General features: G+C 42.7%; 4 protein-coding genes across 6 annotated transcripts in view; all 4 read left to right on the forward strand.

Annotated features, from left to right (window-relative positions):
- LOC129831608 (uncharacterized) overlaps positions 1 to 917 on the forward strand; it is a 2,122-nt gene extending 1,205 nt beyond the window's left edge. Inside the window, exons 9-10 of the mRNA XM_055894951.1 lie at positions 143 to 208; positions 401 to 917. Of these exons, the coding sequence (XP_055750926.1) occupies positions 143 to 166 (24 nt within the window). The 3' untranslated portion in view covers positions 167 to 208; positions 401 to 917. The remainder of the gene's footprint in view (positions 1 to 142; positions 209 to 400) is intronic.
- A 10,472-nt stretch (positions 918 to 11,389) lies between these two features.
- On the forward strand, positions 11,390 to 13,535 carry LOC129831552 (putative uncharacterized protein DDB_G0292636). 2 transcript variants are annotated; one of them, XM_055894915.1, is made up of 4 exons: positions 11,390 to 11,636; positions 12,104 to 12,204; positions 12,368 to 12,577; positions 13,334 to 13,535. In XM_055894915.1, exons 1-4 carry the CDS (start codon positions 11,615 to 11,617, stop codon positions 13,358 to 13,360), a joined length of 360 nt encoding a protein of 119 aa, XP_055750890.1. In that variant the 5' UTR covers positions 11,390 to 11,614; the 3' UTR covers positions 13,361 to 13,535. The 2 variants fall into 2 exon arrangements, with proteins under 2 accessions (XP_055750890.1, XP_055750889.1); XM_055894914.1 differs by having other exon boundaries at positions 11,406 to 11,636; positions 12,356 to 12,577.
- A 3,509-nt stretch (positions 13,536 to 17,044) lies between these two features.
- Positions 17,045 to 139,030, forward strand: LOC129832310 (immunoglobulin superfamily member 11-like). Of its 2 annotated transcripts, XM_055896278.1 has the most exons (8): positions 17,045 to 17,682; positions 49,558 to 49,587; positions 117,684 to 117,847; positions 125,116 to 125,323; positions 125,750 to 125,905; positions 127,048 to 127,170; positions 131,192 to 131,339; positions 133,948 to 139,030. In XM_055896278.1, the coding sequence occupies exons 1-8, from the start codon at positions 17,622 to 17,624 to the stop codon at positions 134,471 to 134,473; spliced, it is 1,416 nt and encodes a 471-aa protein (XP_055752253.1). In that variant the 5' UTR covers positions 17,045 to 17,621; the 3' UTR covers positions 134,474 to 139,030. The 2 variants fall into 2 exon arrangements, with proteins under 2 accessions (XP_055752253.1, XP_055752254.1); XM_055896279.1 differs by lacking the exon at positions 49,558 to 49,587.
- A 66,443-nt stretch (positions 139,031 to 205,473) lies between these two features.
- The window catches only part of lsamp (limbic system associated membrane protein), a 1,012,539-nt gene continuing 929,654 nt past the window's right edge, over positions 205,474 to 288,358 (forward strand). Inside the window, exon 1 of the mRNA XM_055896282.1 lies at positions 205,474 to 205,720. Coding sequence (XP_055752257.1) covers positions 205,657 to 205,720 — 64 coding nt within the window. The 5' untranslated portion in view covers positions 205,474 to 205,656. The remainder of the gene's footprint in view (positions 205,721 to 288,358) is intronic.

The following is a 288,358-nucleotide window of genomic DNA, read 5'->3' on the forward strand; positions in this document are numbered from 1 at the left end:
TGAGAAGGACATGAAGACGATTAAAAAAAGTTAGGGAAATTCCTGGTAGACTTTTGTTGTGTATACAAACAAACATGTGACACAAAAATAGCTTAGAAACTCATTCTCCTTAAATGTACATTGGTCATTTTTGTTGTTGTAGGACTCCTGTTCCGATGTTGAGTGAGAATCTAAGAAAAAACAGAAGAAAGATGACAACAAGAAAGACGTAGGTACCAGGTAGTGAATATTGGAATTCTATGCAAAGAGAAAGCCAAACCCTCAAGGTTTTCCCTGGTGTAGTCCAATCATCTCCTCAATGTCTCAGCTCTAAAGCAGGTATTTAGGACAGCTTTGAAGTAAAAGCCACTCATAGGTGCGAGTCTGCCATTCTAATAACATCCCCTTTATTCCATTTTAGGATGGACCTGAGAATGAAAAGTGTGGAGAGCTGATAAAGGAGGGGAAACGTGCAGGTGGCTTGGTGATGGGAGGAGGGTGCATGGATACAAAACCATCTGACGAGGGATCAGCTGTTCCTCCAATACCCACCCTGAAGATGGAATCCTGGGGGCTGTTGGCGGACGCCAGACCCAACACTCGCCATGTGTTCCTTTATAGCTCCTCATCCTCTCTCAGTCCCAGGGATATCAGCCCCTCCCGCCTGCCACTCAGTCCCATGGAGGCCCTAATGGGGAACCCAGCCAAGACCAGTGATCGTGACCCACTGACCGGGAGAGGACCAGCCAGCAGCAGAACCACACTGCTCAAATCCATTGATCTGTTCAGGGCCCTAAGCCTTATCAGCCTTAATTAACATGTAGATTGGAAAATAGGTCAAGATGATTCATGCTCATTACAATCAGGTGTACAGGCTGAAAAGTGATCAAATGTAGAACGTTCTGTCAGAAATAAAGAAATCATGTCAATAGGTACAATTTTGTGAATCTCTTTTCCAACTGAAGCTGGTCAACTTTTGCAATTAATAATCTTTTGGCTCTTTGGAAACCTCACAAGTGTCAGAAGGTGGGTGTAGCTGGTGCATGAAGTCAGGCGCAGGAGAGCAGAATGAGTGAGCAACGTACTTTACTCAACATAAAGGCACAAGGTAACAATACACTTGACCAACAATAAACGGTAATCAATTACGCAGGGGTGAAAACAGCACCCTCGAAATACCAGCCATAACGTACCGAATGAACATAGAAACAATCACGCACAAAAACATGGGGAAAACAGAGAGTTAAATACATGAACATGTAATTGGGGAATGAAACCAGGTGTGTAGAAAACAAAGACAAAACAAATGGAAAATGAAAGGTCGATCGGCGATGGCTAGAAGACCGGTGACGTCGACTGCCGAACGCCGCCCGAACAAGGAGATGGACCGACTTCGGCGGAAGTCGTGACAACACGTGAGTGACATGCAATTTGTTTATCTAAAGAAAAGTGAGAAGATTGAAGATAATTGTGTGTGTACACATGCAGGAATTTCCAGCAGTGTTCATGCAGGCTAGCTGGTCAGACTGCACACCAGAGCCCGATACTATGAATGTAGTTTAAGGAGATATCGAGGTAACTTTGGGACAACCCGTACCATGAAAGTGATTCACCTTTAAGCCAGGTAAATTTGGTAAATCTGCTCCGGGGCAGGCTAACCCAGGGCTAACTACATTTATCCTGAATGAAGTGTCTGAGCTGTGAGTTGAGGACCAATTAAATCAGATTCTCTCCCTCTCGCAAAGATTACTTTATCATCCACTTCATTTGAGGAAGAAAACTGTCTCAAATAACTAATCTATGTAAAAAAAAACAATATTAAAACTGCATGCATGATCAGAAGGATAGTTAAATATTTACCAGGAAAGATTCTTAAGCAAATAACCCAAGCATTAATTGGGAGTCAGGTGAACTACTGTCCTGTGGTCAAACAACCCAAGCATTAATTGAGAGTCAGGTGAACTACTGTCCTGTGGTCTGGGGAAATGCATCAGCAAGTGAAATTAGGAGGCTGCAGATTGCTCAGAACAAAGCAGCAAGGCTTGATTTAAGGTGGAGATCTGGTTATTCTGTTGTAGTCATCCGCAATGCTCTTGGTTGGTCATAAATCAACAAGATAATTGAAAAAAACATGCTTATTTTATTTCATAATATACACCATTTAAAACGGCCAAACTCTATTCACAATAGTATTCAGTTGGTAAGAGACAGCCATTCAGTAAATACTAGGTTGTCCACCATCTAAACTCAACAAAAAAAGAAACGTCCTCTCACTGTCGACTGCGTTTATTTTCAGCGAACTTAACATGTGTAAATATTTGTATGAACATAACAAGATTCAACAACTGAGACATAAACTGAACAAGTTCCACAGAAATTGAATAATGTGTCCCTGAACAAAGGTGGGTCAAAATCAAAAGTAACAGTCAGTATCTGGTGTGGCCACCAGCTGCATTAAGTACTGCAGGGCATCTCCTCCTCATGGACTGCACCAGATTTGCCCGTTCTTGCTGTGAGATGTTACCCCACTCTTCCATCAAGGCATTTGCAAGTTCCCAGACATTTCTGGGGGGAATGGACCTAGCCCTCACCCTCTGATCCAACAGGTCCCAGACGTGCTCAATGGATTGAGATCCGGGCTCTTCGCTAGCCATGGCAGAACACTGACATTCCTGTCTTGCAGGAAATCCCGCACAGAATGAGCAGTATGGCTGGTGGCATTGTCATTCTCGAGGGCCATGTCAGGATGAGCCTGCAGGAAGGGTACCACATGAGGGAGGAGGATGTCTTCCCTGTAACGCACAGCGTTGAGATTTCCTGCAATGACAACAAGCTCAGTCCGATGATGCTGTGACACACCGCCCCAGACGATGACGGACCTTCCACCCCCAAATCAATCCCGCTCCAGAGTACAGGCCTCGGTGTAACGCTCATTCCTTTGACGATAAACGCGAATCCGACCATTACCCCTGTTGAGACAAAACCGTGACTCGTCAGTGAAGAGCACTTTTTACCAGTCCTGTCCGGTCCAGCAACGGTGGGTTTGTGCCAATAGGCGATATTGTTGCCAGTGATGTCTGGTGAGGACCTGTCTTGCAACAGGCCTACAAGCCCTCAGTCCAGCCTCTCTCAGCCTATTGCGGACAGTCTGAGCACTGATGGAAGGATTGTGCGTTACTGGTGTAACTCAGGCAGTTGTTGTTGCCATCCTGTACCTGTCCCGCAGGTGTGATGTTCGGATGTACCGATCCTGTGTAGGTGTTGTTTCACGTGATCTGCCACTGCAAGGACGATCAGCTGTCCGTCCTGTCTCCCTGCAGCGCTGTCTTAGGCGTCTCACAGTCCGGACATTGCAATTTATTGCCCTGGCCACATCTGCAGTCCTCGTGCCTCCTTGTAGCATGCCTAAGGTACATTCACGCAGATGAGCAGGGACCCTGGGCATCTTTCTTTTGATGTTTTTCAGAGTCAGTAGAAAGGCCTCTTTAGTGTCCTAAGTCTTCATAACTGTGACTTTAATTTTCTACCGTCTGTAAGCTGTTAGTGTCTTGACGACCGTTCCACAGGTGCATGTTCATTAATTGTGTATGGTTCATTGAACAGGCATGGGACACTGTTTAAACCTTTTACAATAAAATAAAACTGCAAGGTGACTGGGTATATGGCCGAATACAAACAGTGTAGTCATTCCCTCCGCAAGGCAATCAAACAGGCAAAATGTCAGTATAGAGCCAAAGTGGAGTCACAATTCAACAGCTCAGACACTAGACATATGTGGCAGGGTCTACAGACAATCACGGACTACAAAGGGAAAACCAGCCGCGTTGCGAACATCAACGTCTTGCTTCCGGACAAGCTAAACCCCTTATTCACCCGCTTTGAGGATAACACAGTGTCACCGATGCGGCCTGCTACCAAAGACTGTGGGCTCTCCTTCTCCGTGGCTGACATGAGTAAGACATTTAAGCCCGTTAACCCTCGCAAGGTGCTGCCAGCCCAGACGGCATCCCTAGCCGCGTCCTCAGAGCATGCGCAGACCAGCTGGCTGGAGTGTTTACGGGACATATTCAATCTCTCCCTATCCCAGTCTGCTGTCCCCACTTGCTTCAAGATGTCCACCATTGTTCCTGTACCCAAGAAAGCAAAGATAACTGAACTAAATTACTATTGCCGCGTAGCACTCACTTCTGTCATCATGAAGTGCTTTGAGAGGCTAGTTAAGGATCATATCACCTCTACCTTACCTGACACCCTAGACCCACTTAAATTTTCTTATCGCCCCAATAGATCCACAGACGATGTAATCGCCATCGCACTGCACACTGCCCTATCCCATCTGGACAAGAGGAATACCGATACAAGAATCCTATTCATTGACTATAGCTAAGCATTCAACACCATAGTACTGTAACGGTCGTCATAGTCGTTCTCCTCCTCAGACTCAGACCAACACGCAGAGTGGGTAGTGCTCATGATAATTTATTAACTCGAAACTGAACACTAACATGAAACCAAAATAACAAAAATGAATACAACTGACAACAGTCCCGTGTGGCACGAATACAAACACGGAAACAAACACCCACAAAACACACGTGAAACCCAGGCTGCCTAAGTATGATTCTCAATCAGGGACAACGATTGACAGCTGCCTCTGATTGAGAATCATACCCGGCCGAACACAAACATCCAAAACATAGAAAATCACACATAGACAAACCCACCCAACTCACGCCCTGACCAACTAAATAAATACAAGACAAAAGAAAACAGGTCAGGAACGTGACAAGTACCCTCCAAGCTCATCATTAAGCTCGGGGCCCTGGGTCTGAACCCCGCCCTGTGCATCTGGGTCCTGGACTTCCTGACGGGCCGCACCCAGGTGGTGAAGGTAGGAAACAACACCTCCACTTTGCTGATCCTCAACACAGGGTGCCCCCACCTGTACTCACTGTTCACTCATGACTGCGTGGCCATGCACGCTTCCAACTCAATCATCAAGTTTACAGACGACAACAGTACTAGGCCTGATTACCAACAATGACGAGACAGCCTACAGAGAGGAGGTGAGGGCCCTGGGAGTATGGTGCCAGGAAAATAAGCTCTCACTCAATGTCTACAAAACGAAGGAGCTGATCGTGGACTTCAGGAAACAGCACAAGAAGCACACCCCTATCAACATCGACGGGACAGCAGTGGAGCAGGTGGAAAGCTTCAAGTTCCTCAGTGTACACATCACTGATGATCTGTAATGGTCCACCCACACAGACAGTGTGGTAAAGAAGGTGCAACAGCGTCTCTTCAACCTCAGGAGGCTGAAGAAATTTATCTTGGCACCTAAAAACCCCTTTTATAGATATACAATTGAGAGCATCCTGTAGGGCTTTTTCACCACCTGTTATGGCAACTGCACCGCCCGCAGCCTCAGGGCTCTCCAGAGGGTGGTGCGGTCTACCCAACGCATCACCTGGGGCAAACTACCTGCCCTCCAGGACACCTACAGCGCCTGATGTCACAGGAAGGCCAAAAAGATCATCAAGGACAACAACCACCCGAGCCACTGCGTGTTCACACCGCTACCATCCAGAAGGCAAGGTCAGCACAGGTGCATCAAAGCTGCGACCGAGAGACTGAAAAACAGCTTCTCAAGGCCATCAGACTGTTAAATAGCCATCACTAGGCGGCCTTCACTCAGTTACGTAACCCTGCTCCTTAGAGGCTGCTGCCTCATATACATAGACTTGAAATCACTGGACACTTAATAAGTGGAAACCTTTAATATTGTTTACATATTTTTGCTTTACTCGTCTCATGTGTACACTACCGTTCAAAAGTTTGGGGTCACTTAGAAATGTCCTTGTTTTTGAAAGAAAAGCACATTTTTTGTCCATTAAAATGTTGTAAATGACTATTGTAGCTGGAAACGGCTGATTTTTAATAGAATATCTACATAGGCGTACAGAGGCCCATTATCAGCAACCATCACTCCTGTGTTCCAATTGCACGTTGTGTTAGCTAATCCAGGTTTATAATTTTAAAAGGCTAATTGTTCATTAGAAAATCCTTTTGCAATTATGTTAGCACAGCTGAAAACTGTTGTCCTGATTAAAGAAGCAATAAAATTGGCCTTCTTTAGACTAGTTGAGTGTCTGGAGCATCAGCATTTGTAGGTTCGATTACAGGCTCAAAATGGCCAGAAATAAATACCTTTCTTCTGAAACTCGTCAGTCTATTCTTGTTCTGAGAAATGATGGCAATTCCATGCGAGAAATTGCCAAGAAACTGAAGATCTCGTACAACGCTGTTTACAGCTTCACAGAACAGCGCAAACTGTCTCTAACCAAATCAAATCAAATGTATTTATTTAGCCCCTCTTACATCAGCTGATATCTCAAAGTGCTGAACAGAAACCCAGCCTAAAACCCCAAACAGCAAGCAATGCAGGTGTAGAAGCACGGTGGCTAGGAAAAACTCCTTAGAAAGGCCAAAACCTAGAGAGGAACCAGGGGTTAGAAAGAGGAGTGGGGGGCCCCAGTGCACAACTGAGCAAGAGTACAAGTGCATTAGAGTGTCTAGTTTGAGAAACAGACACCTCACAAGTGCTCAACTTGCAGCTTCATTAAATAGTACCCGCAAAATACCAGTCTCAACGTCAACAGTGAAGAGGCAACTCTGGAATGCTGGCCTCCTAGGCAGAGTTGCAAAGAAAAAGACAAATCTCAGACTGGTCAATAAAAAGAAAAGAGTAAGATGGGCAAAAGAACACAGACACTGGACAGAGGAAGATTGGAAAAAAGTGTTATGGACAGACTAATCTAAGTTTGAGGTATTCGGATCACAAAGAAGAACATTCGTGAGACGCAGAAACATTTTTACGATGCTGGAAGAGTGCTTGACGCCATCTGTCAAGCATGGTGGAGGCAATGTGATGATCTGGGGATGCTTTGGTGGTGGTAAAGTGGTAGATTTGTACAGGGTAAAAGGGATCTTGAAGAAGGAAGGCTTTCACTCCATTTTGCAACGCCATGCCATACCCTGTGGACGGCGCTTAATTGGAGCTAATTTCCTCCCACAACAGGACAATGAACCAAAGAAACGCTCTAAACTATTTCCAAACTATTGCAAGAACTATTTAGGGAAGAAGCAGTCAGCTGGTATTCTGTCTATAATGGAGTGGCCAGCACAGTCACCGGATCTCAACCTTTTTCAGCTGTTGTGGAAGCAGCTTTACCGTATGGTACGTAAGAAGTGCTTTAGGAAGCATGGGGTGAAATCTCTTCAGATTACCTCAACAAATTGACAACTAGAATGCCAAAGGTCTGCAAGGCCATAATTGCTGCAAATGGAGGATTCTTTAACGAAAGCAAAGTTTGAAGGACACAATTATCATTTGAATTAAAAATCATTATTTATAACCTTTGACTATATTTCCTATTAATTTTGCAAATCATTTCATGTATGTTTTCATGGAAAACAAGGACATTTTTAAGTGACCCCAAACCTTTGAACGGTAGTGTATATACCCTATTCCATTCTTCTGTATTTTAGTTTATGCCACGCCAACACTGCTCATCCTAATATTTATATATTCCTTAATTACGTTTTACTTTTAGGTTGTGTGTATTGTGTGTGTTGTTGTGAATTGTTAGATAATACTGCACTGTTGGAGCTAGAAACACAAGCATTTCGCTACACCTGCAATAACATCTGCTAAACGTTTATGTGACAAATAAAATGTGATTTAATTTCATTGAAATATTAATCAAATGTGTTTTGTGTGTTAAGAATTGTCATGTTAAAATACCTTACACATTTAGTAATGACAAATTAATTTGATACTTCACACAGTGAAACTTTTATCGATAAGAGTGGGAAAAAGGTGCTGTGCATTGATAAGCACACCAAAGGCGGCATTAACGATAAGTAGTCAAATAAAGACGACACTTCTAAAAGCCTATTTCACACCCTAACCTGCTGAATTTGAAAGATACATTTTCTTTCATTTTGATTTCGGCACAAATGAAAATGTGGCACATGGATTGATGTTTCAGTGTTGTCTCAATGAAGAGTTTGGCGTTCGACTAGCCACATGCGACATGCACGTGCAGTTACAAGCCTGCTAGAGTTAGCGGCAGGCAGAGGAGCAATATCCACCATCGTACTATGGATAAACTCTGAACTGGAATGGGAAACTAACTGAAGCTGGCTAGCTTTAGAAAACCCTGAGTAGATCTAGCTTGCTTCGTAGTATACCCCTTCGGTCAAATAGTTTCTTAACCAACCCAGCTCCTTTTTAACAATGAAGTACCTTACTGTGATTGTTTTCAAACAGAATGGTCAAAAATAAACAAAAATAGCTTCTTAGCAAAGAGCAATTTCTCAAGCAAGAATTTTGCTACGACTGTCTGGGAGTGGTCTGAGTGGGGAGGGGAAAACTGAACATTAGCTGTTATTGGCAAAAAGGTTTGGAACTCCCTTTCTTATTGGTCTATTAACCCCCAGGTTTGTTAAACATACTTCCATGGTTGGTTTCATTGATTTTTCCCTTTAACTGCCCCTAATTGACCCATTTTTAGCTACAACTTCCATTTATGTTGGAGAGGATCAGCTTGAGCAAAGTGAAGTGTAGAATCACTGATCTACAAATAGTATTCCCTGCCAAATAATAGGCTTTGTGCAATTAAGATTCCTAGAGGTACGCCTCCCCTAGCTTAGGCAATCCCCCCACCGATTGTCACGGCTGGGGGCCCTCAGATCCTCAAAAAGTTTTACAGCTGCACCATTGAGAGCATCTTGACTGGCTGCATCCCTGCTTGTTATGGCAACCGCTTGGCATCTGACAGTAAGTCTCTACAGAGTGTAGAGTGTATGGCCCAGTACATCACTGGGGCCGAGCTCCCTGTCATCCAGGACCTCTAGATCTTTGTTGGCTATACTCGGCCTTGTCTCAGGGTAGTAAGTTGGTGGTTTGAAGATATCCTTCTAGTGGTGTGGGGGCTGTGCTTTGGCAAAGTGGGTGGGGTTATATCCTGCCTGGTTGGCCCTGTCCACAGTGCCACAGTGCCACAGTGTCTCACGACCCCTCCTGTCTCAGCCTCCAGTAATTATGCTGCAATAGTTTGTGTCGGGGGGCTAGGGTCAGTCTGTTATATCTGGAGTATTTCTCCTGTCTTATCCGGTGTCCTGTGTGAATTTAAGTATGCTCCCTCTAATTCTCTCTCTCTCTTTCTCTCTTCTCTCGGAGAACCTGAGCCCCTAGGACCATGCCTCAGGACTACCTGGCCTGATGACTCCTTGCTGTCCCCAGTCCACCTGGTCGTGCTACTACTCCAGTTTCAACTGTTCTGCCTGCGGCTATGGAATCCTGACCTGATCACCGGACGTGCTACCTTGTCCCGGACCTGCTGTTTTTGACTCTCTCTCTCTACCGCACCTGCTGTCTCTAACTCTGAATGATCGGCTATGAAAAGCCAACTGACATTTACTCCTGAGGTGCTGACCTGTTGCACCCTCTACAACCACTGTGATTATTATTAGTTGACCCTACTGGTCATCTATGAACATTTGAACATCTTGGCCATGTGTAACAGTATAACTTTAAACCGTCCCCTCGCCCCGACACGGGCGCGAATCAGGGACCTTCTGCACACATCAACAACGGTCGCCCACGAAGCATCGTTACCCATCGCTCCACAAAAGCCGCGGCCCTTGCAGAGCAAGGGGCAAAACTACTTCTAGGTTTCAGAGCAAGTGACGTAACTGATTGAAACGCTATTAGCGCGTACCCGCTAACTAGCTAGCCATTTCACATCCGTTACACATGTTCTGTTATAATCTCCACCCGGCACAGCCAGAAGAGGACTGGCCACCCCTAATAGCCTGGTTCCTCTCTAGGTTTCTTCCTAGGTTCCTGCCTTTCTAGGGAGTTTTTCCTAGCCACTGTGCTTCTACATCTGCATTGCTTGTTGTTTGGGGTTTTAGGCTGGGTTTCTGTATTCAGTTTGTGACATCGGCTGATGTAAAAAGGGCTTTATAAATACATTTGATTGACTGAAATTTGATTGATATACCAGGCGGTGTCAGAGGAAGGCCCTCAAATTGATAAAGACTTTAGCCACCCAGTCATAGACTGTTCTCTCTGCTACCGCACAGCAAGCGGTACCAGAGAGCCAAGTCTGGCTCCTGAACATCTTCTACCCCCAAGCCATAAGACTATTGAACAGCTAATCAAATGGCTACCCAGACTATTTACATTGACCCCCTTTTTTTGCACTGGCTCTATGCACACTCACTAGATTCTACCCACACATTCACACATACTACGCTGACACTCCCAACACACACATACACACACTACAAACGCTCACACACACAAAACACACACACACGTGCATATTGATGCAACACTCACACATAGACACACGTGCTGCTGCTACTGTGTTTATTTTCTATCCTGATTGTCTAGACACTTAACCCTACCTGTACACATTGCCTAAATTACCTCAACTACCTGTACCCCTGCACATTGACTCAGTACTGTTACTCTTTGTAAATAGCATCGTTATTGTTATTTTACTGTGTTCCTATTTTCCTTTTTTTATTTAGCAAATATTTAAAACAATTCTCACTTTAACTCTGTATTGTTGGCATAGGGGTCATAAGTAAGCATCTCACGGTAAAGTCTACACCAATTGTATTCGGTGCATGTGACAAATAAAATGTGATTTGATTGGAGACTGCATCCCAGCCGGCCAGATGGCTTTCTCCCATCGCACTCCAGTGACTCCTTGTGGCAGGCGGGCGCATACAAGCTGGGTTGTACATGTTTACTGGTCCTGTTTTAACAGACCAATATAGACATCTTCAGGGTTGGCATTTTTTTTATTTCTGCATGCTCTGGCCGAACGCTACCCTATGTAGGCCCACGGACGTCACATCATTGGGCTCAAATCATGCGGTCAATAAGGCAGCATGGTCCATCATCCAGAAGAAAATATATATTTATATATTTTCGAAATAAATGTTTGAATTTACAAAACTAGTTTTCATTGGGAAGGCAGATAATGCATTGTTATAAAAGGCAATTACCTTTGCATGTAAAAAGACATAATCCTACTCATTACTACACGTGCGTGACTACGTCACGTTTGTTTTGGCCAGTGTTCGCGGTCGGCCAGAGCTGGGCACTGGCTCACGCCCCGGAGGAAGCCCCGTTCTAAAGCAATCACGTTTCACCCGGTTCAAACTCTTCGGGACAGATAAACGAACCCCCTTCGTGATTGCAGTCTCAGACTAATTTGCCTATGTAGCGGACGACACATTAGCCGAATAATTTAGTTTTAATCGTCATGCTACCGGACTAAGACTCCACCAGGTAAATTCCACAATCAGGGGCTCTTTCAAAACCGTTAAAAAACATTAACATTATCATTGTTACTGGACAAAATCAGATAGTCCCTCCATTTAAAACTCCTTATGCCGTGTTGTGCCTTCTGACCAACACGAACGTGTTTTGGTCACGTGGTTGCGGGGTGGGGTCAACAGGTAGGTAGGTGCGTTGCATGTGTTTTTCCGTTTATAAGGTGCAACATTGCTATTGCTGGTTGTCTTTACTGCCGTGTGCTCTCAAGACAAAATGGATTTCGATTTGGCTTCAGGTAAATCTTCATTTCTTGAATCATAATTCCATTCAACTTTAAAATATTGTCTGAATACAGAAACGACATTGTATGCATTTCTCAATTGATTTTGTGGTTATTAGTCTGAGATGCGAGCCTAAAATGTTCCTATTATTTGAGCTGATTGAATGAACTTCACACCTATTATGCATTTAACTTTTACTCCAAAGACTGCCTTAATTGAGGCAATATGTTTACATTATTAATGGAAGAAGGCAAATGTGCCTCTGAAAGACTTATATAAATGACATGATTAGCAATTGAACATGGACAGGTGTAGGCCTTATGTCCTTTCAGTTGAAGAACGTATAGTGCCACTGTCTATTTATTGCTATTGAGGATGGTAACCTATAATTTTAATGAAAATGTTCTGGTTAGTTTATTAGGCTGTGATTGTTCATGTAAAGATAACTAAGCCTACATTGCCTGTCTCTTATTTTCCACAGCTGTGGGTAAAGATGATCAGGTGAAAAAGGATGATGCCTCTGGACAGGAACAGAATGCCCTATTTGGATGGGGGAAGAAGAAGGACAAAGATGGGGATAAGGTAAGAAACATACTGTTACCATTACCTAAACCAGTTGCTTGATGAGTGTGTCAATTGTATTTCAGCCATGAATGGCAATTTGTGTGCAATTAATGCTGACAATCATACACACACTGCATACAAATTATTCTGACTGTATACCAACTTTCAGTGTGTGTCCAAGGACAAATCAAAGGACCATGACAAATCGAAGGACCGTAAGGACCATGACAAATCGAAGGACCGTAAGGAGGACAAAGACAAGTCTAAGGAACATAAAGACAAGAAACATGGTGACAAGAAGGACAAAGGTCATAAGAAGAAAGACAAGAAGCCCAAGGAGCATAAGGACAAAGATGATGGGTCATCATCTTCCTCGTCCAGCAGCGATGAGGTAGTGCACATTAGCCTTGATTTGTTATTTTTGTTGTGATTATTGTTCCAAAGAATGTTAATATATGACTGCTATAGAATGGGGTCCAAAAAGTCGTGTTGACAACCACTCCTTTAGTTCAAGGGTTCCTTACTATCAAGATGGGTAAGTCAATAGAGGTTGTGCAGGTCATACCAGTTGTGGCAGTTTTATCAGGTTAAACGCCCTAGTTAAGTAGGTGTGGTTGTGGCAGTTTTATCAGGTTAAACGCCCTAGTTATGTGGTTGTGGCAGTTTTATCAGGTTAAACGCCCTAGTTATGTAGGTGTGGTTGTTGCCATTTACAACACTTGAGACTTAGAACGTCTACTATCACATGTTGTTCCAAACACTATCAGCTAGTATAACATCATTTTAGAAACCAATATCTTCTTTAGCAGTCTATTCATGCTACCTCTTACTGTAATGGTTATCTGTTGTCGCTAGGTATATTGGCAAGACAGTAAGACTTGTACCCTTGGTCGTGCCTTACTTGAATGTAAAAGAGGAAATGGACAAGAATGCTCGGAGTTACTAGGTGTGTCTGTGAAAACAGATCAGATAGGAAAGCAATAAAAAGGTGTTGCCTGCCCTACAGTCACATCAGGGCCTGACTGCATATTTCACCCAAGACAAGTGTTTATTATTAGTACATGTAATGGTTCATACTGGCACTTTAATGTGGTACATAATCACTAGGATTGTCTTTTATTAAATGTATGTCTTTTGTCATTTTTAGGATGAAGGCAAGAAGAAGCATCACTGATTCTGGTGCTATGAGGAAGTGCTACTGCCAGTGAACTCTTACAATGTTTTGTACTGCAATGTTGCCTGCATGATATTTACTGTGTACTGTTTCCTTGTTCCTGATCCTGTGTTGATGTGCCAGACTGTAAAGTAGTGGTTTTACAACAGAACATTAAATAACACAACAACCAGAATGTATGGTGATTGTCAGCCTTTTTTCACTTCTTTCCTCCCTAGTAAAAAGTCTAATGTCCACCAGAAGGGGGAGGTGTTCTTCATTCAATGTTTATTTAATAGATTGAATTCAATTGCTTTGTTGAAGTTGTTTGATAAATTGTCCAGTTCAGAAGATTGAATTGCATTCACTTTTGTTTATTTTAGCACAAGTTATGGGAAACCTCAATGTTCTTAGTTTGGAATGAAAAGCATAAGGGTGCATATACCTAAAGGTTTTCTCAACAGGGGATAGGAGTGGGACATGGGTACTGTGCATGTTACTTCAGTACATATGTATTGTACTCCAACTATGCAGAGTTAAGAGGGCAGTCCATTCCTTGTCTAACCTGAATGGACTTAGTGAGCAGGTGCACTGGCCTTGAGTAAGTTTTTATAGAATTAATTAACTAGGAAAAGCAGAGCTGCATAAGACTGGGGTACACAAAATGCATGACATAGCAACGCCAGGTAGTGTTTCCGTAACACTGGCATCAATATTGAAGTGGACCTGAACTCTAACATGGGTTGTCGGGAAAGAGGAATTAAAACATTTAACATACGGAATTTGTTCACATGCTTAATCTTTTATACTGGGCGGAAAAAGAAAATGCAAAATTGCAAAATATATCAATAAATAAATAGTGTGTGGATGCTGCTATTGCTGTATGGTAACTCCTCTCACACTAGGCTGTATTCCTGTTGGGATGCATGGGAGGGGAAATTAACAGATCTACAGCCTGTCTTTCTAGTGAACTTGTCAGCAGAACTAGATGGTCACTTCATTTATGCTTTCATGGTTTATGAAATGAAAAACAAATGGTATGCTCATATGGTGTATTGGCTACTAAACTCAGCAAAAAAAGAAACGTCCTCACTGTCAACTGCGTTTATTTTCAGCAAACTTAACATGTAAATATTTGAATGAACATAAGATTCAACAACAGACATAAACTGAACAAGTTTCACACATGTGACTAACAGAAATGGAATGTGTCCCTGAACAAAGGGGGGGTCAAAATCAACAGTCAGTATCTGGTGTGGCCACCAGCTGCATTAAGTAATGCTGTGTATCTCATGGACTGCACCAGATTTGCCCGTTCTTGCTGTGAGATGTTACCCCACTCTTCCACCAAGGCACCTGCAAATTCCCGGACATTTCTGGGGGGAATGGACCTTGCCCTCACCCTCCGATCCAACAGGTCCCGGACGTGTTCAATGGGATTGAGATCCGGCTCTTCGTTGGCCATGGCAGAACACTGACATTCCTGCCTTGCAAGAAATCACGCACAGAACAATCAGTATGGCTGGTGGCATTGTCATGCTGGAGGGTCATGTCAGGATGAGCCTGCAGGAAGGGTACCACATGAGGAGGATGTCTTCCCTGTAACGCACAGCGTTGAGATTGCCTGCAATGACAACAAGCTCAGTCCGATGATGCTGTGACACACCGCCTCAGACCATGACGGACCCTCCACCTCCAAATCGATCCCACTCCAGAGTACAGGCCTCGGTGTAATGCTCATTCCTTCAACTATAAACGCGAATCCGACCATCACCCCTAGTGAGACAAAACCGTGACTTGTCAGTGAAGAGCACTTTTTGCCAGTCCTGTCTGGTCCAGCGACGGTGGGTTTGTGCCCATAGGCGACGTTGTTGCTGGTGATGTCTGGTGAGTACCTGCCTTACAACAGGCCTACAAGCCCCCAGTCCAGCCTCTCTCAGCCTATTGCGGACAGTCTGAGCACTGATGGAGGTATTGTGCGTTCCTGGTGTAACTCGGGCAGTTGTTGTTGCCATCCTGTACCTGTCCCGCAGATGTGATGTTCGGATGTACTCATCCTGTGCAGGTGTTGTTACACGTGGTCTGCCACTGCGAGGATGATCAGCTGTCCGTCCTGTCTCCCTGCAGCGCTGTCTTAGGCGTCTCACAGTCCGGACATTGCAATTTATTGCCCTGGCCACATCTGCAGTCCTCGTGCCTCGTTGCAGTATGCCTAATGCATGCTCACGCAGATGGGCAAGGACCCTGGGGACCTTTCTTTTGATGTTTTTCAGAGTCAGTAGAAAGGCCTTTTTAGTGTCCTAAGTTTTCATAACTGTGACCTTAATTGCCTATCGTCTGTAAGCTGTTAGTGTCTTAATGACTGTTCCACAGGTGCATGTTCATTAATTGTTTATGGTTCATTGAACAAGCATGGGAAACAGTGTTTAAACCCTTTACAACGAAGATCTGTGAAGTTATTGGATTTTTACAAATTATCTTTGAAAGACAGGGTCCTGAAAAAGGGACGTTTTTTTTTTGCTGAGTTTATATTTTATTTATTTTATAATTTTTTTTATTTCACCTTTATATAACCAGGTAGGCTAGTTGAGAACAAGTTCTCATTAACAACTGCGACATGGTCAAGATAATGCAAAGCAGTGCGACACAAACAACAACACAGAGTTACACATGGAATAAACAAACATGCAGTCAATAATACAATAGAAAAAGTCTATATACAGTGTGTGCAAATGAGGTAGGATAAGGGAGGTAAGGCAATAAATAGGCCATAGTGGTGAAATAATTACAATATTAATACTTTCTCAAATCATAAGGCAGTTACTAGAGGTGCTTTTAAGATACAGTAATCATATCTGATAACATATGCCAGGGTTCTATGAAACGGTAACAGTATATCAGAAATCAAACAACCTAAGGAGTAGATATTGTACCTGAAGTCAGGAGTGACAGGCATTCTTTGGAAACGCTACCAACAACCCCAGGCAGTACGGAAGAGGTGGTTGAAGCACTGGCCCTTGTCACGCCTTCTCCTCTTCTCTCATACATTTTTAATTAGTCAAGTCTAAAAAGTTGAATAAGATAAAAAGTTTTCATCAAATGTTTGTCTACAAAGCCTTGACAGATTAAAAAAATATCATAATAATATAAGTCTATATTTGGACCAGAAGTGCTCAGGCTCTATGTATGCATGCAGTGTTTAGTGAGACACAGGAAGTATTTTGGTTGAGCTGTGGTGAGATCACATTTTTGTTCAAGAGAAGACATTGACAGTACAGAGCCCTTTGAGAGCTGTTGTTCTGTGTTTGCTGGCTCTCTAATATGGGCGGCGGTGACAAAGACAACTGTGTTGGGCTTGAAAAATAACTACCAAAAGTGTTGGTTTGCTGTTACATGCATGCAGAAAACAACTTTTTGAAATTGAATTAGGCTTAAACTTTCTGGAAAGCTTGTCACTTCTGCAGAATTAAGATGTGCATGAAAGCTGGAGCAATCAATCAAACAAAACTTTCAATAAACCAGATAAATGGTATCCTGGCAAGTACATAGACTTTATTTACTTGATATTAGCTTTTATTCAGCACGTGCATTGCATTGTATGCATAATGTATTACATCCGTACACATTGGAGCAGGCTTGGAGCTGGCAGCGGTACAGTTGCTTTTTTTTTACACCAGAGGGGGGCATTACTACCTCTTGTCTAGACCGGCGTCACTGGTCTCCTGGCAACAGCCCGGGCGAGTTCTCGATCAAGGTTCCAAATAGAATGCTGTACAGAAAAGGAGTGCATGTTTCCCGTTGATAAACATGGGCCAGCCTTGTACAAGAAGAAACAACTACCCTCCAAGAAAGTGTACTGTTTCATGTCTTCTGTGAATGTGTATCTACAACAACAAGACTGCCGGCAATTTTCAAAACGTGCGTAAATTAATTAAAGGTAAAATACCAAGTGCTGTCAGCAGAAAAAATAGTGCGAGAGTGTGCGACCAACAACAAACAAATAACAGTGAACAACGAAAAGATAGGACGACTAAGAAGAACCAAAGGTTTGGGGTGGTGGTAGGGTATGAGGAGATGCAACATTTTGTTACTCTTTCGACTTTTAGAAAATTAAACATTTTGTTTTGCGACATTAAACGCATCTGATTATTGCGTAAACCATTGGGACTGTATTCATGTATGCTGTTTCGAGAGACCGTTACTTTCCATCAAATAAACTGTGAAATAACGATTTATTTAATCAAGAAGGCACACAAAACGACTTGCCAAGTAGTTACGAACCATGATGAAATTCCATAATTCGGACCTATGGATTGCTTGGCTGGTTTTATTTTGCATGGAAGGTAAGACATTTATTTATTACTTGAAAAAGTTTTTAGGCCTAGCTACTTGAGTGACATTAAACTGTCCCTGCCAGTCTAACACAACGACAAAATGTGATGGAAAAAATAATTTACTATTGACATTCATTTGAACAAATTTGACATGAGATGTTGTATTATATCAATGTGATCATAAGTAAGTGATTGGGATACAATATTGCATTTATGTAATCTATGATTGCAATATAGGCGATTTTGGAATTACAATTGTGCCATGGAAGCAACCTCGCCAAGAGCGCATGCCATGCTTACGTTTGATCCTTCCCTTAATATATTTGAATCTCTCTGTAAATCCCAAATCCATTTCAGCACAATCTAAAGCAATGATTTAGAATTACTTTGCTTAAATAGGTTTTCCCATATCGCATGAAAATCACTTTTGATTGCTTTCATATGCACACGATGTGCGTTTTTTTGGAACATCGGACAGGGAGCCCAAATCTTTATTCTCTGTTATTGCCAATGCCATGGATACGGAGTGAAACATGTAGTGGAACATTCAGTGTTTGTCTGAGATAGAAACGAAGATCCGTCCAGACGACAAAGGGTTGCATCCGATAATCCGCGCGATTAAGAAGAGCACTCGATTCCCTGTGACGACGCCCCCTGGCCGCCTTGTCGTTGTAGTTGTACAACCTCATAAGAAGTTTTCAGAATATATAGATGGGAACTAGGTGGGGGGTAGACGACAATAATATTCAAAGTAATCTTTATATTACAACAAAGTATGTGCAGAACAAGTTGAAATGGCCAATGCGTGTGTAATATATTCCCAACATGAACCCGCACCCTCTGAATTCTCCCTCACATGGTTATGTATCACAGAGAAGTGTCACTTTGAATTCTGGTTTGATCCAATTGAGTGCTAGTTATTTAACAAAACACTATACTTTGCTATATGTTGTGTGTGATGTCTGATGTCATCCTTATTCAATAGTGGACAGAGACAGAGCATCCTTCTCCCCATCCTGTCCAAGTCTACTCCTGCAATCAGGGTCTCACTTTATCTGCTCTGTACTTAAAGTGATCCAGTGGAAAAGTGGAAAATGCAAGAGTTCAAAGGGTGAGGTGCAGCAGTTCTCGCTTGTACTCCAAAGAGATGACCGTGAGTGGTTCATACTGTGCAATGTATCCAAAGAAGACACATAACTAAACACAAGTTGTTGATTTACTTTTAAAATATGTCCTCTTTCTATCTAGGCGTTTGTCTATAAATACAGTGAACTGGCAATAGATTTCTTCTTGTTTCTGCTGTAAATTGATATTGACCTCCCTTGGGTGCAATGTGCATCTCAGGCATCATCACTCAGTTAAATGAATTGATCTGATCAACTCCAGGGGCGAAAATCTGAGATCAACCTTGGAGGGGACAATTACATTAAATTTTCTCAAGAGCAATTCCTGAGGGGGACACCAAAAGTAGTGCTGTAACACATAGCATACGTTGTTAAATGTATATTGAGGAACCATAATTCCTACAACTGGATAATTGATAGGTACAGTAGTTAACTGAAGGGTTTTCCCAACTTGTTCAAATGTTTAAATCATTATAATTCTACTACTAATAATAGTTATAGCAGTGCTCCTTACCAGTCCAGTATGTATGCAGGTATTCGTACTTACAACCAGCAATATCAAGAAAGGTCAGTAGGTGACAATGGTACTGTACACTGTATGGGTGTAGTTTTCATAAATACAATGAACATGGTGTGATCACATCTAAAAGAATCTCCATTGAGAACCATCACAAAGTTGGTCTCCGTATTGAATTGACCTTTTAATTTGACTTTTTCTGATACATTTATATAGTCCCCGTGGGGCCCCGTGGGGCCCCGTGTAGCTCAGTTGGTAGAGCATGGCGCTTGCAACGCCAGGGTTGTGGGTTCATTTCCCACGGGGGGCCAGTACAAAAAAAAGTATGAATGTATGTACTTGTAAGTCGCTCTGGATAAGAGCGTCTGCTAAATGACTTAAATGTAATGTAAATGTAGTCATTAAATATGTGCACCTGGCCTGAGTCTACTATATCTTTGCAAGAACAAAAAGCTTAAAATAAGTACAGTTCTAAAAGCAAGATAACTACTTCAATGAAAAACCCAAATAAATCAAACAAAATATCCTTCAGTGTCTCAACTCAGCCAGTGTCTCAACTCAGCCAGTGTCTCAACTCAGCCAGTGTCTCAACTCAGCCAGTGTCTCAACTCAGCCAGTGTCTCAACTCAGCCAGTGTCTCAACTCAGTCAGTGTCTCAACTCAGTCAGTGTCTCAACTCAGTCAGTGTCTCAACTCAGTCAGTGTCTCAACTCAGTCAGTGTCTCAACTCTTCAAACAGCAGCTATGGACAAGTATGTCGCACAAAGTATGCCATTTTAAATAAAATAACATGAAATAAATCATTTGTAAGTGTACTGAAAACTACTAAACAAAAGAACAACTATCAATTACACCATGGGTTCTCAAACAGGGGTCCATGGACTAATTGCAAGGGGTCTGTGAAATAAAAAAGTGTAATGAATGTAGTCAGTACCACAAGGTTTCCAGTAAGTTTTAATATAATATAGAGGGGGTGGAGGTCCCTGAGGACCGCTCAAAACCTTGCCTGCCTTGCCTCAAAATATGCAGGGGTTCCAGTACCCCAAAAAGGTTGAGAACCACTGCTATACACACTACTGAACAAAAGAACCGAGCATATGTATGCGGGTTTCCTCAACAACACATCAGTTGGCACTTTCGCAATGCCCTCGCCTGTTGTCTCCGACACCCTGTATAGCCCAATAAACTCCTTGTGAGGGACATGGTCATGGTCAACATAACGCAGACAGACATTCTCCTGTTCAGCACCAGAGACATCTTGAGTACCATCAACAATTAATGAAAATTGTACAATCGGAAGAGACCTAATCTCAGCTGCAATGCCTCGAATGACTATTGGCCATGATGTTCAGAATTTCATTCTGTGCTTTTGGGCCTGTGTACATTGTGGTACGCTCTGTTAACCACTTCAGTAAAATGGGATCATCCTCTTCTGCCCTAAGTTTCAAAATCTGGTATAAATTCCCACTGTCATCCGTGTGGCCTCTAAAGGCTTGTCCCTGTCTTACTATATGCCGCACCGAACTAACAATTTTCATCAAGCAATGCCTTGCGTCATCCTGCTGTTTACCCCACGCGCTGGACATAACTGGACACTGATTGGATTTAGCTGGTGTGCTGTTACAATTACAAAGTGGCGGTGGGTTTGGCAATTTTGATGTGCTGTGAATTTTTCAATGCCTTTTCTCCAGTTCCTAAATCCTGCACTTATGAAGGCAGCATCAGCTCTTTGGCCAAAAGATGGCTGGCTTGAAAACCCTTGGCTACAGTGAAAACACAACACTCCTTTTATTGATGGATTATAATGTAGCCAGGGGAAATCGCGAAACCATCTCTCTTGAAACGTCAACACTCTGTTGGCAAGAGTTTGCGGTTCTATAAATTGTGGGTGTGGCTGATATGGTTTTGTGCCATCACTGTGGTAACTGGACAATGCTGTGCCACTGTCCCCTATACTGGTGCTGCTGGCAACAAGGGTGACACTTGGTCCTGCCGTGGCTGTGACACTGTCCTCTGAAGTCTCTCTCCCTGGCTCTTTCCCTTTCACCACCCTAACTGACTCAGTCTGTCTCCTAGAAAATAAATAAGGTGTTTGCCGTACTCCTAACTACCAGTACCCAAATCTACACAATTAATCACAACAGCAATACCATTGCCGTAAACAAATCTTAGTTTAGTCACCAGTTTAAGTTGAGAGTGGGGGTATCCATGGCATTTTCCAATTATGTCCCTATTTTACAAGTCAAAAAAATTGAGAACCTTTCATAATGTTGCCAAACAAAGACTCAACAAACTTACCTGAGACTCCCTGTCTGCCAATCTGTCCCTGCATATCTGTCCCCAACTCTGCTGTCTGTGTGCCATCTGTTGCCTGCTCTGCCTAATGACATCATTGTGAAACATTTCCATTAGCATTTCACTTCTTTCTTATGAACATTTTATCAACTAGTCTTTGAGATATTAGGATACTAGAGTTCTTACTATGCGTTTTGGTGTACTGACAAATACTCTGATGTCCGTCTTCTTACTTTTTTTCTGCCATTTTTCTACCTGGCTGGCTGGCTGGCCTAGCTGCACACACACACATTTACACAACACATGCTGCAACCTTTTGTAATTTAAATAGTTTGTTTCATATTGGCTGGCTTCCAACAATAGCTGAATTTGTAAAGCTAGCGAGCACCAATTCCGTTTCTGTGTGTTTGCTATAATCTTTGCTACCTGGTTAAATAAAGGTGAAATAAAATAAAATAAAAAAAGTTCACTAGCGACAATTTATCTTTTGCAACGAGACCATTATATATATTTAAGACAATGGTAGAAGAGAGTGTAGTTCTGTTCTGTTCAGTTTGGACTTCAGTTTATTGCTAACCTTATCACAGGGACGTCGAAGCACTACAGCTGCATGCTGATCTTGGAATAAACTGACGATAGCAAAGATTCCATCTTTGACGACGCCACATAAATGGAATAGGTACTAGCTAGCTTGATAGTTAATGTTTGCTTTAGTTTGCGCGCTAGCTCTGCAAATTCCCCTAGTGTGTGAACCCTGCCAACATAAAAATAAATAAATAACATTGCTATGGACCTGCTATGGATTGACTGGATTAACCTCGCGTCAGTTACGTACATGTCCCTTTCGGACAGTAGATACGAACTCTCTATTACCTTGCCAGCTAAAGAACTGGCAGTGGATCAAACCATTGTGAGGCAAAGGGCTGGGGGGGTCGCAATCTTTTGAAATTTAAATGCGCTATTAAGTGTCTATAATCAGCACAAGTGCTTTCATTGCGTATTATTAATATTATTGAAATTACATAGTTATGTTTACAGTGATATATTGGGGGGGGACAAATCATATTCTTCCCAAGATGGGGGGGTCGTGTCCCCCCCGTCCCCCCTGGGATTTCCGCTTATGCAACTCATTATCAACTCCCAGAGTTACGTCTCTAGTGTGGTGAAGCTAGGTCTGTTGATATGGTACTACTGCTTTGTTGGAGTAAAGTGTTGGGGTGAAGAGGAGAGATACAGTGCACTCTATTGGCCCGTGTTACTTAAGCGTCAATTCCCACTGGGCACAAACTGGTTGCATCAACGTTGTTTCCATGTCATTTCAATGAAATTATGTTTAACCAATGTGGAATAGACATTGAATTGATGTCTGTGCCCTGTGGGTTGTCTCCCCGTGCTGTGCTGCGGTCTCTCTTTAGCTGAATGTGGCCGTTACTTTCCGCTAGAACTCCCCTGTGTCTGGGAGAAACCGTGTCACAAGGGAACTCTCTCCACACAAGTGACGCCGGACATAGTCCCCTTCAAACTGTCAGCCTTAGTTGGAGATGTAGCCTGTCCTCAAGCCTTCCAACATAAATGTTGCATTCCTGTCAATTAGCTAAGGCCAGGCAGACAGAGTACGGACATTCAGATACATGCAGAGCACAAAGTGATGCAGAAAAAGTTTTATGTTAAAACATTTTTTTCCAGAGCTGGTTCAAGGGACTTTTAAAAGAACAGAATAAATGGCGGATTGGTTCTGCTTGTGAAATGATGCCCAGGGCCATACCCAGAGTGTGTCTCTCCGTGGCCGGCTCTAAAGATTTCACTAGATAGCTGGAGGGCTGGAGAACCAATCCGAAATGCTGATCAATTCTGCAAATTAAATTCATCTGAAGTGGTGTCCCTGAACTTTTCAACTAGTTGTTGTTGAATATAATGCATTTTAAATTGCCTGGTTCCACCAGTGCCCCGATGTAGTGGCATCTCGTTTGAAGTTCTCCGCACCCCATGAGTTAAATGCTGTGTTGGGAAGATGAAGGGTCGGCCTAGGCGAAACATAAAAAATAAAAAAGCAGCAATGAAAAAACACATAATAGCAGTAAGGTACTTTATCTGCATCAATTTAACACCGATTTCTTGGCAATAAGAGTTTCTATGCAGGGACTGTAAGCTATAACCCTCCAGACATCAACAGGCTTTCTGAAATACCATAACCCGGGCAAAAAGTAGGGGTGTTAACCGGGTGTCTTGGCTGAATTTCCTATCCTGGCCCCTCATAATGCCATGGCTAGTTTCCGCTACACTGGTAATTTAGAATAAGTTCAATCAATTTGCCTGCCAAAATCAAGGTAAACGAATAGAACGGAATTGAACAGATAAATACGATTGACACGGCAGAGGAATCTCTGAAAAGAGAAGCACTCGGGTGAGAGAGCTGGGAAAGTAGTGCTCAATACAAAACACACGGTCTCTGTGATCATCTGTGGTCCTTCATGATGAGTCTCCCTTCTAAATGATATTCAATATATGATTTCAATAATCAATTATTCTTTAAAAACACATTCGAGTACGATTTATACATTAAATACGTGCTCAAATCATTTGTGTTCGTTTTCTCTGGAAAATGTATGTCAAAATAAAAATGTTCACCACTAAAAAGGAGCAGCTGGAATGTGAGTAGGACAGATGGAAGTTTCCACCTCGATTATTTTAAAGCTAAAAATATCTTCTCAAAAATTAAAAGACCTTTGGGACTACTTGCAAAGTGCATGAGCGACAGAGACGAGCTAGGAGGACAAGCCTTCAAAAGACGACTGTGATAGCTGGTTCTGGGGAAATGTATAAATTAATGATGGAGATATTTGAGAGAGAGAGAGAGATACCACTGGCAGTTGCCTGCTCAGGACACACTAACAGTACCCAAAAGAGAAGCTTGAGGCGATTGAACCGAGGTCATGCCAAAACACCTCAGTGCAATGTTTGGTTATGGCTATTTGGATTCAGCGGTTTGGTAGCCTAGCTTTTAAGGGCGTCGGGCCACCAACCGAAAGATCGCTGATTCGAATCCCCAAGCTGACAATTTGAAAAATCTGTCAATGTGGCCTTGAGCAAGGAACTTAACCGTAATTGCTCCTGTAAGTCGCTCTGGATAAGAGTGTCTGCTAAATGACTAAAATGTCAATCTCATTAGTGTCATCAAACTGAGCTGTGAGAATACACACATTTTAATTGAATAGAGATAGGAGAGAGTTTGTGTCAGAAGGGCAGTGGATTCGAACCCCTGCTGAGACGGTATATGTGTTCTGAAGGTTGTGGCTCTAACCACTAGACTGCACCCATACGGTATGAGCAGGGTTGGGGAGTAACGTAATCCGTAACATGTAAGGGATTACAAAAAAAAGTACCTGTAAACCGTTACCAGCAAAAATATTGTAATCAGATTATAGATACTTTTGAAAAACAAGATGATTACTTCAAGGATTACTTTTAAATTCAGTAAGGAATTTTGCTAAAAAAATCTTTGCCATTTCTCTGTTTTCTCAATGATATTCAAATCAGCATTGAAAAAAGGCGCACGTTTAAGTTTGTTCCACCTGAGCGAGTCTGACCACAAGTCAGAGACCACTATGATGACACACCAAATGTGATTGATGGATTGCGGGAAAAGAGCAGGAATAGGTTTAGGCTACAATCCAAGCTGTGTCTTCCAATGGTGCGACTGGTGTCGGCATCCAAAGATTATCCAATTTGAATAAACGCTTGGAGGTAAGGATGACAGCAGTGATGTAGTCTACAGCGATATGGATATCACTCATTATTGATATCTACATAGCGCATTGATGTAAATCACACTGCTGCTCTCTCATTTAGCTATTTGCGCCTCATGGATTGTGGTTGTTGTGGATGGCTGTTCACAAGTCTAAATGTGTATCTGAACCCAATAATGGTTGAATTCAAGGAGTTTAAGCTGCCTATCAATCACTGTTTTTGAAACCAGTGGACAGACAATGAAAAATGCGCTCTTGCAACAGCTGCATAGCGTGGATTCCAGCCTATGGAAAAAAAGTTTATTTTTTTATTGCTCAATCTAATTCATGGTGATAGACTTAAAGGGGCAATCTGTAGTTGCTACATCCATTTTTGGATTTATAAATTATATATATATATATATACACACACACAGTTGAAGTCAGAAGTTTACATAGACTTTAGCCAAATACATTTAATCTCAGTTTTTCACAATTCCTGACATTTAATCCTAGTAAAAATTCCCTGTTTTAGGTCAGTTAGGATCACCACTTTACTTTAATAATGTGAAATGTCAGAATAATAGTAGAGAGAATTATTTATTTCAGCGTTTATTTATTTCATCACATTCCCAGTGGGTCAGAAGTTTACATACACTCAATTAGTATTTGGTAGCATTGCCTTTAAATTGTTTAACTTGGGTCAAACGTGTTGATGTCAAATGATGTCAAGCAAAGAAGCACTGAGTTTGAAGGTAGGCCTTGAAATACATCCACAGGTACACCTCCAATTGACTCAAATGATGTCAATTAGCCTATCAGAAGCGTCTAAAGCCATGACATCATTTTCTGGAATTTTCCAAGCTGTTTAAAGGCACAGTCAACTTAGTGTATGAAAAGTTTTGACCCACTGGAATTGTGATACAGTGAATTATAAGTGAAATAAAATAAAAAATGCTTGTGTCATGCACAAAGTAGATGTCCTAACCGACTTGCCAAAACTATAGTTTGTTAACAAGAAATTTGTGGAGTGGTTGAAAAACAAGTTTTAATGACTCCAAACTAAGTGTATGTAAACTTCCGACTTCAACTGTATATATTGATTCTTGAAGAATGTAACTTATAAATGCCTAATGAGCTTAGTTCAACTGTCACACTCCATGAGAACCCAAAATATTAGTTTGTTTTTCTCCTATGTTTGTAAACATTGTAAATGTAAACAAACACTGTATAGCCTCATAACATGGTTCAAACAATACTTTTGATATCATGGATGGTCAGTCCTTGCATCCATAGCTCTGTCTATTAATCTGAGAGTGGTTACATTTCACCAGGCCCATCCCTCAGCTTTTTACCAAAACAGAGGCGGGGCAACCGTTTTGTTATTGTTTCATCTGTGGAATAGCCCTTTAAACAGCCTCATATTACCAAGATAAGAAAGTGTCGCCAACAAAAAGGTAAACAATAGGCCTATAGCAAATGCAGCATATGGCATTCATTTTTCACATGTAAATGGCACTTTTCAGTAGTGCTTAAAGCATGCTATTCCATGAGCGCCGCATTTATTTTTCAACTCGAATCAATGAGCCCAACAACAGAGTAGGGCTTGCTAATAAGTCCTTAGTTTTGGGGTTATGCTCAGGTAAAACAATTTGGCTAATCAATACTTCCATGTTTCCTATTCTTGATGATCAAGGGGTATAACATTTATTGGAATGGCTGGAATTCTGATAGACTGGGTTTTAATGTAAAGATTTGATTTTGTATTATTAATCGTATTATTATATTTAGTAGAACGCGATGGGTTAGAAGATGCCTACATAACAAACCCATAAAGTAAAATGTAACATATGGCCAGCTATGTAAACTTTAATATTGATTTATCCTGCAATAGATGTCGTTCAATTGGTAAAATACATTTTTGTCTTCTTCTAATGCCTCTTAAGGGAAAAGTAATCTAAAAGTAACTTAATGTAATCAGATTAAGTTACTGAGTTTTGGTAATTCAAAAGTTACATTACTAATTACAATTTTGGACATGCAACTTGTAACTGTAACGGATTACATTTAGAAAGTAACCTACCCAACCCTGGGTATGATCGTACGGCCACAACTTCCTGTTGTGAAACTGTTGGGAGTAACTTTCTGTTGTGACACTGTTGTGAGTGAGGAGAGGGACACATCTGTGGTTCACACACTAACCTGTCTTTAATTTGGATTTCCTGTCCCTGTGCGTTGCTCCCAGGGCTTATACATCTTTTAGGCGGATGTTGTCCTGCTGTAGTAGCATCCTGAGAATGGCCTCAACTTGCAGTTTTGATTTTCAGCTTCAGTGGCTTGAAATTTGATGGCATTGCAGGGGAGGGTTTAGAAATGTTCCTTGTCTATCTATTTGTAATACAGAAACAGTCTTGTATCGTGCTTTATGAAGATGGCTAATTTAGTGCTGTACCTTGGTTCTCCATTTTAACACCAACATAAAATGTAAAGCTTGCATGGCAAGCATTTTAAAGCTATCATTAAACTTCCCAGGTGCAGTTATTATTCGTAAGCCACATTCTATATCATTTAAACCTACAACACCCATAAGACACCTTGCCTCCTTGTGCGTTAGCCTATCATAATCCTCCAACAGTGTCTGATAGAGGATTATTATGTATCAGGGCATTAGCAAGGATTGTTTGTTTATAAACCGAGGGGTCAGGGGAATCAATGGGTCAGAAGGTAGAGTAGTGTGCTCTAATTCCCTTGGCATGGCAGTAAGTGAGCATCCCAGAGGTTTAATGCTCTCCTGCCCTGGTATGATCACATAGCTGCTGTAATCCACCTCACACACTGGCCACCAATCAGCATCACTTTATGTTTGTATAGTGTATGCATGGGAGCTTTTTCTCAGGTACAAGGATTTATTCAAACTCAGCTTTTGTTGTATAGTGACATATAAGTAATATATCACCATTGTGCCAAAAAAGTAATATGTCACCTCAAGTGACATGTAATTAATATGTCAGCATAAGTGACATACAGGTAACTGCCAAAATAATAGTAACACTTGAATAAATGAGGCATGCAATGTATATTGAAAGCAGGCGCTTTCACACAGGTGTGCTTCCTGAGTTAGGTAATTAACATCCCATCATGCTTAGTGTAACAGCATAACTTTAAACCGTCCCCTCGCCCCGACACAGGCGCGAACCAGGGACCCTCTGCACACATCAACAACGGTCGCCCACGAAGCATCGTTACCCATCGCTCCACAAAGGCCACGGCCCTTGCAGAGCAAGGGGCAACCCTACTTAATGTCTCAGAGCAAGTGACGTAACTGATTGAAATGCTACTAGCGCGTACCCGCTAACTAGCTAGCCATTTCACATCCGTTACACTCACCCCCCTTTCAACCTCCTCCTTTTCCGCAGCAACCAGTGATCCGGGTCAACAGCATCAATGTAACAGTATAACTTTAGTACGTCCCCTCGCCCCGACACGGGCGCGAACCAGGGACCCTCTGCACACATCAACAACAGTCACCCACGAAGCGTCGTTACCCATCGCTCCACAAAAGCCGCGGCCCTTGCAGAGCAAGGGGCAACTCTACTTAATGTCTCAGAGCAAGTGACGTAACTGATTGAAATGCTACTAGCGCGCACCCGCTAACTAGCTAGCCATTTCACATCCGTTACACTCACCCCCCTTTCAACCTCCTCCTTTTCCGCAGCAACCAGTAATCCGGGTCAACAGCATCAATGCTAACAGTATAACTTTACGTCGTCCCCTCGCCCCGACACGGGCGCGAATATGCTGGACAGGCCATTATTTTGGCTACCATGGCTATGATCCCATAGCATGACAATGCCCCCATCCACAGGGCACGAGTGGTAACTGAAGGGTTTGATGAGCATGAAAACGATGTAAACCATATGCCACGGCCATCTGTCACGAGATCTCAACCAAATTGAACACTTATGGGAGATTCTGGAGCGGCGCATGAGACAGTGTTTTCCACCACCATCCACAAAACAAAAACTGATGGAATTTCTTGTGGAAGAATGGTGTTGAATCCCTCCAACAGAGTTCCAGACTCCGAGCATGCGTGACCAACTGGCAAGTGTCTTCACTGACATTTTCAACCTGTCCCTGACTGAGTCTGTAATACCAACTTGTTTCAAGCAGACCACCGTAGCCCCTGTGCCTAAGAACACTAAGGTAACCTGCCTAAATGACTACCGACCCGTAGCACTCACGTCTGTAGCCATGAAGTCCTTTGAAAGGCTGGTCATGGTTCACATCAAAACCATTTCCCCAGAAACCCTAGACCCACTCCAATTTGCATTCCGCCCCAACAGATCCACAGATGATGCAATCTCTATTGCACTCCACACTACCCTTTCCCACCTGGACAAAAGGAACACCTACGTGAGAATGCTATTCATTGACTACAGCTCAGCGTTCATCACCATAGTACCCACAAAGCTAATCACTTAGCTAAGGACCCTGGGACTAAACACCTCCCTCTGCAACTGGATCCTGAACTTCCTGACGGGCCACCCCCAGGTGGTAAGGGTAAGCAACAACACATCTGCCATGCTGATCCTCAAACCTGGGGCCCCTCAGGGGTGTGTACTTAGTCCCCTCCTGTACTTCCTGTTCACCCACAACACCCTCATTAAGTTTGCTGACGACGCAACAGTGGTAGGCCTTATCACCGACAATGATGAGACTACAGTATAGGAAGGAGGTCTGTGTGGTGCCAGGATAACAACCTCTCCCTCAACGTGATCAAGACAAAGGAGATGATTGTGGACTACAGGAAAAGCAGGACCGAGAACGCCCTCATTCGCATCGAAGGGGGTTTTATGCAGCAGGTTGAGAGCTTCAAGTTCCTTGGTGTCCACATCACCAACAAACTATCATGGTCCAAACACACTAAGACATTCGTGAAGAGGGCACGACAAAGCCTATCCCCCCTCAGAAGATTGAAAAGATTTGGCATGGTATGGCAATTGCTCGGCCTCTGACCGCAAGGCACTACAGAGTGCGTGTGGCCCAGTACATCACTGGGGCCAAGCTTCCTGCCATCCAGGACCTCTATACCAGGCAGTGTCAGAGTAAGGCTCTAAAAACCCTAGTCAGACTGTTCTCTCTGCTACTGCACAGCAAGCGGTACCAGAGAGCCAAGTCTAGGCCCAAAAGGCTTCTTAACAGCTTCTACCCCTAAGCCATAAGACTCCTGAACAGCTAATCAAATGGCTACTTGGAATATTTACATTGTCCCACCCCCACCCCCTCTTTTAGGCTGCTGCTACTCTCTGTTTATTATCTATGCATAGTCACTTTACCTCTACCTACATGTACATATTACCTCAATTACCTCAACTAACCTGTGCCCCCGCACATTGACTTTGTACCGGTACCCCCTATATATAGCCTCGCTACTGTTATTTTACTGCTGCTCTATAATTATTAGTAAAAAAAAATTTTTTTTTTTTTTACTTATCTATTTTTTTTTACTTAACACTTATTTTTCTGAAAACTGCATTGTTGGTTAAGGGCTTGTAAGTAAGCATTTCACTGTTGTATTTGGTGCATGTGACAAATACAATTTGATTTGATTCGACACTTGTAGAATCCATGCCAAGGTGCATCGTGGTGGCCCAAAGCCCTATTAAAACACTATGTTGGTGTTTCCTTTGTTTTGACAGTTGCCTGTACTTTGGTTAAATGTCACTATTTTGACATTTTCAAATGGGACCATGTTGCTTTTGTATACTGTAGGCAGAGGAAATTCCAACATAAGCACTGTGAGTCTGTTCTTGTTACCATAAATTCCCCTATAGACTAGAAGGAATAGAGACATAACCTCTTGAACCTGGTAGAGCTGACGATTGGAGGTTATGCCCCTGGCCATAGTAATGGCTTCCAATTCGGAGAGGGATCTTATGTGGTTGAAGACGAGTATGTCTGATGTTTGTGATAAAATCACTGAATATTACACTGCTCTAGTGAAAACGGGTAGACCAGGAAAGTGTCTTGACCAGATAATTACCATTCTCTAAATATACATGGAGGATATTCTTCTCTATGGATTTTAGAAAAATGGCACATAGTTGCACCCAGCGTGTCGTCTGGCGCTCTGTGACGGTGACTTCCACGTTTCATCCGTCGAGGTACGGTTACTGACCTCCGTCGATAGCTTTCATGTGCCTGGGAATACTTTCACTTTGATATATTTAGTGTGCCAGCGTGAGGTGTGCAAAATTTAAATGCTTTGAAAAGGTTTTTCTGTTTATTGGCATTTCAATGTTAGAAGCTTTTAAATGTTAAGGGAGGTGGTGTGCTCTCACTCATGGCTGTTTGGCTGTATGTGACGCAGCCAGTGGTTAGTGTGTTTTCTTTTTAACCCAGAAAACCCAACTCAGGGGACACTGTAGTACAACCTCAATCAAGCGCCACTGTACTACTAAATGCCTTGTTTGTCTAGATTCTTTTCCTCTGGAACCGGTCGTTCTATTGCAATTTCATGCTGTTCCTCTGACATTAAGCACAATTAATAGATATTTAAACCACCATTCAAGAGTTTGGGGTCACTTAGAAATGTTCTTGTTTTTGAAAGAAAAGCATTTTCTGCCCATTAAAATAACATCAAATTGATCTGAAATACAGTGTAGACATTGTTAATGTTGTTAATGACTATTGTAGCTGGAAACTGACAATTTTTTATAGAATATCTACATAGGCGTACAGAGGTCCATTATCAGCAACTATCACTCCTGTGTTCCATTGGCACGTTGTGTTTGCTAATCCAAGTTTATAATTTTAAAAGGTAAATTGATCATTAGAAAACCCTTTTGTAATTATGTTAGCACAGCTGAAAACTGTTGTCCTGATTTAAAGAAGAAATAAAACGGGCCTTCTTTAGACTAGTTGAGTATCTGGAGCATCAGCATTTGTAGGTTTGATTAAGGCTCAAAATGGCCAGAAACAAATAACTTTCTTCTGAAATTCGTCAGTCTAATCTTGTTCTGAGAGATGAAGGCTGTTCCATGCCAGAAATTGCCAAGAAACTGAAGATCTCGTACAACGCTGTGTACTGCTCCCTTCACAGAACAGCGCAAACTGGCTCTAACCAGAATAGAAAGAGGAGTGGGAGGCCGCGGTGCGCAACTGAGCAAGAGGACAAGTACATTAGAGTGTCTAGTTTGAGAAACAGAAGCCTCACAAGTCCTCAGCTGGCAGCTTCATTAAATAGTACCCGCAAAACACCAGTCTCAACGTCAACAGTGAAGAGGTGACACGGGGATGCTGGCCTTGAGTTGATACTGGTGTTTTTTTTTTTTTTTGCTGTGATTTTCTGATGCTTAGTTTGAATGAAATCTGTAAAGGAATCATCCAGAGAGATCTTCAGAGAAGCAGCGGAATATAGAGACACTACTGCATTAAACATGCCACAAGTTTTTTTACAGCCATAGGTAATTCATAACCTGACAGGGTGCTCTCTCACTCTCACTCACTCTTACTCACAAACACACACACAAATGATGTATCTTTTGATGACGTGCTTCATAAAGCCATCGATTCGCTTCCACCTAAGATGTATGTTTCTAAACAGAACTGATGAATATACTGTACATCATCAAAAAATCTCAGAATATGTATGCAGCACAGGTTCAGTCTGGCAAAAATGTGTTTAAACTAAACATGAATAAGGTTGTAGCTAAGTGATGGACAGCGACTAGCAACGGTATATTTAACACACTGTAGAAGTTTACTACATGATATTTTCCTTCTCCACCAGAGGACATCCAGGTTAATGTGTGCTGAGTGTCTGAATTGATCCTTAATGGTGTGTTGTCTACACAAAGTTTTCACCAGTTCCCTTTCGTCACCAACTTAAACAAGAGCCAAATGGCTTTCCAAGGCCGTGCAACATTACTTGAGTATGAACGAGCACGTCAGGTCTGATGTGTGTAAGAACTGCAGAGTGATGCTTGTAAGCATGAACTGTGAGCATGCAGGAGATCCCATCTGTACATGGTTACAGCAGATTTCACTGGCCTCAGAGCCGGGGCCCCTGTCATAGAAGGGAGAAGGGCCACTGCAATGTGCGTATTATGGAGGGGGGGTATTGCCTACTAGATTTAATTGGTCATACGTCCCCATAATCCACTAAACTGTCCTCATTCACTGACCACACTTCGAAACCACACTCTCAGAGAAAAATGTGATAACCTCTACCTTCACGTCACTGTTTTACGACATCATGATCACATCTTTGCAAATGATGCGCAAACATTCCAATCACAAGACACAAGCTTCGTTTGGTCTCAGCACAGTTTTCCCTCTCTGTTCCAATGCAGACATGGTCATGCAGCACCAACCAACAGCAGAATTAATATGATGCACATAATAAACAATGCTACAATGTACAGACTTACACTATATATACAAAAGTACACGTGTATAAAATCGGGCACATAGCAATGCAATCACCACAGACAAACATGGGCAGTAGAATGGCCCGTACTGAAGAGCTCAGTGACCTTCAAAGTGGCACCGTCATAGGATGCCACCTTTGCAAAAAGTCAGTTTGTCAAATTTCTGCCCTGCTAGAGCTGCCCCGGTCAACTGTAAGTGCTGTTATTGTGAAGTGGAAACGTCTAGGAGCAACAACGGCTCGGCCGCAAGTCACAGAACCGGACCGGCGAGTGCTGAATTGCGCAAACATTGTCTGTCCTCTGTTGCAACACTCACTACTGAGTTCCAAACTGCCTCTGGAAGCTACGTCAGCACAAGAACTGTTCGTTGGGAGCTTCATGAAATGGGTTTCCATGGCAGAGCAGCCACACACAAACCTAAGATGCAATGCCAAGAGTCGGCTGGAGTGGTGTAAAGCTCTCCACCATTGGACTCTGGAGCAGTGGAAACACGTTCTCTGGAGTGATGAGTCACACTTCCTCATCTGGCAGTCTGACCGACAAATCTGGGTTTGGCAGATGTCAGGAGAACGCTACTTGCCCCAATGCATAGTGCCAACTGTACAGAGCCCTGACCTCAAAACCATCGAACACCTTTGGGATGAATTGGAATGCCGACTGTGAGCCAGGCCTAATCGCCCAACATCAGTGCCCTACCTCACTAATGCTCTTGTGGCTGAATGTAAGTGGGTCCCCGCAGCAATGTTCCAACGTCTAGTGGAAAGCCTTCCCAGAAGAGTGGAGGCTGTTATAGCGGCAAAGGGGGGACCAACTCCATATAAACGCCCATGATTTTGGAATGAGATATTCAACAAGCAGGTGTCCACATACTTTTGTCCATGTAGTGTATCTATCAGCCCTGATATTAGTTGTGTCCCAGATCCCTGGTCCAGCGGTGTGTTACCTATTAGTGTGTGTTATCCCACAGCAGAAAGGATTTTAAGTAGATTCAGGCTATTGAGGGGCTTTAAGCTAGCGTGGGGCGTAATTTAACAGCCGCGCTTCGCAAGTACCACATGGACGCGAGACAATGTGTAAAATATTAAAGTGCTCCTCTGTTTATTTGCCCCAAATCGTTCGCTAAGACAGGCTTTTCGGCAGATTACACCCCTCAGGTCCCTATGCAGTGATTTATAGATTATAGATAGCTTTGGGTTTATGTATTCACGAGACTCAGTGGACAGCAAGCCTCTTTGGCCCTACCTCACATGAACAAATTCTCTCCTCCGTCTACTTCCCTACTTGTTCTCCTCTTTCCCTCCATCTCTCTTCTTTTATCTCCAGCCTCTCATCATCCCTCGGTCTGCTCTGCCCTCATCCCGCCACAATCATTTCTCTTTTTCCTCCCTGTATGGCCACACTTCCTGCTCCTCTTCTCTCTCCTCCCTCTGAGCCATACTTCACTCTTCTTCTGTGGATCCTGAGTAAAAATACAGCACAGTGTTATGGCCATGGGAATGAGTTAATGACTAGAGCTGAAAAGGTATTTGGTTTGAAGCCCTGGTCCTGCGTGCCGTCTGTTTAGGTCCCCTGTGGTTGTTTTTCAGTTGTCCAATATGCAATTAACATCAATCTAGTCAATATGGGTAATTAGCCATGCACAATTAATTATTAATTAATTAATCCCTGCATGTTATCACAGCTGTAATTAGCCCAAACCAACAATAACCATGCAATTGCCATGTTGTCTCCTCTCTCAATGCCAACACAAAGAGGAATTCCTGTGTTGATAGATACTGGAGGGAGTGTATGTATCCCATCATGCATAACAACTGAGATGTCCCCTCCCCTTTTTAAAAGAGAAAAGGGATGTCCCAATAATCTCTCCTTCCTAAGGTGTGCACTACAGGAGGTTGGTGGCACGTTAATTGGGGAGAACGGGCTCATGGTAATGACTGGAGCGAAATTAGTGGAATACAAATACATCAAACACATGGTTTCCAGGTGTTTAATGCCATTCCATTTTGTCTGTTCCGGCAATTATTATGAGCTGTCCTCCGCTCTGCAGCCTCCTGTGGTGTGCACTCATTCACATCTTCACACAAAATTAAAAGCATCGGGTTGGTGTTGGAATGGGCTACTTAGAGTACCTCATGATAAACTGTAGACCACACTGTCTACCAAGAGAGTTTTCATCTATATTTTTCGTAGCCTTCTAATTACCACCACAAACCGATGCTGGCACGAAGACTGCACTCAAAGAGCTGTATAAGGCCATAAGTAAACAAGAAAATGCGTCATCCAGAAGCGGCGCTCCTAGTGTCCGGGGACTTTAATGCAGGAAAACTTTTACCTCATTTCTACCAGAATGTCACATGTGCAACCAGAGGGGAAAAAAACTATAGACCACTCAAAAGCAGTCACTCAAAAGCAGTCACTCAAAAGCAGGAAGGTGGAGGAAACGAGTCAGGAGTAGGTTTTCTTGATTGAACATATTGATTGAGTTCTATATTGAGGGCATTTGGTCAACACAAACACTCCAACGTAATCAACGAAAATCTCCCAAAGGAAAAAGAAAACATATCTTCTTCTCCAGATCAAAACAGAAACACAATATGATTGTCTTTAAACTACAACAAAAAGTCACGGCATTGTCACCGTCTTAATGGTTCTTCATAGATAGCTCCTCTGTCTCGGTGGCCATCTTCCAGAGATAGTCCCCCTCTCTGCTGGTTCCATACTCTCTCTTATAGGGGAAGGAGAATATCTCATTAGTAGTGTCAGCTGTGCTTAATTGCCTCTGGTTACCTTGTCTCCCATGCCTTGTTGGGCTACCACCCGTGAGCCCAGCCTGCCCTCTGGTGGTCCTTCCACACAACACTGAAGCATGCATGAGAGCACTAGCTGTTCCGGACGACTGTGTGATCACGCTCTCCGTAGCCGATGTGAGCAAGACCTTTAAACAGGTCAACATTCACAAAGCCACTGGGCCAGATGGAATACCAGGATGTGTACTCAGAGCATGCGTGGAACAACTGGCAAGTGTCTTCACTGACATTTTCAAACCTCCCCCTGACCGAGTCTGTAATACCTACATGTTTCAAGCAGACCACCATAGTCCCTGTGCCCAAGAAAGCGAAGGTAACCTGCCTAAATGACTACCGCCCCGTAGCACCCACGTCGGTAGCCATGAAGTGCTTTGGAAGGCTGGTCATGGCTCACATCAGCACCATCATCTCGGAAACCCTAGACCCACTCCAATTCGCATACCGCCCCAACAGATCCACAGATGATACAATCTCAATCACACTCCACACTGCCCTTTCCCACCTGGACAAAAGGAACACCTACTATGTGAGAATGCTGTTCATTGACTACAGCTCAGTGTTCAACACTATAGTGTCCACTAAGATAATCACTAAGCTAAGGACCCCGGGACTGAACACCTCCCTCTGCAACTGGATCCTGGACTTCCTGACGGGCCACCCCAAGTGGTAAGGGTAGACAACCACACATCTGCTACGCTGATCCTCAAAACGGGGGCCCCTCAGGGGTGCGGGCATGGTCCCCTCCTGTATTCCCTGTTCACCCACGAATGCGTGGCCAAGCACGACTCCAACACCATCATTACGTTTGCTGACGACAACAGTGGTAGGCCTGATCACCGACAACGATGAGACAGCCTATAGGGAGGAGGTCAGAGACCTGGCAGTGTGGTGCCAGGACAACAACCTCTCCCTCAACATGAGCAAGACAAATGAGATGATCGTGGACTACAGGAAAAGGCGGGCTGAACACGCTCCCATTCACATTGACAGGATGTAGCGGAGCGGGTCGAGAGTTTTAAGTTCCTTGGTGTCCACATCACCAACAAACTATCATGGTCCAAACACACCAAGACAGTCGCGAACAGTGGTGGAAAAAGTACCCATCGTCATACTTGAGTAAAAGTAAAAATACCTTAATAGAAAATGACTCAAGTAAAAGTTGAAAGTCACCCAGTAAAATTCTAGTTGAGTAAAAGTTTAAAAGTATTTGATTTTAAATATACTTAAGTATCAAAAGTGACAAGTCATTTAAAAGTCCTATTAAGCAAACCAGACAGCACCATTTTCTTGTTTTTTTAAATGTATGGGAGGCCAGGGGCACACTCCAACACTCAGACATAATTAACATGTGTGCTATGAGTCCGTTAAGTCAGAGGCAGTAGGGATGACCAGGGATGATCTCTTGATAAGTGCGTGAATTGGACCATTTTCCTTCCCTGCTAAGCATGCAAAATGTAAAAAGTGCTTTTGGGTGACAGCGAAAATGTATGGAGTAAAAAGTACATTATTTTCTTTGGGAATGTAGTGAAGTAAAAGTAAAAATTTTCATGATTATCAATTGTGAAGTACATATACCCCAAAAAACAACTTAAGAAGTACTTTAAATGTTTTTTTTTACTTAAGTACTTTACACCACTGGTCGTGAAGAGGGCACGACAACACCTTTTCTCCCCCAGGAGACTGATTTGGCATGGGTCCCCAGATCCTCAAAAAGTTCTACACTACAGAATGCTATGGTAGCCATGTTGGTTAAGTGTGCCTTGAATTCTAAATAAATCACTGACAGTGTCACCAGCAAAGCACCACCACACCATCACACCTCCTCCTCCATGCTTCACGGTGGGAACAACACATGCGAAGATCATCTGTTCACCTACTCTGCGTCTCACATTCTCACATCACTATTTTTAGCCCATTTACTCCCAAATTTCATGGTATCCAATTGGTAGTTAGAGTCTTGTCTCATCGCTCCAACTCTCGTACAGACTCGGGAGAGGCAAAGGTGCCTCCTCCGAAACACAACCCAACCAAGACGCACTGCTTTTTGACGAAATTCCCACTTAACCCGGAAGCCAGCCACACCAATGTGTTTGAGGAAACACTGTACAGCTGGTGACCGTGTCAGTGTGCACTGTTCCCAGCCCGCCACAGGAGTTGCTAGTGCGCGATGGGACAAGGACATCCCTGCCGGCCAAACCCTCCCCTAACCTGGACAACGCCGAGTCAATTGTGCACCGCCCCATGGGTCTCCTGGTCGCGGCCAGCTGCGACAGAGCCTGGACTCGAACCTAGAATCTCTAGTGGCACAGCTAGCACTGCGATGCAGTGCCTTAGACCACTGCGCCACTCGGGAGGCCAGTAAATATTTTCTTAACTCTATTTCTTGAACTGCATTGTTGGTTAAGGGCTCGTATGTAAGCATTTCACACTAAGGTCTACACCTGTTGTATTCGGCGCATGTGACAAATAGTGGCCTACCACTTTGAGTCTGAGCCGTTGTTGCTCTTAGAGGTTTCCACTTCACAATAACAGCACTAACAGTTGCCCAGGGCAGCTTTAGCAGGGCAGACATTTGACAAACTGATTTGACAAAGATGGCATCCTATGACTGCCACGTTGAAAGTCACTGAGCTCTTCAGTACAGGCCATTCTACTGCCAATGTTTGTCTATAGAGATTGCATGGCTGTGTGCTCGATTTTATACACTTGTCAGCAACGAGTGTGGCTGAAATTGCCATATCCACTAACTTGAAGGGGTGTCCAAATACTTTTGTATATATAGTGTACCTGTCATTTCCTTTCAAATCTACAAAGGGAATAAAAAAACAATCCATTTCATACTCATCATCTCCAGCACCACCCCAACATTAACATATGTGAAAAAGTTTATGTTTTGTAGTAAAAAAAGATAGAGGAAGATAAGTGTTTCCAATGACATCATCGGTGTGCATCGTGTGATTTTAACCAATTATGAGCAGGCATTGCCTAGCAATTGGTTGAGGATGTCATTGGAAACACTTATCTTCTTTACTACAAAACATAGAAACACACCATTTTCATATATGTTGGATGTTGGGGTGGTGTAGATGACGAATATGAAGCTAAACATTTTTGAAATTTCCCTTTAAGTGTACAAGAAAGGAGAGATTATTGAAACGCAGCCAACATCCTCATTTAGGACCTAGAGAGGAAGGCCTGTTCATATTCATGGATCATAATCAGTGAGTGAATAACAAGGGATCAGCCAACCTCCCATGTGTGGACAAGGCTGACATTTTCACTTTGAAATTAGCACAGGTATTTCATGACACTCTCCAGAAAGAAAGAAAGAAACAGAAGTGAGTGGCATTGTTGGGTCTGAGGTTGTTTTGAACAGGGGTTTCAATACATTGGAGGTATGCTTCAGCTGTCTTATTGAAATTGCCGATTGACTTTTAGCTGTGACTAAAGCTTTAGGAGAGTGTAAGAGGGACTGTAATATGGTGGTGGGTGCAGAAAGCGATGGCTTCGCTATTAGAGGGAACACAATAGAAAATTGAGGGCGGTTGAAAATGACAGAGAGCCCCATTGAGCCAACCATCCTTTTGCTCACACAGCCACAAGAGATGCTATTTTCAATTGTTAAAAATGGTGTCTAGATAAAGGGGTGAACCCCTGCTCGACCCAGCTATAACTGATTATATGGCTATGCATGGCAAAATGAGCGCAGTTTTAATTCATCCTTGTTTAACAGTAGGATGAAAAATTCATTGCACATTGGTATGCAGATGAGCCTGTGTGAGACTGTGTTGTAGTCATAGTTAATAAACCGTTAAAGGGAGTTGGTTTTAGCTGTGCCGTTAAAGTGTGAGCTCAGGAATAAACGGCATACTTCCCTTTAGATATGTGACAGACACCTCAGGAGAGACCAGTTGACTGTAGATGGAGAGGTCAACGTGAATCTTTTAGAAATGCATACATGGTTGAGAGAGTCAGCCACCGAGGCACATTTCACACACGACTGCACAGCATGGTAAGGGCTGTACTGCCTCTATCTTGAGGAGAGTCAGTCAGTCAGTGTACTGGCACAGTGCAGCAGGATTACAAAGGAAAGAACTACAACACTTTGCTTGAGCTTCCTCTACCCACTCTACTTTCCTCCTTTGTGGTAAAAGACCCGGGTTCAAATACTATCGGAAATCATTTAAAATACTTTAGCTTGGCGTCATTGAGCTTGCCTGTTGCAAAGGAACCGATAGAATAGCTTTGAAACAGCAAACCCTAAACATTTGGCACTCCAGGCAGACTGAAGCAAATTTTTTCAAATAGTATTTGAACCCAGATCTGCCATGGTATCTGAAAAACAATTCTAAGTTAACATCTGGAGCATACCACCATGTCTTACATCCCTGATCTACCACCATTACCACTTGTTTGCATGCTGTCAGCTGTAATTTTGGGCAGAGGGTTCGAATCCAAAGGCTTGTAAGGTTCTGTATTTATTTTCTTAGTCAACCTTGTGTTGTGTATCTTTGTGTTCTTGAACGTAGCCCCGTCTTTCATTTGTGTTCATTGATTTCACCTGTTAGTTACTCACCTGGTCTCATCAGCTCCTTATTTAGTTCAGTTCCTTCTGTTTGTGCCTTTCTGAGGTATTGTTCGTTTTGACTCTACTAAGCCTTTTCCTAGCTCGTTTGTGAGAACCAGTTATAGCCTTCAGTCCTAGTTTTGATTCACCTGTCTGTTTGCCTACCTGTGTGTGACCATTGCCTGCCTGTGACCACGATTCCTGCCTTCTGCAAAGGCGAATTTAACACCTGCCGTGCTCTGCGTGTGAATTTACACCTTTTTCTCCCTGAGTATTCATTACAGTTGCCTGGGGAGCAGTAAAATACTTTATTTTACATTTTATTTGGTTGTCTTACATCCTGCCTACAGTACCGAGGACTCAGGTGGACTGTGTGTATAAAATAGAAACTAACAGTGATGACGTGTTTTGGAGAAAATCACACATGCCACAGATGATTTTCAAAACAGCATTCCAATACAGCCTTTTACAGTAGAAAATATACCAAGGGTAACTGTGTGTTTTTCTTTGCTGAAAGACAGTCCTCTGGAAAGCCTCAGTTTGTTCAGAGCTTTGTGGAATCCTTAATGCCCTCACTGTCCCTAGGCACTGTCAGGGTGCCGTTTCCAACTGGTTTCCTTGGCGATGGGTCTTTGAGAGAGGGCTAGCTGGTGCCAGGACACTGGGGGTTTTGATTGTCCTGCTGCATGGCTCATTATCATCGGAATACATCATGTTTCCTGCCACCATGTCACGGGAACAAGAGGCCCCCTGTTCCACTGGCCAGAGCCTGGGTGAAGCCTGGGCCCAGTGTGGTTGGTTGGGTGGTTTCTTGACTTTTCACTGGCACTTCTTACCAGACGTTTGTGAGCTGCTGCTGCATCACATCTCCTCCATATTCCGACCTGTAGATCTGGGGCACAATATTAAAGGGATAGTTTGCTGTTTTGAAGATTGAGCTTTTTCGACTTTCCTAAAGTGAACTATCCATTTAACCTGGCTCGGTGGTGTTTCTCTGCCAAAGTGATGGTGTAAGTGCTAAAACACTTCACAACCTTAACTTAAGCCTTATTAACTGATCGTGCCCAGGGCCGGCTCCAGGACTAAGAGCCCTCGGCCCAAAGCGAACACTGTCTTTTTTTAAGGAACTCAGTCGGGGTTTCAACTTACTGTTGAGAGTTAGAATAGTAGAATACAGAGAATGTAAGTTAGAAATGTGGTTGTGCATCAGCAGTTTTTCTCTTGTGTCAGTCACTGACAGTCACTCAATCAGTCATGTCAGCTAACAATTTTTAGGTTGTTAAGTTAGTCTAGCCGGTTATCTAAACTTGTAGTAATCATGGCCAAATACCAACCTCCAGGGCCCCCATTGATTTTGTTAGTCACTCTCAGTCAGATATCATTAACATGGCATAAGTCATGTTATATATATATATAAAAAAAACGTTATTTACATAAATATTCAGACCCTTTGCTATCAGATTCGAAATTAGCGACATCCTGTTTCCATTGATCATCCTTGAGATGTTTCTACATCTTGATTAGAGTCCACCTGTGGTAAATTCAATTGATTGGACATGATTTGGAAGGACACACACTTGTCTATATAAGGTCCCACAGTTGACCGTGCATGTCAGAGCAAAAACCAAGCCATGAGGTCGAAGGAATTGTCCGTAGATCTGGGGAAGGGTAGTGAACAATTTCTGCAGCATTGAAGGTTCCCAAGAACACAGTGGCCTCCATCATTCTTAAATGGAAGAAGTTTGGAACCACCAAGACTCTTCCTAGACCTGGCTGCCCCGGGCCAAACTGAGCAATCGGGGGAGAAGGGCCTTGGTCAGGGAGGTGACCAAGATACCAATGGTCACTCTGACAGAGCTCCAGAGTTCCTCTGTGGAGATGGGAGAACCTTCCAGAAGGACAACCATCTCTGCAGCACTCCACCAATCAGGCCTTTCTGGTAGAGTACCAGACGGAAGCCACTCCTCAGTAAAAGGCACATGACAGCCCGCTTGGAGTTTGCCAAAAGTTACCTAAAAGACTCTCAGACCATGAGAAACAAGATTCTCTGGTCTGATGAAACCAACAATGAACTCTTTGGCCTGAATGACAATTGTCACGTGTGGAGGACACCTGGCACCATTCCTACGGTGAAGCATGGTGGTGGCAGCATCATGCTGTGGGGATGTTTTTCAACGGCAGGAACTGGGAGACTAGTCAGGATCGAGGGAAAGATGAATGGACCAAAGTACAGAGAGATCCTGGATGAAAACCTGCTTCAGAGCACTCAGGACCTTATACTGGGGCGAAGCTTCACGTTCCGACAGGACAACGACCTGAAGCACTCAGCCAAGACAATGCAGGAGTGGCTTCAGGACAAGTCTCTGAATTTCATTGAGTGGCCCAGCCAGAGCCCGGATTTGAACCCGATCGAACATCTCTGGAGAGACCTGAAAATCCCCATCCAACATGACAGAGCTTGAGAGGATCTGCAGAGAAAAATGGGAGAAACTCCCCAATACAGGTGTGCCAAGCTTGTAGCGTCCTACCCAAGAAGACTCAAGGCTGTAAACGCTGCCAAAGGTGCTTCAACAAAGTACTGAGTAAAGGATCTGAATACTTATGTAAATGTGATATTTCAGTTTATTTATTTTTTGTTGCCAAAATGTATAAAAAACAGTTTTTGCTTTGTTATTGTGGGATATTGTGAGTAATTGATGAGGGGGGAAAAACGATTTAATCCATTTTAGAATAAGGCTGTACCATAACAAAATGTTGAAAAAGTCAAGGGGTCTGAATACTTTCCTAATGCACTGTAATGTGTAGAACTGTAGAAAACTTGCTTTAAAACTGCAACATTTTCTCTAAGCTCCTTGGCAAAATGTGTAGAATTGCAGGGAATTAACTTTAAAACTAAAATGTTTCTCTCCACCGTCAAGGCGGCCGCTACATTTTTAGTTGCTTGGTGAGGGGGGCCCCAACCAAACCAAAGTTCTCCTGTACATAAGACACCAGCAAAGGTCATGCCTCAGCCACGGCGGAGTGATTTCACTGGGACCAATTTAAAAGTGTAATAGGTGGATGGTGTCATGCCCAGGGCCTAAGGGGCCCCTGTGTACTGTGTGCATTCCCATACTCCATAACACTGTTCTATACATGAGGCTATGGATGTGTAGCAGATTGAAATGTTACATATGCCGGTCTACCATGGTAGATAGTGGTGAAGACCGTATATCTTGCATGCAAGGCATACAGAGGAGGCCTAAGTATTTCTTCTGGTTATGTTTGCATAATACAAATTGACAACCATGACACCTGTGGGGGGGCTTCATGTATAATTGAAAATGGTGTAGATGGTCGTTTTATAATAACTGCAGATCTAGCACCCTAGAGATAGAGGGTGGAGATGGTGCTGAAACCCAGAGACCTAGGAGAGCCAATAGGCACTGTGCATAAGCATGTATCATACACCACCCTGTAGGTTTCCTCTGTAAGCTTCATCTCCTGTGTGTGTGTGTGTGTGTGTGTGTGTGTGTGTGTGTGTGTGTGTGTGTGTGTGTGTGTGTGTGTGTGTGTGTGTGTGTGTGTGTGCGTGCGTGCGTGCGTGCGTGCGTGCGTGCGTGCGTGTGTGTACAGCCAAAGGATTTAAAGCCCAAGGCTCCCTCATCTCATCCTGTAATTAATGTTAACCTCTGATTAAGACAAATGTAATCAGTCAATCTGACTGTTATTGTAGGCTTTTGGAACCAGGCTCCTCATCACCAGTCTTGGCAGATGACTTGGATCCCGTCTTCTCAATATTTTCCTGGCTGTGTCCAAGTGGGGGTCTCACTTTGTGGGGGACTCCTCATTGACCTTTTGACATCCTTTTCCTTTTAGAATCCCTGTTGCTGATATCTTTTGATATTGGCCAACGATATATGGGTATTTAATTGCAGTGATAAGGGGTTACGCATACTGTACAGTGATTGGTTTGTCGATTGTTCAGAGTAAGCAGAGTAAGCAGTGACAGTAGTTAATTAATACTGTTATCTTATTTTGCTATTTATGATGCTTTTTATATACTGAAACATTGGCATTATGATTTTGCAGGGAATACTAGTCTGAGTGAAAGTACATTTGCGGTGTGTTTTGGATTCAATTATTGGTGGTGCTGCCGGTCCACACAAAAATAAAGGAAATATTGCGCAGTATGTCATTTAGGTGCAAATGTATTATATTTGAGCAATATTAAAAGGTCTGATCATCAATGATTAATAGTCATTGTGTTGTAATCTAGGTTAGGGTCCAAGAAGGAGTGGGGAGGCAAAATAAAACAAACAAATCATTCTGTATAAAGAAAACCACATATTTTACTATCTGGCCCAGATCCTGTTAATTATACAATATAAATGTACATTTGAATGACAAAATTATCAGTAACACGTTTACTGAGGGTTTCTGCATCAGACTGTCATTATTATTGTAAGACATGCTTGCTCACGTGCACACACACACACACGCACAATTAAACAAACAAGTGAATACTTACTCCTGAAATAAACAGCTTACATTTTGACTCCTGAAAGAAAACCAGGTGCAAACACCTTGAGTCATGAATTCATGTGTGAAACTACAATCAAGTTGTGCTAATCTTCAAACGCTGTTTTTTTTCTCATATCTCCTAAGACTACAGGGAAGCTTAACACACAGGACTGTGTTTTACAGGATCCGGGTGCTTAGTCTGAGCAGAACTTGAAAAGAACTGGATGAATCAAATGGCAGAATCCCACACAGTAACAAGCGGACCATGACCCAATAGTGAGAAGATAGCTTTTTAAACCAAACCAATGGGACTTGGACACGTGCTGAACCTAAAGACTCATTGTGGCACCATATGGGATGTGCTTGCAGATGAGGGATGTGTGATCATATCGGTCTCATTCATTGCACCCAGTTATGAGGAGGTCAGTCTGAATGCTGAGAGTATTGACAATAGGGGAGAGAGGATATAGGCTCTTGGAAGCATGAGAATGGTCTGTTTTTAGAAATGAAGGCTGCATGGACGGAGGGCATCAGGACAGGGCTACCAATTCTGTGTTTGTGACCTGCTTTAAGCTTGCAGGTCACTATACTATCTGGTCTTGAGAAGACTAAGGAACTGACCCGATAATATCTTACTGAATCTATTTATATTAACTGTACTACCACACTCCGCTGAATCCTGTCACTGCAGTTGTAACATGTTTAAGTCCACTGCCAAGCTAAGATTTAACATGGTTTACCTGGCGATTCGACCAACAAATACCAGTAACATTTATACCAACTACCAAAGTACACTAAAGCCTCTACCTCTCAAATTATCTTTTTCTGTGCTGCATATGTTTTAATCTCCTTTTAAAACTTTACTTTGAGTACCTCTGTGAACCAAAAAATCAGCATGGGGAATATTAGCAAAGGGATACTTGTGCTACTTCTGTTGTTAAATATGAAGACAGATTCTCAAAATGAAAACAAACGATGATATCATCAGTTTTGACACTTGTTAATTCATCTCAGTGCTTCGTACATGTAGTGTGGCGAGGAGGTTAGAGCCAGGGTTCTACAGTAGCAGACGTCTCCGTGGTAACTGACATTCTCTTTAAGGTGCTTGGCTGTTAGCGGACAGTTGTTTGCCTGGGTAATGGCTTGGAATTCTCACCAACGTGCTTCAAAGGTCGGAATTAAATTCAAAGGGGAACTTCAATGAAAATTGCCTTTTTCGGTTGGTATTTCTATCTAGAAAGGCTTCTGTTGCAGCCTGTGATTGTCAACTGTTTTCAAATATTCATGTTTTCAACCGTGTTTGGGTTTAACCCTGTTAAAAAGCACTTTTGTACATTCACATTAGGCATAAGACTGACACACCTGAAATAGAACAGGTCTAATGATGTGTATGCTGGAGTGAGATTTACACAAAAATTATTATTGAGCATGAAATCAGAATTTGTGGTCTAATTCTGTCAGTCATACGATCACTGTTCTAAATATCCAAACAACAGGGATTTCTTATGTTTCCTGGCAGTTATCATTTATGGTAGAGGACAGCCTAGCTACTGTATATGCCTGATTTGCACCCGGTAATCTACCGAGATTCCCTCTTTCCCCCAGCAGCCAATGCTCTTGAAGATAGCCTATTTCAGTCAGAGCACTCTGGCCCAGCTTGACAGCTGATGAAATGATTGCCCCTTCGTCTCTGAAATGAGAGCACTTTAGCAATACAGCAGGTACTATTAAAATCAACGGTGATCGCCTGTGAACGTTCTCAGTATAGGAGCAGTGAGGCAAAACGTCAGCTTCACGTCTCGTTGCCAGTTCATGCAGAAAATATAGAAGATTATTAAAGGAGTCCGCCGTGCTTTGGGTGCATGTTCCTCTCCTGAAGCCATGGGGGTTTCAAAAAGCTCATTTACATCAACTGGGGAATTTCTGACAGGCATCAATTGAACATTTGAAGATGCCAATGTCCAGAATATCAAACTCCAACCTTTCTCCAATGGTAGACTATATTGCATTTCACATTGGGTGTGTAATGGAATTTAAAGTGAGCGGGGTGCGTACTGCACATTTGAGAACAATAACATTATCTGAAATGCAGTGTATTGTTTACATTGACAACGATTTCTTTGGCTGTCGACGTGGAAAAGGGGGATGGGGAAGTTGTTTGTATGATGCTCCCTCCCTTACACGGTACAGTAACAGAGAGTGGAACATTTCCCGTAAAAAAACAGCAACTCAAGTATGACACCCACAATGGTCCTCTCACCCCATGCAGTGTTTTGATGGCATGCCTAATTAGCTCTAGTGCTGTTATTGGTATGCTGCTGCTCACTCCAGTTTCTAAGGATTCTACTCTAGGACTGTACGTTTCGGCTCGGCAGAGAATCAAAGGTTCTGTATACTGTCCCCCAGAGCAGGGTTCATGAAAGCCAGTTTTTCACATGATTCTCTTCAGTTTATCCAGGCTGCCTGGGTTAGAGCCAGCCACGGAGACACTGTGGGTTCTTCTGGGCCGTTGGATCTATGGGAGGGCACTGAGAGAGGTCCATTTAACACCAGTGGAGAGAGCAGTGAAGACGTCACCATATTGCAGTCTCTAGTTAGAAACATTCTAGTGTATCAGAGGAGAAGAGCCTGTTATTGGCCAGATGTATCAAGCAGCATGCAAAGCTTGAAGAGCTTTATCACAGAAGAGCTTCATCTCTCTCTTCAGCAGTTACTGTAACTACAAGTAACATGCTGTTTGTTATTATGTATCTGTAGATTAGGGAAATGTTAATTCCAGGAAAATAGGATAAAGGGGAATGAGAACAATGGGATTTATGGAAAGATCCTCCTTTGGCAACATAGGTGATATTGCTTGAGCTTGAATTCCTCGGCGATGCATATTCAATTGATTGCTTAAATGCAGAATACAGTGTATGTAATACATATTTGTTATCATGCACTTTGCATGCACAAGCTATGGGGTAGATAGACCCCCACACATTGACTCGGTACCGGTACACCCTGTACATAGCATCGTTATTGTTATATTTCTGTTACTTTACATTTTTTCACTTTAGTTTGTTTAGTAAATATTTTCTTGACTCTTATTGTTCTTAAAACTGCATTGTTGGTTAAGGACTTGTAAGTAAGCATTTCACGGTAAGGTCTACCTACACCTGTTGTATTCGGGGCATGTGACAAATACAATTTGATTTGATGTCAATACAGATTATTATGATTATGAAAGCCCTCCAGGATTTATATAAACTAGACTTAATATCCCTGTATCATGACGCCTGATTTATGCCTGTAAGGTTAACTCACAATGTGGTCAATTATAGCCAATCTTAATGGCGACAACGCTGCTGATTGTATTGGCACATTGTGGAAAACCAGTCAGCGGTGCCATCGAGTCACTTGATCTGTTTGGCATACGATTCACTCAGTGGGGCGATGATGCAACGCTTGTTCCCCGTTTGCAATGTGAGCTCTAGGGGATAATGGAGGTGATGGGGGCAGATCTATGAACTGTAATTACATTACCTACTGTACCGGGGGACCTTTTTAATTAAGTGTCCCATGTCAAACAGTATATGGAAAATAAATCGATGTATTCTGACACGCTGCAACAAATAGAGCAGGGTGCATTGAGTTTGCCATCAATTAGTGTTTTCTTTCTTTTTCCAGGCATGTAAAATCACACCCCCTTGACTGCATGAGCTCTATAGAACAATTACACTTGACAAGGTGCCCTACCAGGAATTCACTGTAGACGGGGGTGGATTACCTTTTGAAAACCAACAGCTGTTCATGTTCTTGAAATGCATATTTGCATGACTTTATCTTTACTATGTATAGGCCTAAGCTCTTTTACATGCATGCAAGCTTTTCGCTTCAATACTTAGCATTGTTTTCTTGTTCTCTTTTCTCAGGTTCAAGATTTGATCTGCACACAGGAACAGGTACCTTTTTTTGATGATTCAAGAAATAAATACAATGATGATGGTTGATTGTGCAGAATCCATCCTCTAAGAGTAGGGTGTAGTGGTGGAGATGCATTGAAATGCCAAGATGAGAACGCCGCTCGGCTGTTCAGGTGTGACACTAGTAGTGTCAATGGCACTATTTGAATTAAACCCTTTTTTAGGAATGGTAACTCATTCATTTGATTAGAAATTAGTCACATTCTTCCCCTATGTACTGTTAAAGCACTGCACTTAATATAGTCAGGTCCATAATTATTGGCACATGATTAGGATGAAGGAAAAATACTGTATAAATAAATAATAGAAATACTGAGCTATATTGTATGCTACATTTTTGGGGGAAATTATATTTTATACAAGAAGCAAAAAAAATCTGGTCCTGGGGCCCTTGTTAAGGTAAACGGCATCACAAACTTTACCTAGTACTAGCACATTTTACCCAAAAACCTGACACTTGGCCATAAGTGGATCTCTTTCAACAAGAAAGTGTATATTGGTTAATTGACCACAAAAGCTCCCTGTGAGGAGTCAAAGGAAATCAAAGATCTGGAAAGATTCTTTATGGAGGAATGGTCTAAGATCACTCCCAACATGTTCTCCAATCTCATATATACAGTACCAGTCAAAGGTTTGGACACACCTACTCATTCAAGGGTTTTTCCCCTTTGCCTTCATGCCAGCTTTGCACACTCTTGGCATTCTCCCAACCAGCTTCACCTGGAATGCTTTTCCAACAGTCTTGAAGGCGTTCCTACATATGCTGAGCACTTGTTGGTTGCTTTTCCTTCACGCTGCGGTCCAACTTATCCCAGACCATCTCAATTGGGTTGAGGTCGGATGATTGTGGAGGCCAGGTCATCTGATGCAGCACTCCATCACTCTCCTTCTTGGTCAAATATTCCTTACACAGCTTGGAGGTTTGTTGGGTCATTGTCCTGTTAAAAAACAAATGATAGCCCCATTAAGTTCAAACCAGATGGGATGGCGTATCACTGCAGAGTGCTGTGGTAGACATGCTGGTTAAGTGTACCTTCAATTCCAAATAAATCACTGACAGTGTCACCAGCAAAGCACCATCACACCTCCTCCTCCATGCTTCACGGTGGGAACCACACATGCAGAGATCATCTGTTCACCTACTCTGCGTCTCACAAAGACATGGCGGTTGGAACCAAAAATCTAAAATTCGGACTCATCAGACCAAAGGACAGATTTCCACTGGCCTAATGTCCATTGCTCGTATTTCTTGGCCCAAGCAAGTCTCTTCTTATTGGTGTCCTTTAATAGTGGTTTCTTTGCAGCAATTCGACCATGAAGGTCTGATTCACACCGTCTCCTCTGAACAGTTGATGTTGAGATGTGCAATTTTTATAGAATTTTTATTTAACTACGAAAGTCAGTTAAGAACAAATTCTTATTTTCAATGACGGCCTACACCGGCCAAATCCGGACGACGCTGGGCCAATTGTGCGCCGCCCTATGGGACTCCCAATCACAGCCTGGATTCAAACCAGGGTGTCTGTAGTGCCGTCTCAAGCACTGAGATGCAGTACCTTAGACCACTGCGCCACTCGAAAGCAACTCGAATGAACTTATCCTGTGCAGCAGAGGTAACTCTGGGTCTTCCTTTCCTGTGGCGGTCCTCATGAGAGCCAGTTTTTGCGACTGCACTTGAAGATACATTCAAGTTCTTGAAATTTTCCAGATTGACTGACCTTCACGTCTTAAAGTAGTGATGGACTGTCGTTGCTCTTTGCTTTTTTGAGCTGTTCTTGCCATAATATGGACTTGGTCTTTTACCACATAGGGCTATCTTCTGTATACCACCCTTACCTTGTCACAACACAACTGATTCGCTCAAACACATTAAGAAGGAAAGAAATTCCACAAACTTTTAACAAGGCACACCTGTTAATTGAAATGCATTCCAGGTGACTACTTCATGAAGCTGGTTGAGAGAATGCCAAGAGTGTGCAAAGCTGTCATCAAGGCAAAGGGTGGCTACTTTGAAGAATCTCAAATATAACATAGTTTGATTTGTTTAACACTTGTTTGGTTATTACATGATTCCATATGTGTTATTTCATAGTTTAGATGTCTTCACCATTATTATACAATGTAGAAAATAGTAAAATGAAGAAAAACCCTTGAATGAGTAGGTGTGTCCAAACTTTTGACTGGCATGCTTTTAATTAAAGGCTCATTGTCATTATCCTCGCAAGGGGAGGATGCTAAACTATTGAAAACGAGGGTGCCAATAATTTTGACCTATCTTTTTTTAGATTTGTTTTTATTACTTGTTAAACAAAATCTCTTTCTCTGAGCAATAGTTTTATTATGAAATAATATAATTTCCCCTTTTTTTTTGCATTCAATTTAGCTCAATATTTGTATTATTTATTTTATAATGTATTTTTTGCTCATATTTATCAAGGGTGCCAATAATAAAGGACCTTGCTGTAGATATTCAGTGTGCAAACAGCCATAATCAGTTTAATCACATTGACTACATAGTGTTTACCATGGTGACGTTGGCTTTAGCATAGAGCTGGTCCTAATCACGGGACAGTCCTAATGACACTGTTTGGAATTCCCTTCCCCTCTCGGCTCTTTAGTTTACCTGGGATCGAAATGTTATTCCCATATTATTACTTATAGTATTTATTGTTGTAATGAGTCAGCACGGACGGTGTGAAGCAAAAAAAAACAACAACAGGGATATCTATAGACGCAGAGGCATGCTAGTCGATTGAACGGTTCGTCCTGCCTTTATGGGTATTTCTAGCAGATGGAGTCTTGTTGCGATTTATGTCTCAGGCCTCCCTCAGTGGATCGCAGAGTATTTTAGTCCCGAATAATCCCCACCATCTGCTGTCTCCTGTACCTCTCTCTCTCTCTCTCTCTCTCTCTCTCTCTCTCTCTCTCTCTCTCTCTCTCTCTCTCTCTCTCTCTCTCTCTCTCTCTCTCTCTCTCTCTCTCTCTCTCTCTCTCTCTCTCTCTCTCTCTCTCTCTCTCTCTCTCTCTCTCTCTCTCTCTCTCTCTCTCTCTCTCTCTCTCTCTCTCTCTCTCTCTCTCTCTCTCTCTCTGCCTCTCTGCCTCTCTCTCTCTGCCTGCCTCTCTCTCTCTGCCTCTCTCTCTCTCTCTCTCTCTCTCTCTCTCTCTCGGCCTCTCCCGGCCTCTCTCGGCCTCTCTCTCTCTCGGCCTCTCTCTCTCTCGGCCTCTCTCTCGGCCTCTCTCTCGGCTTCTCTCTCTCTCGGCTTCTCTCTCTCGGCCTCTCTCTCTCGGCCTCTCTCTCTATCCATCCATTCATGACTATTGCAGATCCAGTCTGGCAAATGTAATCTGGACTCTGGTCAGGGTAGTGTTTCCTCCTGCCAACCCTATAGGCCCCTTACTGTTGGCTATTGACCAGTAGCATATTCATGTGCCTGGTGCTTAAGCCGAACTAATGTCTGATGTCTGTTACTGTTTTATCCAGTAGCTAGATTTGAATTTAATGTTTGCTTAGTAAGCGTTATATTTGCTACACTATCAAGTAAACATTGTTATGGTTGTCAATGAGGAACAAAACTGTCAGCCATATGACCTTATGTGTACTGCTGCAGTGCGGTTTGTATATAAACATTCTCGGCTCAAAATATCAAGAGTCTGTACCAAATGCCAGACAGCACTCTAGCATCATAAACAATGGCTGACCATGCACAGGATTTAGTGATTTCAAACAACCAGGCATCCAGGCCTACCGTATACACACTATACCTGACATGTTTGTCCGCCATGTTCATGTTCTATGGATTACTAATGGTTATGAATGGATTATGGAGGAACGATAAAAAATAAACTAGTGGTGACTAGTGGGGGCATGTGAGTATTTGATAAAGACATCTATACCTCAACAGAGATAGACATCTCATCATCAGACACGGCTCTGCTAATGATAGATAGACACCCTCTGAGTGGATAGGATTCACATTTTCCACCCACACCTATTATCCATTACCAGGACACAGTCTCTCTGCTCCGTTTCACATTGGCTTTTCTCCGGATAATTTGTTTTTTCCTGAAACGATATGATAAGCCAGAGAACGTCAAAGAAAAACATTAGGGCCTATAAGCTTTTGTAGTGCGGTGTGGATTGTGGATTCCAACTGCCTACAGTAGCTAGCTATCCAGTGAACCCATTGCAGTTTAACAAAGGCCAGTATCCAAATGATGTAATTCCGCTTGCCATACAGCAACTTCGAGTTAATTATCCTTACAGGGATTTGAATGTTGGATTATTGTAATAGTCATTAATCTATTGGTTATTGAAAAATACGCTCCTTATTGAATGCTGAAAGGCACTTTTGGGTAATCAGCTTTCAGCTTGGATATGTAATAGTTTGGAGATTCCTAGTACACAGAAACCACTAAATCTTTATTAGAACTCAATTCAACCACATTTCATTGTGCTAATCTGCTGGAACAATGGGCACTGCTGCCAAAGTGAAGCAGTGTTGCGATAATGAGGTGATGAATCCTCTATTCACAACATTGAAGTCAGAGGTGTCAGACAGCCGCTCCACTTAACACATTGTCTGTCTGAGATTGAAATACATCTGCAATAAATTGCAAATGCTCTCTGTTATACAGTTTGTATAAGCACATAAGCACATTGGTAGAGAACAAGGGAAAGCTTCGCACAACAGGATTTGATGGAAATTATACAACGGGTGGGTTTAATCCTGAGTGCTGATTGGTTAAAACCGCTTTCCAGCCGGTGTCTATTACACAACTTACCACCGGCTAAATCTATGATGTCAAAATGCTTATTAACTCTGTTCCATCTGACTGCGCAATCCACTGTCTCATCAGCCCAGCCAGGCAATTTATAAACTTGATCTCCACTATAAAAAGCATCTAGACATTATCTCACATTTCTTTTACACTAACATGTAGCTTTCAACAGGGGAGATTTCTATAAACCTTGCTGTCTGTCTCTCTGACATTTGCAACATTGTTTCAATATTCAAATTCGATCTACAGCTGTCCAGTAGTTAATGAATGTGTTGGGACGAGACAGACAGGCAGGCAAGCAGCGTTTCTCAGCCAGTCATCTGGCATCATTTTTATGGATGTATACAAAGAAATGTCAATTGAAAACGAAATGAAGTGCAGCTAGTTTGCAGTCTTTCCAGATTCAGTTTGAAGTGATTGTGTTAGCTGTGTTGTTCAATGCCAGGCGAAATCGCGCCTCATTAGCTCATTGTTATGGTTGTATCCAAATAAATGTCACTAGAAAACAGCTTAAACTAATGGAAATGCCGCTACTTTTCTGTAATTCTAGCTGCACTTTTTGACGTGACTGTAAGTTAGCCGTAGTTGACTAGCTAGCAAGCAAGGGATAAGAACGTTGTCAGCCAGTATTGCAATAGAACATTTGGAAAGAACGACTGGGTCCATAGATACAGAACAAAAAGACTGAACGACTGGGTCGCGTCTCTAGCAACTTGACTTCGTCACGGGCCTAACATACCTTAAGGGAACTCTGAGACGGGAGCCGTATGGTTAGTGAAGAAAGTCCCATTGCAAATGTACGGTCCCTTACCTGACGTCTTATTGCGTCGCAGAAAATCGCGGACGGCGTCGGGCCGTGGGCGGCGGAGAGCTCTTTCAGGAAGTCACTCAAAAAAACGTTTCGGAATTTCGGTTTCCGTTTTATAAAAATGACAAATTTTTGACTTTTTTCTGCATTCTCGAAAATTCCCACAAGAGGGAAAATAAATCATATTGCAGGCGCACGAGCACTAGGCAAACGAGCGCGGCCTTTTCTCCTAAACTGAAAATATTTCGAAGACGAAACTCGGCGAGCGTAGGTTTGGAGTAATGGGCAGTTGGCCCCGAACAAGATGGCGTCGAGACCTCGGCGCTTTTTGAGTTATGGCTATTTTTCTGAGATTAAAGGGTTAAAACGCAAGTGGGGTGCTAATTTGACCGCTTCATGTCAAAGTACATAAGCATACGGTGTCAGGAAAAAAAGAACCAGCCATTTATCTATTGTAATTTAAGAGAAATCGTACATTGACCGTTTGGTGATGTTCACAAAGAGGATTTTTTTTTTCAAAAAAATCACAGATCCAGTTGCACTGTGTTCAGACGTACATTTTTAAAGTGGGTCTCGAAGCTCTGCGAGAATCCTGTGATTTTATATGATTTTATGAAATAACACACACTCCTTTAACCCTCTTTAAATAAGTCCGCTCTTAACATAAGGACTTAAAACTCAATATTATATAAGAGCCTACCCCAAGGAGGGTATGTGTTCACGTTCAGCTTCCTATGTCAACTGGAAGTACCTTAAATGGTGCCATAGGGTCAGGTTTGAAGGGTAATAAAGGTCAGATCTTTTCAAAACTTCACTTGTGTGATTAGACAACCCTCATGAACTGTAATCAGTCATTTTTCCAAACAGATGTCAAAGAAAAGCTCTCTCACTCAAAAACACACACACAAAAAGGAAGGATGGAGTGAAAAAGTACGGTGCTTAAAGACACACAAAGCCCAAAATGGCATGACTATTATCTCTAGGCCGTGCCGAGTTCAACGAGATGCCCCGCTTGACCGTAGCTCGCTCGGTCTGAGCGCAGCGACCGTTACAAGAGAACGGACACGAATGACCTTTTGACCTCAATGTCAATTTCATTTGCTTTTGGGACACAGAGAGAGAACCGTTAAGGCTAGAAACACAATTTCACCTCAGGAGTGTTCTTAAGGTCCTCCCGATCTGTGCAAGCCTAACCCTGACCTTGTGGCATTAACCCTTCACAGTTAAAAGAAGGTGTTTACATCAATGAAATGTCTCCCCATTGGAATACATTGACTGCACCTCTAAATTCAACCTAAAGCCTATGTGGGTTATGATTGTCTTATGGACCTGTCTTTGATGTCAGTCCATCAGGCCACCATGAGGTCTACCTGTGTCGATTCTAAGCTTCCTGGAGCAACCGGAAGTGGTTAAATCACCCTAAAAGTGTTTGCCATACCCAACATGCAGTATGAGAGAAATAGTGCATTCAACCCTATGTAAATCAGTCAATTTTTAACATACAGACTTAAAACTCAGGATTCTGTAACAACATACTCCAGTGATGATATGTGGGTTTTTTCAGCTTCCTGTGCCAACCGGAAGTGCCATAATTGGTGTCAAATGGGCTGTTTCAAAGGGTTAAAAATGTCAAATCTTTCCAAAACTTCATATATGTGAATAGACAACCTTCCTGAACTGTAAATCAGTCATTCATCCCATCAGATCTCAAAAAAAAAAAAATTCACACCCACACAGAAATGATGGAGGGACACTCTGAGGGGCTAAGAGGCAGACAGTGCCTGCAGTAGTTACTTTTGTTCCAACTTTTAAAGAACCGTCAGACCTAGAGTTCTAAAAATTTACAAACCTGTTCTAGACCTCAGGTCGATTGTGCACAGTGAATTATATGACTCTAGAAGGTTCTCGGATCGATAAAAAGCCTCGTGTATTTGCCATGTTTTCAATTCATTTGACCTCAACGAAACGGACGACCTTTAGAAAAGTCCCAGAGTCTCAAGACTAGGTGCGTTGAAACCGGCTCGGCCCATAGAGACAGACCCCAACGAGCCTGTTTGATTGCTCATTCAAGGACCCCGTAGCAAGGCAATGAAAACAGTGGATTTTCAGCACCAATTAGCGTTTTGCTCGGACACCGAATGACCTATCGAGCCGAAACTTGGGATTCGAGGTCGCCTCACATAGGGCTAAACATAATGTGAACATTGGACCCGCAGCTAGAACATAACTATGTATTATTTGTTTTATTATGGTTTAAAGAGAAAGCGCTGTGAATTTTGGGCCTGCTCTGAAATATGTTATAGTTGGCATCGAAAGGAGTTGGAAAAAGTGAGTTTGGAGTCAGATGGTATCAGTTTGGTGTCTGAAAATATCTATTTGACTGATGGACACTGACTTGCTCGTTGACTTTTGTACAATTGCAATATGTTTCAACGGGGAGGTACCATGAGGAAAAAGCGACATGATGAAATTTCACAAAACGAGCGATGGAGAGGAACCACTATCACTGCCCGGCCATCCTGAGGTCATCAGAACGTTGACTTTTGCATTTCTAAAGTATTTAAGAGAATGCACGTTACATTTGCAATATGATGTGATGTTTTTCATATTGCAAATGCCTGTTACATTTGCAATATGATGTGATGTTGAATCATATTGCAAATGTAACGTGCATTCTTTAAATACCTTGGACATACAAAAGTCAACGTCCTGATGACCTCAGGATGGCCGGGCAGTGACAGTGGTTCCTCTCCATCGCTCGTTAGGTGAAATTTCATCATGTCGATTTTGGTGATGGTACCCCCGCGTTGAAACATATTGAAATTGTACAAAAGTCGCCTAGCAAGTCAACTAGCATGTCGTTGTCATCCCATAGCAACACATTGACTGCACCTCTAAATTCAACCTGAAGCCTAAATGGGTTATGAATGTCTTATGAACCTGTCTTTGATGTCAGTCCATCAGGCCACTATGAGGTCTACCTGTGTTGATTCTAAGCTTCCTGGAGCAACCGGAAGTGGTTAAATCAGCCTAAAAGATATCCTGATATACATGACTTGCAATTTTGAAAAATCACTGCATTCAACCCTATGTAGATCAGTCAATTCTTAACGTATAGACTTAAAACTCAGGATTCTTTAACAGCATACCCCAGTCAAGATATGTGTTTAACTATAGCTTCCTGTGCCAACCGGAAGTGCCTTAAAATGGAGTCATGGTTCTGTTTCGAAGGGTTAAAAAGGTCAGAACTTTTCAAAACTTCAATTGTGTGATTAGACAACCCACATGAACTGTAAATCAGTAATTTCTCTAAGCAGATGTCAAAGGAAAGCTCTCTCACACACAAAAACACACACAAAGCAGTGATGGAGTGAAAAAGTACGGTGCTTAACGACACACAAAGCCTGCAATGGCATTACTATTATCTCCAGGCCGTGCCGAGTTCAACGAGACGCCCCGCTTGACCGTAGCTCGCTCGGTCTGAGCGCAGCGACCGTTACAAGAGAACGGACACAAATGACCTTTTGACCTTAATGTCAATTTCATTTGCTTTTGGGACACAGAGAGAGAACCGTTAAGGTTAGAAGCACAATTTCACCTCAGGAACAATCCTAAGGTCCTCCCGATCTGTGCAAGCCTAACCTTGACCTTGTGGCATTAACCCTTCACAGTTAAAAGAAGGTGTTTACATGAAATAGTTTACAATGAAATGTCTCCCCATTGGAATACATTGACTGCACCTCTAAATTCAACCTAAAGCCTATGTGGGTTATGATTGTCTTATGAACCTGTCTTTGATGTCAGTCCATCAGACCACCATGAGGTCTACCTGTGTCGATTCTAAGCTTCCTGGAGCAACCGGAAGTGGTTAAAACACCCTAAAAGTGTTTGCAATAGCCAACCTGCAGTTTGAGAGAAATAGTGCATTCAGCCCTATGTAAATCAGTCAAATTTTAACATATAGACTTAAAATTCAGGATTCTCAAACAGCATACTCCAGTGAGTATATGTGTTTATTTTCAACTTCCTGTGCCAACCGGAAGTGCCATAATTGGTGTCAAATGGGCTGTTTTGAAGGGTTAAAAAGGTCAAATCTTTCCAAAACTTCATATATGTGAATAGACAACCCTCCTGAACTGTAAATCAGTCATTCATCCCATCAGATTTAAAAAAAAAAAAAAATACAAAATCAACAGAAATGATGGAGGGACACACTGAGGGGCTAAGAGGCAGACAGTGCATGTAGTAGTTACTTTTGTTTGAACTTTTAAAGAACCGTCAGACCTAGAGTTCTGAAAATTTACAAACCTGTTCTAGACCTCAGGTCGATTGTGCACGGTGATTTATGTGGCTCTAGAAGGTTCTCGGACCGATAAACAGCCTCGTGTATTTGCCATGTTTTCAATTCATTTCAGCTCAACGAAATGGACGACATTTAGAAAAGTCCCAGAGTCTCAAGACTAGGTGCATTGAAACCGGCTCGGCCCATAGATACAAACTCCAACGAGCCTGTTTGATTGCTCATTCAAGGACCCCGTAGCAAGGCAATGAAAACAGTGGATTTTCAGCACCAATTAGGGTTTTGCTCGGGCACCGAATGAACTATCGAGCCGAAACTTGGGATTCGAGGTCGCCTCACATAGGGCTAAACATAATGTGAAAATTGGACCCGCAGCTAGAACATAACTACGTATTATTTGGTTTATTATGGTTTAAATGGAAGGCGCTGTGAATTTTGGGCCTGCTCTGAAATATGTTATAGTTGGCTTCTAAAGGAGTTGGAAAAAGTGAGTTTGGTGTCAGATGGTATCAGTTTGGTGTCTGAAAATATCCAATTGACTGATGGACACCGACTTGCTAGTTGACTTTTGTACAATTGCAATATGTTTCAACGCGGGGGTACCATCAGCAAAATCGACATGATGAAATTTTCACGCAACGAGCGATGGAGAGGAACCACTAACACTGGCCGGCCATCCTGAGGTCATCAGGATGTTCAATTTTGTATTTCTAAAGTATTTAAAGAATGCGCGTTACATTTGCAATATGAATCAACACATCATATTGCAAATGTAACAGTGTGTGTTATGTTTGCAATATGATTCAACACATCATATTGCAAATGTAACACACTGTTATGTTTGCAATATGATTCAATACATCATATTGCAAATATAACACTGTGTTATGTTTGCAATATGATGTGATGTTTTTCACTGTTGAATCATATGCAAATGTAACGTGCATTCTTTAAATAAACCCTATGTGGGTTATGAATGTCTTATGAACCTGTCTTCAATGTCAATCCATCAAGCCACTATGAGGTCTACCTGTGTTGATTCTAAGCTTCCTGTGCCAACCGGAAGTGCCTTAAAATGGGGTCACAGGTGCTGTTTCAAAGGCTTAAAAAAGTCAGATCTTTCCAAAACTTTAAGTGTGTGATTAGGCAACCTTCATGAACTGTAAATCAGTCATTTCTCTAAACAGATGTCAAAGAAAAGCTCACACACACACAGCAAGGATATGGTGCTTAAAGACACACAGAGCCTTAAATGCTTTTAGGGGGCATCCAGACTTCCATACCCGCTCTGGGAGCACTATTTACGGGCAAAAATCAATGTGTGCTGGCCTGAGTGATTTATGGAGGTTTTCAAAAAAAGTCAGAAAATATTCTGTTTTTTCTTCTGGAACTTTTGTTTTGTTTTTTCTTCTCGTGTCAATGGGGGTCCGGCCTGAGTGATTTAAGGAGGTTTCCAAAAAAAGTCAAAAAATATTCTGTTTCATTTTTTGGGTTACCAGGTGCCATGGTTGAAATTGCTTTTAGGGGACATCCAGAATTCCATACCCGCTCTGGGAGCACTATTTACGGGCAAAAATCAATGTGTGCTGGCCTGAGTGATTTATGGAGGTTTTCAAAAAAAGTCAGAAAATATTCTATGTTTTTTCTTCTGGAAATTTTTGTTTTGTTTTTTCTTCTCGTGTCAATGGGGGTCCGGCCTGAGTGATTTAAGGAGGTTTCCAAAAAAAGTCAAAAAATATTCTGTTTCATTTTTTGGGTTACCAGGTGCCATGGTTGAAATTGCTTTTAGGGGGCATCCAGAATTCCATACCCGCTCTGGGAGCACTATTTACGGGCAAAAATCAATGTGTGCTGGCCTGAGTGATTTATGGAGGTTTTCAAAAAAAGTCAGAAAATATTCTATGTTTTTTCTTCTGGAAATTTTTGTTTTGTTTTTTCTTCTCGTGTCAATGGGGGTCCGGCCTGAGTGATTTAAGGAGGTTTCCAAAAAAAGTCAAAAAATATTCTGTTTCATTTTTTAGGTTACCAGGTGCCATGGTTGAAATTGCTTTTAGGGGGCATCCAGAATTCCATACCCGCTCTGGGAGCACTATTTACGGGCAAAAATCAATGTGTGCTGGCCTGAGTGATTTATGGAGGTTTTCAAAAAAAGTCAGAAAATATTCTATGTTTTTTCTTCTGGAAATTTTTGTTTAGTTTTTTCTTCTCGTGTCAATGGGGGTCCGGCCTGAGTGATTTAAGGAGGTTTCCAAAAAAAGTCAAAAAATATTCTGTTTCATTTTTTGGGTTACCAGGTGCCATGGTTGAAATTGCTTTTAGGGGGCATCCAGAATTCCATACCCGCTCTGGGAGCACTATTTACGGGCAAAAATCAATGGGTGCTGGCCTGAGTGATTTATGGAGGTTTTCAAAAAAAGTCAGAAAATATTCTATGTTTTTTCTTCTGGAATTTTTTTTTTTTTTTTTTCTTCTCGAGTCAATGGGGGTCCGGCCTGAGTGATTTAAGGAGGTTTCCAAAAAAAGTCAAAAAATATTCTATGTTTCATGTTTTGGGTACCAGGTGTCATTTTTCAAAACCGTTTTAAATGCTTCATTTTGGCCTTTTAAAAACAAAATGTTATTTTTGACTATGAAATCCAAAAAAGCACTTTTTTAAAGGGTTTGATAAGTTTTTTCTAATTTATTCACATTTTTGACTTTTGACTTTTGACTTCCTATGAAATCATATTCCAAATGCACAAAACATATTCCTTATGTTCAAATAAACATTTACAAAAAAATTATGATAATAAAATGTGACTAATGTATTTTCATACAGTTCTTATACGTGTGTAATTGACCTAAAAATCTAAAGAATTTCGAAAAACGGTCCAGAAAGCACTTTTTTAAAGGGGGTGATACGTTTTTTCCAAATTTTTGACATTTTTGACTTTTGACTTTTGACTTCCTATGAAATCATATTCCAAATGCACAAACCATATTGCTTAAGTTCAAATAAACATTTACAAAAAATTATGATAATAAAATGTGACTAATGTATTTTCATACAGTTCTTACACATGTGTAATTGCCATAAAACTCGAAAGAATTTCGAAAAACGGTCCAGAAAGCACTTTTTTAAAGGGGGTGATACGTTTTTTCCAAATTTTTGACATTTTTGACTTTTGACTTTTGACTTCCTATGAAATCACATTCCAAATGTACAAAACATATACCTTAAGTTCAAAAAAAAAAATCTAAAAAAATTATGTTAATAAAATTTGACAAAAGTATTTTCATATAGTTCTTACACATGTGTAATTGACAAAAAACTCGAAAGAATTTCAAAAAACGGTCCAGAAAGCACTTTTTTAAGGGGGTGATAAGTTTTTGCCAAAACTTTCAAAATCTCAAAATTTGACTCTTGGGTTTTGACTTGCGTTACATAAAGCCTATGAAAAATTTAGATGGGACACAATCGCCCACTATAGGAATTTTGGAGTGTTACACAGCTCATTTGCAGCATGGCATTTGCCATCAGCTTTGGATGAAAGCGGGCCAGAACTAGTGTACTTGTCCATCGTGTATATGCTGCGCTCGGTGCCAATAACTTGCCATGTTATTTTGTACAATTGGGGGGGGACTTCCCTTACAACACCCGTGCCAATATATCCTCCAAACACCGGTTTCTTGGGCATTATCACTTAAATAAATGGTAGAAATCAGATCCTTCAGTTTTCAGAGGAAGTGGGTGATGAGTTCTTAGTTCAATTCATTCCTTGGTAGCTACAAGCCCCATACTATATCTAAATTCCTTAGCACACCATAGGTTTGTGGAACAGTGTAAAGTATTTGCTGCCATCTCCATATGAGTCATTGGTAGTCTAGCAGACTGTTAGCAGAGGTGCTACTTGGCCGTGTCTCATACCACTCATTCCTCGCAACTCCTACCCATATCTGTTAGAGTCCAGCCTCTGGAGAGAAGAAATGTAGAGCAAGACCGCATGACCCAACACACAACACAGAAGACTTGGACTCCTGGGAGACACTAAAGAAAACGAACATACCACTCAACCAACCCAGCGCCAGATCCTACTGGAAGAGGTTACATACTGTAGAGAACAAGGCCTACATAGACAACAATACAATTAACAGTTTCCTTTTCGATTACTGCTAGTCAGGGTTGGATAGGTTACTTTCTAAATGTAATCCGTTACATTTACTAGTTACCTGTCCAAAATTGTAATCAGTAACGTAACTTTTGGATTACACAAACTCAGTAGCGTAATCTGATTACATTCAGTTACTTTTAGATTACTTTCCCCTTAAGAGGTGTTAGAAGAAGATACAAATGTGTGTTACCAATTGAACGACATCTATTGCAGGATAAATAAATGTTAAAGTTTACATAGCTGGCCATACATGGATGTTAAATTTTACTTTATGGGTTGGTTGTTGGCATTTTCTAACCCATCGCTTTCTACTACTTATAATAATACGATTAAAATATATCTTTACATTAATATATATAATTTATAAGTCCAAAAATGGATGTAGCAACTACAGATTGCCCCTTGAAGTCTATCAAAAGTGTTTGAGCGTGTGGCCATTAGGCCTATGGATGTATTTCTTTTATCAGCATGAATTATATTGAGCAATAAAAGCCCTACTTTTATTCGATAGGCTGGGATCCGCACTATGCAGCTGTTGCAAGAGCACATTTTTCACTGGCTGGCCACTGGTTTCAAAAACAATGATTGATAGGCAGCTTAAACTTCCTGAATTCAACAATTATTTGGTTCAAATATACATTTAGATTTGTGAACAGCCCTCCACAACAGCCACAATCCGTAAAGCACAAATAGCTAAATGAGAGAGCGGCAGTGTGATTCACATCAATGCGCTATGTAGACATCAATAATAAGTGAGATCCGCATTGCTGTAGACTACATCACTGCTGTCATCCTTACCGCCAAGCGTTTATTCAAGTTGAATAATCTTTGGATGCCGACTGCAGTCGCACCATTGAAAGACATGGCTTGGACTGTAGCCTACAAAAGCCTATTCCTGCTCTTTTCCCGCATCCATCAAACCCATTTGGTGTGTCATCGTAGTGGTCTCTGACTTATGGTCACACTCCCTCAGGTGGAACAGACTTAAATTTGTGCCTTTTTTCAATGCTGATTTTAATGTCATTGAGAAAACAGAGAAGTGTTGAAGATGTTTTTCGCAAACATCCTTTCTGAATTTGAAAGTAATCCTCGAAGTAATCGTCTAGTTTTTCAAAAATATCTGTAATCCGATTACAATATTTTTGTTCGTAACGTAACGGATTACAGTTACCGTTTTTTAAATCATCCCTTACATGTAACGGATGACATGTAATCCGTTACTCCGCAACCCTGCTGCTAGTGGATACAAAGATCAAATGCAAAGATCTGGATACAAAGGACAGAGAGAAAATTGATCCAGGATGTATAGTGTGTGTGAAAAGGAATCACTATGGTGCTGGTTCTCCCGGATCAATCGGTTGGATGTACACTCATAGATCTCTGTTAGATCTCATAGATCTCTGTTCACTTGAGTATATGTCTACAGTGCATACTTTTACATTTGCTTCATTTAGCAGACACTCTTATTTAGAGTGACTTACAATCAATGCGTTCAACTAAAGTAGGTGAAAACAACCACATATGACAATATGTGATTTGCATACCACTTACAATTCACATATTGAAGTTGTCTGGTAGCATTATCCCATGAAACCAAAAATGGGCAGTGCTAGCTAGCCATAGACCCTCTGGGCAGTGCTAATTAGCGCAGGCAGATGCCAACGATGGCAGAGAAGAACAAAAGAATGTCCTGATTCTCATTCTTCATAACACCTACGTGTGTGTTCCCACCCGGTTCAAATCCAAAGATCCGGGCCCCACTCATTAATTAGTCACAATTGGGGTGATATTTTTGCCATAGGCAACACATCATGTGCACTGTTGGAAATACACATCTGTCTTCCGATGAGTAGACGAGCAGTAGCTTCTTAATCCACCCTTGTATTTGTTTTTTAGAAAAACAGATAGCAAGTTGGCCTATGTTTGTGCTTTTAGATTATATATTATGTACACTATATATACGCAAAAGTATGTGGACAGCCCTTCAAATGAGTGGATTTGGCTATTTCAACCCACAACCATTGACGAAAGCTGTATAAAATCGAGCGCACAGCCATGCAACTTCCATAGACAGTAGAATGGCCTTGTCATAGAATGCCACATTTCCAACAAGTCTGTTCATCACATTTCTGCCCTGCTAGAGCTGCCCTGGTCAACTGTAAGTGCAGTTATTGTGAAGTGGAAACATCTTGGAGCATCAACGGCTCAACCGCAAAGTGGTAGGCCACACAAGCTCACAGAAGTGCTGTGCCGAGTGCTGATGCGCGTAGCACGTTTAAATCATCTGTGCTCGGTTGCAACACTCACTACTGACTTCCAAACTGCCTCTGGAAGCAACATCAGCACAAGAAAAAACAGCAGCCACACACAAGCCTAAGATCACCATGCGCAAAGCCAGCGTCGGCTGGAGTCATGTGAAGCTCGCCACTGTTGGACTCTGGAGCAGTGGAAATGTTTTCTCTTGAGTGATGACTCACGCTTCACCATCTGACAGTCCGACGGACGAATCTGGGTTTGGCAGATGCCAAGAGAATGCTACCTGCTTAAATGCATAGTGCCAACTGTAAGGTTTGGTGGAGGAGGAATAATGGTCTGGGGCTGTTTTTCATGATTCGGGCTAGGCCCCTTAGTTCCAGTGAAGGGAATCTTAATGCTACAGCATACAATGACATTCTACACAATTCTGTGCTTCCAACTTTGTGGCAACAGTTTGGGTAAGGCCCTTTCCTGTTTCAGCAGGACAATGCCCCTGATCACAAAGCGATCTGTGGCTGAATGGAAGCAAATCCCAGCAGCAATGTTCCAACATCTAGTGGAAAGCCTTCCCAGAAGAGTGGAGGCTGTTATAGCAGCAAAGGGGGGACCAACTCCATATTAATGCCCATGACTTTGGAATTAGATTTTTGGCGAGCAGGTGTGCACATAATTTTGGTCATAATTTTGGTCATTATCAAATGATGACATAATGATGACATTATCAAAGACCCGGAGATGGGGTTGTGCATGGCGTTCACTGGGGTGAAGGTGTACAGCTAACCATCCGGCTTGCCCTCTGCCCTTCCCGCCCTGACCCCCTTTACCCCTCACCCATCCTTCCCTTCTCCCCGTGGGCCCCACCTGCTGCTGGTGCTGGCGGTGAGGTATCCCTCACAGCCAGGGCTCAGAGACGATTAGCGTCGCGCTAAGGGACAGCTAATTTAGAGCCTGCCGCGTCAGAGTAATAGGATCTGTAAACAAACTGCCTCCACACGTCCCTTGCCGGCACCATTTAACTGAAGCACCTCCTCCCTCCTAGGGGAGGGAGAGGAGAGGAGAGGGAGGAGGGGGGTCTCTGGAGGCATCTCTCCTCCAGTGCCTCTGTGGAGAGGCCTGGTAATGATGTGTTGCAGATCACAGCTCCTTTAGCTAGTTCCCACGCGACTCTTCTCCCTCAGGAGGTTGAAAAAGTTTGGCATGGGCCCTCCAAACCTCAAAAAGTTCTACAGCTGCACCGTTGAAAGCATCTTGACTGGCTGCATCCCTGCTTGGTATGGCAACAGCACCGCCCTCGATCGCATGGCACTTCAGAGGGTGGTGCTGACAGCCCAGTACATCACTGGGGCCGAGCTTCTATACCAGGACTTCTATATATCAGGTGGTGTGAAAGGCCCAGAAAATCGTTCAAGACTCCAGCCTCTATGCTTCCGCACGGCAAGCGGTACCGATGCAAGTCTGACACCAACAGGTTCCTGATCATCTTCTATCCCCAAGCCATAAACCTTCTAAATAGCTAACAAAATGGCTACATGAACTATCTGAGTTGACCCTTGTATTTTTTTTTTTTTGCACTTTCTCTATGTACACTATATGGACTATATACGCTCACGCACACTGACACCCCAACACACATAACATGCACACACATTTATACTGACTATATACACACACACACACACACACACACACACACACACACACACACACACACACACACACACACACACACACACACACACACACACACACACACACACACACACACACACACACACACACACACACACACACACACACACACCCTTACATACGATCTTCATCTGCTGCTTTTCTGTTTATCATATATCCTGATGCCTAGTCACCATCCCCTATACATATCTACCTCTATCACTCCAGTACATTGTAAATATTGTATTGTTGGATTTTGCTCTTGCAAGAAAGGCATTTCACTGTACCTTGAAACCTTGGTCATACCGTTGTAGACCCTTCTGGAATCAGAGAGCAGCTAGTGGTAAGATAATAGCTGTGTTCTGTTGCTGGGCAGGCGGCTTAGTCCCTGGTCCTTGATATCAATGTGTTGGGGATGGATATGAATCATAGGCCACTTTACGGAGAGATCTCTGTCAGATCTCTGTCAGATCTCTGTCAGATCAAGTACAGGTGAATGGGGTTGTGTTAAACCCTGAGCCATTAAGTAAATCATGTTCTTAGCAATATTCTGTTTAAAACGAGACTATCCTCCTGTGGAATATAAATTGTACAGAGATTTGTTTTATGGATTCGTTTGGATTAGGGTTGAATATTTTACAAATGAGAATCTGCTAAATTGTAATTATTCGATTTATTGCCTACCTCATGCCTTTTGCACACATTGTATATAGATTCTCTTTTTTCTACCATGTTATTGACTTGTTTATTGTTTACTCCATGTGTAACTCTGTGTTGTTGTCTGTTCACACTGCTATGCTTTATCTTGGCCAAGTCGCAGTTGCAAATGAGAACTTGTTCTCAACTAGCCTACCTGGTTAAATAAAGGTGAAATAAAAAAATTAAATAAAAAAAGGTCAGGAAGACTCACTCAGCTTGGATCCGAGTCAGCGAACTCACTAAATGTGCTTAGACAGACACACAGACATTTTTGCACTCCAATGCATTCCTACAAATCTTTCATAAATCATATAATTCCAATTGTTTACACTCTTCCTACATAAATGACCACGCCCCATAAGAAACACTGTTGTGCTACAGCTTAGGTAAAACAAACAGAGTGGTGGTGGTTGTGGTATTGCCCGTTAAGTGCCTTGCTGTAATTTCAGAAACCCAGCCAGTAGCATAAATCCACCATGTGCTTTAAGCCTAGAGTCTTCATGATCTGTCTTATCTTATCTGGGAGGGAATAGGTGATGTCAGGCAACACATTGATATACTAAGTAATTAGGAAGCAATTTGTTTTGGGGATGATTTGGACCACGCCATGCCATAGTGGAATTTATGAATAATGCATGTCCTCTGCTGCACAGGAGGAGAAAAGCAATAAACATTTGTGTCATCTGTTATTCTTGATGGGAAATTAAAGAATATTCCCTTTGAAGCACAGACCCATGGATCATGTTTTCCAGTTATTGTTTTTGATAACAGCTAAACATTTGCATGCTTTAATATCTGCTCAAGGCAGGGATTGCATACGTCAAAGTCGCTGTATAGCGAGATAGCAATATTCTGTTTAAAACGAGACTATCCTCCTGTGGAATATAAATTGTACAGAGATTTGTTTTATGGATTCGTTTGGATTAGGGTTGAATATTTTCCCGGTATTTTACAAATGTTCCATCCTGAGAATAAATCACTTTTCTCCCAAGTAACCTGGTGTTTCCCGCCGGAAGTGTATTTCAAACGCATTATAAAGCATATAAATAGGCCTATGTCTATGGTAGATTTGATTAGAGCTTTGATAGACAATTCAAGCCTGATGCTACCTAAGCTTGATGGGCCATACATTAAAGACATTTAATGAGGCCAAGCCCAAAAAAGCCCAAATGATTGTGCCGTTATCCAATACATACAGTACCAGTCCAAAGTTTGGACACACCTACTCATTCAAGGGTTTTTCTTTATTTTTACTATTTTCTACATTGTAGAATAGTAGTGAAGACATCAAAACTATGAAATAACACATATGGAATCATGTAACCAAAAAAGTGTTAAACAAATCATATTATATTTTATATCTGAGATTCTTCAAAGTAGCTACCCTTTGTCTTGATGACAGCTTTGCACACTCTTGGCATTCTCTCAACCAGCTTCATGAAGTAGTCACCTGGAATGCATTTAAATTAAAAGGTGTGCCTTGTTAAAAGATCATTTGTGGAATTTATTTCCTTCTTAATGCGTTTGAGCCAATCAGTTGTGTTGTGACAAGGTAGGGGTGGTATACAGAAGATAGCCCTATGTGGTAAAAGACCAAGTCAATATTATGGCAAGAACAGCTCAAATACGCAAAGAGAAACAACAGTCCATCATTACTTTAAGACATGAAGGTCAGTCAACTTTGAAAGTTTCTTCAAGTGCAGTCATAAAAATCATCAAGCAATATGATGAAACTATCTCTCATTAGGATCGCCACAGGAAAATAATACCCAGAGTTACCTCTGCTGCAGAGGATAAGTTCATTAGAGGTACCAGCTTCAGAAAATGCAGCCCAAATAAATGCTTCACAGAGTTCAAGTAACAGACACATTTCAACATCAACTGTTCAGAGGAGACTGCGTGAATCAGGTCTTCATGGTCAAATTGTTGCAAAGAAACTACTACTAAAGGACACCAATAAGAACAAGAGACTTGCTTGGGCCAAGAAACATGAGCAATGGACATTAGACTGGTGGAAATCTGTCCTTTGGTCTGATGGGTTCCTGCTTTGCTGGTGACACTCTCAGTGATTTATTTAGAATTCAAGGCACACTTAACCAGCATGGCTACCACAGCATTCTGCAGCGATACACCATATCATTTGGTTTGCATTTAGTGGGACCATCATTTGTTTTTTAACAGGACAATGACCCAACACACCTCCTGGCTGTGTAAGGACTATTTGACCAAGAAGGACTTTTTTGGTTACTACATGATTCCATATGTGTTATTTCGTAGTTGTAATGTCTTCACTATTATTCTACAATGTAGAAAATAGTAGAAATAGAGAAAAACCCTGAGTAGGTGTGTGTACAAACTTTTGATTGGCACTGTATATATGATACAGGCTACTGCACAACAGAAAACAGAAAACCCCATAGATTTAGCTAGCTATATGCACTCTTGAGTAAAGAAATGAAACTAGCTCCAGTAGGCTAATCTTTTTGAGTGTGAACTGTATTACTGTATTGTATGGACTGGAATTACGCACATCGTTCAAATCATGATGAAGCAGGAAGGGAACATGTGATTCTGGTGCAGCACATGCAGCCTACAAAGTTACAAGTATAGGCTATCGAAATTGATTTAAAACATCAAATAAAATAGGGCCTATTTGTATAACTCGTAGGCTGATGCATTTATACCTTTCATAATATTTCCCCTAATTATTAGCCCACCTTCTTTCTCCTCTTTATTGTACCTTCATTCCTTCTGCGCTTTCAACAGTTAAATGAAATACGTTTTGTTGTCCTTATCTTCATCATTCTAATGACATCCTTGAATAATATAGGACTAGAATTAGATGCAGAAGGCTTTCACTTCTCTTCACGAAGATTGAATGGTTAGGGGTCTGATTAAATAACTGCTATAGCCTACCGCTGTAGCGGGTTGGCTCTTCTTTCAAACTACCTGTGAGTTCTATAGGCTGTTGTATTTAACATTCAGCAAACAAGAGAGTGTGTCCCTCTTTGAATAGTCTATTGGTAATAGAAAAAAAACATTTTTTTTTATGTCCAGCAAGCTACAGTATGCTAGTTTATATTTTCCTGCATGGGGGACTCCCAAGAGCTAAGGAGCGTTTTTTAAGGAGAGAGGCCAGCCGAGCACAGTTGGGTGCGTATTGCGCACGAGACAGAGGCTATAAATTATAATCTTCTTATGCATAACTAGTCAAATAACATTAATTAGCTAAATATAAGGCTAATACTGCATTGGATTTATTACATGAAAGAGGTAGGCTAAGACATCTATATATAGGGCTATATATCAATCTAGAATAGGATGATCTATTTTGGATGCAATTTGAATGGAGTTGATGGAGAGAGAGAGAATGCGAGAGAGTGCAGTGATAGACTGTTTTAAAACTCGGCAGCTGCAATTTAAAGATCGTCATCTTTTCAATATAAGGTGACCTCGAAAGCCAGATGGAGATGGGTAATTTAGATGTGCATGGTCTATATATTACTGTAGCTGTACTGATGTTTGTCTGAGGAAGAAGGAGTAGACCAAAGCGCAGCGTGGTACGTGTTCATGATGTTTAATATAACCTTAACACTGAAACAAAAAACAAAAATGGAACAAAACTCAACAGTTCTGTCAGGTATTCACACAAAACAGAAAACAACTACCCACAAAACCAACATGGAAAATGGCAACCTAAATAGGCTCCCCAATCAGAGACAACGAGAAACAGCTGTCTCTGATTGGGAACCAATTCAGGCCACCATTAACCTACAATCCCCTAGACCGTACCAAATCCCCATAGATAGACAAAACCCCTAGACAAGACAAAAACCCCTAGACAAATCCAAAAACAAAACAAACCACCCTTTTCACACCCTGACCTAACCAAAAAATAAAGAAAATAAATATAACTAAAGTCAGGGCGTGACAGTAGCATAGACTATGCTGCAGCAAATGCAGTCCTACCTGCCCCAAGAAAAAAAGTTACCATGATGAGATGATAAGTTTACATGCATTGTGAAATGCGCTCCATATTGAGATGGGCTGTCTGTCCCCCACCCTGAGTGTTGATGATTAATCGTGGAGAGGCTGTAGAGAAGCCAGATTTAGACATTGCATATCATGTAACAGTTCAATTTCACGCCATCATATAAATAACTTATTGTAATTTACTGGTTTCTCGTAGTTATTGATCACGGGAAAAGAGAGTGGTTTTGGCGGTAAATCTCGGTAACCGAGTTCATTCAACTTTAGTTTGGATGTCACGATATGTGAAGTCTCGGTTTGGAAGTTCTCATTACTCAGCATGGTAGTTAATGTTACATACAAACTGTTTTATTTAGTCCCCATGCATTATTCAATAATTATTTCTACAGTTGTGGCCAAAAGTTTTGAGAATGACACAAATATAAATTTTCACAAAGTCTGCTGCCTCAGTTTGTATGATGGCAATTTGCATTTACTCCAGAATGTTATGAACAATGATCAGATGAATTGCAATTAATTGCAAAGTCCCTCTGCCATGCAAATGAACTGAGTCCCCCAAAAAACATTTTCACTGCATTTCAGCCCTGCCACAAAAGGACCAGCTGACATCATGTCAGTGATTCTCTCGTTAACACAGGTGTGAGTGTTGACGAGGACAAGGCTGGAGATCACTCTGTCATGCTGATTGAGTTCGAATAACAGACTGGAAGCTTCAAAAGGAGGGTGGTGCTTGGAATCATAGTTCTTCCTCTGTCAACCATGGTTACCTGCAAGGAAACACGTGGTGTCATCATTGCTTTGCACAAAAAGGGCTTCACAGGCAAGGATATTGCCGCCAGTAAGATTGCACCTAAATCAACCATTTATCGGATCATCAAGAACTTCAAGGAGAGCGGTTCAATTGTTGTGAAGAAGGCTTCAGGGCGCCCAAGAAAGTCCAGCAAGTGCCAGGACCTTCTCCTAAAGTTGATTCAGCTGTGGGATCGGGGCACCACCAGTACAGAGCTTGCTCAGGGATGGCAGCAGGCAGGTGTGAGGGCATCTGCACGCACAGTGAGGCGAAGACTTTTGGAGGATGGCCTGGTGTCAAGAAGGGCAGCAAAGAAGCCACTTCTCTCCAGGAAAAACATCAGGGACAGACTAATATTCTGCAAAAGGTACAGGGATCAGACTGCTGAGGACTGGGGTAAAGTCATTTTCTCTGATGAATCCCCTTTCTGATTGTTTGGGGAATCCGGGAAAAAGCTTGTCCGGAGAAGACAAGGTGAGCGCTACCATCAGTCCTGTGTCATGCCAACAGTAAAGCATCCTGAGACCATTCATGTGTGGGGTTGCTTCTCAGGCAAGGGAGTGGGCTCACTCACAATTTTGCCTAAGAACACACCCATGAATAAAGAATGGTACCAACACATCCTCCGAGAGCAACTTCTCCCAACCATCCAGGAACAGTTTGGTGACGAACAATGCCTTTTCCAGCATGATGGAGCACCTTGCCATAAGGCAAAAGTGATAAGTAAGTGGCTCGAGGAACAAAACATCGATATTTTGGGTCCATGGCCAGGAAAATCCCCAGACCTTAATCCCATTGAGAACTTGTGGTCAATCCTCAAGAGTCGGGTGGACAAACAAAACCACACACATTCTGACAAACTCCAAGCATTGATTATGCAAGAATGGGCTGCCATCAGTCAGGATGTGGCCCAGAAGTTAATTGACAGCATGCCAGGGCGGATTGCAGAGGTCTTGAAAAAGAAGGGTCAACACTGCAAATATTGACTCTTTGCATCAACTTCATGTAATTAGTAACATCTGACAAAAATATCTAAAGACACTGAAGCAGCAAACTTTGTGGAAATTAATATTTGTGTCATTCTCAATACTTTTGGCCATGACTGTAGATGGAGACTGCTACCATCTATGAATGTTTGAGAAATGATAATGATCATTCTCCTCTATGTATTAGCCATGTGCATTTAGGTTTAAACATGTCCAGTAATCTCACATGGAATGTATCAAGAGAGATGGTGTGATTCAGTCGCTTAAGTATAGATGGCTGATTTGGCTCCTTTGGACTTTTCTGTTCCGGCCAGGCCTGAGCGGTGCTGTGGTGTCCCCAGCCTCTCTCTGTCACTCTTCACTCCCAAGTGTATGTGTATGTGAACAATATGCATGCACTCTCTATTTATCTCTCCCCATCTCTCTCCCCATCTCTCTCTCTCTCTCTCTCTCTCTCTCTCTCTCTCTCTCTCTCTATTAATTTATATTTTCTTCATACCCTCTTACTCTCCTTTCTGCCTTAACCATATTGAAACAATCTATCTCTGTCTCTCTGTCATATTTCTCTTATTCTGTCTCTCACTCTCTTTTTCATCTCTCCACTTTCGCCTCTCATCTCTCAATCCCCTCTTTCACTCCTTCCCTCTCTCCCTCCATGTTTCTCTATCTCTTTGATCCCTCTCTCCACATTTCATTTCACAGTGAGACCTCATGCACCAATGAGATCTTGTCGAAGGGCTGGTTTCTAGTTGTCGAGTAAGTAAGATTTAGCATAGGAAGTCTTGATTCATGCATTTGCGGTGTAGCGTGCATAATGGAGCAACTTAGTTTGCCAAACTCACGTTTATTGTGATACAAAAAACTGCTGAAGGATGTATCTTAATTTTATTGAGTATGTTGAATTCCGTTTGCCTCCTGATCAAGCAAACACACCTCTTATCATCAATTCCTTAACACCTTCAGACACTGAACTGGTTCGATCTTCAGATGCAGTCTCTCCTCTTTATCAAACCCTCCTGCCTCTCTCCTCTCATCTGTCTGATCCTCCCATTATCAAGTTCCTCGTTCGTCACACACTGAAAACAGAAATATGACAGATTACCTGCTATTTTTAGGGAGTCTCATACAGTGCATCATGCCATGCATCTCTCTGTGCCCCGAGCCACTGTACACGCTTTATGTTTGGGATGCAATCTCAGTTAAACCCAAATGCAAAACCCAGAATCTTTCTGCCTTTGCAGGAATGCAAGATGTCTTAATAGAGAAATACAGACGATAAGAGATTCATACCATGTTTCTCAGAATGACACCCTTTATAGAAGTCCATGGAGAATAAGAGCACCTCCTCTCAGCTTCCCACTGCACTGAGGCTAGGAAACACTGTCACCACTGATAAATCCACGATAATCGAGAATTTCAATAAACATTTCTCTACGGCTGGCCACGCTTTCCACCTGGTTACCCCAACCCCGGCCAACAGCTTTGCACCCCCCGCAGCAACTGGCCCAAGCCCCTCCTGCCTCTCCTTCACCCAAATACAGGCAGCTGATGTCCTGAAAGAGCTGCAGAATCTGGATCCCAACAAATGAGCTGGGCTAGACAATCTGGACCCTCTCTTCCTAAAATTATTAGCCGTAATTGTCGCAACCCATATTACTAGTCTGTTCAACCTCTCTTTCGTATCGTCTGAGATTCCTAAAGATTGGAAAGCGGCCGCGGTCATCCCCCTCTTCAAAGGGGGAGACACTCTAGACCAAACTGTTACAGACCTATATCCATCCAGCCCTGCCTTTCTAAAGTCTTTGAAAGCCAAGTGAACAAACAGATCACCGACCATCTTGAATCCCACCATACCTTCTCCGCTATGCAATCCGGTTTCGGAGCTGGTCATGGGTGCACCTCAGCCACGCTCAAGGTCCTAAACGATATCATAACTACCATCAATTAAAAAAAGTACTGTGCAGCCGTCTTCATTGACCTGGTCAAAGCCTTCGACTGTCAATCACCGTATTCTTATCGGCAGACTCAACAGCCTTGGTTTCTCTAATGACTGCCTCGCCTGGTTCACTAACTACTTCTCAGATAGAGTTCAGTGTGTTAAATCGGAGGGCCTGTTGTCCGGACCTCTGGCAGTCTCTATGGGGGTGCCACAGAGTTCAATTCTTGGGCCGACTCTTTTCTCAAAATATATATCAATGATGTCGCTCTTGCTGCGGGTGATTCTTTGATCCACCTCTAAGCAGACGACACCATTCTGTATACATCTGGCCCTTCTTTGGACACTGTGTTAACAAACCTCCAAGCGAGCTTCAATGCCATACAACACTCCTTCCGTGGCCTCCAACTGCACTTAAACACTAGTAAAACTAAATGCATGCTCTTCAACCGATCGCTGCCCGCACCCGCCCGCCCGCCCGCCTAGCATCACTACTCTGGACGGTTCTGACTTAGAATATGTGGACAACTATAAATACCTAGGTGTCTGGCTAGACTGTAAACTCTCCTTTCAGACTCATATTCAGCATCTCCAATCCAAAATTACATCTAGAATCGGCTTCCTATTTCGCAACAAAGCATCATTCACTCATGCTGCCAAATATACCCTCGTAAAACTGACTATCCTGCCGATCCTTGACTTCGGCGATGTCATTTACAAAATAGCCTCCAACACTCTACTCAGCAAATTGGACGCAGTCTATCACAGTTTCATCCGTTTTGTCACCAAAGCCCCATATACCACGCACCACTGTGCGTGGTATATGGGGTAGGCAATCATTTTGTCCCGAACGGCCACATTGGGATTTCAAAATTCAGCGGGCCACACAGATTATTTTCTGTATCGAATGTAACATGATGAAGTGGGCCATACAACGAGCTTCAAAAAAATGCAAGTAAAACTAAGTGCATGCTCTTCAACCGATTATTGCCCGCGCCTTCCCGCCCGACTAGCATCACTATTCTGGATGGTTCTGACATAGAATATGTTGACAACTACAAATACTAAGGTGTCTGGTTAGACTGTAAATTCTACTTCCAGACTCACATTAAGCATCTCCAATCCAAAACTAGGCAAAATAGCTTAAAAATATTTCCCCCCCCCACCAGAAGAGGAGGGATCTTTTCTGTCAAAAACGTCCTCTATTTAAACTATCAAAAAATGAGGAACATATGTTGGTAATAAATAAATAAATAAAAAAGCTTAACAAATGTAAAATGGGCCATTATGGCCTCATAAACTACTTAAATCTCCAAAGACATTGGAGTGACACAACTGCATACATCATCACATCTGTTTTTTCCTCTTTAGAGGAGAGGACAGAGCTTTTAGGAAATGATCTGTCCTGATACATTTGTGTACGTGCAGGCCATTTGGCAGAGAGCGCACTGCACAGCTTTTTCTGAATACGGATTATTACTTTACATTACAGATGGTTTTACTGTAATGTCTGTTGTTTTACAGTCTCCTGTGTCTGTCCCCTATGGTCAGTCAATATTAAGACCGTGAAGAGCATCTGAGCATACAGATGTAGGATCTTAATTTGTTCACCCTGTTGCAGGAGAACTTCCCTACAGTACAGGACAGCGTGAAACTTGTAGTGTATTTAAGGTTTAAAAAGGCTTCTGAAGTTTGTAATTTCCCATTTGAAACTTGACTTGATTTTCCCTTACGAAAAATGAATGATCCCATTCAAAAATATTGAAATGTCCATGAATTATAATCCACATTTCCTGTTGCTGCAGGAATATTTTCCCACTGTAGCAAACTGACTCAAATGTAAATCTTACATGTGTACTCATATTGCACTCTCTATTTACTTGTTAATGGTGAGGCAGCCTGTGATATTTTCTATCCTTCTTTCTATTCAGCCCATATTTAGAAAATTGGGATGGTTGGAATTTCAGAGGAGTTATTCCCCCATATGACTCAGAGAAAGTATCACTCTGCACATCATCTATATGTATTCTAATCCTCAAAGGAGTGTGTTAGAGGCAGAGGCCAGACTGAAATGGAGAACCTCCCCTAGGAGGTAATTGATGTTATCGCATACATTTACATCAAACCAAGATAAGGTACTGTACGCTACCCCTCTCTTGGAATCCTAGAGATTAATACAATTTCTACATTTGAAATTAGATTTTCTTTCTTTGCCAGAAGCAGGGTTTCTTTTTTTCGACAGGCTTTTGTTAGAGTGCAAGAATATGTGAGGGGCCAAGAGACAAATTGAAGGCATAAAACTATTCCTTTTCATGCAACACAAGAAAGGGAGCTCTGTTAGCCCTTGACATTCCACTTAATTTGATTCATTATGGGATGCTGCACATGCACAGTAGTTCTAGCTGAATACAGGCAACGTCTACTTATAGAATAAGGTTCCTCAGTTCTCCATATAGGCTAGTGGTCAACAGAGAGATAGTCAGCTGGGGATCCATATACCAAATAACAGCATAGCATATTTCAGTAAATCTGTTCACTGTAGTAGTCATTTTCTATCCGAGGGTAGAATCAGGGTGATGGATATTACTGGTGGTACAGTACATTGGCACCAACCACCGTCTATTTGTCTGCTTGGTGTCTCATGACTCATGAACGCACTCGTTTGCATGCGGAGGCTGCCAAACAGTGTCAGTTCATTTACCAGTGAGCTAAACAGAGAGAACCCCCTCACGGAAAATGAAAGATCTTAGGGAGGTCCATGCAGTATGATATGAAATTGGATTGAGTGGGATTGAACATTTTATGTGAATATTCGCTCCCCTGACTTTGATGACCAGACAATCCATGAAATGTACCTGTATAAATGTCCTTTATGTCAGTTGGAAGGAAGAGCCAGAAAGCAGACTGTCTTTAGGCTTCATATTGGTCAGCAGTGTCAATGGAATCAATGTACAGGCTATTCTCTGTCACTGACCAGACAATGACAACAAACCTGTAGTGGACAATGAAGAATACAGCTTTTCAGCAGCCAGTCCATTTTTCACTGTAATATCAAACGACTTCCTGTCACTGGCATCCCAAAGAGTTAGTGATGGAGAGTTTGCTATTGTTCTCCATGACAACCCACAAATCCATTTAATACCCAAACAGAGATAATCGGAAATAGGACTTTATTAATGTGACTCGGTCTACCCTGAACCTTGTTTTTCCCCCCATTTTGTATGTTGAATGTAATAACAAGCCTAGTTTCTCTCTGTGTAAAACATACCTTATCCGATCTTACCCAGAATGCTGATGGTCCACCGTATTTCTGTACTGTAGTACTCTATTTAAATACTATACAGTATCACTACTGCTGCTGCTCTCCACCATCACCACTTTCAAGTCATTTGATTTCTACCACCTCCTCGGGTGTGCCATAAATCACCCTATACAATAAATCATCCTATACCATAGGCCACCGAGGCACACATATCCACCTGGCACAAACCCAGCAACACTGTCAGCACACCACAGCACTGGAGGTAGGAAGATCATTACCCGTAGAGGAGTGTAGAACCTCTTCCCAACCCGTCTCAGTGGGTGGGTTGTCTTTCAAAGAAACTCGATTCACATGTGAACATTAGAGAGATAGAGACATGGAGTTGACTTTATTAAATACCAGTGGGATCTATCTACCTTTAGGAAAATGACTTGTTTTGAATTGCAGGCTTCCTATGGGCATTAAGGGCACTGGTGCACAATAGAAGCCCGTTGTCGTGTGTTAATCAACTCTGATCCGATGACTCCTTGTAGATCTTGTGATTCTCACATCATTTAACCAGTGTGAGCTACTGAACCATACAGTGTATGGCCTGTGAAGCAGGACTGTCTTTGCTGTTTAGTTCGTGTCTAACACCCATGTACACCAGTCAGTCTCGGTTCCACGCATTTAATCCCTGTGACTTGAGAAATATGCTAGTTTTAACTTGTTATTTTTACTATTGACAAGTGAATATTAGGTCAGTATTTTAATGTAAATGAACAGCCTACTGTACAACTTGCATCACATTCACAACATAATCATATCACTCTTTTGACTGTATTTTGATCTTGTGAGCTCTTGCATCCTTTACACAATCCAATGCAGGGTTCTACAACTGGTGGCCCACAGTTGATTTAATTTTTATTTGTTGGGGACATAACAAGACTTAAAACATCAGCAAATCAGTGATTTTAATTTTGGAAATCTGCGCCAAAGTATTCCCTCGCATAATAGAGAGATATATGTGATTGTATACAAATGTAAGCAAGGTTTGAAATGGTTGTTTTAGTCAAATGTTATCTGTTTGGGATTCTTGCAGTCTACAAATTATTACAAAAATATAAATATAACATGAAATCATTTCACCGATTTTATTGAGTTACAGTTCATATAGAAAATCAGTCAATTGAAATAAATTCATTAGGCCCAAATCTATGGATTTCACATGACTGGGCAGGGGCGCAGCCATGGGTGGGCCTGGGAGGCTATCGGCCCACCCACTTGGGAACCAGGCCCACCCACTGGGGAGCCAGGCCCAGCCAATCAGAATGAGTTGTTCCCCACAAAAGGGCTTTATTACAGACAAATACTCCTCAGTTTCATCAGCTGTCCGGATGGCTGGTCTCAGACAGGTAAAGAAGCCGGATGTGGAGGTCCTGGGCTGGCGGGGTAACACGTGGTGTGCAGTTGTGAGACCGGTTGGACGTACTGCCAAATTCTCTAAAATGACGTTGGAGGCGGCTTATGGTAGAGAAATTTACATTCTTTGGCAACAGTTCTGGTGAACATTACTGCAGTCAGCATGCCAATTACACATGTTCTCAAAACTTGAGACATCTGTGGAATTGTGTTTTGTGTCAGAACTACACAATTTAGAATGGCCTTTTATTGTCCCCAGCGCAAGGTGCACCTGTGTAATGATCATGCTGTTGAATTAGCTTTTTGATATGCCACACCTGTCAGGTAGATGGATTATCTTAACAAAGGGGAAATACTCACTAACAGGAATTTAAAGAAATTTGTGCACAACATTTGATAGAAATACACTTTTTGTGCACATGGAATATTTCTGGAATGTTTTATTGCAGCTCATGAAACATGGGACCAACACTTTACATGTTGTGTTAATATTATTTTCTAAAAAGTGTCTCTCCCTCTATTCACCTTCACTCAATCTTTATCTGTGCATAGTGTGTATCTCACACAAAGTGTATATCAGAGTGAAACAATGGGAGCACAGAAACCAGCTTTCACAGTGCTACATTCAACACCTTGAAGTGTAATGAACTCAGCCCAGTAAAGGAGGGAAGGTTATGAGAATAGCTCAGCAGTAGGTAGCTATGCAATCACCACCACCTCCACAGAGGGTATTACAGTACCATTTTCACACTACTGAGCCAAACGGAGCTGAGCCAAGCCAAGCTGTACTAGGATGGTCTGGTTGCGCATCCAACATAGTTGCTGAAGAGGGCATAAAGAAAAGAAAATATCTGAGCCAGCACAGTACAGTTCGGGTCAGCCCTATAGTGGGAATCAAACACAGGATGTTAAAAATAAACTGCAGACTATTCTCTGTAGTTGAGGGTTGAGGGTCAGGTGGGGACTCCAGCTGGTTCTCCAGTTCTCGATGAAAGGCATCGTAGATGACAGGATATGCACAGCTGATTAAGCCTCCAAGTTTTTTCTGTTGGTGTCAGCTTGACATCAGCTCACGCATGGCTTCCTCTCAACAAGTACACCCCCCCCCCTCCGAACTGAAACACAGCACAAAGAGCAAAGCAAGTTCTTAAAACCATTCCTCCGTGTAGCTCTACCTGTTTTTTTTATCTTGTGTTTTTTTATTTGTTATACAGTACCAGTCAAAAGTTTGGACACACCTACTGATTCCAGGGTTTGTCTTTATATTTACTATTTTCTACATTGTAGAATAATAGTGAAGACATCAAAACTATGAAATAACACATATGGAATCATGTAATAACCAAAAAAGTGTTAAACAAATTCTTTAAAGAATTCTTTAAAGTAGTCAACCTTTGCCTTGATGACAGCTTTGTACACTCTTGGCATTCTCTCAACCAGCTTCATGAGGTAGTCACCTGGAATGCATTTCAATTAACAGGTGTGCCTTGTTAAAAGTTAATTTGTGGAATTTCTTTCCTTAATGCGTTTGAGCCATTTCAGTTATGTTGTGACAAGGAAGGGGTGGTATACAGAAGATAGCACTATTTGGTCAAATACGAAGTCCATATTATGGCAAGAACAGCTCAAATAAGCAAAGAGAAATGACAGTCCATCATTACTTTAAGACATGAAGGTCAGTCAAAATGGAAAATTTCAAGTACTTTGAAAGTTTATTCAAGTGCAGTCACATAAAACATCAAGCGCTATGATGAAAGTGACTCTCATGAGGACCGTCACAGGAAAGGAAGACCCAGAGTTACCTCTGCTGCAGAGGATAAGTTCATTAGAGTTAACTCCACCTCAGATTGCAGTCTAAATAAATGCTTCATAGAGTTCAAGTAACAGACACATTTCAACATCAACTGTTCAGAGGAGACTGCGTGAATCAGGCCTTGATGGTCGAATTGCTGCAAAGAAACCACTACTAAAGGACACCAATAAGAAAAAGAGACTTGCTTGGTCCAAGAAACACGAACAATGGACATTAAACCGGTGGAAATCTGTCCATTGGTCTGATGATTCCAAATTTGAGATTTTTGGTTTCAACCGCCATGTCTTTGTGAGACGCGGAGTATTTGAATTAATGATCTCTGCATGTGTGGTTCCCACCGTGAAGCATGGAAGAGGAGGTGTGGGGGTCATTTAGAATTCAAGGCACACTTAACCAGCATGTCTACCACAGCATTCTGCAGCGATACGCCATCCCATCTGGTTTGCACTTAGTGGGACTATGAATTGTTTTTCAACATGACAATGGCCCAAAAAACACCTCCAGGCTGTGTAAGGGCTATTTGACCAAGAAGGAGAGTGATGTAGTGCTGCATCAGATGACCTTGCCTCCACAATCATCTGACTTCAACCCAATTGAGATGGTCTGGGATGAGTTGGACCGCAGAGTGAAGGAGACGCAGCCAACAAGTGCTCAGCATATGTGGGAACTCCTTCAAGACTGTTGGAAAATCATTTCTCATGATGCTGGTTGAGAGAATGCCAAGAGTGTGCAAAGCTGTCATCAAGGCAAAGGGTGGCTACTTTGAAGAATCTCAAATATGTTTTGATTTGTTTAACACTTTTTTTGGTTACTACATGATTCCATATGTGTTATTTCATAGTTTATGTCTTCACTATTATTCTACAAATGTAGAAAATAGTAGAAATAATGAAAAAATGATTAGATGTGTTAAAACTTTTGACTGGTACTGTATATGTCTTGTTTATGTCAGCCCTTGTCATACATGTCTGTGCTTGCTCAAGGCTTTTATTTAGTGGGCTATGGAATGGAGTGATGCCCAGCTCTGTCAGGGTGTATTGGGTAATGCGCACACACACACACACACACACACACACACACACACACACACACACACACACACACACACACACACACACACACACACACACACACACACACACACACACACACACACACACACACACACACACACACACACACACACACACACACAGAGTCGTCTTTCTTGCTGTAGTCATTTCTTCTGCATGGCTTGAAGTGCTTCTAGCTTGCTCGATGGAGACATGTCGTTTTACAAAATCATTCTACGTACAATAACCCTGTATACTCAACCTCTCCTTCAAGTGAGACAGACTCTAACCCAATCCCATACAGAACTCTAAATAGATCTGAACAAAGCAATTCTCTCTCTGGTTGTCTGCAGTGAGTCTGTTCTCTTCATTCCACTTTTGAAGTACTACTTTTGTGTATACATTTGATCAGAATTCTAAATGTAAAAATAGAAAATGAAAATATAAAAATAGCTACTAGCTAGAGACGCATGGACACACACTCTCTCTCACGCACACACACACACTCACGCACACACACACGGACACACACACACACACACACACACACACACACACACACACACACACACACACACACACACACACACACACACACACACACACACACACACACACACACACACACACACACACACACGCATGGACACACACTCTCTCTCACGCACACACACACACACACACACACTCACGCACACACACACGCACACACTCACGCACACACACACACACACACACACACACACACACACACACACACACACACACACACACACACACACACACACACACACACACACACACACACACACACACACACACACACACACACACACACACACACACACACCTTGAATGACTGTTCTCACCAATTACATCCTTGCTCGTTGCCTTGCTGTGGTGTGCCAGACAAATATCATTGAGAATTTCACACCTAAGCATTTCATTACTTCTGCTCGACAAGTGGTTCTGTTTATAGCCTTATCCCCACGTGATCACACATGTATAGCCTAGTTGACAATATTTCAAAGCAGTTTGGTCCTGCCAAGTTATTAACCAAGGCAGAATTGTACATATTTTGCCTGATAGCGCACAATAATAAAGTGCCCAGAATTGGATATGTAAGATTGAAAATGAACTCATATTTCCTAGACATATTCATCTGGGCTATTTAATACACACGGGACAAATTAAAAGTTTGCACTGAAGCTGCAAGTTGTCTTCACTTCATACTTAGTTTTTTCTCAGGCAGATGCTAGACTCTATATACAGACTGTTTCTCATCATACCTCAGATGCTAGACTCTATTTGCAGGCTGTTTCTCATCATACCTCAGATGCTAGACTCTATTTGCAGGCTGTTTCTCATCAATCTTCAAACTGGGGATGTCAGTGAATTCTGTATGTGGCACGTGGAGCTCCAAACTACACTGAGGCTCCAAACTACACTGTGGAGCTCCAAACTACACTGTGGAGCTCCAAACTACACCGTGGAGCTCCAAACTACACCGTGGAGCTCCAAACTACACTGTGGAGCTCCAAACTACACTGTGGAGCTCCAAACTACACTGGAGCTCCAAACTACACTGTGGAGCTCCAAACTACACTGTGGAGCTCCAAACTACACCGTGGAGCTCCAAACTACACTGTGGAGCTCCAAACTACACCGTGGAGCTCCAAACTACACTGGAGCTCCAAACTACACCGTGGAGCTCCAAACTACACTGGAGCTCCAAACTACACCGTGGAGCTCCAAACTACACCGTGGAGCTCCAAACTACACTGTGGAGCTCCAAACTACACTGTGGAGCTCCAAACTACACTGTGGAGCTCCAAACTACACTGGAGCTCCAAACTACACTGTGGAGCTCCAAACTACACCGCGGAGCTCCAAACTACACCGTGGAGCTCCAAACTACACTGGAGCTCCAAACTACACTGTGGAGCTCCAAACTACACCGTGGAGCTACAAACTACACTGTGGAGCTCCAAACTACACCGTGGAGCTCCAAACTACACCGTGGAGCTCCAAACTACACCGTGGAGCTCCAAACTACACAGTGGAGCTCCAAACTACACCGTGGAGCTCCAAACTACACTGTGGAGCTCCAAACTACACCGCGGAGCTCCAAACTACACCGTGGAGCTCCAAACTACACTGGAGCTCCAAACTACACTGTGGAGCTCCAAACTACACCGTGGAGCTACAAACTACACTGTGGAGCTCCAAACTACACCGTGGAGCTCCAAACTACACCGTGGAGCTCCAAACTACACTGTGGAGCTCCAAACTACACCGTGGAGCTCCAAACTACACCGTGGAGCTCCAAACTACACTGGAGCTCCAAACTACACCGTGGAGCTCCAAACTACACTGTGGAGCTCCAAACTACACTGTGGAGCTCCAAACTACACCGTGGAGCTCCAAACTACATTTCTGCACACAGAGGATAGTCTAAAACCACTAATTTGTGCCGATGTGGCCCTACAGCTACGAGACTAGTGTGTACGGTATTGTAGAGTACATCAAAAGTACAACTGAATCTTTCTCATGAAAAGCCTTTGTGGCTGTGTATAGCTCTGCCAAAGATGTCCGGGGAGGGGAGTGGAACAAATATTAATTAATTGTCAAGTGTTCCATTCCAACTTTGGAATGCACTTCAAAGACTAGGGCTCATGTGTTAAACAATTAGTGCCTAAAGTGAAATAGGTTGAGAGAGCACACACTTGAGGATGACTGCTGCGCTTGTCGGGGAAAGGCAGAACACACGCGGCTGTTGTTGTTATTGTTGATGGAAAAGCCTTCAGGAGGCATGAATGTTCTCGCTACATGGATCATTTAACGCCACTGAAGCGGGAGCGACTTAAAGCACTTATATTGACTTATTGGTTAACCAAATATGCATGTGGGTAATAGAATGTTTTATACGGAAGGATTTGTTTTAGAGCTTACTGTTTTACATAGTTTTGTAGTGGAATTTGAAAAGGCGGTCAAAGTTGAGAAAAGTTTGCATACTGGTGTAACAGCTGCCCTATGCTATTTGACAAAGGACAACATTTCATACAGCACTAACCCAAATATACAAAATATTTAAAAGGTCAAAACATTTAGGATACGAATGCATGTGATGATTTACATTGATTCCCGAGAATGTAGTTGGGGAGAAATGATCTACTGCACTGGACAGAGAGAACGACTTAGCTATAGCCTCTTTTTCAGCAAGACCCAGGTCCATCTTTCTGACAGTCAAGAGGTTTCTCCAACTTCCCCACCAATAGCCTACTGTTTCTGCTTCGTGTTTCCCTGCCTGTATCTCTGACCCAGCTGTCCCATGTCCCTGGCCTCTCTCTCTGACTGTGGCTCACAGTGGCTCTGTGTTACCATCACACCTGGGTTCAAATATCATTTGAAATCATTTCAAATAGTATATCTGTGCTTGTTTGAGCATGCCTGAGGCAATGACACCAATAGAAAAGTCTCAAAAATGCAAACCCCGCCCACATTGCATTCCAGGCAGGGTTAAGCAAATGCTCAAAGCATTTGAAAGATTTGGAATAGTACCCAACCCAGGTGTTGTTACCATAGCACCCTTTTCGCTGGGCATTGGTGTACATCTATTCCAGGGATCTGAAGAAAAAGGTCAGCCACGTAATCTACAGTCTGGGCAACCAACGTGGGTCACATAATTGGTCACATGATCCCTCCTCGGTCTACTCCCCGTCCAGTGGTGCCAGCTGTCGCTTTAGTGTGAGATAGAAACAGGCCAAAACCGAAAATCTCTCTTCCGCTCTCTCTAAATCCTCAGCGCACACTCTTCTTCATAACTCACTCTCACTTCTCTCCCTCTTTCTTTCTGTCTCTGTATAGACTCTCCACTCTGGTCTCAATCTCCTCTTACCCATGCCTGACAGACCCTCTCTAGACTCACTGGCTTCTCAGATGATTCTTGGTCCTCTCCCTTCTGCTCAATGCAAACTCTTTCCCTGAAACCTAATCACAGCAGAGAATGATAACTACTCAAGGGCTGGAGGGACTATTGCGAAACATTCCAACATGGTTTATTTTCAAATATATTACTCTGTTCAACACACTCCAATCAAGTAAGAACCTTAAATAACAGGTTTTAACTGCATATGTTTCTAACAGTTTAATATTTAAGCCATAAATATATATTTTGACCTTTATGTGGTTTGTAGAGCTGGCAGATAAGCTCCAACTGATCTAGCCTTCAGGAAATTACCAAATATATCTCACTCCATTCGTAATGGACATTCCAGGAAAGGTATCAGTATGTGGTTTTAGATAGCCATTTGATTTAGTCCACATTTGTCAAACTCTACAGGTTTTCGCTCCTCCCTTGTACTTGATTGATGATTTAAGGTCACTAATTAGTAACAAACTCCTCTCACCTGGTTGTCTAGGACTTAACTGAAAGTTTAAAAAAAACTAAAACAAGCAGACACTAGGCCCTCCATGGAATGAGTTTGACATCCCTGATTTAGTCCAACAACAACTATTCCAAAACAACTGGAACTGAGGATCATGAAGCATGTTGATCCATTCTATTTCTACACATTCTATTTCTATTAAAACAAATCTATACATTCTACTTCTACACATTCTATGCTGGTGACTAGGGTTGTACATTTTGGGGAATATTCAGAGGTGGAAACTTTCCGTGGGAAATAACGGGAATATAGGGGAATTAACGGGAATATATGGGTATTAACGGAAATATATGCAAATTAATATTAATTCCGTTTAAATGTAGATGTTTTTGCATTGGATATATTTACCATATCATATGGAGACAGAAACATAAACCTTTTATCTTATCATAGGTAGACATAATTGCAAATTATTAATCCTTCCAATAGAAATAAAAAAAACTATTTAGTTACGAATTGAACTTGAATTAAATGAGTTGACTCTTCACATGGGATGATTTCACTGAACAACAAAAGAAAGGGAATATTGAATGATCCCCATTGATCCATCGCATCTCCCCAAAACATTTTCAACATACATCTGTAAAATGATAGTCTAGAAACTAAAGCTTTGGTTGTCTTCCTCTCAGGCTTCCTTGTCTTCTCCCTGGACCTCCTCAATATCCACCTCTTGAACATCAGACTCTGAGGCCTCATCGTCACTATCACTTTCCAACCTTGTTGAGGATGGCTCGTTGTAAGGCTCAAAAAGCCTCAAATTTACACTTGTATTGGTCAGCCTGTTGCGTGCTTTGGTGTGTGTGTTCCCAAACAAGGACCAGCTGCGCTCTGAGGCGGCTGATGTTGGTGGGATTTGGAGGCAACAGGGGAAAGAGCCTCAGATACACAAAGTCCCTTCCACCAGGTGGCTGATGAGATATGTTGGCACGACTGCAATATTGCATCTCCATCCCAAAGCCCTTGCTTGGAAGTGTACTTTGCCAGACTGCCAAGAACCTTGCCCTTATCCAGGCCAAGGTAACACCATAGGCCTTGTTGATCTCTGCACCAGACAGGATGCTCTTGCCAGCATATTTGGGGTTCAACATGTACGCTGCGGCGTGTATGGGCTTCAGGCAGAAGTCTTCATGCTTTTTGATGTATTGCAGAACTGCAGTTTCCTCTGCTTGGAGCAACAGTGAAGTGGGCAGGGCAGTACAGATGTCTTGGAGAGACTCCTTCCCCTCCAGGAGACTGTCAAATATGATGATGACACCACCCCAACGGGTGTGGCTGGGCAGCTTCAACGTGGTGCTCTGTAGATTGCTGCTATAACTTGATGGCCCTTCACATAACTAACCATTTCCTTGCCTCTCTTGCAGAGTGTATCCATTGTTTTCAGTGCAACGATGTCCTTGAGGAGCAGATTCAATGCATGAGCAGCACAGCCAATGGGTGTGATGTGAGGTTAGGAGTCCTCCACTTTAGACCAAGCAGCCTTCATTCTCGCAGCATTGTCTGTCACCAGTGCAAATACCTTCTCTGGTCCAAGGTCATTGATGACTGCATTCAGCTCATCTGCAATGTAGAGACCAGTGTGTCTGTTGTCCCTTGTGTCTGTGCTCTTGTAGAATACTGGTTGAGGGGTGGAGATGATGTAGTTAATTATTCCTTGCCCACGAACATTCGACCACCCATCAGAGGTGATTGCAAAACAGCCTGCATCCTCTATGATTTGCTTGACCTTCATTTGAACTCTGTTGAACTCTGCATCCAGCAAATTAGTAGACAAAGCATGTCTGGTTGGAGGGGTGTATGCTGGGGGAAGAACATTCAGAAATCTCTTCCAATACACATTGCCTGTGAGCAGAGGTGAACCAGTTGCATACACAGCTCGAGCAAGACATTCATCAGCATTTCTCTGACTACGTTCCACCATTGAGTCAAAAAAACTTGATTCCAGGAAGACCATGAGCTGTTGCTGTCGATAGAGGTGTCTGATTCATCCTTTTAACCTTGAATAGAAATTTGCCGGAAAGTTTCCGACCCTTTGCAACACTACTGGTGACCTCTCGATTGCCCTGTGGTACACACGCTTGTCTTTTGGAATGCACAGAGTAGCACTAACAACAATAAGCTTCATATAACAGACAGGGTATCAACTGGTTTGATGCCGGTATACACTGCAAAAACAGCACACAGTGTAATGGAGAAAGCCAGTATGGTCCTGTGCATGGATTTTCTTCCCGGCAAGCTAAGTTACCGTACCTAGCATTGCCTTTCAACTGTAATTCACAGTAAGCTTCACAAGATAACAGAGAATGGAGAAAGATGATCAAACACATCTCATGTCAACTAGATACTAGCCCAAAAAGAGATCAGATATATTTGGATTTTAACTATGCCCTCTCTACTTGTCTGTGGAGTTTCACCATGCATTTTTTAGCAAATGAAGTAGCATTCTATCATTGATCATCTCCTTATTTTTTTTGAGACACCTTAAGACACCAACAGCTGTGGCATTTGAAAGATTGTGTAAACAGTTATTTACAGCAAAGGCAACCAGGAATGCAGGGATCAGACTTTGAAGGCCCAGCCAAACCACTGGGGTAGGACCAATGACTCCCCAGCCCGGCCTGTTATGTGAAGCCAGGGAAGATAGAGTTTCCCATGTCGCTGAGTGAGGTGGTTATTCCAAGGATACGGTTTAATCTTTGCGATGTTCAAATACCAAGGCTGTGACTGTCTCAAGAAGTGAGTTCTAATTCGGAGCCCCTTCTCAGATAGTGTCACATGCTGGTGGATGTGCGTCTCTTTCCCGGGACTTGCATTTTATGAGAGCCAGTCCGAGTGGGGGAATTGAGAGCGTCAATCATAGAGTGTCAAGGTGCTCTTGGTCGGTAAATATTGAAACTTAAAGCCCCGTCTTTGTCAATTACTGCATATTTGCCTTGATAATTCCTTCTTGTACTGGATAGGAGACGTTTGACATGATCCATCCTGTTGATTGATCATTATGACAAAGCTGTGAGAATTGTTTTCTTGGGTTGATCCTCTCTTTAGGTCTTAGAACTGTGGTGCATATGATACCATTTGCAAGCGATCACTTTTAACCATTCACGCTGCATAGAGAGAGGTAGTGTTATGCACCTCACGTCAGCGCCAATTAAGCCAGTGCAAACCGGAGCCCCTTAAGTGTGATTTTTCACAGAGGGAGCGTGAAATCCCTAGGATGAGATCCAAATTACACCAAATCTATATTCAGACCTTAAACCTAGCTGCTGCCCTTATACCTCCCCATGCCTATGAGTCAATATTCCCCACACGTCCTTGTTGAAGCACCTCACTACCATACAAGTATATCTGCTTTGCTCTCTGGTGACACTCTGGATGAAATGTCTGACAGGTTCTATGGATAGTTTTCCAGCAGAATCACTGGATGGATATTCTCAAGTCTGTTCATGTTGGTAACTCTGTATGTATTGTGGTTAGCTACGGTGTGAGCTGACAGTATTTTTAGACACACAGTTCTCTATCTGATTGCACTAATGGAGTTCACACGTGTGGTATCACACTCCGAGGTGTGAATGTCTGAGCCAGGTGTGTATACAGTACGTGGTTCCAGAGAGAGACGGGACTCAACATGTGATTAGGAACTAAGCGTCTTAAATGATTTCTGTACTGTTGAGTGATCGTAAAACGCTCGTTAAATTGTGAGGAGACACGATACCCTATTTGAAGTAGTATTAATAGCAAACACTCTAATAGTTGACCGTTGGCTGAAATAAAAATGGCCATTTGTCTTAATGTTCTGTCTGGTGTAGATGTCATATAGGCTGCAGTCTTGTCTTCTTCCTATGCCCAGGGATGTATTCATTACTGCAAACCGTAATAAATAGTTTTGCATTGCAAAATTTGAGTTTCTATTGGGCAAATTCTGACAGGTCCCTCCCCGTTTCATCCTGTTTGGGTTCCTTTGTCCTAGTGAGTACATCCCAGGACTGTGTTCTTTAATAAGACAGCATAACCCTGTCGAATAGACTGAATCATAGGACAGTCATGACCCAGACTGGCTCCATGAATGAAGACTACAGAACTACTAACAGAAGAAGACAGTGGGGCTGTCATGTAGAAAGAGAAAGGACTCTATGGGTTTCTGTGTTCATTCTTCAATTAGGTTAGAGCATTCTTTGTAATATTTGGCTGGCTTGGAGGGGCTCGGATTTCAAACCAGTGAATATGCTGTTGAGGGCTTGTCACAGACGTGTGGTATGATGGTGTATCCAATAAGCAACAGAAACCATTGGAAATGTGTAACTCTAATCTGCCTTATGTTGATCAAGATAGCAGTGCAGCTGATGTGCTGTTTACATAAATTCACATTACAACTGTTGATCCTTTGCTCTACCTCCTTCTCACGGTGTAGTATGTGTTGGCCAGATTCATAATCCTCACTGTTAGTAGCAGAACTGTGACGTCCTTGAAACAGCCCATGGGTCAATCATGTGAATTATCTTTCATTTTAGAAGAGTGGCCTTATTGTCCGACACCCACACATCCAAAATACATTAGTTACAGTCCACAGTCTCAAATACTTTTTTCTTAAAATGAGAAAAAAACTCTCAAACCCTATTTTCTTTATTTAAAATGGGTGGGGGAGAGAATTTAAGAGAATCCGATTATGCTAATTGATATTCTAAACTTGCACATCCCATGCCGTTGGCAAGGCCAATTTCTATTTAATTATATAATATAACTAACAAAACTTTTTTTTTTTGGTCTATCTAAGCATTTCTTTAGATTGCACTACTTGAATTATTTTTAGCAGACAACCTCCAAAGGACAGTCTTCACTTATTTCTCTCAAGAGCGTTATCATCAAGTTTTAGGAAACGATCTTGAAAATAGTCACTCAGCAGACAAGTTACCTTACAACTGTCAGACAAATTACCTTACAGCTGGCAGACAAGTTACCTTATAACTGGCAGACAAGTTACCTTACAACTGGCAGACAAGTTACCTTACAACTGGCAGACAAGTTACCCTACAACTGGCAGACAAGTTACCTTAGAACTGGCAGACAAGTTACCTTACAACTGGCAGACAAGTTACCCTATAACTGGCAGACAAGTTACCTTACAACTGGCAGACAAGTTACCTTACAACTGGCAGACAAGTTACCTTACAGCTGGCAGACAAGTTACCTTACAGCTGGCAGACAAGTTACCTTACAGCTGGCAGACAAGTTACCTTACAACTGGCAGACAAGTTACCCTACAACTGGCAGACAAGTTACCTTACAACTGGCAGACAAGTTACCTTACAACTGGCAGACAAGTTACCTTACAACTGGCAAAAGCATGGCGAATAGCCAGATAAATGCTCCAGTATTGTAATACGACTTCACCTCAACATAGCCCACATGCAGTAAAAAAGTTACTGTAGTTGAAGAAAACAATATATTTTCCTAGTACTGTAATGTTGTTTCCTGAAGTCTGAGAAATACCTTCTGGCATGTCTAGAATCTTGGCTGTAACTGTCGGCCAATCTGTGCCATTATAGTGATTTCCAACATGTTAAGGAGCATGGTACAATGGATAGGTAGCTATTTTGGTAAGACAATAAAGCCTCTTTCTGGGACTATCCCCAAGACAAGACCTCTCCAGCAGAGTCTTTCTGGGACTATCCCCAAGACAAGACCTCTCCAGCAGAGTCTTTCTGGGACTATCCCCAAGACAAGACCTCTCTCACAACTGTTCCAAGGTCATCCATTTTTATTTCTGCCTTGACAGCTCCGTGGTAATAATGTGGGTCAGGGTATTCGAGCACGTGCTCAGTTTCACCTTCATTCATTCATCTGGAAATCTCATTGGTTTAGATGATGAACCCCGTTATATTGACGTAAAATGGTGTCAAGACATGCCCTTACCATAGACATTCTAACTCAACGTGTCCCTCTAGATTTCCTGCATGTCATTGTCAATCATCCCTCAAATCTGTCTTCACCAATGGCATCGCTCATTTAGCCACACTCATTGTGGTTATTATTAATCAATGATGTAATACACGCTGAGCGGTGATCTCAACACTAGACTGTAGTGTTGATTCGTCTTCTGTCTTACCACATAATAGACAGTCACGGTACCCATGAGTCCATTATTAGAGAGCAGTGAATGGAGACGATATAGCCACACACGTTCCAGCTTGCTTGTTTAGTCGTTGTTCAAAGCCGTAGATACACGTGTGTTTACAGTAACTCAGTGAATATTAGCTGTTTGTTTGTGTGTTATTAACAAGTAGTGTACTTGGAGGAATGTGAATACACTATTATGGTAGTCTATTGCATAACCATTAGGCTCAAAGGGAAGAGTCATTTCATGTTTTCATGTGTATCTGAGCTATTGCCCTTCAATCAGGCAGAAATTTGTCCGGTATGTTGAGGATTGCGATAAAGCCGCTCTCACTATACTGGAAGTGATATGACTTTTAGATTGCGAAAACGTCTGTCATACATGTCAGATTTCAATAGTGACCGATGTCAGAACGTGGTGGGTTGTCTTCTCTCGAATGAGCCATTAATCATATTTTTGCGATATTCCTACCTAAAGAAATATGTAATTTAACAGAGGGTTCACCACATTTCTCCTGTTTGTCTGCCTCTTCAGTCCAGGGCGCTTTGCATGGTGCCTTTGCATGGCCATTGCGAATGTCAGACTCCACTCTGTGAGGCACATCGATCTGCAAGTTGAACATGGTGAGACATTTGTGCCATTTTCTTTAGAGATATACACTTTTTTGTGCGTATGGAACATTTCTGGGATCAAAAATGGGACCAACACTTTACATAATGTGTTTATATTTTTATTCAGTGTATTTTGTCAATTTAAAAATGTATTTTGAAGTTTGAGGAGGCATATACATGATTTTGTCCTCGTCATACCTGTCATCTATTTAGGCATATTTGACAGCATACTGCGCTTTCGTGTGATCCTAACTTCACGAAGCATGTTCAGAGTTACGTGACCTAGAGTTAACCATATCAATTTGCAGCCTCATCCATAATCCAAAGGAAAAACATTAGCTAGCTCTCTCATGTCCAACTAGTCTATGTTCAGGCTCTTTGACTGCGCTGTCTCAGGCAGTGGGGATTCAGACGTGGAAACACAGGAGTAGGATGGGAGCAACACTGAGAATACAAACCATTAGGAACACTTGCTCAGTTCATTACATAGACTGACCAGGTGAATCCAGGGGAAAGCTATGATCCTGTATTGATGTCACTTGTGAAATCCACTTAATGAAGGGGAGCAGACAGGTTAGAGAAGGATGTTTAAGCCTTGAGACAATTGTGACATGGATTGTGTATGTGTGCCATTCATAGGGTGAATGGGCAAGACAAAACAATATACATAAGTGCCTTTGAAAGAGGTATGGTAGTAGGTGCCAGGCACACCGGTTTGTGTCAAGAACTGCAACACTGCTGGGTTTTTCACACTCAACAGTTTCCCGTGTGTATCAAGAATGGTCCACCACCCAAAGGACATCCAGCCAACTTGACACAATTGTGGGAAGCATTGGCGTCAACATGGGCCAGCATCCCTGTGGAATGCTTTCGACACCTTGTAGAGTCCATGTCCCGATGAATTGAGGCTGTTCTGAGGGCAAAGGGGGGGGGGGGGGGGGGGGGGGGCAACTCAATATTAGGATGGTGCTCCTAGTGTTCGGTATACTCCGTGTAGGTGTTCACTATGTCAGTGATTAAACCTCTGTGTGTGTGTGTGTGTGTGTGTGTGTGTGTGTGTGTGTGCCTGTGGATCTGGGTCGTTCAGGCATCCCCCCTACACACTCCAGGGTGACTGCACGTTCTCAACGATGATGAGATTACGTAACAACAATGTTGCGGAACCTTGATAGTTGATAAACCCAGCTTATCGTGGATTATTTTCCAAACCCCCCCTCCACCCTTCCTCCCCAATCTGTGGTCCTCTGTGTGTGTGTGTGTGTGTGTGTGTGTGTGTGTGTGTGTGTGTGTGTGTGTGTGTGTGTGTGGGGGGGGGGGGGGGGGGCAGTGGTGAATGACGCCGTAAACGCTAAAGCCAGATGGGACAGGCCTAAGCTGCTTAGAGTCACATTAATCATGGGGCTAAGTTGCCATCAACGGTGTGGCATCTCATGCTAGAAGGGGTACACAGTGCACACACCCCCATATCAGTGAAACGCTAGAGAGAGGGAAAGGGAGCAGAGCGGTAGGAAGCACAATTACCATATTAGTGTGTTAAAGAGAGCTAGAGAGTGACAAAAGAGACAGTATTACGCTCATCCTCATGCTACCAAGATATTAGACACGAGTGTGGGAATTACATGGTGGGTGTCACACTAGAAGGATGAAGGCCTTAGGGAATGGAGAAAATCAATATTGTTTTGTCAACAGCAATCTGTTCGAATTTGAAAGTTGAAAAAAATATATTAAGGAGAAAAAAATGCAGTGAAATGTTCAGTGACTCCAGTCTTCCATCCATTCCACAAACACACAGCAGACATGGAGCATCAAATGACAAGTCATGTGTTTTGACGTGCTGACTTCATTGCGTCAACACATGAACTGTACCCATGTTAGGAAATGTTCTCTTTCAAACATTTAATTTTTATCTGCACACCCACTCTGAGGGAGAGCCTTCGCCATAGAAAAGCTGCAATACCCACGAGAGTGCACTGCATGAATGTATTTACCTACATCAATATTCAATAACGAGGCACTAGCACTTCACAAAGGGAAGTAATCACTCATTTATTTATTCGTGTTTTTGATATGCCATACAATCACACATCCCTGTTCTCAAGCTCCCCAAAAGCAGTATAGGAAACGCCGGGATTCACAGTAAAACTGACTGACGTAAAGACCACTGTCTATACTACTACAGCCCGCTAGATCAATGATGGACATTAGAATAAGGTTTTTATAGCACTTTTTATGGTCTGTGTTTATAGTGACTGAGCTGCCGGAGAGTATCGTAGTCTTTGAAGGTAGAGTGATGACAACCAGTCCACTCTCCCCTCATTAAATATGCAGCTTGCTTTTGATGGTATTCATTTGAATACAAATGTCCTCCTGATGAAAAGCTCTCATTGCCTGGGTTAAAACGTTACCATAGTAATAGTAACGCACTCATTATCCTGGAGCTATTGGAGGTGTAATCTCACATTCGTTAGGAATGTCTTCAAGCAGACATTTTGATTTAAAATCAACAATCTATTGGAATTGGGAACCCATTCACACTAGCGTAATGAAATTCCTTATCAGTCTATAGATTTGATCAATAAATGTTTTACTGTTACTTCTTAATTGTCAATAGAAAGCCAAAGGATCTAGATGACATTGTGTGTGTATCAACATCCACAGGGCAAAATAATGTGAAATGTCACAGTGCTGCTGCTCACTGTTACATAGAATACCAATTGCTAGCTACAGTAGCTACATTGCTTGGTTGTTGTAAGTGGAAAGGTTGAAGTAGGTGTTAGCATTCTCTAAATGCAGTTACAGTTAGATTTGAGGGAATGGCTTTGTCTGTGTTCAGTACGTCCCAGTCTCTGTGTAAAACGACTACAGCACTCCTGGAGGTTTTCGAAGTCTTTCAGTTGACTCCTGAATTCAAACTCTTTGTTTTCTGTACTTTTCACCCTAAGGCTTCATCCCCCCCTTCCCCACCTCCCTTCATGTCCTATCTAGCCATCAGGACTTTTCTTCCCAGCTCTGTCTTCTTTTTCGCATGCCTTTTGCCCCCTTTCACTCTTTCCTTAACTTGCTGCTTCGTAGAGTTCCTTTCTTATTGCATTTAGGGTGCATGCTAACTTGCATTTCAACCCTTCCACTTCACCTATGTTATCCTTCCTCTGCTCTCTTCTCTCACTCTCTAGGGTCTCCTTCTAGATTATATTGTGGTTATATAAAATTCGATCATATACAATGTGTATTTGAAGAAGTGTATCCTTCTATAACCACAATGAATCACTATGTATGCTCATTTGATTGTAGGAGTCATCTTCCAACCAGCTGGCGATCCATCCAACAGAATATAAGGACTGTCATATAGTCTGCTGCACCCCAGGCTTATCTCTGACCTATATTGATACCACCTATCATCGGGTGGTGAAAGCACTCCCCTGTTCACCCCACCCTCATATACTGTATCACCTGGCATTTAGCCTTCACATCTCATATCTCCTCCATTATGTCATCATATCCTCAGGATGATGGGCTCTTCACTTTTCACCTCCATATTTCATGTTACAGTACCACTCTTCCTGAATCTACCCTTCTCAGTCCGTCCAAGAACGAAAGTTATTGAACATAACCCATTTTATAGGCCATTCAACATGATAGTCTTACATCTCTCGTTATTTTTTCATTTGCAGCACTATGGATTTCCATTAGATTCATAGATGAGGGGAAATGGCAAATGAATGAAATTGGACTGAATACTCAAATTTGATACTCAGACTTCCTACTGAATAGGCTACGTCCTTGATATCGTATAGACCATGGACCATGAATTGGATTCAGCAGGCTGATTTTTTTTTCTTGAGCGGATGGTAGGTGGGCTGGAACATATGAATTTGAAGACCTTAATTAAGAAGCCAAAACAGATATAATATTTGACTAAAACATAATCATTTCAAACCTTGCATACATTTGTACACAATCACATATTTCTTTATTATGCATGGGAATACTTGGGATCATATTTCCAGAATTAAAATCATTTGCAGCTAATTTCCTTGTGTTTTTACAGTCTTTTAAGTCCTCCAAAAATTCTAAAATAGAAAATAGTTGGGCCCAGAAAACTTGGGGGCCAAATATGCCAGGGGGACGCCAGTTGGGGAACCCTGCTAAAGACATTTTTTAAGTGATTGTGTTTAATGTTCTCTTTGGCATATGAGACAACAATAGAATATGGAGGGTAACTGTTTGTATGGTAATTAGAGTCTGAATATGTTCACTCCTGCAGGAGACGGGTGTGAATAGCTCAAGTGGTTATTGAAGACTAGGTGATTGAAGGAAAGGAAAAGAAGGATTCTGGGAGATTTGAGAGCACAGTCAGCCACAGCAGTGTTAGCAACCACAGCTAACACAGTAACTGTCTCGGGCATCGTACGGTCAACCATCAATGCTCTGCAGTTATAAAGTGTCATAGACGTCTTATGAGTGGTCATAAAACCCTCTCACTTTAATATCCCACCACAGTGCAGTTTATATCTATTGAAACAGAAACATGATTTGTAGCAGCACGGCGCTTGTACTTGTGAAAAAGGGTGTAACATATCACGCTTTCAACATTTAACCCCCAGATTGGATTGACTCTGGGTGAGGGCTTGGAATCTGGCCTCATAGGGGCCTATATAATGGGATTCTCTCTGCTCTGACTGGTGTGTTTGGCAGGTGATAATCTATCTGCCTGTGGAGGCTATGAATGCTGGGTAGGGGGGTTTAAGAGACAGATCCTGCTTTCTGGGACCCCCAGGGTCCTAATATCTTAATACCTCCATGCCCTACGTCAGCACTCCTAGCACCCGTCTCTCATCTCCCTCATCCCCCAAGCTCCCAGTCCAACAAGCCTTCACAGTCTCACTGCAGAATTAGAGGTTTATTCACGTTTCTCCAAACGTCAAATTTGGAAATGTTTTTGACACCCTGGGTTGCTCCTGCTGCTCTGTATCGTTCCTTTTCTCCAAACACACATTTTTCTAAATTGATTGTTCTACTGTGCATAGGGTCCTTTGGGGGGGAGGGGGGGGGGGGGGGGGGGGCTAGATGTAATTTACACCACCTTTGTGATTGATCTGTGCTACAAATTACAGGAAATCGGAGGAACGTTTGTCTCTTTCAGAGTGAATACATCAGCTGTTGTGATGTTTGCAGCCGGCCATCATGATGCACCTGAATTGTGTCTCGGGTTCCTGTTTCTTCTCGCGCTCTCTTATCCCCCTCTTTCTTTCTTTTCTACCTCTCTCTATTCTCCCCCCTCTCTCTTATGCGGAGGAGGAGGAGGAGTGCTTACCAGCCCATATGGCTTTGCTACAGGCTCCGGAGCAGATGTGCTTGGCATAGGGCTCTGCAACCCTGTGCTGCACGCCTGTTACCGACTGTAGAGGTCACACACTTACAAAAACCCATACAACCCCCACTGCACTGGCTGTCATGCAGAGCAAAGCACATAGAGCGGCTCACACTCATTAGCTAGCTTCGTAACAGGAAGCGTTTTCCCCCTCTAATAGAAGGCTATACACTGAAAAGAAAAGACAGTCAGATGCAGAAAATTCACAAGTGTGCCGTTGAGTGAGTGGTTTATGATGTACTGTAACCGGAAAAGGAAAGTCCACTTTCTGTATGGTGCTCTATGGGGGCTCCATACAGTGTTTTCTCATTCAGTTTGGGTTGTAGGCTAACCCATTGCTGGTGGGTATGTTTTAAAACCATCCAAAGAAAGTGTCGGTTGTTTCCGTGTACTTAGAGAAGCAACCCGTTAGTGCAGCAAGAGAGATAGCTGAGTCAGCTTATTTGTGTAGATTTTCATCCCTGCTTTTTGCTGAATACTGGGAGAGAAGGAATGCAAATTTTGACCAGCGAGAAAGTTTCCCTGAGCCGTTTGCTGAGGCAGCGTTTGGCCTGCAGACCTCCAGAGCAGGCAAGGTGCTAAAAACCTTAAATACCTCCTCATGGTCAACACTTAGACATACAGAATATCACAGGGAAAGCCAGGCCTCAATCTAACATGACTTGTTGTACAGTGCCTTCGGAAAGTATTCAGACCCCTTGTGTCAAGGCTGTGGTTAACTGGTGAAAGGAGTCAGGCGCAGGAGAGCTGAGATGCGTGGACAAGGTATTTAATACAATAAAACACCAGTATAAACACAATACTATGGTGTTGGAAAAATACCGGTACCACGAAATAAACGGGCGTAATAACAAAACCCGGTAACAATATACCAGCCGTCAGTAACAGGAAACCAAAGGGTTAAATAATGAACATGTAATGGGGGAATTGAAACCAGGTGTGTAAAAAACAAAGACAAAACAAATGGAAAATAAAAAGTGGAACGGTGATGGCTAGAAGGCCAGTGACGTCGACCGCCGAATGCCGCTCGAACAAGGAGGGACCGACTCCGGCAGAAGTCGTGACACCTTGACTTTTTCCACATTTTGTTAAGTTACAGCCTTATTCCAAAATTGAATAAATACTTTTTTCTCCTCATTAATCTACCCACAATGCCCCAAAATGACAAAGCAAAACAGGTTTTTCGATTTTTTTGCTAATTTTTTACAAATATAAAACTGAAATATCACATTTACATAATTATTCAGACCCTTTCCTCAGTACTTTGTTGAAGCACCTTTGGTAGCTATTACAGCCTCGAGTCTTCTTGGGTATGACGCTGCAAGCTTGGCACACCTGGGTTCCAAAGTGGTGCAGTGGTCTAAGGCACTCCATCTCAGTGCAAGATGCGTCACTGCAGTCCCTGGTTTGAATCCAGGCTGCATCACATCCGGCCGTGATTGGGAGTCCCAAAGGGTGGCGCACAATTGGCCCGGGGTTGGCCGGGGTAGGCCATCATTGTAAATAAGAATTTGTTCTCAATTGGGGAGTTTCTCCCATTCTTCCCTGCAGCTCTTCTCAAGCTCAAGCTCTGCACAGCTATTTTCAGGTCTCTCCAGAGATGTTTGATCGGGTTCAAGTCTGGGCTCTGGCTGGGCCACTTAAGGACATTCAGAGACTTGTCCCGAAGTCTGTGTTGTTTTGGCTGTGTGCTTAGGGTCGTTGTCCTGTTGGAAGGTCAACCTTCACCCCCAGTCTGAAGTCTTATGCTCAAATCAAATTTTATTGGACACACAGATGGTTAGCAGATGCTAATGCGAGTGTAGCAAAATGCTTGCGCTTCTAGTTCTGACAGTGCAGTAATATCTAACAAGTAATCTAACAATTCCACAACAACTACCTAATACACACAAATCTAAAGGGGTGTATGAGAGTATGTACATGTAAACATATGGATGAGCGATGGCCGAGCGGCATTGGCAAGGTGCAATAGATGGTATAAAATACAGTATATACCTATGATATGAGTAACGTAAGATATGTAAACATTATTAAAGTGGCATTATTTAAAGTGGCATTGTTTAAAGTTACTAGTGATCCATTTATTAAAGTGGCCAGTGATTGGATCTCAGTGTAGGCAGCAGCCTCTCTGAGTTAGTGATTGCTATTTAGCAGTCTGATGGCCTTGATAGGAGCTGTTTTTCAGTCTTTCGGTCCCAGCTTTGATGCACCTGTACTGACCTCGCCTTCTTGATGGTGTGTACAGGCAGTGGCTCGGGTGGTTGTTGTCATTGATGATCTTTTTGGCCTTCCTGTGACATCGGGTGCTTTATGTGTCATGGAGGGCAGGTAGTTTGCCCCTGGTGATGCGGTCTGCACACCACCCTCTGGAGAGCCCTGCGGTTGAGGGCGGTGCAGTTGCCGTACCAGGCTGTGATACAGCCCGACAGGATGCTCTCGATTGTACATCTGTAAAAGTTTGTCAGGGTTTTGGGTGACAAGCCAAATCTCTTCAGCTTCCTGAGGTTGAAGAGGCGCTGTTGCGCCTTCTTCACCACACTGTCTGTGTGGGTGGACCATTTCAGTTTGTCTGTGATGTGTACGCCGAGGAGCTTAAAACTGTCCACCTTCTCCACGGCTGTCCCTTCGATGTGGATAGGGGGGTTCTCCCTCTGCTGTTTCCTGAAGTCCACGATCATCTCTTTTGTTTTGTTGACATTGAGAGGTTGTTTTCCTGACACCACACTCCGAGTGCCCTCACCTCCTCCCTGTAGGCTGTCTCGTCGTTTTTGATAATCAAGCCCACTACTGTTGTGTCATCTGCAAACTTGAAGATTGAGTTGGAGGCGTGCATGGCCACACAGTCGTGGGTGAACAGGGAGTATAGGAGGGGGCTGAGCACGCACCCTTGTGAGGCCCCGTTGTTGAGAGTCAGCAAAGTGGAGATGTTGTTTCCTACTTTCACCACCTGGGGGCGGCCCGTCAGAAAGTCCAGGACCCAATTGCACAGGGCGGGGTTGAGACCCAGGGCCTCCAGCCTGATGATAAGCTTGGAGGGTACTATGATGTTGAATGCCGAGCTGTAGTCAATGAACAGCATTCTTACATAGGTATTCCTCTTGTCCAGATGGGATAGGGCAGTGTGATGGCGATTGCATTGTCTGTGGACCTGTTTGAGTGGTATACAAACTGAAGTGGGTCTAGAGTGGCCGGTAAAGTGGAGGCTATATGATCCTTGACTAGTCTCTCAAATACTTCAAGATGACAGAAGTGAGTGCTACGGGGCGGTAGTCATTTAGTTCAATTATCTTTGCCTTCTTTGGTACAGGAACAATGGTGGCCATCTTGAAGCATGTGGGGAGAGCAGACTGGGATAGGGAGTGATTGAATATGTCCGTAAACACACCACACACGCCAGCTGGTCTGCGCATGCTCTGAGGACGCAGCTAGGGATGCCATCTGAGCCAGCAGCCTTGCGAGGATTAACACATTTAAATGTTTTACTCAAGTTGGACATGGAAATGGGGGGGGGGTGGCGCAGACCTTGATAGCGGGACGCGACGGTGGCACAGAATTATCCTCAGAGCGAACAAAGAAGGTGTTTAGTTCGTCTGGAAACGTGATGTTGGTGTCCGTGACATGGCTGGTTTTCTTTTTGTAGTCCGTGATTTCCTGTAGACCCTGCCACATATGTCTCGTGTCTGAGCCGTTGAATTGCGACTCCTTTGTCCCTGTACCGGCATTTAGCTTGTTTCTTTGCCTTGAGGTGGGAATAACTAGACGGTTTATTTTCAGCCATATTCCCAGACCTCTTTCCATGGTTAAATGTAGTGATTCGCACTTTCAGTTTTGCACGAATGCCACCATCCGTCCACAGTTTCTGGTTAGGGTAGGTTTTAATAGTCACAGTGGGTACAACATCTCCAATGTACTTTCTTATGAACTCACTCACCGAGTCAGCGTATAGATTGATGTTGTTCTCTGAGGCTGACCAGAACATATCCCAGTCCGTGTGATCATAACAATCTTGAAGCGTGGATTCCGATTGGTCAGACCAGCATTGAATGGTTCTAGTCACTGGTACATCCTGTTTGAGTTTCTGCCTATAAGACGGTAGGAGCAAGATGGCGGCGTGGTCAGATTTGCCGAAGGGAGAGCGGGGGAAGGCTTTGTATGCATCGCGGAAGTTAGAATAGCAGGGATCGAGTGTATTACCCCCGCGAGTACTACAATCAATATGCTGATAGAATTTAGGTAGCCTTGTTCTCAAATTTGCTTTGTTAAAATCCCCAGCTACAATAAATGCAGCCTCAGGATATATGGTTTCCAGTTTACATAGTGTCCAGTGAAGTTCCATGAGGACCGTCGTTGTGTCTGCTTGAGGGGGAATGAAGACAGCTGTGACGATAACTGACGAGAATTCTCTTTGGAGGTAATATGGCTGACATTTGATTATCAGGAATTCTCAGTTGGTTGAGCAGAAGGACTTGAATTCCTGTATGTTGTTATGATTACACCATGAGTCGTTAATCATGAAGCGTTGACCCTTCGTCTTCCCAGAGAGGTGTTTATCTCTGTCGGCACGATGCATGGAGAAGCCCGGTCGCCGAACCGATTCCGACAACATATCTGATGTCTCTCTAGAAGGCAACCCTTGCTCGAATTTTGTCTACCTTGTCAATATACTAGACATTGGCGAGTGGTATACTCGGGAGTGGTGGGCGATGTGCATGTCTACGGAGCCTGACCAGAAGGCAGCTCCTGGTCATAATGTTGGTAAGTTGACTTTGCTCTTATATCCAATAGTTCTTCCCAGCTGTATGTAATAAGACTTAAGATTTCCTGGAGTAACAATGTAAGAAATAATACATAAAAAAACAATATACTGCATAGTTTCCTAAGGACTCGAAGCGAGGCGACCATCTTGTGAAGCTTGATTCACTCCAATGTTTGTAAACAAAGTAAATATAAACAAACACTGTATAGCCTCAACATATGGTTTGAACTATACATTTGATATCATGGATGGACAGTACTTGCATCCATAGCTCTGTCTATGAATTTGAGAGGGGTTACATTTCTCCAGCCCCATCCCTCAGTTTTTTTGCGAAACAGTGGTGGGGAGTGTGGGTGTGTAGAGCTTTGGAAAATAATCTGTCCATTTGAAAAGATTTCTAAAAACCTGTTTTCACTTTGTCATTATGGGGTATTGTGTATGTGTATATAGAAATACATACTGCCAATTGGTCTACCAACCAAGGAAACACTTATTACTCACATAACCGTGTGGCTTGTTTCCTTCCTCTCTGCTGTAGTGCGTTCAGAATACGGCAAATCAACCTGGAACCTTGATGCTTAATTTAATTATTTTGGGATTTCATAAGAACTACTGCCCATCCTATATACTATTTTTGGGGAGGTTATTTTTGACCAGATTTCATCAGAACTAAACCAGATCACATCCATTGTCTGATGCTAGACCACTAGCATGGCGCAATCTAAATGAGATTATTAAAATAGCTTTACAGGAAATGCCCAAACAAGAACATTGCATTGCATGGTTATTTATCATCAGGATTTCTCTATTCAGTGGGACCAGTTGTCCATTGGTTCTCATGACCTTTGCCCTCTGTACATTTGACCTGCTGTGGACGAAGGTCACAGGGGTCGTGTGTTTGGCTATGCCTGTCAACTCAGAGGACTAGAGGGCAGTCAGAGACGCAGTCAGCCTTCTGCTTTCTCAGCTATCTACCTTGTAATGACCACTGATCTGACTTAACTGAGCGAGGTTACTACAATACCAAATGACTTTGACTACTTCAGTCAAGTCAGACGAGTGGTTGTTACCACAATGAACGAATGAAGGGAGAAGGCATTGTACTAGTATCTGAACAGGGCCGGTGATTTCCTTTCTGGGGTTGAATAGTGATAACCGTTGGGATTAAATGGTAATGTCCATTGTCAGATCCTTTGGTTGGTGGCGTTGCCCTTGTCTGATCAACAGTCCCTGTGCACTTTTCATTCCTTTGACTCTCCTCTGATTGACACTGATCTTGTCCTGTAAAGTACGCACTCAGCCTCTTTTCTACCCTCGCTGTCAATTTCTCTGTCACTTAGTCAACTTCTCTTTCTCTGTAAAAAAAATGAAAAGCTACACCCTTCGGTACAGGCATTTTCTCCCCCACTTCTCCCCTCTGTCCTGCTTTTTACATCCAGTGCATTTAGAGGCTCAGTCTAACAATCACTGACATTTTCCCCATTTGACAGAGCCTGGGGAGAAGATTGCTACTCCTCCTGACTTATAAAGTAGTTTCCTCTTGTCTTACTCATGTATTTCATGCCATTGCTTTAGGCGTACGGTAGCTAGATCACTAGCGCTTTACCTGTCATGGAAGTGAAAGCCAACAATTTCATCATGCATGCTAGGCTATGATTAGTCCACGAATGTGATTTTACAACGCATAGAATAAGTAGGAGTTGAGGTTGAGATTGAGTTCATCGATGAAAATGTTAAAGTAAGACGCTGATAAATTCTTTTGGCCCTGACGACTTGAGCTCTACTGACCAACTCACCTGCAGACAGACAGCTATTGCTGTGATGCTTGGCCAGCCCAGGCAGGCAGAGCTCTTTATCGGCAGGCAGTGAGAGGGAGAGCCAATAGGTATTTTACAGGAGAGGCTATTATCTACAGGCAGTATGGAGGCCAGCCAGAAAGGGAGGGAGGGAGGGTTTACCTGCAGCCACAGCAAGGAAGGAGGTCGTTCCTGGAATAGCCCCTTATCTGCAGGTGATGTGAGGGCATGCCAGGCCGAGAGGCGAGAAGAAGCGGCTTACCTGTCCTGTCCTGCAGATAGACAGTGTGGAGGGGAGGCCCTATCAGTACCCAATGGCAGCAGCCCCAGTCCTGGAGTGGTTGGCTTGGCAGGGATACTGTCTGTCTGTCTCTGTAGCAGTACAAAGAATGGGGAAGTCCCTATACCGACCAGCCATTGGAGGAGGAGACGGAGCTACTTTAGGCACGTCACGGATGACGCGAAAGCTGTGCTGACCACTGCTAGCTGCGAGGATAATGCTGTGCTTATTCAAGCATTGCCTCTAGAGACCCAGGAGCACATGAGAACAACACATTTGTTTTTCTTTTGTTGGGTTGCCTCACTATTCTGATCCAGTGGTTGTATGTAGGCCTGTTGGTTATATGTTGTATGTATTAGTTGTATTGCAGTATGTATTACTCTACCCTGTTTGTCTTCTGCAGGTGAGGCTGAAGCTTGGGGACAAATGTGGTGGTCCTATAGTGTTAAAACCTGTACACTGCACTACTGCACAAAGGCAACATAGTCAAGGCAATAATGCTCATGCACACAGACAATTTGTGGCTGTGCTCTGTCCAAACTGCGCTCCCTGTGTTAACAGTGGTGCTAAATAGCACTAGCCTACTGCTGTGTGTAAAGCCACAGACATTCTCTGGCCAGGCTGCATGTGCGGGAGACCAAGCCATCTGTCTGCAGCTTTAGCAGTCTTCTCTTCCAGCACTAGCTAGTTGGGGTTAATCCGGGCATGAGGGGCCCTGGCCTACTTTAATGTTCTGCTCCACTCACTGTCGCTGGTCACTCACTGTCCTTCGCTGCAAGGCTCTTGTGTTCACAGCCTCACCGGTCTGGAGTGCTGAGAAAGACCAGGACAGAGTGGATGGCTGGATGCAGTCCCCTGAGATAGAGACAGTTTACAGAGAGCTCTGTCTCATTCCACCCGGGCCTGTGTTTACACATAAACAACATCTCTCTCAAAAGCCCCTCTTGTCACTGATTGTCAATAATATCAGTGAAAGGGGACATCATGGCCGAGCCCTGCACTACAAGGCTACTTTTAACTGCAGTGATGCTTCAGTGCCATCCTGTGCATGGCTACTAGCACTTTCTCACCAACCACCACTCTCTCTGACCTGTGTGGAGACTGTGGAAGATAGCCTTCTCAGCCCTGTGAGGGCTAGCACAGTAGTGTGTGGGCTACTGTGGGGCGGGCTACTTTCAGTGTAGGTGGAGCGGTGTGTCTGTGTTAAAGACTGGTTGGTCAGTTGGTGCTGAATAGTAGTAGTAGTAGTAGTAGTAGTAGTAGTAGTAGTAGTAGTAGTAGTAGTAGTAGTAGTACACTGCAGTGGCAGTGTTTACATTAGCAGTGTATTAGCCGAAGTTATTAGTAGCAGTGTATTAGCCGAAGTTATGTTGAGCAGGCTGCTTCAGCATGTGTGGGCTGGTGAGAGGGGTGGCTGTGGCTGGGGGTCACGCGGGCTGGAGGTCACGCGGGCTGGGGCCGGGCGGGGGAGGGTGAAGGGGAGAGAGGAGTGGGTTTATGGTTCTTTCATTGGGCTGGGCATAGCGGGAAGAGGGGGCCAGCTGGATAAGGCCTGGACAGTCATGTGAAAAGTTCTGTCAGACAGCTGACATCATCCGGTGACCAGCTGAATTCCCCAGCCAATCAGCATTGATGTTGTGCAGGGCAGACTGAAGACACTAGGCTAAGCCCTGTTGTTTTGCACCAGCCTAGCCGAGGTTGTGTGCAGACGCTATGGGGGCACCTTGATAAAATATGAATTTGTTTCTTTAATGTAGAGTGAGCGACTCGAGTCTCATCCCCCCACTGTTCTGTTCCACACATCATGCAAGGAGCTGCATGTTCCTCAGAAACAGCTTTTAGAACACTGTTTATAATTGTTTTTGTTCATGTCAAACATTTATGCCACTGTACTGTTGAGTCCAATGAGGGATTCTATGATGAGGAACTCACAGGTTTCAAAATCAGAGACGAGATGGGGAGTCATGGTCCATTCATGGAGAAGTTCCTTGACATAGAGGACATCTTAAAGGTTAGCAAGTTAAAAAGTGAGCTTGAAAGATGACAGCTAAAGCAGAGACAAAGCAAACATTGTTTCTTGTTAAAGGAGTGCAATTTCCGAGAACGCTTGTTTCCTCCCCCCCTCTCTGCGACGCTTTGAGCGGAGTCATTTGTAAGGTGCCAAGAAGCAGCTGGGCCCAGCTACCACCTGAGTTTCACACGGTAGGGCCTCGCGGGGCCCTCACAGATCACAGGCCCTCTCTGTGAAAGCACCGCACTGTGAAGCCCCTGGGCCCCAACAAGGCCAGGGACAAATAACCCTTTGTGTGTGTGTGTGTGTGTGTGTGTGTGTGTGTGTGTGTGTGTGTGTGTGTGTGTGTGTGTGTGTGTGTGTGTGTGTGTGTGTGTGTGTGTGTGTGTGTGTGTGTGTGTGTGTGTGTGTGTGTGTGTGTGTGTGTGTGTGTGTGTGTGGGTCCATGTATCTGCCTCCTACTGACTTTTTTTGATTTTGGGAACTCTTTGGTCTGGTTCCTGTTATTCTGTTGCTGTCCAGAGGTTCAACAGTCATGGCAAGGCCACTGGGAGTGTGTATGAATTCAGAATGGTGTATATGTGAGAAGAGATTGGGAAGCAGGGATGTACCCAACACAAGCAACGTGGTGCCATTCACATCACATCAGCTTTCCTTCCTTTCAAGAGCATTAGAATAGCACTCATTTTTGGGTGCTGGTAAAGAAATCCCAAAAGGGACTATTTTTCATAGATGAATAAGAAAGGGACTATGTTTCCGTAGTGACCCAGCTGAGTGATGAGGTCAGATCTTTCCACCATCCTCGAGTGCGGTGTTTGTTTTAGCCTCAGGCCACCCAGTGATGGTACAGCAGCAGTGTACTCCAGCCCAGCAGCAGTAGATCAGAGCATCAGGGCATCTGTTGGAAACAGAAATGAAAGTAGCAACATGAATAAAAGAAAGCCATGAATAAAAGCACGGGCCTGTGATGCAAATGAGCTGGCTGGGAGAGAGGAATTTAGAGTGAGGCTGACTCGCCCATGGCAGAGGTGCTACTGTGATGGCATGGAGAGCTGTACACAGAGCGAGAGAGAGATAAAATTACGTGTTTTCACTTCCACCCCCTATGCTCATTTGTAGTATAGCAGGCTTCCTATAGGCATCAAGGGCACTGGCTCACAATAGAAGACGGTTGTCATGTCTTAATCAACTCTGATCCAATGACTCCTTGTGGATTTATTTGATCTCAGCAGGATATTCTCACATCATTTAACCACTGTGTGTGTGTAAGAGAGAGAGAGAGACAGATCTCCTCTCAGTGGTATGGCTCCCATGCATTAATAAACAGGAATTCTTAACACTCGGCTCCTGGATGAAAAGAGGAATCTGTTTTAAGCGAGATGTCCGCTGCAGGCTCTTTTAGGACTGCCTAAGGTGACTTTTTCCATTAGAGTTCCCTAGGAACACAAACACAGCCTCACTCCCACTGTCAGTGAATGGACATATATACTGTACAGTACAGTCGGCCCCCAGAGAAGAGGGGTAGTGCATAGTAAAGCCCAGTTAGCGGTAGTAGTAGTGTACTCCACATCCTTCCAGGCTGGCTCCGGGGCCCCAGCAGTGGAATGGAAGACAGGATGTCTATTAAAAAGTCATGGGACGAGTGGGGTAAACAAAATGGGTGTGACATTTAGCTCATTAGCATTACACACTGTCCTACACAAGTCGAGAGAGGGGGAACACATCCATGTACAGTACTTAGCACTCAAGCGTGAGTGGTTCAACTCCAAACTACAAGACTAGGTTTGAGCAATTCAATATCTACACCAATATTTTTTCATCAAAGGACGGTTCCCTTACTCTTTCTGTGGACACTTTATTTATGCATGAGCATTTCATTTTTCAGAGCTTCCCCACTGCGTACAGACGTCCCTTAAATGTCTAGTTTTGGTAGAGTTGTCAGCTGACGTGAAATCAACAAAAAATGTCACCGTGTCAGTGGATTTAGGTTAAAAAAAAGACTAAATTCTCTTACGTTGATGACTTTTTGAGATTTCCAATCAGTTTTCCAAGTTGATTCAATGTCACCACATGTACTTTTTGTTGTTGAAATGACATGGAAACAATGCTGATTCAACCAATTTTTGCCAAGTATCACAACCGGCCGTGATTGGGAGTCCCGTAGGGCGGCGCATAACTGGCCCAGCGTCTTCCGGGTTTGGCCGGGGTAGGCCGTCATTGTAAATAAGAATTTGTTCTTAACCGACTTGCCTAGTTAAATAAAGGTTAAATAAAAAATAAAGTAGGGCTGGTGCAGCTCTCTCTCACAGAAAAGAGATAAATGAAAAAACTAAAACATGTGAAGTGGTCAACTGATTATTCATGTAGTTTTTCAAACAAACATTCACATTCTGGTGACCTTATGAGGGTTTAATAAAAATGGGCCTACAGGAATCCATTGACAAACCATAAATGAAAATTTTTTCAGGTGGTACTGTACATTTCTCCTTGAGGCCTCTTATCTAAGGATGGCGGGGGAATGGGTGTGGGAGTGGATTCTGGCTGGTATGCTGGGGCTGTTCTGACTCCTCATCAGCCCATTACATTTTAAGATACATCACTAAGTACTTTTAGTAGTCCATTATCCACCATTAAGTACTCACAAGTTTGGGTAGACCATTTAACAGTCCTGGACATGGCCATTTTCACTTTTCCACCAACAGGTTAAGCACTGCAACACTATCAGGCATGCCAGCCGATCACTTTGCCTTCCTTTGGTGTTAGATAATGTCTATCTAGCAACTCAAATGTCACTCAATTTCCCCAATGCTTTGTGTGTTCCCAAGGGATGGCCAGGCCATGTGCATACATCTCTCCAGGCAGTAAGATTTGAGTGTGGTGCATTCTGCAGTCATGAGGGCTTAGGCTCTTGAGCACTTGTCCCCATAATCCAGTGTTTTGAAAATGAGACTCCAGCTGTTCGGGGCAGAAAGCTGCAGCCTTGGAGGAGTTTGGAAAAGATAAGCGCTTGTGTCTTCCATTTTGCCTCAAGGTCCTTTTTCTTCTCGCGCGACTGGTTTTCTTTCTTTGGACTGCTTTATCTACGTTATAGAATACACTTATTATAGGGCTGAGAAAGTATTCAAAATGTATGTTCGGCCTCCCGATTGGCGCAGTGGTCTAAAAGGCACTGCATCACAGTGCTAGCTGTGTCACTAGAGATCCTGGTTCGAGTCCAGGCTCTGTTGCAGCTGGCCGGTAGACCCACGGGAGACCCATGCGGCGGTGCACAATTGGCCCAGCGTCGTCCGGGTTAGGGGAGGGTTTGGCTGGCAGGGATGTTCTTGTCCAATCGTGCACTAGCGACTCCTGTGGCGGACCGAGTGCGCAATGCACCGCTGACATGGTCACCAGGTGTATGGTGTTTCCTCTGACACATTGGTGCGGCTGGCTTCCGGGTTAAGCGGGCATTGTGTCAAGAAGCAGTGCGGCTTGGCTGGGTTGTGTTTCAGAGGATGCACGACTCTCGAGCTTTGCCTCTCTCGAGTGTGTATGTGAGTTGCAGCGATGAGACAAGACTGTAATTACCAATTGGATACCATGCGCCAGGCTAGCTCACTAAGTGCAGCTAAAGTATTTGAAAGAAAACAAATTCTACTAGAATCCAGATTTGCTTGTTTGGGTTCAGAGGTTTGAGTTGTTCCATTGAAATGGCTTTGAAAAAATCTCCTGAGGTCAAGGATGGATCACAGTCACCTAAGGCCATACATAGCCTGTGTTATATTAATTTATATTCCTTTCTTGTTGTATTAACCTCTAACGAGCCTCTACCCCGGATCCGGGAGCACCCCCCCCCCCCCCCCCCCCCCCCCCCCCACACTGATTAGCATCGCTAGCATAGCGTCACAATTAAATAGTAGCATCTAAATATCATTAAATCACAAGTCCAAGACACCTAATGAAAGATACAGATCCTGTGAATAAAGCCACCATTTCAGATTTTTAAAATGTTTTACAGGGAAGACAAAATATGTAAATCTATTAGCTAACCACGTTAGCAAAAGACACCACTTTTCTAACTCCATCAGTTTCTTACTCCATCAGGTGCTATCACCAATTCGGCTAAACTAAGTTATTGATAGCCACTAACCAAGAAAAAAACTCATCAGATGACAGTCTGATAACATATTTATGGTATAGGATAGGTTTTGTTAGAAAAATGTGCATATTTCAGGTAGATTTCATAGTTTACAATTGCACCCACCGTCACAAATGGACTAGAATAAATAAATAGAGCAACGTGTATTACCTAATTACTAATCATCAAACATTTCGTAAAAATACACAGCATACACTAATCGAAAGACACAGATCCTGTGAATACAGACAATATTTCAGATTTTCTAAGTGTCTTACAGCGAAAACACAATAAATCGTTATATTAGCATACCACATGTTCAAACATTACCAGAGCATAGATTCTAGCCAAAGAGAGCGATAACGTCAACATTGCAAAAATATATTAATTTTTTCACTAACCTTCTCAGAATTCTTCCGATGACACTCCTGTAACATCATATTACACAATCCATATAGAGTTTGATCGAAAATGTGCATATTTAGCGGCACAAATCGTGCTTACACAATGGAAATACTGTCCAACTACTCAAGCAATCTGCCCGGCAGCATCATGATAATACAACTATTTTTATCGAAAACTATTCATAAACTTGACTAAAAAAATACAGGTTGGCCATGAAATGAAAGATGCATTAGTTATTAATGCAACTGCTAAGTTAGATTTTTAAAATTAACGTTACTAGACATACAGTGTGCGTTACAGACAGACTAGTGCCGCAATAACGGCGTCACTATTTACCGTTATTGAGTTTACATTTTTCCACATAAAAATGGAATAACATCATAAATAGCTCTTACTTTTCGACGAGCTTCCATCGGAATCTTGGCCAAGTGGTACTTTTGTCCAAAAGAATCGTTGCTTGGTTGTAAAACGTTGTATTCAACTTCTGATATAGCAGCTAACTATAGCTAACAATTGCTAACATTAGCTAACGTGTCCAAATCCTCATTACGCAATACTGAGGAAAATCCGAAAAATAGCAATATACTCGCATAATCTGATATAACTCGGTTTGAAATAGCTTCGTTATGATGTTTCTAACACCTATATCAAATTAAATTACAGACTGATATATCTAACGTTCATTACTGAGCGTTCGAAAATGGCATCCCGAGGTCTCTCTCTGCGTAAAGTTCAACGTCGAAAAGAAGGCGTACCTCACTCCTTGGTCTTTTATAACCTCTGAGAGCTACGTAGGAAGCCCATTCCACTTCTCATTGGTTACTGACATCCAGGGGAAGGCGGGTGCAGTTCGTGTCGTTCCATAGGATATACACACCCCTTTAAACTGAACTGAGATCAGAGCTTCGCTCTCAGACCTTCGCAAAACCTGTCATGGATTTCGCTGTAGAAAGAGTTCTGTTCCACTCAGAGACATAATTCAAACGGCTATAGAAACTAGATAGTGTTTTCTATCCAATAATAACAATAATATGCATATTGTATGATCAAGAATTGAGTAGGAAGCCGTTTCATCTGTAGAGACAATTATGCTAATTTGAAACAGCACCCCCTATAGTCGCAAGAAGTTAACTTCCTTCATTTCTCACTAATCTGAGATCAATGTAGAGATTGATTTAGAAACAAATCATTGGAGTTTCTCAGTATTAGAGATGAATAGACTGACCTTTAAAATGATTGACAGTGACTTTTTTAGATTATTTTATAAACTTTCTCAGATTTGACCTGAAAGACAATAATAGCCTGACAGCCACATTGTAAAGTAGAAGCAAAGCTTGAGAGCAATTGAGTGGCAGTAGCCACAACATCTTAATATAGTTTGTAATATCGCAGAGAAGTGTTTCAACCAGGCTTACCTTTAATGCTATAGTCTGTATTACATTGGGTTTAAACTCTCTGGGGTAGGGGGCAGTATTTTGACATCCGGATGAAAAGCGTGCCCAAAGTAAACTGCCTGTTATGCAGGCCCAGAAGCTAGGATATGCATATAATTGGTAGATTTAGATAGAAAACACTCTAAAGTTTCTAAAACTGTTAAAATGATGTCCGTGAGTATAACAGAACTGATATGGCAGGCGAAACTCAGAGGACAACCCCAAAAGAATTCAGTTTACCACTCTTTTCAATGGCTAGTACTATAATTATAAGCCCAAGTCCTCCTAAATTGCAGTTCCTAGGGCTTCCACTAGATGTCAACAGTGTTTAGAAAGAGTTTCAAGATGGTTTTTGGAAAAATTACTCAGAAATGTTGGTTTTTCTAGGTGGCTCCCATTTTGGCTGTAGTGTTTCCAAGCGCGTGGAGGAAAGCGCGTTCTTTCTTATTTATCTCCGGTAATGAACATACTATTCTCTGTCTTAAATTTGATCGTTTATTTGCGTAATAGGATACCTAAGGTTTGATTATAAACATTGTTTGACTTGTTTGGAAAAGTTTATTAGTAACGTTTGGGATTCATTTTGTATGCATTTTGATGGAGGGAAACTGAGTGGATTATTAACTGAAGCGCGCCAGCTAAACTGAGTTTTTAAGGATATAAAGAAGGACATTATTGAACAAAAGGACCATTTGTGATGTAACTGGGACCTTTTGTAGTGCCAACAGAAGAAGATCATCAAAGGTAAGTCATTTTTTATATCGCTATTTCTGACTTTTGTGTCACACCTGCCTGGTTGAAATAGGATTTTCATGTGTTTGTATGCAGGGTGCTGTCCTCAGATAATCGCATAGGTTTGCTTTCGCCGTAAAGCCTTTTTGAAATCTGATACGGCGGCTGGATTAACAAGAAGTTAAGCTTTATTTTGATGTATAACACATATATTTCCAAGAATGTTAAATATTTGAATTTAGTATTTTTGAATTCCGCACTCTGCAATTTCACTGGATGTTGGCCAGGTGGGACGCTACCATCCCACGTACCCGTAAGAAGTTAAAGGCCCAATGCAGGCATTTCTATCTAAATATCAAATCATTTCTGGGTAACAATTTAGTACCTTTCTCTAATAGTTTTCCCTTAAAATTGTCAATTTTTAAAAAAAAATAACAAAAATAATTTCTCAAGCAGAACTTTTGCTGGAACTGGTGTGAGTGGGGAGGGGAAAATTGAAAACTAGCTGTTACTGGCAGAGAGGTTTGGAAGTCTTTGTTACTGGTCTATATACTGCCTGGTGATGGCACCAGGCAAGCAAAAATCCTTGCAGTACATGAAAACCTGCTGATTATAACGTCCTGTGTAGAGGATCTTTTCAACAAGAAATGATCAGGAAATAACTCTGCTACAATTTTTTTCACACTTTTACAGTGTTAGTTTCAGCAGATGTACTATATGATACAAAACAAAGGAAAAACACTTTTTACTGCAATGAGCCTTTAAACTCTGTTGCTAGCCTGTGTGGTACACTGTCTCTCAAGAGGGGCTCACTGAGATTCTCGTGTTTCTCTCCTTCTGGAGCTTGGGCTCCGGGCTGAAGTGTGCTTGCCAGAGGAACAACGCGTAGGAAGTGATTTTAGTCAGACAAGGAAGGAGCAATGTGTCAGTGATAATAACGTGGCATCTGGCTACATGCATACCTATACAATTGGTTTATGTCAGCATCATCATCCTGCATTATGGTAGACAAGGACTCAGGACATGCCCAATTTCTCTAAGTTGATTATGGGCATTGTGTTCCTCACTATGTCCAGATAAGATTACTCCCACCGGGCCTTGAACGTAGACAGATACATTTTACGGTAGGATGTAACTCAATTGAGGCTTTAATATGTTTAGCGGCTCCAGAAATAGGTTGTTGTACATCCCCCCCCCCCCCCCCCCCCCGATCTATCTATTTCATGACAGCTAAACAGGATACCGATTGGTTCATTTGGGATGATAGCAAACCGATCCTACCGTTCGTATAGATAGAAGTTGGTGGCCTATAGAGGGTTGGCAAAAGTACACATTGTATAGTCATTAGTATTCCTGCTTTTCTTGTATATATTTAGTTTGTACATATTTTATGTGATATTTCAAAATAGACTTTTGTTTAGCTGTGGAGAACATTTTAAAAGAGTAGCTTTGATATTACATTGTGTTTGTTTTGCAGATGGAAATGTTGAGATAGGGTTGGGTATGACGTTGTGGCATTAGATTAAACGTGACCTTTCGGTTTGAAATATACTGCATATCCATTTAGAGGTACATTATGCTGGAACTTTTCTCTTCAATCAAAGGAGATTTGAGAAACAATTATTGGACTTATGGAGTGACTGAAGTACTTTCTGCCCATGATTCACCAATAACTCCAAGAGCAGTGATCTCTAGTCTAAATTAGTTAACCTTCATTTTAGGCTATATCAAAACAAAAGCATTTAAATGTTTTCGAGTATGACTTGCTGTTAAAAATTTCAGAGATAGGAAATGTCTCTATCCACAGTACATTTTTACAGAAATGTCTCTATCCACAGTACATTTTTACAGAAATGTCTCTATCCACAGTACATTTTTACAGAAATGTCTCTATCCACAGTACATTTTTACAGAAATGTCTCTATCCACAGTACATTTTTACAGAAATGTCTCTATCCACAGTACATTTTTACAGAAATGTCTCTATCCACAGTACATTTTTACAGAAATGTCTCTATCCACAGTACATTTTTACAGAAATGTCTCTATCCACAGTACATTTTTACAGAAATGTCTCTATCCACTCACTAAATCTCTCTATGTTTTTCTCTGTAGTGAGTGTGAGGGCGTTGGATGTCACAGTGACCCAGAGCAGCATCCAGGTAGCCCGCGGCCAGGCGGCCATCTTGCCCTGCTCCTTCTCCACCAGCGCTGCCCTCAACAACCTCAACATTATCTGGATGGTCATCCCGCTGTCCAATGCCAACCAGCCCGAACAGGTAAACCTCCTCTAAACATGTTTATGTGATCTGCGTAGTCTGTGTGCCTCAAAACCGTGTTATCCCTCTGAGCTAAAGCTTAGGCATCAGCTGTAGAAAGTTAAAACGTCTTCAGGACTCAGGCAAGGTTACCAGCCCATACACCACCATCACATCCTTCTCCACAGTTCCATACACCTACGCTCCCTCCCTAACCAACAAAATCTCTCAACACAACTTTATTGACACGCCAGACTGGTCACCTCAATGAGGATTTGTGAATATACTGTACTGTTTTCCCACGGGACCCATATGAGTCACACTCAGGACAACAATCACACTGCATGCATCTGTGCCAGGCCACCTGGGTATTGTAGTGTTTGGAGCGTGGCGTACGGTACATACAGCACACGCCTGACACACCAGACTAGTCCCTGTGAACATGAAGCATGTGCAGACTTTATCTATAGCCAAGCCAGAACCGGATATAAGCGGCTGCTCCTGTATGCCCAAAGAAGGTCGCGGTTGTGTTGTAAGGCCATGAAACAAAGCACGCAGGTTTCTCCTGGCCCTTTGATTCGGTCTGATTTCCTCTCATCTGCAGCTGCAGGCATCACAACCTCACCTGCCTCCAACACGTTTAACCTCATCCACATAACATAATAATCTTATGCACTAATTAACCTGGAGCAGCTGTTCTCGCCACACACACAGGCACACACGCACTCAGATAAACACACGGATGAGTGGGACCACGCACACACACAAAATCAGGCAGACAAGCACACACATGCGTGGACACACACAACACACACATGCACACACACAATGAGAAGTAATAACAGGGGTGTAACTTTGGTTTTAGAAGTGGGGGGGACATAATTATATGTATATATTTATCCAGTCAGATAAACACTCCAAACAGCCTACCCGACCACTCGGGGGTGTCCGCATGGTCCTAAAGCACACTGTTGCCTCGTTTTGTATATGATAAAACTGGGTGTGCCAAAAATGCAATTTCTGAATGTGTGGGGGGGACATGTCCCCCCGCCCCTGGTGAAGTTGCGCCCTTGAGTAATAAACACACACACACACACACACACACACACACACACACACACACACACACACACACACACACACACACACACACACCACACTCAGAAAAACATACATACTGTACATCGAGCTGCATGCAACTGAAAAATACTTATCCAAATGTGCACACATGTGCACACACATGCACCATGCTCACACAACACACCTACACACAAGGTTGCACTGCACAGGTATCTACATGCACACACACACACACACACACACACACACACACACACACACACACACACACACACACACACACACACACACACACACACACACACACACACACACACACACACACACACACACACACACACACACACACACACACACACAGAGGCTGTTTTGACACAGTCAAACGCACAGATGGAGAGTGAATTGCTAACGTCGAGCAATTGGCTGCCTTAACCTCCTTCACGCCTGTCTGAGCACCCTTTTGGTGTAAACGGCGAGGCTCGGGAAACATTGTGTCTGGATGATTCCAGCAGGAAGGAATTATTCCACCACATTCATTTGGTGACGTAGTCTCAGAGGAGTACAGATGTGCTGTGTGTGTGTGTGTGTGCGCCACCTCAGGCTTTCAGGCACCACTACAACAGGAAGAAGACACAGTCAGCTCTAGGCTAGCACGACAACATCTCATCAGAGCTACAGTACAGTACAGTACAGTATAGAAGGCACCTACACTCATCAACTTGGGTGAAGTAGTTTGAGTGCAGCACAAGCGTGTAAAATTGTCCACCTGTTACAATAGATTGGTTCAAAACATGAGTAAATACCAGTAGAATAACCAGTTGTAATTACACGGTAACAAGCTAATAAATACATACAATTATTTACATTTACATTTTTAGTCATTTAGCAGACGCTCTTATCCAGAGCGACTTACAGTAGAGTGCATACATTTTATTACATTTTTACATACTGAGACAAGGATATCCCTACCGGCCAAACCCTCCCTAACCCGGACGACGCTATGCCAATTGTGCGTCGCCCCACGGACCTCCCGGTTGCGGCCGGCTGCGACAGAGCCTGGGCACGAACCCAGAGACTCTGGTGGCGCAGCTAGCACTGCGATGCAGTGCCCTAGACCACTGCGCCACCCGGGAGGTTGTATGACCTAATGTACTTACCAATTATGACCTAATGTACTTACCACTTCACTTTGGTAAGTACTGTGTCATTGTCTGTAGTTGACATGCATATTAAAGGGTAGTTACAGAAGTTATTCCCTAAGAGTAATAGTGGAATAGTACCAGTAATATGAAGTATTGCCGTACACCATAACAACATTTCGTACGGGTGCAAGTTCAGTGAATGCTTCAAAATAGAGAAACTTTGCCATTGTTTTCAGTTCTATCACAAGCGTGCTAGTACTGCTTCTTCATGTTGTCTGGCGGGCTGTCCGAAAAGTTCACAGTGGTTTGAGTGTACACCGCTGCCAGTGTTGCGACAGCACAAGGCCACTCTGTAGGAAATGGCTGTCATGAATGATTATGGTTCGAGCCATACACCATGGATCATTTCTGAAATGATCTCATGAATGTAAGTTTATAACGCACGCATAATTTTTTAATAGAAAATGGGCAATAATGAAAAGTGTACAGTCATTTAAAGTCCAACGTTATGTCACATGTGAAGTTTGATCACAGTATTCCATTTTATATGATATAAAAATGATATGATTAAATTAATTTATATGATTAATTAATTAATTTATAAGTCTTTCCAAAAGAACCACAGGAGTGTTATCACTGGGAATGTCAGGCCTCGTGGGACCCCTACTTTGAGCAAATTACGAGTCTTTTGTGTGTCAATATTCTAATGTTGGGACCGGTATCCATTGTATGGACTGAAAGGAAGCCTTTACCATGCACACTAACTCTTCCTTTCCTCACGTATCAGACATAGGCCTATGCATACTTGTTTGTTTATTAGTGCAGACTCTCTCTGACTGCTTCGTGTATTTGGTATCTTTTAGACCATCCCTGAGGTCATGAATAAGATGTAAATAAGTTGTTGATAGAGTTTAGTTCACCCAGCTTTAGATTAAACGTGAGAACATCAGCCGTGCTCCTCAAAGACTCAACACTTAGAAAACATCAACCTTTTCGGCTGACTAACGATCATATCCCTCTGCTCACTTCGCAAAGAGAGCTCTTCTAATTCTTCTGTTTGTTTACTCTAATCTTCCATGTTTAGCCTCAGATTAAAGGGGCAGTCTGCAGTAGCTACATATACTTTGGGACGGATACAGTGCCTTCGGAAAGAATTCAGACCCTTTGCCTTTTTCCACATTTTGTTAGGTTACAGCCTTACTCTGATTTTTTCCTCGTCAACCTACAGTGGATCGTACTTTAAAAGTTGCAGCGTACTGCAGCACAGCTTGCATGGTGCCGCAGAATTCTGTGGCACGTTATTTAAGTGTCAGCCATTTTTACCATTAATGCTAGTTAATGCTAGTTTGACCACCAGAGGACATCTTTGAGAAGGCATTTGATAGCCTTCAATAGTGGCTGTACTAGGGAATTTATAAACTTTTTTGTAAGAACATAGTATATTGGACTGATTTTAAGAAATGTTGTACACACAAACCCCATAATGTAAAAAGCAAAGACTAGTTTTTCGATTTTTTTGCTAATTTATTAATAATAGAAAACTGAAATATCAAATGTACATAAGTATTCAGACCCTTTACTCAGTACTTTGTTGAAGTACCTTTGTCAGCGATTACAGCCTCGAGTCTTCTTGGGTATGACTCTACTAGCTTGGCACACCTGCATTTGGGGAGTTTATTCCATTCTTCTTTGCAGATCCTCTCAAGCTCTGTCAGGTTGGATGGGGAGCGTGGCTGAACAGAATTTTTAGGTCTCTCCAGAGATGTTCGATTGGGTTCAAGTCCAGGCTCTGGCTGGGCCACTCAAGGACATTCAGAGACTTGTCCCGAAGTCACTCCTGCGTTGTCTTGGCTGTGTACTTAGGATCATTGTCCTGTTGGAAGGTGAACCTTCGCCCCAGTCTGAGGTCCTGAGCGCTCTGGAGCAGATTTTCATCAATGATCTCTCTGTACTTTGCTCAGTTCATCTTTGCCTCAATCCTGACTAGTCTCCCAGTCCCTGCCGCTGAAAAATATCCCCACAACATGATGCTGCCACCACCATTCTTCACTGTAGGGATGGTGCCAGGTTTCCTCCAGAAGTGATGCTTGACATTCAGGCCAAAGAGTTCAATCTTGGTTTCCTCAGACGAGAGAATCTTATTTCTCATGTTCTGAGAGTCTTTAGGTGCGCCTTTTGGCAAACTCCAAGCGGGCTGTCATGTGCTTTTACTGATGAGTGGTTTCTGTCTGGCCACTCTACCATACAGGCCTAATTGGTGGAGTGCTGCAGAGATGGTTGTCCTTCTGGAAGGGTCTCCCATCCCCACAGAGGAACTCTAGAGCTCTGTCAGAGAGACATTCGGGTTCTTGGTCACCTCCCTGACTGCTCAGTTTGGCCGAGCGGCCAGCTGTAGGAAGTGACTTGGTGGTTCCAAACTTATTCCATTTAAGAATGATGAAGGCCGGTGTGTTCTTGCGGACCTTCAATGCTCCAGAAATGTTTTGATACCCTTCCCCAGATCTGTGCCTTGGCACAATCCTATCTCTATGGACAATTCCTTCGACCTCATGGTTTGGTTTTTGCTCTGACATGTACTGTCAACTGTGAGACCTTATATAGACCGGTGTGTGCCTCTCCAAATCATGTCCAATCAATTGAATCTACCACAGATGGACTCCAATCAAGTTGTAGAAACATCTCAAGGAAGATCAATGGAAACAGGATGCACCAGAGCTCAATTTTGAGTCTCATACTGTAGCAAATGGTCTGAATACTTATGTAAATATGGTATTTCTGTTTTTAATACATTTGCAAAATTTCTAAAACCCGTTTTTGCTTTGCATTATGGGGTATTGTGTGTAGATTGCTGAGGATATTGTTTTATTTAATCCATTTCAGAATAAGGCTGTAACGTAACAAAATGTGGAAAATGTCTTTCCGAAGTCACGGTATATACTGATTGATTCTTGAAGAAAATCACTTAAATGCCTCATGAGCTTAGTTCAACTGTTGTACTTCATCGGGACTCAAAATACAGTAGAAGCTTGCTTTACTCCAATGTTTGTAAACAAAGTAAATGTAAACAAACACTATATAGCCTCAAAATATGGTTTAAACTATACATTTGATATCATGGATGGTCAATACTTGTATCCATAGCTCTGTCTATGAATTTGAGAGTGGTTACATTTCTTTAGCCCATCCCTCAGCTTTTTAGCGAAACAGTGGTAGGGAGGGCGCTTTGTTATTGTTTCAACTGCTGATTCTCGCTTTAAGCCCGATTGCGTGCAGACAATGAGACCTGGTGTGTAGAGCCTTGGAAATTAATCTGTCCATTCTCCTTTACTCCCTAATAAACCACTGCTGTATCCTGATGCTGGGTTTTATAGGAAGTATAGGAGATGATCCAGACCGGGGTCGTAGACCAGGGTCCTATTCACTAGGCACGACATGGAAGAAAATGGGCCGAAACTATCTGAACTTGCCCAATAAGAAAAGCTTGTTTTCGACATTTTGCAACGTTTTGCTAAAAGTTGTGCGTTAATGAATACAACCCATGTCATAGCTGATGAGAATGTTGGGAGGAGGGGTTGTTCATTAGTTTACAGGCAAGGAGAGGGGATGGGATAGCAAGAGGAATATGGCAGTGGACATGGTCTTTGGGGCCATGCCAGTTCTTACTAGGGATCACTGCCATTTGCACACTGGAGCGTACAGCGCTCAGGAAACTGTGGCGCTGCAATTTACATGCAGTTAAGAAGCAGGTTGGAGGGAGGGATGTAGGAAGGGACGGAGGGAGGAAGGGAGAGGGGAGAACATCACACAGCGTTACTGAGATGGTTCTGTGAATCCCTGGGTCCTTTGAACAGAACAGTTCAATGGGTGTTCTTTCAAACACAGCTGAATAGCCTCCCTGATTCCCCAGCATGCTTCTGTGTGCCTGGCTGAAGGGTTCAGTGTTTTTTTTATTTGGAAGGTGCTCACAAATGGCTGCTTCTATCAGAGTTCAAAGCAACAACATGCTTTTGAACACCTCCGACTCTCAAACCTGCAGCTTGGAAGAGCTCAAATCAACAGGAGGTTTCATTTCGATAGTACTTATATTTTTCTGGATGTTTTTCCACTTTGGCATCACTTTACTGAGGAGAAAATGCATTGCAGATGAATTGACCACGTCAATGGGGCTAGGCTTCTTCATATTATTACCATAGTTACCACAGTTTGGTGTTTTAATTCCTTGTTGTGTGTAATGAAAACAGTATGTTGACTATTGAGCTGTGCCCCTCTTTGCTCACAATTTTAAAGCTTGGAAGCTGCTCTTGAATTCATGCTTGTTGTAATGTAACATACTTGTATAGTTCATGATATTTTTTTATTATCATATTCTGTGTATTATCATTCAAGAGCATCTATGTTATATGTGGATGGACCACCTTCCATCCTTTCAGTTGTCAAGTGATGCTTCAGTATGTACTGCAACACTAGGTCGCCCTCTTGTGAATGTTTGTTGCACCTGCACTCTTTAGTATCCAGAATCCTCATCCACTCACTTGCCTGGCTGTTGATTCTCTGCTGTTTGGTTTTATTTAACTGTGGGATGAAGTATTGCATTTTAATTAACTTAATTAAACATGACTTGTTGAATTATCTCTAGTGTGTAGCAGAGAAAGGTTTTTGATTAACTTTCTACGATTACATTTAACCTCAGTGATTGTTTTTCCATTCACATTTAAGATATCGTCATACCCTTTATTTCCTCAAAATTAATCAATTCATTATGTTTGTACCTCAATATAAAGCTCTGCATCAATTGACATCTAGGTAATGCACTTTCCCCTGCTGACCCAGGATAGACACAGTTGGCCACAGTTTCATGAACTCACATCCGGATGTACAGTGTTCCATTGAAATAGAAGTGGTCATTCGCACATGCTAGAAAAATAACAGAAAGGCCTGCACACTGTACGTTCCTAATGACCACCTAATGACCAACATCTCGATCCATAGGATCTTTGTTCGGTCAAACTAATGATATTCCATAGAAACGGCGTGAGTGAATCTCTGCCTTTGTCTTTCTCATCTCAGGTGATCATCTACCAAGGTGGCCAAGTGTTCAGTCTAGCCAACCACTTAAATGGCCGGGTGGGTTTCGTGGCCACCATGCCCAGCACAAGTGCCTCTATCTTCATCAACAACACCCAGCTGTCAGACACGGGGACATACCAGTGCCTGGTCAACAACCTCCCCGACAGAGGGGGGCGCAACATCGGGGTCATCGGGCTCACCGTGCTGGGTAAAACACACACTACTGCATTAGAATTACAATTAAGGGGTTGCATACTATGCACATATAGTCTGGAAACTCTAACTTGACTACAGACCAGGCTACGGTGCATAGCCTACTGTGATAAAATGGATGCATTAAAACTAGGAAGTGTAAGCGCATTGCATATTGTAAGAATTCTATTGTATGACATTTCTTTTGACAAATGAGTGTGCTAAGCTGGTTTTAAAGATGACTCTTATAGCATGTTGGGACACCACAGTTCTGTATGTGTATACTATAAGTACAAGATCTGCTTTAGATAGGAGCATCTGTTAAATTACTAAAATGTAACGTAACATGTAAGACCCGATGCCTCTTCAGGAGGCTAGGATCTGTCTGTGCTGATTGCTAAGGTACTAACTATACCCATATATCTCCTTTCTGTCTCTCCAGTGCCCCCGTCGGTGCCCTCATGCCGTGTCCAGGGCACGCTGGACGTGGGCGCTGACATCATGCTGATGTGCAGCAGTGAGGAGGGGATCCCCACACCCAGCTACACCTGGGTGAAACTGGAGTCGCTGCCCAAGCTGCCCCACACCGCCATGCAAGGTATTAAACCCCTGGCCATGGGCGTGCCCTTTTGCCCCACCTTCGCTGGTAAATCAACAAGTATCTTTGGTAACGTCACCGTGGCTTCCGCCCACCCGCCCCCAACTCTGCCCCTCAGGGTGCCACCACCCACCCTGGTCCAGTTCAGGGCCTGCATTCACAAAGCATCTCAGAGTAGAAGTACTGATATAGGATCAGCTGGTCAACAGTTCCAGTCATTGTATTCATTATGATCTACAAGGCAAACTGATCCTAGATCACCACTCTACTCTGATACTTTTTTTTGAATACGGACCAAGTTTTGTGTGTGTGTGTGTGAGCCGTGCAGTGGCCTCTCCTCTCTCTCTCCAGCTGTGTCATCACAGCACAGTGTGATTCTTACCGTACTACACTACTGCTCGCTTCAACACAAGACTACCCTCCACAAGGACTAATCGGCTTAGGTTTTCTTCATCACTCCTCCTCCTGCCTGTCTGTATTGTTTTACACAGTAGATATCAACTGTACCAGCACTGCCACCATGATATCTGTCTGCAAAACAGCCCATGTTGCAGAGAAGAGGGTAGGGGTGAAATCTAGGCCAGTAATCTGGATTAAGTGCTTATGTGGTTTGTTCCAAGCTCCTATGGTAGCCTTTTCTTAAAGGCAGTTGTGTAATATAATGTAATTCCATAAATTATCAGACGTATGAACAACGGCACTGTAATTGGGTTTATATCAGCAAGGCTCTGTATAATGTACAAAATATACACCAGCCGTTTTACGGGAAGTGATTTGGTGCACTCTATTGTTTTTTTTCCAGTAGTCCCAGTTACTGTACCTTATCCTAAAGCAAGTTGAATAATGCTGTTATGTAAAGTAACATATCTGCATAATACTAAATAAGATGTGCTCAACAACAATGTCAACTGCCTAAATGATTTTGAAATGATTTTGGTCATTTAAATTATTTAAGTAATGTATGAACGTTACAAGCAAATGGTTACATGAATTATTAGTCCTAAAGGAATTTCATTCATATTTAATCCCAATGCATTTTAATGAGATGTTTTTGTGTCTTGTCTATTTGTTCTGGGGTTGTGGATGGTATTCCCCAGTGATGTTTTAACCCTAGACTGGCATGGTTTGTGTTTAAACCCCAGACCAGATGCAAGGGACCGTAACACTGAGGAACATCAGTACCAGTACCTCTGGTCTGTACCAGTGTACAGCCTCCAACGCCATCGCCAAGAGCACCTGTCTACTCAACCTGCAGGTTGTGGCACGTAAGTACCCAACATACTGATGACATAAGCACGGCTTTGTGCAGTACCACTCGGAATAAAACATTTAAAAAAACACTAATCGGAACTTATCAATGTTAAATCCTTAAAAATATTGATTTTATTGTTCAAAATTATTTCACTCTGGATATACTCAAGGATTATTTTTTTTATTTTTTCATTTGTAATTTAAAAAAAAGTGGTAGATCAGCTTTAATATTGCAGATAGACTGTGGCTTCTATCAACGTCTGCATCATTTCCAATACCCTATATATATTTTTTGTAAATACAGTATATACAGTACATGTCAAACGTTTGGAATCACCTACTCATTCAAGGGTTTTTCTTTATTTTAATTTTTTTCTACATTGTAGAATAATAGTGAAGACATCAAAACTATGAAATAACATATGGAATCATGTACACTACCGTTCAAAAGTTTGGTGTCACTTAGAAATGTCCTTGTTTTTGAAAGAAAAGCACTTTTTCTGTCCATTAAAATAACATAATTCAATCCAGAAATACAGTGTAGACAGTGTTAATGTTGTAAATGTCTATTGTAGCTGGAAACGGCTGCTTTTTAATAGAATAGCTACATAAGCGTACAGAGGCCCACTTTCACCAACCATCACTGGGTTTTCTAATGATCAATTAGCCTTTTAAAATGATAAACTTGGATTAGCTAACACAACGTGCCATTGGAACACAGGAGTGATGGTTGCTGATAATGGTCCTCTGTACGCCTATGTAGATATCCATTAGAAATCAGCCGTTTCCAGCTACAATACTCATTTACAACATTAACAATGTCTGTATTTGTTTTTTTTACATGGACAAAAAATGGCTTTTCTTTCAAAAACAAGGACATTTCTAAGTGAACCCAAACATTTGAACGGTAGTGTAGTAACCAAATAAAATGTTAAACAAATAAAAATCAAAATATATTTTAGATTCTAGATTCTTCAAAGTAGTCAAACTTTGCCGTGATGACAGCTTTGCACACTCTTGGCATTCTCTCAACAAGCTTCATCTGGAAGGCTTTTCCAACAGTTTTGAAGGGGTTCCCACATATGCTGAGCACTTGTTGGCTGCTTGTCCTTCACTTCCCGGTCCAACTCATCCCAAGCCATCTCAATTGGGTTGAGGTCGGGTGATTGTGGATGCCAGGTCATCTGATGCAGCACTCCATCGCTCTCCTTCTTGGTCAAATAGCCCTTACACAGCCTGGAGGTGTCTCCTCATTGTCCTGTTGAAAAACAAATGATAGTGGGACTAAGTGCAAACCAGATGGGATGGCGTATTGCTGCAGAATGCTGTGGTAGCCATGCTGGTTAAATGTGCCTTAAATTCTAAATAAATCACTGAGTGTCACCAGCAAAGCACCACCACACCTCCTCCATGCTTCAAGGTGGGAACCACACATGCAGAGATCATTCATTCACCTACTCTGCGTCTCACTAAGACACAGCGGTTGGAACCAAAAATCTAAAATTTGGATTCATCAGACCAAAGGACAGATTTCCACCGGTCTAACGTCCATTGCTCGTGTTTCTTGGCCCAAGCAAGTCTCTTCTTCTTATTGGCGTCCTTTAGTAGTGGTTTCTTTGCAGCCTTTTGACCATGAAGGCCTGATTCATGCAGTCTCCTCTGAACAGCTGCTGTTGAGATGTATCAGTTACTTGATCTCTATGAAGCATTTATTTGGGCTGCAATCTGAGGTGCAGTTAACTTTAAGGAACGTATCCTCTGCAGCAGAGGTAACTCTGGGTCTTCCTTTCCTGTGGTGGTCATCATGAGAGCCATTTTCACCAAAGTTCTTGAAATATTCCAGATTGACTGACCTTCATGTCTTTAGGTAATGATGTACTGTCTTTTCTCTTTGCTTATTTGAGCTGTTCTTGCCATAATATGGATTTGGTCTTTTACCAAATAGGGCTATCTTCTGTATACCACCCCTACCTTGTCACATCACAACTGATTGGCTCAAACAAGGCACGCCTGCTAATTGAAATGCATTCCAGGTGACTACCTCATGAAGCTGGCTGAGAGAATGCCAAGAGTGTGCAAAGCTGTCAACAAGGCAAAGGGTGGCTAATTTGAAGAATCTAAAATATAGTTTGATTTGTTTAACACTTGTTTGGTTACTACATGATTCTATATGTGTTATTTCATAGTTTTGATGTCTTCACTATTAATCTACTGCAATGATGTGCGCTGAGAGTCGGGAAGCAAGTTCAGGGAGTGAGTGTTTTAATAAAATATACAGAACATAATACAAAACAAGAACCTCGAACAACGCACAGACATAAAACAGAAACAATGACGCCTGGGGAAGGAACCAAAGGGAGTGACATAACAAGGGCAGGTAATCATGAAGTGGTGGAGTCCAGGTGAGTCTGATGACGCGCAGGTGTGCATAACGATGGTGACAGGTGTGCGCCATAACGAGCAGCCTGGTGACCTAGAGGCCTGAGAGGGAGCACACGTGACATCTACAATGTTGAAAATAGTAAATATAAAGAAAACCCTTGAATGAGTAGGTGTGTCCAAACTTTTGACTGGTTCTGTATATTTTTTGTAAATGTTCTTTATTATTTTATTATTATACCACCCCTCCCCTAATTGGAGTAAATTAGTGGACAACAATAATTTGTCTTCCACTTTGAGCTTATACATACTACATACATTTCCTGGACAGTAAATTTTACATTAGTTATATTTTGTTTGTTTTTAGTCCTATCCTTCAGCGACTCCAGGAAAACGTTGTTCCCACGCTCCCCCTCTCCCAATTCCACCCCTGCCAGTGGGGAGTAACACTGTCACCTGAGTTATTATGCTGCTACTGCACTCGCCTGACCCTGCCTTAGAGTAGTCAGTCGCTGACACCAGTGGCAAATTTAGTGAGTGGCTCATTTGGGGTTTGTGACTGTCAAGGAGTAAATGGCATGTCACCGGTTGTCACCAGCGGGGCAGCTGTGGCTGTGGTGAGTGCGCTGACAGAGGCACGGGGGGCTGTCTGTATGTCTGTCTGTCTGTCAGGGAGGGGACCCACTGTTAGATCAGGAGAGTGATCCTATAAAATCTTTATCGCCACTCAGCAATCTGTTCAGCTGTCAACAACGGCAGCGTCATTCTCCCAGCGTATGTTGCAGCATGTATGAGTAAACACCTTCCAGGGTACTACTCTCTCTGATCTGTAGAACAAAATACTGACCTAAACGGCCCTCATAGTGGAAATGGCTAGTATTAATACACAATTCTGTTGTGGTTTTTAAAACTCACTAACAAATTGTTTTCTGATAAATCACAATGGTACAGGTATCATAGATATTATGGTTCAGATATTATGCTAAAATTCAAACATCATAATAGACATCCAAATGAAATCACACTTCAGTCCAATGAAATCTTTCCTCCAATTCACTATGGTAGCATAATAGAGCCATTTGCATCCATGGATATATTCAATGTACTGTATTAACATATTAGAGCAAGTAGCTTTGTTGGCACAAATGAAAAGTTGCCTGATCAAATAGACAGGGACCGCTGTGTGTATTTAACTCATTAAGAAATATTCACAGACAGCACAAACTCCCCGTGAACACAGCTTTTCTTCTCCATTCCTCCCTCCCTGCTTCCCTCTTCAAAGTATTTACCTGGGGGGGATGAGTGAGGACATCATTACAGGTCCTGGAGAACCACGGGGCATTTTGTTGGCGTTCAACCAAAGCTCCTCAATGTTTTATTCATGTCATAATGCAGGGCTTACTCGAGTGGCTTCATGCCACGGATGAATAGGTGTTTGTGCTGGAGCTAGCAGTATTGAAAGTAGCTGTTGTAGGGGCATGACCGATCGTGTGTGATCTAGGTCCCGTTCATTAGGGAAAACCGAGCAAAACGTTATGTATTGGAAAACAAGTGTTTCATATTTGAGAGGTTCAGGTAGTTCATTTTCTTCTGTTTTGTACTTAATGAACATGACCCCCAGGACTTAGTCTCTCTCTCTCTCCCCTGGTCCTTCAGCTCAGCCCCAGAGTGTGGGTCTCATAGCTGGCACCATCGCCACGGGCGTGTTGGCTGTCATCATCTGCTCTCTACTGGTGCTGGTGACACTCTTCTATTGGAAAAACAAGAACAAATACGAGGAGGAGGAGATACCCAACGAGATCAGGTGGGTTTTCCATTGACTTCCTGCTTTCTTCCATTTCCCGCACCTCTCTGTCCATCTATAGCAACACACTAGTCTAAACATTAGACTCTGAACTCACCGTAATTGTTCTGGTGCTGTGCATTTGATAGGCTACATAGACTATGGAGTAGACAAGTTTTGAAAACGGAGATATACTGTATCTTTGAAATTGGATGATTACCCTTTTGAAGTTAGTTTTATCCATTTGTTAAGGTGTTAAAACTTTTCTTCATCACACCCCAATTTGTCATTTCAAATACTATGTGAATTCTCTGTCACTTGTATTAATGGCCTGCTATTCTTCTTCTAAATTACTTCATAAATCAATTTGAAGATAAATCATTGTTGAAATGTTTCAGCTCTGAGCGAGTGGGATAACATCTGCCTCATTTGGGTGTTGATAATGTCCCTGAATTTAAATGTGGTCTCAGTGTGGTGCCTCTGCACTTATACCACTGACAATTAAAACAAAATGTAAACAAAATGTATCAGGACCAAGCTGTGGAAGTGAATGTCACTCCTCATAGAGTGATAAAAAGTTTAAGAATGGACCTCTTAAACCATCTTTTTTTAAATTCCAGTTTTAACCACTTGTCTTTATTTTATGTTGGCCTTCCCAATCATTACAAGCACTATTCCGACTAATAGGATACTAGTATTGAATATATAATATCATGAAACACAACAGGCCACTGTGGCTCATCTGAAGCCAGAAGTAAATATATTATCTCTAATGTAGGTGTGCCAAAAGGTGCCCCATACTGTAGCTGTTTAACTATACATTTTTAAGATAAGTCATGCATATTGCATGTTCATTTAATAGACTGTCTCACTTAAATCCCTTTTTATACCAGAGACATCCACATCGGTATCAGGTTTCATCTGCGAAGAGAGAGTGTTCAAAACAGTGTTATATCTAATTAGTGGAGCTCAAACACAAAACCTTCTTGGAAAAGTTTTTACATTAAACATTCGCAGTAAGGAACACTGACTGCTCAGACTGGTGTTGCAAATGGATTTGCCTATTTAAATGTTCATAACTTTGAAAGAAACCATTATTTTAAACCAATCCCACTATTTGCAATTATGAGTCCATTTCCGACTAGCGTTTTCATTAACAGCACAAAAAAAACAGTAGAACGTAAGCTGCAGATGACTTCATAGGGCATTGACTAAACTTCCAGTCAGAACTGGAAGGGAAACCTAATTGTGTATTCAGATGATATTTGGATATTGCAACACACTTGTTAACGTAAAAGCACCAAATACGTACACTACCGTTCAAAAGTTTGGGGTCACTTAGAAATGTCCTTGTTTTTGAAAAAAAAGCACTTTTTTTTTTTGTCCATTAAAATAACATCACATTGATCCGAAATACAGTGTAGACATTGTTAATGTTGTTAATTACTATTGTAGTTGGAAACAAATAGTTTTTTTTATGGAATATCTACATAAGCGTACAGAGGTCCATTATCAGCAACCATCACCCCTGTGTTCCAATGGTATGTTGTGTTAGCTAAAAAAAACTACTGGCAGCTTCATTAAATAGTATCTGCAAAACACCAGTCTCAACGTCAACAGTGAAGAGGCGACTCCAGGATGCTGGCCTTCTAGATAGAGTTGCAAAGAAAGAGCCATATCTCAGACTGGTCAATAGAAATAAAAGACTAAGATGGGCAAAATAACACAGACACTGGACAGAGGCACTCTGCCTAGAAGGCCAGCATACCGGAGTTGCCTCTTCACTGTTGACGTTGAGACTGGTGTTTTGCGGGTACTATTTAATGAAGCTGCCAGTTGAGGACTTGTGAGGTGTCTGTTTCTCCAACTAGACACTCTAATGTACTTGTCCTCTTGCTCAGTTGCGCACCGGGGCTTCCCACTCCTCTTTCTATTCAGGTTAGAGACAGTTTGCGCTGTTCTGTAAAGGGAGTAGTACACAGCGTTGTTCGAGATCTTCAGTTTCTTGGCAATTTCTCGCATGGAACAGCATTCATTTCTAGGAACAAGAATAGACTGACGAGTTTCAGAAGAAAGTTCTTTGTTTCTGGCCATTTTGAGCCTGTATTCGAACCCACCAATGCTGATGCTCCAGATACTCAAATAGACTAATGCCGGCCAGTTTTATTGCTTCTTTAAATCAGAACAGTTTTCAGCTGTGCTAACATAATTGCAAAAGAGTTTTCTAATGATGATCAATTAGCCTTTTAAAATGATTAACTTGGATTAGCTAACACAACATGCCATTGGACCACACGAGTGATGGTTGCTGAAAGTGGGCCTCTGTACGCTTATGTAGATATTCCATTAAAAATCAGCCGTGTCCAGTTACAATAGTCATTTAAAACATTAACACTTTCTACACTGTATTTCTGATCAATTTAATGTCATTTTAATGGTCAACAAAATGTGCTTTTCTTTCACAAACAAGGACATTTCTAAGCGACCCCAAACTTTTGAACGGTAGTGTACGTCACATATGATGTTGATGGAAATACGATAAAGAGTGACATATTACTTAAGAGATTGAGTTGGATAGGAAAAACTGTTAACCCTATAGTGACCTCCCCGTGCCCTTTGTGCTTTACAGGGAGGACGATCTGCCCCCTAAGAGGTCGTCGTCAGTGAAAGCGTTTCACGCCGACGCCTCATCCTCGGAGAACGACACCCTGACGTCCACCAACACCTACAACAGCCGCTATTGGCACAACCCCAAGCCCAACTACGACACCAACTCCTACACCCGCTACAACGGCGACACGCGCCAGACGTTCTCTACGGGGCAGGCGGGTCACACAGGTCAAACGGGGGGACATGCAGCGCACACAGGACACGGGACGCTAGCTCCGCCGGGCTCCGCCCCCCTGGCCCGCCAGGTCTACTCCAATGGTAGCCACACCCTCCCCCCGCCCAAGACTCTGGTGGTCACCACCAACTCCGCCCCCTCCCCTCCCGCCATGGTGCGCAGCAATGGCTCGGTGAGCCTGAAGCCCGTGACGGTGGCATCGCATGGCGGGTACACGCACTCGTACGCCGTAAGCCAGGCCACGCTGGAGCGCATGGGCGCCGTGCCCGTCATGGTGCCAGCCCAGAGCAGAGCAGGCTCTCTGGTCTAAAGTAAACTGTTACTGTGCTGAACCAGCCTGCCTCCCCACTTCTCTGATTCTCCCTTTTTAACTCAAAAACAGGATTTGACAATACCAACTTCATCTAATGCCAACATCTCCAAGTACAGGACCCCGTTTAAAAGCAGCTTCAGGTGTTCTATTCCTATTGGTTGGTTTTGTATCTCTTCTTGGGTGTGGTTGTCTCTCACTGGTTCCTTGGATTAAATGGCTGTAACCAGTGGGATTATCGCACAAAAGTTACACATAATCTTCTAACTTTTCAGGTGATTGTGGCTGTGGGTTTTGGACTCGTCACGACAGTGAGCATTAACCGTTTAATCTCTGTTTTAACCACATCTAGACACTCCGAATCCTGCAAGTCCCAGGGAGAGGCATCCGATCGTGCATGTATATTCCATTAAAAACTAACAACCAGATTCTTGCTATTATTTCATATCACTCAGCTATTGCGGTGATAATAATTGTTTCGTATCTTAAAAAATGACAGAGATGTTCTTTGATTCACTGCAGTGGTCTTACATGAACAGAACCATAGTGGTGGAAATGGCCTTAGAAGAGCAGAAAGTTACGGAAGGGATTTCTGCTGAAGTACCAAATAGCAGAGACAACAGAATGGCACAACACAGTAGGCTGGTCCCGTAATTGGACAGGGGTTTTCTGATTCTGTCCATTAGTTCCTACTTCAACATGTTCATTTGTTTTTGCACAGTAGCACACTTTCATCACCAACTCCCCTGAAGAAATGTCTTATTATAGAACGGTCTTACTGAATGCATCCCCTTACCTCTACAGTGTTACGAATTCGAGAGATATACTGTAGCCTCTCCAGCGCAAACTTGTAAGGGTTCAGCATTTATATTGATTAGGTCCAGTATTGATATCTATGGTCTTACCTCAAGGTTCTATTATATATAAAAAAAAAAAAAACTTTCCCTGAAACTTGAATCTGCAGTTTGAGATGTACTGACAGTGTTTGTGGAAGTATGTGCTATTGTAAACATGCTGCTGATTCGTTTGAACAAAATCCAATTCTCACATCAGTGCTGCTTTGACAATAAAACATAGTATTTATATAAAACATCTTATTTGAAACATCCTTTCTAAGAAAAATGATATTTAAGCGGATTTCCCTTGAGAATGCTAACAATTACTGATTTGTACCTACTGTAAATATTGTAACTACTGGTAGGCTAGGTTGTGAATTGAAAAGAAATACTTTTATTTCCAACGGATGCATATTTTACAACTCGTGTGTCTTAATTTAATAAGAGGTCTATTCATTTCTGTTAACAAGACACTGAACTGGGTTTTGTAGACTGTTGTCTTGCGTTTGTTAAGAAGGGATGTCTGTTTTTTTTTTTTTTACAACTAGGAGTCCTCTGTGGGCGCAGCTGCAAGTTTGGGCGGTGCAATTCATACAAAATGGCAAAGTATCACAGAAACCTGTGTACTAAAATGACTGTCTGCATTTCTTGATAGTAATAATAATAATGTAACCCGAGTGTAAAGAAATGTATACTCTACCAATTGTTTTCCAGGGCAGTTGGATTTTTTTACAGCTCCAAAATTCCAGCACTAAATATCCACAATGATAGTTGAAAATAAAGTGAATACCACCTGTATGAAATATCTAGGTTTGTTCCAGCAGTGTTGGAAAGTGTTGCTATTGAGGTAAGAATCAGAGCGTTTCGGGGAGACATGTTGTTTTGCCGTTTTTAGACCTGAAACTGCTGATTTATGTTTTATGTGAATTTTACAATATTATCTATCCTGCTCTTTGCCTCGGAAGTCCTATTAATATTCGACTTCATCTTTCACTTGAAAGACACTATTGATATTGTGTGATATTAAATGTAAAAAAAAAAAATTACTATTCATTTTAGGGTAACCAAAAAACTTCACTCTTGAGACAAAGCGTCTTCTGTATTTGGTGTCAGGATCTTTCTCGTTCAGTCTCTACATATACTGTACACAATGATAGCTGTGGTCTCCACAGTATGAATTCGGCCATTCAATGTGCTCAAGCTGAGTGTTATTGAAGTTCATTGAAATATGCTCCAGTGAGAATCCATTAGACCTATTCAATTAAACGCCCTCAAGTAAATCAATAAGGATGGTAAGCGGAACTTTCTGTCCTGAAGCAATAAAGACCAACCAGGTGAACCACATTAGGAGGACTTGTTGATGTACAAGATCTTTATCAAACTCTTCCTTTTCTCACACACAGCTCATTGGCTGAGGTCCCTGCTCATTGGCTTATGTGTTATGTCTCATTCCATCTGTCAGGGAACCAAGATTATATTCATAACTTAATCATTCAAAAAATATTGCCTAATTTTAACTCAAGTCGGCCATGACTAAAACACTGTTGGGTATGATCAGGTAATACTCACAACTTTGGAGAGTATTCTTTGCGTATGTTTGGCGTTCAGAGACTTGTTTCAACATCAGAGTGCATCCATATGATTCATGTATGTACTCTTCTGTACAGTGCCTTCAGAAAGTATGCATACCCTTTGACTTATCACACATTTTGTTGTGTTACAGCCTGAATTTATTGAAAAGGAAATACAGAAATATCTCCTTTACAAACTATATGTATTCACACCTCTGAGTCAATACATGTTAGAATCACATTTGTCATTGATTACAGCTGTCAGACTTTCTGGGTAAGTCTCCAAGAGCTTTGCACACCTGGATTGTACAATATTTGAACATTATTATTTTCAAAGTTCTTCAAGCTGGTTGTAGATCATTGCTAGACAACCATTTTCAAGTCTTGCTATAGATGTTCAAGCTGATTTAAGTCAGAACTATAACTTGGCCACTCAGGAACATTCACTGTGTTCTTGGTAAACAACTCCAGTGTAGATTTGGCCTTGTGTTTTTGGTTATTGTTCTGCTGAAAGTTGAATTCATTTTCCAGTGTCTGGTGGAAAGCAGACTGAACCAGGGTTTCCTCTAGGATTTTGCTTGTGCTTGGCTGAAAAACTCACTAGTCCTTAATGATTGCAAACATACCCATAACATGATGCAGACACCACTGTACTTGAAAATATGGAGAGTGGTACTCAGTAATGTGTTGTATTAAATTTGCTCCAAACATAACACTTTGTATTCAGGACAAAAGGTACATTGCTTTGCCACATTGCAGTGTTAATGTAGTGCTTTGTTGCAAACAGGATGTATGTTTGGAATATTTGTATTCTGTACAGGCTTCCTTCTTTTCACTCGGCCATTTAGGTTAGTGTTGTGGAGTAACTACAATGTTGTTGATCCACCCTCAGTTTTCTCCTATCACACCAACTCTTTTAAAGCACCATTGGCCTCATGGTGAAATCCCTGAGAGCTTTCCTTCCTCTCCGGCAACTGAGTTAGGAAGGACACCTGTATCTTTGAAGTGACTTGGGTGTATTGATCCACCACCAGAAGTGTAATTAATAACTCCACCATGCTCAAAGGGATATTTAATATCTGCTTTGTTTTCACCCATTTACCAATAGGTGCCCTTTGCGAGGCATTGGGAAACCTTGGTCTTTGTGGTTGAATCTGTGTTTGAAATTCACTGCTCGACTGATTGTATGTGTGGGGTATTGTATGTGTGGGGTAAAGAGATGAGTTAGCCATTAAAAAAAATCATGCTTAACACTATTATTGCACACAGAGTGAGTCCATGCAACTTATTGTTGGTATTGGTATTTTATTAGGATCCCCATTAGCTGTTGCAAAAGCAGCAGCTACTCTTCCTGGGGTCCACACAAAACATGAAACATTACATAATACATAATATGTGAGCACATTTTTACTCCTGAACTTATGTATGCTTGCCATAACAAAGGGGTTGAATACTTATTGACTCAAGACATTTCAGCTTTTCAGTTAATTAATTTGCAAACTTTTCTAAAAACACAATTCCACTTTATGGAGCATTGTGTATAGGCGAGTGACAAAAAAATCTAAATTGAATCCATTTTAAATTCAGGCTGTAACACAACAAAACATGGGAAAAGTCAAGGGGTGTGAATACTTTCTGAGAAGGCAGTGTGTATGTACTGCTGAAGCTGCTGAAAACCCAGGGTTGTTCACTAGCTTGTTGTGTCTGGTCAGACAGACAGACAAAACTGCTCTTTAACTCTGAAAACTATTTTTAAAGAGCCACAGGTTCATGCCAGATGAGGTAAGGGTATCTGTTTCCTTGGTTAGACATCTCTTGGGGCGAATCCTAACTTCCACTTAAATGTTTACTTAGTCAAGCATTGATGTCAATGGGAGACTAAGTAAAAATTCAACTTAAAAGTTAGGATTTGTCCCTTAATGACCCTGGACCGAAACACAACTACTTGAACTAAACCCAAACCCAGAAGTGATGGTGGATTGTCTGCTGTGGCCATAAGTTCATCAGGTCATGTGTATATAGATATTATATTGCCAATAGTAAACATTGTAAATATGTAAAATATATATTGTGTTTAAAAGTTGGATTGATATGAAATATGACATTAACACTGGAAGTTGCAATTAATAAATATTGTTAATACATTCTAACTGTAGTTGTGTTAATAGACTTATTATTTTAGGAATACAGCTGATCTTATTGGTAATATACACCGATTATGCCAAACATTAGGAGCACCTTCCTAATATTGAGTTGCACCCCTTTTGCCCTCAGAACAGCCTCAATTCGTCAGGGCAGGGACTCTATAAGGTGTCGAAAGTGTTCAATAGGGATGCTGGCCCATGTTGACTTCAATGCTTCCCACAGTTGTGTCAAGTTGGTTGGATGTCCATGCCTTGAGACAATTGAGACATGGATTGTGTGCCATTCAGAGGGTGAATGGGCATGACAAAAGATTCAAGTGCATTTAAACGGGGTATAGTAGGAGGTACCAGGCGCACCGGTTTGTGTCAAAAACTGCAACGCAGCTGGGTTTTTCACACTCAACAGTTTCCTGTGTGTATGAAGGATGGTCTACCACCCAAAAAACATCCAACCAACTTGACACAACTGTGGGAAGCAATAGCGTCAACATACTCATTATTGTTATTCACTGTGTATTCCTTGTGTCACTATTTCTTATTTGGTTTAATGAAAAAATTTGAAAAGAAATTAAATAAAAATAATTACGAATGAATCTGGATCTGCAATAATTCTGAATAAGTAAAGTGAATTCTCTTATACAGTGAAATTGGTCATTCGTTGTTAATGGACTTTCTGGGTTTGAATGGTTGTTGCTGATGGATTTAGATTAGCTAAAAACTCTGCAGTTAGTTTGAGTAATCAACTATATTCATATATTGGAGCAATAATGGCAATAAGCATATTTAAATCACAGTAATCCTCAAGGTGTTGCTCGCCATACTATGTCCTCAGTGGGTTTTTTTTAACCTTCCTCATCCAAAGGAATCCTATGAGGGATGGTTTGTAACAGAGGCACTAGCTCTGCTGTGATAAGAGAAATTGCTATTCTTAGAGATATCGCTCAATTTGTGAATTTGCACTTGAGACAAGAGCTATTGTGAGCTATTGGGAGGGGGGGGGGGGGGTTTATTTATTTATTGGGGACTTGGATAGTATGAAGCACAACATATTGTCCACCTCCACACAACATATTATCAACCTCCACACTGGGCCATAGCTCTAAAAGGGTTGGTTATGGCTGTGTTTTTATCCTTAGGCTCCCTGATCTCCCTGCACTCTCCTTCTTAACCCTGATAAATGTATTTACAGCCAGGAATGACAATCTGGAGTATAATTTAAGCACCTGCCACTGTTGATCACTGCAGAAACCTTTTAACTTTATTAAACTGTCAGAGCATGGCCAGTCTTTTATGCCTGGCCATGGACATACAGAGTTTTACATGAGATGCCATAAATGTGGCCTCACTGCTGCTATAAATGAGACTGATGGGACACTACATATGGGGCTTTCCTACATTGGCTGGATAATACCCATTTTTTTATAGGTCTCAGTGTATCATATGATATTTAAATATATAGCTCAGGATTTACAAGTAAATGACAAACTTTCTTGATATTTTCAAAAGGCTCAAAATAAGTTTTGCTTATCAATGTTGATCTATAACACTAATGTTGTTGATCTATTCCTAATGTTGAATGAACGTTTAGATGACATTCTCAAAACTCTAAAGGCCCTATTGATTAGATTTCCCATGTATTTCTTTCTCCTGGAGGAAAGTTGTGTTTATGTTTGATTTGGGTTAAATGTAAATGTCATCCATCCTGAGGGCATTGTATAGCGATGGCTGAACAAATGGGAAATCTCTTTCATCCGTTTTCCCAAATGTTAATTCTCGTATAACTCACCAATTCTTGAATACCATTAGAATACCTTTACCCAAACACTAACCCCAAAGCAACACACCCCATCTTCATCCATCACATGATCTCAAAGACAAATGGGTAAGCAGGGACGAGGTGAGCAAATTTAGACCATCAAAGGGCCTCGCGTTTCAATTTGAATGCACAGTGGTTCTCTCAGGAAAGCACTTGAACATCCATTACATGCCCAAATCCGAATTGATTTCTGCTAGCAGCAGTGGTGTATCTACAGAACACCCAGAACATAATAGCCTCCCAGAGCTAGGGTTCCATTTTTATTCTCCTGTCTGGCTGGCTGGCTGCTATGGCCCTATTTAGGCCTTTGTTATTCATAACTTGTGGATGCAGAGGAAGACTGCTGCCCGGTGCTTAGTGATGCAGGGGCAAAATAATTGGCCTCTAAATGAAATTTTCATATAAGAATGCACTCTCTGAATACCTCATCAACCCACGATGCAACCCACATACATTAAACAGTAAGGTGCATACAAAGTATAAATTGCTTGCTTGGGTGAAAAATATATTTTTTCAGTATAAGTGCCAGCTGGCATATCATAATATGTGATAATACAATGCTTTATACAAATGTGACTAGTTACAAGATCCTAAGGTTATTGTAATTATTTTTAACAAAAACTGTTCTTTACAGTTTATAAAAGTACAGACTCAGACCTTCAAAATGGCTTATCATACACTGCAATCGGAAAAGGTTATGGGAAAGTTATGCTGGTATGAAAGAAGGCGAGGTCAGTACAGGCGCATCAAAGCTGGGACCAAGACACTGAAAAACTGCTTCTAAATCAAGACCATAAATAACCATTTACTAGACGGCCTTCACCCAGTAACCTGCCCTAAACTTACTCACTGTCACTAGCCGGCTACCACCTGGTTACTCAACCCTGCAACTTAGTGGCTGCTGCCCAATATACATGGAATCACTGATCACTTTAATAATGTGTACATACTGTTTAACTAATTTCATGTGTATATACTGTATTCTAGTCAATACCATCCAATTCAACTATTGCTGTATATACACACACACACACACACACACACACACACACACACACACACACACACACACACACACACACACACACACACACACACACACACACACACACACACACACACACACACACACACTAATCTAACCTACGTATTCTACAGATATACTAAATACTCTATTCACATACTTCCCATAATGTCTATATTGTCTATACTTCCCATCACATACATACACAGTTGAAGTCGGAAGTTTACATACACTTAGGTTGGGATCATTACAAATTGTTTTTCAACCACTCCACAAATTTCTTGTTAACAAACTATAGTTTTGGCAAGTCGGTTAGGACATCTACATTCTCATTTTTCCAACAATTGCTTACGGACAGATTATTTCACTTGTAATTCACTGTATCACAATTCCAGTGGGTCAGAAGTTTACATAAACTAAGTTGACTGTGCCTTTAAACAGCTTGGAAAATTCCAGAAAATTATGTCATGGCTTTAGAAGCTTCTGATAGGCTAATTGACATAATTTGAGTCAATTGGAGGTGTACCTGTGGATGTATTTCAAGGCATATCTTCAGACTCAGTGCCTCTTTCCTTACATCATGGGAAAATCAAAATAAATCAGCCAAGACCTCAGAAATAAAATTGTAGACCTCCACAAGTCTGGTTCATCCTTGGGAGCAATTTCCAAACGCCTGAAGGTACTACGTTCATCTGTACAAACAACAGTACGCAAGTATAAACACCAAGGGACCACACACATGTCATACCTCTCAGGAAAGTGACGCGTTCTGTCTCCTAGAGATGAACGTACTTTGGTGCGAAAAGTGTGAAGATTCTGGAGGAAACAGGTGCAAAAGTATCTATTACCACATTAAAACGAGTCCTATATATCGACATAACCTGAATTTTTTTATTTTTTTTATTTCACCTTTATTTAACCAGGTAGGCTAGTTGAGAACAAGTTCTCATTTGCAACTGCGACCTGGCCAAGATAAAGCATAGCAGTGTGAACAGACAACAACACAGAGTTACACATGGAGTAAACAATAAACAAGTCAATAACATGGTAGGAAAAAGAGAATCTATATACAATGTGTGCAAAAGGCATGAGGTAGGCAATAAATCAAATAATTACAATTTAGCAGATTAACACTGGAGTGATAAATCATCAGATGATCATGTGCAAGAAGAGATACTGGTGTGCAAAAGAGCAGAAAAGTAAATAAATAAAAGCAGTATGGGGGTGAGGTAGGTAAATTGGGTGGGTAGTTTACAGATGGACTATGTACAGCTGCAGCGATCGGTTAGCTGCTCGGATAGCAGATTTTTAAAGTTGTTGAGGGAGATAAAAGTCTCAAACTTCAGAGATTTTTGCAATTCGTTCCAGTCGCAGGCAGCAGAGAACTGGAAGGAAAGGCGTCCAAATGAGGTTTTTGCTTTAGGGACGATCAGTGAGATACACCTGCTGGAGCGCCTGCTACGGGTGGGTGTAGCCATCGTGACCAGTGAACTGAGATAAGTCGGCACTTTACCTACCATAGCCTTGTAGATGACCTGGAGCCAGTGGGTCTGACGACGAACATGTAGCGAGGGCCAGCCGACTAGGGCATACAGGTTGCAGTGGTGGGTCGTATAAGGTGCTTTAGTAACAAAACGGATGGCACTGTGATAAACTGCATCCAGTTTGCTGAGTAGAGTATTGGAAGCTATTTTGTAGATGACATCGCCGAAGTCGAGGATCGGTAGGATAGTCAGTTTTACTAGGGTAAGTTTGGCGGCGTGAGTGAAGGAGGCTTTGTTCCGGAATAGAAAGCCGACTCTAGATTTGATTTTGGATTGGAGATGTTTGATATGAGTCTGGAAGGAGAGTTTGCAGTCTAGCCAGACACCTAGGTACTTATAGATGTCCACATATTCTAGGTCGGAACCGTCCAGGGTGGTGATGCTAGTCGGGCGTGCGGGTGCAGGCAGCGAACGGTTGAAAAGCATGCATTTGGTTTTACTAGCATTTAAGAGCAGTTGGAGGCCACGGAAGGAGTGTTGTATGGCATTGAAGCTCGTTTGGAGGTTAGATAGCACAGTGTCCAGGGAAGGGCCGGAAGTATACAGAATGGTGTCGTCTGCGTAGAGGTGGATCAGGGAATCGCCCGCAGCAAGAGCAACATCATTGATGTATACAGAGAAAAGAGTCGGCCCGAGAATTGAACCCTGTGGTACCCCCATAGAGACTGCCAGAGGACCGGACAACATGCCCTCCGATTTGACACACTGAACTCTGTCTGCAAAGTAGTTGGTGAACCAGGCAAGGCAGTCATTAGAAAAACCGAGGCTATTGAGTCTGCCGATAAGAATATGGTGATTGACAGAGTCGAAAGCCTTGGCCAGGTCGATGAAGACGGCTGCACAGTAATGTCTTTTATCGATGGCGGTTATGATATCATTTAGTACCTTGAGCGTGGCTGAGGTGCACCCGTGACCGGCTCGGAAACCGGATTGCACAGCGGAGAAGGTACGGTGGGATTCGAGATGGTCAGTGATCTATTTGTTGACTTGGCCTATCGAAGACCTTAGCTAGGCAGGGCAGGATGGATATAGGTCTGTAACAGTTTGGGTCCAGGGTGTCTCCCCCTTTGAAGAGGGGGATGACAGCGGCAGCTTTCCAATCCTTGGGGATCTCAGATGATACGAAGGAGAGGTTGAACAGGCTGGTAATAGGGGGTGCGACAATGGCGGCGGACAGTTTCAGAAATAGGGGGTCCAGATTGTCAAGCCCAGCTGATTTGTATGGGTCCAGGTTTTCCAGCTCTTTCAGAACATCTGCTAGCTGGATATGGGTAAAGGAGAAGCTGGGGAGGCTTGGGCGAGTAGCAGCGGGGGGGGCGGGGCTGTTGGCCAAGGTTGGAGTCGCCAGGTGGAAGGCATGGCCAGCCATTGAGAAATGTTTGTTGAAGTTTTCGATTATCACGGACTTATCAGTGGTGACCGTGTTATCTAGCCTCAGTGCAGTGGGCAGCTGGGAGGAGGTGCTCTTGTTTTCCATGGACTTTACAGTATCCCAGAACTTTTTGGAGTTAGAGCTACAGGATGCAAATTTCTGCTTGAAAAAGCTGGCCTTTGCTTTCCTGACTGACTGCGTGTATTGGTTCCTGACTTCCCTGAACAGTTGCATATCACGGGGGCTCTTCGATGCTATTGCAGTTCGCCACAGGATGTTTTTGTGCTGGTCGAGGGCAGTCAGGTCTGGAGTGAACCAAGGGCTATATCTGTTCTTGGTTCTGCATTTTTTGAACGGAGCATGCTTGTCTAATATGGTGAGGAAGTAACTTTTAAAGAATGACCAGGCATCCTCAACTGACGGGATGAGGTCAATATCCTTCCAGGGTACCCGGGCCAGGTCGATTAGAAAGGCCTGCTCGCAGAAGTGTTTCGGGGAGCGTTTGACAGTGATGAGGGGTGGTCGTTTGACCGTGGACCCGTGGCGGATACAGGCAATGAGGCAGTGATCGCTGAGATCTTGATTGAAGACAGCAGAGGTGTATTTGGAGGGCAAGTTGGTCAGGATAATGTCTATTAGGGTGCCCATGTTTACGGATTTAGGGTTGTACCTGGTGGGTTCCTTGATGATTTGTGTGAGATTGAGGGCATCAAGCTTAGATTGTAGGACTGCCGGGGTGTTAAGCATATCCCAGTTTAGGTCACCTAACAGAACAAACTCGGAAGCTAGATGGGGAGCGATCAATTCACAGATGGTGTCCAGGGCACAGCTGGGAGCTGAGGGGGGTCGGTAGCAGGCGGCAACAGTGAGAGACTTATTTCTGGAGAGATTAATTTTTAAAATTAGAAGTTCGAACTGTTTGGGCATAGACTTGGAAAGTATGACAGAACTTTGCAGGCTATCTCTGCAGTAGATTGCAACTCCTCCCCCTTTGGCAGTTCTATCTTGACAGAAAGTGTTATAGTTGGGTATGGAAATCTCAGAGTTTTTGGTGGCCTTCCTAAGCCAGGATTCAGACACGGCAAGGACATCAGGGTTGGCAGAGTGTGCTAAAGCGGTGAGTAAGGCAAACTTAGGGAGGAGGCTTCTGATGTTGACATGCATAAGGCCAAGGCTTTTTCGATCACAGAAGTCAACAAATGAGGGTGACTGGGGACATGCAGGGCCTGGGTTTACCTCCACATCACCCGAGGAACAGAGGAGTAGTAGGATGAGGGTGCGGCTAAAGGCTATCAAAACTGGTCGCCTAGAGCGTTGGGGACAAGGAATAAAAGGAGCAGATTTATGGGCGTGGTAGAATAGATTCTGGGCATAATGTGCAGACCAGGGTATGGTGGGGCACGGGTACAGCGGAGGCAAGCCCAGGCACTGGGTGATGATAAGAGAGGTTGTATCTCTGGACATGCTGGTCTCAATGGGTGAGGTCACCGCATGTGTGGGGGGTGGGACAAAGGAGGTATCAGAGGTACGGAGAGTGGAACTACGGTGTCCATTGCAAACCAAAACAATGATAACTAGCCTGAACAACAGTATGCAAGGCAAATTGATATTTGAGAGAGACATACAATAAGGCATAAAGTGATTGCAGGTCATGATTGGGAGAGCTAGCTTAAACAGCAGGTGAGATAACAGCAGCTAGTCAGCTAACACAGCAACAGAAGGTAAAAATGGCGACGACTGGGCAGAGAGGGTCGGATTAACTACACACAGATCCTGAGTTAAGGCACAGAGCCGACAGATAAAACACAAATAAACAGAATGGAGTACCGTGAATTAATGGACAGTCAAGCAGGCATCAGCTATGTAGCCAAGTGATCATAGTGTCCAAGGGGCAGCCGTAGATGGAGTAGTGAGGCCTCCACTAAGCTAGCCCGCGGCGTTTAAAGTTAGTAGCCCGGGGGGGTGGTCTGTTCAGACGGAGGGGGTCTGCTCAGACGGAGGCCGGTTGAGGGCACAGCGGATGGGGTATTTGTCTGCAGACCAGACGTGGTCGTGTCGACAGAGAATCCAAGCCGGATGGCGGTGGCGAAAGAGAGGTTGTGAGTTGTAGAATTGTGTTTGCTAACTGGTGCTAGCTTCGTGATTCAGACAGCTAGTCATGGGTAGCACGCTAGCAGAAGATGGAGGTCTGTTTTTAGCCATGCCGTGCAATTCCGTCGGTAGATTAGTGGGGTTCCGTGTGGTAGAGGGGACCAATCCAATTGTCAAAATAGTTATAGTGGCCTAAGAAGATTGTTCGATAGACCTGTTCAGATAGCAGCCGATATGCTCAAGACAGCTAACGATTAGCGGGCCGCAGTTAGTATATGGACGTTCAGGTTACGTCGCGATGGAGGGGCCGGTTGAAATACTCCCTCGGGCAGATAACGTCGGTATCCCAGTCGTGAAGGCCCGGTGGGGCTCCGCATCGGCAGTAAAACGGGTCCGGATAGGTGATTGTAGCCCAGGAGTGGCTGATGGAACTCTTCAGCTGGCTAGCTCCGGGATAATTGGTGTTTACTCCGAAATTGATGTTAGCCGATAGTCACTCGGATAGCAGCTAGTTAGCTGCAAGATCCAGGTGTAAATGTCCAGAGCTTGAGGTAAAAATCCGGGGATATGGAGAGAAAATAGGTCTGGTATGCTCTGGTCTGAGTCGCGTTGTACAAAACTGGCAATAGTTTTCCGAGCTAAAGGATAGCTGATGAGCGCTAGCTGTGGTTAGCTGAACTGCTAACGTTAGCTTGTGAGCTGGCTAACTTCTGGTTAGCTTCTGTTGTAGATTTCGGATACGAGGTGAATAATACTTTTGAGGAAGAAAAAAAAAAACAGATCCGCACCACATTTGGTGAGGTGGGTTGCAGGAGAGTGTTTTGAAGTTGAGTTTTTAAGAAGAAAAGAATATATAAAAAGATATGCAAAGAAAAATATATAAAATATATATACACGGGACAAGACGAGGACAAAGGACATCTGACTGCTACGCCATCTTGGATTCAAAAAAAGAATGGCCGCTCAGCAAAGAAGAAGCCACTGCTCCAAAACCGCCATAAAAAAGCCAGACTACGGTTTGCAACTGCACATGGGGACAACGATCATACTTTTTGGAGAAATGTCCTCTGGTCTGATGAAACAAAAATAGAACTGTTTGGCCATAATGACCATCGTTATGTTTGGAGGAAAAGGGGGAGGCCTGCAAGCCAAAGAACACCATCCCAACCGTGAAGCATGGGGGTGGCAGCATCATGTTGTGGGGGTGCTTTGCTGCAGGAGAGACTGGTGCACTTTACAAAATAGATGGCATCATGAGGGAGGAAAATTATATGGATATATTGAAGCAACATCTCAAGACATCAGTCAGGAAGTTAAAGCTTGGTCGCAAATGGGTCTTCCAAATGAACAATGACTCCAAGCATACATCCAAAGTTGTGGCAAAATGGCTTAAGGACAACAAAGTCAAGGTATTAGAGTGGCCATCACAAAGCCCTGACCTCAATCCCATAGAAAATTTGTGGGCAAAACTGAAAAAGTGTGTGCGAGCAATGAGACCTACAAAACCTGACTCAGTTACACCAGCTCTGTCAGGAGGAATGGGCCAAAATACACCCTAATTGTGGGAAGCTTGTGAAAGGCTACCCAAAACGTTTGACCCAAGTTAAAAAATTTAAAGGCAATGCTACCAAATGCTAATTGAGTGTATGTCAACTTCTGACCCACTGGGAGTGTGATGAAAGAAATTAAAGCAGAAAAAAATAATTCTCTACTATTATTCTGTCATTTCACATTCTTAAAATAAAAAAATGTAATAATAATGGTGATCCTAACTGACCTAAGACAGGAAATTTGACCAAGATTAAATGTCAGGAATTGTGGAAAAACTGAGTTTTAATGTATTTGGCTAAGGTGTATGTAAACTTCTGACTTCAACTGACATTGCTAGTCCTAATATTTCTACTTAATTCCATTATTTTACTTTTAGATCTGTGTGAATTCTTAGATATTACTGCACTGCTGGAGCTAAGAACACAACATCTGCTAAATATGTGTTGAAATTGTATTTGATATACTTGTTTATCCAGTTTTGAGAAAAATCCCTTCAACGTTTTGTAGAGGTTTTTAGATTTGCTGAAGAGCACTTCTTTGTGTAAGCCCATTCAGCATCGTTCACCACCTCTTAACCCAAACCATATCTTTAAAGATGTCCTCCAGCGATGTTTGTACTTTTACTGTTGAAAAGCAATTTTACAAGTATAAATACAGTAAAGTACACACACTAAAGGGTATAAAAATATGTTTTGAGCACAATCGTGTTTACGAAAAGGAGCATAGCATTCAATGAGTTGGTTTGATGGGGATTCGTGATGTCATCGGCCTCCCCCCTTGCTTGAGGAACAATAAAGGAGGAATATTTAGCAGATGTTATCAGTGGTGTAATAAAATAATTATGTTCCTAACTCCAACAGTTCAGTAATACCTAACAATACAAAACGATACACACAAATCTAAAAAAGGTAAAAAGAAAGGAATGAAGAAATACAGAAATATTAGAAAGAGCAATGTCATAGTCCGGAATATAAATACACTGCTCAAAAAAATAAAGGGAACACTTAAACAACACAATGTAACTCCAAGTCAATCACACTTCTGTGAAATCAAACTGTCCACTTAGGAAGCAACACTGATTGACAATAAATTTCACATGCTGTTGTGCAAATGGAATAGACAAAAGGTGGAAATTATAGGCAATTAGCAAGACACCCCCAATAAAGGAGTGATTCTGCAGGGGGTGACCACAGACCACTTCTCAGTTCCTATGCTTCCTGGCTGATGTTTTGGTCACTTTTGAATGCTGACAGTGCTCTCACTCTAGTGGTAGCATGAGACGAAGTCTACAACCCACACAAGTGGCTCAGGTAGTGCAGCTCATCCAGGATGGCACATCAATGCGAGCTGTGGCAAGAAGGTTTGCTGTGTCTGTCAGCGTAGTGTCCAGAGCATGGAGGCGCTACCAGGAGACAGGCCAGTACATCAGGAGACGTGGAGGAGGCCGTAGGAGGGCAACAACCCAGCAGCAGGACCGCTACCTCTGCCTTTGTGCAAGGAGTAGCACTGCCAGAGCCCTGCAAAATGACCTCCAGCAGGCCACAAATGTGCATAAATCTCCTTGCAGGATTTCATGGCGGAGGTGAGGAAGGTATTCAATTCTCCGGTGTCCGAGGGAGAGGCGGCCCGAAGGCTACTTTAATTACGTCAAGAACACCGTAGTGTGACAGACTACACAGTAGACTTTCACACGTTGGCCGCCGAGAGTGCCTGGAACCCAGCGTCTCTGTTCGATACCTTTCTTCATGGATTATACGAGAAGATTAAAGACGAGCTTGCTGCTCGGGAGTTACCCCTGGACCTCGACTCCCTCATAGCCTTAACCATAACGTCCTCCTGCAGGCTTTGGCAAAGCCTCAGATTTCTCTGCTGTTCCTGCAGAATACCAGGACCTCTTGGAGGTGTTCAGCAAGACTCGCACCACCTCCTTTCTCTCCACATCATCCCTACGATTGCGCTATTGATCTCCTCCCGGGCACCACACCTCCTCGAGGCCGGCTATATTCCCTGTCTGGCCCTGAGATCAAGGCCATGGAGGAGTACACTGAGGACTCTCTGGCTGCTGGGAGCATTCGTTCTTCTTTGTGGAAAATAATGACAAGACCCTGCGTCCATGTAGCGACTATCGGGCCTCAAGACATCACGATTGTCACAATCGTCTAATGAATTAACGGACCAAGGTGCAGCGTACGTAGAGTTCCACATGTTTAATCAAATGAAACTCACAAAAACAACAAAGAAGAATAAACGATACGTGAAGCTCAAGCAGTACACAGGCAACTACACAGAAACAAGATCCCACAAAAACCAGTGGGGAAATGGCTGCCTAAATATGATCCCCAATCAGAGACAACGATAAACAGCTGCCTCTGATTGGGAACCATACCAGGCCAACATAGAAAAAATTTACCTAGATAGAAACACCCCCCCTAGTGACCCCCCGACCTAACCAAAATAGAGAATAACAAGGCTCTCTATGGTCAGGGCGTGACAACGTTGAAGAATCCTTACCCTCTACCACTCCTCTCCTCGGCTTTCGAACCTCTCCAGGTGGCTACCATCTTTTTCAAGTTGGACCATTGGAATACCTACCACCTAGTTTGAATACGCGAAGGAGACAAGTGGAAGACGGCTTTCAACACAGCTAGTGGACACTATGAGTACCTGATCATGCCGTTTGGACTCACCAACGCTCACGCAGTGTTCCAGGTCCTGGTCAACGGTGTGCTCAGCGACATGTTGAATAGATTTGTGTCTGTCTACCTCGACGACATCCTTGTTTTCTCCCGTTCTGCTCAAGAACACTTCCTCCATTTCCGCCAAGTCCTTCAGTGCCTCCTAGAGAACCAGTTGTTCGTGAAAGCTGAGAAGTGCAAATTCCACCGCTCCACTATCTCCTTTCTAGGATACGTCATCGCTGAAGGGAATGTTCAGGTGAGAGCAGTGGTGGATTGAGAGCGGTGGTGGATTGATCTCTTGGGATTTGCTCATTTCTACAGCCGCTTCATTCGGGCTACAGCACCCTGGCAGCTCCCCTCTCTGCACTCACTTCTCCCAAGGTGCCGTTCACATGGTCCCCAGCTCTTGACAGGCCGTTTTTGGACCTCAAGCATTATTTTACTACAGCCCCCATCCTCATCCATCCGGATCCATCCCGTCAGTTCGTGGTTGAGGTCGACCCTTCTGGAGTTGGAGTGGGGGCCAACCTGTCCCAGCGGTTTTCCCAGGACCAAAAGCTGCATCGCTGTGCCTTCCTGTCCCATCGTCTCAACCCCGCTGAGAGAAACAATGATGTAGGAAATTCGGAACTTCTCACAGTCAAGATGGTGTTGGAGGAGTGGAGGCACTGGCTGGAAGCGGCGGAACATCCATTTTTTGTGTGGACTGATCATAAGAATCTAGAATATCTCCACACCGCCAAGCACCTTAATTTTAGGCAGTCCCGTTGGGCCCTGTTAATCACCAGGTTCAACTTCACCATTTCTTACTGCCGCAGGTCCAAGAATGTTATGCTGGACACCCTCTCTCACCTGTATAGCTCCGCTGCCACACCGCCTGACTCTAATACCATCCTCTCTACTTCATGTCTGGCAGCTCTAGTTGTCTGGGGAATCAAGAGCCTGGATAGCAAGGCACAACATTCCCAGTCGGACCCTGGGATGGCCCGGCTAACAGAATATTTGCCGCTGATTCAGCCCGAGCTCAGGTCCTGGAATGGGCTCATTCCTCCAAGCTCACCTGCCATCCCGGCTCCCGTCTAACCCTGGCCTTCCTCCGACAATGCTTCTGGTGGCCGACTAGGGTTCCTGATGTCTCAGCCTTTGTCGCTGCATGCACTGTATGTGCTCAGAACAAGACTCCGTGGCAAGCTCCGACTGGCTTCCTTCAGCCACTCCCTGTTCCTCATCGCCCTTGGTCCCATATATCCCTGGATTTTGTCACTGGGCTTCCTCCGTCTGATGGCAACACCACTATCCTGACAGTAGTGGATAAGTTCTCTAAATCCGCCCATTTCATCCCTCTCCCCAAGTTACTTTCAGCCAAGGAGACCGCCCAGCTCATGGTGCAGCACGTCTCCCGAATCCATGGACTCCCTTAGGACTCGCTTAGGTGCCTCGTCTCAACCAACCCTACCACCTGGAGCCGGAACACTCTTCCCTGCTCGGCCACTGGGTTTTTGCCCTTCGAGTTCTCATGGGATATCAGCCTCCGCTCTTCCAAGAGCAAGAAGAAGTCAACATACCCTCGGCCCAGATGTTCATCCGCCGCTGTCGGGGTACCTGGAAGAGAGCTCGGTCTGCTCTTACGGCCACCTTCAGGTATCGTCGACAAGCGTACCGCCACCGGACTCCGGCTCCCCGCTATTGTCTCAGGCAGAGGGTATGGCTAGCTACGCGGGACCGGCCCCTCCGGGTGGAATCCCGTAAACTTTACCCCCGCTTTGTTGGTCCTTTACCCATCTCTAAAGATCTTAGTCCCACTGCTGTTCGTCTTCTGTTGCCCCGTACCCTCCGTATACATCCCACTTTTCATGTGTCCAGGATTAAGCCCTTGTCTCACTTTCCTTTGTCTCCTGTTTCCAGGCCTACCCCATCTTATCGACGGCCATCTGGCGTACACAGTGAGACAACTTCTGGCAGCTTCATTAAATAGTACCCGCAAAACACCAGTCTCAACGTCAACAGTGAAGAGGCGATTCCGAGATGTTGGCCTTCTAGGCAGAGTTGCGAAGGAAAAGCCATATCTCAGACTGGCCAATAAAAATAAAAGATTAAGATGGCCAAAAGAACACAGACACTGGACAGAGGAACTCTGCCTAGAAGGCCAGCATCCCGGAGTTGCCTCTTCACTGTTGACGTTGAGACTGGTGTTTTGCGGGTACTATTTAATGAAGCTGCCAGTTGAGGACTTGTGAGGTGTCTGTTTCTCAAACTAGACACTACTGTACTTGGCCTCTTGTTCAGTTGTGTACCGGGGCCTCCCACTCCTCTTTCTATTCAGGTTAGAGACAGTTTGCACTGTTCTGTGAAAGGAGTACACAGCGCTGCACGAGATCTTCAGTTTCTTGGCAATTTCTCGCATGGAACAGCCATCATTTCTCAGAACTAGAATAGACTGACGAGTTTCAGAAGAAAGTCTTTGTTTCTTGCCATTTTGAGCCTGTATTCGAATCCACAAGTGCTGATGCACCAGATACTCAACTAGTCTAAAGAAGGCCAGTTTTATTGCCTCTTTAATCAGAACAACAGTTTTCAGCTGTTCTAACAATTGCAAAAGGGTTTTCTAATTATCAATTAGCCTGTTAAAATGATACATTTGGATTAGCTAACACAATGTGCCATTGGAATCACAGGAGTGATGGTTGCTGATAATGGGCCTCTGTACGCCTATGTAGATATTCCATTAAAAAGCAGCCATTTCCAGCTACAATAGTCATTTACAACATTAACAATGTCTACACTGTATTTCTGATCAATATGATGTTGTTTTAATGGACTAAATGTTTTATTTACTTTCAAAAACAAGGACATTTCTAAGTGACCCCAAACTTTTCAATGGTAGTGTGCGTGTATATATATGTATATATATTTCAAACAGCCCTACTGTGAAATAGGAACTCGCATCAAATTTCCACCTTCCCGAATCCGTTCTCAATGATTTTCTATGAAGGCAGCATTGGGAGAACCATGCTTTTATATACAGTATGCAATATATGCATTCCGATTATCCTGGAAAGAGACATCACAGCCTACTCTTTAACTCACAGTTGATCAATTCTTCATTACCTTGTGCCTGCTTTATGAATATGGATTCTAGCTGCAATTATTCAGTGAAATGTAACACTATTCTGTAGTGAAAAATCAGTGGAGCAGAAAGAGCGTTTTGTAATTATTCTTCTTGAACTAACTCTTGTAGTTCTCCCTCTCTCTCTGGCTTGTTTCTTCCCCTTAGCCTGATTGCTTCAGTCCAGGCGGGAGAAGAGCAGACAAATCCCAATAGTCTAAAGCTTGGTGACAGGAAACACAGCTCTGTGACTTCAATTGAAATAGGGAGCCGAAATGGCCGCCTAATAGTGTTCTCTGTGTATTGGGGCATTGACTGAGCCTCAGCCCTCTGGAGAGCCGTGTGAAACTGTCTAACTGTTGGAGCTGCTGCATTGGACCGTTGCTGTGACCAGAGGCGAAGTGGTGCAAAGTGTCCAAGTATAACAAGAGCAAAACACTCATTAATCAAATGCTCTCAACAGAGTCAGAAATAATCAACTGTGGGGGCCATGTGACCGAGCCCACGGGGTAGCGTCACTGAAAATAGACAAAGGAATGATTTATCAAGAGTTGCAATTGAAACTGGAGTTTCAACACTCATTAGTGTTATGCTCTAACTACTGTGCGTCTCGGAGATGAAGATGCAAAGTCTCCTCTTTTGTCGTAAATTACACATTGTCAGGGTCAGCACATATGCTGAATGTATAAGTATAAATCTAGGTCATGTGTTTCTCAGGCTTTAAAAGGTCCTAGTTATTCTAAAGAACATTTGTTTAATCTTTGTGATACAATTTAAAGATGACTTGTGTTTATTGATGAGGTTGCTATATTAGCAATACATTTCACAGATGCGGTATGTCAATCAAAGTTGAGCTGTACAATGACAAAGAGGAGGATCTAGAGATCCATCAGCTAGACAGGAGACTAAAAGCCAATGTCAAACCAAAGGCAGCTGAAACCTACTTTCAGGGCATTGAGGTAAAGCATTTTATGTTGCCTTTTAAGTCTGACTGACACAATGAATAAAGTGATTTAATATCAATTCACAAGCATTGTTTGCACGAGGTCATGCACCTCCAATCTGAATCTTTAATTGCTAACATGAAGTGGAATAATAATAACAGCCATCTTTAAATTAGGAAATCTATTTTTCATTGATAGTGGAGGAAAGATGATAAAACAAGAAAAAGAGTGGGATTTAAAGAAAGCAACATCCATGAAGTCTTTAGGTGAGCTTTCCCTTGAGGTGGCAAAAAAAGGAGTATGTCTTTTCCTAATAGCAATGACTTTGCTGATAAAATGCGTTGTTGAGGGAAATATACTTTACCTAGCTATCTTAAGATGAATGCACCAATTGTACGTCCCTCTGGATAAGAGCATCTGCTAAACTACTAAAATGTAAAATGAAATATTAACAACCATGAAGTCTTGAGAGAGAGAAAATAATCACCATTACATTACAGCAGGTGCAAGTCAGTGAGATAAAAGAGAAGCTGTCTTCTGGCTGTTTTTAAAATGGAAGGTTCATGAATGCCTTGTCTCTCAAAAGAGAAAGGGTATAAAACATGCCCAATGACATGGACTTGACAACAACAACAAAAAAACATGATTTTTCAGTGATTTGATTATACGGTTACGAGCAGGAGACGGATGAGTGTCAGGTACACGTGTACTTGAAGGTGGTGGAATGTTTAAGGTGTTTCATGTTTTTGATTTGGAAACTGTGATTGACTGTAATGCCCAGTCGGGTTTCTAGGTTTCTACTCAGAGTAAGGCAGCCACACAACCTTCCTATAATGCAGACATACAAATGAATGGTACATCAACCAACCGCACAAGCGGCCCAGCACAAGGCCCATACCCACTCAAGTTGTACATCTGATGTACAATGCATTTGGCACAACGGTTGTGATACTACAGAGTTTTTCTGCAGAAACAATATTACAGAATAGTTCTGGAGACACAGCACAATTACAAAAAGATCTGTTGCATCACAACCATTGTGTCAAATACGTGGTACATCAGTTGAACAACCTGAGTGTGTACGGTGCCACAGTGAAGAACTCCATTTGGTGTCATTATATTATATATAAAGTCCTGTTTCCTTGATACATGTGCAAAAATTAGCAGTAGATTCATAAATGGACAGCAGTTCATCCCAACTTTGTATTGAATGCCTACTTGCATGTCTAAAATATCTTCTAATAGCTATTCAAGATGTCTGTGGGTTTTTAGGAGTTTCTGCTCATCTGTGACATTTGAATACATCACAACTCACAAGTGGTCTCCTCTGGCTTCATCTCAGCTAGCTACTGGAACACGAGTGCAAAAGAGAGGTGCTTCATTATACACAGTCTGCCCCAGAAGCTTTAAAGCCGAGTAATACATTAATAGCTGATTTCAAAGACAGTGGCCGACCTGTTGATGAATCCGTATCGTTTCATCTTGCCATGAGTCAGTGTTCCATAATGAGGACTAATAACAAGCCAATGCATAAACAAAATAGTTATTAACAAGTTCTTCTGGATTTAGAAATGATAATGGTGAGACAAAAAGTGTAATATCTGTACGTTCTCACCCCAGAAGATGAGCTGAAAAGGAATTTGTACTGTAGAACATTGTGGAACTTTCAATAAAGAGATCAATGGAACACAGACCGCAAGGGAAAGAGCACGATGCTGTCATTGGTACACATTAAAAAAAATCTGATTTTACAAAGTGGATATTTTTCCAATCATTATTATTTTTTTCTAAAGCCTTGTTCACACTATAGGCCTTAATGTTCAAATAAGTTTTGTTTTTCAAATCCATTTTGGAATAGTGACTGTCCAAACAGCAAGTTACAAGTGACCAAATGGGATTTGTGTCACAGCTGACATGGCTACACTAGTTGTCATGGTAATGACGCGTGTGTGCGCAGTGGTATAAGTTTGGTGGTAGTGCTTGTGGTTCCTATCATTCAGAACTTATGTAGCAAGCTAAGGTGAAAACAATACCTGCCATGGATGTTTCCCAGTTGCTTTGATTGTTCAAAATCATGGTGTAAGAACACTTTTAAGGCATCCAACGAGTCATTTTTGGCTAGCCACAGCTAGCTAGCTGTTTAGCTTTCTAGCTCATTCACTAATGTGTTTGTAAACAATAAACAAGTTAGTTAGCTACCACATGTTCTCATCAAACATTCAACAGAGTAGATAGCAAGCAACAAGATATGCCACTTCATGGCAAATAAATCAGATTTTAAGGTTCAGACACAATTTGCATGGCCAGGAATCATTTGTATCTGAATTCAAATCACCTATGAAGGTGGTTTGAAATGTGGCTTGAAATATACGATTCCATGTGCTTTTTGGCTGTTCAGACTGCAGGAAAATGATCAGATTTGAATAGGATTTGAGTCATTTCGAACTGCCAATGTCAACAAGGCTTAACAGGACCACAACGTGGTTACTTAAATCCAATGTTGATATATTTGGCTATTTTCACTGCATAATATTTTGAAATAGTCCTTTTTGGGGTTAGAAAACAAGACTGCTAAATGCTTCTCCTGTTCGTATAAGCTGGCAGCATAGCTAGCCATATGGAAATTGATGGTGGTACTTGAAGCTGTTTTTAAGTGTAACGCAGTTGATTGGTGACTGACATGAACATGTATTGGGGTTGACATCCATACAAGCATTATACTGCAATTTTTACCCTAAAATAATGTAGGAAAATTTTGATTCTGGATATACGCCTGAGCAGTGTTACCATGGCATTTCCATTGTTTTGGTCAAGTTCCATTGATCTCTTTACAGCATCTACTGTTACATCTGCTCCTGCCACGCCCTCTAGTGCTCATCCTGTATCTCCTTGACCTGCCGCCTCTCCCCCAGTGCTCTCTCCCTGTGTCTGTGTCTGTGTCTGTGTATGTCTGTCTGTGTCTGTGTCTGTCTGTGTGTGTCTGTGTCTGTCTGTGTGTGTCTGTGTGTGTCTCTCAGCACAAGACAGATGTGCTGGAGTCAGAGCAGATCCCCACCAGCACGGGTGTGTTATCTTAATTTGATCAGTTTCTCAAAGTAGGAATATAATCCTGCAGCAACAGGAAATGTAAATTATTATGTGGCTTGTAATTTTTGAACATTTTTGTAGGGGTTGATAACAATTTTGTTAGGGCAAATTAAGTCTGAATTTTTTTTATGGTAAATTACAAAATTTAGAAGCTTTTTAAAAAACTCTAATAAGTTTGCATTTCCTAGGAACATTCTCTCTGACAACAGGGCGATCAAATTAAGATACCCGAGGGGTATACTACCAAGATCAAGGAGTTAGCCAGCTAACTTGCCTGAATATTCTGAAATAACGTTTTAATTTTTTTTAAAGATAAGCTTGTAATGGTCATGGTCTAATTTTTTTATGGGTTGATAACAATTTTGTTAGGGCAAATTAAGTCTGACATTTTTTTATGGTAAATTACAAAATTTAGAAGCTTTTTAAAAAAACTCTAATAAGTTTGCATTTCCTAGGAACATTCTCTCTACAACCAAACCCACATAACCATGTTTAGCTTTTTTAATGAACAAGAAAATCAACTGTTATTTCTGGTTGTTTATCAAAGTTAACTGGCTAACTCAATGATCCTGCTTTGTAGTGTACAATCCTACCAAAACCAGAAACCGTGGATAAACGGCAGCATTCGTGCAAAACTGAAAGCGAGAACCGCATTTAACCCTGGCAAGGTGACTGGGGATATGGTTGAATACAAACAGTGTAGTTATTCCCTCCGTAAGGCAATCAAACAGGCAAAAAGTCAGTACAGAAGTCGCAATTCAACAGCTCAGATACGAGACGTATGTGGCAGGGTCTACAGACAATCACGGATTACAAAGGGAAAACCAGCCACGTCGAGGACACCGACTTCATGCTTCCAGACAAGCTAAACATCTTCTTCGCCCGCTTTGAGGATAACACAGTGCCACCTACGCGGCCTGTTCCTAAGGACTGTGGGCTCTCGTTCTCCGTGGCCGACATAAGACATTTAAGCATGTTAAACCTCGCAAGGCTGCCGGCCCAAAAGGCATCCCTAGCCGCATCCTTAGAGCAGGCGCAGACCAGCTGGCTGGAGTGCTTACGGACATATTCAATCTCTCCCTATCCCAGTCCGCTGTAAAGATTTCCACCGTTGCTTTCTTGGGTACAGGAACAAAGATAATTGAACTAAGTCGCTCTGGATAAGAGCGTCTGCTAAATGACTTAAATGTAAATGTAAATGTAACTAAATTACTATCATCCCGTAGCACTCACTTCTGCCATCATGAAGTGCTTTGAGAGGCTAGTTAAGGATTAATTAGCTTACGCCCCAATAGATCCACAGACAAATAAGTTGAACTAAAGGTTACACATCCACAGACAATGCAATCGCCATCGCAATGCACACTGCCCTATCCCATCTGGACAAGAGGAATACCTACAATACCTAGGAATACCTACATCAGAATGCAGTTCAGCCTTCAATACCATAGTACCCTCCAAGCTCATCATTAAGCTTGGGGCCCTGGGTATGAATCCCGCTCTGTGCAACTGGGTCTTGGACTTCCTGATGGGTTGCCCCCAGTTGGTGAAGGTAGGAAGCAACACCTCCACTTCGCTGATCCTCAACACACGGGAACCCACAAGGCTGCATGCTCAGCCCCCTCCTGTACTCCCTGTTAACCCATAACTGCGTGGCAATGCAAGCCTGCAACCCAATCATCAAGTTTGCAGACGACACAACAGTAGTAGGCCTGATTACCAACAATGACGACACAGCCTATAGGGAGGAAGTGAGGGCCCTGGTGGAGTGGTGCCAGGAAAATAACTTCTTCCTCAACGTCAGAAAAATGAAGGAGCTGATCGTGGACTTCAGGAAACAGCAGAGCGAGCACGCCCCTATCCACATCGATGGGACCGCAGTGGAGAAGGTGGAAAGCTTCAAGCTCATCGGCGTACACATCACTGACAAACTGTAATGGTCAACCCACACAGACAACGTGGTGAACAGCACCTCTTCAACCTCAGGCTGATCAAATTTTACGTGGCCCCTAAGACCATCACAAACTTCTACAGATGCAAAATTGAAAGCATCCTGTCGGGCTGTATCACCTGCACCACCCACAACCGCAGGGCTCTCCAGAGGGTGGTGTGGTCTGCCCAACGCATCAGCCTATTCTTGTTCTGAAGTAGTCTATTCTTGTTCTGAGAAATGAAGGCTATTCCATGTGAGAAATTGCCAAGAAACTGAAGATCTCGTACAACGCTGTGTACTACTCCCTTCACAGAATAGCGCAAGCTGTCTCTAACCAGAATAGAAGGAGTGGGAGGCCCCGGGGGCACAACTGAGCAAGAGGACAAGTACATTAGAGTGTCTAGTTTGAGAAACAGACACCTCACAAGTCCTCAAATGACAGCTTCATTAAATAGTACCCGCAAAACACCAGTCTCAACGTCAACAGTGAAGAGGTGACTCTGGTATCCTGGCCTTCTAGGCAGAGTTGCAAAGAAAAAGCTATATCTCAGACTGGCCAATAAAAATAAAATATTAAGATGGGCAAAATAACACAGACACTGGACAGAGGAATTGTACACAGCACTAATGTACAATGAATTGGTCAGAGAGAGGCCCAAACATAAAGTTAACAATTTGCAGGACAATTACATGAGTCAGGGCATTTTTTCAGTTGAAAGAAGTGCTTCTTACCATAACCTGAACAATGCTGAGGCATGGGTTGGTGGACTGCCAAAGTAATGTTGAGCTTCCCATGGACCATGCCGGTGAGCACTACCTCTAGTGACATGGGATTGCCATCTGTCATACCCTCTAAACCAGGTCTGGGCTAATCATGCTCAGATCGCACATAGAATTTGCAATAGTAAAGTTCTGAAAAACCTATTTATTATTGAAATTAAAGTCCAATGAATTCTCGTCTTTGTGTAATGATTTAACTCCCAACGCTTGTGGGACATTTATTTTGAAGGCACGTATAAATAACAACTGCACGAGTACAGACTGTGACTGACAGGCTGACACACACTTCACAGTTACAAATAGTAGCTAGCTAGAAATTGAGTTAAAAATAGTTTTTCAAATATTTCAAAGAAAAGGAAAGTAGACAATGAATGTAGGGTGTTCCAGCAAGAGTGGACATCGAAATATTTCTTTATTGAGGTATCAGGGAAAGCTGTGTGTTTAGTGTGCAGAGAGAGCATCGCTGTCTTGAAAGACTACAACTTGTTCCAACACTTCCAGACGAAGCATGCAGAGAAATATAGGAACACGTTTTCTGAGCAGAGGACAAGTGCATCAAAAGAGTTGCTTTCTCAGTTGCAGAAGCATCAAGGACTTTTCACAAAACTGCATAGCAGCAAGCAACGGAATTGCGAGACCTAGCTATGTACTGTCCCACGAAACTGCTATACATAGCAAGCCATTCGCTGAGGGCGAATTCATTAAAGAATGTTTAATTGACTCTGCAGCAATACTTTGCCCCAACAAGAAAGAGCTGTTTGAAAATGTTTCCCTGTGAAGACGAACAGTGACACAGCGTGTTGAGGACATCGCAGAGAATATGGAACAACAGTTGAAAGACAAGGTAAAGGATTTCACCTGTTTCTTCTTGGCCCTGGATGAGAGCAGTGACGCACCAGACACGGCGCAGTTGTTGATAATCTTATGAGGCATAACCCCAGACTTTGAAATTACAGTGGAGCTTGCTTCAGTGCAGTCAATGAAGAGCACAACCACAGGGAAAGATTTATTGGAGAAGGTTAATAAATGTGTGGCAAAGCTGGGAGTTTTGAAAAGTTATCCAGTGTGACCACTGATGAATGCCCAAACTTGACAGGAAAAAATGTTGGCCTTTTGAAAAGGATAAAAGATCAAGTAGCTGAGCTGAACCCAGATCAGAAAATTATTTTCCTGCATTGTATTATTCAACAAGAGGTTCTCTGTAAATTTGTTCTGAAAATGAGCCAAGTTGTGGATACAGTCACTAAAGTGGTAAACTTCATAAGAGCTAAATCTTTAAACAACAGGCCGTTTGTCTCACTGTTGGAAGAGACAGAGTCGGGTCATGCAGACCTCCCCTACCACACAAACGTGAGATGGCTGAGTTTGGGGAACGTGCTTAAAAGGGTGTGGGACCTGAAGTTGGAGATTGCTGAGTTTTTGAAAATGAAAGGAAAGTATGTGGATTTCCCTCAACTGCAAGATAAAGAATGATTGGCTGATTTTGCCTTCACTGTGGACATCATGGCCCTCATGAATGAACTGAATTTCAAACTACAAGGGAAGGGCCTATTTGCGCGTCAGATGTACAGCCTTCTCAAAGCCTTCAAGGGAAAATTACTCCTCCTGTACCGCCAAGTAGAAGCCAACAATCTCACCCAACTTCCGACACCACTAGTCTGTTCCCTATCAGATGACCAGCGGGAGAAGTATACATCGCTGCTACGTGCTTTGAATGGTGAGTTTTCTTGTTGTTTTGAGGATTTCAAAGTGTTGGAAAATGACATGCTGTTGGTTTCCTCTCCTTTCACCTTCAATGTGGATAACGCTCCCACTGACCTGCAACTTGAGCTTATCAATCTTCAGTCTGATGCAGTGATTGGAGAACTATTCAAAACAATGCCACTGACGAAGTTCTATGCATCTCTAGATGAACAAAACTTTCCAAAGATTAGGTGTCATGCTCAGAAGATGTTTGTACTGTTTGGGTCAACCTATGTATGTGAACAGATATTTTCAGTTATGAAATATAACATGTCAAGGCACAGATCTCTTACTGACTCTCACCTCTGTTCCTAGGCCGTCATTGAAAATAAGAATTTGTTCTTCACTGACTTGCCTAGTTAAATAAAGGTAAAATTGCATGTTTTAATAATGAAGATACTTACCAAAAGGAGAACATGGATGTGGTTTATTTCTGAGCATGTTAAACAAGTAAAATAAGTAGCATATCTGGATGTGATTTACAGTAGATATATCTGTCAACACAGTCATACACATGATGTATAATCCTGTAACATGATTCTGGCCCGCGATGGCAAAAATATATTCTAATTCACCCCCCATGGAAAATAATTGCACAGGCCTGCTCTAAACTCAGTTACAATCTCAAATCCAACATGAAGCAGTTAAAAGGGGAAGTTCAGGGTTTTACAACTTAGTCTATGGGCCAGGACAAAACTATAATCAATGTTTAAGTTTTCTTTAACACTAAAGCAGTCATTTGGACTGCTCATGAATTGAATTGTTTTATTACTCTGACAGTTGTGGGTGGAGTGTCAAGACACACTTGACTGTGTGGCTCGTTTTTACTTAGATCCCTTTCATGCTCATCCTAACCCTGGTTCGGCTTTCTCTAAACAGCCACTACAAACATTAGCTAACATTAGCCACCACTAGATAACAATTAATGCGTGCATGTTTTTCCAAATAACATCAAACCAAAAAGGGAGATGATTTCAGCTGAAATATTGACAATTGCACACATGCCCCTATCACTCCAAATGATGTTTAGCTAGCGGTGACTAATGTTAGCTGAAGTTTGTAGAGGCTGTTTAGAGAAAGCAGGGTTAGGATGTAAAAACAAGCCATACAGTCAAGTGATCTGGATACGCAATCCGCAACTTGAAATGTATTGAAGAAGGAACTATTCCTTAACTAATTCAATATGCTCTTAACTGAAATCCATTTCAGGTGAGTATCTCATGAAGCTGTTTGAGAGAATGCCAAGAGCGTGCAAAGCTGTCATCATGAAGAATCTCATATAAAATATAATATGATTTGTTTAACACTTTTTTGGTTACTAAATTATTCCATATGTGTTATTTCATAGTGATGATGTTTTCACTATTATTCTATGATGTAGAAAATATTACAAATAAATAAAAACCCTGGAATGAGTAGGTGCCTCCAACCTTTTGACTAGTACTGTACGTTTGGAGGGTCAGTTTCATTACTTAAGGCAGTAAATAATAGCATATACTAGGCTGAGAATCTCGTCTACAAAGGATTGAAAGACGGCTGGAACATTCTTTAACCCATACGGCATGACGAGGTACTTATAATGGCCAGATGTGGTACTAAACGCGGTTTTCCACTCGCCTCCCTCCCGAATACGCACCAGATTATAAGCGCTCCTGAGGTCCAGTTTCGTGAAAAAACGTGCTCCGTGAAATGATTCCACCACCCCACTGTGATGGAATTGAGACCTTGATAATCAATGCACGAACGCAGACCTCCCTCCTTTTTTTCACAAAAAGAAACTCGAGGAGACGGGTGACGTGGAGGGCCGAATGTACCCCTGTCCCAGAGATTCCGTGACATATGTCTCCATAGCCAACGTCTCCTCCTGTGACAATGGGTACACGTGACTCCTGGGAAGTGCAGCGTTTACCTGGAGGTTTATCGCACAATCCCCCTGTCAATGAGGTGGTAATTTGGTCGCCCTCTTCTTACAGAAAGCAATAGCCAAATCGGCATACTCAGAGGGAATGCGCACAGTGGAAACCTGGTCTGGACTCTCCACCGACGTGGCACCGATGGAAACTCCTACACACCTACCTGAACACTCCTCTGTCCACCCCTGGAGAACCCCCTGTCTCCACGAAATACTGGGATTGTGATTGGCCAGCCAGGGAATCCCCAGCACCACTGGAAACGCAGGTGAATCGATAAGGAAGAGACTAATCCGCTCCCTATGACCCCCCTGCGTTACCATGTCCAGTGGAACCGTGGCCTCCCTGACCAGCCCTGACACTAATGTTCGGCTATCTAAGGAGTGCACGGGGAAGGGGGGATCGGCACCAGCGGAATCCCCAGCTTACAGGCGAGTCCGTGATCCATAAAGTTCCCAGCTGCGCCTGAATCAACTAGCGCCTTATGCTGGAGAGAGGGAGAAAACTCTTTTTTTTTTTATACAAACATGTGACCAACAGGGAGCTCTGGGTGAGTTTGGTGCTGACTCACCTGGGGTGACCGAGAAGTGTTCTGCCTGCCCTCTCGACTCCCAGACGGGCTCCTCCAGCACCGGTCGGAAGTGTGCCCTCTCCCACCACAGCTGGTGCAGGAGGAGCCTCCTCCTCCGGTACCCCTCGATGTGCCCCCCCCCCCCCCCCCCCCCCCCCCCCCCCCCCCCCCCCTAACTCCATAGGAATGGGAGCGGGAGGGCCAGGAGGTGGAACTGACAGGACCCTTTCTGAACGCCCGCGGGCAGCTAGCAGATTGTCCAGCCGGATCGACATGTTTATGAGTTCGTCGAGGGAGAGAGTGGCGTCCCGACAAGCTAGCTCCCTGCGGAAGTCCTCCCGGAGGCTGCACCGGTAGTGGTCCATCAGGGCCTAGTCATTCCACCCGGCCCCAGCAGCCAAGGTCCGGAACTCCAGCGCAAAGTCCTGCGCGCTCCTCGTCTCCCGCCTAAGGTGGAATAGCCGCTCACCCGCCGCTCGGCACTCCGGAGGGTGGTCGAAAACGTGAACTCAGGATAGTGGTCCCTAGCCGAGTCTGGGCCATTCCAAACAGCGTTGGCCCACTCCAGGGCTCGGCCCGTCAGGCAGGAGACGAGGACGCTCACACTCTTTTCGCCCGAGGGAGTTGGCCTCACGGTAGCCAGGTACAACTCGAGCTGGAGCAAAAAACCCTGGCACCCAGCTGCAGCTCCATCGTACTCGGGGCCGCAAGACGAAGTGCGCTGGAACCGGACGCCGCCGGAGGAGTGGGTTGAATTGTCGGAGGAGCTGGAGGCGATGTGGGGAGACCACTCCTCTCCCATCACCTGGTCCATGGCGTATGATGGAGGACGCGCTCCTCTATCGATGGAAGGGGGGTGGCCGCTGCTCCTGCTGACTCCATTCTTGGTGCGGGCTTCTGTAACGCACTTAGGCATAGTGGGTGCGGAGTCAGGCGCAGGAAGCAGAAGGTAAAGAACAAGGTTTTATTCCGGCACAGAGAAAAATGTTCAGCCAATACCGGGTGCACATACAAGACCGGCCCAAAACCAGGACCCAACCAGTCCGGAGGAAAAATAAAGGGAAACGCACTACCACAAACATACACAGAGGAAAACTAAGCCCGCACAAAGAGCAGGCGGGCCGTACCGGCTTAAATAGCCCAACTAAAAACCTAAACAAGAAACAGGTGAAACCAATAAGACAAGGGAAAAGGGATCTGCGGCAGCTAGTAGACCGGTGACGACGACCGCCGAGCGCCGCCCGAACAGGAAGAGGAGCCACCTTCGGTGGGAGTCGTGACAACAGCCAGAGATAAAAACAAAAGTTTAACCTTTCCAAGTTATCAATCACTTTAATTGTTTTTGCTGGATGACGATAGAGCAGTTATTTAAATTACTCATGCCTCATTGACTGAATTGTTGATTCAAATTTTACTCAGAACTTTTGCTGTCCGATATCCCATTGGCTATTTATAATTCATCCATGACTGGCACATCAAGGCTGCCCAGTCATTGTATCCATTATACATATCGACCCACACTATTCAGACACCCCCTGAATAAACTCCCAAACACAGTCCTCCTCACATTTTATCCCTGTCATGTTATAACGAGGACTTATGCAGCTAGTCAGCGTGTCTGGCCTGGACCAGCTCCGTCGCCATTAGCCAGAGAAGCAGTTTATCGACTGGAGAACTAAGCTTAACTCTGCAACCAGTTTGAATTTACAACTATTTGGTGGGGCTAAAATGGGCAGAACAACATTCCTGCCCATGTTGATTTGTGCAGGAGGCTGCCATGACAGCCAGCATATTCCCATGATTAAATTAGTTAACCTGTGCATGGCTGTTGAATGGCCATTAGGCCGCTACCATGACAGACCCTTCATGCCATTCGGCCCCAGATCTTAGTAGCTGACAATGGCCCTAATAGTGACCCAGTCTGCCTCTTGTCACACCTCATAAACCATGGGCCGCTCAAAGTGAGAGAGAGAGACATAGGAGATAGTCTTGTGACAGTGGAGAGGTGACAGTCTCTCCAGTCTCCCCACACTACCGCGTTGATTTTAGCCATGGCTGATTTCACTGCAGGCAATTAGATAATGGGGCAGTATTAGCGAGGTGTAAAATACTGTAAATCCTTCAACAGTAAAGCATTGTGTGACAAACTGAATCATCAGTAGCAGTGTAATAGACACCTAAGCAGTGTGTGTGTAGGTGTGTCCACACATGTCCACACAAGGATGTAAACAAATGCCCCGGACATGGTCCTCCTGTCTATTACACGTTGATTCTTTGTGTTGATGCTACAGTAGCTGTGTGTTTATCACAGACACACACTGAGCCTCAGAGACAGGTCAGATGTCAGTCTCTCTCTGTATGGGAGAGAAGGAGCCAACAGAGTCAAGTGACTAATGATAACAGATCACCAAGCCCTCCCTCAAGTCAACCTTATTGATGCAGGCCGGCCGTGTCACTGCCTACATCAAGCGCTCAGTGTGACTTTCTGAAATGTGCCCGCTTTGACCAGCACAGAAGGAATGGCACCCGCCACCGCTGAGGATCTCAACTACCAGTGCCAACAGTCATGCCTGTGCACCGTCTGAAGTGCTAATTGCCTGTCTCTCTCTCCTGGAAGACTCCTGGTTAAGACGGATAGCCGTTAATATCCTCCCTGGGATCCTGACAGGTTTGTTTGAGGTCTCCTCTCAGTAAACAAAAGTGTCAAGGCTATCTGATGGGGAAAGAACACTGAGGGACAAATGTTTGGGGCTTTTTATGTTTGGGTCATGGCAGTGTACATTTATTTATATTTTATTACGCTTAACCTTTATTTAACTAGGCAAGTCAGTTAAGAACAAATTCTTATTTACAATGACAGCCTACTGGGGTCATTCTGCCCCTGAGCAGCACAACAGATTTTAGCTTTTTTAGCTCAGGGATTTGATCCAGCAGCCTTTCGGTTACTGGCCCAACACTCTAACCACTAGGCTACCTGCCGCCCCAAATGGGAGAAGGCATAGATCTGAAAGGATGTTTGTGGGTGTATAGGCTGTTTGATTATGGGAGATACTGAGAGTACAAAAGTGTGAGTGTGTGTGTATAGCTACGCGTGTGTGTGTGTTTGTGTCGGTCTATGTGTGTGTGTGTGTGTGTGTGTGTGTGTGTGTGTGTGTGTGTGTGTGTGTGTGTGTGTGTGTGTGTGTGTGTGTGTGTGTGTGTGTGTGTGTGTGTGTGTGTGTGTGTGTGTGTGCAGTCCCCACAAGAGTAGTAAACAAACAAAAATTGGACAAACTGGGGACATTTTGTTAGTCCCCACGAGGTCAAATGCTATTTATAGGGGGTTTAGGGTTAAGGTTAGAATTAGTGTTAGGGTTAGAATTACGTTAAGGGTTAGGGTTAGGAGCTAGGGTTAGTGTTAGGGTTAGAAGCTTTGGTTAGTGTTAGGGTTAAGGTTAGGTTTTTGGGTTAAGGTTAGGTTGGGTTTAGGTTAAGAATATGGGTTAGGAAAAATAGAATTTTGAATGGGACTGAATTGTGTGTCCCCACATGGTTAGCTGTACAAGACTGTGTGTACGCCCAGTTGCATACCTATGTGTATGTATGAAAAATAGAGTGCTTAGCACTGTCAGAGGGGGCCGTGGCAGATGTGGCCCTGTCAGGTAGGGGAGCTCTATTCTGGTGTCACAATTTATCAGCGTCCCTGAGGTGGCTAGCCCACATATCAGCCTCTCTGGGACCCCCACACACACATGGACACACACTCTAGCACTAATTAGCAGGCTGTTTATGGGGACTGTAATTGGGGATGGCACTTGTCAACAGGTTTACTCTGGAGCCTGCTGTGTCCCTCAGCTGCTCTGCCATGATTACCAGCCATTGCACCAGCACATTTCTTCGTCCACCTTCAACATCTCCTGGATGAACTTATTCTCCGCTCTACTGCTGTTAATTCTCAGGCTGTCTGTAAAGTTGGACAGGAGTCGACCTTCCTTCGCTTGGTATGCTGACTAACAGCCTATTAAATTAATATGGAAGTTTATGTAAATGGCAGACCGGGACCGACCCTGTAGTCAAATATTAGTTGTCATACGTCTTCATTAAATTTGTCACTGTGTATTCTGTGTCGGGTAGATGGTGTTTGTTTTTCTCTTAATGACGGGAATACTTTTGGTTGTCAGTAATCAATTGGCAGAGCACTCCATAAATCCTCATTCCAGAAGGAGTATTGCAATTATTCTAACGTTAATTAGCTTTGGTTCACCACACAATGGCAAACCAATATTTTCCAGTCAGGTTTGTAACATAATGTGTGTGGCCTCTCAGAGGCACTTTGAGCTTTACCGACTCTGCAACATATGAGTACTCCTAAGTCAACACTAACCATGTTTTCTATAGTATTTAATTTTGAGAGGCTGGAAGGTGGGGATAACGATCACTGGCTGCTCTTAACAGGTTAACATTTCAATGCATTTCAAGGTGTGACTTGTTAAAAGTTAATTTGTGGAATTTCTTTCCTTCTTAATGCGTTTGAGCCAATCAGTTGTGTTGTGATAAGGTAGGGTTGGTGTACAGAAGATACTGTAGCCCTATTTGGCAAAAGACTGAGTACATATTATGGCAAGAACAGCTCAAATAAGCAAAGAAAGACAATCAGTCAATCTGGAAAATTCGAAGAACTTTGATTTGCAAAAGCCATCAAACGCTAAGCTAATTTATAAAATAAAAATTCTGAAATATCACATTTACATAAGTATTCAGACCCTTTCCTCAACACTTTGTTGAAGCACCTTTGGCAGCGATTATAGCCTCGACTCTTCTTGGGTATGATGCTACAATCTTGGTACACCTGCATTTGGGGAGTTTATCCCATTCTTCTCTGCAGATCCTCTCAGGCTCTGTCAGGTTGGATGGGGAGCGTCGATGCACAGCTATTTTCAGGTCTCTCCAGAGATGTTTGATCGGGTTCAGGGTTCTGACTGGGACATTCAAGAACATTCAGAGACTTGTCCTGAAGCCACTCCTGTGTTGTTTTAGGTGTGTGCTTAGGGTCATTGTCCTGTTGGAAGGTAAACCTTTGCCCCTGCTGGAGGTCCCGAGTGCTCTGGATCAGGTTTTCATCAAAGATCTCTCTGTACATTTTTCCTTCGACCCTGACTAGACTCCCAGTTCCTGCCACTGAAAACATCCCCACAGCATGATGCTGCTACCACCATGCTTCACTGTAGGGATGGTGCCAGGTTTCCTCCAGACGTGACACTTGGCATTCAGACAAAGAGTTCAATCTTGGTTTCATCTGACCAGAGAATCTTGTTTCTCATAGTCTGAGAGTCCTTTAGGTGACTTTTGACAAACTCTAAGCGGGCTGTCATCTGCCTTTTACTGAGGAGTGGCTTCCGCCTGACCACTCTACCATAAAGGCCTGATTGGTGGAGTGCTGCAGAGATGGTTGTCCATCTGGAAGATTCTTCCATCTCCACAGAGGAACTCTGGAGCTCTGTCAGTGACCATCAGGTTCTTGGTCACATTTCTGACCAAGGCCCTTCTCAGTTTGGCTGGGTGGCCAGTTCTAGGAAGTGTCTTGGTGGTTCCAAACGTCTTCCATGTGAGAATGATGGAGGCCACTGTGTTCTTGGGGACCTTCAATGCTGCAGAAATGTTTTGGTACCCTTCCCCAGATCTGTGCCTCGACACAATCGTGTGCTCTATGGACAATTCCTTTGACCTCATGGCTTGGTTTTTGCTCTGACATGCACTGTCAACTGTGGGACCTTATATAGGCAGGTGTGTGCCTTTCCAAATCATGTCAAATCAATTGAATTTACCACAGGTGGACTCCAATCAAGTTATAGAAACATCTCAAGGATGATCAATGGAAACAGAATGCACCTGAGATCAATTTCGAGTCTCACAGTAAAGGGTCTGAATACTTATGTAAATAAGTTATTTGTTTTTTATTTTTAGTACATTTGCAAACATTTCTAAAAACCTGTATTTGCTTTGTCTTTATGGGGTATTGTGTGTAGATCGATGAGGATTTAAAAAAAATCCATTTAAGAATAAGGTTGTAACGTAACAAAATGTGGAAAAAGTAAAAGGTGTCGGAATCATTTTCAAATGCAGTGTATATCATATTGTTTGAGTTATGCTTGTTAAATTAGGTGTGTATAGGAAAATATAAGTGTTCTGGATAGGAATCCCTGTACAAAGTCTTACCAAGTACAATCTAACAGATCCTGTCTGAGGTTCAGTGTTCATTGTTGTTTATCACTGAGGGGCAGACATGTAGCTGCTGTAAATTGCTGAATTGAACAGATTTCACATTCAAATGCGTCAGACAGCAAACAGTATTTTTCCCGAACAGTTTGTTTAGAGTCCAGACTCACCAAGGTCTTGACTTTTCACTGTAGAAACAACAGACTACATTGAGTATTTTTTTACCACCACCTTTTCACCAGAAATAGTTAACTATTATACTTGTAATACTTATTGAATCATTCATTTTAATTGTCCGCATTGTGCCAGTATAAGACGGCACATTCACATTCAGCCCAATGGAAATGACAGATCTACAGAGGGTACACAAACGACATAGAGAAGCTTTCCCCCCTGAGGAACATAATGATACCTTCATAAAGAAGTCTACTTGATTACCTTCAACCCCTGACTGACCTGGAGGGGAAATCCTGTCTTTGATAGAGCTAGACTCTAACTCTGAGGGGAAGTTCTCAGTCACAATCAGCACAGGTACATCTGTCTATCTCTATCTATCTATCAAGTCCACCACATTACAGAGAGCTTAAACTCTGCTTTAGAGAGGTGGTTTTGGCCAGGCCAATGACCCATGTCTTCATTCATTAGGCTGACTTCTTTACAGGCCCATTGTGCCCGGCTCTTCCAATCAGTCAAACAGCAGTGTGGGACAATGCCATCGCTCGGCTGTATGGGAGCCACTCCAGCGCAGTCATCAAGTTTCTTGAGAACACTAACTGTCTGGCTAAATAGAAATGTGACATGTATAACCTTATACATCATAGCTGATGTTGAATTTTTCTTGTTGAGGATTTACCGTTAGTTCTAGCCATACATCAGTAAGGCCAATGCAATGGTACCATGTGGGGAGGTGTAAGCAAAACGTTTCACCTATTGGGCCAGCAAAGGGCTCGCCTTCTGTATATTATAGTTTGTCTTGATTTAATGTTAGTCAACAGAGGTGATGGCAATACACAATATCATTTTTCCATAATTCCATTTATCTCGGGACACTGTGCATAGCAAGGTTAGGTAAGTGGGAATGTGTTACAACTTAGGTGTAATACTGTCGACGGGCTTGGGTTGTTTTACTCTCTCAGTTGGGGAGTGAGTGGGGGGGGGGGGGGGGGATTGATACTAGATTGATATTAGCTCACACAGGTTGGAGATTGATACTGGGATTGATACTGGATTGATACTAGCTCACACAGGTTGGAGAGATATAGGATTATATTCCAGTTATTGTGCCTTTTCATTTGTTTTACATTTTTGTCCCCAATCCATATATATATATATATATATATATATATATATATATATATATATATATATATATATATATATATATATATATATATATATCTCATTGTAATATGCTCTAATCTAACCCCTAGACATGTCTGCTACTAACACTCATAATCACATAATTTGGAATGAAATTAAAGCAGCAGAAGGTGGATATAGCCCTTCTACAGGAGACTGATTTAACAGATGCTGAGCACAGCAAGCTTAGAAAGGAATGAATTGGTCAGGTAGTCAACAAGCACTGTGCCTTTCAATTACAATCACAGGGTAGGTTTGTCATTATACAAAGCTATATTGATTCTGTGCCCATGTGCATTGTCAATGTTTATGGACCAAACTATGATAACCCTACATTTTTTATCAAGATGTATTAATTAAATTAAATTGTCCATCGCCACAGATTATCATTGGAGGAGACCTTAACCTAACCTAACCTCACACAGGCAGCTAGGATGTTGAAAAGAGAAATAAAATCATTTGGACTCTCAAAGTCAGCCAACGAATACTCATTTTACTTTCCTGTTCAAAATAGCGACTCGAGAATAGACCTTTTTCTATTACCTGTGGGTAAAGGACACTTGATTCACGTTTGGGAATATGTAACTAGACCCATATCGGACCATTTATCGCCGCTAATCTCTATATACCCATGACTAAATTACACTCCCCTCCTAAACTTTGAAGGTTATGCTCAAATCTACTCAATGATACTACCTTTGTAACATTTATAAAATACACACATTTATATATTTTTAAGTACTAATACTAATTCTGCATCCCCTGCAATTGTATGGGAGGCCCTACAAGCATATTTAAAGGGAACACATCATCTCGTGTATAGCCAGTGTGCGGAAGATACAGTATATACAGCCGAAGTAGAGTCCTTGAAAAGAGAAATTAAAGACCTTGAGAACGAACATAGCACAACATTTGAGGACTCAAAAAAACAAAAACTGACCTCAAAACAGCTAAAATACAACACCTTAATGACCCCTGAAGCAGAATATGCGCTCTCTAGACTTAAACAGAACTATTGCGAACATGGGGATAAGGCAGGAAAGTTACTTGCCTGGCAAATAAGAAGGGAGGAAGCTAAGAGAGCCATAGTGTAACGGTCCTGACCTGTTTTATGTTTTTTTGTATGTGTTTAGGTCAGGGCATGTGTTTTGGGTGGGCAGTCTATGTTATCTGTTTCTATGTTGGTTTTGGTTGCCTGGTATGGCTCTTAATTAGAGGCAGGTGTTTTGCGTTCTCCTCTAATTAAGAGTCATATTTAGGTAGGGTGTTCTCACTGTTTGTTTGTGGGTGATTGTCTCCTGTGTCTGTGTCACACCATAGGGGATTGTTTCGGTTTGTTCGTGCGTTTTTGTAGTAAGTACTTGTTCGTTCGTTTCTGCGTGTGTTATGTCAGTTCGTCGTACTAGTCTGTCTATTTTCGTTTTGTTATTTTGTTAGTTTATTCAAGTATAGTTTGTTTTCGTTCTGTCTTATAAATAAAACTCATCATGTTTTCACAACCCGCTGCGCCTTGGCTCGATCACTACACCTCCTCTTCTTATGAAGAGAGAGAGGAACGCCGTTACACATAGATTCAATTATATGGCCTAGTAACATGCTAGTCCAGAGTCCTGATGATATTAAATTGGTATTCAAGCGCTTTTATGAGAAACTATACATGTCTGAAGGAGGTTCGTTAGAAGTGATGCAGAGGTTTCTGGATAGAATAAAATTAGAGTCCTTGCCTAATGAGGATAGAGAAAATCTGAAAGAGGATATTTAAATCTGATGAAATTCAGGAGGCCATTTTTAGAATTACAGGAGGGAAGGCACTTGGGATGTTAACCAAGCCTGGTACAAGACTTTCCTTTCCAAATGAATTGAGCCACTCTGTAATGTGTTTCAGCCATGCTATAGTGACAGGCAAACTACCAGAATCTATAGAGTAAACCCTCATTACTTTATTGCATAAGCCAAGGAAATACTCTTCCCAGTGCAGCCCCTAGGCTTGGTTAATGTAGATCAGACAGGCTTTGTACGAAACTGACCGTCATCAGACAATATTATGTATTGTGTGAAGAGTATACAGGACCTGTGGTGATGGTTGGATGCGGAAAAGCATTTGATCAGGTCGAATGGAGTTATCTTCTGGAACTTTTAAAACATATGCATTCGGAAAATATTCAGACCCTTTGACTTTTTCCACATTTTGTTAATTAACTTACAGTCTTATTCTAAAATTAATTTAAATAAACATTCCTCATCAATCTATACACAATACCCCATAATGACGAAGCAAAAACAGGTTTTAAGAAACTTTTATTAAAAATAAAAAAAACTGATATCTTATTTACAGTATTCAGACCCTTTGCTATGAGACTCGAAATTGAGTTCAGGTGCATTCTGTTTCCAGTGATCATCCTTGAGATGTTTCAACAACTTGATTGGAGTCCATCTGTGGTAAATTCAATTGATTGGACATGATTTGGAAAGAGACACACCGGTCTATATAAGGTCCCACAGTTGACAGTGCAGAGCAAAAACCAAGCCATGAGGTCGAAGGAATTGTCCATAGAGCTCCGAGACAGGATTGTGTCGAGGTACAGATCTGGGAAAGTGTACCAAAAAATGTCTGCTTCATTGAAAGTCCCCATTAACACAGTGGCCTTAATCATTCTTAAATGGAAGAAGTTTGTCATTATAGAGTATTCACCACTCCTTTTTGCCCTGGCTATTGAACCCTTAGCAGAAGCTATTAGGTCTCAGCCAGCTATCCATGGTATTATGGGTAGGTGGATGGGAACACACTATTTCTCTATACGCGGACAACATTTTGCTTTACTTATTCAAACCAGAGCAATCACTCCAAGCACAAGTAGAAACTTTGAATGAATTTTGGATCCTTTTCAGACTACAAGATTATTCTGACAAAAAGCATAATTATGCCACTCAATAAGGCTGTGACACAAAATCCAATCTTAAATGAACCCTTTTACCTGGAGGTCTCAGATAACGACTTATTTAGGACTGCAAATTCCAACAGAAATGGCTAACACCTATAAAGTAAATGATGTACTGTACCATTACTTAAAACAGCCGTAGCGTTTGCTGTCGTAGCGTTTGCTGCCATTAAATGTGAAGACTGTATATTATCAAGTCAATTCCATATGTGTAATTATTCCTTACGTGATTAAACAAATCATGTAACTTTAATTAACTAGGAAGTCGTGGCACCACAGGAAAATGTTTATAGAGTCTCTACTTCCCAAATTAACTCTTCAGATATTTTCTTATCTTACCGATTACAGTCTTCTATTAATGTATTATTACCTCATCATTCTCATTCCTGTACGTCACAAACCCTTGGATATCTACACGAACCCTAATATCAAATCATGAATCATCGATATACAAATTGGCTTAATTATTTATTTACTAACTAACTAATCAATCACAGGATTACATAAGCACACACACACACACACACACAATAGGTCATACATTGGTTCCTAACATGACACAAATTCAAGTCCCTAGTGGATGAAACCGATATGACGGCTTGGTAGGCAAAGGAAAGGGGTGGGGACAGTTCAAGAGCGGGAAACTCAGAGTGGACCCACTGTAATGCAGTTCATATCTACACTCTACTACACTCTTCATAACTACACTCATGTAAATGCTAATACTTTCAACATGAACAGCCGCTCATTGGAAAATAAATAGCAATTGACATATTTACGAGTGTATGCCTTTGTTGTCCCTCTCGGTGATCGCCGGTCCATCTGCTGGATAATAGTCAGTCGACAGAAAGCCTCTGGTTTGTCCACCAGAGATCAAAGTCTGTCATAGATGTCGCTTGTTTTAATGGATACATCAGAATACCTGTATGTGTATGTTCTGAATGGCAAGACGACATTGGCCTCGTTATTGAAGAAGAGACGTGGGAGAAACTTTCCTTAGATGCCCAACAGTTGTCTTTTAGCACTAGGCATAGAATGATGCAGTTTAATTTTCTGCACAGGGTATACGTCACTCCGGTGAGGCTTCATAAGATTAACACAAAACACTCTAAATATTGCCCTCGATGTGAGGCAAAGGTGGGATGCATTTTTCAGTATTTCAAATCATACAAACTTTATCTGACTCTTTGTAAACTGGAAACCACACACCCTGAGGCTGCATTCATCGTAGCTGGGGATTTTAACAAGGCTAATCTGAAAACAAAACTCCCTAAATTCTATCAGTATATCGATTGCGCTACCAGGGCTGGTAAAACCTTGGATCATTGTTATACTAACTTCCGCGACGCATATAAGGCCCTCCCCCGCCCTCCTTTCGGAAAAGCTGACCACGACTCCATTTTGTTGCTTCCAGCCTACAAACAGAAACTAAAACAGCAAGCTTCCGCGCTCAGATCTGTTCAACGCTGGTCCGACCAATCTGATTCCACGCTTCAAGACTGCTTCGATCACGTGGATTGGGATATGTTTCGCATTGCGTCCAACAACAACATTGACGAATACGCTGATTCGGTGAGCGAGTTCATTAGAAAGTGCATTGACGATGTCGTACCCACAGCAACGATTAAAACATTCCCAAACCAGAAACCGTGGATTGATGGCAGCATTCGCGTGAAACTGAAAGCGCGAACCACTGCTTTTAACCAGGGCAAGGTGACCGGAAACATGACCAAATACAAACAGTGCAGCTATTCCCTCCGCAAGGCAATCAAACAAGCTAAGTCCCAGTATAGAGACAAAGTAGAGTCGCAATTCAACAGCTCAGACACAAGAGGTATGTGGCAGGGTCTACAGTCAATCACGGATTACAAAAAGAAAACCAGCCCCGTCGCGGACCAGGTTGTCTTGCTCCCAGACAGACTAAATAACTTTTTTGCTCGCTTTGAGGACAATACAACGCCACTGACACGGCCCGCTACCAAAACCTGCGGGCTCTCCTTCACTGCAGCCGAGGTGAGTAAAACATTTAAACGTGTTAACCCTTGCAAGGCTGCAGGCCCAGACGGCATTCCCAGCCGCGTCCTCAGAGCATGCGCAGACCAGCTGGCTGGTGTGTTTAAGGACATATTCAATCAATCTTTATCCCAGTCTGCTGTTCCCACATGCTTCAAGAGGGCCACCCTTGTTCCTGTTCCCAAGAAAGCTAAGGTAACTGAGCTAAACGACTACCGCCCCGTAGCACTCACTTCCGTCATCATGAAGTGCTTTGAGAGACTAGTCAAGGACTGTCATGACTGTCCTGATCAGGTCAGGTTACAGGAGACCACAACCCTACAGATTATCTCTCAACCCCAACAGATGAGGAGAGATCTAGGGGTCTGAAGATGTGGGGTTTTTATGACCCCTCACACCCATGGTAATTCTGAGACCACGGACAACATTCCCTTGTCCCTTCCCTCTCACTATGGAGAACCAGCCTCAGAACTGTAAACATGCAATAAAGGGACTTTGGAACAATGGTTTCCGTCAACTACAATGGTGGTCATGACGATAGATGGAATATGAAAATGTATGTCATTTTTGTTTTGTTATTAAAGGTTAATAGATTACGTTATTATGAAAACATTGTAACGTTAAGAGTTTCCTCGTATATGCTTGATGTTTATACGTTGTACGTTGTGTGGAAAATGTCAAAATCAAAGAGAATGTTTCGGTAGAGATGAAATGTGAAGTTAGTTGTCTAAAATTGGATTTGAGTAAAATCTATACCTTGCCCCTCAAACTTGGTACGCCCAGAGAATTGCCCTGAAGGCGGTTACGCCCACTTCTGACCCGAGGGTATAAAACCTGTGAATGCAGAATTAACAGATCAGACTAAGTGACCCGAGCTGCAGCCAAAGGTCTAAAAGGTCAACGAACCCAAAACGCAACAAGTTTGAAGACAAAGAAATCTTTTTCTACCCAAGCCACGGATGAGTAGCGGTCTAAGCGGGTGTATTCAAGCCGAACCACCTAGCCTCCACTCCCCATCAAATCGTGGTATCTACACTCTTTCATCTTTACGCTGTGAGCTCTGAGCTACAGAGCTATCTGTCCTCCGAAGACCCCTTCCAGAGCGAGGACAAAGGAACAGGCCAGTAAAGCCAAAGGACACGGACATCGTGTCGTGAGGACACCTAGAGAGGTGCGCAGGAGAAGTGCGTCATTGAGCAGCTTGAACGGTCCACGCGGGAAAATCCACGGAGACCTTCCACAAGTAATTACATCATTATATTCTGACTCATAACAGCGGCAGTTTGGGGCAAGGCTAGTTTTAGAATGAGCATAGTTGACAATTTCACCCAAATGTATATTCCTCTCGTGTACTCTCTCTCTTTCTCTCTCTTTTAAATCCCCATTTTGGGTAACACGCGCCCTAGTGTGTTGGCCCATTATACTAAGTTCTAATCAATAGCCTAGAATGTGTTTTTGTGTATGTGTATCTTTTATCATCATTTTAGCTTTTTAGTAAATAAACATTCAACTAAGACTGGTGTGGTGCGAATTCATTAGTGAGACCAGGGTCCGTGCAGAATCCCGGGCTATACGACGTTCAGAATGAGACTGTTAGAGGCAACTGGTTAATTAGCGGCTGTGGTAAAATCGATATTCTCATATTCTTTGAGTTAATTTGGGAAATAGAAACTCAATAAAAACTAGTTTTCCCATGGTACCCCAGGTTAATGAGTTAATAATTGCGTGATTCAGTTAATCACGTAATTAAAAACTTGTAATCATTCGATGAGCAACAGTCGCCACATTAACTAATACAACGTCACGACAGGACCATATCACCTCCACCCTACCCGACACCCTAGACCCACTCCAATTTGCTTACCGACCCAATAGGTCCACAGACGACGCAATCGCAACCACACTGCACACTGCCCATACCCATCTGGACAAGAGGAATACCTATGTGAGAATGCTGTTCATCGACTACAGCTCAGCATTTAACACCATAGTACCCCCGCCCTGTGCAACTGGGTCCTGGACTTCCTGACGATACGCCCCCAGGTGGTGAGGGTAGGTAACAACATCTCCACCCCGCTGATCCTCAACACTGGGGCCCCACAAGGGTGTGTTCTGAGCCCTCTCCTGTACTCCCTGTTCACTCACTACTGCGTAGCCATGCACGCCTTCAACATAATCATCAAGTTTGTGAACAACACTACAGTGATAGACTTGATTATCAACAACGATGAGATGGTCTACAGGGAGGAGGTGAGGGCCCTTGGAGTGTGGTGTCAGGAAAATAATCTCACACTCAACGTCAACAAAACAAAGGAGATGATTGTGGACTTCAGGAAACAGCAGAGGGAGCACCCCCCTATCCACATCGACGGGACAGTAGTGGAGAAGGTGGAAAGTTTTAAGTTCCTCGGTGTACACATCACGGACAAACTGAATTGGTCCACCCACACAGACAGCGTTGTGAAGAGGCGCAGTTGTTCTTCAGGAGGCTGAAGAAACTCGGCTTGTCACCAAAAGCACTCACAAACTTCCACAGATGCACAATCGAGAGCATCCTGTCGGGCTGTATCACCGCCTGGTACGGCAACTGCTCCGCCCACAACCGTAAGGCTCTCCAGAGCGTAGTGAGGTCTACACAACGCATCACCGGGGGCAAACTACCTGCCCTCCAGGACACCTACACCACCCGATGTCACAGGAAGGCCATAAAGATCATCAAGGACAACAACCGCCCGAGCCACTGCCTGTTCACTCCGCTATCATCCAGAAGGCGAGGTCAGTACAGGTGCATCAAAGCAGGGACCGAGAGACTGAAAAACAGCTTCTATCTCAAGGCCATCAGACTGTTAAACAGCCACCACTAACATTTAGTGGCCGCTGCCAACATACTGACTCAACTCCAGCCACTTTAATAATGGGAATTGATGGAAATTATGTAAAAATGTACCACTAGCCACTTTAAACAATGCCACTTAATATAATGTTTACATACCCTACATTACTCATCTCATATGTATATGTATATACTGTACTCTATACCATCTACTGCATCTTGCCATCTTTATGTAATACATGTATCACTAGCCACTTTAAACTATGCCACTTTATGTTTGCATACCCTACATTACTCATCTCATATGTATAGACTGTACACTATACCATCTACTGCATCTTGCCTATGCCGTTCCGTACCATCACTCATTCATATATCTTTATGTACATATTCTTTATCCCTTTACACTTGTGTGTATAAGGTAGTAGTGGAATTGTTAGGTTAGATTACTTGTTGGTTATTACTGCATTGTCGGAACTAGAAGCACAAGCATTTCGCTACACTCGCATTAACATCTGCTAACCATGTGTATGTGACAAATAAAATTTGATTTGATTTGATTACTGCATCTCAAGGGATCTCTTTGACTATTCCAATAATTCCCTCCCTAATATTTTTAGGAGATGAGTCTCGATTGCCAACCAGAAGTCAATATAAAGCTACATTCGTTAATTTAACAATTATATCTGCTAATAAATAATTAACCTCTGAGCAAACAAATGTGGCAAAGGGAGTTGCGTACATTCCGTGTGAAAGGATAACACATCATATAAAATATTCTGAAGAAACCTCTATTCAGGTTTTGGGAGACTTCATAGACTTACTAGATTCTACTGCATAGGGTGTGTTCAATGTGTGGAATTTGAGGTGACTTTGGATGTGGGGCTTTAAAACGCATCATTTTTTCTTGTTTCTATACCATGCATTTAGACCCCTTCCCGTTTGTTACATTACAGCCTTAATCTATAATGGATAAAATAAATGTTTTTCCTTATCAATCTACACACAATAGCCCATAATGACAAGTATTCAGACCGAATGCAATTAATTTTTTTATTTCACCAGGTAGGCCAGCTGAGAACAAGTTCTCATTTTCAACTGCGACCTGGCCAAGATAAAGCAAAGCAGTGCGACAAAAACAACAACACAGAGTTACACTGAGTTAGCTAGGTTGATTTGTAATAAGTGGTGTATATAAAAAACGTATCGATGTGTAAATACGATCTGATCACTGTGTTTATGTACATTTGACTATCTATTTTGTTTGTAAATTTTTTTTCACTGCAATTTTTTTAATGTAGGCTTATCTGTCGAGCTAGTACTGGGGGAATATGGATGGGAGGGGACTGGTGAAGGGTTGGGAGGGAGCCCTATGTGCTGTTAGGATACTAGGGACTCTGGGAGGGGGATATAGAAATGAGTTGTTCATGTTCTGGTTGTACGTATGTTAATATTGGAAAATGTTGAATAAACCAAATGTTCAACAACAACAAAAAAAAAAGAGATAATGCTTCTGTATTATTTTTTGTTGGTCTCCAAAGGTAGTTTTTCGGTTGCTGTAGGAATTCTATTGAAGGTACTGCATTATTGGATGTGCCTCATCCAATCTCCTTCTTCCATTCATTGAGAGAGTATGCTGTAATTCTGAGCACTACTGCTTAACAAAAGTATTATTGCAAATAATTCCCTCATCTGAAAACCAATCAAATTTAAATTCATCATTGTCTGTCATCTTTTACAATTGATTGATTCATTTTCTATGGCATCATCATTTAAAATGTGAACACGTACACTAGTCTAACAATGGGTAATTCTTTATAAGACAGGATATAACAGCTGGAGGCTTGTTAATGAAATAAAAAATGCTTCAGTAAGTACCTAATTACCAATACAGTAGGTCTATGTATGCAGAATACGTTTCAAGTCATTGTGATATACTGGTCTGCTGCCTGTGTGCTTCTGAGCTACACACAGATCTAGTCACAACCTTGTACACTCACTGCACTGTCAGTGGCAGTTACCTCCTCACACGAGTCAATTTGAATTGGTAATGTACAGTAGTACTGTAGCAACCATGTTTTAGCGGCAGAACATTATTCTGTGAACATCTGAGACTAATCTCCCTTTCCTCTCCTCGCTAATTAGAGAAGTAACTGCACCAGTGTATGGATTCTACCCAAATCCCACCACACTACACTTACACATAATCCAATTCTCCAAGGACTAGTACTTCTGCATTAATTTACCGTACCATACATCTACATTGAATAGGAATACGTGTGCTCTTTCTCGCCTAGTGTGTAATATGCATAACAAGAGGAGAAAAATCCATCTGTATCGTACTCAGCAAGGGGAATCTCCTCATTGTGGCTAATTTCAGATAGGATCTAAGGGGTCCTCTCCTGGGTGAGAAAGAGAGAGACTGAGATTGGGTTGGATTATACAAAGCCACAGCTACCATGTGTCGGCCTGTGTACATGTTAGTATGCATAATTGTCCACACAGGGAGAATAATTGGTCCCAAAGAAATCAGGTTTAGATGGAGGCATTAATAAAACATATACCCTCACATATTAAAGACTTCAAATCCTAGAAATGTTCCCCAATATTAGACGAGTGGCCCGGTGCTAAACCAAGCAGATGTTCCCAGCTTTCTTCAAAGTAATTCATATCTCACAGTACACATACCATCAACATTTAGGTTATTTGTTTCTATATTGAGATGTTTTTCACATCTCTTGGTGACCTGATTTAAATGTGTAATTCTTTAGACATATCTATGATGGTTAAATACTGATTAGAGATACAGACTAAAGCCCTTAGGAGTCTTCATCTGGCTGACAGTAGATAATGGAAGGTCTCTGAGACCTGTGGTTGTTATGTTGTTAGGATTATAAAAAAGTGGAATATTTGTCCACCACAATGAAATCTGGTCTACCGTGACGGATTTCCTCAGATTTTGAATTTTGTGAAAAATACTTAACACTACTCTTCTGGTACCGAATGACTGATCTGCACGAAACTTGATATGTGGCATCTATGGACAAAGGTCTCTCAATGCAATATTTTCCAGACTAGTACCTAACATTTTTTGTGTGTGTGTGGGGTCTGGCACATAAATGCATATAAATCAGTCAAGGACATTTGTAGTATAACACAATTTGGTACACACGTTGCAAACACTCAATACTCCACATATGCAAGAACAGTCATAATGAACACACGGTGGAAGGTGTTAAAATCTCTTGATCTGTTTGACTTAGACTGCTGAAATTTGGCACACGTGCTCAGGGATATGAGTCTAGCTAACCTACGCAATAACAGACACCACTGTCTCTGATTCTAATTAAACTTGATGTGTCTTGACATATATAGCCGTCATTTACAAAATTATACTGATTTGCCCAAGGGCTGCATCATTCATGGGGGACAAAATGTTTTGCTGTTGCCTTGTTATTGACTGACACAGACACTGGTAACAAACAGACAAAGAATCAATAGTTACAAAAATATACAATTACACTCAAGGATTTTTCATAAAGTTTTTGTGGATCAAGATGAACCGTTCAAGGAGGTATGGTTTATGATTGAAAGCCACCATTGAACAATATACTGTGGCACAGTCAGTGTAATTGTTTTTCACTATATATATATATTGATGCTGTAATGCACTGTGTACAGACAAATAGCAGAAATTAAATCTTTCCATTACCCAAGAATAGAGAATTAAATATGAACATTAAAAAACCATTTATGATTGAAATTAGTCTCTTTTTTATGGCAATTTTTTGGGGAATTGCTCACTGCCATAGCCAAGAAACATTATTTTCCTTCATTGTCCTTTGTCATTTGTAAGTCGCTCTGGATAAGAGCGTCTGCTAAATGACTTAAATGTAAATGTAAATGTCATTTTTTTGCCAGTTCAAAAATGTTTCTGCCTCAGTCTATCTTTTCCCTCTGACAGGTCTGAGTGTTCCTCTCAAGGCTGGGCTCCCTAGTCCCCAGATACACTACTGGTCAAAAACACCTACTCATTCAAGGGTTTTTCTTTATTTTTAAAAGGTTCTACATTGTAGAATAATAGTGGATATAACAAATGGAATCATGAAGTAACCAAAAAAGTGGTAAACAAATCAAAATATATATTAGAGATTCTTCAAATAGCCACCCTTCCCCTTGATGACAGCTTTGCAATCTTGGCATTCTCTCAACTAGCTTCACCTGGAATGATTTTCCAACAGTCTTGAAGGAGTTCCCACATATGTGGAGCACTTGTTGCCTGCTTTTCCTTCACTCTGACTCATCCCAAACCATCTCAATTTGGTTGAGGTCGGGGGATTGTGGAGGCAAGGTCATCTGATGTAGCAGTCCATCACTCTCCTTCTTGGTCAAATAGCCCTTACACAGCCTGGAGGTGTGTTGTGTCATTGTCCTCTTGTAAAACAAATGATAGTCCCACTAAGCGCAAGATAGATGGGATGGCGTATGGCTGCAGAATGCTGTGGCAGCCATTAAGCATGCCTTGAATTCTAAATAAATCACTGACGGTGTGGGGGTGCTTTGATGGTAACACTATAACACTATAACACCTCCTCCTCCATGCTTTACGGTGGGAAATACACATGCAGAGATCATCCGTTCACCCCTCACAAAGACACGGCGGTTGGACTCCAGACCAAAGGACAAATTTTCACCGGTCTAATGTTCATTGCTCGTGTTTCTTGGCCCAAGCAAGTCACTTCTTCTTATTGGTGTCCTTTAGTAGTGGTTACTTTGTAGCAATTTGGCCACAAAGGCCTGATTCATACAGTCTCATCTGAACAGTTGATGTTGAGATATGTCTGTTACTTGAACTCTGTGAAGCAATTTCTGAGGCTGGTAAATCTAATGAACTTATCCTCTGCAGCAGCGGTAACTCCGGGTCTTCCTTTCCTGTGGCGGTCCTCATGAGAGCCAGTTTTATCGCTTGATGGTTTTTGCAACTGCACTTGAAGAAACTTTCAAAGTGTTTTAAATTTTCCGAATTGACTGACCTTCATGTCTTAAAGTAATGATGGACTGTCATTTCTCTTTGCTTATTTGAGCTGTTCTTGCCATAATATGGACTTGGTCTTTTACCAAATAGGGTTATATTCTGTAAACCCCCCTACCTTGTCACAACACAACTGATTGGCGCAAACACATTTTAAGGAAAGAAATTCCATGAATTAACTTTTAACAAGGCACATCTGTTAAATGAAATGCATTCCAGGTGACCTCATGAAGCTGGTTGAGAGAATGCCAAGCGTGTGCAAAGCTGTCATCAAGGCAAAGGGTGGCTACCTTGAAGAATCTCAAATATAAAATATATTTTGATTTGTTTAACACTTTTTTGGTTACAACATGATTCCATGTGTTATTTCGTAGTTTTGATGTCTTCACTCTTATTCTACAATGTAGAAAATAGTAAAAATAAAGAAAAATCCTTGAATAAGTAGGTCTTCTAAAACTTTTGACCGGTAATCGCCAGCAGCATACCACCCTGCATACCACTGCTGGCTTGCTTCTGAAGCTAAGCAGGGTTGGTCCTGGTCAGTCCCTGGATGGGAGACCAGATGCTGCTGGAAGTGGTATTGGAGGGCCAGTAGGAGGCACTCTTTCCTCTGGTCTAATAAAATATCCCAGGGCAGTGATTGGGGACACTGCCCCGTGTGTAGGGTGCCGTTTTTCGGATGGGACGTTAAACGGGTGCCCTGACTCTCTGAGGTCATTAAAGATCCCATGGCACTTATCGTAAGAGTAGGGGTGTTAACCCTGGTGTCCTGGCTAAATTCCCAATCTGGCCCTCAAACCATCATGCTCACCTAATAATCCCCAGTTTACAATTGGCTCATTCATCCCCCTCCTCTCCCCTGTAACTATTCCCCAGGTCGTTGCTGCAAATGAGAACGTGTTCTCAGTCAACTTACCTGGTAAAATAAAAATGTAATTCCATAGCTCTTTTTTCTTTGTATGCTTCTCCTGTTGAGCAGTCATGCATTTTCCCTGCTTTGGTCTCAATCGCACATCTGCAAAAATGAGTTTCAGTTCTCAGCTGCCAATTCCTGAGTTTCAGTCATGTACACAATCCATCCCAGAATCCAATTCAAAACCATAGTATTAGGTTTGTGATCTTCCACTTATGGAGAGCAATTGTACTGAAAACATTTTTGAATAATGTCATGTTAGCTTTGCAATGTCAATAAAGTAAAGTTCTATGACATGTTTTTGAAATGGTATCTATTCTTATCCACAGTATACCTTTCAAGAAAGGCTATTACATGTGAAAATAACCCAAATATGTGTGTGGAAATTGAGCCAGGGAAATAATGTGGTAAAATGCTATAAAGTAGCTATGTTCCTTATGAAATATGGTGAAGCACACTGTTGAATTACATTTCATATTACACCCACCATCTTCCTTTCCTTTGAGTTGATATTCTGTATAGCTGTTATAAGTGAGAAGTCTCAATTTTACAAATCACAGGATGCACTCTTCCTTTTAGAGGTTCATTGACTTCCTTCCTGGCAGAGAACAAGGACAATGGGATGATTGAATAAAATGGCTAAGGTCTGATCCCCTCTGACACCTTATCAATTTACAGAAAACAGCACTTTATCTGTCAGTGAGGAAAAAGGTGTAAGGGGTGCTATTACAGGGAGAGACTTCTAATAATGTTCCCTCTATCTTTCACCTCAATGAATAACACAACGGATTGAGGGATGTGATGCCTTCTATTTCCATGTAAATTGTGCTTGTTACAGCAGCGCAGGTTGATTGGCTGCGATACAGTAAGGTTGTTGATCAATTGTTGTGGTGATAGAAATGTTTGTTGCTATAACTCAAGTATATTTCACTACTGACTATGCATCTTACAGGGGCCCATACTAAAACATTCAACTGGATGGAGCAAGCGGTATAGACAGCAAGGACAACCGTTTTAATGGGGGGAACCAGGTTTCTAACAATGGGACTTTGAACACTGATTTGGGGTAAGCACTAAGGTTTGCTTGTTAGAGCTCATAACTTCTCTTCAACTTTGCCTTGCCACACTTGGCTGGGGAATATGGTGCGCATAGGGTCTGCTGTAACGGCAAGGCTGCTTGAGAGATGGAATGGCAAGGCTGCTTGAGAGCTGTCCAGGGTCCTGACTTCTCTAGCCTCTTTCTTCTGGTGGTGCTGAACAGACAGCTTGACTTCTCTGCATGTTGATTGACACCCTCTACATATACAGAGTCCGGACTAAGGTGGTGACTAGCAGTGGGGTCAAGGAGAGACCGTTTATAGTGGTAAAATACACCAGACTAAACTATCATAAATGTTCAACAGCACAGGGAGCAGAAGAGGAAGTCCTGCCCTGGTTGTTAGCTTAGCCAGATATACATTCTACAGCTCATCAATGTTTGGCAGTTGGCTTATATAAGGAATTCATGGAAAGTAGTACCATTTTGTAATTGCATTGATGATTATCTATCAAATTGATTTTCTTTTACAAAACAACGCAAAAGTCTTATTCAATTGCTAAAAATTAAGGCAATAAGAAAGAAAAAAAAGCAGAACTGTCATTACTATACGTCGCATGTATTAGCCAACAAGCAGAACACCTAGAATGGATAGCTGGCTAAGATCACAACTGGACGGGACTTCTTCTTTTGCTCCCTATTTTAACCTGATTCAAGCAGTATGCTATTTGTAATACAATTATTATGTATCATCCTGTGCAGATCAAGACAGGTTAACCCTGGTAGCCAGGCAACTGATATACTTTAATAGCCATAGCACCTCAATTGACTACTGTATCCCAATAGGCACAAATTGACTAGAAGCACTAAGGAAAAACACCCTTGTCTCAGAACACTCCATATGAGGTCACAAAGGAAACATCCTCCATAAGACATGACAGAATCAGAGCTGTGTGTCTCCAGCACGAGCATGACTGATCTGGAGATACAGCAGTTCAGAATGTAGGCTAGCATGTATCTCTCGCTCTCTCCCTCTCTCGCTCTGATGAGGGCCTCAGCCCCAATCTGGAGGAAACTAAAGTGTTCCAGTCCAGTGTCCAACCCCCGAGTACAGCGTAGTCTCAATGTATCCTGGCCATGATGAATTACCTGTCCAAATGCATCCCTCTCTCACAGTCAAATGCATCTCCAAACTCTACAACCAAACCCTCGGATGATGATTTTCTGTTACAAAAGCTTTGTCTACTGGCTGATGTAAACAGAAGGAGATCAAACAGGGGATCAAAAGCATGAATGAGAAGAAGAATGAGGGTTTTGACAAAACTTGGCTATAGGTTACAGACACAATGTTAGTTACTGTGAAATTAGATAAAAACATGCTACACATGGCACTGCTATGGTGACGTCTATCAGTGACTGTTTACTAGAACGTAGGAATTCAGACTTGAAGAACTTGAATGGTGAAACTTTGTGTGTCAGAGTTATCCATAAAGGATGTTATAAGGAGCCATGAGCCATTACAAAACCGTATTTAAACAGGTCTTGTAATGTATTATGTCAAGGCTCAGGCTAAGACCCAGATGGAGACACAGGAGGCGGATATTACGAGTCTCAGAGTTTATTAAAGGGGCAGGCAAAAGGGAAGTCAAGGCAGGCAAAGGGTCGTAATCCAAATCAGAGTCAGGCAGGTACAGGACGGAAGGCAATTGGTAGGTCAAAGCAGACAAAAAGGTCAGAACTGGGAAAACTAAGAACATCCAAAACTAGAGCACAGGACCCTGCTGGTAGGACTTGACGAGACAAGACAAACAGAAAACGCAGGTGTAAATACACAGGGGATAATGAGGGGAGACACCTGGTGTGACAGTATTATACATGTTTATACAAGTATTATACAAGTATTATACATCCAAAAATGCTTTTAGAGTGATTAATAAAATGTTATGGAGGTCTTACAGCAGATTTTATAATGGGATTAAAGATAGTATTATTGGACTGTACACAGCTGGCTCAGAGAACGTGAGCCCACTCCCCTTCCAGCCCTCTGTGGAGTATCCCGTCAATGTGTATGTCCAGATAACCTGAATACTATCTTACACTGTACACACAGCCTGTTGAGCAGTCTGCATATACAGTACTCTCTCCATCAGATACCAAGTCAACTCATGAATTGTTCATGAAAGCAAATATGCCAGGCATAATTTACATTGAATGCACAAGACTTGCTCTTTGAATCTATTCTCTGCCTCAAAGAGAAACATATAATTTCTTTGGTCATGCAAATATTGCACCTTCTTGGCAATAGACATCACTTATAAAACATGTTTTTTAAAATCCTTGTTTTGATGTGTAAACTGGGATTATTGTGAACCACAGAACGTTCCTATACGCTCCTGTACGTTTGTGCCAAACGTTCATAGCTCTCAGCACTAACAGAAAGTTGATCTATTAACATGTGGTAACAACTCCCCCGTACTCCTCCCCCTCTCCCACCGTAAGAAGTGAGTTTAGCAGTCATTTGGTTAAATTATTTTCTCTCTAATGACCAGCTTTCCATATCAACCCAGACTGCCGCCGTAACTCAGTGGAAAAGAGCAGATGATTGATTTAGATAAGGCACATTGTGCTTTTCCATACTGCCTGTCACGTTCCTGACCTGTTTCCCTTGTTTTTATATTGATTTAGTATGGTCAGGGCGTGAGTTGGGTGGGTTGTCGATGTGTGATTTTTATGTTGGGATTTTGTGTGTTCGGCCTGGTATGATTCTCAATCAGAGGCAGCTGTCAATCGTTGTCCCTGATTGAGAATCATACTTAGGCAGCCGGGGTTTCACGTGTGTTTTGTGGGTGTTTGTTCTTGTGTCAGTGTTTCGCCACACGGGACTGTCACGGTAGTTATTTTGTATCGCATATTGTTTTGTTATATTAAATCACTATGGAAACTAACCACTCTGCGTATTGGTCTGATCCTTCTCGCCTCTCCTCGTCTGAGGAGGAGGAAGAAAATGGCTATCGTTACACTGCCTTATTTGCACAGCAAACACCCTCTGTGTCTTGGTTACATTTGTGTACACTGGCAGTCACAGCAGACTGACAAACTCTTTATAGTCTTGAATAATTCAACTGTCACACATCTTCCAGACTCCAACCAAATTTACAAGCAAACTGTAAATATTGTGTGTATTTAGAGTGTCCTTGAGAATGTATTTCTAAACTTAACTTTATTTACTGTATGTCATAACTTAATTTTTTTTGACTTCGCTCGTCATCTCAAAGCCCAAAGCAATCCCTGAGGGATTCATGAGTTAGAGTAAGATTTACATTTTTGTAATTTAGGAGACGCTTTTATCCAAAGCGACTTACAGGAACAATTAAGGTTAAATGCCTTACTCAAGGGCACCGACAGATTTTTCACCTAGTCTGTTGTGGGATTCAACCTTTCGGTTGTTGGCCCAATGCTCTTAACCGCTAGGCAACCAGTCGACCTTTAGATCAGCCCCACATGAACATTCTCCCTAAAATGATTTTTTTTGGGGGGGGGAGGGGGGGGCAGACATGCATTCTGGAACATGTGGACTTTCATGTGCTTTAATAACAAACTTCTATTCTATCTATAAATACACATAACATTGTTAAATTACGAGCCTAGTTCGTTTAGCCATGGAAAAAGACCCGGAACCTTCCCGCTAGCCATGATTGACTGAGATAAAGGATGGGCTGGACATGCCAGGAAATGAGTTTGGATTGGTCTGCCATTGTCACGATCGTCGTAATGAGGCAGAGTGGACCAAGGCACAGCGTGATAGAAAGACATCTTCTTTATTACGAAGACGAAACAAAAGAACAAAAGCAACAAACAGACGACCGTGAAGCTATTCAAACATATAGTGCTGACACTAAACACTACACATAGACAACCCACCCAACTCACGCCCTGACCATACTAAATAAATACAAAACAAGAGAAAACAGGTCAGGAAGGTGACATAACCCCCCCCCTCAAGGTGCGAACTCCAGGCGCACCCCTAAAACTCTAGGGGAGGGTCTGGGTGGGCGTCTGTCCGCGGTGGCGGCTCTGGCGCGGGTCGTGGACCCCACCTTAACAATGTCTTTGTCCGCCTCCTTACTCGCCCCCGTGGCCTCCTCCTAACAACCACCCCCCCATGTCAATCTCACTATACCAAAGGGCAGCACCGGACTGAGGGGCAGCACCGGACTGAGGGGAAGATCCTGGCTGGCTGGCTCTGGCGGATCCTGGCTGGCTGGCTCTGGCTGGTTCTGGCTGGACGGCTCTGGCGGATCCTGGCTGGACGGCTCTGGCGGATCCTGGCTGGACGGCTCTGGCGGATCCTGGCTGGACGGCTCTGGCGGATCCTGGCTGGACGGCTCTGGCTGGTCCTGGCTGGACGGCTCTGGCGGATCCTGGCTGGACGTCTCTGGCGGATCCTGGCTGGACGGTTCTGGCGGATCCTGGCTGGCTGGCTCTGGCGGATCCTGGCTGGCTGACGGCACTGGCTGCTCCTGTCCGGCGGACGGCACTGGCTGCTCATGCCTGGCGGACGGCACTGGCTGTTCCTGTCTGGCGGACGGCTCTGGACAGACGGGCAGCTCTGACGGCTAGGGACAGACGGGCAGTTCTGACGGCTCGGGACAGACGGGCAGCTCTGACGTCTCGGGACAGACGGGCAGCTCTGACGGCTCGGGGCAGACGGACAGCTCTGACAGCGCTGGGCAGACGGGCAGCTCTGACGGCTCGGGACAGACGGGCAGCTCTGACGGCTCGGGACAGACGGGCAGCTCTGACGTCTCGGGACAGACGGGCAGCTCTGACGACTCGGGACAGACGGGCAGCTCTGACTGCTCGGGACAGACGGGCAGTTCTGACGGCTCGGGACAGACGGGCAGCTCTGACGGCTTTGGGCAGACGGACAGTGCAGGCGGCATTGGGCAGACGGCAGACTCTGGCCGGCTGAGGTGCACAGTAGGCCTGGTGCGTGGTACCAGAACTGGAGATACCGGGCTAAGGACACGCACCTCAAGGCTAGTGCGGGGAGCAGCAACAGGACGCACAGGACTCTGGAGACGCACAGAAGGCTGGTGCGTGGTGTAGGCACTGGTGGTACTGGGCTGGGGCGGGGAGGTGGCGCCGGATATACCGGACCATGCAGGCGTACTGGCTCCCTTGAGCACTGAGCCTGTCCAACCTTACCTGGTCGTATGCTCCCCGTAGCCCGACCAGTGCGGGGAGGTGGAATAACCCGCACTGGGCTGTGTTGGCGAACCGGGGACACCATACGTAAGGCTGGTGCCATGTATGCCGTTCTGAGGAGACGCACTGGAGGCCAGACACGTTGAGCCGGCTTCATAGGACCTGGCTCAATGCCCAATCTAGCCCTGCCAGTGCGGGGAGGTGGAATAACCCGCACCGGGCTATGCACACGTACAGGAGACACCATGCGCTCTACCGCATAACACGGTGTCTGCCCGTACTCTCGCACTCCACGATAAGCATAGGAAGTTGGCGCAGGTCTCCTACCTGACTTCGCCACACTCCGTTGTAGCCCCCCCCAATACATTTTTTGGGCTGACTCACAGGCTTCCTACCGTGTCGTCGTGCTGCCTCCATTCGCCGGTATCCCTCCTCACACTGCTCCAGAGAATCCCAGGCGGGCTCCGGCATTCTCCCTGGGTCGATCGCCCACCTGTCGATTTCCTCCCAGGTTGTATAGCCCAGATCCTTCTCCTGCTTCCGTGCTGCCTCCTCATACCGCCGCCTCTCTGCTTTCGCTGCCTCCAGCTCAGCTTTGGGGCGGCGATATTCTCCCGGTTGTGCCCAGGGTCCTCCGCTGTCCAGAATTTCCTCCCAATTTCTGTAATCCTGTGTTTGCTGCTGCTGCCTTGAATCACGCTGCTTGGTCCTTGTTTGTTGGGTAATTCTGTCGCAATTATTGTAATGAGGCAGAGTGGACCTAGGCGCAGCGTGTCCTAGAAAGACATCTTCTTCATTATGAAGACGAAACAAACGAACAAAAACAACAAACAGACGACCGTGAAGCTATTCAAACAAATAGTGCTGACACTAAACACTACACATAGACAACCCACCCAACTCACGCCCTGACCATACTAAATAAATACAAAACAAGAGAAAACAGGTCAGGAACGTGACAGCCATGTAACATGCTTCTGTCTATAACGTGAGTTGCTCAATATGTGTTGATAATCCTTTCTACCGCGTCTTTTTTGAAAGATAAATGATTTACTACTTTTCTCTACAACATTGATACCCTGAATTTAGCAGGCACTATCGACAGATCAGTTGGAAAAAGTTGTGATGGACTACTGACTTGACACAATGCTAGCTAAGCAAGATTTAGCTACGAACAAAACGGAGTTAAATGGTTCCAGTCTGCCGTGAAGCGTTCATCCATGTAATGTATATGGGTAAGAGTCTAGCTACATTTTCAGGTATTATAAGTTTTTTATTTTGTCAGGAAGTAATTTTCATTGCAAGTTAAAGCGTATTGTTCACTAGCTAGCAAACCTTGGCTTGCTTGCTAACGTTATGTGTATGATCTGTGTAGTAATATTATTTGAATCAGAAATCCATTTGCATTGCTAGTTATAGCTTAATGTTAGCTAGCTAACAACAAAAATATAAACACTACATGTAAAGTGCTGGTCCCATGTTTCATGAGCTGAAATAAGATCCCAGAAATGTTCCATATACCCAAAGTGTATTTCTCTCAAATTTTGTTCACAAATTAGTTTACATCCCTGTTAGTGAGCATTTATCCTTTGCCAAAATAATCCATCCACCTGACAGGTGTGGCATTTCAAGAAGCTGATTAAACAGCATGATCATTATACAGGTTCACCTTGTGCTGGGGACAATAAAAGGCCACTGTAAAATATCAAATTTTGTCACACAACACAATGCCACAGATATCTCAAGTTTTGAGGGAGCATGCAATTGGCATGGTGACTGCAGAAATGTTCACCAGAGCTGTTGTCAGAGAATTGAATGCTCATTTCTCTACCATAAGCCTCCTCCAACATCATTTTAGAGAATTTCGCAGTACGTCCAACCGGCCTCACAACCGCAGACCACGTGTAACTACGCCAGCCCAGGACCTCCACATCTGGCTTCTTCACCTGCGGGATTGTCAGAGACCAGCCACCTGGACAGCTGATGAAATGGAGGAGTATTTTTGTCTGGAATACAGCCCTTTTGTGGGGGGGGTAAAAGTCTGATTGGCTGAGCCTGGCTCACAAGTGGGTGGGCCTATGTCCTCCCAGGCCCACCCATGACTGCGCCCCTGCCCAGTCATGTGAAATCCATAGACTAGGGCCTAATTCATATGAACTGTAACTCAGTAAAATCGGTAAAATTGTTGCATGTTACGTTTTTTAATATTTTTGTTCATTATAGTTGGTTAGCTTTAGCTACCTGCATATTCATACTATAGCTAAGACAATCCATTTGTAATGGTAGTAGTATGAGCTGAGATTATGCTGGTTCATTGTTTAGCTAGCTAGCTAGCTACATGTCAAAACAATAGACTCCACTTGGCCAGATGATTACATGACGCATCAAGTTAGCCAGGTGTGTCTGGGGGTGATTACGGCCACCTATTGTATTTCATGAATACAGTATGTGTACATGTCTAAACAATAGTGACCCATTCACTTAGCTAGATGAGGCTGGAGTGGTTATAGCACATCTTTCACATGACCCATCAATTTAGAGACGTGTGTCTAAGTAAGCGTCATCTAATAATTATCTGGACACTTTCTGTTTTTGATATTGCTACTCTGCAAATATGCAAGTAACCGTTTCACTGTACCGTTTACACCTTCTGTATCCTGTGCATGTGACAACTTAGATTTTATTTGATAGAGTGGGTATTTACTAGAGACGGTAGACTCAAAAATGTAGGGGTTAAACAGGGGTTCTTCTAAGATCTTCAAAGTTCTTTGAAGAACCTTAGGGTTCTTGGCACTGGAAATTGCCCCCAAAAGGTTTTTCCAATAATCCCATAGATGTGGGGTTCGTTGAGGAACCTCCTTAGTTGATGAGGTGTTTTCAGGAACCTAACTGCCCAACTGGAACAGCTGGATTTGAATTTGAGGGACAGCAGGTGCAGGCACTTAACTGAATTGTATGAAAACCATTATCAAGACAGTTTTTTCCCATTCACATTCACAACAAAAGCCAAGGTATGAGTACTGTTGTGTGCATTCTTTGTTAAACATCTGTATAATTACCATTTTGGGGATTCACAGTACCCAACATTAGTGTGATGCATTAGGAATGGCAAGGAGTGGCGTGATGGCACAGACAGGTACCCAGGCTAGGGTGCCATTTCATGTCAAATCAAACCTAAATATATTTTGTAAGGTTGTTTTCTAGCTTCTTTCCTGCAGTATAATTTGATAGCAAGTTGTACATTTATGTTGAAATCAAAGCATCCCGATTCATTATGACTATGACACAGTTGTGACAACACTTTTAAACGTGAATTAGAGCTGGCCCACTAGCATCAACCAATATACTACCAGGTAAAGTGGGAGTTGAGACACCATGTAGAGATTGGTAGAGGACAATCTCAATTCAAAATTAATCAGTCAGCCAATAACTGTAACAATCCCACTGTACTAGGTCTCATACAATAATGAGCTCCAGTCCAAAGTTTTTTAAAATAAAACACACATTAGAATTTGAAATATTCACCAGACTGAATTGGCTCCTGCGAGTCTCTCATTTATTTATTTATAGTCTCCTTAGTCTTTTGATTGAAAGCAGCATTCAGAAGCTATCAGGAGTAAGTCCCGTATGTGTCGTGGCCAAATGTTGTTAATATTCTAATTTTGATCCATAACCTGTGAGAAAGGGTGTTCTGACATGATGGTAATTGGGGGAAACATTTAGTAATAGATTGTAGTAGAATAACTGGAGAGAATAATTTGTTCAACCCATTTTAATTTATTCATTGGTGAAGGAAAAAGGAAACCGCTCACTGCACTTGATAGTATCACCGATATTTAATAAGCTTACGTATCGGCCACACGGCCTTCGTCATTGGTGCCTTCATTCATTTACAGTTCCTAAAAATGTAGCTTTATCCTCAAAACATACGTGTTGGCCAAAAATACCTTCCACACACACACACAGCAGATCTACAGAGAAAACACATTTGGCAGAAAAAGTAGCAAAACTCCAACAGGCTAGAAACTGTATGGATGTTACTTCTTTACAGTAACTGACAGTTCTCCTAATTAATTTTCAAATTTTAATTTACTTGGCCATTTCCAAAGATTAAATGATAGGATTACACTATCCCAGTCCTAGGAAGAACAAAGTGTCTTTGAAAGAGCCTCAGACGACTTACATGTGTCTCTTCCTCATTGCTCTCTGAAGGGGTGTCGTTGGGAATGATTTAGCCTGATCACAGTAGCCTTTTATGTTTAGTGCCTCTAGTCCTAACAGAAGGAATGTGCTTTCAATGTACAGAAATCCAGTATCTGGTTTTTCCATATAGCTTTCAAAGAGCATTGAATACTTAGCCATGATCAACTCTGTTTGGGTTATCGATCTACTCTAGACTAGACTAACATATAGTGCTCGACTGACTCCACAAACTTCTTAGGGCTAGGCACAACTTCCGGTGAAATTAGAGGGCGCACAATTCAAATAAATAATCATAAAAATGATGGATATTAAACATTTAGGTACATACAAGTGTCTTATATTGGTTAAAAGCTTAAATTCTTGTTAATCTAACTGCAATATCCGATTTACAATAGGCTTTACAACAAAAGCATGCCATGCAATTGTTTGAGGACAGCGCCTCACATCAAAATATTTTTCTACCAGCACAGGTTCCATAAATTCACGAATAGCGATTAAATATTCCCTTACTTTTTGAAAATCTTCCTCTGATTTGCAATCCAAAGGGTCCCAGCTACAACATGTAGTGTTGTTTTGTTAGATAAAATCCTTCTTTATATCCCAAAAAGTCAGTTTAGTTGACGCCATAGATTTGAGTAATCCACTCGTTCAACATGCAGAGAAAGAAATCCAAAAAGCTACCGCTAACCTTTGCTAAAACAAGTCAAATTACATTTCTATTTAATCCTCCGGTACCCTAAAATGTAATTAAACTATAATATTTCATACGGAAAGAAGTATGTTCAATAGGAAAGCGATATTAGCAGGTGCACGTTGTAACGGTCCTGACCTGTTTTATGTTGTTTTTGTATGTGTTTAGGTCAGGGCATGTGTTTTGGGTGGGCAGTCTATGTTATCTGTTTCTATGTTGGTTTTGGTTGCCTGGTATGGCTCTTAATTAGAGGCAGGTGTTTTGCGTTCTCCTCTAATTAAGAGTCATATTTAGGTAGGGTGTTCTCAGTGTTTGTTTGTGGGTGATTGTCTCCTGTGTCGTCGAATGTATGTACCATACGGGACTGTTTGGCTGTTCGTTTATTTTGATGTCGTCTGTTTCCTGTCCGTGGGTTTACGTTTAGTTATGTAAGTTTATGTTCAGGTTTCGTCAACGTCGTTTTCTTGTTTTGTATTTTTGAAAGTGTTTTGTTTTTTCGTGTTACCATCATAGTTTTTTTCAAATAAAGAGATGGCCTATTTCCCTACTGCTGCATTTTGGTCTGATGATCCTTCTCTCCTCTCCTCGTCTGAGGATGAGGAGAGAGACAGCCCTTACAGAATCACCCACCTAACTAGGACCAAGCGGCAAGGGAGTGCTCAACAGAGCAAAAAGGACTCCTGGACTTGGGAGGAGATCCTGGACGGTAGAGGACCCTGGGCTCAGCCAGGGGAATATCGCCGTCCCAAGGAGGAGTTGGAAGCAGCGAAGGCTGAGAGGCGCTGGTATGAGGAGGCAGCGCGTCGACGCGGTTGGGAGCCCGTGAGTCAGACCAAAAAATTTCTTGGGAGGGGGCACACGAGGAGTGTGGCAAAGCCGGGTAGGATACCCGAGCCAACTCCCCGTGCTTACCGTGGAGGTAGAAGGCGTCGTACTGGTAAGACACCGTGTTATGCGGTAAAGCGCACGGTGTCCCCAGTACGCGTGCTTAGCCCAGTGCGGGCTATTCCACCTTGCCGCACTGGGAGGGCTAAGTTGGGCATCGAGCCGGATGTCATGAAGCCGGCCCAACGTATCTGGCCTCCAGTACGTCTCCTCGGGCCGGCGTACATGGCACCAGCCTTACAGGTGGTGTTCCCGGTTCGCCTGCATAGCCCAGTGCGGGCTATTCCACCTCGCCGCACTGGCAGGGCTACGGGGACCATTCAACCTGGTGGGGTTGGGGAGGCTCGGTGCTCAAGAGCACGTGTCCTCCTTCACGGTCCGGTAGACCCGGTGCCACCTCCATGTACCAGTCCTCCGGTGGCAGCCCCCCGTACCAGGCTGTCTCTCCGGGTTCTCTCTCCTGCTGTTTCCTCCTCTCCAGCGCAGCCAGTGCCTAGACCACGCACCAGGCTGTCTCTCCTTCTCCTCCCTACAGAGCCGTTCTGCCATGACCAGCCAGAGCCGTCCTGCCATGACCAGCCAGAGCCGTCCTGCCATGACCAGCCAGAGCCGTCCTGCCATGACCAGCCAGAGCCGTCCTGCCATGACCAGCCAGAGCCGTCCTGCTATGACCAGCCAGAGCCGTCCTGCTATGACCAGCCAGAGCCGTCCATTCAGGACCTGCCAGAGCCGTCCAGCCGGGGCCTGCCAGAGCCGTCCAGCCGGGACCTGCCAGAGCCGTCCAGCCGGGGCCTGCCAGAGCCGTCCAGCCGGGGCCTGCCAGAGCCGTCCAGCCGGGACCTGCCAGAGCCGTCCAGCCGGGACCTGCCAGAGCCGTCCAGCCGGGACCTGCCAGAGCCGTCCAGCCGGGACCTGCCAGAGCCGTCCAGCCGGGACCTGCCAGAGCCGTCCAGCCGGGACCTGCCAGAGCCGTCCAGCCGGGACCTGCCAGAGTCGTCCAGCCGGGACCTGCCAGAGTCCCTCAGCCGGGACCTGCCAGAGTCCCTCAGCCGGGACCTGCCAGAGTCCCTCAGCCGGGACCTGCCAGAGTCCCTCAGCCGGGACCTGCCAGAGTCCCTCAGCCGGGACCTGCCAGAGTCCCTCAGCCGGGACCTGCCAGAGTCCCTCAGCCGGGACCTGCCAGAGTCCCTCAGCCGGGATCTGCCAGAGTCCCTCAGCCGGGATCTGCCAGAGTCCCTCAGCCGGGATCTGCCAGAGTCCCTCAGCCGGGATCTGCCAGAGTATATCAGCCGGGATCTGCCAGAGTATATCAGCCGGGACCTGCCCCTTGTACCGGTGCTGCCCCTTGTACCGGTGCTGCCCCTTGTCCCGGTGCTGCCCCTTGTCCCGGTGCTGCCCCTTGTCCCGGTGCTGCCCCTTCTCCTGGTGCTGGCCGTTTATTTAGGGGATGTTAGTTTTAGGGTGGTCATTGGGAGGGGAAGACAGAAACGGGGAGTGACTATGGTGGTGTGGGGACAGCGTCCAGAGCCGGAGCCACCACCGTGGTCAACTGCCCACCCAGACCCTCCCCTGGACTTTGTGCTGGTGCGCCCGGCGTTCGCACCTTGAGGGGGGGGTTCTGTAACGGTCCTGACCTGTTTTATGTTGTTTTTGTATGTGTTTAGGTCAGGGCATGTGTTTTGGGTGGGCAGTCTATGTTATCTGTTTCTATGTTGGTTTTGGTTGCCTGGTATGGCTCTTAATTAGAGGCAGGAGTTTTGCGTTCTCCTCTAATTAAGAGTCATATTTAGGTAGGGTGTTCTCACTGTTTGTTTGTGGGTGATTGTCTCCTGTGTCGTCGAATGTATGTACCATACGGGACTGTTTGGCTGTTCGTTTATTTTGATGTCGTCTGTTTCCTGTCCGTGAGTTTACGTTTAGTTATGTAAGTTTATGTTCAGGTTTCGTCAACGTCGTTTTCTTGTTTTGTATTTTTGAAAGTGTTTTGTTTTTTCGTGTTACCATCATAGTTTTTTTCAAGTAAAGAGATGGCCTATTTCCCTACTGCTGCATTTTGGTCTGATGATCCTTCTCTCCTCGTCTGAGGATGAGGAGAGAGACAGCCCTTACACACGTCCTCTTCATCACGCGTGCCGAGACTGATTTTAGTACTGATTTCCCAGTACTAAAACTCAGAATTCCTGCTCGTTTTGAAAGAAGCAAGCCTGAAACCTTGAACAAAGACTGTTGTCATCTAGTGGAAGCCATAGGAATTGCAATCTGGGAATTGGATTTTGATATGCCCCTATACCTTCCATTATAAGAGCATGGTCTCTCAACAACAACAAAAATAATCTGGTTGGTTTTTATTTGGATTTTATCCTACCATATCTATTGTGTTATAGTCTCATACATTATTTAAACATTTCTACAAACTTCAAAGTATTTTCTATCCAATGGTACCAATTATTTGCATATCCTGGCTTATTGGTCTGAGTAACAGGCAGTTTACTTTGGGCACGTCAATCAGGCTGGAAAAAAGGACCCTAGCCTGAAGAACGAGTTGTCTGCATGCAGTTTCAGGCTATCCTTATTCCGTTGATTGAAGTAGGCCGTGAAGCAATCACTGCTGAAGGTATTATCATAAGCTAAAATCAGTGGCGGCTGCTGAGGGGAGGATGGCTCACAATAATGGCTGGACTGGAATGGAGTGATTGGAATCAAACACGAAAACCATGTTTGATACCGTTCCATTGACTCCATTCAGGTCATTATTATGAGCCGTCCTCCCCTCAGCAGCAAACTGCAATTTGTCATTACTCAAAGATTAGTACTTGGGGCAGGCAACCTGAAAGATCTCAGAGAAGCATAGTCAGTGAAAAAGTCTTAAGATAAATGGTCTGAAAGAGAAAAAAAAGCCCTTAACCCTCTATTGAGTGTTCCTTTGAGTAGACTCACTATGGCCATAAAATTCAAATCTGTACCTTCGAAAGCCAGTTCCACTGCTTTTCAGATTCTTCACCTCTAATCAGGGACTGATTTAGACCTGGGACACCAGCTGTTTAAAATTAATTATCAGGTAGAATAGAAAACCAGTAGTACTCTGGACCTCCATGGTAAACTTTGAGTACCCCTGCAATTTGGGTGGTCTCCCACAATTCCAAGCACTTTGTTCACACCACCTCAAATAGTTGCCACTCAAATTGCATTCTAGTGTTTGTCACACTGAGCCTGTCTGTATGGTTGTGAACAGAAGAAATGTAGATGGAGCCCCCCCCCCAAAAAATAGGCTCCAGCCATGAAAAATGCAAACCACGAAAGGAATAGCAGTAGACACTTTGGGATTTTGTGTTCGACAATTTCGGGTGAAGCTAATTATTTTCCAATGGGAGTCATTCATTGACGAATGAATGACTACAAAGATGACTGCCCAACAAAAAAACACAAACGGTCTGTCTTTTGGCAGATGCAGTTCGTCTGAACTTGTCCATCTGCATTCATTCAGCTAACATTTTACATTTGAGTCATTTAGCAGACACTCTTATCCAGAGCGACTTACAGTAGTGAGTGCATACATTTTAATACTTTTTTCATACCGGTCCCCCATGGGAATCGAACCCACAACCCCTGCGTTTTGAGATTGTCCCCATCATTGCAGATTCTTTTTAGGTCTCAATTGTCCTATTTGAGTTCAAAGAAAAGGTTTGGGTATTTCGATGACAATTTTCAAAATCATGTTTCTTCCAAACAATAGTGCACAGACTACATATACACACACAGTTGAAGTCAGAAGTTTACATACACCTTAGCGAAATACATTGAAACTCAGTTTCACAATTCCTGACATTTAATCCAAGTAAAAATTCCCTGTCTTAGGTCAGTTAGGATCACCAGTTTATTTTAAGAAAGTGAAATGTCAGAATAATAGTAGAGAGAATGATTTATTTCAGCTTTTATTTCTTTCATCACATCCCCAGTGGGTCAGAAGTTTACATACACTCAATTAGTATTTGGTAGCATTGCCTTTAAGTTGGGGGAATTTTGGCCCATTCCTCCTGACAGAGCTGGTGTAACTGAGTCAGGTTTATAGGCCTCCTTGCTCGCACATGCTTTTTCAGTTCTGCCCACAAACTTTCTATTGGATTGAGGTCAGGGCTTTGTGATGGCCACTCCAATACCTTGACTTTGTTGTCCTTAAGCTATTTTGCCACAACTTTGGAAGTATGCTTGGGGTCATTGTCCATTTGGAAGACCCATTTGCGACCAAGCTTTAACTTCCTGACTGAAGTCTTGAGATGTTGCTTCAATATATCCACATAATTGTCCTGCCTCATGATGCCATCTATTTTATGAAGTGCACCAGTCCCTCCTGCAGCAAAGCATCCCCACAACATGATGCTGCCACCCCCATGCTTCACGGTTGGGATGTTGTTCTTCAGCTTGCAAGCATCCCCCTTTTTCCTCCAAACATAACGATGGTCATTATGGCCTGAACAGTTCTATTTTTGTTTCATCAGACCAGAGGACTTCTCCAAAAAGTACGATCTTAGTCCCCATGTGCAGTTGCAAAGGTTTTGGAGCAGTGGTTTCTTCTTTGCAGAGCGGCCTTTCAGGTTATGCGTGGTCCCATGGTGTTTATACATGCGTACTATTGTTTATACAGATGAACGTGGTACCTTCCGGCGTTTGGAAATTTCTCTCAAAGATGAACCAGACTTGTGGAGGTCTACAATTTCTTTCTGAGGTCTTGGCTTATTTCTTTTGATTTTCCCACGATGTCAAGCAAATAGTCACTGAGTTTGAAGGTAGGCCTTGAAATACATCCACAGGCACACCTACAATTGACTCAAATGATGTCAGTTAGCCAGAAGCTTCTAAAGCCATGACATAATTTTCGGGAATTTTCCAATGTGTTTAAAGGCACAGTCAACTTAGTGTATGGTAACGTCTGACCCACTGGATTTGCGATACATTGAGTTATAAGTGAAATAATCTGTCTGTAAGCAATTATTGGAAAAATGACTTGTGTCATGCACAAAGTAGATGTCCTAACCGACTTGCCAAAACTATCATTTGTTAACAAGAAATTTGTGGAGTGGTTGAAAAACGAGTTTTAATGACTTCAAAAGTGACCAAAACATCAGCCAGGAAGCATAGGAACTGAGAAGTGGTCTGTGGTCACCACCTGCAGAATCACTCCTTTATTGGGGGTGTCTTGCTAATTGCCTATAATTTCCACCTTTTGTCTATTCCATTTTCACAACAGCATGTGAAATTTATTGTCAATCAGTGTTGCTTCCTAAGTGGACAGTTTGATTTCACAGAAGTGTGATTGACTTGGAGTTACATTGTGCTGTTTAAGTGTTCCCTTTATTTTTTTGAGCAGTGTATTAGCGCAAGATGTTCTCTTAAGGAGACAACCGTTACGCTGTTACAGGCTTTGTTTTTTTCCATTTATATTTTGAGTTTGGATGTTAGGTTAGTACTTGGGGGACACTGATTGGTGTTGCCTCATTAGTCAGAATGTGTTACACCTGTGCTGGATTGTCCATCTCAATAGTCAGAATGTGTTTCAACCTTGCTGTCCCAGGTGATGTTTAAGATGTGGCTGGCCCAGTGCTCCAGTTGTCTTGAGAGATGTGGAGGATTAATGCCTTTGGTTGGTTCTCCCTATTTGATTTCTAGAAAAACAATCCAATATCTGATCTTCCCTGTTTTTTGGTTTGCTTCCTGTCTAAGTTTGGTGTGGGTTTTTCTTTTGTTTCCCTCTAACTGGGCAAATTTAGTGTGCGCTCACACTGTTAAAACTCACCTATTTCGTTTTGGTTGTTGTCACTCACTCTTTTAGTTCCCCCTTCTGTGTGAGTGACTTGCTGGGGAATGTAACAACCCCTTAATCCTTGAGTCTATTGCTGCACCGTCAGTTTAGTCTAGAGAGATCTGGGGTTTTGCATGGGCTATGTCTCAATCCACCACATCCGCCTGTCGGCCTTCCGCATTTGCGGTGGAAGGTGCTGCGCTACAGCGGTGTTTGTCAGACCATGAGACACCCCGAAAATCGTTCTTATCACAATGTGGGTAGCGTCGGTCAGTAATTCTGATGTGTCAACTGTCTGTAGCGTCCGAACCGTTTGGGCTACAAACTAATACGATCTCAATGTGGGAAGGGGAGTTTCTAATGAACAGGATGGTGTTTTGCTCTACTTTTATCTGCACACATAAGAAACTAACATACTATTTCACACATTGTCACATGACATGTTTGGGTTGAGCAAACAGGCTGTGGTGTGCTTATGGTTATTTATCACTATGGCCAGCATGTCTTCAATGAAATAGAAAAACCATGCGAGTCAGAGAGCCTACATGTGAGAGGTGTTGCTGAAAGAAATGATTTATACAGACAACTGAGAACTTGTAAATTGGCTGCAGTCCCTGGCCAGTTGCTCTTACATACTGCTCTTATGTATGCTAGACTGTGGGGATCTCATTGATTACTATATCAGACAGTAACAGAAATACTATTCAGCCTTGAATGTGAATTATGTACACAATGGTTCTCTAGCAGAACATGCATAATGAAAAGCTTGTGGTTCACATGGTGGTGTATTACAGGTAGAGAACAATATTCAATAAGGTGTTACGCATCTCATCCAGACATCCTCCGTTCCTCTCTCTCACAGGCCATTTTTTAGTGAGTATGGTCCTCTGGACTTTGATTAGTCTCAAGTGTCTTTACAAACAGCCCGCCCTCACCTTGCCTGCAGGATGAAGGTCTCTAACCAAATGTCACTATTATTATGCCACAGATTTCTGTGCCGCTATCCTCCTCTCCTGTCCTCTGCCAAGTTTCACCTCTGGTAGGGACACACCCCGTTCGGCATGAGTCCTATCCTTATCAATATCAGAAGAGTATATCAAACTTCCTTTTCTAGGTACTTGCTTAACCACTAGGTGGCATTGACGACGAGGAGAGGCAAGCGCTGAAGCGCACTACTAGTCGTGATCGCAAAAAGGATGCGTTTAGATCTCGCGCACTTGAGTGAGTTGAATAGTGCTCTGCAGCATTAGGACATAGCCTTGGAGCTATACGCCAACAGCATCATTTCTATCAAAAGACGATACTGCCTGCGCACGAAATTATTGCAAGAGACCTGCACTAGACGTCCAGGAGAGGTTTTGAAGCTGACGAGGACAACATGAATTCCTTCTGGATACACACAATTTGGATCCCGGGGTTCTTTTTCTTCTTTGGATTTCAAGGTACGGTTTGCAATCTAGTTCAATGTTTTTATAATTATGTTAGATTATCAGACACATTGCGTTTTTCAGTTTGGAGTTAAAGGAATTCCTTTTATGTACCTACGCCTGCTGAGCCTCTGCTTTTGGAGCTTTGATCGGCTACCTCTGGTGTCTAAGACTTATTATTTATCACACGTATTTATGACGTTCATCCTTGCCGATTTTATTGCTCTCTTGACACGGGGTACTAACGCACACAGGGAAGTAGGCTACACTTACACACGCAGAGGGGGAGATATTGAAAAGTACTTGAAAATAGCACCCATACGATTCAGAGTGGGTGGTGGAGGAGACGTTCAGTTGCGAGAGTTCAAGCCACCAATTATTAAATTATTTCTGAAGTGACTTGTCTGCGATGTCCCTGCTGAGTTTGAGTCTTGTTGCGATATTTTTTTGTACCCTCTTTGTGGTTGTAGAACTGACATTCCTCATGTCAGACTGAGAATGATTTTAGTATCCTTCGATTCTGATGGCTTCATCTGTCACCAGTGGCGACCCCGTCATTCAGGGCAGGTGGTGCTAAAAAATATATATGTTATTTTGGGATTAATACGTGTCACACATCAGTTTACAAACAATGTAATAAATAAATAAATAAATAAATGGAACAAAAAAAATTGTTAATAAAGTCGCATACAAACGTGGTCTCTTTTGCTTTCTTGAGTAAGACAGCTCCAAAATGCAGGTGTTTCAGCCTAGCTCAGTACTTTCTGTGGTGGTAGGGCAGCCAGCAGAAAATACAGAGCGTAGGGGTTGGTAATGTTCTCTAGTTGCGCCGTGATTGGCTCAGTGTTCTGTCACTCATGGGGACACTACGTCACCGCCAAATCTAAAAGTAAAGCTCAAATTCAAGCCCCTTGTTCTGCCATATAATTACATTAGAAGTGCCCATCCAAGAAGGCTCAGGGTCATTGGCCACAGATAAAATGACGTCAAATCATGTTATATCTACAGCAGCTTTGATTGGACTGATCATACTTTCAACATCATATTTTCAATATCAAGTTAGCAAGCTAGCAGTCACCATCATGAGTCAAGTCGACAATCTACTGGCAAATCCTTTTTAATCCTTGTCATATGAAGAGAAATAATGAGTGAGTGGTCTGGAAGGAATCAATGGCTAACTGCAAGCATTGCAAAGCAATCACTAGCCTGTTATTCAGTGGAGTGGCTGTATGGTCCCAAGTCTGGGTTTAAGGGTCTCTTTTCCAAGCTTAAAAGGTTATAAACATTCAACTTTGGCCATGGTGTCAATCCAGCATGACTTCTGCCGCACTCAAAACAACTGGAAACTCAGAACTGGGAAATCTGATTTCAGTGAGTTCAAGACAACTGGGAACTCGGAAAAAAACAAGCTCCAACTGGGAAAATACGTTTTGAACGGTCATCCAACTCGGACTTGCGAGTCGGGAACTCGGGCCTCTTTCTAGAGCTCCGACCTGAAGATCACTGACATCATCATGATTCAACCTTGTTCTTTTTACCGAGTTCCCAGTTGGCTTGAAAGCACCATAAATCCAGAGAATGCCAGACTTTGATGACAAAATGTGCCCACGAAGTACCGCCGCGCCACCTTCCTGTTCAAGTGAGCACAGCACAACAAGGTGAGTCCAAAAATATATTGTATGCTGCTTGTCACGTCCTGACCATAGAGAGCCTTTATTTTGTATGGTGGAGTAGGTCAGGGCGTGACGGGGGTGTTCTAGTTTATTATTTCTATGTGGGGTTCTAGGTTTCATTTTCTATGTTGGTGATTTGTATGATTCCCAATTAGAGGCAGCTGGTAATCGTCTCTAATTGGGGATCATATTTAAGTAGTGTTTGTTCCCACCTGTGTTTGTGGGATATTGAATTTTGTATTGTGAGTAAGTGTATGCTCCATTGTCGTCACGGTTCGTTATTAATTTATTGTTTATTGTTTTTTTCTTAGTTTCACTATTATTAAATTATGTGGAACTCACATTTGCTGCGCCTTGGTCCGTTTCTACAAACGTTCCTGACACTGCTGCATAAATTCTGTAATATGCCAGGGAGATATGTATACTGTAGCTAAGAAAGTAATATTAAGTGTAAGTGGTGTAGTAACCTGTTAGTATCCCATGTGCCTCACCCTAATCATTTGGTCCTGTTTCACCTTCTAATTTTGCCTCCTGTTCTGATTTGGTGGTGCACATGTAGCCTGTTTTAGAGAAATGTAATCATTGAATATTGTAAGAGCTTTCATTGTCTGCTTATATGCCCCCTTTATTTATCCTACGGCCCTGACTTGGTGTAAGAACGGCCCATGTTTCCGAATTGTCGCTGTACATTTCAAAAGTGCTGAACAAATAGTTATATTGACTACGTCCATCCTAGCTCACTCATGAATGTCTCAATTGAAATTACGGATTGCCACTTATCTGCTCGTCATCCACATCTAAATTGTCAGTAGAAACAACTTTGTTTAAGCATGTGCAATACAACATCTATGCATAACAGCAATAGGCCTCCCTTGAACAGATTTCTGGTATTGTACTAAGGTAATGTCCACTAGTATGTAATCCCTCTCTTTCCACAGTTCCTTATGCCTGTGCACATCTCTGATGGCCTGATGGCAGCATCCCACTACTAACACTAATGTAGCAAATTCGATGGTCGGCCTGCACAGGATTTGAACCCACTACCTTGTGGCTCTCAGTCCAACTCCTTTTTGTATGCTTTTGCCAAGAGGTTCAGTGTTATTTTAGGTGTTCATGATGATGACCAATGTGTGTAGACTAATTCTAATTTGGTCAATTATTACGGTAGTGACATGACTATTGAAGTAGCTTGGTTAGTTGTGTGTGCCGGTATGGTGTGCTGTCAAACCCAGGGCAGTAGTCAATAAACAACTCAATGGGGCTTCATTACAAAATGGCTTTGAATGAAACCACAACTTCTGGGTCAACAACATTAGGAGTTTCTAGTTCTAACTTGTGAAATAAATGACATATTCTCTATGAAATGCAAGAGCCATGAGTCATGCATATCTGAACTACTGTCTGCCTTGTATTGACATGGAATTTGTATTGAATGCAGGTAAAACTAAGTATATGTTCTCTAGAGCGCATAAAAAGAACTCTGATTTAAGCATACAGTGCCTTCAGAAAGTATTCATATCCCTTGACTTTTTCGACATGTTGTTACAATACAGCCTTATTCTAAAATTATTTAACTAAATGTTTTACCTCATCAATCTACACACAGTAGCCCATAATGGCAAAACAAAAACCCGGTTTAGACATTTTTGCTAATTTTATTACAATTAAAAAACTGAAATACATTTTTTATATAAGTATTCAGACTCTTTGCTATGAGACTAGAAATATACCTCAGGTGCATCCTGTTTCCATTGATCATCCTTAATGTTTCTACAACTTGATCGGTGTCCACCTGTGGTACATTCAATTGATTGGACATGATTTGGAAAGGCACACACCGGTCTTTATAAGGTCCCACAGTTGACAGTACATGTCAAAGCAAAAACCAAGCCATGAGGTCGAAGGAATTGTCCATAGAGCTCCGAGACAGGATTATGTCAAGGCACAGATCTGGGGAAGGGTATTAAAAAATGTCTGCTGCATTGAAGGTCCTCAATAACACAGTGGCTTCCATCATTCTTAATTGGAAGAAGTTTGGAATCACCAAGATTCCTCCTGGTGATTCCAAGCTGGTTGTCCGGCCAAACTGAGCAATCGGGGGAGAAGGACCTTGGTCAGGGAGGTGACCAAGAACCGGATGGTCACTCTGACAGAGCTCCAGAGTTCCTCTGTGGAGATAGTTGTCCTTCTGGAAGGTTCTCCCATCTGTGCAGCACTCCACCAATCAGGCCTTTGTGGTAGAGTGGCCAGACAGAAACCACTCCTCAGTAAAAGGCACATGACAGCCCGCTTGGAGTTTGCCAAAAGGCACCTAATGACTCTCAGACCAGGAGAAACAAGATTCTCTGGTCTGACGAAACCAAGATTGAACTCTTTGACCTGAATGCCAAGTGTCACATCTGGAGGAAACCTGGCACCATCCCTATTGTGAAGCATCGGGGTGGCAGCATCATGCTGTGGGGATGTTTATCAGCGGCAGGGACTAGTAGACTAGTCAGGATCGAGGGAAAGATGAACGGAGCAAAGTACAGAGAGAGCCTTGATGAAAACCTGCTCCAGAGCGCTCAGGACCTCAGACTGGGGCGAAGTTTCACCTTCCAACAACCCTAAACACACAGCCAAGACAAAGCAGGATTGTTTTCGGGACAAGTCTCTGAATGTCCTTGAGTGGCCCAGCCAGAGCCCGGACTTGAACCCGATCAAACTGGTCTCTGGAGAGACCTGAAAATAGCTGTGCAGCCACGTTCCCCATCCAACCTGACAGAGCTTGAGAGGATCTGCAGAGAAGAATGGGAGAAACTCCCCAAATACGGGAGTGCCAAGCTTGTAGTGTCATACCCAAGAAGGCGCTTCAACAAAGTACTGAGTAAATGGTCTGAATAATTCTGTAAATGTGATATTTCAGTTTTTATTTATAATACATTTGCAGAAATTTCAAACCTGTTTTTGCTTTGTCATTATGGGGTATTGTGTGTAGATTGGGGGGTGGGGGATATAGTCAATTTAATAATAAGGCTGTAACCTAACAAAATGTGGAAAACGTCAAGGGATCTGAATCCTTTGCAAATGCACTGTATGTACTTTGGATGGTGTCCATAATGATAGTGTCCCTGCTTACACATTTCTGGGCATCTGGATCGATGAAGAGTGGTCTTTTTAAAAAGCATATTGATGAGTTTGTTAAGCTGAGAATTAAAATGGCTTCTTCTATAGAAATGGGTCCTGCTCCTCGCTAAATAGTAGAATGCAGATTATTCAGTCGACGTTCCTATCGGTGCTAGACTTTGGCAACATTATCTATATGAACGCAACTGCCACTTCATTAAAGCCATTACGTGCAGTTTGTCATAGTGCACTACGCTTTATTACGGTCAACAATTTTAGTACTCGTCACTGCATTCTTTACCAGAAAGTTGATTGGCTGTCTGATGTCACATAGGTTGATACATTGCTATGATTTCATTTAAAAAGGCCTTTATCAAAAGTCCTGCTGTACATAACATCTTTTTTATTTTTTTTATTTTTTATTTTACCCCCTTTTCTCCCCAATTTTCGTGGTATCCAATTGCTAGTAATTACTATCTTGTCTCATCGCTACAACTCCCGTACGGGCTCGGGAGAGACGAAGGTCGAAAGCCATGCGTCCTCCGAAGCACAACCTAACCAAGCCGCACTGCTTCTTAACCTGTTGGGGATGGGGGCGCTGTTTAGACTACTTATGCTAATTTGGCTAATTTTTTAAACGGCTTCCCACAAAATCCTTGATCGTACAATATGCATATTATTATTATTATTGGATAGAAAACAGTCTATAGTTTCTATAGGAGTTGAAATTTTGTCTCTAAGTGGAACAGAGCCCATTCTACAGCAATTTCCCTGACATGGAGTCAGATTTGAGAAATGTTGGCCACTCTTCTGAAGTCATTTAAAAGGGCACTGTCGTTGCTATGACTATACGGACACTTCTTACGTCTTCCCCTGGATGCCTTTACGTGATGACGATTCCAACGGGGTCGATTGCACGTTCACAGGCCCTACAAATGAAAAAACCCTGAAGCTAGTCATTCTTTGGGAGCTGCGTCATGAGCAAAGTGGACACCGGCGCGCACCTGTTCCAAGCGTTAGTTTAGCCTGTTATATTTCTCCGGTCATCTTTTCACTCGTTATAGGAGTTAAAAACATCATAAGGTAGTTAATTTAAAGCGTTTTATAGCAATTTATATCCGTTTAGTGCGATTTTGGGACATTTATTTTTGCAACGATGTGAAAAGTTGGGCACGCTTTTCAGTTCATCCCGAACGCAGTTGACTTTTCCACATGGCAAGAGGACAGCTTTCCACCAAAAGACGATTTCTCCCAAGAAAGGATCCTTTGCCCAAGATACTGATGGAAGAACAGCTCAAGGTAGGACATTTTTATTATGATAAATCGTGTTTCTGTCGAAACATTTTAGTGGCTTAGGACGCCATGTTTTTTGACGTAGCTTCGCTTGGCGCAAACTGTATTGAAAAGTAAGGATAAATTAAAAAATGTAATAACGCAATTGTATTAAGAATTAAATTGTCTATCAATCCCTGTCCACCCTATATTTTTTAGTCACGTTTATGAGTATTTATGTATAAGAGTAGATCACTGTCTAAGTGGCGCAAGGACATTTTCTGACCAGCTGAGCTACATTTCACATTGTCTAACCATGATTTTGGTGGCTAAATATAAACATTTTCGATCAAACTCTATATGGATTGTGTAATATGATGTTACAGGAGTGTCATCTGAAGAATTCTGAGAAGGTTAGTGAAAAAATTAATATATTTTTGGCGATGTTGACGTTATCGCCCACTTTGGCTAGAATCAATGCTGGGCTGCTATGTGCTATGTGCTATGCTAATATAACGATTTATTGTGTTTTCGCTGTAAGACACTTAGAAAATCTGAAATATTGTCTGTATTCACAGGATCTGTGTCTTTCGATTCGTGTATGCTGTGTATTTTTACGAAATGTTTGATGATTAGTAGTTAGGTAAACACGTTGCTCATTGTAATTATTCTAGTCCATTTGTGATGGTGGGTGCAATTGTAAACTATGCCATATACCTGAAATATGCACTTTTTTCTAACAAAACCTATCCCATACCATAAATATGTTATCAGACTGTCATCTAATGAGTTTTTTTGTTGGTTAGGGGCTATAAATATCTTAGTTTAGCCGAATTGGTGATGGCTACTGGTGTTGGTGGACAAATAAAAGATGGTGGATTATGCTAATGTGTTTTTAGGTAATAGATGTACATCTTTACATATTGTGTCTTCCCTGTAAAACATTTTAAAAATCGGAAATGTTGACTGGATTCACAAGATCTGTGTCTTTCATTAGCTGTATTGGACTTTAATGTGTGAAAGTTAAATATTTTAAAAAAATATTTTTTTTGAATTTCGCGGCACTGGTTTTTCAGTGGGGGGGGGGGGGGTGTGCCGCTAGCGCCACGCTGATCCTAGACAGGTTAACACAGCGCGCCTCCAACCCGGAAGCCAGCCGCACCAATGTGTCGGAGGAAACACCATGTACCTGGCCCCCTTGGTTAGCGCGCACTGCGCCCGGCCCGCCACAGGATTCGCTGGAGCGCGATGAGACAAGGATATCCCTACCGGTCAAACCCTCCCTAACCCGGGCGACGCTATGCCAATTGTGCGTCGCCCCACGGACCTCCCGGTTGCGGCCGGCTGCGTCAGAGCCTGGGCGCGAACCCAGAGCCTCTGGTGGCGCAGCTAGCACTGCGATGCAATGCCCTAGACCACTGCGCCACCCGGGAGGCCCCGTACATAACATCTTTACGAAACTTTTAGACATACTGTACGAGTTACAGCAACCGGTCTCAGGGATGGTAACTCTGAGTTGGGTAAATCAACTTTTAGTTTTCTTGCACCTTATTTGTGGAATAATCTTCAAAATGGTCTTAAATTTGAGGTTTTGGTGCCGCTAGGGTAATTCAGAAAGCTTAGTACTGATGAATGTGTTTTTTATGACCGTGTTTTTCTTTCTGCTTGCATTTTGTATTACCTCATGAAGCTGGTTGAGAGAATGCCGAGAGTGTGCAAAGCTGTCATCAAGGCAAAGGGTGCCTACTTTGAAGAATCTCAAACATAAAATATATTTTGATTTGTTTAACACTATTTTGGTTACTACATGATTCCATATGTGTTATTTCATAGTTTTGATGTCTTCACTATTATTCTACAATGTAGAAAATAGTACAAATAAATAAGTAGGTGTCCAAACTTTTGACTGGTACTGTAGGTAAATTAAGTAATCTAAAGGGAACATTTTTATTATTTATTAGCCTAGTGGATATAAGTATTTTAAGCATATCATGTGAATTAGGCTTCATGTAAAATCATTGTCAAAAATGCAAGACATACTGTTGCATGACTAACAGGTGCTGTTAGATTACAATATAATTTATCTCCCAGTTTGGAACAGTGTAAACAATGCTAAATAAAGTATAAGTAAAACCGGAGAGTCTGTAATAAAAAAAGTAAAGCCTTTAATATAGTAAAGTTTAAAAACAGACGGATTTGGGAAATCCGACATTTTGCGGTTGCATGAGGCTTGGTGATCACAGACTCAGTAGGATATTAAACAAACACTCTAATAGGCAACAGAAGAAGGAACAGCATAGGGTTGAGTGACTTACCCATTCCTGGCTTTCGTTCAAAATACGTTATATTATAATGCAAGGTTAAAGACACATTCTTTCTGATGCAGTCTCTCCTCACACTACAGCTAATTTCGTTAGAATTATTGTGTGGATTATAATAATTTAATATATTTGTTGGGGTTGATGCATTTTTTGTCAGCGTAAATCTGGTCTGTGATATTGAGTTAGAAATGTAAAACTTTAGACAACCTAAGCATCAAATATATTGCAAGTTTGCCCTTTTATGGCCATTAGGCTACTCTTTACAATAGGACTCAACTCTGTCCGCCAGCAAGTGTAAGTGCGCCATTGTATTTACCCAAGTTCTCTCTCAACTCCGGGACCACCCGCCAGCAATGATTTTTTTGCCTGATGCAGGACTCTATTGCAAGACTCTTGGACTGAAACATTCACACCTCCATTAATTTATGAAAAGATAATCAATGTGTGCCACAGTTCAGACTACCGATGTATCAGCATTATAACTTCCCCTTGTGATAGTGCGGTGCAATGATAGAATGATGCAATTTACCACAATCTGCCACCATCTATCACAAATGTTCGCAGCATAAGCTAAAACAAATGAATTTTTCTAGGCGCACTGTTGCACTGTAAGAGCAACAGTGCGCCTAGAAAAATGAAAGATTCAAACTTTAATATCTCACATTTTTATTGTACTGCTACATTTTCTTTGTGTGCAGCCCCGCTTTTCAACTTAGGCGTACACGTGCTCCTTGTAATAAAGGTCAGCGTAGAGCCCTCAGTAGGTCTGTCTACATTTAACCACAGCAGGAGACACACAGCAGCATTTTGACATTGGTCTTCAACAGAACCCTGTATGCTTAACCAGTCTGGCCATGTCTCACGCCTCGGGGGCGGTGTCACAGGTCGGTGGAGTCGACCACATAGGGCCCACCTTGCTGGCCCATTTTCCTCTTCGTCTAACTTTAAATTACCCTTATTAGTGTATTAACATAATGCTTATTTGTTTAATGAATTGGGGTAGGCAGGGCAACATGCTGCTCTAAATGCCAACTGTTAATTTCTCTGTGGAGATGGAGCCCCTTCTGAGTGCAGTGCAGCCAACACGGTTAATAACTAGTAATGAAACTGCACCGTAGATTACTATCGTAGTCAGGAGAAAGTCACGTTTTTAGTATGGCTGCTTCATATAGCACATGTACTGTTTGGGGCTGTCATAGCACATACAATAGTGTATTGTTCCCATATATTGAAAAATAAACATGACTTTGCAGTTGAAAAAATAGGAAGAAAATAACAGTTTGGCTGTAACTCTACCTATATGTACAGTTGAAGTTGGAAGTTTACCTACACCTTAGCCAAATACATTTAAACTCAGTTTTTCACAATTCCTGACATTTAATCCGAGTAAAAATGTCCTATTTTAGGTAAGTTAGGATCACCACTTTATTTTAAGAATGTGAAATGTCAGAATAATAGTAGAGTGATTTGTTTCAGCTTTACTTTCTTTCATCACATTCCCAGTGGGTCAGAAGTTTACATACACTAAATTAATATTTAGTCGCATTGCTTTTAACTTGGGTCAAATGTTTCGGTTAGCCTTCCACAAGCTTCCCACAATAAGTTGGGTGAATTTTAGCCCATTCCTCCTGACAGAGCTGGTGTAACTGTGTCAGGTTTGTAGGCCTCCTTGCTCGCACACACTTTTGCAGTTCTGCCCACAAAATGTCTATAGGATTGAGGTCAGGGCTTTGTGATGGCCACTCCAATACCTTGACTTTGCTGTCCTTAAGCCATTTTCCCACAACTTTGGAAGTATACTTGGTGTCATTGTCCATTTGGAAGATCCATTTGCGACCAAGCTTTAACTTCCTGACTGATGTCTTGAGATGTTGCTTCAATATACCCACATAATTGTCCTGCCTCATGATGCCATCTATTTCGAGAAGTGCACCAGTCCCTCCTGCAGCAAAGCATCCCCACAACATGATGCTGCCACCCCCATGCTTCACGGTTGGGATGTTGTTCTTCAGCTTGCAAGCATCTCCCTTTTTCCTCCAAACATAACGATGGTCATTATGGCCGAACAGTTCTATTTTTGTTTCATCAGACCAGAGGACATTTCTCCAAAAAGTACAATCTTAGTCCTCATGTGCATTTGCAAACCATAGTCTGAACCATAGTCTGACTATGGCGGTTTTGAAGCAGTGGCTTCTTCCTTGCTGAGTGGCCTTTCAGGTTATGTTGATATCCTTTGCTGTTGTTCTGGGATTGATTTGCACTTTTCGCACACCAAAGTACTTTCATCTCTAGGAGACAGAACGAGTCTCCTTCCTGAGAGGTATGACGGCTGCGTGGTCCCATGGTGTTTATACTTGCGTGCTATTGTTTGTACAGATGAACGTGGTACTGTCACGTTCCTGACCTATTTATGTTAGTTGTTATGTGTGTTAGTTGGTCAGGACGTGAGGTTGGGTGGGCATTCTATGTTTTCTGTTTCTGTGTTGGTTTTGGGTTGCCTGGTATGGCTCTTAATTAGAGGCAGGTGTTTGGCGTTCCTCTAATTAAGAGTCATATTTAGGTAGGCGTTGTCACAGTGTTCGTTGTGGGTGATTGTCTCCTGTGTTTGTGTATGTCGTTGCGCCACACGGGACTGGTTTCGGTTTGTTTGTTAAGTGTCATTTATGTGTAGGCTTTTTCCCTGTTCGTGCGTTCTCGTGTGTTATGTGAGTCCGTCGTTCAGATCTGTTCTACACCGTTTATTTGTTTTGTTAGTGTATAGTCAAGTTCGTGTTTTTTTCGTCTTGTCATTAAATTCATTATGTATTCAAACTCCACTGCGCCTTGGTTCAATCCCTGCTCCTCTTCGGATGAAGAAGAGGAGGACAGCCGTTACAGAATCACCCACCATACCAGAGCCAAGCAGCGGAGGCAAGGGAAAGCTCGACAGGGCAACAAGGATTTCTGGACTTGGGAGGAAATATTGGACGGGAGAGGTCCATGGGCACAGCAGGGAGAATATCGCCGTCCCAAAGCTGAGCTGGAGGCACGGAGGAGAGCAGAGGCTACCGGAGAGAGGAACCGGAGCTATGAGGGAACGCGTCTGGCACGGAAGCCAAAAAAACCCGTAAGTAACACCCAAAAATTTCTTGGGGGGGGGCTAGGAGGTAGTGGGCCAAGGGCAGGTAGGAGACCTGCGCCCACTTCCCAGGCTTACCGTGGAGAGCGGGAGTACGGGCAGGCGCCGTGTTACGCAGTAGAGCGCACGGTGTCTCCTGTACGAGTGCATAGCCCAGTGCGGGTTATTCCACCTCCCCGCACTGGTAGGGCTAGATTGGGTATTGAGCCAGGTGTCATGAGGCCGGCTCAACGCGTCTGGTCTCCAGTGCGTCTCCTCGGGCCGGCATACATGGCACCTGCCTTACGTATGGTTTCCCCGGTTCGCCTACATAGGCCGGTGCGGGTTATTCCACCTCCCCGCACTGGTCGGGCAACCGGGAGCATTCAACCAGGTAAGGTTGGGCGGGTTCAATGCTCAAGAGTGCCAGTACGCCTCCACGGTCCGGTATTTCCGGCACCACCTCCCCGCCCCAGCCTAGTACCTACAGTGTCTACACTACGCACTAGGCTACCAGTGCGTATCCTGAGCCCTGTTCCTCCTCCACGCACTCTCCCTGTAGTGCGTGTATCTAGCCCGGTGCCTCCAGTTCCGGCCCCACGCACTAAGCTACCAGTGCGTCTCCAGAGCCCTGTACAAACTGTATCTTCTCCCCCTACTAATCCTGATGTGCTTGTCCTCAGCCCGGCGTCACCAGTGCCGGTACCACGCATCAGTTATAGAGTGGGCTTTGAGAATACAGTGTGCCCTGTCCCTGCTTCCCGCACTAGTAGGAAGGTGCTTATCATTAGCACGGTGCCTCCAGTTCCGGCACCACGCACCAGGTCTACAGTGCACCGTATCCGGCCAGAGCCATCCGTCTCCCCAGCGCCATCTGAGCCATCCGTCTCCCCAGCGCCATCTGAGCCATCCGTCTCCCCAGCGCCATCTGAGCCATCCGTCTCCCCAGCGCCGTCTGAGCCATCCGTCTGCCAGGAGCCTGCAAAGCCGCCCGTCTGCCATGAGCCTGCAAAGCCGCCCGTCTGCCATGAGCCTACAGAGCCATCCGCCAGACAGGAGCCGCTAGAGCCGTCAGTCAGACAGGATCTGCCAGAGCCGCCAACCAGACAGGATCTGCCAGAGCCGCCAACCAGACAGGATCTGCCAGAGCCGCCAACCAGACAGGATCTGCCAGAGCCGCCAACCAGACAGGATCTGCCAGAGCCGCCAACCAGACAGGATCTGCCAGAGCCGCCAACCAGACAGGATCAGCCAGAGCCGTCAGAGAGCCATGAGCAGCCAGAGCCGTCAGAGAGCCATGAGCAGCCAGAGCCGTCAGAGAGCCATGAGCAGCCAGAGCCGTCAGAGCGCCATGAGCGTCGAGAGCCGTCAGCCTGCCATGAGCGTCGAGAGCCGTCAGCCTGCCATGAGCGTCGAGAGCCGTCAGCCTGCCATGAGCGTCGAGAGCCGTCAGCCAGCCATGAGCGTCGAGAGCCGTCAGCCAGCCATGAGCGTCGAGAGCCGTCAGCCAGCCATGAGCGTCGAGAGCCGTCAGTCAGCCATGAGCGTCGAGAGCCGTCAGCCAGCCATGAGCGTCGAGATTCGTCAGTCAGCCATGAGCTGCCCTTCAGCCTGAAACGGCTAGATACCCAGAACTGCCCATCAGTCCAGAGCTGTCTCTCTGTCCGGAGCTGCCTTTCAGTCCGGAGTTGCCCCTCTATCCTGATCTCCCTCTCTATCTTAATCTACCTCTATATTCTTATCTATCCCTCTGTCTTGATTTATCTCTCTGTCCCGGTGCTGTCCTTATTGGTGATGTTATTAAGAGGATTTTGTGGGGGTAAAAAGAGGGTGGACATTCTTAGAGGGAGGAAGCTAGGATGGATTATGGTGGGGTGGGGACCTCGCCCAGAGCCTGAGCCACCACCGTGGTTAGATGCCCACCCAGACCCTCCCCTAGACTTTGTGCTGGTGCGTCCGGAGTTCGCACCTTGTGGGGGGGGTAATGTCACGTTCCTGACCTATTTATGTTAGTTGTTATGTGTGTTAGTTGGTCAGGACGTGAGGTTGGGTGGGCATTCTATGTTTTCTGTTTCTGTGTTGGTTTTGGGTTGCCTGGTATGGCTCTTAATTAGAGGCAGGTGTTTGGCGTTCCTCTAATTAAGAGTCATATTTAGGTAGGCGTTGTCACAGTGTTCGTTGTGGGTGATTGTCTCCTGTGTTTGTGTATGTCGTTGCGTCACACGGGACTGGTTTCGGTTTGTTTGTTAAGTGTCATTTATGTGTAGGCTTTTTCCCTGTTCGTGCGTTCTCGTGTGTTATGTGAGTCCGTCGTTCAGATCTGTTCTACACCGTTTATTTGTTTTGTTAGTGTATAGTCAAGTTCGTGTTTTTTTCGTCTTGTCATTAAATTCATTATGTATTCAAACTCCACTGCGCCTTGGTTCAATCCCTGCTCCTCTTCGGATGAAGAAGAGGAGGACAGCCGTTACAGGTACCTTCAGGGGTTTGGAAATTGCTCCCAAGGATGAACCAGACCTGCGGAGGTCTGCAATTTTTTTTTCTGTTGTCTTGGCTGATTTCTTTTGATTTTCCAATGATGCAAGCAAAGAGGCACTGAGTTTGAAGGTAGGCCTTGAAATACATCTACAGGTACACCTCCAATTGAGTCAAATTATGTCAATTCGCCTATCAGAAGCTTATAAAGCCATGACATAATTTTCGGGAATTTTCCAAGCCGTTTGAAGGCACAGTCAACTTAGTGTATGTAAACTTCTGACCCACTGGGATTGTGAAACAGTGAATTATACTGTCTGTAAACAATTGTTGGAAAAAATGTCTGTGTCATGCACGATGTAGATGTCCTAACCGACTTGCAAAAACTATAGTTTGTTAACAAGAAATGTGTGGAGTGGTTGAAAAACACATTTTAATGACTCCAACCTAAGTGTATGTAAACTTCTGACTTCAACTGTACATTATTACATTATTACCTCAACACCGGTGCCGCCTGTTTATATTTTGTTATTTACTGCTGCTCTTCAATTATTTGTTATTCTTATATATTTTCTTATTTTTATAGGTATTTTCTTCACTGCATTGTTGGTTAAGGACTTGTAAGTAAGCATTTCACTGTAAGGTCTATTCGGCGCATGTGACAAATACAATTTGATTTGTGCCATGCATTGTCTTTCTTTTCTGATGGAAAGTATTAGGAACCTTGAGCTACAGTTGTTTAAGGGTGTTCATGCATTGCTGTTAATCTTTGCAGAGGAGAAATGTCTTATGTCACTTATCCAGAGATGGCATAGTAGAATTGGAATAGGAGAGCCATGGATAGAATTTAATTGATTTCTTATTTTTCTGTTCATCCAAATAATTGCATTTCATGTGGTGATCAATGCACACTAGGCCCCTGGGAGGAACACAATTGTGAAATATGCTTATTCAAAGGAAAATAGTACCATTGCCTCGGAAACAAGAGAACGCTCCTTAAATTCTGTAATCTGCTTGGAATGGCCTCTAGGATTGGCCCCAAAACAGCCATGGACAGAGAACTAAGAAACATTACCCAATACCCATTAAATAAACCTTCAGAATTTCAGGCACATAGGGAATACACACTCATTCAGAAATGAACTGGAAAGATTGAGTTCAACAGTCCGAATAACTAATGCAATCAGAAGACTTGTATGATGCTCTCTCTCGCCGGGCTTTTCACTGGAGTCCGCGTTGATCTATCTTTGGGGACTAGTGATTTTCCTCCTCACTGTGGAGTCCACAGACTCCCTCTATTTAAACTGATCCAACTGAATTGACTCCAGTCTGTTTTGTTGGGTCTTCCTGTATTCCAACCATGTCTCTGTGGTTGGTGGTAGGCAGGATGTGCTGGGCGTTTCTCTTACGTAGGGCTGTTGCGGTGACTGAATTAAGGCAACACCGGCGGTCACAAGTCATGAAGGCAGTCAGCCTTCATCAAACTTCAGTCACACTAGTCCAGTCAGCCTACCAAACTTGCTAACTGCCTGGTATCAGCACTGTCCGTATAATCACTCTGACATCAATGCAAATGTAATCGAAAATCTAATCAAACACTTTGAGAGCCCATTAGCTAATTTTGCGCAACATTTCTACAGGCTATGCAATTGTGTGAGAAAACAGAGTGATGGCCTCTACTAAAAATAGAAGGATCCCATCAGCTTTCTATAGACTAGGCTTACTATTTATTTCTCAACTTTCTTAATATTAAGCACATTGCTTCTCTTTTCAACAGGGGTATAGCCTACCTGTCTGGCATTAAAAAATGAACCACGGGAAAAGCGTCCTCCATTCACTGTTTCCGTGCATAGATGACATGTATTTTTTCCCCCTGCCCCTGTTTCGATAGAGGTGCATGATAATGGTTCATTCTAAATCAAAACAAATTTCACACATATATTATTTAATATAAGTAAAGACAAGATTAAATCAAGAAAATTCTGATTGGTGACAAAAAAAGCCTATCACTTGTGGATTATATATGATGCCCAGCGTGAGGTAAGAAACAATGCCTTATTTTTGAGAATTTTTTTAAAAATTGTAGTCGCACACCTCATGTAGCCTAGCTCATAGGCCTATTTGTTTTGATAAGGTTTGTATCACAACTAAAGTGGCCAAAACACTTCTTAAAATTAAGCACACTAGTCCACTTCACAAGGATTGTAGAGCCTAACTAGCATACAGTACATAAGCAGTGTGTTTCAAGTTTGGGGAACATCATTTTCACCATAAAAATGCACCTTTTATAATAAAAGCATTACATGAAAAAATCGAATTTGCAGTCACTTGATAATGGTGTTTTCCCACTAATGGAACATTTGTGCTTATAGCCTACTGCCATGTGCGCATTGCTGCACTTATAATGTGAATAAATAGCCCATCAACATTTTAAGCTAAATGTTATGATATATTGCGTAAAAAAGGCATTTTGATGCTAGTGGTTATATTAACTGTCCCAGACTATGTTTGGAATATTTATTTCTCGCACAGAATAGAATAGGTCAACTTGTGTACTATGGGGGATAGTAGATTGTCATAGACTAGTGCTTTTGCTGTTTGTTAGGCCTACTTATCTTGTTGGCTGACAAAAAGTAAATGGACAGTTCTTCCAAATTCTTCAAAATGCACCTCGGAATTGGAGAAGGATGTACGCAGATGTGTCTTTCTTCACTTGTAGCCTGTGAGAAAGACCGATTACGTGATGGAGAGCCATGTGAGTGAGAGGTGCTTCGGAGCACGCAGCACTCAGGGAAAAGGGAATTATAATTAATATCTTTAGTCCAAGGGCACAATGGCCACTGGCCACAAAAGGCACGGATTTTTTTATGTGCATTGCGGCCACACAAAGGGGATGTCGCCGAGAAATTCGAGGAATTATCAAGTGTTTGTCATTTTGTGAATAAGAGACTGTTGAAGTGTGTACAGCCTGCACAAAAAAGAGACTGGGCCTGAGTTGGAACCACAGCAATACACCTTTATACTCCTTCCATGCCACCTTGCTTTCGTCCTCTTTTTAATGTCTTCAAAGCTCCACTACTCAGAGACCCATCCCAGGAAAATTGCAATTATCTCTGTGTTCCCTGTACAAGGCTTCTGGTGCCTGTGATCCTCCGGTACTTTTGGGTGAAACATGGATCGCTAACCGGCTTTTTCCCTCATCCCTCCAGGTCAATGTGCTCAGTGTGGTTGTTGTTGGTTGTCCAGAGTGCAGGCTTGCCTCCCTTGAGCAGCTTACACTAAACTCTCTTCAATACCTCCAGTGGGCACAGGAGAAGGATCTGTGCACTTTGGAAATGAAAACTGCTGTATACAGTTTTAGATTATAAGCCCCCAGACCTTTATAATATACAGTTGATGTCGGAAGTTTACATACACCTTAGCCAAATACATTTAAACTCAGTTTTTCACAATTCCTGACATTTAATCCTTGTAAAAATTCTCTGTCTTAGGTCAGTTAGGATCACCACTTTATTTTAAGAATGTGAAATGTCAGAATGATTTATTTCAGCTTTTATTTCTTTCATCAAATTCCCAGTGGGTCAGAAGTTTACATACACTCAATTAGTATTTGGTAGCATTGCCTTTAAATTGTTTAACTTGGGTCAAATGTTTCAGGTTGCCTTCCACAAGCTTCCCACAATAAGTTGGGTGAATTTTGGCCCATTCCTCCTGACAGAGCTGGTGTGACTGAGTCAGGTTTGTAGACCTCCTTGATCGCACACGCCTTTTCAGTTCTGCCCACATATTTTCTATAGGATTGAGGTCAGGGCTTTGTGATGGCCACTCCAATACCTTGACTTTGTTGTCCTTAAGCCATTTTGCCACAATTTTGGAAGTATGCTTGGGGTCATTGTCCATTTGGAAGACTCATTTGCGACCAAGCTTTAACTTTCTGACTGATGTCTTGAGATGTTGCTTCAATATATCCACATAATTGTCCTGCCTCATGATGCCCTCAATTTTGTGAAGGGCACCAGTCCCTCCTGCAGCAAAGCACCCCCACAACTTGATGCTGCCACTCCCGTGCTTCACGGTTGGGATGGTGTTCTTCAGCTTGCAAGCATCCCCCTTTTTCCTCCAAACATAACGATGGTCATTATGGCCGAACAGTTCTATTTATGTTTCATCAGACCAGAGGACATTTCTCCAAAAAGTACAATCTTAGTCCCCATGTGCAGTTGCAAACCGTAGTCTGGCTTTTTTATGGCGGTGTCACGCCCTGACCATAGAGAGCCTGTGACTAGGGGGTATTCTAGTTTATAATTTCTATGTTGTGTTCTAGTTTTTATTTTCTATGTTGTTGTTTTGTATGATTCCCAATTAGAGGCAGCTGGTAATCGTTGTCTCTAATTGCGGATCATATTTAAGTAGCTATTTTTCCAAGCTGTGTTTGTGGGATATTTTTTTGTGCTTGTGCATGTGCACCACGTAGTCACGTTTAGTTGTTCGTTTATTGATATATTTTGTCTTGTTTCAGTTTCTCTTTGAATTAAACATGTGGAATTCAACATCCGCTGCGCCTTGGTCCCATTCTTACGACAGCCGTGACAGAATATCCCACCAAAATAGGACCAAGCAGCGTATCCACGAGGTAAAGGAGTTTTGGACATGGGAAGAAGTGATGGTTGGATGCGAGACCCTTCCTTGGCGGCAGACAGCGACGACGCCAGGGTTCGCGTCCACAGCAAGCCCAAGGACAATCACAAGATTTCTTTGGTGGGGGCACAAGGGGTGGCCGACTGAGCCGCGGAAAGAGCCAGAGCTTCCGGCGACGGTTCACTGTCCAGAGCTTCCAGCGACGGTCCCCGGTCCGGAGCTTCCGGCGACGGTCCCCGGTCCGGAGCTTCCGGCGACGGTCCCCGGTCCGGAACCTCCGGCGACGGTCCCCGGTCCGGAGCTTCCGGCGACGGTCCCCGGTCCGGAAGCTCCGGCGAGGGTCCACGGTCCGGAACCTCCTGCCACGGTCCACGGTCCGGAACCTCCAGCGAGGGTCAACGGTTCGGAGAGTCCAGGCACGGTTTTCAGTCCAAGGCCGGAGCCTTCCTCTGCGCTGGTGCCCAGTCCAGGCACAGCGTCCAGTCCCGCTCCATGGCAGGAGCCTTCCTCTGCGCCGGTGCCTAGTCCAGGCACGACGTCCAGTCCCGCTCCATGGCAGGAGCCTTCCTCTGTGCCGATGCCCAGTCCAGGCACGGTGTTCAGTTCCGCTCCAGGGCAGGAACCTTCCTCTGCGCTGGTGCCCAGTCCGGGTACGGTGTCCAGTCCAGCTCCATGGCCAGAGCCTTCCTCAGCGCCGGTATGCAGTCCGGGCACGGCGACCAGCCCAGCTCCAAGGCTGGAGCCCTCCTCTGCGCCAGTGCCCAGTCCAGGCACGGCGTTCAGCCCGGAGCCATGGTCGGATCCGGGGTCTGGGGTGAGCTACGACCCGCACCAGAGCCGCCACCGACACTTGTCACCCCCCCCTAATCCCCCCTCCCATTTGGTTTCAGGTTTTGCGGCCGGTGCCCGCACCTTTGGGGGGGGGGGGGGGGGGGGGGGGGGTACTGTCACGCCCTAACCATAGAGAGCCCTTGTTTCTCTATGGTGTAGTAGGTCAGGGTGTGACTAGGGGGTATTCTAGTTTTTATTTTCTATGTTGGTGTTTTGTATGATTCCCAATTAGAGGCAGCTGGTAATCATTGTCTCTAATTGGGGATCATATTTAAGTAGCTATTTTTCCCACCTGTGTTTGTGGGATATTATTTTGTGTTTGTGCATGTGCACCACGTAGTCACGTTTAGTTGTTCGTTTATTGATATATTTTGTTTAAGTTTCTCTTTGAATTAAATATGTGGAACTCAACATCCGCTGCGCCTTGGTCCCGTTCTTACGACAGCCGTGACAGGCAGCTTTGGAGCAGTGGCTTCTTCTTTGCTGAGCGGCCTTTCTGGTTATGTCAACATATGACTCGTTTTACTGAGGATATAGATCTGTAGTGCTCATTTAAAGAAGCAATTAAACTGGCCTTTCGACTAGGTTTGTATCTGGAGCCTCAATATTTGTGGGTTCGATTGCAGGCTCAAAATGGATAGAAACAAAGAACTTTCTTCTGAAACTGGTCATTCTATTCTTGTTCTGAGAATTGAAGGCTAATCCATGCGATAAACTGAAGATCTCGTACAATGCTGTGTACTACTCCCTTCACAGTGCAGCGTAAACTGTCTCTAACCAGAATAAAAAGAGGAGTGGGAGGCCCTGGTGCACAACTGAGCAAGAGGCCAAGTACATTACAGTGTCTAGTTTGAGAAAGATATGCCTCACAAGTCCTCAACTGGCAGCTTCATTAAATAGTACCTGCAAAACACCAATCTCAACGTCAACAGTGAAGAGGCGACTCCGGGATGCTGGCCTTCTAGGCAGAGTTGCAAAGAAAAAGCCTTATCTCAGACTGGCCAATAAAAAGAAAAGATTAAGATGGACAAAAGAACAGACACTGGACAGATTGAACTATTTTGCCTGAATGCCAAGTGTTACTTCTGGAGGAAACCTGATACCATCCCTACTGTGAAGCATGTTGGTGGCAGCATCATGCTGTAGGGATGTTTTTCAGCGGCAGGGACTGGGAGACTAGTCAGGATTGAGGGAAAGATGAATGGAGCACTGTGCAGAGAGATCCTTGATGAAAACCAGCTTAGGGTGCTCAGGACCTCAGCCTGGTTCACCTTCCAACAGGACAATGACCCTAAGCACACAGCCAAGACAATGCAGAAATGTCTTCGGGACAAGTCTCTGAATGTCTTTGAGTGGCCCAGCCAGAGCACGGATTTGAACCCGGTCGACATCTCTGGAGAGACGTGAAAATAGATGCGCGGTGAAGCTCCCCATCCCTGACAGAGCTTTAAGGGATCTGCAGAGAAGAATACCCAAGAAGACTCAATGTTGTAATCGCTGCTAAAGGTGCTTAAACAAATTACTGAGTAAAGGGTCTGAATACTTATCTAAATGTGATATTTCAGTTGATATTTTGTATTTTTTGCAAAAGTGTCTAAAACATGTTTTCTTTGTCATTATGGGGTATTGTGTGTAGAATGATACGTAAAAAAAATATGTTTTATCAATTTTAGAATAAGGCTGTAATGTAACAAAATATGGAAAAAGTCAAGGGGTCTGAATACATTCCGAATGCACTGTATGTTTCTGTTTGGTACCTGTGCAAATATGTATCTTTCTCTCAGCCTTTGTTTTACCAGTCCTCTCTACAACACCTGGCATACTTAATAGTGTGCTTCAGTGACTCCAGAATAGGGTGGGAAACATGTTTCATCTGTCAGGTTCCAGCTCACTACCAGAGTGTAGTTTTTACAACGTTAAGATATAACACTCTTTCAATGGAGGACTTAAAACACTGCTTGTTTCCCGGACCACATACTCCATTTTGTCTCTTTATAATGTTTGACAAACTCTTCCTTGGCTCCATTTCTTGTGTTTCAAGTCTTATGGTTTCATCTTGGCTTTACTGGCAGATGCACATCTCCAACATTCCCGGAAGACAGTGATCAATTTTTCATGCGACAAGGGGTAAACATTCAAACTGGAATTGATTCTGGTACTCCAAAGTGACTTTATGGACATGTGGCTGAGAAATATCAGCTCATAATAATAATTAATCTCTTTAGATTATAAATGATATTGTCACGCCCTGACCTTAGAGAGCCTTTTTTATGTCTCTTTTTGGTTTGGTCAGGGTGTGATTTGGGTGGGCATTTTATGTTCTTTATTTCTAGGTTTTGGTTTTCTATGTTTTGGCCGGGTATGGTTCTCAATCAGGGACAGCTGTCTATCGTTGTCTCTGATTGGGAATCATACTTAGGCAGCCTGTTTTGCCACTTTAGCTTGTGGGATGTTGTTTTTGTTAGCTATGTGTTGCCTTCAAGACGTTACGTTCGTTGTTCTTCTGTTGTTTTGTTTGGTGTTGGGTTTTTTAATAAAGAAGCATGAACACGTACCACGCTGCACCTTGGTCTTCTTCTCACGAGCGTTACAGATATTATGTCTCAAGAAATGTTAGGGTGTGGTGAACCTTGCATGAAAGCAATTTGTCTTATGTTTCCTTTAGTATCCACTGCCATCCTTCTCCTCTGGAATCCAGACCCTTAACTGTTTTCCCAAAGCCCCGTAATTTAGATGGACATCATAATTGTGAATGGATCTGTTTCAGACTGCGGTTTCCCTCGTAATAGACTATGAGAAACAACCACTGACACACCGATAGTGCTTACTTGTTGAGTGTTCTGTTTGCAATATTTAGACTCTGAGCTTTAGAGAGTTGTTAGTTCTGTTTCCAGTCTTTCGACCAGCCAGACAGCAAGTTGGTTTGACATGCGTGTAGCAGGGAGTGTTTTCAATTTTCTTGTTTATCGGGATGCCAAACCTGTCCTCTGGAGATTTGAGATTTAATATGAGTAAATTACACTTGGTAATTTTAATTAGTATATTTTTTCGCTTTGAGTTCAGTCGTAGGAAAAAATGGTTGTATGCTCTGTTTTCCTTGATAACGTAATCTTGTTACCAGTCCCATAATGAATCACCAAATCCCAATGCACTAATGGAATTGCGTCAAGAACAGTGGGACACACTGACTGCCATTGTAAAGATACCTGAGCTGTGGGAATCTGGTCCCTACATTCGAATGCGAGTGAGACATAAAAAATGGATCTCTCAGAAAGAAGTCATGTGACGTCTAAACGTCAGTACTTGTATACACCCAATGATAGAATAAAGTCTGAGTTTCTCGGTGCTCAAACAACTTGTTTACCAGGAATTAGTCATTATGGGATGTTTTCCTTGGGTAAGCTCTATCACTGGATTATTGTCATTGTTGAGCACCCCTCCTATGTCCCTTGTTTGTTGAAGCACAGAGGCCTACCTGGACTATTAACAATATAGAGTTGCACACAGGGGAACATAATTATGATTGCCCAGATATCTCTAGGTACTACACAGCACCTGTAATGGCAATTCATTCTGATCATAACCCTTTCTGGCTCAGGTGATAATTGATACGGTATCAATTCATGTAATGACGTTATTTGCCGTAGTAATTCATCTTCCCGTGATCCCTTTGTGAGGTCGGCTAATTGACTGAAGATAAATCATTGGCAATGTTAAGGAGTGAAGAGAATAGCTGGTTTAGATTTACAGTGTGTGTGCGTTTGCCAATGCTACATCAACACAGGGATGGGATTTCATCAGCTTCTCTTGCAGAAACGACAATATGCAGAAGGTATGACTAGATATCTTCAACGCCATCCAAACAGGGTAGTTTATTAAAGGAGCACAATATGAGGTAACCTGACAACAGAGCAGTACGTCTGAGAAGGATCAAGAATTTATGAGCTTTATTACTATATGACAACTTCATAAACACATTTTGTAGAGTACTATTGTGAGCACACTGAAGGACAGACCTTCTTCTGAAAGAACTATGAGGTGTTCATCCCTCTCTCTCTCTCTCTCTTTCCTTCTTTTGCTCTTCCCTCCCTCCCTCCTGACACGGTGATCCTGTTAAGAATTGCTCTGCCATTTCGTTCGGCGGTCTAATGTTCTTAATTTCTTTATTATGAAAGCTACTAAAAACACATGAGGTTTTATTATATTTCCCAGGCATGACTGCTTTTGGCCTGCTCTTTCTCATGCCTACAGGGAGTGGGAACAGAGAGCTGGCAGTGGGAACACGGGAGTAATCCTTAATTGGTTTGTGAGGAAATTCTGGGTGAGCTTGGATGACATCGTGCTCAGCATTCCTCCTTCAGGAGCTAAAATGAGCTTGGGAAAGGATAAAGCGAGAGACTTGAAAAGGCATTTGGATCCACATACAAAATTAAAGAAGCAGACTATTTTTTTTTTCTTCCAGCAATCTAAATGAGGCTTCCATCTCATGTAGGGCCAGCTGTTATGGTCCTTTCTTTTTGTATATTTGACACTGCCCTGCAGTGCCTCAATGAGCGATGTGCATCTACTAAAAGAGAACACCCTCGGCGGCTTGAAAAGCCCCCGTTCTCAAAATATACAAACATCGTACCCCAGAGTGGTTGGTGGGGTTTTATTACTAGAGACACTGACTTTCAAAAATAATTGAGGCCTGGCACTTTTGTTGATAGTATGAAATGAGCATTAAAATTTAAAATGTGCTTGCTTCACAATACGTAAGTTGTATTTTAACATTTTAAACAGACAAATGGAGTGCAATAACATGTAACAATAGACAACAATCTTTCTCTGAAAGCATCATTACCATCAAATCCTTGTCTCCTCTTGTTTCCTCAATTTTAAAGTGCATTAGAGGAGAGGATTCAATGTCCCTCCATTGGACTTCCTTCTCCAATGAGCTTTGAGAGGAATTGAGGAAAAAGGAGGCAAGAATTTGACAGCTCATAATGTTTTCAGACATACATAGTTTATCCTCTGATGTGCTTGGCATTTCCCATGAGTCCCTATGTTTGGTTCAGGGGTCAAAGGCAAGCATTGTGCATTAGCGGTCATTAATTTGAGCACCAGACACACAAAAAAAAAGGGTTTTCAGTCAGTTTTAAAAACCAAAGAATTTATCTACCATTATTAAAGGGGTAAATTCACCACATAACACAAAGCATGTTCTAAAGACACTCTTTTAGTAGTCATTTGTCTTGTCTTTGTACTGTATATGTTCAGAGAAATACAAAAGATGATCTTTCCCATTTAATCATGCATTTAATCATCTTCCCCACATGTAACACTGTCCTCTGGCTGGTCTAGCTTGTTTTGGTGATCAAACTTAAGTTTTGCTCATATTTTTTTCATCATATTAAAATTATTCTTGAGTTTTGGCAGACACCCGTTACATTTCCAGAAATAATTTTATTTGTTTACCATTAGCCAGCATGATTGTAGTCTTGAATAATTTACTGACTTGTTTATGGGAAACTCTTAATAGCAGCCTCCCTATGTGACACTAACAAACCCTGGGCTTTGAAATGTTAATCAACATGAGAATCAGGGACTAATAACTCCATCATGGTCTTTTATCAGGATTTTGTCACTTAACAGCCAAATTAGAATCATTTTTTCCGAGAAGCATTCATTTGACTGTAGAGATTTGAAATGGTACATTATCAGATGATGAATATGGATGCAAGCAGCGATGACAGTCACCAGGCGATCTGCTTTAACATGAGAATCCTGTATCATATTACATTCAATCATGATGATCTATGATTCAAACATACTGCAGTATTGGATCCTGTTGTCAGAAGATTTAGTAACCCAATCTAACATACAGTATTCCCTTTTAGTGGCATCATAGCCCAAAATATGTTTATCTATCTATCTATCTATCTGTGTTTTGTGTGGTCACACAGGTCTTACTGATGAGAATGGTGCTGGTGGGAATGGCCACCATTTTACGGGCTCCTGACCAATTGTGCAATTTTGTGTGTTTTTTGTGTGTGCTGTTATGGACATAAGAACAGTGATCGCTCACCTCGAACTGGTTGAGGATTTTTTCTTTAATGAGTCCGGCGCGACGGATATACTACTTATCCCGGACCAGGCCCAAATCCCTGTCATTGGTATGAAGAGGAGACGCCATTACAGAGGTCGAAGAGCCGGATGCCTGGCGAGACTGCGTCGGCGAGTGGATAATGTCTCTTTCAACAACAGCTGATGCACGATCTCTAACATTAAGGAAGTCTCAAGGTTTTTTAGAGTACCTCATGATAAGCTGTAAACCACACTATGGACCAAGATAGTTTTCATCTATATTCTTCATAGCTGTCTATTTACAACCACAAAAGATGCTGGCACTTAGACCGCACTCAACCACCTGTATAGGGCCATAAGCAAACAAAAAATGGCTCATCCAGAGGCTGCATTCCTAGTTGCTGGGAACTTTAATGCAGGTAAACTGAAATCCGTTTTACCTCATTTCTACCAGCATGTCACTAGAGGGGGAAAATAAACTCTAAATCACCTTTTCTGCACACACAGAGATGTGTACAAAACTCCCTCGACCTTCATTTGCCTAATCTGAAAGTAACTATATCTTCCTAATTCCTACTTACAAGCAAAGTGTTCAAACAGTAAGTACCAGTGGCACGCTCAATACGGAAGTATTCCTATGAAGCAGATGCTAAGCTACAGGACTGTTTCACTAGCACAGACTGGAATATGTCTCAGGATTCATCTGATGCCATTGAGGTGTATACCACATCAGTCACCGGCTTAATTATAAGTGCATCGACGACAGTCCCCACAGTGACCGTACGTACGTACCCCAACCAGAAACCATGGATTACAGGCAACATCCGCACTGAGCCAAAGACTAGCGCTGCCACTTTCAAGGAGCGGGACACTAATCCAGATGCTTATAAGAAATACCGTTATGCCCTCCGACGAGCCATCAAACAGGCAAAGCATCAATACAGGACTAAGATCGAATCCTACTACACCGGCTCTGGTGCTCGTCATATGTAGCAGAGCTGGCAAAACATCATGAATTGCAAAGGGAAACCCATCCGTGAGCTGCTTAATGATGCGAGCCTACCAGACGAGCTAAGTGCCTTCTATGCTTGCTTCGAGGCAAGAAACCCTGAACCATGCATGAGAGAACCAGCTGTTCCGGACGACTGTGTGATCACCCTCTCCATAGCTGATGTGAGTAAGACCTTTTAAATAGCTGAATATTCACAAGTCCGCCGGGCAGACAGATTACCAGGACACATTCTCAGAGCATGCTCTGACCAGCTGGTAAGTGTCTTCACTGACATTTTCAACCTCAACCTGACCCAGTCTGTAATACCTTCATGTTTCAAGCAGACCATCATAAGCCATGTGTCCAAGATTGCCAAGGAAACCTGACTAAATGATTACCACCCGTAGTACTCAGATCTGTAGCCACTAAATACTTTGAAAGGCTGGTCATGGCTCACATCAACACCATCATCCCAAAAACCCTGGATACACTCCAATTTGCATACTGCCCCAACAGATCCACAGATTACACAATCTATATTGCACTCCACACTGCACTTTCCCACCTGGACAAAAGGAATACCTGCATGACAATGGACAATGCTTTCCATTGGCTACAACTTAGCGCCTTCCAAGCTCATCACTAAGCTAAGGAGCCTGGGACTAACTGGATCCTAGACTTCCTGACGGGCCGCCCCCAACTGGTAGGGTAGGCAACAACACATCCGCCATGCTGACCCTCAACACTGCGGGCCCCTCAGAGGTGCGTGCTTAGTCCCCTCCTGTACTCCTTGTTCGCCCACGACTTCATGGCCACGCATGACTCCAACAGCATCATTGGCCTTATCACTGACGGCGATGAGACAGCTTATAAGGAGGTGGTCAGAGACCTGTTAGTGTGGTGCCAGGACAAGAACCTCTCCCTCAACGTGAGCAAGACAAACTAGCTGATCGTAGACTACAGGAAAAGGATGGCCGACATGGCCCCATTCACATTGGCAGGGCTGTAGTGGAGTGGATCGAGAGCTTTAAGTTCCTTAGCATCCATATTGCTAACGACCTACCATGGTCAGAACACACCTAGGTAGTTGTGAAGAGGGCACGACAACGGCTATTCCCCCTCAAAAGGCTGAAAAGGTTTGGAGTGTGACCTCAGGTCCTCAAAAAGTTATACAGCTGCACCATCAAGAGCATCCTGACTGGTTGCATCACTGTTTGGTAGGCAACTGCTCGGCATCCGACCGCAAGGTGCTACGGAGGATAGTGCGTACGGCAACAATACACCACTGGGGCTGAGCTTCGTGCCATCCAGTACATGGCAGTGTCAGAGGAAGGCCCTAAATATTGTCAGACTCCAGCCACCCTATCTGTTATAGACTGTTCTCTCTGCTACCGCATGGCAAGGGTACCGGAGCGGGAAGTCTGGAACCAAAAAGCTCCTGTACAGCTTCTACCCCCTAGCCATAAGACTGCTGAACAGTTCATCAAATGGCTACCCGGACTATTTGCATTGACCCTCATATTTTTACCCGCATATTTTATTGTTATTTATTATAATCTCTTGCAAAGGCTCGATGTACACTCATTGGACTCTAACCACATACTACACTGACACTCCAACACACATAAATGTTCATTCCTTCACACTCTTCACATACACTGCTGCTACTCTTTGTTTATTATCTATGCATAGTTACTTTAACTCTACGTACATGTGCATATTTCCTAAATTACCTTGACAACCCCTGCACATTGACTCGGTACCGGTACCCCTTGTATATAGCCTCGTTATTTTGTGTTACTATTTTTCCTTTAGTTTATTTAGTTAATTTCTCCCCCCAAAAATTGCTCTGCGTTGTTGTTCAAGGGCTCGTTAGCATTTCATGGTAAGGTCTACTAGTATTTGGCGCATGTGACAAATCAAATTTGATTACACAGCGTTTATATTGAGTTGGATGACTCATCTCAATTTCAGTGCTATTTGGTTTAGACACACTCTCTCTCAAATATTTGTGGCTGATTTGTTGATTTGGAGTGAGTGTATTGAAGCTCCTCATCCCAGTGTGGCATATCGATGCATCCAGAATCCAATCGAAATCTTGGAGAGGATATCTGTGACCATGACGAGAGGTGTTCCCTGGCGTGTGTCCAATCCGCTGACGAGAGCCACACTGGCTTTATGCAAAACAGAGGAACGATTACATTCTTGGCAGGTAAAGTGGCCGACCATGCGCACTGGGAGGGGGGGATTGGGGGAGGGAGGAAGGGGGTGGGGAAGACTTTGCCAGGCATTGATCACACAGCCATGTGAGACCACAGAAACAGAAGGCATCTCAATCTGTGGGATGGCGTGGGTGTTTTACTTTTACTGCGCAAATGTCCTTGGCTCGGTCTGGCGCTTGCTGTCCCCTGTAGTGCTGGCATTCTATTGTGTGAAAGCAAAGCAGGGGAGAGCAGAATCCCTTTCACCAGGAGACACACAACACTGTGGCAAAGCTGCACCGCTTTGTCCTTGAACTCTGACACGTTGGCTCGGGTTGGTCCGAATAGGGAGAAGGTGGACCTATGGATGGAGCTTTGTTTACGTTTGGGAGGAGCCCCTGCAGGGACAGTATTGTTTTGCTGTTAGAGAGGAGTTCATTTTAATTTGATTGTCATAGGTGAGATTGGATTACAAAGTTGTAGGGTTGTCATGGAAGAAAAAATATAATTTAAAAAATATATATATTTTGTATTTTTTTTTAGACCCTTGAATAGTTAAGAAGGCCCTTCTTCATAATCACTAAGTGTCTTGCACTAAAGACCTGGGCAATATAGAGTGGTAAGAAGTGCCTATTGCTGTAATTAACCAGAACAACAACAGTGTTATAATGATTTACATGTTTGTGGCTTCTACAACAGTGACAGTGGTTAGTTACAGACCTAATTATATTCCATAGGAGTTAGGAGGGCCACACTGGCCACACCTACTTTGTATCTCTGTCATGTTGGCTTGTATATGATTTGTATTGACAGTCCAAAGTCCATGTTGTAGGGACAATGGCTTGTTAGCCTCTGAAATGGGTGTCTTTAATTGTTCACTTTGCCTGTTGCCACATTGCTGTCCTGGCACGGTGAAGCTGTAAAAGTTGCAGAGTACAGATGATTTGTGCTGCTCGGCAGCTCTCAAGAATATCTGGACTGGCTGATAGTATGAAATAAGTTCTGGCCCATCCAGTTGTACTTTGCATCTGAGTACATGTTAAAGCCGGTGTTGCTTCCCTGGGTTGGATATTGTGGGATTCAGTATTGTTGAATTTTAAACTGAATCTTCCTATGTCAAGTGCCTATATGTCACACTGTCGTTGAGAGTCATTGTAATAAGGAAAAATCTGTCATTGGGATTTTCCAATTACCTATGTAAAAGATGGTGTCTATAATATGTGCTTCAGTCCCAGGCACATTTGAGGTAGATAGGAGGATCTTTTAATGCCCAGGAGGAGGCTTTGAAGAGAGTGAAGCTGTGTGGCCAAGACACAGAGAGGAGACTTTTCACTGTGACAGACATCCACCCAGGGCTCAGTTTTCCCTCTCCCAGCCCAGCAGGCAAGCAGGCCCTGGGGTATGGGACTCCGCTGGGATGGGGGCTCAGGCATTAACCCTGTCTCTCTGGAAGGAGCGGCTCGCTGGAGCTCTGGTTCCCTTCCCTCCCCTCCATTAAGGGCGCACACACACTAACCTTGTGGGGACACAACATTCAGTCCCATTCAAAGTCCTCTTTTCCCTAAACCTAACCATTACCCTAACCTTAACCCCAAAACCTAACCTTAACCCCTGACTATAAACATAAAACTAATGCTAAACCTAATTCAAACCCTAAAACACACTAATTCTAACCTTAACACTAAACCCCCTAGAAATAGCATTTGACCTTGTGGGGACAACATGTCCCCAGTCGGTCAAATGTTTGTTCTTTTACTTTTCTTGTTGGGACTTCTGGTCCCCACAAGTATAGTTATTAAACACGTCCACACACACACAGTTGATCTGTTAGGGCCTCTGTCAATAGAGTGGATTGTCCGATCGATGGGAGCGAGGCAATGATGTGCTGACAGATAATAGACGGGTGTGTTAGCCAGCCTCTTGCAAGACTGCGTGTCACATCATCACAGATGCATGCTGTCAAAGTGCTTAATGATGCCTGCTTTTCACTGTTGTTGCCTCATGCTGCAGTCTTAATGTTATGTAAATGCTCCTGACAACAAACTGTCAAGCTCTGTTGATTTGTATCTGGGGGTTCGTTGTCACAAACACTCCCCTGACACCATGACCAACTTCACAGCAAACTGTGTACATTTAAATAATTAGAAAACTACATTTATATAATTATGGAGTTACCCTTGTACCAATAATATGAGGCAAAAGTGTAGTATTTAATCTAATATTGAAAAGGATTAGAATATAGGCTACCATATAGTTAATTATTTTGTATCACTTTCCCAAAGCTTTATCAATACACCATAACATTAACAAAAGCTTGTTTTGGATCTTTTGCTTTTTGCTCATGAATTCCATTTTCAGTAGCTAGAAAACCCTTTGTCAACAAACGGGCTATGCTACATTGATATATTTACACTGATCCTTTCTTGCAATGTTAAGAGCATACGGGAACTGCAGAGAGAAAATCTGACATTTCAAGTGGCATTATATTTCACTGAAGTTCTTGGCTGGCACTTTCAATGTCACATTCTTCATGTGGCTCCAAATATAGTGAGGATTACATTTAAATTATTTTCGCAGTTCTGGTCGCTGTTCATTGGATATAGCTCTTTATTGATTATGATTTTAAAAGGCTTTAGGGAAAACAAGGGATTTATGTCTCAAGCTTTGCAGACAGTTGGTTATATCATTACTTGGAAACTTTTTCTATTTATTTACCACTAACATAGTCACCTAAGCTGACATATTAGTTACGGTTACTTAAAGTAAAATGTTCTATATAAATGGTCCTCTGTAGCTCAGTTGGTAGAGCATGGCGCAACACCAGGATAGTGGATTTTATTCCTTGGACCACCCATACGTAAAATGTATACATGCAAGTTGCTTTAGATAAAAGCATCTGCTAAATTTACAGTGACATTTTACCTACGGTATGTTACTAAACTCAGCAAAAAAAGAAATGTCCCTTTTTCAGGACCCTGTCTTTCAAAGATAATTCGTAATAATTATTTTCCATGCTTGTTCAATGAACCATAAACAATTAATGAACATGCACCTGTGGAACGGTCATTAAGACACTAACTGCTTACAGACGGCAGGCAATTAAGGTCACAGTTATGAAAACTTAGGACACTAAAGAGGCCTTTCTATTGACTCTGACAAACACCAAAATAAAGATCCCCAGGGTCCCTGCTCATCTGCATGAGGGCCTTAGGCATGCTGCAAGGAGTAATGATGACTGCAGATGTGGCCACGGCAATAAATTGCAATGTCCGTACTGTGAGACGCCTAAGACAGCGCTACAGGGAGACAGGACGGACAGCTGATCGTCCTCGCAGTGGCAGACCACGTGTAACAACACCTGCACAGGATTGGTACAACCGAACATCACACCTCCGGGACAGGTACAGGATGGCAACAACAACTGCCCGAGTTACACCAGGCACGCACAATCCTTCCATCAGTGCTCAGACTGTCCGCAATAGGCTGAGAGAGGCTGGACTGGGGGCTTGTAGGCATGTTGTAAGGCAGGTCATCACCGGTAACAACGTTGCCTATGGGCACAAACCCACCGTCGCTGGACCAGACAGGACTGGCAAAAGTGCTCTTCATTGACGAGTCACCGTTTTGTCTCACCAGGGGTGATGGTCGGATTTGCGTTTATCATCGAAGGAATGAGCGTTACACCGAGGCCTGTACTCTGGAGTGGGATTGATTTGGAGGTGGAGTGTCCGTCATGGTCTGGGGCGGTGTGTCACAGCATCATCGGACTGAGCTTGTTGTCATTGCAGGCAATCTCAACGCTGTGCGTTACAGGGAAGACCTCCTCCTCCCTCATGTAGTACCCTTCCTGCAGGCTCATCCTGCAAGACAGGTATGTCAGTGTTCTGCCATGGCCAGCGAAGAGCCCGGAACTCAATCCCATTGAGCACATCTGGGACCTGTTGGATCGGAGGGTGTGGGCTTGGGCCATTCCCCCCAGAAATGTCAGGGAACTGCAGGTGCCTTGGTGGAAAAGTGGGGTAACATCTCACAGCGAGAACTGGCAAATCTGGTGCAGTCCATGAGGAGGAGATGCACTGAGGTACTTAATTGAGCTGGTGGCCACACCAGATACTGACTGTTACTTTTGATTTTGACCCCCCCCCCCCCCCCCCCCCCCTTTGTTCAGGGACACATTATTCCATTTCTGTTAGTCACATGTCTGTAGAACTTGTTCAGTTTGTCTCAGTTGTTGAATCTTATGTTCATACAAATATTTACACATGTTAAGTTTGCTAAAAATAAACGTAGTTGACAGTGAGATGACGTTTCTTTTTTTGCTGAGTTTATAATCACATATTACCAGTCTCAGTGAAATGACTGTATCGCCACCAGTGGTATATTGGAATATAAACGCATGTAAACTCTGTTTACGCCCCTTTATTGACCGCGAACTGAGACCAGCATTTACCCGCCATTTCCCCCTTTTTTTTTACCACTACTTCACTGATCACTACATGTAACATGGCTTTTTCTGTGCAGCTATCTGTTCACCTTGCCTTTCATGTCCTCTGAGATTGACTGTCTGTGTAGTTTTCTGTTTTACTGTGTTGATGTTCTGTTTTCATTCTCTAAATGAGAACAACACAGTCTGAGATCAGAAGTGAGCAGCAATGGGTGTCTGCAAATTAACATCAAGAAAATAAAACATTTTTGGCGGACAAAGTTCCTTTGGATGTAAAACTATTTGTTTGTTCCTAATTGTTTCCCAGGATTAGTCCTGATCTTCAATGCAGAGGTAATGACTACACACAACCAGACAGAGTGATAATAACTGCAGATAAAGAGACATTAAAGTGACGCTATTAACACATTTGTCATTGAATTAGGGATTTTCAATGTGGGATTGTGGCATTTTTGGAGTTGATGTGAAGGGGTGATAACAAAAGCATTTAATAACACTTAAATTTCACCTTCATTATCTTTTCAATTATCTTTGCTGATAGGAGCACTAGATGACAAAGTGACAATGTTGTTTTTTTAATCCTTTTTTGTTGTTAAACATATAGATTGGAGATGTTTGAAACCATTAAACCATGCTCATAGAGGAGACGAGGTCAAGGTGGGAGGCCTACAAGCATTCCTAGATTAAAAAGTGCCACTGCTTCTTCATCTTATAGTAAAATGCAAGTGTCTTTTATCTACAGTACAGTGCTTTTTGTGTGAGATCTGTTAAGATATCCCCCCTGGTTTATCACAATGTAGTCTCAGATACACACACAAACTTCCTGATATTGCTGCTGTTTGTTCATTATCCCAGCCTTGTAACCTTGGGTTAGGTTGTGTAAACTCCCTTAGATATTAAAACACAGGGTGATAATATCTATATACTGTATACAGAGGCACACAAAGAAATGCCTCTGTAGTAAATGCAGCACCTAGCAGAGGTGAAGAACTTGCAAAGACAAACACATCCTGCTCTGTAGATAATACATAGTGACAGAGTAGTACTGAATACTGCTGAACTGCGGTTTTCGGAGAAGGACAATGTTGTCGCTATGGCTTGAATAACGACTGGTAATTATTACAATGTCAATACTTTGGAGATATTCATGTCATATTTACCTAATCCCCTTCTTCTTGGCTGACAGGAAATCGTTGGTTCTCAATAGCATTATGTAAAAGCACAATGTCAAGTTGAACCGTGGGCCCCTCCTGTTAAATGTGTTTGTCTCCGGGAGAGTAGATCATTTGAATAATATACCCATGGTGAAATGAAGATGTTAGGGAATGGAAGCGTTTTGCTGTTGAAATGGTGTATGGTAAATCAACATGATGGAGCAGCTGAGACGTGGCAGGTGTGGCTGGGCATGTGCCTCAGCATACAGATCCTCATTAGCTATCCCCAGCTAGCTAGCTATCTTAGCGCTCAATCTGGAACAGCTGATTGCATTTCAGGAGGTGCTAAATTGCCTCCGTGGGAAAACAAAGGAAATACAGGGAGATCCGATAGCACCAATCAACTGGCTGAAAGGGCCTGCCACACAATGGCATACTGTGTCAGAGCTCTCAATTATTGTCAATTAACTGATATTATGTGGAGGCCATATCAAGTGGGCATGCTACATCAAGACTAGGAGTTATTTGAGACATAGAAAACACTATATAGTACACATAGTATAGTCCACATAAGAAGATAGTATGATTTGCTACAGGTATACGTAGTATAATAAAGTCTTTCCTCAGCTGCAAATACTTTCAGTTGTTCGTCTGTACGTTTCTCTTCGTAAGTAAGAGTGAGTATTTTTAAGTATGTACAGTGTGTGTGTGTCAGACACAATCTGTGGGATTGCAGCCACTGTCACCATTACTATAAAAAAAGGCATCAAAGTAAATTTGAACACGGAGGAGGGCAACTGTTTTAAGCCTGTCTGGAGGCTTACTTAGTACACCATTTCCTTAATTTAAAATGTATGTTCCTGTAAACACAACAGCGTTCACAGAGAAACCCCCAAATTCATTTCGATAAATCAAAATAGAGCTCTTATACAGTGCATTCAGAAAGTATTCAGACCCCTTGACATTCTCCATATTTTGTTACATCACATCCTTATTCTAAAATTTGGTAAATTGTTTCCCCCCCTCATAACTCTACACACAATATCCCATAATGACAAGGCGAAAAAACTGATTTTTTAGAAATGTTTGCAAAAAACTAAACAGAAATACCTAATTTACATAAGTATTCAGACCTTTTGCTATTAGACTCGAAATTGAGCTCAGGTGCATTCTGTTTCCATTGATCATCCTTGAGATGTTTCTACAACTTCATTGGACTCCACCTGTGGTAAATTCAATTGATTGGAGATGATTTGGAAAGGCACACACCTGTCTATAGAAGGTCCCACAGTTGACAGTGCATGTCAGAGCAAAAACCAAGCCATGAGGTCGAAGGAATTGTCCATAGAGCTCCGAGACAGGATTGTGTCGAGGCACAGATCTGGGGAAGGGTACTAACAAATGTCTGTAACATTGAAGGTCCCCATTAACACAGTGGCCTTAATCATTCTTAAATGGAAGAAGTTTGGAACCACCAAGACACTTCCTAGAGCTGGCCACCCAGCCAAACTGAGCAATTGGGGGAGAAGGGCCTTGGTCAGGGAGGTGACGATGATCCCAATGGTCACTCTGACAGAGCTCCAGAGTTCCTCTGTGGAGATGGCAGAACCTTCCAGAAGGACAACAATCTCTGCAGTACTCCACCAATCAGGCCTTTAGGGTAGAGTTGACAGACGAAAGCCACTCCCCAGTAAAAGGCAGATGACCGCCCGCTTAGAGTTTGTCAAACGGCACCTAAAGGACTCTCAGACCATGAGAAACAAGATTTTCTGGTCTGATGAAACCAAGATTGAACTCTTTGGCCTGAATGCCAAGCATCACGTCTGGAAGTATGGTGGTGGCAGCATCATGCTGTGGGGATGTTTTTTAGCGGCAGGGATTGGGAGACCAGTCAGAATCGAGGAAAAGTTGAACGGAGCAAAGTACAGAGAGATTCTTTTGGAAAACCTGCTCCAGAGTGCTCAGGACCTCAGCCTGGGGCAAAGGTTCACCTTCCAACAGGACAACGACCCTAAGCACAATGACAAGACAACGGAGGAGTGGCTTCGGGACAAGTCTCTGAATGTCCTTTTGTGGCCCAGCCAGAGTCTGGACTTCAACCCGATTGAACATCTCTGGAGAGACCTGAAAAGAGCTGTGCAGCGATGCTCCCCATCCAACCTGACAGAGCTTGGGACTAAATGTGAAATAAGTGAAGAGGTCTGAATACTTTCCGAATGCACTGTATGACTATAGAGTATGTAAAAAAAAGTGTTTTTATTCAACAGTACTACCCACAAATAGATAGGGCCAGGAGTTCAGTTTTATCCAAGACTTGATAGGACCAGGAGCTTACTGAATGTTTGACCTGACTGGGTGTAGCTTATACTTGGGGCCCAGAGTTTTTCCTGGTCTGGCCAGTTATTTAAAACATCAAGATGTTCAATCACTCTGTGGCAGTCCTACAAATTGAAATGTGTGCCATTGTTCCCCATATATCTGTAGTAATGCTGGCATTCACACCATTGATAATGACTATACTAATATTGTTTCCAGCTAAGGTCTGTTTAGCCATAAGTCATGGTTAGTGCTAAATTTCCATCACTGGTGTAACGTAGGATGCTGGGGGATAAAGGGAGCTTTGTAGGAATCTGTATGTGTGGGAGTGAGATGACCTGATGTGCCCTGTGGATTCAGGCTTGGGTGTAGCTTTCTCTGTCAGTAAGGCATCATGATATCACACAATATTTGTTTAATTGTCCGTGCCTCAACCTTTTAAACTTGACTAAGCTCTGTATCAGCTCCTCTGTGAAATAAGTTTGCACTGTGTGCTCGCTTCATACTTTCCTACCACTACACTATGAAAAGATTAGGTTTTTCAAGTTAATTTGTTGTTTAATCAGAGTAATTTAGCACAGCAGTATGGGGTCCTGATTATTTTACTCAGATAATTGCCTTTTGTCTTGGTTAGATAAAAAATATGAGCTGCATGTAATGGAAGATCATGAGAGTGGAACATTACAGTATAGCTTAAACCACTTTTCTAAATGTTTTTCTGAGCGCCCAGCCTTACTCTGTTCCTATGTAAGGAAGTACCATCCCACTTCTGACACCAGTGTAGCAACAGTTCAATGCCCTTTGCGGGTCTTTAGCCTGGATCTTCCATCCGGTAGGCAAGAATTAGCCCCAGATTGTGCAGTTAAAAATAGTAGGTGTAGACCTCCCAAATGTTTATACGTCACCACTGTGTGCCTGTACATTCTTCCGCTCAAATTAAACCAGTCACATTAGGGTCAGAAAGAACCTTTAATAATACTGGAGCAAGGAACTGCTTTTCTCTGTACTACCATCAGAAATAATTTGTGTGATTGTGGAACTCACACACTTAAACATGGAGGAGTATCACACAAGGTGACAGTATTCTTCTCGCCTTGCTGTGTGTGTGTGTGTGTGTGTGTGTGTGTGTGTGTGTGTGTGTTTGCTCCACTAACACCTGTGCTGATCGTCTCAAACCGTACTGTGCTGGAGGGCTGGACTCCTGACATGGCAGACCTGATTGCCTTTCTGCCTGTGGAACTATCCCCATCGATCCTCTCTCCCTCCTCTCTCTCCATCCCCTACTACACGGTGCTAGGGGAATCAATCGGCCACTATGACATTTTTTGGTTGTAAATCCTACACCGTGACAAATTACTTTACGATGAACCTGTTGTTATGTTACGTAACAGCAGACACAACACAAACACTCTTTCATCACACCGCCTGTCTTCTGACTCTGTCTGATCACACCGTGGCGTGGTGTAGCACCTGAGTCTGTGAAGAAACAGAGCCGCAGGGTTAGAGGATGTAGCCGTGGTGACACAGTGCTACTGTGACCTCACTATGACCTTTCTGCCATGGCCTAATGCCAGGCTTGTAAACTAGTATTGACATGCTACTGTGACTCATACAGTTATACAGAATTTGAAGAAATGTATTAGATTGTAAAGATTATGTTTTCCAGACAGTTTGCAAAACCGATGGTCAAACCGAGCTGAGCTGAGCTGTACTGGGCTGGCCTAGTGGTTACATTGCCATCATCCCTGCTGGAATCATGCTGGAAACCATAATACGAGAAGAAAATATCTAAGTCAGCTAAGTACGATTTGGGTCAGCCCTCTAGTGTGTCAGTCATAGCTTTTCTGCTGTGGTGGTGGAACCCAACCTTGGTTCATCCTCAAGAGGCTAATGGAAAAAGATTGTATTTCCAGACTAGAAAACAGCTTGTTGTCATTGCCAGTATGCGTCAGCTAGGTTTTCATGTTGGCAACGAATGGTCTCTTGAAAGATGAGTCAATTAACCTGATAGCTGAAAATGTAAGGTTTAATTTGCACCGTCAATGGCAGAAAATCAGGCAGTAATAATAGTGAATAATAAAAATAATATATTTTTTTCATAACAAAGATAGTGGCTGCAGTCCAAACTCAAAGTAGACGGTCCTCTGCCCTAAACCCTCAGTCCTTGAATGACGCTTTACATCATCACATCCAAGTGTACCTTAAATCTCCCCTGCCCAAGCATGGGAGAGCGATGATCAGAGAGGCATCGTCCTTGGTGGAAATCTTGAAGTTGAGCTTAAAAACAACCAACCTAAAGCTATTAATGTACCTAGCAAGCTAACGTAGCTAGATAGCACTCCTGTCAGGTAGCTAGCTACCCATAGCTGGCAAGCTAGTTTTAAAGTTTGGTAATTTATTCCAATACATTTCAGAATCCCCCCCCCCCAAAAAATTGTTTAGTTAGCTATGTTTTATTGGCTTTTCACTACGAGACTAAGCCAATTTGCCAATGCTAAAATCTATTCCATAAAAAATATGCCATTTCCAGCTACAATAGTCATTTACAACATTAACAATGTCTACACTGTATTTCTGATCAATTTGATATTATTTTAATCGACAAAAAATTAGATTTTCTTTTAAAAACAAGGACATTTCTAAGTGACCCCAAATCTTTGAACGGTATTGTATGTATTTTTTAGCAAGCTAGCGTCATAATTTAACACTTTGCGGTCACTGGAATTTCACACGTGACTACGGTTTGCATTGAATTGTGTTTCATTTCTACGCCACAAGTGATTGAAGTTCTTCATTCGCTCCCTCAAGCTAAATCGAGGGCCGAGGGGGCAACGTTTGTGAATTGGACCTCAACTTAAAATGGCAATCAAACTGCATCCGGTTTCGACAGGGATTCTCCCGAAGGAAAGTGGCTAGTGTGAGGGATGAGGGGGTAAAAATAACGTGTTTGGACTTCAGCCAGTGTGTCACGAACAACATTGAGAGGTTACTCTGCAGTGGAAGGATTACTCCAACAGTAGCTAGGATGGGGAGAAGTCTTTCCATAATAGAGCGCTGCTCTGCATTTTTAACAGCACTATCAACAAGGCAGGTCCTACAGGCCCTAGTTTTGTAACACCTGGACTACTGTTCAGTCATGTGGTCAGGTGCCACAAAGAAGGACTTAAGAAAATTGCAATTGGCTCAGAACAAGGCAACATGGCTGGCCTTTGGATGTACGTACACTGAGAGTTAACATTAATAACATGCATGTCAATCGCTCCTGGCTTTTTGTGAGAGGTATTGACATGTTGAATGTACCGAGCTGTCTGTTTGAACTACTGGCACACAGCTCGGACACCCATGCATACCCCACAAGACATGCCACCAGAAGTCTCTTCACAGTCCCAAAGTCCAGAACAGACTATGGGAGGCGCACAGTACTACATAGAGCCATGACTACATGGAACTCTATTCCGCATCAAGTAACTCATGCAAGCAGTAAAATTTGATTTAAAAAGCACTTTATGAAACAGCAGGGACTGTGAAGCAACACAAACATAGGCACAGAAGCAGGGTGTCTGTAGTGACGCCTCAAGCACTGAGATGCGGTGCCTCAGACCGCTGTGCCACTCGGGATTCCAGCCAGTGTGTAGATACAGTATGTGGTATTAGAGTCGGGGCCTAAGGGCACACACTTAATATGTTGTGAAATCTGTTCTGAAGTTATTGTAATATTTAAAAAATGTTATAACTGCCTTAATTTTGTTGGACCCCAGGAATCCTCATTAGCTGTTGCCTTGGCAGCATGTAATGGGGATCCATAACAAATACAAATTGCTCCTTTGCCTATATTTTTCCATTTATCAAAGAGGTTGTTTAGCTGTGTTTTTGTTACTTGCTTGGTAATGAAATGTTTTGACTTGAATTGGAATAAATTAATTCACGTCCATTTAGAATCTCATTATTTCAGTTGAAAGCTCAGAAAGGAAATGTACAGTTTTTCCATCTTACGGTATCACTGTTCAGTGCATAATTTAAAGGACTCTTATGTTCAGCTCAGCATGAAGCCTGAGAGTCACTTGACTTCACTAATGTTCCCGATCCAGTGGTATCGGTTCTGACGTGTGTTGTTTGGCTACGTTTCACAGTGTCATTCCTATGTCCCGCTGATTTCTGGAGTATGGCACTGATTAAAAGGGTGAGGACTCTTTTACTGAGTGGTGTTTGAGGGTGTAACATGCGACTTAGTTAAGCTACTGATGTCCTTCATAGTTTGTTGATGTGTTTTTGGGTTAAAGTCATTTTAAATTGCTTTTTCATTTACGTATTGGCAAAGCAGATGCACAAAACTAGGGCGCCTTCGTTCTACGGCTTACGTTTGAATAAATTATGAATTTACTTGGCTGGGTATTTACAAATGCAATTAGGGTCCCACCTGGGCCTGCGATCAGCAGCCTTCTGATCACACACCGCATTCCATCTATCAGTGCCTCATACCACCACCACCACCCACACACACCCACACCCCACATATACACCCACACACACTTACAAACAAATCAACTGGGAAATGAAGGCTTCTCCAAAACAACTTGGCAACTCCAGTAACGTTGCCTATTTTCAATTCACCTCGTACTCACCTTTGAGGGTGAGTGACTGTGTTAAGTTCTTAACAATCAGCATCTTTCTCAAAATAGAGATTCAGTGAGGGCCACACCACTAGTTCGTGTTTGCTGTTGTGAACTCTAGTCAACCGCACAAAGCCATGGTCATTTCATTTTTTATGACAATTCAATTGTATGTATCGTCGTTTTCTGGTGTTGCCAATACTCAATGAACCTGACAAAAGATATCTTGAACCACTGTTAAATGTAACCAATTGCTTAAGGGAATATACTGTTGATATGACGATAGTCATTTCTTTGTTTCCAGAAGGACGGTAACGAATTCCACACAACTCATGTTAATGATTTAGCAGGGAAATTGTGCGAACAGCTTTTGAGTCAGTTAACACCCCCCTGAGAAAAGTAGCATATCCATTGGAGCTGATTGTGCCTATATTTCCAGATAATTTGTTTTGGGCAATGTCACATTAGTTCTTTCATTCGATTTTTCATTTTAGGATTTAATCCTTCGCAGTCCACTGAGAACATCAGGAAACTTTTAATTTCCCCCATTTCATTTTTTTTAAATTACATTGAAATACTCTCAAATCAGGTTGACTAATATACATGTAACTGCCAAAATAATGGAAACCCCCAACATAAAGTGTCTTAACAGCTTCATTGTGCCTTGCCATAGATTCTACAAGTGTCTGGAACTCTACTGGAGGCTTCCATGAGAAATTCCATCATTGGTGTTTTATTGGTGTTGGAAAACACTGTATCAAGCGTCGCTCCAGAATCTCCCAGAAGTGTTCAATTGGGTTGAGATCTGGTCACACACACACACACACACACACACACACACACACACACACACACACACACACACACACACACACACACACACACACACACACACACACACACACACACACACACACACACACACACACACACACACAGCCTCTAAACCCTTATGCTCCTTTGAGTCCCCTCTTCCAAAGTCACTGAGATCTCTTAATTCTAGTCATGGTATCCAAAATAATGGGAAACTGGGCATTTTTATACATGATCCTAAGCATGATGGGATGTTAACTGCTTAACTCAGGAACCACACCTGTGTGGAAGCATCTGCTTTCAATATACCTTGTATCCTTCATTTACTCAAGTGTTTCCTTTTTAATTTGGCAGTTACCTGCATATTAATGCGGTAAGCATTTGTCACCCAAGTTTTTACATTTATCATTAATGCATTTTGCCACAAAATATCAAAAACACATGCTTGTAAAGCAGGGCAGGATGTCAACAAGGCTACTTGTTTCCAAACAAAAACTATAACCTTGTGACAAGTCTCCTTTGTGAAAAAGTTGCTCCTCTCATTTAGATTGCATGTGGTGCTCTAAAGATGTCCCCTCAGAATAGGAAATCCCTTGTGATAGGCAGCTATGGATTAACCTGTGTGTGTGCCGCAGGGGGCCTGGCTGTCTATTCTATGGCAGGTAGATGAGTCACCAACTTAGCGACTGCTGTCCATGGTCTTGAAGCTAGCTAGGCCCTACTGCAGGGATCAACTAGATTCAGCCACGGCGCAATTCTTTCATGAGCGGATGGTCAGGAGGCTGGAACATAATTGCAAATTGACCGCAAGAAGCCCAAACAGATATAATATTTGACTAAAACATAATACTTTCAAACCTTGTATTTCAAACTCTACATTTGTATATGATCACGTGTCTCTCTATTATGCATGGAAATATTTGGAAATAGATTTCCCAAATTAAAATCACTTACAGACGATTTCCTGATGTTTGTAAACAAATGTACACTACCGTTCAAATGTTTGGGGTCACTTAGAAATGTCCTTGTTTTTGAAAGAAAGCACTTTTTTGTCCATTAAAATAACATCAAATTGATCAGAAATACAGTGTAGACATTGTTAATGTTGTAAATGTCTATTGTAGCTGGAAACAGCTGATTTTTAATGGTACATCTACATAGGTGTACAGAGACCCATTAACAGCAACTCCTGTGTTCCAATGGCATGTTGTGTTAGTTAATCCAAGTTTATCAACACCAGTCTCAACGTCAACAGTGAAGAGGCAATTAGGTTGTACAACATTACAACATTAACAATGTCTACACTGTCTTTCTGATCAATTTTGTGTTATTTTAATGGATAAAAAAATCTGTTTTTCTTTCAAAGACAAGGACATTTCTAAGTGACCCCCAAACATTTGAACGGTAGTGTATGTCCAACAATGTATGTCCAACAATTAATTTTTGCTCAGAAAACATGGGGGAACCTTGCCCTAGTGATTCACACCAGCCTCATGGCAGAACATGTTTCTGTGTGTGGACAATGGTCCTCTGGGAATGCATGTGTCACCTTTCCTTTCAGTTACACCATATTGACAATGAACAAGTACATGTGCCAAAGTCAAGTTGTGTGTATGGACATGTTTTACAATGGCTCTTTGACAATGTCTGATCATCTCACCTTTCCTTTCATTTACACCATGTGAAACCATCTCAATGAAACGTAGTCAATGTTGACATTGTCTACGTTCCACAGTCATGTCCATCCAGGTTTATAAGGGTGGTCATGCTTTCTACAGTGTGGTGCTACTGCCTGCTTACACACCAACTCACTCACTCTACCAATGAACCAAGGTCATCTGACTGGCCACACTCCTGACTGCGTCGATCGATCGTCAGGGTTTTAGCTCTACTAATATAGGCTAGCAGGTGTACGCCATACCTCAGCCCTCACCCCTCACCTGTCAAGGAGGAATGATTGTTCCTAATATGGATTATGTACAGCTCACAATCTCGGTAGTGTGAGACTGGTGCATGTGCGGCAAGCAAATCTTATTTGTTTTTCCAATCCGCTATGAGTTGTCATTCTCTGACTGTCTATGCAGTAGCAGTGCTTTGGTAAACTCACTGTGGATGCTAATCCAGGAAAACAAAGTCATATTACAACCTATGTGTTGTGATAATTGCATTGTTTTTTGCTATAATCTGTTAGTTCATATGCCTTGACACCATGGTATAAAGGCCTAAGGCTAGACAATAAGAAGACACTGCGGTATAATAAACCTAATCTGTCTGGTGAAGTCCACAAAACATATTGCATGACCTACATTATGGTCATGTGAGGTAATGTTTCCGACATTTTTGGACTACTAAACAACTATTGATTTAGAACGATGGAGAGTTACTGCAAGTCGCAGAAAAAACAGGAGCTGCCTCCACTATTCCAGCAGCCCATTCAACACTTCAGCATCATCTAATCACCTATGCTTAGTCTAATACAGTGACAACTAAAAAATACCAAAAACAATTTAGTCCAATCAACGTAAGCTAAGTATGTGGCTGTCCATGGTACTGATTTCTGTGTGTGTGCGCATGCGTGAGTGCAAGTAGACTAAACATGTTGACTCACCCTACTTGTAGAGAAATGCCAATGCCTAAATGGTATATGACTCTGTCATATAGTACACGCTTTTAGTTTTTGTTATCCTGGGCTACCTGGCTAAAATGCTTGCTGCTAGCCTAACTTACTTTCATTGGCAACGATGCGCTAGGCCAGCTAGTTAACATTTGCATACTACATCTAGATCAACGTGGTCTCAAAGCATTTCGTATTACTCTGTAACTAAATCCGAGACACTTCATTTAGTATGATATGTTACGTTTCGTATGGTACAGTTGAAGTCGGAAGTTTACATACACCTTAGCCAAATACATATAAACTCTTATCCAGAGCGACTTACAGTAGTGAGTGCATACATTTTAATACTTTTTTCATACTGGTCCCCCATGGGAATCGAACCCACAACCCCTGCGTTTTGAGATTGTCCCCATCATGGCAGATTCTTTTTAGGTCTCAATTGTCCTATTTGCGTTCAAAGAAAAGGTTTGGGTATTTCGATGACAGTTTTCAAAATCATGTTTCTTCCAAACAATAGTGCACAGACTATATATACACACACAGTTAAAGTCAGAAGTTTACATACACCTTAGCGAAATACATTGAAACTCAGTTTTTCACCATTCTTGACATTTAAACCGAGTAAAGAAATCCACCACTTTATTTTAAGAATGTGAAATGTCAGAATAATAGTCGAGAGAATGATTTCTTTCAGCTTTTATTTCTTTCATCACATTCCCAGTGGATCAGAAGTTTACATACACTAAATTTGTATTTGGTAGCATTGCCTTTAAATTGTTTAACTTGGGTCAAACGTTTCGGGTAGCCTTCCACAAGCTTCCCATAATAAGTTGGGTGAATTTTGGCCTATTCCTCCTGACAGAGCTGGTGTAACTTAGTCAGGTTTGTAGGCCTCCTTGCTCGCACACGCTTTTTCAGTTCTGCCCACAAATGTTCTATAGAATGAGGTAAGGGCTTTGAGATGGCTACTCCAATACCTTGACTTTTGTGGTCCTTAAGCCATTTTCCAAAACTTTAGAAGTATGCTTGGGGTCATTGTCATTGTCCATTTGGAAAATCCATTTGCGACCAAGCTTTAACTTCCTGATTGATGTCTTGAGATGTTGCTTCAATATATCCACATAATTTTCCCTCCTCATGATGCCATATATTTTTGTGAAGTGCACCAGTCCTTCCTACAGCAAAGCATCCCCCAAACATGACGCTGCCACCACCGTACTTCACGGTTGGGATGGTGTTCTTCTGCTTGCAAGCCTCTCCCTTTTTCCTCCAAACATAACAATGGTCATTATGGCCAAACAGTTATATACAGTTTTGTTTCACAGACCAGAGGACATTTCTCCAAAAAGTACGATCTTTGTCCCCTATGTGCAGTTGCAAACCGTAGTATGGCTTTTTTATGGCGGTTTTGGAGCAGTGGCTTCTTCCTTGCTGAGCGGCCTTTCAGGTTATGTTGATATAGGACTTTTACTGTGGATATAGATACTTTTCTACCTGTTTCCTCCAGCATCTTCACAAGGTTCTTTGCTGTTGTTCTGGGATTGATTTGCACTTTTCGCATCAAAGTACGTTCATCTCTAGGAGACAGAACGCGTTTCCTTCCTGAGCGGTATAACGGCTGCGAGGTCCCATGGTGTTTATACTTGCATACTATTGTTTGTACAGAAGAACGTGGTACCTTCAGGCGTTTGGAAATTGCTCCCAAGGATGAACCAGAATAGTGGGGGTCTACAATTTCTTTTCTGAGGTCTTGGCTGATTTATTTTGATTTTCCCATGATGTCAAGCAAAGAGGCACTGAGTTTGAAGGTAGCCCTTGAAATACATCCACAGGTACACCTCCAACTGACTCAAATGATGTCAATTAACCTATCAGAAGCTTCTATAGCCATTACATCATAAAAAAAAAAAATACAAGTTGTTTAAAGGCACAGTCAATTTAGTGCATGTAAACTTCTGACCTACTCGAATTGTGATACAGTGAATTATAAGTAACATAATCTGTCTGTAAACAATTGTTTGGAAAATTACTTGTGTCATGCACAAAGTAGATGTCCTAACCGACTTGCCAAAACTATAGATTAACAAGAAATTTGTGGAGTGGTTGAAAAACAAGTTTAAATGACTCCAACCTAAGTGTATGTAAACTTTCGACTTCAACTGTATGTATTAACCTGTGGATGTCACCCAAAATATCACCCATGATATTTTACAAATTACTATTCGTATTATATGTTAAGAATTTGCAAAAGTGAAATGTGTTACGAATTTGCTAAAGGTACGAATTTGCAAATGTATAAAATGTTACAAATTCTGGCTAGCTGGCTAAAGTTAGCTAGGCTAGGGGTTAGGGTTTACTTTTGGACTTAGGTTAAAGGGGTTAGGGGTAGGGGAACGTTTAGCTAGAAGGGTTAAGGTTAGGGTTTGGGGGAAGGTTAGATAACATGCTAAGTAGTTGCAAAGGAGCTAAAAACTTTTAAGTAGTAGAAAAGTTGCTAATTAGCTAAAATTGTCCAAGATGAGATTTGAACTTGCAACCTTTGGGTTGCTAGGCATTCGTGTTATACGCCCAACCATCCTACTTTCTTTTTGCTTTAACTTCTTGAGGATAGGGTGCAGAGTTTTCACTTAGGGAAAAATAGCGTGCGCAATTTCAACTTCGTGCTACTCATCCCCAGAATATAAGATATGCATATAATTAGTAGATTTGGATAGAAAACACTCTGAAGTTTCTAAAACTGTTTGAATCATATCTGTAAGTATAACAGAACTTATATAGCAGTCAAAACCCTGAGGACTAACTTTTTTATTGTTAAGTTCCTCTATGTTCAATGGATTGTTTAGGTTAAACCAGAATTCTAATCAGTAAATGCACAGTTTCTACTGCTTCCACTGGATGTCGCCATTGTATGGAAAATGGTTAAGGTTTTTTCTTTGTGAGGTGAAAAAGATATTGACCCGGAAGTGGAGGGACGTCGTTTGTTTATGTTTGAGATTTGGGCAAGAAATGAAATGTTCCGTGAGTTTGTTGATATCCTGTATTGAAAACAGATTGACCTGTCTTCAATTTGATCGATTATTAACGTTTACAAATACCTTAAGCTGTATTACAAAAGTACTTTGAAATGTTTTGGCAAAGTTTAGAGGTAATTTTTTTTCGATATTGTGTCATGATTTTGTTCAAATTGAACGCTGTTTTTCCTGGTACAACGGCGCCAAATAAATGGACAATTTGGATATATATGGATGGAATTAATCGAACAAAAGGACCATTTGTGATGTTTATGGGACATATTGGAGTGCCAACAAAAGAATCTCGTCAAAGGTAATGCATGTTTTAAATTTTATATTAGCGTTTTGAGTAGCGCTAGCATGTAGCATGTAGCGCTAGCAATAGGCTACACTCTCTTGTTTACATTGGGCTATCATCAGATAATAGCATCTTATGCTTTCGCCGAAAAGCCTTTTTGAAATCTGACATGTTGGCTGGATTCACAATGAGTGTAGCTTTAATTTGATATCTTATATGTGTGATTTAATCAAGTTTAATTTTATATAATTTTTTTGAATTTGGCGCTCTACATTTTGACATGCCTGTTGGGACGCAAGCGTCCCATCTATCCCAGAGAGGTTAAGTATCCATACTAAACATAACATATACTAATTTGAGTGTCCCAGATTTACGATTACTATGTTACGTCTAGTCTGAGACCAGGTTGTCTAGCTACGTGTTGAACTTCCATCCTCTAATGCCAGGGGCCCAATGTATGGATTTATGGTTGGATCAGAATTGCCATTATGATCACTTGACCATTGACGGAGAATTAAGTAAAACCACAAGTCCAAATCTCTATTCCCATCCATGGCTAATTTAGCAAATGGATGATTTTAGATACCTAGTTAGCCACCGGAGGGCAACAACACAACGAGATGCAACAATTCAAGTTTTTTTTCCTGACAATAATGATGTTTGGCTTGTGATGTGATTGGTCTGAAGCCAAATCCAAACTGGCATACCTTGACACTTTTTTTTTTGTTGGTGTGCCAGGACCATTCACAGCTGAGTTCAATCAGTTTAGCTCAAGGCTGATTGGAAATCATTTTTTGGGGAGGCCAAGTGCTTGCTGGCTTCCCTTGCATTCAATGCTACAGGTATTATTTCTGACCAGACAGCATCAGATAGATATGCTACACATACTGAGACAGAGGGGCGCTGTTTTGTTCCCTCGGATGCTTTCTCCGATGAGATACATTCCGCCTCTTGCGAATTAAAGGAAATTAAAGGAAAGATAAATCATTTTTTGTTTTTTTCTTGTTTTCTTGGTCAATGTTTTGGGAGAGCCTGGCTTCCATTGGCAAACATTAATACACTCCATTGGTCTAATGTAACGTAATGCCTCATGCCACTCACTTCTGACAATTGACGAGATATGTAGCTGATCCATTGACAAATGATATTCCAGAGCAACAGAGGCCTAATGCACTACATTAGGTTTGTAGATCTACTTTACATTAGGTTTTTAGATCAACATTAGGTTTGTAGATATGTTATGCAGTGGCTGTGTGTGAGGTGAAATCCCCCTACAGCACACATCTGCCACATTAAATGCCATTTCAATCAGTCAGTCATACCCACCAGCCCCTCTGCCTCTCGCTGCTAATAGCTAAATGTTATGGAGCTTTTCGGAACCTCCCCGGCCTGCTCTCTAGTGTAACCCCCAGTTCAACTGTGGATGCATTTTGAATAAAGGATTTTCTAAATGGGCTGCTGGAAGTGAATATTCCATGTGTTGGGTGGGTACGATGAGATGAGTTGGCTAGCCTGGATCTCTGTGTAGTCTGAACCACAGAAAAGCATAAGGCCTGAGCAACAGGCTGACCAGGATTACAGTAATACCTGTGTGCCTGGAACTAAGTGCATATACAGTCTAGTCTATCAATCACTGTCAAACACCTATTTATAAAGCATTATTCATACTGTAACTGGTTGAAATCGTCTGCAGTACTTGATTCTTTCTCTCACAACAGCATTGTTAATGTCTAACGGGGAAAGCTCAGGTCGAATAACATAATAATTTTTTCTGTTAATTTAACATCTCTGTTTTTCGACTACAGCTCCTGCCTCAGTAAAAATTATAGCAACTTGGGAAAGCATTTCTCTTATATAGATTTATGGCACCATGAGCGAATTGTAGCCATTTTTATAATCCAGACATGAAAATTTGTTCTCCCAGTCGAAGCTGACATTAAACCAACCGATTGTACCACCGTTAAACCCGCTCCTCCATCTATAACAATAAATCTCACTCATCCATTTGTGGAGATTGAAGTGTGGGCTCAACCTTGTGAACGCTGTGCGGTTGGTTGTTGTGTCATATGAATACATGCTTAGGTCACTCCAATGTTATCGTCTATAAAATAAAAGCCTCAGATTAAAAATTGAAAAGATGCCACCCGAGTGGCGCAGCGATCTAAGGTACTGCATCACAGTGCTTGATGCATCACTACAGACCCGGGTTCAATCCCAGACTGTGTCCCGGCCATGACCGGGAGTCCCATTGGGTGGCGCACAATTGGCCCAGCGTCGTCAGGGTTAGGAGAGGGTTTGTCTGGAGGGGCTTTACTTGGCGCCTGCAGGCTGACTTCCGGTCGTCAGTTGAATGGTGTTCCCTCCAACACATTGGTGCAGCTGGCGTGGTTTGGTGGGTCATGTTTCGGCGGACGCTTATGTGACCTCCCCGTTGGGTAATTGCAGCAATGAGACTCAATCGTAATTGGATATTGGGGAGAAAAAGGGGCTAAAATACAAAAAAATTGTATATACGACATTTATAGGCTACAGGTGTATGTATTGCTGTGAAAGATCTACCTGTTAGGGGTAAATTAATCACTCATTAATTTGTAATGGCAGCCGTTTGTTGCCACCTATTTTGGAGTTTAAAGCTGTAGTATTACCCTTCTGGGACTGCTTGTTGGCTGAGTTTAAGAGAAACACATTCCAGAGTGAAATTTCCACAACATACAGTCTGAGGGGAGATGTTCCCACAAGGCCTAGTACAGAGGGCTGTTTGAGAATAGCCAAGAGGCAACATGACTGTGTGCTGGTGCCAGGTTCAGAAAGCACAGCTCTTTATCATCACCATCTCCGTTATAAGGCCACCTACCCACTACTAGGAACTCTACTGCATCTTACTAATAGACGAAAACAATGTCTGAGTTTAGATAGACGGGGATTTTCTGCTGCATGGGGAAGCGAAGTAGGTCTTTACTTTAGACTTCAGTCAGTTTTTTGTCTGCATAAGTTAATGTCGCAACATCAAATAAAATGTTATTGGTCACATACTGTACACATATTTAACAGATGTTATTGCGGGTGTAGCAAAATGCTTGTGTTCCTAGCTCCAATAGTGCAGTAATATCTAACAATTCACAAGTCTAAAAGTAAAACAATGGAATATATAAATATTAGGATGAGCAATGTCGGAGTGGCATTGACTAAATACAGTAGAATAGAATACAGTATATACATATGAGATGAGTAAAGCAGTATGTAACCATTATTAAAGTGACAAGGGCAGGGTTGAGTAACCGTGTGGTAGCCGGCTAGTGATGTAATCAGACCTCTCTTAATGTCACGCCCTGGCCTTAGTATTCTTTGTTTTCTTTATTATTTTAGTTAGGTCAGGGTGTGACATGGGGAATGTATGTGTTTTTGGATTATCTAGGGGTTTGTAGGTTAAATGGGTCAGTACCTTGTCTAGGGGTTTTGTATGTCTATGGCTGCCTAGATTGGTTCTCAATTAGAGGCAGCTGTGGTTCATTGTCTCTGAGAGCCATATTTAAGGCAGCCATAGGCATTGGGATTTGTGGGTAATTGTCTATGTAGAAAGTTTGTAGCTTTTGTATTGCACTTACGTTTGTAGCTTCACGGTCGTTTGTTGTTTTGTTTCGTTTTGTTATAAGTGTTCATTTCGTGTTTCACTTGTCTCAAATAAAAGAGATGTATTTTTCACACGCTGCGCCTTGGTCCACTCATTATCCTCAAGACGATCGTGACACTTAAGGTAATGTCCATAATTTGTCAGTTGTCAGTTGATTAACATACATTTGCATATTGGCAGCTGGTCCATACCGCGCACCATGCATATGCTCCAGGTGTTTCTCGAGCCAAAATTCATTTGCTCGGTTCTTACTTTATGCTCAATGTCCATAACGCCTACAACATTTATTATGTACATTTAAATTTAGTCCCCACATGCCGCGCCCGTGCTTCCTCTGCACGTAATATGTTGAAATATTTGAGACGTAAGGAATTTGACCTTCAACAGATTGCAATGCATAATGCATGGCTGAACAACACAGAAGACATTTAAACAGCTCAAGGTATACATAAACTGAGAGACACTGAGTCACACAATCACAAAACAAATGCATTTTTAAACCAACGTTTTAATAGGCCCCAGTAACTTTACTTCCTGTCCAATGACCTTTCCGTGAGCGACTCCAGGCAGAATTGGATAATACGTACAATATGAATCTCTTGATACATGTGATATTTTGAGCAAAGCATCATAACCAAATGATAAGAGGAAACAGTTATGTTGTTGACCTTTTGGCCTTCAAAACAACAGCATAAGTCAAACAACAAATATTGCTTTAGTCCCCATCCTATGTTGTCATGATGGGTACTCTCCCAACTTAAAGTGTGGTCCTTTGCCTTAAAGGGATGAATTACTAGGGTTTTGGTTCCATGGTGAACCGTTAATGCATTTCAGGAAGTGTTAATAATATAAACGAATTTTCTTCTATATTTCATTCTACTTTTAAATAACTTACATCAATTGTATTTTGAGAACAATTTCCTACATTTGAAATTAGATTATTCCTGTGTCAATTAATTATATTCTATATTTTTCTTTGCTCAAAAATATGTTGATTTACGTTATTAAACTGAGAACAATTCATTCAAACTTTTTAATAAAAGGGTATAAGATTTTAATCTAAAATAAGAAATGGTAAAATAATGAACATGTATGTATGTATTTAACTATTGCACAGACATGAACGTGTCAAATGTAGGCTACTAAATGGTCCAAATTACACAGAGGAAATACAAATAAAATGCATTAAAGATATTGGTTTGTTTTGCTTCCCCTGTATGGAAGCAGAATCATGTCGTAAATTTCTCTCGTGGACAGATTCACATGTAAATGAGAAGCGACTTTGCAAGAATTGTACTAATAGTTAACCGAGATTTATGCCAAAATAAATACAATTGTTGAAATAAAATGACTCACTGGAATGTATGTTAAAGGGAAATGCATGAGTGGTGTACATGTCTTTGGCTGAGGCACCATTTAGATGGTAAAACTTGGACATGGGTATATGCACTTAAGTTTACCTGATAGTGATTGCTCACCACATTTTTCCAGTGCTGTAGATAGTGAATATACCCAAATAATGTCCCATAAGAGTTAGTTGTTTTCATATTCACTGGTATTGTAAGCCTAAACAGACAGAGGAAATGTGATGTGTCCTAGGACTAACCTCAACAGAACACTCAATTCCATGACCAGAGGAAAAGGTTAGTGTGAAAATGAGGTAGATAATATATGGATGTGTTCTCATGTTTTACACCAAGTTGGATAAATCTCAGAAGCAACTATCAGTGTTTGTATATGAATTCATAAAGCCCTTTCAACATGCCCATTCTGTTTTAAGATGATTTCACACCTCAATCCACCAGGGAACAAATATACTATTTTGTTAGTGGATTCTTCGGTAAAGATTTGACCCCTGTGTTTTCAGCTGTTAGTGTCTCTGAGGCATATTCCTCTTACTGTATTTGTTGGTCTGATGGTATAACCAGATGATGTGAACTACAGCTCAGTGTTCAACACCATAGTGCCCATAAAGCTCATCACTAAGCTAAGGACCCTGGGACTAAACACCTCCCTCTGCAACTGGATCCTGGACTTCCTGACTGGCCGCCCCAAGTTGGTAAGGGTAGGCAACAACATGTCTGCCATGCTGATTCTCAACACATCCTCAATCCTCCTCTCTAGGTTTCGGCCTTTCTAAGGACGTTTTTCTAGCCACCGTGCTTCTACACCTGCATTGCTTGCTGTTTGGGGTTTTAGGCTGGGATTCTGTACAGCACTTTGTGACATCAGCTGATGTAAGTTGGGCTTTATGAATACATTTGATTGATTGAACACTGGGGCCCCTCAGGAGTGTGTGCTTAGTCCCTTCCTGTCCTGTACTCCCTGTTCACCCATGACTGCGTGGCCAAACACGACTCCAACACCATCATTAAGTTTGACGATGACACAACAGTGGTAGGCCTGATCACCGACAACGATGAGACAGCCAATAGGGAGGAAGTCAGAGACCTGGCAGTGTGGTGCAAGGAAAACAACCTCTCCCTCAATGTGATCAAGACAATTGAGCTGATCGTGGACTGTAGGAAAAGGCGGACCGAACAGGCCCCCATTAACATCGATGGGGCTGCAGTTGAGCGGGTCTGGAGTTTTAAGTTCCTTGGTGCCAACGAACTATCATGGTCCAAACACACCAGACCGTCATGAAGAGCGCACGACAACACCTTATCCCCCTCAGGAGACTGAAAAGATTTGGCATTGGTCCTCAGATCCTCAAAAAGTTCTACAGCTGCACCATCGAGAGCATCCTGACCGGTTGCATCAGACGTAAGGCGCTACAGAGGGTAGTGCGTACGGCCCAGTACATCACTGGGGGTAAGCTTCCTGCCATCCAGGACCTATATACTAGGCGGTGTCAGAGGAAAACCCAACAAATTGTCAGACTCCAGTCACCCAAGTCTGACTGTTCTCTCTGCCACCGCACGGCAAGCTGTACCGGAGCACCAAGTCTGGGACCAACAGGCTTCTAGCCCCAAGCAATAAGACTGCTGAACAATTAATGAAATGGCCACTGGACTATTTACATTGACCCCCCCCCCATTTGTTTTTACACTACTGCTACTCGCTGTTTATTATCATTGTCATTTCACCCCTACCAAATTACCTTGACTTACCTGTATCTCGCACATTGACTCGGTACCGGTACCCCCTGTATATAGCCTCGTTATTGTTGTTTTATTGTCTTGACCTGCACTGTTAAGAGCTTGTAAGTAAGTATTTCACGCTAAGGTCTACACCTATTGTATTCGGCGCATGTGACAACGTTTGATTTGATTTAATGGGGTCCATTTAGGTAGTTAGTCCTAAAATGGACACCTTATGAAGATTAGAAAAGTCCATTAAGGCTTGCCAGGTCAGCATGGTGCTGAAACCTATCCAATTTACTGCAAATGTAAGGAAAATGTATTTAGTAACTTATAAAAAGGGTACTCTCTTCTACTCCTCCAGACTTCATTGATGTTTTCAAAATCCTTTCACTTATCCATTTGTATAGTAAAAGCTTTTAGATTGAGTACTATGCTAGGCATATGTTCTTTAACCAGTGTATGCAACAGCTGCTGTTCTGTAAATGGCAGCAGTCGCTTGATGCATAGTTATGCAAACATTTATAAATATATGCATAACTGATCAATAGACGTGTAGTGTTTTTCCAGGCATCACTGACATCTCTAGTACACAGGACTAATGGGATGCGTGGCAGGTACAGCATCGTGGGGGATACAGAGCCATTTAAAGGGGGTTGGTAATAATTAGCATGGTAGAGCCCGGCCTGACTAAAAGTGGGGAACTCAACCTAAATGATGAGTAGTTGTGGCAAATGTTTCATTTGCATCAGTATTCAGATGTGTTGCGGTTGGCTGCCTGCGCCTACGATCCGCCATAAAGGCGCATAATGACTCTGTGAAGGAGAGATGAGGGGGGCTGCAGCGGTGCAGTATGGGGCCTGGTCGGCCCACACAGGGCAGGCTCCTGATGGTCACTGATCCTGAAGAGATGGAGACACTGTAATCTCATAGTGAGGACAACCATGGCTACTTCCCTTTATTCAAATCAAATTTATTTATATAGCCCTTCGTACATCAGCTAATATCTCGAAGTGCTATTCAGAAACCCAGCCTAAAACCCCAAACAGCAAGCACGGTGGCTAGGAAAAACTCCCTAGAAAGGCCAAACCTAGGAAGAAACCTAGAGAGGAACCAGGCTATGAGGGGTGGCCAGTCCTCTTCTGGCTGTGCCGGGTGGAGATTATAACAGAACATGGCCAAGATGTTCAAATGTTCATAAATGACCAGCATGGTCAAATAATAATAATCACAGTAGTTTTCGAGGGTGTAGCAAGTCAGCACCTCAGGAGTAAATGTCAGTTGGCTTTTCATAGCCGATCATTAAGAGTATCTCTACCGCTCCTGCGGTCTCTAGAGAGTTGAAAACAGCAGGTATGGGACAGGTAGCACGTCCGGTGGACAGGTCAGGGTTCCATAGCCGCAGGCAGAACAGTTGAAACTGGAACAGCAGCAAGGCCAGGTGGACTGGGGACAGCAAGGAGTCATCATGCCCGGTAGTCCTGACGTATGGTCCTAGGGCTCAGGTCCTCCGAGAGAGAGAAAGAAAGAGAGAAGGAGAGAATTAGAGAGAGCATACTTAAATTCACACAGGACACCGGATAAGACAGGAGAAGTAGTCCAGATATAACAAACTGACCCTAGCCCCCCGACACATAAACTACTGCAGCATAAATACTGGAGGCTGATACAGGAGGGGTCAGGAGACACTGTGGCCCCATCCGATGATACCCCCGGACAGGGCCAAATAGGAAGGATATAACCCCACCCACTTTGCCAAAGCACAGCCCCCGCACCACTAGAGAGATACTTACAATCCTGAGACAAGGCCGAGTATAGCCCACAAAGATCTCCGCCACGGCACAAACCAAGGGGGGGGCAACCCAGACAGGAAGATCACGTCAGTGACTCAAGTGACGCACCCCTCCTAGGGACGGCATGAAAGAGCACCAGTAAGCCAGTGACTCAGCCCCTGTAACAGGGTTAGAGGCAGAGGATCCCAGTGGAGAGAGGGGAAACGGCCAGGCAGAGACAGCAAGGGCGGTTCGTTGCTCCAGAGCCTTTCCATTCACCTTCACACTCCTGGGCCAGACTACACTCAATCATATGACCTACTGAAGAGATAAGTCTTCAGTAAAGACTTAAAGGTTGAGACCGAGTCTGCGTCTCTCACATGGGTAGGCAGACCATTCCATAAAAATGGAGATCTATAGGAGGAAGCTCTGCCTCCAGCTGTTTGCTTAGAAATTCTAGGGACAATTAGGAGGCCTGCGTCTTGTGACCGTAGCGTACGTGTAGGTATGCACGGCAGGACCAACTCGGAAAGATAAGTAGAAGCAAGCCCATGTAACGCTTTGTAGGTTAACAGTAAAACCTTGAAATCAGCCCTTGCCTTAACAGGAAGCCAGTGTAGGGAAGCTAGCACTGGAGTAATATGATCAAACTTTTTGGTTCTAGTCAGGATTCTAGCAGCCGTATTTAGCACTAACTGAAGTTTATTTAGTGCTTTATCCGGGTAGCCGGAATTGATGACACACATGCGCATGCAGGCACACACCACAGTTTGTAGTAGTAGGCTCGTTTACATGTTAGTTCTTTTTTTCTCTGTCTGTGAAATATATCTCGTAAATCACGAGTGACATTCTCCATCAACAGCACCTGGCAGCCTCCTCAGTGATCGCTTTGATCTGTCAGGATCCCGTAGTAAAGCGGGAAAGGTTGGTCGCTGGGTAATTTGGTGACGCCCTGTAAATTGCATCTGAAGATAATATCTCTCGCTTGTTGTTGTCAAAGGCATTTTGATCAGCATTCTCATTTCTAACAATATCTTATGACTACCTGAAGCCATAGATACCCCTTTGAATCCTCTTATTCCACCTAAATATAACAACAAATGTTTTCTGGACTGTCACCCCTGGCCATATTTCACTCAGCGTATGGGTAGGTTCATTGTTCAGCCCAGTCCTTTTCTCGTGGTCTGTGCAGCAAGCAGCTAATGCAGTGAAATGAGAGGGGTTTGGGGGGTAAACCTGATAACTCATCCATTGATTCCTATCTCTTTAGTTTGTCATGGAGGCTGATGTAATTGAGTCCCTCTCCTCCTCTTTAACTGCATTTATGTTTGATATTCAGTAAGCACCCTGGGGGGACAATAACTGCCAGGGTTTGAGGCAGTGATAGATTTCCTCTTTGCAGTTTCACACAGTTTTCAGTTGTTGTTCCCTCTCTCTCTCAGCTTCCTCTGCAGGGAATAGATAAATGATGTGAGTAAGCTTCACATTTCAAATCATCCTAATGGCTCATAATGGCTCAGTGAAAGTTGTGGCCTGACATTTTCCGCCTATCCAGGCATGGCACACAGCATTACTTTCAAGCTAAACAAAGAGACAGGCTTACGCTAGATGTGACAATAGGTGTGGGTGGCCTCATAGCTACAGTGCTGACACATGCCTGGTATTTTTGAAGCAAAGGCGAATTCCGGAATATTTAGCCTACAGTGTCTGCTGCCCACAAGGCATTTAGAGAGATGATTTGGCGAACCGTTTGTTTTTTGCCATCAGAATAACTTATTTGTACTGTAGTATACTTGAAGAAGACGACTTACTGGCCCATTGTCATGTTCAGATCACATTGCTGCTTTTTAAATTACTTATAACTATCAAGCATCAACAGCATCTCAATACTGGGATTTGCCTTGGCTTGAATTGCAAACATTTCAAAATGAGCTTGTTGTAGTCTCGATAAGAAAGGCTATTGTTTTTAAATCTCATTGATATTTTTGAAAATTACTATCATATTCATTGTGTCATTGGAGCTTGGGGGATATAGGGAATATGTGATGCTTGGAAAAAGATTTCACACACGTGGATAGGATGTACACCAGTGGTGGTTAAGATCGAAGACAAGATCGAAATTGGGGGGGTGAATACCACAAAAATATGAACTAACGCATTAGTAAACCCACTACAATCATGCAATGCAGTGTACAGTCAGCAAGCAGTTTGTCAGTTATACATTTGGGCCCCAGTGGCAATAAATTCATAAAACCAAAAGCTTACCGTCACTTGGAAGAGTTCCAGTGTTGGATAGCTATAGCCAGCTAGCTAACATAGCATCCCTCTCTGTTTTAGCCGGGTGTTTGAGTTGGCTAAACTAGCTAGCTAAGTAAGTGAAAAAATACAACGAAATATAGCTAGCTCTCTCTTTCTCTTGCTTCTCTTTCATTTTTGAAGAAATGTATTTGTGACTTATTTCAGGAAACTAGGTGAATGTCGCACATCCCTACTTCACAGGAGTGGCATTTGAACGTAAATATTTTTTTTATCAAAATGTGTTTTTGGGCAGAAATGCCTTCTGGAACATGTGCCTTAATAACAAACTTGTATTCCAGCCATGAATATGAATACAATTCTTAAATTACTAGCCTAGTTGGTTTAGCCACGGAAAAAGGCAGGAACCTTCCCACTAGCCATGATTGGCTGAGATAATGGATGGGCTGGACATGCCAGGAGGCAGGTTTGGATTGGTCTGCCGTGTAGCATGCTTCTGTCTATAACGTGAGCTGTTTGTGTTGACAGTCCTTTCTACAGCGCCATTTTTGAAAGATGTAACGTTAGCCATCGAAAACTCAAAAAGTTTTGTAACTTTTCTCAACAACATTGATTCCCTGAATTTAGCAGGCGCTATCGACAGATCAGTTGGAAAAAGTGATGAACTACTTTCTGCATACACCACGGTCAGTGTGAACCAAAGTGACTTAACACAACGCTGGCCAAACAAGATGCAGCTATAAACAAAATGGAGTTAAATGGTTCCAGTCTGCTATGAAGCATTCATCCATGTTTTTGGTAAGAGTCTAGCTACAGGTTCTAGTCTGCTGTGAAGCATTCATCCATGTATATGGGTAAGAGTCTAGCTACATTTTAGATATAAGTTTCTAATTTTGTCAGAAAATGTGTTTTTATTGCAAGCTAAACTGTACTGTTAGTTAGCTAGCAAGCGTTAGCTTGCTGGCTCGCTAGGTAACATTGCGTGTATGATCTGTGTAGAATGTTATTCGAATCAGAAAACATTTCCATTGCTAGTTATAGCCTAATGTTAGCTAGCTAAAATTGAACCTAGTTTGTTAGCTTTAGCTACCTGCAGATTCATATTACAGCTATGACAATGTTTGTATTGGTAGTAGTATGAGTTGGGATTATGCCGGTTTATTGTTTAGCTACCTAGCTAGCTACACATATAAACAAAAAACTAGACTTTGGCCGGATTATTAGATGACCCATCAAATTAACCAGCTGTGGGGGTGATTATGGCCATCTATTGTATTTAATGAACATGTGTACATGTTGTCCAAATATATTTATGTATTCTTAACTCCATTCCTTTAGATTGTGTGTATTGTTAGATATTACTTGTTAGATATTACTGCACTGTTGAAGCTAGAAACACAAGCATTTCGCTACACCCGCAATAACATTTGCTAAACATGTGTATGTGACAAATAACATTTGATTTGATGTCTAGACTATAGGCAATCTATTGTATTTCATGAGCATGTGTACATGTCGATAGTGACTCATTCACTCAGCTAGATGTGGCTGGGGAATGGTTATAACATTTCCTTCACATGGCCCATCAATTTAGAGACGTGTGTCGGGTAAGCGTCATCTAATAATGTTTTTGATATTTTGACTTTCTGTTTTTGATATTGCTACTCTGCAAGTAACCACTTCACTGTATCATTTACACCTTCTGTATCCTGTGCATGTGACAAATAAACTTAAATTTTATTTGATGTAGCATGTGTTTACCACATGGCCTCACATGTGAATCCTTAAAGAGATGGGTGGGGCTAAGCGTTAAGAGGGTGTGAAAGATGCTGAATGGGTGTAGAAAAATAAGAGCTCTCCAGTAGGTGTTCCAAAACATTCCAGGGTTGTTCTCAAAAGTGGGGTTACAAGTTTATTAACTTTCGAAGCAGAATTACTTTCCCGTTGTTCCTCAACTGTAGTGTATGAATACCATTTTCTATCTCTGAGTCTCTACTTTTATCCAATGTAAAAAATACAATTTCAAATTTTTGCTACATATTATTGAGGCTATCGGGCACATTTGCCTTTTTAGCTCTTTGTGTCTGGTTAGAGGACGTCCTCCGGAAGTTGTCATAATTACTGTGTAAGTCTATGGAATGGGATGAGAACCATGAGCCTCCTAGGTTTTGTATTGAAGTCAATGTACCCAGAGGAGGACGGAAACTAGCTGTCCTCTGGCTACACCATGGTGCTACGATACAGAGTGCTGTTGAGGCTACTATAGACCTTAATTGCAAAACATATTTTAATCCATTATTCGGTGACGTGAATATATTTTGTATAGTTTTGTAAAAAATTATAGCTCTTTTAATGTTTCACAATTTTAATTTTTATGATAAAATTCACTGAGGAGGATGATCCTCCCCTTCCTCTGAGGAGCCTCCACTAATGTGCAGTGTATATTAGGGATGACCCCAAAACCTAGAAACATTCAGATTCTATTAGTTTTACTTTGATTCAAATCACTTTTTGCTGATTTGCGTGTTCACATAATGTTTTTGCATGGAGCACATCTCTATCAATATTCCAGAGTGCCAAGAAGCGCAAAATGTTTCTGTTGCAGAGGGAAAAGACAAAGCCAGACAGTAAGAACAAGTTTTGATCAGTCATAATGTTGATTTTTGGAAACATATAATGCTAAGTTGTTGGCTCACCATTTTAAGAATTTATCATATAGAGAACAAGCAATTATCCGACTAGAGCTAGCTAATGTTAGCAATCATGTCTACTTGGCAACAAAAAATATTTATTTTATATTTTTTTGACGAATAGTTTAATATTTGTTTCGAAATGACAAATCTGATTCCATTCTTACAATTTTGATTGGGGGACAGAATACTCTGACATATGCCTGTTTTACTTTTAGTACTGTATCCAGCATACATACTGATGTTTTTAAAGGTGCATAATGATAATTACCTTTCTCATTAAACTTTAAGCAGTGGGTATACTTTCCCAGCATTATAACCTACCTGCAGGTGTTTGTAGCTGGTTGTTTATATTTCAAATTACTAAATTTGATCCACTCTTTTTAATTAGCTTCCGATGGCCTTTTGCTGAGGATAGAATGATTTGGTTATGAGTTATGTTGATTTCAAATGTATCAAATTAGCTGCTAATAAATGACTGGGCACACAACAAATTCAAATAATAATAGTATTTAATTTCTCTGAATTGCTTTTCATTCATTGTACCAGGGGAAATACAAGAGCCTTTTATGAATGAGAACTTGGGGACACAACTTCTCTTTTTAAGATAACTTTTCTGTTTGGCCTCTTGGCAGCTGTTACAGCAGCTTTTGTTTTCTAGGTCACTGAGACACTACAGCATGATGCCAATCTCTAGTGACATCTCCCGTGCACTCTGAAGGTGACCATATGCCTGAAAAAATCCCAAATCTCAACATGACCAAAAACAAATTATTTTGCTGACTATGTATTCTCTCAGTGTGAGTTTAAAGCCATTGTACAGTACTGTATGTTGAAATGAAATAGACTGTCAGGAAGGCATACTATGAATAAATCCTGGCAAGAAAAAAGGGTACTGTTTAAAAAGCACACATTCCTGATTGTCCATGTCATTTAAACACTGAATAAATCTTGGCAGGAAAATGCATACTGTTAAAGTGTGGGTTTGTTTTTATTGTTATGTTTATCAGCAGAAAATAGCAAGTTCTCTGCCTTTCTGTTTATTTGAGTACAGTTACTGAGATTTGTTATACTAATGCTGTTAAATTCATGGAACGGCTGTTGAATTCTTATAACATGCATCATTATAGTATTATAGTAAAAAAAAATCCTGTTGTCTGAGTTCAAATTCAGGGCGAGGTAGCAAACACGATCTTTCAACATCCACCAATATTTCTTTTCATTTATATTTCACTCCCCACTGTTTACCACCTACTCCCTCTGACAACAGTCTCTATTGAGGTCAGAATTTATACATTTGATTTGTACATTGATGTGTTCCCACCACAATAAGCTCCACAACACATTGTGAGTAACGATAAGTCATGAGCAGCAGTGGCTGTGGCCCAGTCCCTGGAAAGCAGAGCCAGTCTTCTAACCATATTGGCCCCACAACTAGCTGTGTTCTAGTGGTGAGCAAGGACATAATTGCATGCTGGTAACTTGGCATTAAGAGAGTTGGGGGATTAAGCTGAATGTGAGACACTGAACACGTTGCGTGTCCAAAAATGCCTTTCTTCCTCACGGTATGTCCTTGCTGGGTTGGAGACAGGCACACAAACGGATTGCTTGTCATTCCCTAGCTCTACAGCCAGTACATTTGTGTAGCAGAGGAGACTTGAGGTTTTCAAACTAATTGGCTCAGAGAGAATGTTTGTGCTGCCACAGAATGTCTGTCTCCTTTACCAACAGATTAACTTTTCGGTGTAGGCCCACTTTTCTTGTGGAAAGTGTTTGCCTCCCTCAGAGAAAGGCTAATTCTGCTTGTCAGCAGGTGGCCATCAGAACACAATTCTAAGTTCTTCAGTCCTTCAGTTAATCAAATATAAATCACAAATTAATTCAAACATAGGCCTGCAGTATTCTCTGGACCTATAAACAATCAGGTGTCAGTCCTGAGCTTTCTCAACAAGTCAAGGCTGTGAATCCTTTGACCTCCTCCTACACGGTAATCTCAGCAGAAGATGGACATCAGCTGTGTCATTTGAGTCCTGGCACCAATGTAACCAACTGGGTATCAAACCTGGGTGTTTGGTGCACCTCAAGACAACAGTGTTAGCCTGCTGGTCTAAACCCTATAGGTGTTGTTAAGCATGGCTAGTGTTGATATTGTTGATACGGTTTTGACCTGCAATATGAAAAAAAACTGTGACTAGTAAAGTTCATGCAAAAGAACCATGTTATTGTGAAGGCACAATAATTAGATGGTGTAGGGAATGCATCAAGTAGAATACATTCATCAATCCACTGGTTCTCCATTTATTTCCTTCTTTTAATCTATAATAAAATAACATGAATAATGTTGAGCGTAATGGAGTGTAGGATTCTTCATCTATTGCCAGGACTTGGGGAATGATAAAGTTTGTTGTTTCTACAAGGAAGCTGCAATAGGACCAGGAAGTCCCTGTGGAGACTGTGATGTCATCACAGTGACAGGCAGGCTTCTTTGAAACGGGGAGATAAGGGGCAACTGGGCCTGTCCCCAACACCAGCACCTGGGCCCAGATCTGTGTGATGAACAGAGTGACAGACATCTATCAGTAGCTCACAGGTGACAGCTACAGGCCGAAAGGGCTCCTCTCCTCCATCCTCCTCCACACAGCCTCATCGTGCGATGGAACACAGTCACAGAAATCAAGGACATGGTGTGCTGTGCAGTGCAACATGGGATTAGGACATGGGAATGTGTCTAAGATGCATCATTATTACCGTGCATTCCGTCTGTATTCACCCAAGACAGTGCTTTGATTTGATATTGGCCTCAATGGTTTGGATGAGAGCAGATTTTGGGTCTTGCCTTTTGAATGATATTGTGCAATTGAATTGTGAGGTAAATTTATTTCCCTATTTGGATAACATAATGCACTGACAGCTCTGCATTGAACAGTCATTTATGCTTCGTCCCACAGTCAAGAGATTCAATACAGTCTACAAAGCCGAACCCATAATGTTCACCAAGTGCATAAAACATAACAAAACCAATGGAAATTATATGGCTGATTTGCCACTCAGACTGACCTGAATGGTATCATTGTTAAATAACTAATAACTGAATATTGGTGCCCCTCTTTCTTTTCCGTTCCCCTCTTCAACTCGTAATGAAACATTCTAAATAGGCGCCATGAACGGTTAAACAAAAAATGAATATTCTTACATTAAATGGTTCAATGAGTTATTTGTGATAAAAGGAAGATCAGCTTGTGTTAATAATAAAGTCCTAATTATTGTTACTCATTACCATTAGATATACAGTTCATTCGGAAAGTATTCAGTTGATTGGACATGATTTGGAAAGGCACACACCTGTCTATAAGGTCCCACAGTTGACAGTGCATGTCAGAGCAAAAACCAAGCCATGAGTTCCAAGGAATTGTCCGTATAGCTCCGAGACAGGATTTTGTCGAGGTGATCTGTGATTTCCCACAGATCTGGGGAAGGGTATCAAACAATTTCCGCAGCGTTGAAGGTCCACAAGACCACAGTTGTCTCCGTTATTCTTAAGTGGAAGTTTAGAACCACTAAGAATCTTCCTAGAGCTGGCCCCCCAGCCAAACTGAGCATTCGGGGGAGAAGGGCCTTGGTCAGGGAGGGAAGAATGTTGTTTGCATCCATGAGCTAACAAGCCTTTTTTTATGACCAGCACTGTACGTGCGCGAGACAACTTTACCAGCATCATAGCTTACGTATCGATGAATCGAAATACGAGTGATAGTGTAATCAATGTGTAATAACTACGTAGAAAATTGATGAACGCGTTAAATTATTATGTGGTGTGCAGTCATATTCAGGTCCTAATTGGTCAACAAGCTTATTTTACACGTCAAATAGTGTTTTTTTGACATGTCAAATAGTGTTCAATAGTATATTGTTTGACACGCAAAGACCCAAACGGCGTTCCATAGAAATCCTGGTTGAGAATGAAATTACTGAACAAATGAACAACGAAACAGCACAGCAAGTAAGTGAAAGAAATAGGTTTTGATTATGTTTGACTGGTAATGGGGACATACGTAAATGCCAACAAAATAACTTTGTGGTCAGTGTGTGTGGGTGTGTAACCTTTATTTAACTAGGCAAGTCCGTTAAGAACATTATTATTTACAATGACGGCCTACCCCGGCCGAACCCGGACGACGCTGGGCCAATTGTGCGCCGCCCTATGGGACTCCCAATCACGGCCGGATGTGATACAGCCTGGATTCGAACCAGGGACTTTAGTGACACCTCTTGCACTGAGATACAGTGCCTTAGACTGCTGCATCCGTGTGTGTGTTAACTATTTAACTCACTAGAATGCTTACATATCAGTATCGTTTTTTGGGGCAAGGAAAATATTGGATATCGGTATCGGTCAAAAATGTCACATCGGTGCATCACTAGTACTAATGTGTAGCCTATATTTAGTGTGTATATTTCAGGATTGCCAAATTAATCGTAACGTGAGAAAGCTCAATCTGTATTTAATGCAGTTAGATGACTCTGCACTGTCATGGTTATAGTAATCACTGAAACATGTGGCCATTTGGCCCTCCAGCCTAGCGTTCATTACTTATTTGTATTCTTTTAGGATATATAATTGTCACGCCCTGGCCTTAGTTATCTTTGTTTTTTAAATTATTTTAGTTAGGTCAGGATGTGACATGGGGAATGTATGTGTTTTTGTAGTGTCTAGGGGTGTTGTATGTGTATGGGGCAGTGTCTAGTGTAGTTATCTAGGTAAGTCTAGGGTTGCCTGAAGGGTTCTCAATCAGAGACAGCTGTCATTCATTGTCTCTGATTGGGAGCCATATTTAAGGCAGCCATAGGCATTAGGTTAATGTGGGTAATTGTCTATGTTGTACGTTTGTAGCTTGTGTGTGCACTTACGTCTATAGCTTCACGATCGTTTGTTGTTTTGATTTGTAAAAGTGTTCGTTTCGTGTTTTGTCATCTTTAATAAAAGAAGATGTCTTCATATCCCGCTGCGCCTTGGTCCGCTTATTATGACGATCGTGACAATAATCTCTCATTACAGTGCCCTTTTCTAACCAGAACGATTTAGATTGACCAAATATGTCTCTTTATAATTGAAAACACCAGAATAGCATTAATTCCTTACTTTAGTGTGTCTAAAGCAACACATTCATTACTATGCTTGTTTTCATGGGTCCATAACCTTTTGTTAGCATAATGTAAGGTAACTGACATGCATGGAATCCCTATTTAAGTTTATATGCAATGCATCATTCCTGTTGGATAGTATTTGCCAATGTGGTGAATGAAGACATCAAGCACTGTTTTCAACAATTAGAAGTGCCTTGTGAAAACATTTATCTTGTAGACGTTCCCAATCAATACTCTCGTTAGAGGTCATTTGTATGTAGAGCAGAAAACATATTTCACATGTTTCACTTTCTCTCCACAGTGGGATTTGCAACAGAAGCTTTGGGGTATAAAGTGCAATCATTGTAACGCTAGGGACAGGGATATTTTTACACCACTGATTTCAAACTACAGCTTTGTTACTTTCAAACAAGGTTTCAGAAACCCTTGTCCGTAGTAATCCTTTACGTGTTTAAAGAACATGCTAAATTGAATGAAGAGTCGCACTGTTTTCTTAAAAGGCCAGAGTGCATTTTGGCATGCAGTACATTTGCAGTATAATGATTTAATACAATACCATTTAATAGTATCATAAAACAAAAACAAAAACTAGATGAGGAAGACAGATTGCAATACAGTATAACCATAGTCCATTGAAAAAAGCCCTGAGAAACTAAGATGATCCTCTGGATCTAGTGAGCAAAAAAAGGGAAAAAGGAAAAAAAGGGAAAAAGGAAAAAAAGGAAATCTAACTGTCTGGTAACACAGGAAAACACATTAGTTGTTTAGGTTGTCCTTTTACCACATCAACTAAAGCAAATGTAACTTCATAGTGGGAGTCAGTCGAGGTACGGTAAATGGCCATCTGACTGGCGAAGATAGGTACTCTACCATAAAGAGACATGATGGAAGAATCTATTCAGCGATTATACCTCCTGCTTGTTTTGTTCAAATGCATTTCCTTAATGTTCCCTACAAAAACGTATTCATGTTTTGTATTTCTTATGATGCACCTAACATTCTCACATAATAATACAGTAGCCCACTATTCCAATCACATTTCTGTTCTCTCAAGGTCAGTTTGTTGTTTTTAACTTCTAATTAATTTTAAAGCATAATAGAGCATTAATTTGTTTCTGACATAAAAAACAGACACAGTTGCTTCTATAAGGCAGTAACTTTTATATCCAAGCAAGTAGTAATTCAATTAAACCTGTGTCTATGTACTAAAGCTTGGTGATATGGACAAAAATCTCACCTGATCTGCTATGTACCCATTCTGAAGTGATTTTCAGTCCATAGTTTCTGACTCTTATCTGTTGAGGTCAAGCTTCCTTTAACCGGCACGTCTACTTCTGACAAACACAGAGTGCCTCTTCTCCCCTGACACACATCAAACCACACACACATACACACACATACACACACACACACACACACACATATACACACACACAAAACCACACAGTGGACGGCCCCTGCCCCTCGCACCTTGACACTGAATGTTTCTTCCCAGGAGTTGACCTCCTGACAACATACCCGGTCTCATAGCTGTCTTTCCAGAGGACACGTTGTCATTTTGTTAAACTCTTATTTCCTTTTTCCTGTCAGAGTCAGTTGAATGGGAAAAGGGTGATTTATTAAAAAAAACAGCCACTCAAGCCCAAATTGGATTTGTTGCCTCCCTCGTGGAAAATAATTGTTGCCAGCATAATCTGAATTAAAGCAGGAATTATTGAAGGCGTTTGCTTACATTTGTGCACTCAGGGCATGCTAAATAGAGTCCTTTCTAATACACATTAATTAGAGCCAAAGTACTCAGCCTGGTTTCTAAGATTCAAATTGTTTGATTTAGGCAAAAATATACCTGCAACGAGGTCACGCCTGATGTCAATGACATTTTCTATGTGATCAGTATTTGAAAGAACAGAACGTTATTGAGAAAGGAGTGCTCAAAGCAATCACATTGTTGAGGTTTTAAAGATACAGCCCTACTGTATCAATAACTTCAGTGGTGGATGAGAACACACTGTGTTTAGAAGAATGGACGACATTTACTTCATTAAGTTTGCTATACAGAGCAATTAGTAGCAGTGGTGAGAGTATTGTAGGCCCTTTCAGGCAGGGAGTCTGTATAGCTTTCTCTTTGAAAACCTGTATGAAGCCTACAGAGAGCTCAGAGATCGTCCTAATGGGTTCTGCTCAGAAAACCCACAGGATCAGTCTGGAAGACATATTAGGCATGAAATGTTTGAGATGACACATTTCAAAATAACTGTGCTCTGTGTTCTATATTGAGAGGGTCAACGCGTCCTTCTAATAACTGTTATATTTTACAGGAAATATTTTTGGGCCAACATTTCTTAGATCAAATGGGCCTCAGTGGCCTGAAGCTAAGTTGAAGAGGAGTGATGTAGCTTAGACACAGTATTATGAAATGCACTTTCAAAGGGACTTGTCATTCTCTAGCCATGTGCTGTACTGAGACAAAGACCTACCGACTAGAGATATGCAAAACAGAACAGCAAAATGAACAGTCGTTTGTAGCTTGGCATTTGCACTCCAGAGGTGTCTGTAGTAAGGAAGGACATTATGTCAACAAACAACCCATTGACTTTCCTAATGTAGCGTATTCCTCTGTAAGACCCTTAACAGAGAGGACTTGTCAGTATCCATAATCAGTTCTTGGAACCAGCCTGTGACATCACTCCTCAATATATGATTTATTCCACTGTGTATTCTATTATATTTGTTACAATACTATTGAACATAGAATCTAGGCTATGAGGACCAACACCAAGTTGATCAGGAACAGAACTACAGTCAAAACCCCTCCACCCTTGCCTTATCAAATAGTTGCATACTGAAGTGGACTTTCTTCTTCATAGGGCACCGGTCTCTATGGCAGCAGCCGTGCAGTTTGGAGCCGAGCTTTGGCCTCTTTTTCAGACGGAGGTCCAACTCTCCTAATTACGAGCAGAAGGAGGATCTGGTGTTCTCGGCTTTCAAACAGCTCTACTCTAGTCCTGGGTATCTAGACGGACTTCAGTATTATTAGGTGTGGATAGAGCATCTGGAGGCATGTTGGACAGTCAGTGCTGAGAGAAGGGCTGACTGGTTAGAACTGGATCTTACTATTTAAGGACATAGAAAGGTTTCCTATATTTACCTGAAGAAATATGTCTTGTTTGATTTGACTCATTCTTTATTCACCTCCAGGAGGATGGACTAGTGTTAAAAAAACGTTTTCTTCCGCATCTGTTGATCTGGCTTTTAGAGCACTTTCAATCAGCCTTTGAGATGTAATTGTTCATGTGAAATGACAAGTAATGGTTTTGTGATCAATATCTCTGCACTATGACTGCACTAGTGCTCTGTAATAAATGGCACTAAAGCAGACCACTGAGCATTAAGGCTTATAGTTGTGTGGAGTGGCATGTCACAAATGCTTGTTGGCAAAGTTGCCTGAAAATGACCAAGTGCAATTAGGGTAAAGCCTGTAGAGTATTGTCAATGTTATCATTATTAGTGCACCATATTTCAGGAATACAGAAAGACAGAGGGGTCAATATTGTAATTTGTGTTCACTTTCCTTTTCTTCAGATGGTACTTTTTGAAGGCCTCTGTTTCTCCTCACTTCCTTGCTCTGTACCATCTGCTCAGGAGTGGAAATGTCACGATAGCAGGACCAGCAGGGGAGATGCCAGACAGCCTTTGTGTTTCTGTGTTCTCTGACAGGTCCTTACAGCAGGGGAGCTGTAGCAAACACCCTCATTTTGACTATAACAACATACAACTCTCATCTTTGGCAGATACTGCCGGCTTACTGTCTTTCAGAAGTAGAAGAATATGTCGGGGGAGGGAAACCTTTTGTAGATGGATATGTTGTGTATTGTTGACGGGACTAGTTTTCTTGGTAATGAAAAACAATGCATTGTCCCTGAAGTAATGTGTTCTAATTAAGGAACTCCCCTATGACGTACGACTTGAAATAGTTTTCCTAAAGGCAGTGGTGCTATTTTCATAGCTTTAGTGCCAGTTTATTCCTGCTTTGTGGGATGAACCATTCTCTCAATACCTGATGGAAGTTTGTCTCATAATAAGGCTAACATTCCCTCAACAGACTGTTGACATGAGGACTAGTTCCAGACTGTCAGGCAAGGCAACGATGTTCACTGCAGAAACAGTAGGGCATCCAGATGTATAATATCTGATACCCAACCTCCTAGTGTAGTATGGTAGGACCAATAGTCTGTGCATAATGAAAGCTTCCAGAATGACCAGTTTAATAGGAAATGGGTGGAAATGTTACCCCACATCTAGTCCTCTACCAAGGCAGTCGTATTCTAAGTAAACTTGGGAGGGCCTTTGCTGCTTCCTGAAGTTAAGAGTGATGTATTCGGGCTGTTATAGACCCAATACAATTATGGAACGCTCTATTCCACCCAGTTCCATCTGAATATCAATTAGCTGAAATTTAGTGAATAACGCAAAGTGTTTTTTCTTCTCAATAGGTTACATAAGGATTCATCTAGGTAGGTTCACTGAACTTTCATGACGGTGCACTGGTTTCATGCTGCTCTCTCACACACCAACCATGCAAATATCCATTTCTATGAATCTTTATAATAACAGATTGGGAATACTCAAATTGCAGGGGAATTATTCTCATGCTTTGTTGAGTTAGAATTGTTTAATATTCGGTATGATAATTGCCATTTGATGAAAAACCACTCGGTGGGGCTATGACAGGAAGAGTTGGTAATTGATCATTCTGGGCCAATGGAATGAAGGTGGGAGTTGGTATTTGGGATTGCTGATGGTGAATGTGAAGGGAGAAGCCCCTGAAGCAGCGAGGAGAGAGAAGGTGCGTCTAAAAAGGCCCGCTATTCCTTACTGTATAGTGCACTACTTTTCATCAGGGGCCGTAGAAGTCTGGTCAAAATTTGTGCACTACATAGGGAATAGGGAGCCATTTCAGACACATCCAGAGAGAGCGAGGCCGGTATAGGAGAGTACCTTATCCATCACTGCCATACAGGGTAGCTTCATCTCTGCACTGCCTGGAACTGAATCTGTGCTTCCAATCAATAGTCCTCCTACCAATGATGGATACTCCATCACAGCACTCCCGGACGCTTCATAGAATCACATATTACCTGTCAGTCCACGACCTGCCACTCACCTGTCCGTTTTACAGACTCCTGACTCACAGCTCTCTATCTCTCCATGGAATTGAGGGAGAACGTCCAGTGCAGTGCATGTGGTGGGGGGCTCTTCTCAATGTTTGGAGAGTGAAAATGACAGAGGTGTACTGAAAAGTATTTCTGCATGGGCAGGATCTGATTTCACTGTTTCTGCTCTTCCAGTAGGTCTATTCTCCCTTTAGTTTTTTTATTTTGTAGCCACAGTTCCCTATTGTTGATATCCAGATGGTGGTCTTGTCTTGTTAAATTTACCTCCACTTTATCACTATCTAAATCCACAGATTACCACTCATTATCTGAGGTGAAAAAAAATGGAAATCCACCACAGCACACAATCCTAATGCGAGATCAACGCTCGATTTATGGAAAGTTCTAATGACACATGGATTTCTCAAGTTAGGACTTGGCCCATTGTTTGGATTCAATAGAAATGTTAAATCTCACACAGTGCTTGTTGGCTTGCAGCAAGCATTGTATCTCTTTTTTTTTGTGTGTGCATACATCATCATCCATGATGGTGGATGGAGAGGTGGGAGGTACGTCCTGTCCTGAAATTCTAATGTGTCCTTCTGTCCTTCTGTATTTCTGGAACACACTTCTTGATCACATGACCAAGACCACCCCTATGGCAAGGGACTTACTAATATGGATGCTGTATACTCATCAAGCTGGCTAAGACTTCTTAATATGGATGCTGTATACCCATCAAACTGGCTAAGACTTCCTAATATGGATGATGTATACCCATCAAACTGGCTAAGACTTCCTAATATGGATGCTGTATACCCATCAAACTGGCTAAGACTTCCTAATAGGGATGCTGTATACCCATCAAACTGGCTAAGACTTCCTAATATGGATGATGTATACCCATCAAACTGGCTAAGACTTCCTAATATGGATGATGTATTCCCATCAAGCTGGCTAACAGAAGGTAGTTCTGGGTTTTGATAGTGAGATATGTCTTCAGAAAGGAATGCCACACACAGACAATCAAAGTCCCTCCTCTCACTAACAGGCCTGCGCATTGTTGGGCAAGGATAATGGTGTTTGACATAGTGTCTTTGTGTGGCTGCTCTGTCTTCTTTGGTCAGGTGATGCACTTCACAGAAGTTTGTGATGCTGGAAATAATGTTCCGATTGGAGCTGCAATGACAAAGCCATTAAGCCTGCCTGACACAGAACACCTACATTGGGGCTTCGTCTCTGGGAATAGAGGGCCTAAATTAGCATAGTGAATTAATTTAAAGTACAGCTTTAGTCCGTCTCCTCACTCCAAAGCTCCAACTGTTTTATCTTTAATATGTCCCCTGATGACAAAATTAGCATGGACCACAAATCCTTACAGGTCTACAGGATGATGATTCAGCATGGCATCGTTTTGACCCATGATTATTTCATTTAGGTACAGTATATTTTGTGAATATCCATATGCTTGAATAACCTCAAGATAAGCAGAAGTTAATTGCAGTGTGTATAAGATGTATTTGATGCACCCACATGGTAATACAGACTTGTGAGGTACAAACTGTATATCGGCTATACTATACCATAGCATAGTACCTCATGGATTCCACATTGTGTTGTAATGTTATTGCTAGTATTACTGATAAGTAATTACCAGTAAGAAGTCTTAATCTTCTTTTTATCCATTATTCAATTGTGTGCGTTTGGTATTTAGGTATCGGCATGCAGTATAGGGGAGTCAGTGTTTTTGTATGGTGTTTAGAATATACTGTTTTAGATTAGCATTAACTGTAAGGGCATCCAAGGAGATTATGAGACCTTAGAGACTTGATTAGCTTCTGTAACTCTCTCTCACTGGCATAATAATCAGAGCACTGTCTCCCCGACTAGTGCAATGATATAATTAACAATATACTTTTTGCCCATTGTGATTTTGGCAATGACATTTCTGTACCTCCCATGATATATACTTAAGCAATAAGGCAGGGGGGGGTATATGGCCAATATACCACGGCTAAGGGCTGTTCTTAGGCACAACGCATCACGTTGTGGTATATTGGCCATATACCACAAACCCCAGAGGTGCCTTATTATACACTGGTTATCAATGAAATTAGAGCAGTAAAAATAAATGTTGTGTCATACCCATGGTATACGGTCTGATATACCATGGCTGTCTGCCAATCAGCATTCAGGGCTCTAACCCCCCATTTTATAATGTGTGTTTGTTAATCTTGCAGCACCACAGCAGTATTTTTTAATCTTTTTTGTTTTCAAAAGAACAATAAGAATAACTTTCATTTTTAAATATGTTGTTTTTATTGTTGAGCTCTGATAATGAGCACTTTGTAACAAGGATGATCCCAATGTTCGTATAGTTTTTTAATAAAATATATTTTTGTAATACGGTAGTGTCTTCTATTTGAGGATTAGTGTTGTTGTTTCTTTCTGCCCCTTCTTCATTACTATTACTTTGTCATTACTATTACTTTGTCATTACTATTACTTTGTCATTACTATTACTTTGTCATTACTATTACTTTGTCATTACTATTACTTTGTCATTAACGTTCCTTTGGAAAAGGTTGATTTGCATAAAAGAGTGGGTGGATGGCAACCCCTATCAGGATGAACAGATTTCATTGATTTGTTGTGCAAGTGTACGTCTTGTAGGATGAGAGTGACCATGACACCGTTGTCTATGGACTGTGTTACGTCTCAAACCAAGTTCTCCTCCGTTGCGAAGATTAACTTCATGTCATCCCACAAACATTGAAAACAATAGTTTAGTAAGATAAGCAAAAAATATACAAAAAAATTACATTCCACCATTTATAATCCAATTATATTTTTGTCGCTGGTGGATTATAAACAAATGTCCCTGAGTGCACTTTAAGAAATTAATTTGTGTAATCCTAAAACCATTGAGGAAAAACTCAGGTTTTTCCCCAGCATGATCTCATTACAAGAGGAAGTGAAATGAAATGTAGTAAATCGTTAAAGAGCGCTGGGTTCATTTATCTCTTTTGTCTCCAGATAATCTTTGTATGGCAACTGGCAAGGGCCGTTCGTTCTATACATGGAGAAGCTCAACGATTATTTCAATGGCACACATCCAAAAGAGTCCTCTACAAACGCTTTCTCTCCCCATTCATCTTGATCCATTTCTATGCTAACTAATTACCAGGAGGATTTCTCATTTCTACTCTCCTTTCAACAAGTTGGCTTACAAAAGACAGAGTACAGGAGAAAAACCTTGACAAATGAGGGACAACTTGATTGCGAGCCTGAAGGCGTGCATTCATCTATCATTTGAGATAAGCTACAGAGAGATACAATAGCAAATTTAACTCAGAACCTGGCACTGGAGTTGTCTAATTTCGCAGGTACATAAATTACCAGGCAGTGGACTTTCACTTTGGAAATGAGAGTTATGCTCATACATCACATGGTCTGCTTTGAGTCTATCACTGAAGCATGTTGATGATCCTAATACACTTTCCACTGGTGTGTTTTATAAAATGAAATCACTGGATTTATTCTGTCAATATTGCTAATACTACTACCTGTAATGCTGTATTGAGATAGGATACGATGAGATTAACAAGATTGTCCTTGACAAAATTGCCTTGTACGCACAACATACTACAACTTCTACATACAAGGCTGCTACAGTATATCAATGTGCAAAGCTGTCAAGGCAAAAGGTGGCTATTTTGAAGAATCTCAAATCTCAAATATATTTAGACTTGTTTAACACTTATTTTGGTTACTACATGGTTCCATGTGTTATTTCATAGTGTTGATGTCTTCACTATTATTCTACAATGTAGAATAATAGTCAGAATAAAGAAAAACCCTTGAATGAGTAGGTGTCCAGTAGGAGTCAGTTGATGGTTGGAATTCCACAGTTGATGCTATATACAAGATATGTATTTTATGATGATATCCAGGAGGAATTTATTTTCTGTGACCATTTACAAGCAACAACAAGGGGAGAGGACATTTTCAGGGTGGTTGACAATCATTTGAAAGACTTGCAACTTGACAGGGCAAATTGTGTTGGGATTTGCACTGATGGTGCAAGAAACATGACTGGGTGCAACTCTGGATTCATAGCTCATGTCTGCAGAGTGGTGCCCAATGTGAAGCTGACACATTGTATACTGCACAGGGATTCTTTGGCCAGAAAAGCATTACAACCTAACCTAGGGGCTGTTTTCGACCCAGTCGTAAAGTTGGTGAATCTGTAGGGTATTGGGAGCAGACCATGAGCCCCTGCTTTTTCGTTGTGAGGTTAGGTGGTTGTCTAGGGGGAGGGTCGTGGAGAGACTGTGGGAAGTGAGAGAGGAGGTTCTGGAATATCTGGAGAAAGGACGGCGACCTTTCAAACCTCTTCCGTGACAAAGTGTGGCTGGCTAGGCTGGCGGGCATTTTCTGAAAGCTCAATGAGCTGAACACAAGCCTCCAGGGCAAGGAATCAACCATTTTGGAGCTTGTAGAGCTTAAAGATGGCATCAGCGGATTCACCGCATGCCTGGGATTGTGGCAGTGACAGCTGAATGCTGGAGCATATGGCATGTTCCCTCTTCTGTCAGCTCACCTGGAGCAGATAGATTCACCCGTGTGAAGATGGACATGGCTGAGCACATGGCCAGCCTGCAGCAGAAGTCTGACCGGTACTTCCCTAACCCACAGGGATCTCAACAACTTCAATGGGTGAGGTATCCCTTTCAAGCAATGTCATCATCAGACCTAGGACTAAGTCTGCCAGAAATGGAGGCCTTAGTGACACTGCAAGCAAGCAATGGCAGCAAGATGCTTTTCGAGGCAAACACAATCACACAGTTCTGCGTTGCAGAACTACAGCAGGAAGAGGTCTCCTGCCTGGCTGAGAAAGCAGTAATGTTCTGATCCAGTTTCGCATCACATACCAATGAATCGGGGTTCTCAACTCCGCCATACTTAAAAAACAAGTACAGAAACATTCTCAATGCTGAGCATGACCTCAATGTTGCACTGTCAAAAACTAAGCCCAGAATAGACCTGCTTGTTGAAAATTACAACCAGCCACACACCTCTCATTGAGTGTGTGTGTGTGTGTGTGTGTGTGTGTGTGTGTGTGTGTGTGTGTGTGTGTGTGTGTGTGTGTGTGTGTGTGTGTGTGTGTGTGTGTGTGTGTGTGTGTGTGTGTGTGTGTGTGTTTCTGGTCTACATCTGTGTGATGTGATTAGTTTCTTCCAGTTCAGAATAAAACATTTGAACAGCAACAGTTCCAACCAAGACTTTTTTTAAACAATAATTTCTACATAAAGATGTAGTAGGCCTCATCATTTTGTATCTGTACTGTTACTTAGGGTTGCACTATTAAAAACCTGAGCCTGTGTGTGTGTTCTGTTATACATCTGTGTGATGTGATCAATCAGTTTATTCCAGTTCAGAATGAAAATGATTTATTGCAGCAGTTCCAACCTAGACAGATACAGTATGAGGTTTTTTTTAATAGGGAAACATTTACATGCATTGATATTTATATGGGTATTTCATTTAATTGTTATTTGTTTGTCTATATTGCATTTGTTTTAGTCATAATGGGAATGATATGTACCGATATTTACGTATAGTTGCATGTTTTTATAAGCTTGGGTCCCAGGAAACACAGAATTTCTAATTCTAATAGAGCATGTAAAAAATGCTGTAGGCTAGTGTGTTGGACAACATCCAGGACTGTTATCAAATGACCAATCTCTCCTCTCTGCAATCAATGAGCCTGCATTTCATAGAATTGGTGAAGCTGCTTATTTATTCACCAACACTTTTAATAGGGTCCCCAAACAGGCATGCATAAATCAGTAATTATTTAGTCTTTAATTGCCCAACTGATAGTGGTGTCAACACATCTGCAAAAGCCTTTCGCTGTTGGGACATCAGCTACAGAATCACATCAACATAACAGATTTGTTTGGCTCCATGTTCTCGGGTTCTGGATGAGGCGGCTTCCTTTTGTGTGAGCCTTTTAGTTATTTTCTCTTGTGAAATACAAGTCAACCTGTTAGCCATCCCTCCTGGCTATGGGAGTGTGTAATCAATAATTATTACGCTAGAAAAATGTACAAAGTTATTAAGTTCTCCTGCTCTCACGGTGTTCTCTGTTCTGGGCCACAGAGCTTTATGTAAGGGCTCTGTCCCCTTGCATTTTGTCCAAATCATGAACTAGACACTTCCTGATGAACACATCCTGGGCGAACGCTGTCTTGCTCAGCAACTCACAGGGAAATACAAACATGTCTGCTGCCAAACTCAGGATCGCATGGGTGACTGAGCGGGCATCATTTCTTGTTGAGCAGCCATGTAAGCCATGTCATCTTTGGTCCCATGACCCCAGTCAGTCAGGAAACACACAGAATAACATATTTACCAGTGCAGGTGGTGATTCCTTTTGAAATCCTATCAAGCTGGCGGTTGTATTTGTCACAACAATTGCAGAGCTTTCCCCAGATTACCCTATTCCTAAATGTTTGGTGTCTGTCCTTTAATCTTTATTGCTGATAAATGTCTCAGTCTAGAAATGTAGGGATTCACAGGGTCTTGTGCGCCACTAAATGTCAAAATGGTTTATAGAGAGTAGTGTCAAAATGAATGCCAATAATGTGGTCATTAATCTCCCAATGCCCCGAGGGCGTCAATGTAGATAGTAATGTCAGGAAAACCATGATCACAGGCAGACAGGTTATATAAATCATATCATACATTTAGGATTTCATCTTTCAAATCTACTCTCTACTGGGATGCATTTGGGGAGTTTTTGCCATTCTTTATGATATCTGTCGACTCAGACTGAGCAGCATACCTCCTAACCTTATTAACTAGGACTGCATTTTCAAGTAGGCAACAATCAAATAATGTCAGGAAGATAAAGAGGGATTCTGACTGCCACCCAGCATAACCAGAACACCAGTGAACCATGTACTGTGTTGCATTAATGAGATTCCTATACACTGTTTTCCGGTTGACATTATAGTCATTTAGCGGACGCTCTTTTCCTTTTTCAAATTTTTCCAGACAAATAGTTAGGACATACTGTAGTGAGGTAAGCAATCATTGTATCTTTTGTTGTGCATCATTGAAGCATGCTTGATATACTGCAGAGAAGTGATTATTTATTCTTGGAGCATTAGTAGCAAATACCAAGGAAGATTCCTCAGGAGGGCTGGCAGAGACAATCTAGAATATCTATGTCAATGAAAGCAAGCAGGGGAGTGTGTTTTAACATCTGCATTAATAAGAGGTAACCATGCTGCTCTTCCTTTGTTTACAGTAATTATTCCCACCTCCTTGTGAAGGTAGATCTGATTTAATGACTCGTTCTGTGGGTTGGATAACAGAGCTAGAGGAATCTACAGTTACAGTATAACCCTCTATCCAATTTCTGTACACAATATAATTGTAATGAATTTTTTATTAATCAAAACTACCAGACACTATGAACTTATAGATTTACTAGGTTTATTAGGTACACCACCCTGTTCACGAAAATGGTTCGCTCCTATGGACTGTGAGTCATGTGGCCGTGGCTTGCTATATAAAGCAGGCAGACCGGTGACTTTCAGCGTGATATGAATATCAGTGCCAGGCGCACCGATCCAGTATCTCAGAAATGTCCAGCCTCCTGGGCTTTTCGCGCACAACAGTGTCTAGGGTTTACAGAGAGAGAAAAAAAACATCAGTCCTGTGGAAGAAAACAGCTCATTGATGAGAGAGATCGAAGGAGAACAGCAAGAATAAGCTATCAGGCGGGCCACAAACAGGCAAATAACAGTGCAGTACAACAGCGGTGTGCAGAATGGCATCTCGGAACACATAACTCGTCGGTCCATGTCACAGATGGCCTATCGGAGCAGATGACCACACCGGGTTCCATTCCTATCAGCTAAAAAGAAGAAGCGGCTCCAGTGGGCATGCGATCACCAACACTGGACAATTGAGTGGAAAAGCATTGCCAGGTCCGACGAATCCCTGGTCATGTTGCGTCATGCTGATGTCAGTCAGAATTTGGCGTAAGCAGCATGAGTCCGTGGCCCCATCCTGCTTGGTGTCAACGGTACACACTGGTAGTGGTGGTGTGATGGTGTGGGAAATGTTTTCCTGGCACACGTTTAGTCCCTTGATACCAATTGAGCAATATTTGAATGCCACACCTTGTAGAATCCAAGCTCGAAAAATGTAGGCTGTTCTGGAGGCGAAGGGGAGTCCGACCCGGTGCTAGATGGGTGTACCTAATACACTGAGTTTAGATATTCTGGCTAGTATCTGTGTCAGTATGAATCTGTCTATTCAGAGCTATTAGTCTTAAATAGCTATTAGAGTCTTAAAGATATTACTTGACCTTGCTTAAACCCAGAAATGCTTTAGAACAGGGGTGTCAAACTAGACAACCAGGTGAGGGGAGTTACTTAATATTTAGTGATCTTAATTCATCAATCAAGTACAAGGGTGGAGCGAAAACCTGCATACACTCGGCCCTCCATGGAATGAGTTTGACACGTGCTTTACAACAACTCTCCAGGGGTATGTAGGGTGATTCTCCAGGGTGATTCAGGGTGATTAAGGTGATTCAGGTCTATTTTTTTCATTCAACTTTGGGATTTTGGCAATGAAGCCCTTTATCTATTTCCCAAAAGTCAGATGAACTCATGGATACCATTTTTATGTCTCTGCATCCAGTAAGTTAGAGGTAGTTTCGCAAGCCAATGGTAACTAGCATAAGCGCAATGACTGGAAGTCTATGGTATCTACTAGCATGCTAGGAGTTACCATAGACTTAGTCAGTTTGCTAATGTTAGTTACCAGATGCATGTCCTTTTTCTTTCTTTGGTCAATATAACCTCCGGTCGAGTTGTTTTTGACTATCTGTTGCTCCACTTCTCTCATTGTTTATTAAGCGTGAGTTCTTTGTTGACAAACATGCAGAATGGCTGCATGTCTAGGGCCTTCTGAGTGGTGCAGCGGTCTAAGGCACTTCATCTCAGTGCTAGAGGCGTCACTAAAGACCCTGGTTCGATTCCAGGCTGTATCACAACTGGCCTTGATTGGGAGTCCCATAGGGTGACTCACAATTGACCCAGCGTCATCCAGGTTAGGGGAAGGTTTGGCCGGGGTAGGCCGTCACTGTAGATAAGAATTCACTGTACAGTGGGTAGAATGGCGCCGGAGAGGATGGCTGACGTTTCACGTGCTCCTAAACAACTGTGTTATTTGGTTTGTTTTTTTGTGTCGTTTGTAACTTATTTTGTACATAATGTTGCTGCTACCATCTCTTATGGCCAAAAATTACTTTTGGACATCAGAACAGCGATTACTCACCAAGAACTGGTAGAAACTTTTTCCTTTTCCTGTCCAACGGGACATTAAAAACTGTAATATCTTATGTTTCACTGAGTTGTGGCTGAACGACGACATGAATAACATACAACTGGTGGGTTTAACACTATCGGCAGGATAGAAAAGCAGCCTCAAGTAAAACAAGGGGTGGCGGTCTATGTATATTTGTAAACAGCTGGAGCACAATATCTAAGGAAGTGTCAAGGTTTTTCTCACCTGAAGTAGAGTATCTCATGATAACCTGTAGACCACACTATCTCCCTATAGAGCTTTCATCTGTATATTTCATAGCTGTCCACATACCACCACAGACTGATGCTGGCACTAAGACCGCACACAATGAGCTGTATACCACCATAAGCAAACAGGAAAACACTAATCCAGAGGCGGCGCTCCTAGTGGCCGGAGACTTTAATGCAAATTTCCACCAGCAAGTTAAATGTGCAACCAGAGGAGAAAAAAAACTCTAGACCACCTTCACTCCACACACAGAGACGCATACAAAGCTCTCCCTCGCCCTCCATTTGGCAAATCTGATGATAATTATATTCTCCTGATTCCTTCATACAAGCAAAAATGAAAGCAGGAAGCACCAGTGACTCGGTTAATAAAAAAATGGTCAGATGAAGCAGATGCTAAGCTACAGGACTGTTTTGGTAGCACAGACTGGAATATGTTCCGGGATTCTTCCGATGCCATTGAGGAGTACACCAGATTAGTCACTGGCTTCATCAATATGTGCATCGATGACATCACCCCCACTGTCACAAACCGGCTCAAAGTCCATAGCAAAAAAATAAGACAACGTGGAGATAAGGAATAACTAAATACACTGCTCAAAAAAATAAAGGGAACACTTAAACAACACAATGTAACTCCAAGTCAATCACACTTCTGTGAAATCAAACTGTACACTTAGGAAGCAACACTGATTGACAATACATTTCACATGCTGTTGTGCAAATGGAATAGACAAAAGGTGGAAATTATAGGCAACTAGCAAGACACCCCCCAAAACAGGAGTGATTCTGCAGGTGGTGACCACAGACCACTTCTCAGTTCCTATGCTTCCTGGCTGATGTTTTGGTCACTTTTGAATGCTGGTGGTGCTCTCACTCTAGTGGTAGCATGAGACGGAGTCTACAACCCACACAAGTGGCTCAGGTAGTGCAGTTCATCCAGGATGGCACATCAATGCGAACTGTGGCAAAAAGGTTTGCTGTGTCTGTCAGCGTAGTGTCCAGAGCATGCAGGCGCTACCAGGAGACAGGCCAGTACATCAGGAGACGTGGAGGAGGCCGTAGGAGGGCAACAACCCAGCAGCAGGACCGGTACCTCCGCCTTAGTGCAAGGAGGTGCACTGCCAGAGACCTGCAAAATGACCTCCAGCAGGCCACAAATGTGCATGTGTCAGCATATGGTCTCACAAGGGGTCTGAGGATCTCATCTCGGTGCCTAATGGCAGTCAGGCTACCTCTGGCGAGCACATGGAGGGCTGTGCGGCCCCACAAAGAAATGCCACCCCACACCATGACTGACCCATCGCCAAACCGGCCATGCTGGAGGATGTTGCAGCCAGCAGAACGTTCTCCACGGCGTCTCCAGACTCTGT

Source organism: Salvelinus fontinalis, chromosome 33 (genome assembly GCF_029448725.1).
Source record: "Salvelinus fontinalis isolate EN_2023a chromosome 33, ASM2944872v1, whole genome shotgun sequence".
Classification (NCBI taxonomy): domain Eukaryota; kingdom Metazoa; phylum Chordata; class Actinopteri; order Salmoniformes; family Salmonidae; genus Salvelinus; species Salvelinus fontinalis.

Bases quoted from the DNA above. Each gene is read 5' to 3' on its own strand.
- LOC129831552 (XM_055894914.1), top strand. From the start codon at position 11,615: ATGGATTTCGATTTGGCTTCAG. The intron at 12,205-12,355 runs GTAAGAAACATA...ACCAACTTTCAG, and splicing joins AGGACAAAGATGGGGATAAG to TGTGTGTCCAAGGACAAATC. The intron at 12,578-13,333 runs GTAGTGCACATT...TGTCATTTTTAG, and splicing joins CCTCGTCCAGCAGCGATGAG to GATGAAGGCAAGAAGAAGCA.
- LOC129832310 (XM_055896278.1), top strand. From the start codon at position 17,622: ATGATGAAATTCCATAATTCGGACCTATGGATTGCTTGGCTGGTTTTA. The intron at 17,683-49,557 runs GTAAGACATTTA...CTCTTTTCTCAG, and splicing joins GGTTTTATTTTGCATGGAAG to GTTCAAGATTTGATCTGCAC. The intron at 125,324-125,749 runs GTAAAACACACA...CTGTCTCTCCAG, and splicing joins CATCGGGCTCACCGTGCTGG to TGCCCCCGTCGGTGCCCTCA.